At 45.4% G+C, this 282,540-nt stretch overlaps 1 protein-coding gene across 1 annotated transcript; it reads right to left on the bottom strand.

Annotated features, from left to right (window-relative positions):
* Positions 1-57,482: 57,482 nt before the first annotated feature.
* On the bottom strand, positions 57,483-178,358 carry LOC146782715 (vomeronasal type-2 receptor 26-like). The gene is made up of 7 exons (XM_085637203.1): positions 178,243-178,358; positions 168,996-169,287; positions 144,298-145,125; positions 125,333-126,034; positions 70,692-70,913; positions 58,496-58,619; positions 57,483-58,402 (listed from the first exon to the last, which is right to left on the bottom strand). Exons 1-7 carry the CDS (start codon positions 178,356-178,358, stop codon positions 57,483-57,485), a joined length of 3,204 nt encoding a protein of 1,067 aa, XP_085493329.1.
* Positions 178,359-282,540: the final 104,182 nt, after the last annotated feature.

Below are 282,540 nucleotides of genomic sequence, written 5' to 3'. Positions count from 1 at the left end.
GGATGTTTGGGACCATGAGGTTCTTCACAGGCTCATCTGTGACATTACAAAGAGTTTCCGTCCAGTGGGTACTGATGGAAGTGTGTTTGACTTTATATTGCCACCATGGATATGACAGCATTATGCACAAGACTGAAATGCCTGAGGGTGAAACTCTTGGTGGAAATTCACATATGACACAGTAGATTGTTGTACTTATGAAACATCCCCCTTCCATTTTCTTCATAATGTGTACTGACTCGCATGTGTAGGCACTGTTTCCCCTCTCATATTGTACATGCATGTGACAGTTCTGATGGCCCATGTTGAACCGCAGTGTGAGCACCCCTGGCCTGCACAGTTACTGCCCAATTTGTCAGGGACCCATCACTGAATGGACAGAATGAGACATATGGGTTGTCTGCTACCCTATTCCTCAATGAGCTATCTTAGGCCTGTGGATTTTACAAGACAGACCTTGCGATAAGGGTGTGAGATTGTAAGATCATGTCCCTATATGTGACCTCCATGACACAGGTAGATATTCACAGGCCAATGACATTGAGGGGTGTGCAGTGTTGGGTACAGTGAGTGTACCCCAAAACATCATCTGCAATGTAATGTATGTCTTGCTCCCTCACATACTGCATTGCAGATGTGGGCCATCTCACCTTGCTTTCTGTGCTGGCATTCTGCATGTGTATGAGATGGCCAGGTACTGTGTCCATACTCATACATGCATGCATCTAGGTATGATTATCTCATGCTAATGTACTATGTGTCATGCTATATTGTCTCTGCTAAACATTTCTGAATAGCTGTTCTGAGTGTGTGCATGCTCCTGTACTGAGACACAGTGGTACATAAGCCAGTGTAACTGAAATTTCCTCTCCTTGTCTCCCATGCCTACAGCTCAATGTCCATCAGTGTAAGGCTGTATGGCGGGCCATTGCAAGCAAGGTGTGGGCTCTGGGTGTCTCCAACCGACGGCACACACACTGTCACAAGAGGCGGGATGACATCTGCCGGCTGGGCAAAAACGTGGCAGAGATGATGCTGGGGCTGCTCCCTCGGACACCACTAATGGCCCGCATCTTGGCAGTGACACAGCCAGAGCTGGATGGACGTTTGAGGGCCCATTAACAGAAAGTTGGGTGTGCGTATTCTGGGAAGGGTGACTTTGGTCGTGTATTCCAACCCTGAGCCAGTGTGTAGCTCTTTGATGTTTCTAGTGTGATGCAATGGCTTGTAAGTGGCCTCTGTGTTGAGTGCAGCTGTCATGAATTTACGCCACATGTAGTTTATCATGTCTTTAGTATAATGTACTTTGACATTGCATGCTGAGATGTGGCCTTATGGCATCTGCTGCATCAGGAAAGTCATGGACATCACTGGGCAGTAAAGGGCAGTGTGCCTCAGCTGGGTGTGCTTTCGTCGATGTGTGCAGTGCCTGATCTCGAAATTGTGAGAACTACACATCTGATGCCAATGTGCAATTGTAGTTGTGCACCAAAGGACAACATGGTGTATGGCAGGAGCTCACGGCCATTGCTAAATGACATTTTGGATTCTGTATCTGTGTTGTCCCCTTATGGTCACTCCATATGTGACTGTGACAACATGTTGAAATGTATATATTTTTCACCTACAGGTACGTACGTATGCTTACAGGAATCTGTATGTCAGGTTACATGGTGGCACGGGCAAGCTATCTGGCTGTGTGGACATCATATGGGTCATTAAGGCCAACTGTGCATATTACCATGCATGTTTTGAGTTTTGAATTAAGGTGGCACATGCAGGCTGCACAGGCTTGTGTGCAACATGGGGATACCATCATCTTGTTTTGTGCTTAGCTTGCATATGATGTATGTATGTATGGCACTAAACTGAACCTACGTCTCTGTCTCTTGCAGCATCTACCGAGGTCACAGAAGGACATGGAACAAACACCAGTGGTGAAGCTTCGGACATGACTGCTACACATGAGCTCACTGACACTAATGTGACCAGCGCCTCGGAGGGGGACAGGAGTGCCCTTGATGAATTATGTCCAGAAACGTCAACCTCAACGTCATCCGATGCCAGCGGTGCCTACTCGATGCTGGCAGGCACAGGGAGTGGGAAATCCGCCTCCGCTTCCACCACACATTGTCCAGTGCCCTCCCTCCCAGCTACTTCCACTAGTGCTGCATGTGCTCGCACCAGCAAGAAGGGGAGAGTGTCCTTCCCCCAGGCACCGCTGCCCCTGCCCCTGCCCCTATGTCCCCTGCTGCCCTCAGTGTCGAAGCTGTGGACCTTTTGCTCCAGCTGTGTGTGGGTCAGACAACTCTCCTGAATGCCTTCCAAGATCATGACAAGAAGTTGGCACAGGTAGTTGCCTTCATGGAGGGCATTCATTCAGATGTGGGTGGGCTACACAGGACTGTCCAGTCTTTGTCCTCCACCTTGACGGCAGCCATTCAGCTAACAAAGGCTCAGAGTCCCGCTCCAGTCCCTTCGGTAACTCCCCTGCCAGTGGCTACATCTGACGAGAGTGACCTTACACCACAGCCCACAGGCTCCCGGTACACCACACGCAGCTCACAACAGCAGCACCCCAAGCTGGCCAGAGTGCAGACACCATCCCCCAAACAATCTAAAGTCACACAGGAGCGCAAAGGCAAATGCCCTTCAGGTGACACTCAGGGGCATCAAGCCAAGAAGCAGGCCTCAGGACACTCCGGTCCCAAAAGCGTCTCCCAAAGACAGGCAAACAGTTGCCATGCCTGCTGTGAAGCTGGTGCGTGCTAAGAGTCCACAGAAAAAGCTTCTAAGGCAGATTCACCCACAACCTCAACTCCCACCCACACCCCTGTAAAGCTGGGACAGGAGGGTACTGTGGGGGGTTCACCTGGTCAACAGAGGATAGGGGAAAAGGCAAGTCCAGGCCGAGCATACCACCAGGTCCAGCAGATCCCCAGAGGGAGGGCTGCCACCTGCACCTGATACACCTGTGGTAGAGAGTGAGGCTGTTGTACCCGCCCCACTTCCCACTCCTACCAAGACAATCATTACCTATCGAATCCCCAAGAAGTGGAAAGGCAGCCCTCCACATTCTCACCTCCCACACTGTGTCTCACGGCAGCATGTCTCCGCATCCACGTACCACCACACCACTGGGTCCAAGTCTGAGAATAGTCCCCCTCCCAAACCTATCTCTCCCACAGCGGTGCCTGGACTGCACATTGTTATCCCCCTAGCTGTGTTGCTTCCCATGGCAGTGTATGGTATCACCCATTTCCTGAGCAGGTTCTCATGCACACATGTCCCTCCTGTGCACTATGGACTGTCCACTGGCCTTGCTGTTTGTAATTTGGATGCCCATTCCCTGTGCAGGCTCTCATGCATACATGTCTCTCCTTTGCATTATGGACTGGCCACTGGCCTTGCTGTATGTAATTTGGATGCCTATTCCCTGTGCAGGTTCTCATGCACACATGTACCTCCTTTGAACTATTGACTGGCCACTGGCCTTGCTGTTTGTAATTTGGATGTCCATTCCCTGTGCAGGTTCTCATGCATACATGCACCTCCTTTGAACTATGGACTGGCCACTGGCCTTGCTGTTGTCTACTTTTGATGCCTATCTGGGTAATATGTAATAAAGACAGTTACTCCTGTTGTCTGCTTTGTCAGTGTCCTTGCTAAATAAAAATGTTTCTGCATGGGTATGATTTCTTGTGATACATGCTCTATATGCCACTTTAATATTGCCAATTGCTTGTTTCACTTTTTCAGAGTCTGCAAGAGGTGACAGGCACTTTAGATTTTCTTGACACTGGGGCTTGAGGGTGCAATGATGGTTGTTTGTGATGATCTACTGTTATCCTAATCATTCTATGGTCAGGTTTGCTAAATTGTACACATGTCATGTTAGGATGCACTACCAGCACAGAGGGGAATTCTATCCACAGGATTACATGTGGGCTGGCCAGGGTCCATCTTGTCTGTGTGATCTTTCTTGATGTGTGAACAGCAGCGTTGATGTATGGTCATCTCGTGATAGCCTGTCTTCCTAGTCACATGGGTACATTTGAATGTGTGCACTTAAGTGGTCATGAAGTGTGAAGGGGTGACTTGGTCAGTAGTGTTGATGTGTGTGTGCCCCTGAAATGCCAACTGCACACATGTGTGACCCAGGAGTTAAGTGCCTGTTTGTTTGAATTGTCAGCCCTGTGCTTGTGATTGTGGGTACATGTAGGAGTTGTAGGTTGTGCACTGTACAGTGTGTTGGTGTGTCCTTTCACTCCTGGGGGATACTTACTTGTTGTTGCTGCCAGTTGTGAGTAAGCAGAGTGTGTGACTGCCAAGTCTGTGTTGTGTTTTTGTTGATCCACCATGTGTCTTGTTACTGTTTGTGCTCACTGTGCAGACTTGCTCAGCCACACTGACATTGTTGGTGAGTTTTCTCATCCTTTGCTGTAACTTGAGCCATTTTTGGCTCCAGGATGGTATGTGGGATGTGGAGCCATAGCATCCTCTAACTGTGCTTTGGATGCCTACCCATTGTGAGTGACTCCTCTATGTGTTTGTGTACAGTACACTTCTAAACTGTCCACTACAGACGTACACACCACTTCAATCTCATATCACCTACCCCTTGGGTTGCCAGTGTGTGAGCCTCCCCACCACTTCATTTGTTACACTATGCTTTGTGGTGCTGATCTTTGCACAGGACCAATGTGCCACTCAGGACAGTTTCCCATATGGTTATGTGTGATTTGCTTGTACTGATGTGCTGTCAGGGATGCTCATGTGCAGTGCAACTGTTTGTGCTGCACAGTCCTCTGGTCATGTTGTTTGTACCTGGGTGTCCCTGAGTTGTGCATCTGTGGGCGTTGGGTAAGCTGGATGTCTGTTTGCTGAGGTACTGCTACCCTTCCTGAGTGTGATGTTGTCTGTGTGCTGTGCTGATTTGTGTTGTGGGAGTACATGTTGTGGCACTGAGATGTGTGTGCTACTGATTTGGTTGGTGTGCACACACTGCTTGGCCTGCATGCAGTGCTGTCAGTGTATGTTGCCTTGTACTTGCCTGGTGTGCATCCCCCTGATGTCCAGCTGAGTTTGCACTGTGATGGATTGGAATGTGCATCTGTTGTGTTTTTGATGTGGATGTATGCAGTATTTGGGCTGTGTTGGCTCTTTCTGCTGACAAATGCTCTGTGTGTGTGATGTTCTATTTGCATGACATTGTGTGTGAGTAGTTTGTGCATTGTGATACCTTCAGATGTGTGTTGCAGATGTGGTGTGCATTACTTGTGTGTCTGTCACATGCAGCAAGGTGTATTCCTGTTACTGGGCTTGTTTTGAGTGCACACTAGTGCTATGTCCTCCGATATGTGACCTGTCACTTGTCAGGATTGTGCATGTGCATGCTTGTGGTACACTATGACACCATGTTGACTTGATGGGTGGTGTAGTGTTTCTGTCTGTGTTAGCTTATTGTCCCATTGATCCCAGTTTGTGTTCATGATTGATTTGAGATGATGCAATTTTTGTTTGTGTTGGACTATGGTGTCTTTGCATTAGTCCTGAGTGACAATGTTGTGTACTCCTGTTCTGTCTGGGGTCCCATTGCCTTTCCAATGTCTGGGTGGCCATATGTGGGCTTGTTGGACTTCTGTGTATGTTGTTTGTGAGGTTTGTGTTTGGCTATTGTTTTTGGGTCTGCATAGGGTCAGGCATCCTGAGTGTGGATGTGATGTTTGTGGATGCACCCAGGGAGTCTTGTTGGTTGTCAGTGCACCATTTTGTGAGTTTAACACTGGTGTTGAGTGCTGCAGGTGTGAGGTGGGTAGAGGAGGGGTATGTGTGAAGGATCCAACTGGGGTTTGACAGTAAGGGAGTGTGACAATGAGCCATGTGTATTGTGCTGATGACATACAAATGTCAAGTAAAATGACACAGATGTGTGGCTGATCACTATTTGACTTCAGACACATTATATCATCCCTGTGCCTATGCATGGCTTGCCTTGATGTCTCCCTGAGTTGTTGAACAGAGGCCTAAGGGTGGTGTGATTTGTTCTTTCTCTTGCATGTGATGTACACATGCCTTGTGGCTTGCTCCATGCCTTTCCAGCACTGTCCACTTCACTTTTGGCTAGCCCATTTATTTTCCTCAATTGCTGCTGACATCTGGTATGTGTATGTGGCTGTGTGTCAGTGTGGGGTGTGTCTAAGTGACTGGACAGGCAGTGTGGACCGTTCAGCGGATGTTAATATGCAGTGTGAGTCTTCATGTTGTGATTGGACTCAGTTTGCTTGACATGAGTGGAGGGTAGGTGTGAGGAGTAGGAATGCCCTGCCCCGGTGCTTCTGTGCAGTGTGTTCCTCTTCAACCCCACCCTCTAAGACAGGTGCCCTGGTTGTTTGGTGTGTGTGGTGCAGGGTCTGGCTACACCTGGCAGATGAACTGTGCAGGGGGGGTACAGGAGAAGCACACAGCATGTCCCCAAATGGGTGTGGGGGCGTAGTGTGCGAAGGGTGGAGGTGGGGTCCTGTAAGTCTTTGTGGTCTGCCCATGCCTAGGGCTGGCGCTGCCTACTACATTGTGCGTAGGTTTTCCCGCATCTGCACCACGGCAGTGATGTGACCAGGACTTTGCAGTGATTTTTCAGTTGATGGGTGACCAGGATGAGGAGGGGTGATTTTCTTAAAGGTAGGACATGTGTGGGTACACTTGGGGATGTGTTCCTGTCCCCACCAGAGTGTCTAATGTGGACAGGAACTGTATATCAGCCCAGGAGTTGTGTGTTGTGGTTGTGTGCGGAGTTGTGCGATTGCGTACCTGCGGCGTTGTCCATGATGGTCCATTATTTGCTGGTAGTGAATCATGTACAGCACCGGAAAGGATTGTTGAGCTGGATCCATTGCGGTCGGGACCAGGTGAAGGGGACCTGGAGTCTGGTTTCGCGCTCCCCTGTCATGCTTCCGTCATCTCTGGTTGGGTGGTTTCTCCACTGCGGTGTGATGGGCTGTTTGGGGCATCGTGATTTGCATGGCGGACAGGACGTCATTCCGGATGGCGGTGAGTCTCTATTTGCTGCCTGTGCTGCGGTGGCGGGCGCAAATATCTGGCCGTTCACGTCGCACCGCGGCGGATGGGAAATGGGCTATGTTTGCCCATTGTAATATGGCGGGCGCGAGGACCTCTGCTGAAGTGCGGAAAATTAAATTTTCCACCACAGCCAGCACCGCGGAGGTGGTTCCGCCCGCCATCCTATTGAGCTCCTAAGTATGTTTGGGCAAAATGTTAATTACGGTACCAAAATTCACATAATTCACAAATTTTGCTTTGGATAAAAAAAGAATGGAGGAATATCTGTGGAGACTGGATGCCACAGAAAATGTCTCTGCTCACTAATATGCTTTTTCTTTTTAACATTTTAGTCTGCTGAGCTATTGCTAACAAATACATTAATCCGGGACTTCTTACGTTTGATCTACTGTTGAAATTGACTGTCTGTCACTACATTCATTACTATAGAATTTGAGTATTCTTGCAGAAAAGGTAGTAATTGCTGTCAAAGCTTAAGCTCATGTACTTTCTGAACTACTGAACTTAACCGAGAATTCTCTATGCTGTAATTTAGAACTTCAGTGTATTCAAGACAATTCTATCTGAGATTGAATTGACATTGCTTGTGTTGAACCCTATAACTTGTCTTTTAAGGTGTCCAAAAATATCCTCACATTGTATTGCTTAGATGGGCTTTGCCTCCTACCTTCACCTCATCTGTAACCACCAGGTTGTCTGAGTCACTTTGGGACAAATTATTGTTGAAGAGCAGTCTCACAGCGCCATGGTGATTCCAAGTAAATCCTCATAGAGCTATGGATGGTGTGGACCAGAATAAAATATAATAACTCTTTCTATAGGATACTACTTCCTTCATACTTCAATTAGGCCTAACTTTCTCCTTCTACGTTTTAAGCTAGCATACGTGTTCCATGCAGCAAATATGGAACGGCATCTAGTTGATTGTGCACAATACAATTCAAGTCGAAACTCATCATGAATGTGCAACCCCAATCTGATAATTTGAATATTGGTTCCTAAAAAAATCTTGGCTCCTTTACAAGAGGGGCATAAAAGAGCAACTAGCATAGTGTGTCATATCTCTCCAAGTAAGCTCTATATTCCACCCTGAAGCTATTCCTGCCTTTGATTGTTCAGTAGTAGATCACCTCTCTACAGATGCAGCTCCACAATCATAGTATCTACACCTGATACTGATAGAGCCCATGACTCTTCAGATTTTATGTAGTTCTGCTCTACCTTAGTGCGTCAGCTAAAGACATAAAATATCAAGGGAGAATACTTTTGTTTCCTGGTTATCTTTTGTCATTTTGATTTGGAATTTACTGCCTTATCATTCCATGTAAAAGCCTTTAATAATGTATGGGTAAATCACCTGGCATTTTCTGTTGCTTAGCATCAAAGTTAAAGTTTAGTGATGATTAATCTTAATTTTTCCTCCATACTGTCACCTTCAATTCCACCAACCACATGTTTTTCTCCGGCCTTACTGCCAACTCTGGGCAACATCATCTTCCTCTCAATTCACAACCCTTCTCGATTGACCCCACCCACACCCTGTAAGTTCCTCCGAAAAGTGTGCACATTGACCAATAAAAGTAGAGTAGGTGGTTCATCCACATATCTAAATTGTATTTGATATTGTTCTGAGATGTACACTAGACTCAACTAGCTAACCTTCCTTAACAGGACTGCATTGTATTGCAATGTAATCTGCTAAGGCGCTACCACTTTTCAGGACAGATATGCTCATATAGGTATTATTTTTGGACTAAATCAGTTCCCAAGTAGTATTCTGGTTGCACTTTAACTAAACTTGGTGTATGCCAATTAATACTAACAAGTTTAAATCTAAACTATGCTCCTAGCAGTGCCGTCTCCATAAGCCCGATGAAGTCTACAGCTTACTCCCTCTCTAAAATTGACAAGGCAAGAGAGCTACATAAAAACAATGAAATACACATCCACGTCCCACTATATTGCTTCCATCATCCATTGTTTTAATGGAGGGGAACAGGTATGCATGCGATTAACTTAAACCAATACATCTTTTGTCTTTCCTGAATCCGTTTACGATGTTCCTTGCTGCACTCTCTTTCTCGCTCCCTTTTCTTATTTTTAGCTTTGCTTTCTTTTCCTTAAGGCAGTAGACAGTTTGGCAGTGTGGATACATTTCAGCCTCCATGCCACTTTCAGTATAGCCTGTAATTATTACTTAAACATGTTAAATATCTCTACCATTGTTGGGAGGTCGATAATTAGTAGAGGTAAGTATGCACCTACATCTAGCAATAAGACCACCATAATATTCGGCCCAGAAATGGTCTAAATAAATGATTCCCTTGCTCAACCCTTGGTAGTTGGCAACTGGTTAACTTAGGAGACGGGTGTATAAAGCATTTAAAAACAACATATATTAAAAAGTAAGACACAACACACAATAAAAAATACCACACCAATTTATGAAAATAGGAAATATTGTTATCTTTAAAATGACACCAAAAAACAACAAAAATTCAATGTAGGGAACAGGAGATATGAAATTTTTAATCACCAACTTGGGACATCTGGTTGTGCTTGACCGGTACAAAGTCACAGTTTGAGGCTGCCCACAATGGAGTCCTGGCTGGATACACTAAGAGGGAGGCCTTGGTCAAAATTTTACCTTCACACTTAGAAACGTTTCTGGAGTATTTTCTCTTGTCATTGAGCGAGGCACACTTCAGGCTGGGATTCGAGTCAACGACGGTGGCTTGACTCAACATGAGCCCTCAGTGAAATCCTGGAAGTCTTGAAGTCTTGAGCTTTCAGCTGGATGAACCTGAAATCCAGGCCAGGACACAGTTCGACGAAGGTGGCTTAACATCCCCTTCCTGCACAAAAATAATCCTTCATGCAGCACAAACACTCAGAGTTCCTGTGTTGGCACTAGGCAGCAAATTGTGCGCCAGCACAGGGCGAAAGGACATGAATGCACCATGTTTCCTAAATACAATGCATTACTACCCTTTCACATTGGTGTATGGCAGCACAGCAGGAAGACTTGCAGTGCAGCCCTATGCCATCTCATCATAAATAAGGGCCTAAATGTGTGATCCCTGGCAAACAGCTTTGTATCAGTTATCAGGATGACACAGATTGAATTCATTTTGCATTCATTCTTTCCTAAAAACATTTAGAACAATTCATTTGTTAGATAAAAGATTTTGTTGCAAATATGTCTGCCAGTAGAAAAATAAAAAGGCAATTCGAAATATGTTTCTTGAGGTATTTGTTTTGAATAATAAAAGCAGGTTTCTTCATAAACAAACTGTAACCAAGGATGAACATGATGCAGAGAATCACAAAAGAGAACAAAACTGTGGGAATACTGCTTTCCTCAACCCAACACACACAAAGGAAGGAGACCACAAGGCAAGGATAGCATTCTATCACGATGCCTATTGGTAGGTTTAACTCACTCTAGTGATGTTTCCCTGCCCTGCGCTCATTATCTTTGAACCCCCAAACAGGACTTCAGGAAGCACCTCCTGAAGTTTGGAGAAGTTTGGAGCAACTTTTAGACGTTTGCCCTGATAAAAGCTCCGGAGCAGCAGACTTCCAGGATTTCATTGAGGCCTTGCGCAGAGCCAAACCACCATCGAAAACTCAAATCCTGGCCTGAAGAAGAGCCTCGCTCAACAATGAGAGAAAATTCCCCAGAAAAGTTTCTAAGTGCGAAGGTAAAATTTTGACTGAGGCCTCGCGCTTAGTGTATCCAACCAGGGCTCCATCGCAGTTGGCCTCAAACTTTGACTTTGTCCCAGTTATGCATGACCGGATGTCCCAAGTTGGTGCAAAATGATTTTAAGCACTAGAAAATGGTTATTCTTTAAAAATGTAAATCTCCAGTTCCCTACATTGGAACGTTGTCATTTTTGTGGCATTTTAACAGTACAAATATTTCCTATTTTTTATAAATTTAAGTGGGATTTTATTATTGTATGTTGTGTTTTACTTATTCAATTTATTGGTGTTTTTAAATACTTAGTATACCTGTCTCCTGAGTTACACCTGCCTGCTCGTTGCCACGTACCAAGGGTTAAGCAAGGGAACAATTTATTGAGACCTTATCTTGTCCTTATAATGTTTCTGTGCCCTTATTGCCAGTGGTAGGTACATACTTACCTCTACTACTAATACGCCTTACAAACATTTGGTGGCAGTGGTGGGATACATACTTGTATTTAAATTACACCATACACTAATAATAATTTAGATCGGATCACTGACAAAATATCGAGTGACAAAATATCGTGTTCCCAAAATATTGGGACATAAATATTGTTGTTAAAAATATTGAAGTAAAAAATATTGTTTTTTTGAAATGTATAAAAAAATGTAAAATAAATTAAATAATACATATAACTTAAAAAAATATATTAAAAAGTATTAGAAAATGTTAACAATTATAAGCAATAAATGTAATGTAAAAATAAATTAACCATACATATATAAAATTTAATATATATATTTAATATATATTCATACATAAATATTTTAATAAATTCTAAAATGTTAGAAATATATTAAAAAGTATAACTACATATATATATATATACATACACATGTAACATTTTATATATATATATATATATATATATATATATTTATATTAGAAATAACATTATTAAAATATTTATTAATTTTTAAAACTACATTTTGCACTACATTAAGGTGCCAATTCCGATCCGGTAAAAACCGGGTACGAACCGTCGGACGGAGCCCTATCTCCGTCCGACTCGTACCCGGTGCCAAATCCATCCGAAAATGCAAGTACGATTCGCACGGAAACACCATTTCCGTACGAATCGAACAAAACACCGACCGAACAGAAACTAAACACAATTCCGATCCTGAAAGGTGCCGACCTGACGTCGGTACGCATCCAGCCTACGTTTCACGAACCAGGAAGTACGAATCGAACCGACGTCATCCCGCACGGAAAATATTTACCGGCTGCCAAAAACTGCCGGGAAATCAGGACGACACACGCAAGGAGCAGCTGAACGCGACGAACAGACATGGACCCGAACCTACGTGCCATCCCTGCCCTCCTAGCAGTCCACCTGGCGTACAGGAACCGACGCAGACGCCGCAGAAGGTCAGCACAACAACCAGGGGCAAAGGGGGGGGCAGGGGCAGGACACACAACACCAACACATGGTACCAAATCACACATGGCCTGGACATACCTGACCATCAGGGCCTGGTCACTTCCAGGGGGTGGGGGCGAGGCCAGCAACGCAAGCGTCCGCCACAACGGAAGTGGATGGTCACGCGAACGGGTACGTACCCTACCCAGGCCGCAAGAGCGTGGGTACGGAACGTACCACGCGTCCCCCTACGTCACTCCAACAATGGCGGTACGGCCCGTACCCACGTCAGAAAGGCCTTGGTACGGCTCGTACCAGCATTGCTGGGGTCATGTAGGGGTACGCGTGGTACGACCCGTAGCCACGCCCCCAAGGCCTGTGTACGGTGCGGACCCCACGGCACCGCAACAATGGGGGGACGCACCGTACCCACCCACCAAAGGCATGGGTACGGCCCGTACCCAGGCACGCAGAGCGTGGGTAGGGGTATGTACGGACCGTACCCCCACCCGTGGAAGTACGGCCCGTACCCCCACCCATGTATGTACGCCCCGAACCCCCACCCGTGTATGTACGCACCGAACCACCACCCGTGTATGTACGCCCTGAACCCCCACCCCAGCAGTGTATGTACGCCCCGAACCCCCACCCGTGTATGTACGCCCCGAACCCCCACCCCAGCAGTGTATGTACGCCCGAACCCCCACCCGTGTATGTACGCCCCGAACCCCCACCCCAGCAGTGTAAGTACGCCCCGAACCCCCACCCGTGTATGTACGCACCGAACCCCCACCCCAGCAGTGTATGTACGCCCCGAACCCCCACCCGTGTATGTACGCCCCGAACCCCCACCCGTGTATGTACGCACCGAACCCCCACCCCAGCAGTGTATGTACGCCCCGAACCCCCACCCGTGTATGTACGCCCCGAACCCCCACCCCAGCAGTGTATGTACGCCCCGAACCCCCACCCGTGTATGTACGCACCGAACCCCCACCCCAGCAGTGTATGTACGCCCCGAACCCCCACCCCAGCAGTGTATGTACGCCCCGAACCCCCACCCATGTATGTACGCACCGAACCCCCACCCCAGCAGTGTATGTACGCCCCGAACCCCCACCCGTGTATGTACGCCCCGAACCCCCACCCGTGTATGTACGCACCGAACCCCCACCCGTGTATGTACGCCCCGAACCCCCACCCCAGCAGTGTATGTACGCCCCGAAGCCCCACCCGTGTATGTACGCACCGAACCCCCACCCCAGCAGTGTATGTACGCCCCGAACCCCCACCCGTGTATGTACGCCCCGAACCCCCACCCGTGTATGTACGCCCCGAACCCCCACCCGTGTATGTACGCACCGAACCCCCACCCGTGTATGTACGCCCCGAACCCCCACCCCAGCAGTGTATGTACGCCCCGAACCCCCACCCGTGTATGTACGCCCCGAACCCCCACCCGTGTATGTACGCCCCGAACCCCCACCCCAGCAGTGTATGTACGCCCCGAACCCCCACCCCAGCAGTGTATGTACGCCCCGAACCCCCACCCGTGTATGTACGCACCGAACCCCCACCCCAGCAGTGTATGTACGCCCCGAACCCCCACCCGTGTATGTACGCCCCGAACCCCCACCCGTGTATGTACGCACCGAACCCCCACCCGTGTATGTACGCCCCGAACCCCCACCCCAGCAGTGTATGTATGCCCCGAACCCCCACCCGTGTATGTACGCCCCGAACCCCCACCCGTGTATGTACGCCCCGAACCCCCACCCCAGCAGTGTATGTACGCCCCGAACCCCCACCCGTGTATGTACGCCCCGAACCCCCACCCCAGCAGTGTATGTACGCCCCGAACCCCCACCCGTGTATGTACGCCCCGAACCACCACCCGTGTATGTACGCACCGAACCCCCACCCGTGTATGTATGCACCGAACCTGCAATAAGAATGGTGTGTGCCAAACACCCCCAGCAGTGCCCAGACATAGGAGGGGTGGGTGCAGAGTCCTCCCAGCAGTGCCCAGAGACAGGAGGGGTGTGTGCAGAGTCCTCCCAGCAGTGCCCAGACACAGGAGGGGTGGGTGCAGAGTCCTCCCAGCAGTGCCCAGACATAGGACAATATACCCCATCAACAAGTTCAGTGACCAACAAGGGTGATACCCCAGATGCAGGCGGAGCCATCGCTGAGCCAGCATGGCTATATTGAATGGCAACCCTCACACATCCAGGAAATGTAGACACAGCACAGCACAGCATTTGGGAGACACCCTGCAGGGAAAATGGCCTGCTCCACAGAGGATGGAACATACCTTGGGACAATGTCACCATACAGTGAGAGCAAACATGACCAAATACCATTGGCAGAGACCTTTGTGATGGCACGCAGATGGCAGGGTACACCCCATGAGCAGCACACTCCAACATTTCACAGACCCCTAACACATTATCACCACCCCAACTCAGGGAGCACCAGCACCAACAGCAAGTCCAGGAAAGCATCAGTGTGCAAAACCAAAAGAAAATGCTTTATTCAGCAGGAAAATATCTCTGAGAAAATGTCCACTATGTACAAGGGCCATGGGCCAGGCCAGCAGCAAAGTCCGGGGGGGGGGTTACACATCGGGACGTGTGTCCCCTAGCTTGCCTGCACAGTTCACAAGTCCATTTCATCCACAGAAGAGGGGGCATCAGGGGGGAGGGTGGAAACAGGCACCGCAGGGACAGGAGGGGAAAGGGTAGGTGTTGTGGGTGCAGGGAGGGATGATTCTGCCACAGGGGGGGTGCCAGCGCCAAAGGTGGAGGACAGAATGGCGCTGCACACGTCGGCAAGTTCCCCCAGCGACTCCCCCGCACCCAATCGAACCACAGGCCCCAAGGAGGGGGGGGGGGGCAAAGGGATGGGTCGCAGCGCCACTGGGGGAGGGTGTGGACAGGGTGGGGGACTCAACTCCCCTGGCCGGGTCCCGCCTCCACCGTTTGCGGGGTGGTGTCATCCTGGGGCTGGGGGGCACACTCGCAGTGGATGATGCTGTCACCGACTGTTGGCCAGGAGAGCTAAGGGGAGTGGATTTGGAGGGAGTGGGTTGTGTGGACTGCGGACTCCCACTGTGGCTGCGTGTTCTACGTTTCCCCCCCAACCCAGTGGGTGTGCCTTCCTCACCCTGTGTGTGCGTGACAGGAGGTGTGCGCTTCGACTTCCCTGGTGATGTGGTGCCTGTGTCTGTTGGGGTGCGTGCACGCTGACGTCTGGATGTGCGTGGGACAGGCACGGGAGTGGGAATTGTGGATGGTGCAGGGGTAGGGGGGGGTAGGCAGCGCTGCAGGAGATCCAGTGCTGCAGTCAGTGTGGAGTCTATGGACCTCAGCAACTGCCGTTGGTCAGACTGCGCAGCCGACATGCCCTCCATGTATGCCTCCATCTGGGTCAGCACCTGGGTGTGGGCATGGAGGACATTTAGCATCGCAGTCTGACCAACCTGCAACTGCCTCAGGATGTCCACAGACTCCGCACTCACTGCAGCAGTGGTGACAGGGGCAGGGGGTGCGGTGCCTGGCAGGAAGGAGACATGTGGGGACTGAGCACGGAGGGAAGGGCCACGAGCAGGTGGGAGGCCGGTGATGGAAACTGAGGTGGCGGGGGGATGTGGAGGGCTGCCATCAGCTGGGGGGGCAGACTCCGCCACCTCTTGGAGCTCAGCCTCGGACCCGTCTGCGTCATAGTCTGTGTTGGCAGTCGACAGGTCCTCTGCCTCACTCCCTTCGGCCTCCGTGCCACTCCATGTGCCAGACAGGACAGCACTGCTGGCACTGGTGCTCAATCCCTCCTCCCGGTCCGTGCTAGTGTCTCCTTCCGTGTCCCCCGGCGATGCTGTGGGCAAGGTGAAGAGACAGGAGATAATCAGACACCTGTACACATATGTCACATGAGTCAAATATACATAGGTCACATTGCATAGCCTGAAAAGCAACAGGAGTAACACCTACAAAACAATGTACACATGTAGGCCATGGAACACACAGTTTGTCGACCCACCATGCCACTGAGACACAATGGAGAGCATGACACAACAGCAAATCACTGCACCTGAAATTTTACAGAGGAGCCAGCCTCTGGGGACAAATGTGCACAGCACCTGCACCACACTGCGTCGTCAAAAAGGGATGAGCATGAATCATATCCATTTACTCTTGCCACATGCTGCAAAGGCAATACATGAAACCAGGCCAAACATGACTGGGTCACTGCACCTTGAGCGTATGTCCAGTCAAACATCACACACAGGCTAAACCCAGCAAGGAGGATAAAGCTTCTGACATGTAGGCCTTGTACGCACAAACCACCCACACCTGAGACAATCTCATTGAGACGGAGAAAGTATGTACACCTCTTACTCTGGGATGAAAACACATGGCCTCCACTAATTCATGACTGTACACACACAGCCCCTGGTGGGCATGTCCACACATCATTGACAGGCAAACATCATCAGATTGTCTCAACAACACACACAGGTAATGCCCACTGTGAGTATGCACAAGCAAAATGGGTCCCCCTGTACAGTGGACACATGTAGCAACCTGTAGGTCCTAACAGTTGAGCCCAGGGTACAATGCCACCCTACCCAACCCATGGCGAAGACACAGTGAATGGCCATATTGTTGGATGACGCACATGATACCTAGGAAGAGGTGCCCCAGGGCACAGTAGTGCCCACACTCCTCCATGGTCCAGGATGGACATGACTGCAAATTAAGCAACCGTCCCTGCACTTAGCAGGCCTCCCACTCAGGCACATCATGTCAGAGGGCACACGATTGGACATGCATGCTGGAAGGCTGTACATTTTGGAGACACACCCCTATGTCGTGATTCACAATCAGTGCCAAGTGACATGGACACCACAATGACTGAAATTGGCCATGGCACACGCAAGGTCCCCATACCTGTGGCACATCACCCCCACACATGATGCTGATAGCATTGGGCACCTGCATGAACTGCCTGCCTAAATAACCTTGTGCAAGAGTGGCTACAGACAGACCAGGGAACACATGGCAAGGAGGGGAAGGGAGGGAGTGAGAACAGCACTGTGCTACTTTGTGGAGAAGTTGACGCACTGCACAATCAAACCCTGGCAGTGTATCCATGCAACTGCACACTTACATTGGCTGGGGACACACAACTGACACACATGTACCTACCCCCTTCCTGCTGCTGCTTCTCCTGTAGGCGCCTGTCCATATCGGGGAAGACCACCGCCAGCACACGCTTCTGGATGTGGGTCAGACGACGGCGCCCACGGTTCTTACGGCTCACAGGTGAGTCCCCCAGCAGGACCCGTGCAATCCTCCTCGTCCAGCACCGGATGTCCTGCCAGCGTTTCCTCACCTGAGACAGGCTCCGCCTCCGACCCTCTGTACCCCTCACGGCACTGACGGCTTCCCTCCAGATCTCCCCCTTGGCAATGGCGCCTACCTGTGAGGATGCAAAAGTGAGAATACATTAATCCACATGAGCAAAGACACAGAGACACACATATAGAACAATCCTCTTTATGAACAGGCCATGGTATGCATGCAACTAATTGCACCTTTGTCATAGGGACATTATCCACTGTGGAAGGCCAAATGCACTACGTGCCATTGAAAGTACACGGGTGGCATGAGGGGTACCACACACTCACTGACCAGGGATCACACTGTGCCTCACAGGCTACACCAGGATTATATACAGCACCTCACAGCAGTCACCTGCCCCAGCACACTGATGCTACCTCAGCAGAGTACACAGACACACACAGGTACAGGACAATCACATGGCATTGCCAACTGCGGGTACACACCTCACTCTGCCCATGTGCCAGTAGACGGGGGTGTCACAGGTGTGGGGCTGGCTCAGCACGGCATGCACACAGCACTGCTCCCTACTCACATCGGATGGCCAGGCTATATCCATCCCTCATGCTGCTTGTGTGCAACACTCCCCATATGCACTCACCCACATGACAGGGGACTTACACACACACCAATGTGCAGGGGACGAACACGGCCTTTGGACACTCACAGCACAGGTACACTGAACAAACACACATCCATGGGTACTGACACCTGTGACACTGGGGGGAACACAGGATCACATCAGGACTGTGGAAACAACATCCCCAGGAGGAGTATGCAGGCAGAATGTGGCATGCACCTTGCATTCATTGTCACAGTAGGCACTATGCAAGTGAGGAGTGCACACAGGAAACACAGCATGCTCTGCATGGGTGACATGAGGCCTTCCACACCCTGGGACCCACTCCAAACAACAGTGCATGTCTGTCACACATGGATACAATGGCAGAAGTCACTGGCACACAAAAGGGGCACAGTCTAAGCTAGTGGAGTCTGCACTCACCTGAACCCCTGGTCGACCATACAGGCTCTGGAACTGTGGGAGGATCACATCTATCAGGGCAAGGTTCTCCTCCTGGGTGAATGGCTGTGACCTCTCCACAGTCCTGGACATGGTGCCAGAGGAATCACTATCAGCAGCAGTGGTCATGGATGAATGGATGTGCAGGCAAGTGCTCTCTCATGGGACCTGGCTGCCTTATATATGCCTGGCTGGCCTGTTCATGTATAGGAGTACAGATTGATTGGTCAGTCACATTTGCATCCTACGTTTCATCCAATCCCTTCAAACCTACCCCAGTGTGTGGCTTTGCATGGTTTCAGTTTTGATGATGATGTCAAGTCAACATCCACATTGCAACAATGTAGATTCTTTCAAACTGACTTCTGCTGGGCACCTGGTGCTCAAATTCAAAAATCTAACTCAGTCTCCATGGCAACCATCATGCATTTAGGCCCTTATACTTGTCCCTCATGTGTCCCCTATGTGTTTTCATACATATACACACAGGTACGGTGCGTTCCACGCCCTAGGGCACCCCACAAGCAGTGATACGGACTGTACACGCACTTGTACGGTCCGGATCACAATATGGGCGCTGGCGTATGCGTACGCCACAGTAGTACGAACTGTACACGCGCTTGTACGGTCCGGATCACAATATGGGCGCTGGCGTATGCGTACGCCACAGTAGTACGGACTGTACAAGCGCTTGTACGGTCCGTACTACTGTGGCGTACGCATACGCCAGCGCCCATATTGTGATCCGGACCGTACAAGCGCGTGTACAGTCCGTACTACTGTGGCGTACGCATACGCCAGCGCCCATATTGTGATCCGGACCGTACAAGCGCGTGTACAGTCCGTACTACTGTGGCGTACGCATACGCCAGCGCCCATATTGTGATCCGGACCGTACAAGCGCGTGTACAGTTCGTACTACTGTGGCGTACGCATACGCCAGCGCCCATATTGTGATACGGACCGTACAAGCGCGTGTACAGTTCGTACTACTGTGGCGTACGCATATGCCAGCGCCCATATTGTGATCCGGACCGTACAAGCGCGTGTACAGTTCGTACTACTGTGGCGTACGCATACGCCAGCGGCAATATTGGCCCAGGGACCCTATACACGCACTCAGAGCGTATGTACGGTGCGTTTCACACCTGTCAGTGGTGACAGGCGGCACACAGACAGGAATGGAGCGGTCAGATTTTGCCAAGGGTGGACACCAATGCATTGTCTGTGCAATACCACATGTGTGTGACACAGGTGTGTCAGGATGTGATGTGGCACTTTACCCCTGAGGTGTGGGCAAAGCACATGTACGATGAGCTGTGTACACATGTCGTGTGTGATGGTGCGCATTGTACCACACATCCCCTGCACTCCTTTGACATGTGTGCATGTCGTACACACTAGTGGAGCCATGAGTCACTTGCATGTCCCAGTCATGGACACCCGCACCTGTCCCCTGATGCCAGGTACACGGAATATTACACATGACATGTGTATGGCTGCGTTGCACGCTGCAACCATGTCATGTGTGTGGCATGTGTTTCCATGATTTTGCTGTAGGTGTGTGGTCCAATGCATCAGCAGTTGCTGCTGCCAACATGTGTCCGTGTGTAGATGGCCATGGCACACTGTTCCGCACACCAGCCCACATATGTGATTTGCCATGAGGTGTGTATGTATGCAACTACACGGAGTATCAACACAAGTACATATCCACGTGCTCTCTATGTATGTTCTGTCTCGACATGTACTCCTCCAAGGCAATGTGTGTGGCCTGTCCTATTCCTATGACATGTGATCAGTGCATATCGCATCCACCAACCTGTCTGTACCATACGCATACTACTTCTGCACATGTGTGGATGTCTGTGAATCCTGTGATGCGTGTGCATGTTCACTTACACTGGCCCACAGCTAGTCTCATGCCATGTCATCGTGAGCTTGCCCCACTCCGTTAGTGGCTGTCCCTTGGTAGGAGTGTCACCTGACTTGCGTACGTGTCCAGGAAATGTGGCACAGACCTGACTCAGAATGTGGCATATGTGGATTGGCTGTGTAACATGTGCTCAGTGCATTGACAATGTCGTTGTACAGTGCTCACTCTTCGGTGTTCCTTCCATTTCACTGCAGGGCTCCGCCTCTCCCTCGACGTATGCCAGACATGGCTGCCCTGCATGAACGGGACTGTATACGCCGCTACAGATTCAGCCAACGGTTTATTGATGAGTTGACTGGCCGGCTGGAAGCACAACTCCTCCCGCGCCACAGGTATCCCAGTGCACTGACACCCAAGTTGAAGGTGATGGCAGCCCTACATTTCCTTGCCACGGGTACGTTCCAACATACCATTGCTGATGTCGGGGGCATGTCCCAGACGATGTTCAGCCGTGTTCTGCATGATTTCTTAGAGGCCATGTTGGTTCACCTGGATGAGTACATTAAAGTCCCAATTCGTGAGCAGTTGACAGATGTCAAGCGTGAGTTCTATGCCCTGGGAGGGATGCCCCATGTCATTGGGTCCATAGATGGGACACATGTTGCGTTGGTACCACCACAGGCACAGGAGGTGGTGTATAGGAATCGCAAACATTATCACTCCATTAATGCCCTTGTGGTGTGTCTGTCCAACATGGTGATTTCACATGTCTGTGTTCGCTTTCCAGGATCAGCACACGATGCCTTCATCATGAGGCGTAGCAGGCTGCCTGAAATGATGCTGCAGCTGCGGAACGAGCGAGCATGTATTGTTGGTGGGTAGACTCTGGCAGTTCAGTGTTTGGCGTCATCTTCCAATCTCACTGCCTGTGCTGACACACTTCTGTCCATGATGTTTCCTTGTAGGGGACGCTGGCTATCCCAACATGCCATGGCTGATGACGCCTGTCCGCAACCCCAGCACGGCTGCCGAGCACCGCTACAACAACGCCCATGGGCGGACCAGGAGAGTCATTGAGAGGACGTTTGGACTTCTGAAGAGCCGATTCCGGTGCCTCCACAAGACCGGCGGAGCACTCCCATATGCCCCGGTGAAGGTGTGCAAGATCATCATCGTCTGCTGCATGCTGCACAACATGGCAGTGGAGGAAGCTGTTCCACTCATACTGGATCAAGATGACCAGGACCATCCACCCGTGGAGGATGAAGGCCTTGGTGACGGGGCAAGTGATGTGGAGGAGGAGGAGGCTGTGGAGGACATGCGGAGTCGGCTCATACGCAACTTCTTTGCTAAGTGGTGAGTTCCAGTGTCTGAGTGTGCACGCATTGGGCCGTGTGTGGCATGTGTTGCAATGTGTGTGTCCATCTGCATGTCTGCCAAGTGAGTCAGTGGTGTGTATTGAAGTGTCACTCGAGTGATGGCGCAATGGAAGGATGTTGTCCGAGGGTCATCATTGTCACCTGTCATGTTGACAACATGATACGTGTTGAGTACATGCTTGCGGATGTGCTCCTTTGGGCTGACTCCTTGTGTGTCTCTCTTCCACAGGTCCATGGGCATGCTGTCTGCTGGTGGCATTGTTGTGCTCCTGCTACTCCTCATGAACACAGCAACATGTGCTGATTCTGCGTCACATGCACGGGCAAGTTTTGAAATCTCCTTAGGGTAAGGGATGCCTCACGGCGTTTTGGGTGTGTGAATTGTTTGTAGTCTGTGTGCACTTCTCCGGTTCATGTGTGTTCAATTTGCATACATGTGGATCCTACATGGGGAACATGACATGGGGCAGGCTTCACCTGGAGCCATGGTCAGACTTGGTGACTGTCATGTGTCAGGGGATTGGGGATTGTGATGAGGCCATCAATGTGTGTAACACTGACCTCGGAAACATACAGGTTGCACCGGGTTGACATGGTGTGTGATTGCCCCATCAGGGCCTCAATGGTGTATAGCAGCCTCTCCGTGGCAGCAGGGGGTGTTTAGCTGTTATCCGTCACTTGTGTGCGAGTTCAATGGAATACCAGCATCTGTGTTGCAATGGGGGGTGCCAGTGTTGCTCCCACATGTTCATCCACATGACCTGTGTATGTGTTGACAGAGTATCATTGTCATTCCAACACACATGACTAATAAATTTGTCCCTCTGTCTCCAAGGTGCCTCTTCCCTGTCAATGGTGGCCTGTTGCCACTGTGCGTGCGGCATGTCTGGCATAGTTTTCAGAGGTGGTGCATATGTGTCTATGTGTAGAGAGACAAGATGCTAGCGGTTTGTCAGGGAGTGGGAACTGTATTATGCACAAGATGCACAGTTCCATCCACCTCAAGGCAAGAGAGACCATCCCCCAGGGCAACTACAACATCCGTGTAGAATCCTACCCTGCAGTCTACGGACATGTGCCTTACGACTCCCATGATACTTGTCCATATCCGGAGTGCATCTGCACAGCTCTGCTACTGCATCGGGCAACCAGGCCACATCAACGTCCAAACGGGATGGGGGGAATGATTCACAGCCAGCTGCAGGATGACCTTCTCGATCCACGCCCACACTCATGATGCAGCCCACAACCCCAACACAACCATGTGGCACTGTGATCCAAAACTCCATTCTGGCATCTCCATGCATCCAACCTTGGCCTAGCCACCATTCTCGACATCCGCCTGACGCAAGCATGCAGGACATGGTAGGGACACATGTCTAGACATACCTGGGAGCGGCAAGCCAGGTCACTCCACATGATCCCTGACCTCTGCGCATGACTGTTGCTCCCCTGAATGTGTCTGTAGCCACAGTTGTGCGGGAACCACTCAGCTGGTTGGGCCCAGCACAGGTGAGTATGGTACTCCATGTCTGTATCAGATGATACATTGGGACCCATGTGTGTCCGGGGCAAGACTGCGACCCCACGGTTTGGATGGTTGGAGTTAATTCTGAGATCAGGCATGCTTTGACTTTACGACACACACATGTATTGTAATAATGCAGAATCATGGCATCATCTTGTAAGTGTGATTAATTTATTTGTGGTGGGGTACGGGTTTGTGGGGATGACAAGAGGTGCACAGCGGGAGTGTAGAATCCAAAGTTCACTGGGGGAGTTGGTATCCTTGCCGTAGCAAAATGTCAGAGTCCATGCCACAGTCTTCGTCAACATAGGTCAGACAGTGACCAGCAAGTCCATGTGGCAGAGAATGTCATGTGCTGCTATTGGGCCAGAGGGCCAGGTGCCAGGCCAGGTGACCTGGGAGATGGTGATGTTCTGCTGACTCTCACAGTCTTTTTCGTGGACGACCCACCTTCCTGCGGGGACCCTCGGAAGCAGGCCGTGACGATGTCTGTGACGCTCCGTCGGATGAATCCTCCTCCTCCTGATCCCTCCCTGTGTCTGGTAATGGCCTTCGCCTGGTGCCACAGGGAGGGTTGCCCATGTTGTCGGCAATCCGACGGAGTACACCGGTCATTTGGGTTTGCACCGCCACGAGCTCAGCCTGTCTATCCTCCATCCTTCCTTGGTGTTGCAGTTGACAGGCATGTTGCTGGGCCTGCAGGGTCTTCATCTCCTGGAGGGTCCCCTTGATGTCATTGAGGGTGGACGCAATCTGGTCCATGCCCCTGGTGTCACGCCGGTATGTATCCAGGATGTTGCTGACCTGGGACACTACCGGGTCCTGAGCTGCCTGGTCAGGTTCGCGCCTCCGCCGTCCTCCACTCCCGCCACCCCTGCCCATGTGCACCTGGCCTGCCGTTGTGGGCGCATCGGGTCTCCGGGACCCCTGAGGGATGGCATCTGCGTTGCCGCCTGCCTCCTCCTGGGTGCCCGGAGGACCGTGTCCCTCCTGGGCAGACTGGCTGGGTGGTCGTGTGCGGGCAGGGCTCCTGGACGTCTCCTGGGATGTGGCAGGAATGGGGGTGGTGGTTGGCACAGTTGTACCTGACGCAGGTGCTGCAGGTGGTTGGACACCAGAGGGGCCAGGTTGGTCTGGGTCATCCACGGAGTGGTGAGAGTCATCGCTGGCGGTGGGGTCCTCATCCCGCGGAGCCTGGTCCTGTGAGACTTCCCCCCCAGTGTTGGGGGGTGTTCGTCGACGTTGACCTGTGTGTGAGAGAGACAATGTTAACAGTGTCACATGTGGCATCCATGTTTCATGCATTTCTGATTTGGCACTCTTCCTCTGGGTAGTTGGATCTGTCTTGCATTCCTCTCACAGTGCACTTGTGCATGGGTATGTCCCTTGGCCACAGCTGTCAGGGCTTTACGCATGTGTGACACAATCTTAGTTGATGCATCTATTTGGGTACACAGTCAGCAGTGTGGTGTGCGGGCGTAGCGAGCCATGCAGAGGCGCCTTACGTGTTGCACTGTACGTGGCCAAATGGTGTTTTGCCAAGGCAATTTGATGTTGCAGGTAGGTGACTGAAGCATTTGTGACAGGGTTCTTACCGACACAGTGGGTGGGTATACTGGGTGTGTGGTTAGGTCTGTGCCTGCAGTACGGATGGACTCGTGCACAGATTGACACATGGACCGGTCTTCATCTACGGAAGGGGGGGTTTGAGGCACTGCCAGACCTTGTCTGCATGCACACAGTCCACCGGCTGATGAGTGGACATGGCCACACCACCCAAGGGTGATTTAGTCTCCCTGTGTCTCCCTTCCTCCCTCCCTCTGTCACCCTCCTCCCTCTGTCGGTCTCCCTCTGTCACCCTACTCCCTCCCTCTGTCTGTCTCCCTGTGTCCCCCTCTGTCTCCTTCCCTCTCATTCCCCCTCTCCCTCCCTCTCTTTGTCACCCTCTGTCACCTCAGGCCAGCTTCCTGGGCACACACAGTTAGCCGGTCTTTGAATGGCCATTGGCTTGTTCATGTGAGTTAGTCCCTGTTCTCCGGGCACCCATTGGGCAGTGTGTCTGCGTGTAGGCTGCTGCTGTGGCGGTGTGTGCTGAGACTCTATCAGAGCGATGCATCTTCATTGTCTGCTGTAATGTGCAAATTGTGCCTTCAGACCCATGTCATCCTGCATGGCAGCCACCATTTGCAGGCAAGACAGTACTGTGTGGGTACACACAGTTTGTATGGCTGTGCCCTGGGCCATATGGGCTGAGGGCATTGTTGTGTGCTTGTGAGTTGCTCAATGTTAGTTTTGATGCCCCCACTCCCAGCATCGACCACATCCTGTGTTGTGTTGGTGTTTTGTGTGGCCTGTGACTTGGCATGGCCCTGATTGATGCATGGGGCATGGAGGCGCTAGTGGCATGTGTGTGTTTGTGGAGTGTTGTTGTGTCCGGTGGTGGCTTGGGGGGGGTGGCATGCATGATTGATTGTGTATGGCATCCCCCCCATGTGAGGTGAGTTGTTTGTGTACTCACCAGGGTCTGGGAGTCCTGGCAGTCCGTGTAGTCCCTCCACCGCCAGCGTGGACATCACCTTCTCCTCCCAGGGATGGTATTGTACCGGTCTGGGGGGCGGTCCTCCTCCAGTGATGTTCCCCTGGTTGTGATTGTCAGTCATCTTCCTCTTGACCGTCCTCCGCAGATCGTACCACCTGGATTGGCACTCGTGCCTGGTCCTTCTGGTGGTCCCAACAGCATTCACAGAATCGACAATCCTCTGCCACATGGCCGTTTTTTCGGATATGCTGGTCTGTCTGACCAATGTCCCAAAGAGCTGTGGCTCGACTCTGAGGATTTCGTCGACAAGGATCTCCAGCTCCTCCTTTGTGAACTTTGGATTCTTGGTGGTGGACATGGCGTGGGGTGTGGGTGTGGATGGTTGTGGGGGTGTGGGTGTGGATGGCTGTGGGTGTGTGGGTGTGGTAGTGGAGGTGTGTGTGTGAATGTGATGAGGGGGTGTTTGTGTAGGTGGTTGTGTGAAGGTATGCAAGTGTGAGGTTCAAGTATGGTGGTGTGGGTCATCTGTGGGCTCTGGCAGCAGTGGGTCTGTTGCAAAGGCTCATGGTTTGTGTGTGTGGTCCATTTTTATTGGTCCATTTGTGGGTGTGGCTGTGTTTGAAATTTGTGTGGGTGTGTTATGAGGAGTGATTGAGTTTTGGGCCTCTGTTTGGCAGTTTGGCAGTTGCAGGTCAGTGTATGTGATGTTTGTGGGGTTGTTGGGCATGTTTGGTGGTGTGGGGAAACTCTAATTGACTCTCCTTGTGTAAATATGGTTTGTCCTGGTTCAGTACGTGTGTTTTTGGCGTCAGTACGGTCCGTACATGCACTGGTGGGGGTACGGTCCGTACATTCCCTGGTGGGGTGTGGGTACGGCCGTACATACACGGGTGGTGGTTTGGTGCGTACATACACGGCTGGTGGGGGGGTGTTCGGTGCGTACATACACTGCTGGGGTGGGGGTTCGGTGCGTACATACACGGGTGGTGGTTTGGTGCGTACATACAGTGCTGGGGTGGGGGTTTGGTGCGTACATACACGGGTGGGGGTTCGGGGCGTACATACAGTGCTGGGGTGGGGGTTTGGTGCGTACATACACGGCTGGGGGGGTGTTCGGTGCGTACATACACTGCTGGGGTGGGGGTTCGGTGCGTACATACACTGCTGGGGTGGGGGTTCGGTGCGTACATACACGGGTGGTGGTTTGGTGCGTACATACAGTGCTGGGGTGGGGGTTTGGTGCGTACATACACGGGTGGGGGTTCGGTGCGTACATACACGGGTGGGGGTTCGGGGCGTACATACACGGGTGGGGGTTCGGTGCGTACATACACGGCTGGGGGGGTTCGGTGCATACATACACGGCTGGGGGGGTTCGGTGCGTACATACACGGCTGGGGGGGTTCGGTCCGTTCATACACGGGTGGGGGTTCGGTGCGTACATACACGGGTGGGGGTTCGGGGGCGTACATACACGGGTGGGGGTTCGGTGCGTACATACACGGCTGGGGGGGGGTTCGGTGCGTACATACACGGCTGGGGGGGGGGTTCGGTGCGTACATACACTGCTGGGGTGGGGGTTCGGTGCGTACATACACGGGTGGTGGTTTGGTGCGTACATACAGTGCTGGGGTGGGGGTTCGGTGCGTACATACACGGGTGGTGGTTTGGTGCGTACATACAGTGCTGGGGTGGGTGTTCGGTGCGTACATACACGGGTGGTGGTTTGGTGCGTACATACAGTGCTGGGGTGGGGGTTTGGTGCGTACATACACGGGTGGGGGTTCGGTGCGTACATACACGGGTGGGGGTTCGGGGCGTACATACACGGGTGGGGGTTCGGTGCGTACATACACGGCTGGGGGGGTTCGGTGCGTACATACACGGCTGGGGGGGTTCGGTGCGTACATACACGGCTGGGGGGGTTCGGTCCGTTCATACACGGGTGGGGGTTCGGTGCGTACATACACGGGTGGGGGTTCGGGGGCATACATACACGGGTGGGGGTTCGGTGCGTACATACACGGCTGGGGGGGGTTCGGTGCGTACATACACGCCTGGGGGGGGTTCGGTCCGTTCATACACGGGTGGGGGTTCGGTGCGTACATACACGGGTGGGGGTTCAGGGGCGTACATACACGGGTGGGGGTTCGGGCGTGCATGCACTGCTGGGGGGGTTCGGTGCGTACATACACTGCTGGGGTGGGGGTTCGGTGCGTACATACACAGGTGGTGGTTTGGTGCGTACATACAGTGCTGGGGTGGGGGTTCGGTGCGTACATACACGGGTGGTGGTTTGGTGCGTACATACAGTGCTGGGGTGGGGGTTTGGTGCGTACATACACGGGTGGGGGTTCAGGGCGTACATACACGGGTGGGGGTTTGGTGCGTACATACACGGCTGGGGGGGGTGTTCGGTGCGTACATACACTTCTGGGGTGGGGGTTCGGTGCGTACATACACTGCTGGGGTGGGGGTTCGGTGCGTACATACACGGGTGGTGGTTTGGTGCGTACATACAGTGCTGGGGTGGGGGTTTGGTGCGTACATACACGGGTGGGGGTTCAGGGTGTACATACAGTGCTGGGGTGGGGGTTTGGTGCGTACATACACGGGTGGGGGGGGTGTTCGGTGCGTACATACACTGCTGGGGTGGGGGTTCGGTGCATACATACACTGCTGGGGTGGGGGTTCGGTGCGTACATACACGGGTGGTGGTTTGGTGCGTACATACAGTGCTGGGGTGGGGGTTTGGTGCATACATACACGGGTGGGGGTTCGGTGCGTACATACACGGGTGGGGGTTCGGGGCGTACATACACGGGTGGGGGTTTGGTGCGTACATACACGGCTGGGGGGGGGTTCGGTGCGTACATACACAGCTGGGGGGGGTTCGGTCCGTTCATACACGGGTGGGGGTTCGGTGCGTACATACACGGGTGGGGGTTCGGGGGCGTACATACACGGGTGGGGGTTCGGTGCGTACATACACGGCTGGGGGGGGTTCGGTGCGTACATACACGGCTGGGGGGGGGTTCGGTCTGTTCATACACGGGTGGGGGTTCGGTGCGTACATACACGGGTGGGGGTTCGGGGGCGTACATACACGGGTGGGGGTTTGGTGCGTACATACACGGCTGGGGGTTCGGGGCGTACATACGCGGGCGGGGGGGTGGTGGGGTGTTCGGCGCGTATGCGGGCACATGTCTCGGACGGTGTTTTTTGCGTACGGTTGTGAAATGGGGAGGACGGGAGGGATCGTACTTGCGCTGTCGGACTTTATTTTTCCGCACGGTGGGTTTTTCGACCGGGGACGTGTCGGTGACTTTTCCCGACCCGAGGACGTGTGGGGAAATCTTCCCAATGCGATTCGTATGGACTTTTTTCCGTTCGAATCGTACTTGGCAGTTTGTACGCTACTTTGACGATTCGGACGGAAAAAAATCCGGATACGAGTCGGACGGGGAATTTTTTTACCGGATCGGAATTGGCACCTAAGTGCAACAGTAGGGAACGTGTTGGATAGCGGAGGTGAATAAATTACTATTCCCACTCCAGGGAGTGCAACAGTAGGGAAAGTGTTGGATAACGGAGGGAAATAATTTACTATTCCCACTCCAATGAGTGCAATAGTAGGGAAAGTGTTGGATAGCAAAGGGGAACAAATTACTATTCCCACTTCAGCGAGTGCAACAGTAGGGAAAGTGTTGGATAGCGGAGGTGAACAATTTACTATTCCCACTCCAACAATTGCAACAGTAGGGAAAGTGTTGGATAGCGTTTGGGATAAAATTACTATTTCCACTCCAGGGAGTGCAACAGTAGGGAAAGTGTTGGATAGCGGAGGGGTAAATATTACTATTCCCACTCCAGCGAGTGCAACAGTAGGGAAAGTATTGGTTAGCGTAGGGGTAAAAATTACTATTGCCCCTCCAGCGAGTGCAACAGTAGGGAAAGTGTTGGATAGCAGAGGGGAATAATTTACTATTCCCACTTCAATTAATGCAACTGTAGAGAAAGTGTTGGATAGCGGAGGGGAATAATTTACTATTCCCACTCCAATAAGTGCAACAGTATGAAACGTGTTGGATAGTGAAGGGGAAAAATTTACTATTCCCACTCCAGCAAGTACAACAGTAGGGAAAGTGTTGGATGGCGGAGGCATAAAAATTACTATTTCCACTCCAGGGAGTGCAACAGTAGGGAAAGGGTTAGATAGCGGAGGGGAATACATTATTATTCCCACTCCAGCAAGTGCAACAGTAGGGAAAGTGTTGTATAGCAAAGGGAAATAATTTACTATTCCCACTCCAGCAAGTGCAACAGTAGGGAAAGTGTTGGATAACGGAGGGGATAAAATTAATATTCCCACTCCAGGGAGTGCATCAGTATGGAAAATGTTTGATAGCTGAGGGGTAAAAATTACTATTCTCACTCCAGCAAGTGCAATAGTCTGGAAAGTGTTGGTAAGCAGTGGGCAATACTTTACCATTGCCACTCCAGCAAGTGCATCAGTAGGGAAAGTGTTGGATAGCAGAGGGATACAAATGACTATTCCCACTCCAGCGACTGCAACAGTAGGGAAAGTGTTGGATAGCGGAGGGGTATAAATTACTATTCCCAGTACAATAAGTGCAACAGTAGAGAAAGTGTTGGATAGCGGCGGGGATAAAACCAAAGATTACAGCTATTGAACCTAAATCCCCAAACAAAATAAAAACAAAACAATTACCAAAAATATGTATCAATTAATAAATGAATATTAATGATCAACTAATAATTAATTTATTGAAACTAAATTACTTTCCACCCTCTACCCCAATAAACACCAAAACACACACCCACAAATATTTACATAATTTCCATAACTAATTTTACAGTATTAAATTATTAACAATTAACAATATATCATTTATCAATTTAAAAAAAAAAATCTTCCCAACATTTTCAACTATAAACCCCACAACTCACTCATCAAAATTATTCCGCAATTAGCATATTTAATATTTATTTATTATTTAATTAGCAATCATTTACAATTAATTAATTAATTATAAATAATTTACCTCCCACCATATTCCCCTATAAATGACACCACCAAAGTTGTGAAACATTACAAAATTAACATTATTAATTAACAATTAAATAATTAATTGATAACAATTAACAAGCAAAATAAAAACAATTAATAATACATTAATTCACACAAATAACACTATAAAATAACATTAAATAAATATTATGATAAAAAGATTAAAAAATGTATTAAAATTAAATTACTCTCCACTTACTCCCCTATCAACCCACAACCCACCCCTAAAAAAAGACACAATTAACATAATTACCAATTAATTAATAATAATTCAATACCAATTATTATATAATTAATAATAATGTAACTAGCCCAATTAAAAATAAAAACATTAAATACATAAATATTCATTAACAAAACATATTTATTAATTAATTTTAATTACATTACTTCCCACCGTACTCCCCTATCAACCCACAACCCGCTCCGAAAAAAAATGCCACAATTAACATAATTACCAATTAATTAATCATAATTAACAACCAATTAATACATTATTAATAATAATTGATTTACCACAATTAACAATATAAAATATTAAATATATCATAAATATGAATTAATAACAAATATTAATCACTTAATTTCAATTAAATCACTTCCCACCCTATTCCCCTATAAACCCACAACCCGCTTCGGAACTAAAACACAACATTTAATTAAAATATAATTAATAACTTCTAAGAATTATTAATACATTTATTATAATTAAATTATTTCCCACCCTATTCCCCTATGAACCCACAACCCACTACGGAACTAAAACGCAAAATATACTTAAAATGAAATTAATTAATAACACATATAGTAAAAAACAAATGCAATACTTAGACAAAAAAATAGAACACATACAGTTAAAATACATACTAAAATACATAACACTAACTAAAAGAACGATATTTTATCAACTTTGGGGTCGATTCCGATCCTGTATTTTTTATTTCCGTACGACTCGTATCTGTAATTTTTTCCGAACGAATCGTACAAGTCCCGTCCGACCCGTGAAGTACGATTCGTACGGGAAAAATACATACGGATCGGCCCGATCCGTATGAATCAGATCGGGAAAAGTTGTACGAGACAGACCCGGACACTTTTCCGTACGAATCGTAAAAATGCAGTCCGACCGTACTAGTACGATCCGGACCGGCTTTCCGATTTAGGATTCGTACGGAAAACGTCCCGTACACGGGGAATGCTTTTACCCCCTACGAAGCGAACTTTGTACGACTCGTATCCCGGGAAAAGTTGTTCCCGGGGTGCGAGTTGTACAGGGGTACGAGTCGTACAGGCCCCGCCATGCATATGTACGCACCTTACAACAACATCGCGTATGTACGGTGCATACCCCAACATCGCGTATGTACGCACCTTACGACAACATCGCGTATGTACGGTGCGTACCCCAACATCGCGTATGTACGCACCTTACAACAACATCGCGTATGTACAGTGCATACCCCAACAACGCGTATGTACGCACCTTACAACAACATCGCGTATGTACGGACCGTACATATGCAATGTTGGAGTACGCACCATACATACACAATGCATGGGGGTGTATGCCTGTACGACTCGTACCCCTGTAGGACTCGCACCCCTGGGAACGTGTCGGAGTACGACTCGTACTGCGGAGAGCGTAGCGTATGACCGAGTCGGACACACAAAAAAACAGAAGCAAATACAACGAAACGAGTCGTACTGAACCACAGACACTGTAAAACAGCACAAGGAGGGTCTATTTGACTCGCACAACACCACAAAACACATCTACAGTGCACAAAACATCAAAATGACTGACCTGGCCACATCCAAACAGGCAAACTCACAACCACCCCTTATAACACACCCACTAAAAATTCAAACTGAGGTCCACCCACAAATGGACCAATAAAAAGGGCCCACACACACAAACCATGAGCCTTTGCAACAGCCTCACTGCAGCTAGAGAGCACACACCAACAACTGCACCCATCCACCTTAACATATACACCTTCACACAACCTCCTTCACACATCCCCCCTCTTCACATTCAGACCCACACCTTCACATTCAGACCCACACACCCACAACCATCCACACCCTCACCCTAAACCATGCCCACAGACAAGAATCCAAAGTTCACAAGGGAGGAACTGGAGATCCTTGTCAATGAAGTCATCAGAGTCGAGCCACAGCTGTTTGGAACATTAGTCAGACAGACCAGCATAGGCGAAAATTCACGCCTGTGGCAGAGGATCGTCGATAGGGTGAATGCTGTTGCACCCATCAGAAGGACCAGGACTGAATGCCAAGCCAGGTGGTACGATCTGCGGAGGTCAGTCAAGCGAAAAATGAATGACGACTACGCCCAGAGCAACATCACTGGAGGTGGTGGGCCCCGCAGACCAGTACATTTCCATCCCTGGGAGGAGAAGGTGATGGCCCTGCTTCCGCCGGTGGGAGTAGATGGACTTCAAGGACTTCCAGAGCCTGGTGAGTACACAAACAACTTATGTAACATCGGGGTAATGGCATCCACACCCCAACTACACAAAATGCACGCAACTACCCCCAAGCCCTCACCAGCCAGAACCACAGTCAAAAACAACGCTAATGCCACTAACATGTGTATGCCCCATTGAGAAAGCAAGGCCATGCTATGTCCCATGCTAAACGAAGCACTAACCCAAGAATGGATGTCCGGTATGCTGGGAGGGTGGGTGTCACAAAACGCATTGTTGAACTCCAAATCAGACACAATTGCCCTCATCCCATATGGCCCAGGTACATACTCATGCACAATGTGCAATGCACAGGGACTGGGAAAGTACTGACAAGATAGCTGTCACTTGGCCCTGGTGTAGGCAGCACAAGGCCCTCCTGTGACCAGTGCAAACACAAACACCAAGACAACAAGGTCAGATATCTAGGACAGGAACTCACACTCACTGTCATGGCAGCATGCTCCATGGGGGACAGCTACATCACCTGGGAGCCCCAGTGCCAAATCACACTACACCCACCAGCAGGCACTGTCACACACACCCCTTACACAAGCAGACACCCCCGGGACAGGCAATGGATGTGCCCACTGTCACAATGGACATGTAACACAACAAGACCAATACATAGCTGAAGAAGCATCCAAGCCAAAAATCTACATGTCAAAGACTCAGGAGAACATATCAATCTGTCCCCCGCAACATACCCATCCACAAGTGAACATTGAGGAGAATGCTAGGCGGGGAACAGCCATTACAACGCGGTTTTTACCACGCAGTGCAGTTACATCGCATGCGTTACAACGCATGCGATGTTACAACGCTATGCCATTACAACGCAAGTCTGTACATCGACTTGCGCTAGATGGCGTGCTAACGTTACAAATAGTGTAGTTTACTATCCCAACACCTTCCCAACTGTTAAGTGGACTGGAGTTGGAATAGTAAATTACACTTTTTTAATGTTAGCACGCCATCTAGCGCAAGTCGATGTAAAGACTTGCGTTGGAATGGCATAGCATTGTAACATCGCATGCGCTGTAACGCATGCGATGTAACTGCACGCGTGGTAAAAACCCGCGTTGTAATGTCATACATCCATGCTAGGCACATACAACTACCTGGAGGAACAGTGTCAACTTGAATGTGTATGAAACATGGATGTTGCATGAAACAGCATTAACATTGTCTGTCTCTCACACACAGGGCAACGTGATGAATCTCCCCCCTACAATGGGGGTGAAGAATCACAGTCCCAGGCTCGGGAGGAACCTGATCCCACCGGCAGCGACGCCTCTCAACACTCCGCGGATGAGCCCGACCGACCTGGACCCTCTGCTGTCCAAGCCCCTGCAGCACCTGGTTCAGGAACACCTGTGCCAACCACCACCCCCATTCCTGCCACATCCCAGGAGACACTGAGGAGCCGTGCCCGCAGTGAACAACTGAGCCAGTCTGACCAGGAGGGACAAGGTGCGCCGCGCACCCAGGAGGAGGCAGACAACACCGCCACTGCCATCCCTCGGGGGTCCCGTAGACCCGATGTGCCCACAACGGCAGCCCAGGCTCGTGTGGGCAGGGGTGGTGGGAGTGTAGGCAGGCGGAGGCAAGAACCTGACCAGCCAGCTGAAGGGACCGGAATGTCACACATACACAACATCATGGACGCATACCGGCATGACACCAGGGAGTTCAGCCAGGTAGTGGTGACCCTCACAGAGATAAAGGGGACCATCACAGAGATGAAGAACCAGCAGGCTGAGCAACACGCCAGTCAACAAGAGCACCTAGGACGGATGGAGGCAAGACTGGTTGAGCTCCTGGCGGTGCAAAGGGACATAAGCCATTCACTCCCTCGGATCGGCGACAACATGGGCAACCCTCCCTGTGCCACCAGGCGAAGACCACCACCAGCCACAGGGAACGAGGAGGAGGAGGATTCGTCCGACGGAGCGTCCCAAGCATCGTCAAGGCCTGCATCTGAGGGTCCCCCGAGGAAGGTGGGTCATCCATGGAAAAGACCGTGAGAGGCAGCGGCCCATCCACATCTCCCAGGTCACCTGGCCTGGCACTTGGCCTTCATGTGCGACAGCATCACCTCATTGACTGACATTATCTGCCACATGGACTTGCTGGTCACAGTCTGACCAATGATGCCAAACACTGTGGTCTGGACTCTGCTGACTTCAAATGCCAAGGATCCCATCTCCCCCTGTGAACTTTGGATTCTATGGTCCCTGTATTGCAACTTTTTCTTTGCACAAATCACGCACCAGACCTATAATACAAAAAAGAATAATTGAAATTTTATGTTGCAGTCATTTAGCTTGAGTCCACAACATATGTGTGGGGATATGTCAAAGTATGCCTGAGTGCGGAACTAACTCCAGCCATCCTTACACTGGGATCTGAGTCCGGTCGAGGACACACATGGGTCACAATGTATCATCAAATACAGACATGGAGCCCAATACTCACCCGTGATGGCCTCAAGCTGCTGAGGGGGGGGTTTGAAATACTGCTCGGACAGACAAATTTGGAAGAGTATCATGAAGGCGTAGAGGTCATGGGTCATGTGGAGGTGCCCGGGGAGGGTGTCCCAGGTCTGTTTGGCGAGGTGGGAGAACTATTTCCTGCATTCAGTTGTTCTGTGGATGTGATGAATGGTGGCCAGGGCAAGGTTGGCTGCACTGAGATGGGCCAACGGGGTGTTGGATGACAGACGTCCAAGGTCGGTTTTGGGTCTGGGGTTGTGGACTGCCTCCTGAGTGTGGTTGAGGAGTCTGAAGGTGATCCTGCAGCAGACAGTGAGCCATTGTAGCTATCTCAGGTGGACGGTGATGTGGCTGGGGCGGGGGATGTTGAAGATGAGGTGTGCGGATGCACCCTGGATGTGGACAAGTTCTCCTGCAGTTTTGCTGTTGTTCCTCCGTAGAGGGCGGTGCTGTAGTTGACCCGGCTGGTGTCGTGGACCTGGGGGACGGTCTGTCTTGCCTTGGAGTGGATCTATCTGTGGATCATTTGCAGCATGCGGAGGGTATTGCAGCATGAGGTACAGATGGTGTTGAGTTGCATGGTAATTGTGAGCGATGTGTCCATGATGAACACCAGCTTGCGTGCGTGGCCACTGGTGCTGGTGCGGTGCTCAGGCCAGTGGGACACAAGGAGGTGACCCAGCCGTAAGGGGACAATCCTCAGATGATGACCTCAGTCCTGTCCAAGTCCCGCCTCAGGTGGCTGATGTTCAGCCATTCGTCAACGGATCTCATGCCTTCTTGAAGGTTGGATCTGGCAATGGCTGGGTCTTTGTTGAGGGTGAGGAGCAGCTGGGTGTCAATGGCATACGATATGATAATGAGGTTGTGTGCGCATGTGATGGTGGAGAGGGGGGTCATGGAGACATTGAAGATAGTCACGCTGAGAGATGAGCCCTGGGGCATGGGCCAGATGACCCCAGTGTACTACATGCTGAAGGGTGGAGGCCGACTCCCTGGGCCTTCCTGGTGAGCTACTTGTCGATTTAATCCTGGGCCCTCCTCTGGATACCAGTGTTGGGGATGTGTGAGCAGACAGTGTGGTAGCACATGGTGTAGAATGCCGTTGAGAGGTCAAGGGGGGTTATCTCACCATTGTTGAGCAGGGCAAAGTTGTAGTTGGTGGTGGCAATTATGACGGTTGCAGTGGTGTGATTACTGTGGAAGATGGTCTGGTGCCGGTTGCCTGGAGCTGTTTGCGTGGAGGAAGTTTGTCAGTTGCTTGTTGAGTGTCTTCCTGATGATATTTGCTGGGTAGAGAAGCAGAGTGATGTTCCAGGAGATCCTGCGGTACTGCCGTCCATTGTTTAAGAAGGGCCTGGGTCTCTGCATGCCTCCAGCTCCCATGGATTTTGGCAAACTCAAAGGAAACATTCATGACGTGTTGGACGTGGGCTTCAAGGATGGGGAATGATGTGGTTGAGATGTTGTGTGGGAAGGGGCCTGATGGAGAGCCAGAGTGGATGGTGCACATGAGCCAGGTGGTGTATTTGCTGCTGACGGGAGTCCAGAACCTGAGGGGGGTTTGTCCCGCGGATAATAGTGCTGTCTGCCTCTGTGTGCCAAGGCTGTCGTGTATGTCCATGAGCTTGCAGTGGAAGAAAGTTGCAAGGGATTTGATCTGCCTTGCAAGGGTGAAGTGTCTTTTTGATGGAGAGCTGCTGTCAGTTCACTCACAATGCTGATGAGCTCCTTGATGTCGTGTGTTTTGGTGCCTCGGCCGTATCTGAAGGATCTCCACTTGTCCTTGCTGATGATATGGTGATGGCTGTGTGTGGCGTTTTCCAGGGCTGTAAGGTAACTGATGGTTCTTTGTGTTGCAAGGTTTGCACAAGAGTCCGGCTAGATATGTATGAGTCCAGTAGGTCTGCCTTGTCCCAGGTGGCTTAACTGTTGTTGTGCTTCACAGGAAAGTCCGTCAATGTGGCAAGATTGTTGGATCAGTTGCTGATCCAGTGTGTGAGGTTGCAGGGTGTGGCGGGGGTGTTGGTTCGAGTGTCCCACACAGCTTGTCTGTGGTGACTTACATCAAGCATCTTTGGGGGATCGGTAGCGGGGTGTGGGGCAGTGTGTTGCTTGTGGGAGACGTGGATGCAAATGTTGATGGACCAATGATGGATGGTGGTGTGGTTTGCCTCCTGCAAGAAGTTACTGGCCCCCAGCCACATGTAGCATGTGGAGGTGAGGGTGTGCGTGCAGATGTACGTGTTGATGGCTTTGAGGAATTGTGGATGTAGACCTGGAGATCTGTAGATGAGTGTTACTCTGAGGGTTGCCAGGGGGTTGGTGCAAAACCGGATTTGTGACTCTGAGGGTGTACTTGTGAATAAATTGCAATTCATCCTCCGGGATTGTTGGTGCCGTCCCTGCGGGTGATATTGTATCCGTCAGAGATGGCAATGAAGAAGTTGTGTGCTGAGGATGCTTTTATCCAGGTTACTGTCATGAAGGTGATGTGTGGGGCTGTTGTGTTGAGGAGGTAACAGAGTCCAATGGCGTGCTGGTGGACGGAGCGGGTGTGGAGGGGGAGGCACATGACCTGGTTGTTCTGACAGGGTCTGGTAGGCGGGGCAGCGCTGTGTAGGCAGTTGAAGTTTCACACTCAGCATGTGAAGGTGTCGTGTCTGCGCTTAGGGGTTGCCTGATAGCAGGCGGTTGATTGTCTGGTGGACATTACTTGGAGGGTGGCTGCAGCATGAGCCTGTTGTGTGACGTGGGTCATGCAAGGACCAGAGAGTCGTGCACTGTGCACGTTGCAGGCGCAGACTGTCCTGCCTTTGGCACGGCGTTGGCGTAACAGTGGCACAGACAAGCTGCTGGCTGCATTAAGAATGGGTGGAGGGGGGAAAAGGAGGAGCATTTTGGAGGTGTGTGGGTTGCAGGATCAGGGCACTCGGTGGGGCAGTGCCGTAGGTGAGGCAGCAACAGGCGGAAGGGGTGAGAAACCAGGCAAAAAGTAGCACACAAAGACAAGGAGGTCAGAAAGGCACAGTGCAACAGGTGTATGTAAAGTAAGGAGTGTCAGGTTACTCATGGGTCACTCCGAGAAAATGTATGAACAATCACCAAAAATGACGGCCACAGGATCAGGCAACAAAATGCGGAGCTGCGCACATGAGACAACCCGTCAGCAGGCGTTGACGTCCCGTTGTGGGGAGCAACCTGCACAAATACTTACACAACCAGGTAATTCATGCACAATAGAGATTATTAGCCATGAAGAACTGCATGCATGTTTCCGAAGTACACATACACTCATATGCTCAATCTTTGACAATTATGCCATAGATGACGCATGCAAACTGGCAAGAGATCTGCAGTGACAGAGATGAGGCACTTTGGATTGTGCTCAACACCTTTACTACACAAACTCACACAAATGGAAATGCATCCATATGAACAGACTCACAGGTCAGTTGACATAACATGTGGGACATACGCTGGACCCCCCCTTCACAACACGGATGTTGTAAATCCCAATGAACTGGCACACAAGTTAAGGGGATGAGCCAAACACATCCTGCTGCACACGGAGAGGCTGCAATTCACCATAGAGCCTGTTGTTGTGATGTCCCACACTACGTCCACCCGTAGCATCCGCAATGTTTCAGAGGCAAGGTTTACACACATTGATGCCTTCATCAGACTCCACACTCCACTACAGATGACTGTCAAGAAGGGTGCCTATCATGTCATGGGTGTGATGCTACATGTTATATGCTCCATGGTGAGAAGACATGTATGCATGGTACCACAACATGCACAGAAGCAGTCCCCACACATTCCCAACCCGTACCACCACCAAAAAGCCTTGCTGCAATCCTTACCCAAACTGACATGGCCACATGTCCGTGCATGGAACGCTGATTCAGCACACGTTGTAATCCTCATGAGGAATAGCAGGAGGACAAAGATGACACGAGCAGACAACAGGCGCAAAAACCTGGGAATGACAGACACACAAGAAGTCAACCAAAACAATTCTCGCCGCACACATGGTCAGTTACGAAACATGAACAATGTTGGACACATGCAAATTTCAAAGAAAGTCTCTCCGCAAAACTATGTGGCATGACATCATCACCCTTGTGACACATCAGAACACACATCAAAGTCACTTTGCATTCAGTCAGCTGGACACACACATTGCAACACATGCCACTCAATGCTACAAGCTTGCACACTCATACCCAGTGACTCACCATTATGAGAAGAAGTTGCGTATGAGCTGACTCCGGATATCATCCTCCTCCTCCTCATCACTTGCCTCGTGACCAAGCCCTGGATCCTCCATGGGTGGATGTTCCTGCTCATCTGGATCCAGGATGAGTGGCACTGCCTTCTCAACTGCAATGTTGTGCAGCATGCAGCACACAATGAAGATTTTGCAGACCTTCTCCGGTGCATATGGGAGGGACCCGCCTGTCTTGTCAAGGCACCGGAATCGGCTCTTCAGGAGGCCAAAAGTCCTATCAATCACTCGCCTGGTCTTCCCGTGTGCACTGTTGTACCGGTGATCTGCAGCTGTTCTTGGGTTGCGGAGAGGTGTCAGTAGCCATGGCATGTTGGGATATCCAGAGTCCCCTACATGGAAACATCATGTAAATAAGTGGGTCAGGAGATGCCGTAAGAGCCAAAGATACCGCAACACACAGGACAAACAGAGTATACCCACCAACAAGACATGCTCGTTCATTGTGCATCCGCAGCATCATTTGTGGCACCCTGCTACGCCTCATGATGTAGGCATTGTGTGCTGATCCTCGAAAACGTGCACAGACATGGGAAATCAGCATGTTAGCAAGACACACCACAAGGGCATTTATTGAGAGGTAATGTTTTCGGTTGCGATAGGCTTGCTCCTGTGCCTGTGGTGGTACCAAAGCCACATGTGTCCCATCAATGGACATTGGGCATCCCTCCCAGGGCATAGAAGTCATCCTTGACATCTGTCAACTCCTCAGGAGTAGGAAATGTGATGAATTCATCTAGGTGCTCCAACATGGCTGCCAAAACATCACGCAGGACACGGCTGAACATTGTCTGTGACATCCCACCAACATCAGCTATGGTAAATTGAAACGTACCTGTGGCAAAAAAATGTAGGGCTGCCATCACCTTCACCTTGGGGGTCAGCACAGTAGGATACCTGTGTCGCGGTTGGAGGTGTGGTGCCAGCTTGTTAGTCAAGTCCTCAATCAACTGTCGAGTGAATCTGTAACGTCGGATGCAGGCACGTACCCTCATTGCAGCCAAGTCCGGCATTGGTCTTGGGACAGGCGGTGCCCTGCAGGACATTGTTAAGAATAATGAAGATTGAGAGTCTGCTAATATCAATGTCAATGAACATAGCACATGCTAAACTGCTACTAAACATCAGGTAACTATGGAGTCTGGTGTGTGCAATACATCCAGGACACATATGCCAGCTTGCTGGCACTCCTACTAAAAGCCAGATACACCTGTTGATTGTCAAGTCTACATGACATGCCAGGAAATGAGCTGGGGGCAAGTCTGAGTGAACAGCCAGAGATATCACCGGAGTGACACACATCCACATAGCTGCATTGGAAGGATGTCATCTCATCCAGACAGCTGACTGCAAGGCACACGCACACGTCACATGGAATGTCAAATGTACATATCAAACACATTGCGAGGAAGGGGTACACGTGACAACAAAAAAACACAGCCATTGAGACGACGCAGACATGTATGCCTGGGAAAATATGATGTCCGATGCACACAGACCCTACAGCCGTGGGAATTCACATGTGGCATGGTGTGCGTAGATGTGTGCCATGCCCATCTCCACACAGACCCATGTTGGATGCACCAACAGCAGATGCAGTTGACGGAACACTAACAGCAAGCTCATGGGAACACATGACACACACCTGACATAGTCACATAGGGGCACGCTGATCGTGACATGTCAGTTGATAGAGTGTGCCTGTCCCTGGCATCAGGAGACAGGTGCGGGTAGTGATGACTGTGCCATCCCACTGCTGCTGTGCATGACACAGTTGGACTACAGACATACATGTGGCAAGTGGCAAGGTGATGTGTGCCACATAGTGCCCCATCACGCATGACATGTGTACACAGGTCATCACACATCAATTGTGCAACTAGATGAGATGACTGTGCAATATCACTGGCTGACACACCTAGGGCCTGCAAATGAAAGTATGCAATGACAAGTACTTGATGAACATCCTTGTGCGACTCGTAGCCCTCCATTCCTGGCATTTGTATGCCACGTATCACCATTGTAAGCATGTGAAACGCACCGTACCCCCGCATTCATTGCGTGTGTACGCCCCGTATCACTATTGTACTGGTGCCGTAGGGGTACATGTGAAATGCACCGTACCCATGCATTCATTGCGTGTGTACGCCCTGTATCACTATTGTACTGGTGCCGTTGGGGTACGTGTGAAATGCACTGTACCCACGCATTCATTGCGTGTTTACACCCCGTATCACTATTGTAGTGGTGCCGTATGGGTACATGTGAAACGCACCATACCCATGCATTCATTGCGTGTGTACGCCCCGTATCACTATTGTACTGGTGCCATGCGGGTACGTGTGAAATGCACCGTACATGTGTGTGGATTTCAAAATTACATAGGGAACAAATAGGGGACAAGTATTAGGCCCAAAATGCATGCTGGTTGTCATGGATACAGAGTTTTCAGTTGCAATGTGTCCAACAGGTGTCCTGGAACAGTCATTTGGCAAAAAAATACAATGTTGTAAAGTGGTTGTTGACTTGACATGATTCTCAAAATTTGAACGATGCGAATGCATGTCATTGGTGTATGTTTAAAGGGATTGGAGTAAACGTACGATGCGAATGAGTCTGACCAATCACTATGTACTCCTCTAAATGAATGCCCCTCAGCAAGACAGATATTAGTCAGCCAGAACCCATGAGAGGGCACTTGCCTGCACAACTTTCAAGTCGACCACACTGCTGCTGTCTCTGCTTCCTCTGGACCATGTCGCCTACTGTGGAGAGGGCCCAGCCATTCACCCTAGAGGAGAATGAGATGTTGCTGGACTGCCTCCTCCCACAGCACCCCAAGCTGTATGGGAGACCAGGGGAGCAGGTGAGTGCTGACTCCACTACCTTTGCCTATGCACCTGTTGTGTGACTTTCAATATTGTGTCCAGGTGGGACAGACATGCTATGTGAAACAAAGCATACACCTGCATTCATTGCGTGTGTACGCATCGTACCCATGGTGTCTGTTAGAATCGTATCACTGTTGTAATGTTGCCATAAGCGGTGTAAAACACTACCTTTGACTGTGCACCAGTTGTGTGACTGTCACTTCTGACATTGTGTCCAGGTGTGACAGACATGCAATGTTGTCTAGAGTGGGTCCCGGGGGGGGCATGCTTATGTCTCTCATGCAGAGCATGATGTAGTTCCTGTGTGCACTCCTCACTTGCATTGTGCTTACTGTGACATTCACTGCATAGTGCATGACACATTCAGCCTGGCAAATTCTTGGTGGCTTTTTTTCCTATTGTTCTGAGGTGATTCAGTGGTCCCCCCGGTGTGACAGGTGACTGTACCCGCAGATGTGTATGAGTTGAGTGGACCTGTGGTGAGAGTGTCCAAATGATGTGTACGACCTCATGGACATTGATGTGTGTGAATGTTCCTTGTCATGTGGGTGGGTGTCTATGTGAAGTGTTGCACCACAGCTGCATGGAGGAGGCAACAGCTCTACCCATCTGATGTGACAAGTAAGCTGTGCTGTGTGTCTGACTTGCAGAGCTAGCACGACACCTGTGACACCCCACAGGCAAGTGGCACATGTGCAGAGTGAGGGTTGTATCCGCTGTTGTGACTGACAGGCGAGTGATCTGTGCCTGGGTGTGTCTGTCTAGGCTGCTGAGGGTGCGTCAGTGGAGTGGGACAAGTGACTGCTTGGTACGTGCTGTCCATCAGCCTGCTGTTGCATGTGCTGCACAGTGTTTGCCATGCTCAGTGAGTGTGTCGCACCCCTTATGCCACCTGTTGACTTTCAATGCCATGTAGTGCATTGGGGCTTGCATACAGGCCAATTTCTCATTGAGAATGATGCAATTCTGGTCAGCATCCTATGCCCTGTACAACATATTAAAGATGTTCAAATATGTGTCTCTGGGACATGGAGCAGGTGTAGTGATGTTGTCTCACTTTGTCATCCTGACAGGTAACTGCCTACGAGAAGATGTTGATCTGGCGGGACATCGTCAGGGCCGTGAGATCGGCGGGGGATCGTAGTCGGCGCCTACAACAGGTCAGAAAAAGGTGGCAGGATATCCGGTGCTGGACCCAGCGGATCGCCTGGGTCCAGCTGGGGATCGACCCTCCTCGCCCCCACGGCGGGCGCCGACGCCTGACCCCCCACATGACCCGTGTCCTGGCGGTGGTCTTCCCTGACCTCGATAGGCAGTTACAGGAGAGACTGCAGCAAGGAGGGGGTAGGTACATGGCTGTTTGGTGTGTTATGTGTCACCAGCTTTTGGAAGTGCTCTGTAGCCTGGATACACTCCCAGAGTTTATATGTGCAGTGTATTTTCTGTTCCCCAATGTCACCTGGTGCTCTTTTTCATCCCTTCCCCTCCTTGACACGTGTCCCCTGGTCTGTGTGTAATCACATTTGCACATGGTCATCTATGGTGCCAGAAAATCAAAGTGCACATTGCTTTCCGCTTTATGTGGGAGGGTGGTCTGTGACTTGTGTTGGTACCTTGCCTGTGCCATGACCTGTTCACTATGTTGGGGGTCCATATTTGTTGGCACTGATGATGAGTCTCAACATAGGAGTGTGAGGTTTCAACTGAAAACCCTTGCACCATGCATGACCAATGTTGTGGCCTCAGACATGATGTGCATGAGTGGTAGATATGCATAGTGCCATGACGATTGCTCTTGGTACAGTCAGCTCATTCCAGGAACACGGAGCAGTGTGCCCACTACAGTCCCCTGAGACACCCTGGCCTCCTAATCATGTATGTCATCCAACACTGTGCACATTCTCTGTGGGTTCAGCATAGGTCTGCCTCTGTTGCATTGTTCCCTGGCCTAGTTTGTATTTTTCTAAATGTGTGCTACATCTGTCCACTGGACAGGGATACACCATTTGGCTTGTGCATACTCACACTGGGCTGTGCCTGTGTGGCTTTTCACAACAATGTGTTGATGGTTGTTTGTCACAAATATGTTATGCCAGCCCCACGAGGTGATGTTGTGTCAATGTAGCAATTGTTGCTGCACAGTTTTTGTAACCCTGATTAAGAGGTGTCACTTCTTGATCTGTATCAATCACATTGACTCAGGTATGGGGGTTGTGCGGGAGAGGCCTACATGGGCACCTCTGATTTTTCCTTGCCAGGTCTGACCTGTGTGTGAGAATTGGCTGTACAAAGAATCACCGTGCAGTGCCCCTGTGATGGTGGCCAGTGCTTAATGTTCGTGCTTTGCAGCCTGTGTCATTTAAAAAAAAACATGATACCTGCTCATACATTTTTGGCACCTGTGTGTGGTTCAGATGCAACGCTGTTTGATCTTTGTGTGCTGACATCTGTGTGGACATTCTGGCTTGCCATGAGGGTGTCTCCACAGTACAGCTATGCTTTTTTACAACCCAATTGCAGGCCCATTAGCTTATGCATTGTCCTGGGTTTGGACATGTGTGCCACTATACATGACAGGCAGTAGGTCATATGTGTAGCCAACTGTGTCATCAGGTAACGGATGGCCATGTGACAACTGACATAATTCAAGTTGTTAGTCAAAACATATTGTACCTTGCCACTCACAGCACTTGTCAACAGTTCATGTTTTAAATGTGGTAATTTGATGATTTGTGTTAAGAACACTAATGTGCCTGCATGAAAGATGTCTTCCAAGGAAGTGCACAGCAAACGACATTTCCACTTTCATGGAACACGCTGGCACCTTTTCAAAGAAGCCACTGTTAGAATTAAATTATATTGCAGATTCTCCATATACATGTTCCCACAGTGGTCTTGATTTTGTGAAACTCCTTTGTTTATGGTGATACAAACTAGCGAGTGTCAAGACATCAATACCTCCGTGGGCCCATGTATATGTACTTTCTGCAACACCATTTATTTCTAGCAGTGGCTTCTTTGCAAAAGGTGCCAGCTTCTTCAATGACAGTGTAAATGTATTTTTGTGTGCACTTCCTTGGGAGACATCTTTCATGCAGGCACATGAGTGTTCTTTTCACGAAATGGCGAATTACCACATTCAATACATGTCGATTGTGTAAAGTATTGTGTGTCCCAAGGTACCAACATTTTTTCGTTTTGTGTTCCAAAGTACTTACAGGTCTCTGAGTGTGGTGACACCTTGAGTATTGAGGTGTGTTAGTTTACCTTGGGTGCACCACTACTGTTTCTTTCAGGGTAAACAAGAGGTGGCATGACTTCATTGTATTGCTGTGCTCACCTGTTCACACACACTAGCTTCTCAGTGTATTTCTCATTCAAGTTGTGGCCTGGTGTATTCTTTTTTTCCTTGTGTTCAAGTGGCATAGTGGGTAAACCAACTGGGCAGTACAGGGCTTACATATGTGCGGAGTAATCTGGCTGCTACTCATGATGCATTGCCTGATATGCACTGTGACCTATTGTTTCGTGCTCATGTGTTAGATGTATACAGGTGACTGATGCATTTCGGTTTCTTCTCCTTGCCCACAGCATCATCATCCCAAACAGATGGAGACACCTGCACGGACCTGGAGGAGGGACCCAGCGACAGTGCCACCATTGCCGTCGAGTCTGAGGGAGCCAGTGGCACGGAGGGCGAGTGGAGTCAGTCTGAGGACCTGTCTGGGCGCGATACCACCTACGACGCAGATGGGTCCGACGCTGACTTCCTCGAGGAGGCGGAAGCTGCTACAACACCTGGCAGCAGCCCCACATCTGTCCCCGCCTCCTCCGTTACCATCTCTGCCCTCCCAGTTGCTCCCGTGCCTTCTGTCCGTGCAGAGGCCCACCTTGTCTCCTTCGGCCCAGGCACCGCACCCCCTGCCCCTGTCACCCCTGCTGCCCTCAGTGAAGAGTCTGTGGACATACTGCGGCAGTTGCAGGTTGGGCAGGCATCGGTGCTGACTGTCCTCCATGGCCACACTAAACTGCTCACACAGATGTTGTAGTTCATGGAGGGCATGTCAGCAACGATGTTTGACCAACGCAAGATTCTGCGGTCCATGGACTCTTCCCTGATGGCAGCAGTTACTCTCCTGCAGCGCTCTGTCCCCCCCTACCCCAGACCCATCCACACTTCCCTCTCCCATACCTGTCCAACGCACACCCAGACAGTCGCGAGCACGCACCCCACCAGACACAGGCAGTACACCCCCAGGGAAGGCGAAGCACACACCTCCTGGCATGCACACTCAGGGGGATGTAGGCACACCCACAGGGTCTGGGGACAGACGACATACACGTAGCCACAGTCGCAGTCCACAGTCCTCACAACCCTGTCCCTCCAAAACCACTCCCCTTGGCTTCCATGCCAAACGCTCACCCAAGCAGATCTTTCTAGCTGAGCTGGACCTCGCCCCCACTGAGCCACCACCCCACAAGCGGGAGAGTAAGTCCCCGGGCATGGGAGTTGAGTCCCCCACCACGTCAACCCCCTCCCCCAAGAGCGATGCACCCCATCCCTCGCCCACCACACCCTCTCTTGACCCTGGGGAATCCTAAGGTGCAAGGGTTGTGCTGGACGTACTTGCAGCGGTGTGCAATGCCGAGCTCGCCTCCACCTTCGGCGCTGACCCACCCCCTGTGGTGGAGACGTCCACCCCTGCACCCACCACACCTACCCTTCCCCCTCCTGTCCCTGCGTTGCCTGGTACTGCCCCAGATGGTGCCCCACACCGTCCGAAGAACCTGGAGGTTCATTTGTGCTGGCAAGCTAGGGGTAGACGCAGTCCCCTACGTACCCCCTTGGACTTTACATATGGACTGGCCATTGGCCTGTGTAAATAATCTATTTGTTGAATTGTTTTTTTGTGCTGAATAAAGCCTTTTGTTTTACTTTCAACACTATTGCATTTCAGGTACTTGATGTTGGTGATGAGGCTCCTGGAGTTGGTGTTCTGGTAATGTGTTAGGGTTCTGGGAAATGTTTTTGTATGATGGTCATGAGGTGGAGCATGGTGTCTGTGAGCCATCACAATGTCTCTGCCAAGAATCATTGGTAGTGTGTGTTCATTTTGTTTTGAGACATTGTCCCAAGAAGTGTTCCTTCCTCTGTGGCACCTGACATCTTCCCTGCAAACAGTTGCACAATTATTGTGCTGACCTGTGTCAACATTTCCTTTGTTGGTGACGGATCCCTTCATCAATGGCCATGCCTGCTCACCGATGTCTCCTGCTGAATCGTCTGTGCCATCCTTGCTAGTCACTGTAATTGTGTTTTGAGTATGTAGAAATGCCATCAGGGACAAATTCACAATTTTCAGCACTATGCATGTGTGTAATCACGGCCTACCACACAAATGGTACTTGTTATGCAGGGTATTTGGGCACCTGACTCACAATTGTGGGCATTGTATCTAGGGGAATTCCACCCTATTCCTTCCATGAGAGACAACATCTTGGTGGCTGGACCAGCACCTGGACATTCCTATCACTCCTGGGATGTGCATGACAGTGTGTGTTCCCTTTGGCTATCTTAGTTTTGTAGGCAGTTACATGACTATACAGTCCTGTGGCATGATATCAGGGTGTGTATTGTGCTACGTCCGCCATGGGTGGGTATGCATGTGTTATTTGTCCTCACACCCACATGTGGTGTGTCATGCAGTGGGTGAAAGACATCCATCCTCCTGGGAGTGGGACACTGCTGTCAGTTATGTGTTGTTATAGCACTATCATCATAGTCCAAAGTTAGGGATGCGTCCATACCACCATGCAGGTGTGGTCATCTGATAATGATGTACACCCCCCATATCTCTGTCCACTGCTGGGAGTCCTCTGCACCCACCCCCATGTCTCTGTCCACTGCTGGGAGTCCTCTGCACCCCCCCCCATGTCTCTGTCCACTGCTGGGAGTCCTCTGCACCCACCCCCATATCTCTGTCCACTGCTGGGAGTCCTCTGCACCCACCCCCATGTCTCTGTCCACTGCTGGGAGCCCTCTGCACCCACCCCCATATCTCTGTCCACTGCTGGGAGTCCGCTGCACCCACCCCTCATATTGCAGGCCACTGCTGGTAGTCATATGCATCCACCCCCATGTCTCTGTCTACTGCTTGGAGTCCTCTGCACCCACCCCCATATGTCTGGACACTGCTGGGAGTCCTCTGCACCCACCCCATATGTCTGGACACTGCTGGTATTCATCTGCACCCACCCCTATATGTTTGTCCACTGCTACTATTCAACTGCAGCCACCCCCATATGGCTGGACACTGCGGGTATTCATCTACAGCCACCCCTATATGGCTGACCACTGCTGGGAGTCCTCTACAGCCACCCCTACATGTCTGGACACTGCTGGTATTGATCTGCAGCCCCCCTCCATATGGCTGGCCACTGCTGGGAATCCTCTGCACCCACCCACCCCCTTGGAGCAGTACACTGCTGGCCTGGACCTACACACATATCAATATGAAGGTAACATGCAGGGCCAGACCGTAACCCCACATTCATGGTGTGTGTATGCCTCGTATCACTATTGTACTGGTGCCGTACGGGTACGGGTGAAACGCACCATACCCCTGCATTCATTGCGTGTGTACGCCCCGTATCACTATTGTACTGGTGCCGTACCTGTACATGTGAAACGCACCATACCCCCGCATTCATTGCGTGTGTATGCCCCATATCACTATTGTACTGGTGCCGTAGGGGTATGTGTGAAATGCACCATACCCCCGCATTCATTGCGTGTGTAGGCTCCGTATCACTATTGTACTGGTGCCGTACCTGTACGTGTGAAACGCATCGTACCCCCACATTCATTGCTTGTGTATGCCCCATATCACTGTTGTACTGGTGCCGTAGGGGTACGTGTGAAACGCACAGTACCCCCGCATTCTTTGCATGTTAACGCCCCGTATCACTATTGTACTGGTGCCGTACCTGTATGTGTGAAATGCACCGTACCCCCGCATTCATTGCGTTTGTACGCCCCGTATCACTATTGTACTGGTGCCGTACGAGTATGTGTGCAATGCAACGTACACGTCCACTTCTGTTGTTGCGGTATGCAGGGGTTGCTGGACACGCCCCCCCAAGTGACCAGACCCTGGTGGTAATGTATGGGCTCCATATTATAGGTTTGGCTTTGAGTATGGGGCATGTTTCCTGCCCCTCACCCCCACCCTGGCCCCTGGGTGTTTTTCTCACCTTCTGCGGCATGTGCGTCGGTTTCGGTGCACCAGGTCGTAGGCTAAGAGGACCGGGATTACATGTACGATAGGGTTCATGGCGTGTACGTCGCGTACCGGGGTTCCGTTTGTAGGACTCTGCTTTTACGGCTGTTTTTGGCTCCCGTGAGAAAAGAGCCGTACGGAGTGCCGTAGGGACAAATCGTATTTGCTGGGCCGGAAACCGCTGCTTAAATACGTCCGGATGTTGCGTACAGGCTGTTCCGGATCCTATCCGTTGTTTTTCTTTACCCGTACGGTCTTTTGTACGATTCGTACAGAGATAGGCTTTCTGTACGAATCGTACTTCCTAGGTTGTACGGAAAGTTTACCGGGTACGAGTCGTACGGAGAAAAAGCTCTGTACAACAATTCGTACAGCCTTTTTCCAGGATTGGAATCGGCCCCTAAATTTTTGCAAATGATATTAATTACTTTGATATTTTTTAGAACTATATTAAGGACTTCGATAATGTTAAAAACAACATTACTTACCTTAGACTCAATATTCTTTACCACGATATTCTGACAGTCGATATTTTCATATCCCGATATTTTACACTCAATATTAGTGCAAATCGACAATAAAAACTTGATATTCTGACTGTTTACCGTTTAGATCTTTAAAAAGATCCTCTACATTTTGAAATTTGGACTAAACTGTTTTGCATTCAATTTTCAATTTTTCTAAATTGTTCTGTCTGATTGTAAAGTTCTTTTGACCCAAATGGGGTTACCATGAAGTTGGACCTGGCTAATTTAAGTAACCAAACAGTTAAGCTTAGGGAAGAGTGTGGGGCAAGGGGGCAACCTGCTGCTAATAGAATCTGAAAGTCTGAGATGGTTAGGTCACTTAAGGCCCTGGGTAGAGTCCTCTTCAGAGAATGAAGGGGAGGGGCAGAGGACCCCTCCTACAACCTCCAGTAGGAGAGAGATGATAGAGCCCCTTGCTTCTAGTACCATGTTCAGACACTCAGCTAATGGAAGGAGGAGAGGCTCCCCCACTGAAGACCCATAGAGGGCCATCAGGAGTCAAGAGCGTGAGGCTCAACTAGCATACATAGCTGTAGAGAAGGAGAAGCTGGATCTAGCTAAGATGAAGTGTGCAAAGGAGGAATAGAAGAGACTTAGAGGCAGCAAAGTAGGATGAAATGAGGGGATGTCCATGGGTTGTGGATTTGATCCTAGGCTTCCTAAGCAGATAGTTCTCCGGTATGTAGAAGGGGGTGAAATTGACAAATAGCTGACCGCATTTGAAAGGGCCCTTAAGATGAGAAGGGTCCATTCCAATTACTAGGGTTCACTCTGTGGCATTTTATCCCAGTATTTGGGAGGGATAGACTACTGACCCTAGTGGGGGCAGATGTAGAAGCCTACCCACACATGAGGAAATGTCTAGTCAGGAAATTTAGTCTCACTCCAAAGCAGTACAGGGTGAAGATCAGGGGTATCCAGAAGGTAAATACACAATCCAGGGTGGACTTTGTGGACACCTCAGTGAAAGTGCTAGAGGACTGGATTCAAGGTAACTAAGTGGGTACTTATGAGGTCCTGTAACATTTACTTATTAAAGAGCACATTCTATCTCACTGTATACAAGATAAGTTGCGCCAGAACTTAGTGGAGTCTAAGCTGTCTAGTCCCAGGGAACTGGGGAAGACAGTTGATGAGTGGTAGAGAAACCGGGTTTCTAATCAACACCGGTAGGTGTCCAGAAGAAAGGAGGACAGGTCTCCCCAAGGGGAAAGCCCAGGGAAAAAAAAGAAAGAAAACCAAATGAGCCTTTGCAAGACCCAAAAAAGCTTGTGGAAAGAGGGGGTGCTTGAACCAGTCCTACTTCAAGGGGAGGAGGTATCAAGAAAGGTCTTGGGACCTCGCAAAGGCAGGAGAGGCAGGAACGTTCTTTGATCCTTCAAAGGTGAGGAGTTGTTTTGACTGTAATCAGTCAGGACACAAAAGAGGAGATGCTGTCTGCACAAAGAAGTCCCCCACTGGTGGGCAGTCTAAAGGAATTGTCAGTGAAGGTTTGGGGCTGAAAGTTGTTCTAGACATGGGGGAAGGGTTCGTAGAGGCAGCCTTAGTTTCACTGGGTGGGGTGGAAATGTCAGCCCAGGCAGCCTTGCCTTCCAGCATGGAGAGGTGTAGGCAGCCACCTAAAATCAATGTGGAAGAAGTGGAAACTCTGATGATACAAAAGCCAGTGTGTCCATGGTGACAGAGAAACTGGTTTCTCGAGAGCAGACCATACCTCATGTGTTTCAAGTAACCTATGCAGACAACAGAACCAAACTCCATCCCATGGTAATCCTGAGTTTGAAATGGGGAGGTGTGACTGGCCCCAAGAAGTTAGTTGTATCTCCTGCACTGCCAGTAGAGTGTCAAATGGGAAATGATCTTGAAGTGTCTGACTGGTCAGGGGTGGAGAGAATGGTCCATGCAAGAATGCTGGATCTCTCTGAGTGGGTATGTGTTGTGACTAGATTGCAAAGAAGGGAAATGCTGGACACTTGGATCCTGAAACAATGGACCAGGCATCCAGTGACAAGAAAAAGGGCATAAAGTCTGAGTAGCAAGCCCAAAGAAGTCCAGAAGTGAAGGAGGAACCTAACCCTGAGGGGGTGGACCTGACCTCTGAGGTAGGGATTTCACCCCTGCAAGATCTGTCAGACCTGGCAGAACTGCAAGGAGCTCATGGACCCTTAAGAGAGGAGTTGTGTGAGGGACAAAAAGAGTGTCTCACTCTTGAGGGCCTGAGCCAGACTGCTTCCAGACAAGAGAAGGATGGTGTCAGTGGCTTCCACCAAGTCTTCTGGGAGGACACAATTCTCTACACTGAGGCTAGAGACCTCAAACTATGGGCTACCCAGAAGTTGGTGGTCCGCCAGAAGAACAGATAATTCCAGCTGACTTTATGCAATGACATCCTCATTAGGACAGTGGGGCTGCAGGGCTCCCACCCCCTTTGCAAAAAGGGCCTTGTCCCAAGGGATGGGGTCCCCAGGTCCAAAATGTGCCGGGGAAGGGGGCCCTGCAGCCCCCTCTCCGAACAAAAATAAATAATTTTCAAAATGCTAGCCCCTTGGAAGCTGCCGGATACCCCATCCCCTTTCTCAACCACTCTGAAAAGGGGTCTCCTAGCACGCATCTTGATGGGGGATGAAGTCAACTTGGCTGCTAAAGGTCCCCTGGGGGCCAACAACGCCTCCTATTACCTCCAGGAAGTCCCATGCAGTGGGATTGCTCAGAGGTTGTTTGAAGCCCTGCCCCCTTTCACCACACTTTGCAAACCTGCCTTCTGGATCACTACTAGTTAGGGGATGAAGTCCCCTTGACTCTTGAGGGTCCTGAGGGCCAACAACTCCTCTTGACCAACATATCAGAATTGTTGTGAGGTCATCAGAGGGACCACCCCCTTTCTCCACCACTCTGCAAATACGCTCTGGGGCACACTTCTGATTGGGGGAAGAAGTCTACTTGGATGCTGAGAGTCCTTGGGGGCCAACAATCCCTTCTGTTGCCTCCAGTAAGTCCCAAACAGTGGGATTGCTGAGAGATCTTCGGAGGCTACACCCCCTTTCTCCACCCTTTGCAAATGCACCTCCTGGAGCACTACTGGTTGGAGAATAAAGTACCCTTGGATGCTGAGGGTCCTTGGGGGCCAAGAACCCCTCCTATTACCTCCAGTAAGTCCACACAGAGGGATTGTTGAGTGCTGTTCAGAGGCCCCTTCCCCTTTCTCCACCACTCTGCAAATGTGACTAATAATTAAAAAAACTAGAATCTTACTTTAAAAAAAAAAGGTAAGAGAGACACTATAATTAGGAAATAGAACTTAAAAAACCTTACATATTCACTTAAAAAACAGAGGTTACAGGGACGTTATAATTAGGCTCAGATTTCACTCATACAAAACAATAGAAATTCAGCAGTTATAGTTACCAGAGCTATGACAATTTTCAGTGACATCCCTGATGACATCTCAAATGATATCACTGATGACATCATCCACAGAACCATTCACAATCCTACTCATACCCCATACAACCTCTAGTACACTTACTCACACATCCACACAACCACTCACATACCAATTTACAGACCCATACCAGTACTCACACACTGACTCACTCTACCATAGAGCAACTCACACCCCTACTCACTCCTTCATACAGCCACTCACATAACCATTCACTTACCCACATAGTCACTCATACAACCAGCCACTCGCCCTCCCATCCACTCAAACCCCTACTCACACACAGACATATTCACCTATACAGCCACTCACACACCCAATCGCATACCCATACAGTCTTTCAACACAGCCACTCACTCACCAATACAAACACTAACCCACTCACTCACACACCCACATACCCACACACTGACATCACCACTTACATTTCCATTCACCCATCCATACAAGCACTCTTATATCTGCTCACTCAACCATACAGTCAGTCACACAGACACTCTCCAATACAACCATTCACACACCAACTCACTTAACCAAACACTCACTGAAACTTACCATATAGCCAGTTACCCAGTCACTCTCACATACAGTCATTCAGACACCCACTCACTCACCCATACATTCACTCTAACAGCCACTCACCCACCCATGCAGGCACTGATACACCCACTTACTCAGCAACATAGTCACCCATACAACCACTCACTCACCCTCACAGCTACTTATATATCTACTTATAAACCATAAAGCCACTCACATACCCACCCAAACACCCATACAGCCACTCACACACCCACAAAGCCCCTCACATACACATCCATACAACCACTGATATTCACATTCACACATTCATACACCCATACAACCACTAACACAACTACCTACACATCTATAGACCTAGTCAGATAGCTTCTCACTCGCCCATACATTCACTAATGCATGCACTCACATATCCATAGAGCTACACACACATTGATACAGAAAGTCACACACCTACTCAGATCACACATATTACAGAAAGCATCAATCATTAGTAGCACAAATAGTATACTAATCTAAATTTTGTAGTAGCTTAGCATTTATGTTTAGCACCCATAAACTCTTGAAAACACTTGTATTCACTGGGTGATGTCATCAGTGATGTCATTTGAGATGTCATCAGTGATGTCACTGACCATGTCATGAGTGATGTAATATGTGAGGTCATAAGCAGTGCATTGCGGGGAGAAGTTATAATTAGCTCAGGTAACTAGACCTGCTGAATTTCTATGGTTTTGTATGAGTGAAATCTCAGTCTAACTATAATGTCCCAGTAACCTTTGATTTTTTCAGTCAATTTCGATATTTTTTTAATTCTATTTCCTACTTTTAACGTCCCTGTAACCTTTGTTTTTTTCAGTGAATGTATATATTTATTTTATTCTATTTCCTAATTTTAATGTCCCTGTAACCTTTGGTTTTTAAGTGAATTCCTAAGGTTTTGTATTTTCATTTCCTAACTGTAACCTGCAACCTCTGAGAATGAGTGTGTGACTGAATGCATGAGTGTCTTAGTGGGTGTGTGATTGAGTGCGTGAGTGAGTGTCACAATGAGGGTGTGAATGGGTGAGTGAGTGTCTGTATGGGTATAAAATATAGAACTGCAATTTAGATAATCAGTTTTGACATACATGCTTGATAGATGAATTATAAATATTACGTTTGAAGGATTCCTTCTGTACATGGTAGGGAAGCAAATTGTCTATGTCCATGGTCGACTTCCTTTTTATTAAAGGTGTGTACTAGTGATTTTAACTTGACTAAGGCTACTGTGTATATACTCCAAACTCCACCGCTGGTAGTGAAAAGAAAAGGAGATGCACTCACTTTGCAAATGCTCTTCAGTGTTTTATTATTCACAAGCATTAGTAAACCCTATGTGTTTCACTCCTCTTTGGACCTTTTCATGGATGCAAAGTGAGTCCTTCTTTGCTTTTTTTTGACCACTTATATATCTGCATTTATCCATTCAGTTGTTACTCAATCCAATGCATGCTAGTCATGTTTACATCCCTCAAATTGGTAACTCTCTCCAATTTATTTTTGTATGTTATGCAGTTTTTAAAATGGTCACTGTTATTCAATGCCTTTATGAGGCATAGCATAATGTATTAATTTACAGACCTCCCATGGGCCAGCACTCATACCTTGAATGCTTTGTGCCAATAAACAATTCATTATAGCTGCAACTATTCCATACTGAATAGCTTTCAATGCATACAGGACCCACTAACCTTTACATTTAGCCGGAGGTGGCAGCTCTCGCCAAATTTCACATCACAGGATGATGGTCCTTTGTGGGTGTGATAGCACACTTTATCATGGTAGTTCAAACTGCAGTGGCAAGACAACACCACCTTTATGAACACCAAACTCCGCCACTGGCGGAGAATGTTGTGTCCATAGGACTGCAACCCCAGCAGACATGCTGGGGTGGAAAAATATCACAGCTTAAGAAGTTGTAAATTCTACTAAGGTAACCCTTAATGAGCAAGACTGAAACAGTGGATAGGGTCTTTAGTTTTAGGGTAGGCAAGCAAACATTAAAGGATGGCCTGGATGTTTGACAATGGCCTGGTTATAATGAGTGAGGAATTTGGAAGAAGTTAAAAAGATAGAGAAACTTGTGCTTGGCATTCATTTTGTAAACAAGCCAGTGCAATCAGAATAAATATTTGTAGAAAAGAGCTTTAAAGAGCTTCAATGTGAGCAGGTGATTAAGAAGGACACACCTACCGGTTGCTCTTTTGATTAAATATTTAATCTTTGCCAGATAGGGTATACTGCAATGAAAAGTAGCTTCACTAATCTGAAAGACAACTTTGAGAACTAGACAGGTTAGAACAGGTCAGCAACTAAATGACAGTGTTACTTCTGTAGAGGATGAAAGAAGCTAAAAAGAAGCCTTTGAATAAAATAAGCAGTACTGAGTGCAATAGAAGGCAGGAAATTAAGGCAGATTTTCACTGTTAATAAGAAAATGTTAATTGCAATTACTCAATCCACAATTTTGAGACGTTTCCTCTTGTTTGCCAAAATATTCCTAGTATTCTTGTCTGGTCTTAGCAAGATGATGTAACACTTTGGAAAAAATATACAGGCAACCAAAGCAAAACTGGAAGACAAGATGGCGAAAATCTCCATGGCAACCATGTACTTGCCCTTAGTGCTGAGATAAGCTGGAATAAATGAGAGCCAGACGCTGAGAAATGCGAGCATGCTGAACGTTATGAACTTTGCCTCATTGAAGCTATCAGGCAATTTTCTGGCTAGGAAGGCCACTATGAGGCTGATGGTGGCTAGAAGTCCAAGATATCCCAGCATGCACCAGAAAGCAATTGGAGACCCTTCATTGCATTCAACTATTATCTTTCCTGGCTGAGAGTGGGTATTATAGTCAGGGAAAGATGGCAAGTGACTCAACCAAGATACACAGAGAATAACTTGAATGAGTGTACAAATAGTTACAATCATATACACCAACTGGAGCCCAATCCATTTCTTTAAGTTACTTGTGGGATTGATAGCCTTAAAGGCAACAACCACCATAATGGTTTTAGCCAACACACAAGAGACGCAGAGAGCAAAAATAACGCCAAAGGCTGCCTGACGGAGGAGGCATTTCTCTGAACTTGGAAAGCCAATGAAAAACAAGGAACAGAGAAAACAAAGAGCAAGTGCCAGTAGTAGAAGGTAGCTGAGAAATCTGTTATTTGCTTTGACGATTGGGGTGTTCCTGAAATAAAAAAATAGTGTCAGGATACCAGAAGGTATTGCAGAGAGACCAATGCTAATCACTGCCAGGGTGGCTCCTAGAGGTTCTTCATAGGACAGGAACTCTATAGTCTTTGGGATGCATCGGTTTTGTCTCTCATTGGGCCACTGGTCCCAGGGACACTTGGAACACTTCAGAGAATCTGCAAGAGAAAGTGAACAATAATCTAGCCATGCATTACCTTCACCATACAAGAGAGTATTAGCTTGATGCTCAGAGATGCTAATCTACTCACCAGTTTGATTGCTTATTTCTTCCAGTGGACACAGGACACACATGAAACAGCAGTCAGGCTCGCCTTCTTTTGCAGCTTTCCAAAAACCAGGAGGGCAGCTTGGACTGCACACAGAGAGAGGGACCTGTGTGATTAAAAACTTAAGTTAAATCATTCACACAAATGTTGATAAAAGCTCCTCACAATCATTACAAGCAAAGTCTTCATTTTCAATTATTTTGTACACCCAGGATTTTCAAGTAGCTATACTAAAAGAGGCTCTACTATATAATACCATATAATACTGATACTACTAATAATAATAATAATATTAACAATGCTACTACTAGTGCTACTACTACTTACTACTAACAATAATAATAATGATGATAGTAATACTAGTAATACTACTACTAATAAAGATAATAATAATAATACTAATAATAATAGAATTACCAAAAGAAGAAGAAGAAGAAGAAGAAGTACAACAACAACTTGATTTATGTGTAGCATTTCATGAATACTCCAGCATAGATGCTTTAAGTAGACTCCGACATTGCCTTCAAACATTGCATTATTGAAACATTTGTTTGTCAATTTTCTTCTAGTAAAATCATTGCAAACAAACATACCCTAAAACACATGCCAAAACAGGCTGCCCACCCCAAAAGAAAGAGCATGACTCAAAGCATCCTATGAAGACAATTCAAATTCATGCCAGAAAAATCTCTGAAATTTTACACACATTTATAAAGGCACATTAGGCATGATAAGTGACATATGTGAGAAAGTTGACATTCTACAGATAAAAGTTGTGATTAGCGTTTGATATGTTGGCTAGTTCCAGCAATTCTATAAACCAGATCATATTGGTCCTTTTGCATGTACACTGAAGGAGTGTCTCAACATGTGTGATAGTGGTCTCAAATATGTAACTTTTCTGTCTTTTCCATTTCTCAAATATTTTACTATTCTGTCTTTCCATTGTTTGTTTGTCAAAAGTCACAATTCTGTGGGACTTTGAATGCCCGCCTCAGGAACGAGCTCAAGTCAAAAGTCAGTGTGGCCATGACTTATTTGCAAGACTCAATAGACTGCCTGTCCCTGCGAGACCTCTGGGAGAGAGCTGGTAAACAAAATTGTTAAAATTATTTCCATATTAGAGGATAAAGCGGCATTAAGGAAAAGGGCACACAACTGGTTTGTCCTACAGTGCTACTCCAGAGGTTCTCCTCAACACTACTTAGTTGCTGGCTTTATGAGAGCGGCAAAAGTTGGACATCCTTCCATCACTGTTTCAGTTGCCCTCCCTGGAAAAGTGCACAAACAACAACCAACTGCCGATTATGTGGAGAATCAAAAGAGGACATGTTACATCTATTATGCATATGAAGGAGATTAGACAAGGAATGAAGCCACATATTAAAACCAGCCCTGAAAAGAATGGGTATAAGTACATGTAGGCAGGCAGTGAAAGCATGTTTTGAAGGTGGGGATGTTCAGCTAACATGCCAACTGGTCCAATTTATAGGCAAAGTAGGAAAAATGATAAAATCCGAATCCTAGATTACCACATGGGCCACCAGACTATGCACTTAAGATTCAGCTACTGTTACGCTAGCAACCAAGAAAACCTGTACCCACTTGCCTTAGCTACTGGGAGCCATTCTTAAGACCAGTGCGAAGTAAGTCTTTCCTCCGTTATGTTCCTGCCAGTTGATTAGCCAGCAGTGTGGGTAAACATTGGGTTGGGGGTATAAAATCATCCACTGATTCAACTACTACCCCTAAGCGATCCACTATATACACCTTTCCTGCCCGCGCCATGGGAGCTTTATCTAAATAAATAGACCTAGCTTAACGGCTCATGTCCTTGAGTGAAAATAAGCAAAACAGGCTAACTGAGGGTGTAATATTTACTAGGGAGCAGTCTGATCTGAGTAAAGATCAAGCCAGCCAGAATACAGGATGCATTAAGGGGTCAGAGAGTACAGCAGCTTGCCAAATACCCAATGTGATAGAATCAGTATCAATTCCTATATCCCCGTGCCACGCCGCAAAAACCAAAGTCCCAAAAACAGCCCAACCACCTGCAGCTAAACGTAAAAGAAAGACACAGAACAATATTTCTGCCAACTTGAGCTGCCAGGCCATACCTTTTTTTGTAAGGGATAGCTGACAACTGTAACCCTATGGATAAACCGGCTTGGGCCCCATTCTAGGAGAAGCTACTAACTGTTGTTAATGACCTACTAAAGCCACTCAAAGGAAGACTTGGCAGGTTGCAGGATGAATTGAAAAAGGTAACTTCCTCCGGTGCTACTCTACCAAACGAGGGGCCACGAGTACCAGACTTGAGACAGGACAATATAATAGGAGACAAGCCCGCCCCTGCCGAAGCTGTGGCTTAATATTGTGAAGTTCTAATGTGTAATGTGTATGATTATGTGTGAGAGGTTAATAGGGAGTCTGTTATGGAGTCTGTTACAATGATGCATTTTGTGGGCCAATCTTTACAGAGTCAAAATCATAAACACCCTCCCAATATCAACATGCCTTCACAGGTGCTAGTCACCATTAATCTGCCACCTGCCTGTTGCCCATATGTGGCAGTACTGGTTAGTGTCCGCCCGTTAAAGCCAGGGGCTAGGGAGACTACGGAATGTTTGAAGAACAAGGTTTTTCAATGGCGTAGCTCCAAACATTCTTTTCTACCTGCCTGGGCACGCGAATTCCTGTTCACAAGGAGAGTGGGGTGGATCGGACTACTAGAAAAGTTTGGGGGGGTGGTTGCATAGTTATTGATTTTAGGAACCCGAGGGTTGCTAGAGGTATCCACACACAGGTGGTGCCACCCAAAGTGGCGGCCTAAGATATGGGTATACTCCCATTGTTTTTTTTTACCCACACCTACAGATTCTAAGCCAACATTATAATGGTGCATGGAACCCATAGGCACCAAGGATGATGCTGAGATTGCACCTGCCATTTTACCCTGATCTTGAAATGCCTCATAGATACCAAGTACTGAGTACCTTAGATGATACCAAATGACCCAGTCCTGGCCTATTCCATGCTGGGGACCCCTGGATTTATCAGTGAGGGGGTTCTATTACTGTTTGGGCAAGTCATCTGCCCCCCAAAGACCATAAATCAATTCCTGGGACACCTTCAGTCAGTAGGTTGGTTGTAGCCAAGGCCGTAAAGGCAACCTGTAATGAACACCCTAGAACCTGTAACATACCCATTTGTGCTTCAAATATGGATCCTGTATGTCAGCCCTATGAGGGAGGGTTTAAGCTTGCAACATGGAATGTGAATGGGCCTACCGAATAAGATAGGGAATGCATTCTGGATTATCACTATATCAGACCTAGTGCACAATTGCTGAACATATAGAAGGGTATTCCTCATATTTTTTTAGAAGCTCTAGGGTCATAAGTTGGGCAGGCTAAAGGGGGACTACAGACACTTATCTTTAATAGCATTTATGTAAATGTCAAAAAGATTGCATCAGTGGGCCCCCATTCACAATTAATGTGGCTGAATAAAAAAGGATGGAGAGACATTGTAATTGTACATTTTGATAACAATATTTTCAATTCAGCACATAGTAGTGTGACCACAGACCTTGACCATGGTCTCAAAGCCTTTTTAGCTTCCATCCATACAGATGTTGTACTAGTATGGGCAGGTGACTTTAATATTCAGGCATGTGCAGTATCTACCACCTGGGAATGTGGCCATATTTACCAGGATGGGGAGGGTAAATATCATTTTTTTCATAATGAGTATGGGGGAGCACTAAACTCAATCATCTCCAAATATGATATTCATTTACTTAGATGTGGCTGTGGTATTAATGTCTCAGCTATTGATATGTGTGGTAACCTCAGTATCGTACCCTCAATCTTTACTGAACACAGTCTACTTACATTACCGTTCTTTTTTTGGAGACAAGGTAGGTCTCATTTAACTCAGTAAATAGTACTAATCCAACCAGGATAAATGATGTAAGAATCAAGTGAATGGGCGTTGACCCCAGTACAATCTCCAGAAAATAGTTATGTCTAACTTTAGGGAAATAACCTATTGTCTCTAGGACGATATTGTCCCAAATATAATGTTAGAAAACGTTAGTTATATTACTGCTGCTATTAAATCACTTTTATCTCAGTACCCAAATACACAAGGGAACAAGAGAAGGTAGATAGTGTTTGTACAAAAACATTACAGTCACTTAAACATGCCCTGCTAATTCCCCACAAGATACATTGGCTATTAAGTCCATTCGGAGTAAGTACAAACTATATATAGCCGCTAGGAAATATATAATCCAGGCTGAAGCATGAAAACTTGGCCATTGCTACAGGAACCATGAATACAAAACCTTTTGGGTATACAGTGAATACACCCTTTCTAAAGAATGACAATATCCCTGAGTTCTGCCCTTTTGTCCCTTGATAGATGGATAACACATTTTTCAGAACTTTTAAGACAAAGTACTGAGAAGGCCATAGGGCAAGACTGGGAGCCATTGTGTGATGGGGGTGCCTCCCCTTGAATGTTATCAATGAAGAAGTCCACCTGACTATATAGGCCAGTGCTGGGCGTCAGGCTCCAGGCTCTGACGGGGTGCCAGTAGATGTTTTTAAATCTGCCCCTGAATTGTGGGGACGTATCCGAACCAGGGTCTTTAATTCAGCCATTACAGATACAATACCATCTTCTTGAGGTGAATCAACTATTTTACCTATATTTAAAAAAGGGGATAAAAATTACCCAAACAATTACTGCCCTATTTCCATCCTGGACTCCTCCTTGAAAGTAATGAGTGGAATCCTGGTAATAAGAGTAGGGCATCCCAAGGGATTTTTAAATTTTCTTCAAAACTAGGGAATCGGCCTATTAAGGAGATGGAAGCCATTTATAAAGCGAAAGGAGTAGCTACAGCCCTTTATAGGGCAGGCCTCTGGGGTTAAACAAATAGCTCAGCCTTGCAAATAGAGAAAAATAGCTTTTTAAAATGCTACCCTCCTCCGCATCAAATACTATTGTACTTTATGAGGTCGGACTACTGCTTCTAGAGTATCTTTTATTGGTTAAACCATTGCTGTTGTGGGCCTCAATATGGGCCAAGGAAGAAACTGACTTTACCAGATCAATTATTTTGGACTGTTTAACCCTGAATGATGCACTAAGTATTCCTTGGCTACTGTATGTCAATTCCTCCCTCACCGGGCTTTTTAATTTATCTATCTGGTTGGATCCTACAAAGGTATTATCTCTATTCAAGTGAAGGATTAAAGAAACATTTCTCCAGCATAGACTGGATCGTCGATGGATGGATGAGAGGAACAAACCAACGATTTCCTTTTATAAATCTTTGAAATTGGAGGAGGGAGGAAATATTATCTAACATTCGTGGCTAATGCGCAGCATAATTTTGTGCTGATAAGAATGAGATGTGTCATTGTACACCACCTAGTCGCTTTCCCAACTATGAAGTCTCGCCCCACCTGATATGGCTCTTTGTCCTTGTGACAACCGAAGTAAACAAAGCACATTGCACTAGCTATTGTTCTGTAAATTTGATCTGACTTTTAGGGTATTTTATCTTAAACCATTGTTTGTCGCACAGAACATTAGGTCACATAAAGCTGCAATGAGATATTTGGTGACACTAGGGTGCCGATTCCGATCCGTTAAAAAAAATTACCGTTCGACTCGTATCCGTATTTTTTTACGTACGAATCGTACAAGTCCCGTACAACCGGTGAAGTACGATTCGTACTTTAAAAAATACATACGAATCATATTAGTAAAAGGTCTACGAGACGTCCATGGACAGTTTTACTTACGAATCGTAAAACTGAAGTCCGAGCGCACAAGTCCGATCCGTACCGGCGTTCCGAATACACAAGCATATGGAAAACGTCCCGTACGGAGTGAACTTTGTACGACCCCTACCCCGGGTACACTTGTGCCTGGGGTACGAGTCGTATGGCCCCCCCCAGCCTCCCCCCACACGCGTATGTCCGCACCGTATCCCCACCCGCGTATGTCTGCACCATACCCCCCCACCCGCGTATATCCGCACCGTACCCCCACCGTATGTACGGTCCGTACATACGCGAGGATTGGGGTACACCTGGGGTACGGTGCGGACATACGTGGGTGGGGGGTACGGTGCGGACATACGCGGGTGGGGGGGTACGGTGTGGACATACGCAGGTGGGGGGTACGGTGCGGAAATACGCACCGTACATACGCACTGTTGGCTTATGTACGGTGCGTACCCCAACAGCGCGTATGTACGCACCGTACATATGCAATGTTGGGGTACGCACCGTACATGATGACACGTACGATGTGGTTGATGGCGTGTTCGTGGCGTACCGGGCCCCCTTTTCGTCGTGCATCACAGTGTACTTAGCTTTTCCGGCACGTTTTAGGCTCCCGTAAAAAAATAGCCATGCAGAGTGCTGTAGGTACAAATCGTACTTGCTGGTCCGTAAAACGCTGCCTCCAGGATTAGAATAGTAGGTATTTTTTAGCCGTACGGTGTTTTTTACGATTCGTACGGAAATGGTATTTCTGTACGAATCGTACTTGCTGGTTTGTAAGGTGGATTTCCTGGGTACGAGTCGTACGGCGAATACGCTCCGTACGACCATTCGTACCCGGGTCTTACAGGATCGTAATCGGCACCTAGGTGAACCTTCTTTATGTTATAATGCTGCCCTATTAATCAATCAGCGTGATGTAAAGTATCATGCAATAGTGAAACATATGAATTTCTATAATCATTATTGTATGCATTGTATCTAAAAGTTTATAATTGTTTTAAATGTGCTATTTTTTTGTACTTTTATGGCTGTTTTTCGATAGCCAAATAAAGTTTTGCGACGACAACAATGACATAATTCCATGACTGTAAGCGTGTAATAAATGTTTCTGAGGCTTAAAGATATATACTAAGATGTAGTATAAGTTAAATTACTATTCTTTCTGTACTGCTAATTAGCTATACTATTTCTAACATATCTAATCTGAGAGGCTGGGTGACTTATATGTATTAGTGTGTGAGTGGATGTCTGAGTGACTATCTGGGTCTGTGAGTAGATGTGTGTCAGTGGTTAAGTGAGTAGCTGTATGGGTGAGTGAGTGGCTGTATGAGTGGCTGCATAGGTGTCAGAGTAGGTGTGTGAGTGGCTGTGTGGGTGACTGAGTGGTTCTATGGATGAGAGCATAGGTATATATGTGGTTGTATGGGTGAGTGAATAACAGTTTTTATAGCTGTATGTGTGTCTGCATCGTCAGAGTGGTTAATGAGTGGCTGTATTGGAGACTGAATGTCTGTGTGAGTGGTTGTAAGGGTAGGTGAGTGTGTCTGAGTGGTTATATGGATGTGTGAAAGGGCATGTAAGCGGTTCTGTGGGTTTGGTGTTATGGCTGAGTGTAAGACTGTGTCAGTGGCTGTATGGGTGGGCAAGTGGGTGTGTGACTAACTGCATTGGTGAGTAAGTGGCATTGTGAGCAGCAGAATGGGTGAGTGCATGGATGTTTGGGTACCTGTATGGGTGAGTGAGTGGCTGTATAAGATTCTGTATGGGTAATTGGCTGGGTGTGTGAGTGCCTGTAAGGGTGTATGAGTGGGTGTGTAAATGTCTGTATATCTGTATGACTGGATGTGGGAGTAGCGATATTAGATGAGCGAGTGTCAGTGGCTGTATTGGTAAGTGTGTGGGTTTATGAGTACCTGTATGGGTGAATGAGTGACTGTGTGAGTTTCTTTATGGGTGATTGAGTGGCTATGTCATTGGCAGTATGAGTGAGTGGATATGTGAGTAGCACTATGGACGAGTGAGTGGTTGTGTGAGTCCTGGTATGGGTATGTGAATAGGTATGTGAGGGGTTGGGTGAGAGGGGTGTATGAGAGGTTCTATGAGGTATTAGTCAGTGTGTTAGTGGTGGTTCTGTGGATGATGTAATCAGTAATGTAATTTGTGTTGGCATCAGTGATGTCACTCACCATGTCATGAGTGATGTACAATATCAGATCATAAGCAGTGCATTATGGGGGTGTAAGTTGAAGTTTGCTCAGGTAACAATAACTGCTGATTTCCACTGGTTTTGCACAAGAGAAATCTGAGCCTAACTATAAAGTCCCTGTTGCCTTTGCTTTTTTCAGTGAGACTCTACTTTTTTTCTAAATTCTATTTCTGAACTATAAGTTCCCAGTATCCTTTGTTTTTATTAGTGAATTTCTCAGGTTGCATTTAATTCTATTTCCTAGGTATACCATCCCTGTAGCCTTTGAATTTTTAAATCAATTTCTATGGTGTTTTAATTTTATTTTCTAAGTGTAACTTGTAACCTTGAAAGTGTGTGAGTGAATGCATGAGTGTCTCACTGGATGTGTGAGTAGGAACGTATCTTAGGGGGTCTGGGAATGGGGCCATGAGTTTCTGTGTGGTTATCTAAGTGATTGCTTGAGTCTACGAGTGGGTCAGTGAGTTGGTGTGTTAGTCTGTGTGGTTCTGTGAGTGGGTGCGTGAGTGTCTGGGTGGGTCTCTGAGTGGGTGTGTGAATGTCTTAGTGCTCTATGTTATGCCCTCCTCTTCCCCCTTTTTACCTTTTCTGCTTGTTTTTCTGCCTTCTGTTTTGCCTTTCATGCTAATTTTTCTCCCCTCTGTTTTGCCCTGGTTTGCTCCACTTTGCCTTTACTGCACTTCTCTCTACCCTCTGTTTGGCCTTTTCTGCTCTTCTTTCTGCATCAAACCTAAACCCCCCAGGGTCCTGGGTACTAACCCCTCCCCGGGGCTTTATTTGAAGTGGGAGGGGGGGCCATGTGCGCCCCTCTTTCAGCTGATTTTAGCATCGGGGACCCCATCCCCCAGGGCCCAGCCACAAACAATGGAAGGAAAGTTCCGTGCCCAGGCCCAAATAATTCTTTAATTTTCTGGTAAAAGAAGTTACAGCACACATAGGAATTATACAGATCACTCATGAGGAAGGCCTATATGAAAGAGCACCAAAACATCTTAATAGAAAAGAGATACTGTGGGATATTGTGTACCTGCATTTCTATATTTAAATATTAAAAAACACTAAGGGCTAAGTTACGTGAGGCCAGACTGGCTGTACCATGTATCGGATATTTCCCTGGGAGGCTGAAAGGGTGGGGGGCAGGTTTTGTTTGTGTTGGGCGGTTTGGAGCATTGCAGCAGTTTCAAAAGCACTGCAAAGTTCCTTGGATACCCGACAGCTTTCGGACAACTATAAAAGTGTCAAGATAACTCTTGTGATTAATGTGCCTGCTGAAGAGAGATGGGAGTTTTGTCTAGTGGCAGTTTTGACTCATCTAAGTGCAGACGGAAAGGGCCTCGGTTCTACCCCTTTTGAAAAAATCCAACTTAGATGTGCTTGACCCAGGCAACTACAGGCCTATTTAACGCCTCCCACCTCTAGCCAAACTGATTGAAAAGGCTATGAATAACCAGCTCACTTCATATCTATATGAACACAACTTTCTATATGAATCACAATTCGGATTCAGGGCTGAAAACAGCACCGAAACAGCCACAGAGGAAATAAGAGCAGCAATGGATGCGGGGGGTGCTGCGTCTCTTTTCCTGCTCAACCTGTCGCCCGCCTTTGAGACGGTCGACCACAAAACCTTGCTTAATCAGCTGAACTCTCTTGGGATCTCTGGAAAAGCACTGGCATTGGTTTCCTCCTTTCTTACTGATAGGACACAATCAGTCACTTTGGGTAACTTCACCTCCCCGACCTTTACTCTCCCATGCGTTGTCCCACAGGGTTCCTCCTTGAGTCCCACACTTTTTAATGTATATGTCTCTGAGCTGGCACAAGTAATTAGATCCTTTGGGATGGAAATAACATCCTATGCAGATGATACCCAAATTGTTATATCCATCAGTAAAAATACCCAACCTCCAGTACAATGATTTAGGGAGTGTATGACAGCAGTCAGCGCATGGATGAGCTCACATTATCTTGAGCTCAATTCCAGGAAAACTGAGGTGATTTTTTTTGGTAACTTCTCCCCGTCCTGGTCTCAGATCTGGTGGCCAGATGATCTGGGAACAGCACCAATCCCAGTCCCCAAAGCAAACAATGTAGGTGTAATGATCGACCAAACACTGGACCTTGAATCCCAAGTCAAGGCAGTTACAACATCCAGTTCCTTCATCCATAAGCAATCAAGAAACTCCTGCCTATGATTCCTACAGAAATAAAAAAAAACGGTAGCCACATCCTTAATCCTGTCCAGGCTAAATTACTGTAATGGACTATATCTTGGTATTCCCATAAATCATGTAAGAAGGCTCCAGATGATCGAAAATGCGGCTGCAAGAATCCTCCTGGGAATTCCCAAATTTCAGTCCGTGGGAAAACACCTCCAGAGTTTGCACTGGCTACCAAATCAGAGTTGTATCAAATACAAAACCTTGTGCATTACATACAAGGCACTTCATGGGACTGGTCCTCACTTCTTGAGGCGGTCACTACATTGGTACTCGGCAAAACAGATGCCTCAGATCTCAAAGTTCATCTGCACTCAAAGAGTATTTAAATCAAACTTGGGGGGGCAAAAGCTTTGCGGTAGGAGCTACAAAGCTCTGGAACTCCCTCCCTCTTACCATCAGAAACCCGCCCTCCTTAACACTGTTCAGGAAAGCCATTAAGACCTGACTGTTCCTTGAAAAGTGATCTGGCTTGCCCTTCTGGTTCTGCTAGCTCCAAGACACCGTCTGGTATTCGTGCGCCGTATGCATTTTTTAACATGACATAACAATATAATGGTTGATACGCCTGCTGAAAAGCACATGTACCACGCATAGCAAAGACAATTTTAAGTGCATAGCTCAGTGAGTTACTACTTTGTCACAGAGATTCTTTTGTCACTGTGCAGTTCATTAGTTACAATCATAATCTAGCACAGTGAGCTATGAGCTGCCATCAATTCAAGACAATTCAAAAATCTTTATTCGGATACAAGTATATATCCATAAAAGCACAGTCATGATAGTAACAAGTAATAAGTGCTTCAGAAAGGAATACCACAATAAGATTACAAAGCGCGCAACAACTTTTAGGAGAGAGCATTCCAAGTGTATAAATACTGCAAGGATGAAAAGGAATTCTTCAAGATATTTGCTAACGTTTTAAACAATGATAGAAACAAAAATAGAATAAGCATAGATCATGGAGTACACATCGAGTTACGGGTGTGCACTGCAGCTTTCAAGAAAGAAACCAACCTGAAAGGTTAGCTCATCATCCTCTAAGGTAATAGCCTTCCTATAAGCTACTTCATAATCAAACACAGATGCAGTCCTGAAGAATGGTATCAAAAACCATTTGGTATATATGATATAATAATTACCAAAAAATAAAAAATGCAACATAGATTGTTTGTGAGAACCGTTACAGGGGCATGGCAAGCGGTCGAGGTTAGAGTAAAGGTACATGTAGACTGCATGATACAGGTTATAAAGTTATGTTTTTTGCCCAGTTTTCATTATCCTGATTTTGCTAATAAAGGTTTGTTTTGGTTGAAGTACATTCTTATTAATTAACTCTTTGTTATGTTCTGGATCCTGAGTTTGTGCTTCTCAAGACCAAGCACTCTTAAAGAATGCTGACCTGTATGAATGACATGGGAATCCTACAACTTATAGTCCCTTTTGCCTAGGTAACATTTTCTGTTCACTGACTTGCACATGTATGATTCATTGTCTCTGTATGAGTGTGTGATGTAAAGTGCTCCAACACCCACCGCTGGTATGAGAGGTGCTATAAAACAAATTAAATACATGACAGAGGGGCCATGGAGAGATGAGAGGCACTATTGGATGGTAATAGTGAGGGGATCATTGTAGAGCCCCCAACAAATATTGTTGTATCCTGGTGCACAGTAATAAGTCATCATCTACTATGCTTTAAAAGCTAATACATTTCAATATATAATGACAAATGTGTTCTAGAATGTATCATTTTTTTCCAGATTTTCTTTCTGGGGAAAATAACCCCAAGCCCCTTTTTATAGTGGGCAGGGTTGCTCGCTGCACATGCCATGCACCGTACAGGGGCTGGTCTGACAAAATTTACAGGGCTGCTTTTTGTCCCAAGGCGGGCCCTAGCGTTACTTCTGCCATTTTGATAGATTCATGCAGAGGTGGCATACCTGAGTGCTCCCATCTGCCCAGATGATGGAGCTGGTATTGATGATGAGTTTCTGAGTTTCAGTCGAGTCGTACATGCCCACCTTCACATGTCGAGTGGTGCCCTTTGTATCTCGCTGCCAATTCACAATGTCGTAGGATGCCGGGGGATTGCCTTGACGATCAAATGAAAAGTCAGCGCCATCGGCAGACTGAAAATGGACGTTATGAAGGTAGTGGAGAAGCTGCAGGATGAGGGCAAAGAACATGCATCATCATCAGAATAAAAGAAGGCTACAGTACTGAAACATGACCATAAAATATATAAGGGATAAGTCATTTGCTAAATTGTTTTTCAAGTAACTTCTTTTATCCACTGAATCAACTCTGAATTTGGAAAAAAAAATGTTGGCCTTGGTCGCAGGGAGCTGTATTATCTTACACAAGTTTTTAAGCGTGCTCTGGTTTTCAGTGATTTCAGGTAAATCGCATTTGAATGCTATATCAGAAATGTCATATACATTATATGGTCATATGATCGTAGGAAGTGCAAACCCAATTTACAGACTGCTCCATTCATGAATATATCTTCTAAACAATGTTTAATTAAATACCTAATCCAAATATATATAACTTAATTCTACTTTTAATTAAGAAAAATATTTGCATATATTTGCTAGAAACATGCTTTTATCAGGTACACTTCTATACATTGCTGGATTTCCATCAATCAACTTTATACCAGATGCAGATGCTAATCAGTTTAAGACTTGTATAAATGTAGGGTTCCCATGTGCTGTGTGAAGGTAAGCCTTCAGTTTGACCAGGATTTAGATGTAAATCAAGCTTTTGAGGTGGTGAAATCCTTACATTTTCAACTACCATTTGGAAAGAACATAGAGCAAAGAGCGTCCAGCCATTTTAGAACATTTGTTTGATGACTACAGTTTTCTTAAGAGTAAGTCTGCGGTGACTGGGTCAGCAGCGGCCGGTGTGGGTATGAGCAGTGGGCCTAGTGAGAGGGCGGTTTTGACAGATGATGACGAGGGAAAATTAATTAATTATTTAATTTTCCCTCATGGTCTTCTGTCAAGTTGTCCCCCAACCGGGCCCACCACCTCACCACTCTTACCTGCATGGGCAGCTCCTGACTGGGTTTAAACAACACAAAACGCAGCTACATTCCTGTCTGTATTGTCACATGGCCCATGGGGACATTGTCGTTTTCTCTAAGTTAGCATGAGCACGCTGCAGCTTTCCTGCTGCTTTGCGCACATTACTTACACAGCTTTATTTTTGCAATAATTTCTATGGCTGTTTTCACATGAGAACTCATCTCTGTGTTCACTATCTGCAAGTTCCTGGGATTGTGACCGAACATTGTGAGCAAGGTCGAATAACAATGCCCCTTATTATTTTGTTCTGACCAGGCCTTGGCCCTTAGACAAAACATGCCGATGCAGCTGTTATTTGGACAACATACTTTGGATTTATTAGAATACACAAAAAGGTAGCACACACTTGGAGAGGGACCTTTCCAGGGAGAAGAGCGAGACAGCAGCTATGATGTAGATCTACCATCTATCGGCTAAGGTATTGGGTCTGCTGACAAAACACAGAGATCTTCTAACATATAATAGTACTGCTTCTTAGCAGGGGGAGGGAGGTGCGGCTCTATTGTTGTTTCATGATGACAGCTCCCTTCATGATTTATGGACTAGCTGCTATGCTGACTCAATTTGTACTATGCATTTTCCTGCTTGTTGTGGCACGTATACTGCATGTTAGGGCACGTTAGTTAAAATAAATATTTTAAACTGTTTCATGTTCCTGTCAGATCTTACTGTGAACAAGTACAAGAGTGCGAGCGAAAGGGTGTGTCTTGCTATCACGATTCTTGAGAGATCTGGGGGTGTTGTGTTCTTGGGTGTCTAATCATTTGTTTCTCTGTGAGTGAGTAGGAGAGCAAGTGAGACACTATAGCTAGTTGGTCATGGGCTCATGAAAACTAAGGTGGTAGGATGACTCAGTCCCTATACACCAAGGTCCTATAATCCTGTGCATAGTTCTGTGTTTGTGCAGAATCCCTGCAACAGTATGTGGGGCCGATGGGCATGTCAACTCTAGTGACTGCAGATGAGCAACTGTCCTGGCAGGGGTGATGTTGTCAGACGTATTAGACCCAGATGTACCACTTTTTCACATAACGCTTCCCAGCGGACACATTGACTGCACTGTGTTGCACAAGGAAAAAACAAAGGACAGACCCATATTTACTAACATTGGCCTCCTGCTTCTGTGTGTGATGCACAGCCTCACAACATGGCACAGAGATAATTCTGCGCTATCTAACACAGGATTTGTACAGAAAGCACAAGTCCTACACCTACTCATGCTTGGAATGATCCAATGCATTGCATGTATACCGTGAACTGCAACACACAAGCAATGTGATGTTTTTCACTTTGTTTACACTTGTCTCACACACGGGTCAGTTTTTGACTTACAGCCTGATCTGGCTGTTTTAGTAGATTAGATTTTCTTTCACAAACTATGGGTACTTAGTTTATCCACACAGTTAATACCACCTTGCTTTAAAGCATTGAAAAGCACAGCAAACCAGTTTTGAAATACATGATACCTTCTGTAGTCCCGCATCCTGTCTGGGCGGGACTCCCAAGATGTCCTCCATTCAGTGCCTGATGGGAAACACAGCTGTTGCTCCAGTGCCTCGAGATCATGTGACCGGTGCGTCTACAGAAACGCCCCTGAAACGAGCTGTGGTGTGGAAGAAAGATGCAGAACCCGGAGGTAGGCAGGCGGTGACAATGGAAGAAGCAACAGATGTCAAAACCCATTAAGGAAGGAGAGCACCTGACGGGAACTGTCCGGGACAGACGTGACCGGACTCAGGAGGAGCCACATCCAGCAGTGACGCGAGAAGGGAGACACCGCCTAGAGGCATCTCGACTCAGTCCAGCAGTCCAGAGAGGATACTGCGACTCTCTCTGCTATGACCTCGGAGGGCCGTGGCTTCAGGCAAGTTCCTTTTCTTCATTATTTTTCAGTAGGAAGGTGGTGGGGCGTGTAGGGTCACACCTGAACCACTTGGTTTTTATTCCTTTATTTTTTTGGCCAACACAAAACACACAGGCACACTTAGGTGTCTAGGTGGAGGCATAAGCTAGAGGCCCTACAATATTTACATATATCTGTTTGTTGTTCTTTTCGAGGGTAACTCTCCTTTCCCTCATGGCCTCTGACCGGAACCTGAACCAGAGAGAAAGCCTTCTGAAGGAAAGAGACAAGCAGCCGGAAAACACTTCATACAACCCTAAGAGACTTTGGACAAGTCCCGTCTACTTGCACCTGTCTAATTCCCCACCTTCCAAAGAAAAAGAAAAGAAGAAATTTCCACTATTCTTCTATTTTGGACACTAGCCTCCCCAAATTACATTAAAAACAAGCATAAAAGAGACATTTGTCCACTATAATCCCTCTGCATATCTTTTTCTTGCCCACGGTGACCACACCTTCACGGTGCAAAAACCATTTATGCCGTATATGACGTGAGACGTTACGTCAGTTTGTGTCACTTTGTAGCCACTTTGTGTTGTTTGGAACAGGCGCAACGCCTTAGTAAATCCAGGCTTCAGGGTTTTGATGTTATTTAAATTCTTCCGCAATCACAGCAACTGTGATTTGCTAAATGATTAGGAGGTTAATTTCCCCAGGGTTGCCTCTGTTGATTTAACTGTATGTAGTATGTGTGATGTTGTGCAAAATGTTCAAGTGACAATGAAAGATGGGCAGCCTTTGATGTTATCAGTGGAACTTAAAGGTTTGTGCAGATATGAATGTGAATGTAAATGTAAGCCAGTCAAGAAATAAGGGGAGAAAACCTATCAGTGAATAGTTGACCAGGGGAGGGGTGGCAGCTAGGAGCTGCAGCCTGATGCGGGTAAACCTGATAGGTGCCTTCATAGAAATAACCTGAGCCTACTTTCAGCTTTATGCTGGGTGTGGTTCCAGTTTCATGAAGCCAAAATGAGTTTCAATGAAACAAGCTTCCTTCTTCATTAGAATTTCTGCTAAAAGAAAGGCTTGCACTGAAGCATATAGTATCTATTTAAACCATTTTAACATAACAGAGTTTTCTTTCCACTGTGAGCCAGAAGGATGGATGGGACTGAAAGAAGGTGATGCATAATGTGACTATGGACATAAGGTATGAGATTCTCATTTTATAGGTGGTGACAATAACTGAACTTGTTGGAAGGCACAACACGAAAACATAGGTGAGTCTACCTATTAAATACATTCAAGGTAAAAGTCACAACAATAGGATAGTGCTCATATAACGTTGAGTAGTATTTTCTCATCAAAACGTAGTGCTTTGGCTAATTTCATTAAAGGGGAATATATTTATGAATTATTCAGTATGTGCTAGTGTCCTTTGAAATGTTCTCCCAATGACTCCAGATCAACATATGTAAACTATCACACATGCCCTCATCACTTGCAGGCTGGACTACGGACTCTCCCTCTATTCCAGGCTCAACAAGCAACTTATCACAAGGCTACACACCATTCAGAGCTAGGTAAGTAGAATCACTCTCAACCTTGCACAATGTGCACACATCTCACCTGACCTCAGGAAGCTTCACTGGCTACCAACACATAAGCAAGCATTTTTCAAACTCCATTACTAACTGACCTGCAATTGCAAAGCACTTCAAACCCTAGGCCATGTATTCCTCAACAAGTGCATCCACTTTCACACACGCTTCAGACACTACACTCAGCCAGACTCCTATTTACACACATCCATCACTTACAGAAAACAAGACCAAGCAGCAAAGCCTTCTACTTCATTGTGCTTAAAGTTTTGAACAACCTACAGCTATACATCCTATGCTCCTTTTCACTTCTGCAAGAAGTTGAAGACCTGGCTGTTCAATTAACCTAATTAAGCTGTAGGCGTAGCTAGCCCACCTTCTTTGCAAATGGAAACCATTTAGGGTGATAAAGTGCCATACAAATCCCAGAAAATAACATAACATAACAGGTCTCACTATCAACATGAAGAAATTGATGTAGACAAATCTGAGCTTGCCTTTTATAGTCATATTTTCTTAAGCTCAGGATAGTAGGCTGGCCCAAACAAAGTATCTCCTCTGAGTACTGTGGCTATATTGAGAGATATTTGAGGTTTGTATTCATTTCTAGAGATGGCTCGCTATTTTTCAGGATACATTAGAGATATTTTTCTAGTAGGAGTACTCCACTTTTGGAGCTAACCAAGCAAGATATATCTTTTCAGTGGTCAGAGGTGTGCAATGCTGCTTTCAACCACATCATGGGAGCTACATAGTAGGCAAAACATGTGGCATAATTAGATCTCTCTGTATCCACTGAACTGACCATAACACTGGCCCAGTATGATTAGGAGTAGGGGTGGGCGGAATTTACGTAGTCGTGCTACGCAAAACTCCGGGAAACAGTAAAAAATCTCCGCGAGCATGCAGAGTTCCTCGAACACGCGGAATTGCTTGTTCCACCCGTTCGCGATGCTTTTTTCCTGTTCGTGAAAGCTATTTGCATGCTCGGGGTAAATATCTCCCGAACACGCATTTTGAAAGCGCAAACAAGCAAAAAATTCTGCGAAGCCGCGGATTGCAGAATTTTTGGCAATTCCAAGTTCTCAGCGGAATGCGAAATTACCCAAATTCCACAAGCGGAATGGAATTTACCACCCAGGCCTAATTAGGGGTTATTTTGATGCAACACAAATTGTAAAGACTCTACCCAGAACATATTATCGTACACCAGTTGAAGCTTAACTAATTTTAAGAAGACTTACTCACAGACTGAAAAGGGAAGAGCAGCAGTTATATGGGCTAGTGATCAGGTCAATCAGAAGCATTGCTTGAATTGCTTGGACAAGCTTTTCAGTAGAGTACTGTCCACACTATCCACCTAAACAGGTGTTGACACTGCTGAGATTTTTAATTCTGCTCAGAAGCATGCAACAGTAGCAATGTTCACAATGGAGAAATGGAGAAATCTCATACAGTTGCAAACATTTTGGAAGACTTTAACAACAAGGTCTTTGAATGGCTGCTACCAATATGGCTTAAGATTGAATTTGTTGCCAAGAACAATGACAGTAGTATAGTTAAGGCCATTGATGATGGTGATTTTTTCAGGGTCCTGCGTTTGGTGCACTTCGTCAACTTCATTGTACAGGACTTGCTCATAAGAGAAGACATAGTAAGTAACTTACTGTCCACCTGCAGGAGAATCTACACTAATTTCAGCCATTCATTTAAAGCCCAGAAACAGCTGAGGGTCATTCAGCATGATAATAGAATGCCTGTTAAAGCACTTATACAGGAGGTGCCAACGCATTGGAACTTCGTTTATTACATGCTTGAATGCCTTTTTGAGCAGTACAGACTTATCAGTGAATATGTCATGAATGGAGGGGCTGCAACTGTGAAAGGCATGATCATTGAGATGGACCATTGAGGCCTTGGCAAATGCCTGGCAGAGATTCTGTTTCCACTTGAGGTGTTCACAAGGGTAGTCAACAGAGAGGACAGTAGAAAGGGCAAAGCGTAGCAAGGCTATGAACTAGAAAACGAATGGCATGGAATTAGAGGCCCACTGCTCCAGGGCAAAAGTCCTGAGGAGCAGCCTTCATGTTCAGAGTCTGAGGGCAGTGCTGTTGGCTGACCGCAGCCAAAACCAACAACAAGATCACCATCAACAACGAAACTAGGAGCCTCAGCCCCCAAATCTGCAACTGAGTGGTCTCTACTGGCAGGGCTCAAGTCCAATTCAGAGGTAAAGGCAAAAGGGGTCAAGTAAAGAAGAGCACCAGCAATGAACATTGAGCAAATGTTACAGGCCTGGATGACGCAACAGAGGCCTACCTTGATCGAAACCCATTGGCGTATTGGTATGGGAAGAGCAGCCAATGGACAGTGCTCAGCAGTCTGGTAATAAACTATCTGGCTTGTCTTGTAGCCAGTGTCTCCTCTAAGTGTGTTTTCAGTGTTGCTGGTGCAGTTGTGACAGTGAAAAGGACCAGTCGCTCACCCCAAAATGTGGAGAGTTTAACCATGATCAAAATGAATCAACATTTTATACCACTTGATTACTCCGTACAACACGAGGTAGATGATGGAGACTCAGGTCAAGGAAGTAGTGTTTTAGAAGACCTACTTCTGGGTGAACCACCAGAGTTTGAGGACAAGCTCTACTTCCTTGACTACTACGCTTTCTTTGACACCAAAAGGGAACATTATTTACTTTATTATTTGTGTGTGTCTGATTGACCAATTCACCCCCACTGTCTTACTCTTAGACTTATTGTATTGCGGGATTGGAGTTGCAACTGTGTGCAGTGAAGAAGTCCCGACTCAACCTCAGAAGCCATTTCCCTCAAGCCAGACATTGGACGGAGATTACAAACAAATGTGTGCCTGCCGCCAACCCTGGGCCATGACTATCTATCCTTTCTTACCCTTGAGGGAACTCCCCATATGTGACATAATTCTCTCCCTCATGAACAAATAAAGAATCTGCATTCTGCAATGTACCACCAATTGGTCACACCGGAAGAATAGGTAAATGCTGGAATGCATTGTATGCTGAGTGATTGTTGTGATGCAAACTTGTTGTGATATGTCTTTATCATGTGTGTTGAGATTGAGAAGAGATAAATCATGTGGTTGCAGGCCGTGTGAGACTGGGTATTTGTTTGTTACGCTTAATGGGTTAGTGATGATTGAGATTCACAATGTTGGTGGCCTAATGACGGCTAATCAATAATTTTCCAATGAATGTTATTTTTTTCCTTCCCCTTTTAAGAGATAGGATAGTGAGATCTTCACTGGGTCCAATCCATGCAGTCCACACTGCTTTGTTTTATTGTTTTGTGCTTTTTATACTCCTCAAAGACTCTGACCCGACCAGTCCCTTAGATAATGCAAAGATTGCAAACACAAACCTAGTATACACAAAAAGAGACTTAATCTTTCCTTTCTTGTTGATCAATAACAAAATTAAACTACTACAGGCCAATTTATTGCATTTTGAGTCGTGACTCATGACACTGTTGGTACAGAGTTGGACACCATACTCAGAGTCAGACTCACGAGGTTCAGAGATGATGGAAGGACTCAGGGTGTGGGCATGAGTGTGACTACTTTGAGACCGACCACTAGAAGAAGATGGAAGTTTTCAAATTCACTGAAACCAACCGATCTGAATGATGATGATTTGAAGTGGCCTAAAGATAAACAACACCAGAACTACACAAGTCTGTTTAGTGGTGGTGGTGAGTGGTGTGACTGAGAGTGGTACATTGATTTTTTTACTTGATTGGGAAAATTATATGTTGCTGGGCGTGTGTGCTCAGTGCTGTCTGGCTCAAATTCGAAGCTAAGAGGTGGTGGGGTAGGGGGCCTGATGTTGATGGTAACTGCCGGAAAACAGACATTTAGCCATGTTGCCTCTGAGTCTTCGTGTAGTACTCCTTATTCAGTTTAAAATTTCTTATTGATACTTCAATATAATTTTTGGTTTTCAATCTAAAGGCCCTTTGCCCTGCGCTATACTAGAAAACAATATAACATACTCTCACTTGCTTTACCAAACATCTGCCAGGCACCCAAGATTGACAGACAGTACAAAGGGAATGCAGATGCAACTCCCAATTTGGCAATACAGTATCATTTTTTTCTCTTTAATCATTAGAGCTGTGTGTGTTGATAATGTTTGTTTACTTGACTCCTACAGATATTTCAATTTTGCTATATTTCAAAGCACAGTACAACAGAACATAATGTAACTTGGGTCTCTCTGGGGGAAGACTGACAATTTGATTTAGTTTACCTGTACGAGTACTCATCATCATGCATGCATTTCCTTTTCCTCACATTACAGATTTATGACGGTCGGCTGCAAAGATGAATGTTGTCCTTGTGCAGTGTTTTTCCATATCAAATCTTTCCCTCAAATCCCCCTTCCCATCCATTCATTGAACTGCTAATCCTCTTCCCCCGGGCTGTGTTATTTATGGAGGTGTGACTAAACTAAATTATACCATTAATTGATCACACACTTGGTGCCGAGGATGTGGTGAAAGCAACACCAACTCAAGGAAGGGGGTGGATCTGCTTCTGCTCTAAGTATAGCCAAAACTGGCAATATTATATATAATAGATTGCCCACCCATGCGCAGTATTTGATATTTAAATTATTTTCAGAAGAACATACTTCATAATTACCAGCATCACCATCCTTCCAGCACTAAAGGTTACGCTTGTCCACTTCATAGCTCGAGTTGACTTCATTGTGTAACTTTTACTAGGTCACCATTCTGATGATTTTTTTTTCTTTAGCATTGCTTGTCATGTTTTCTCTTTTGGCAGTCTTCTTCTTGTGTTCTACTAGTCGTACTCCAGTCTCCTCTCCGGTGACCGTCCCATTTTTTTGAATGCTTGCATATAAAAAGGCATTAACTCAGTTTTTATTTCAATTTAATTAGTTCCCTGCAATGAATATTCCTCATCCTATAGTTTGAGTTCAGCTCAGAGGGAGCGGAACTTCACTTCTGCATCTGGTGCTTTCACTAGTATTCAACTAGTCCTCTACCATGCTGCACTGTCTACTACCACTACCATGGCACCTTGGGAACCATGCAGCCATGGCTTCGCCTAATCACAGGTAAGAGAAGAACTGTGGGGGATTCATTGTTGAGCTGCAATAATCTATATATAATGGAAATTCACCCCCCCACACCCTGAGTCCTTAGGGGTTGATATAGTTGCAGACTGCATAGACTAAAAGGAAAGAGTTGTAGAACAAGTCAGGGTACCACATAACTATCTGTTTGTGTGTCACACTATCGTCAGATTTTAAAAACTGGATGCGGGCCTGCGGCAAAGGAAACAGTGCAAAGTAAAAGACCAACCCCCCAAAAAAGATTTATATCATATGTACAACACTAAAAAATGTGTTTTCCTAACAAATATAAACTAGAAAACCCTCAACACCTGGCCCACCACTCTCCTTAACCCCAACCAATGGCCAAAGTAAAGAAAGTCCAAATAATAGTCCACAATTCAAATGTGAGTTGTGATGGATTGGCAGGAGTACCTATATCAAGAAAGAAAAAAGACACATTATAACTAATACTTTTAGCAAAACAGTAACACATAAAATTATATAGTGGCACAGATAGTAGCATTAGCAGCACATAACATTTGCAGGAATTCTTGATTCCTCTGCCCATTCTTTTTTGATGTGATTAGAGTTTCAGGCTTTAGGCACTATGGAGTATACAAGTATACTTTTTCTCTCTCTTGTTTAGCTAAATTAATGCAGGCATGCCAGCTAAGCTTGCACCCTAGACAGACATACTTGTGCTGCGTTACTTTGCTACTATCTGCAGGTGGGACAGCTGTACTACACAATTATCTCTTTTCCTCTCATGGTCATGCTCTGTTAAATTCTCAATTTCACTTTTTCCCTGACTACAACAAGGCAGATGCATAGTTACTATTATATGAATGATAAGCGTCATGACGTGAAGTACTACTTTTGGGCTGCCACTAGCATTCAGGAAGGAGGCCCGGGGCAGCGCCGGAAAGAGCGTTGTCTCACGCCCTGAGTTGTTACCAGGAGCGGCAGACGTAGTCCCGATTTAACTATGGGTACTTACCACTGTGACTGACAGGATACTTTAAATTATTGAATTTGATCCTGCGGTACAAGGTTGGTGTATCGGCCTGTCTCTATCTAAACACTAGTACCTATTGTTGCTTCGTGCACTTCGGTGTAGGTGCAGTAGTTTTTGTTATAATGGTCCTGATGAAAGCCTAGATCCAAAATTCTTTGATCGGTATAGGCTGAAACATGTAGACCATCTTCTGGTTTTGTTAGTGCATTTGGTCATTGGGCCAGTCCGCGCTATTACCTTGTTTTAACGTTGGCACAGGGATAATCCTTATTAAAGTTATTTGTGTTCCTGTAGTCAATTTTAACTCACTTGCTTTACACTGCACTGTTTATATTCACCTCACTTAGTACAGCTTCATCGATCTTTAGGAGATCATTTTCCATCAGCGTAGATTAAAACATCCGCGAGCTCCTCCCGTAGTTTTACACTGGGAGTAGTAGCTCCTCAGCCAAACTAAGTTTGGTTGAGAGGAGATCCCATATGATGAAGCATGCCACCACGGTGGGTGATGGGATTATGTCCTCTTTGTAAGGACTTTGTTAGCTGAGCTTGGCTTTAGTTTAGTTACATTCAGGCACTCCGAGCCCATTTGGTTTTGTTTTGTGTTGGTGTATTTTTCTACCTCTGGACTTTCGTGTTGAGAGAGGTACTACTATTGTAACTATGTCGCCGATAGGCCACACATGGCTGGCACCGGTGAAATAAATGCCATGGGTAGGGAGTGGGCCTCAGAGGGAGGCAATTGATGTTGATGAGTGGGTGCATAATATATGTTATGCTTGAAAACTACTGTGAGTCAAGGGAGTAGTCTAAAATACAACCTGACTCAAACCTTTGCATCAAAAAGCTTGATAAAAAAAAATCCTTGTTTACTCTTCTTCCCAGGATTTTTTCCATTTATCATTGCATTGCTCTTCTAGTATTATTTTTATTCTTCATCCTTGACTTTGGTACTCAGTCACCGTTTAAGTTTTACATTCTCTTCATCCAGTCTTCATCTATGAATACCATCCATCCATCCATTCCAAACATGACTATCATTCTCAACAAACTTTTCACCAACATGCATTTGTCATTTAACTCCCTATGCATCCTTGCTTTGACCCATCAAACCCCCTGGAGGATTTCTTTCACCCATACACTTTCACCCACCCAGGCAGGCATCCTTTCTTTCACCTATCCTTCATCCACAAATGCATCCTATTACCCACCTATATGCATCCTTTAGCCCACGCATCCTTTCAGCCGTCCTTCCTCCTTCCATCCTTCTTTCCCTTTTCCATCAAACCATCAAGATCTTACTTTTCTTCATAAAACGTTCTTTGCTGAGTTGAAAATAGAACAGGCCATTAGTTACTCAACTCCCGCTGTATATGCTAATGCTAAATAAAGAGGACTGTCTTCAACTGTTCAGTTAGTCTCAACAGTACAGTGTATACACTTGCAGCGAGTACATAAATTTTCAATTAGCAAGCAGTATGATTTACCACCACCCACCACTGTCGCTGGCTCACCCCCTGCAGCTGCCGCATCTGCTCCTAGATGGCGCCACCATCGCCGCTGGCCTCAGCACTAGTGGTCGGCGTAGCTAGAAAAAAACATTGCACATTGTTTAGATGCCATATACGCCTCCCGCTATTTATTTTTTTCTGTAACAAAATTTAAAATACAAGCACCAGACTTATCATTACAATTCGAGTACAGATAGTAGGTCACATCAAACATAATAAGATATCCAGTCGGGCATTTTGCTGGTAGTTATTTTTAAAAAGCCTCTCAAGAAGACAGGACCGGACTGAGTGGCAGGAGCTATTGTTGAATATGAGTTTTTAAAAAGAAATAAGAGTGGCAGTATGGGCAGATAATCAGACATAAGGCCTTCTTGGTTGGCAAATGTAATGGTGCCATACTCCTCTTCCTCATACTTCCATCCAGCCATGGTGAACGGTAATCAGTTCACCATCGACTGCTGCTAATAATACTAGGCCTAGATATGAGAAGGTATAACTTTGGGATGTCCAACATGGCCACACTTATTTTACTGAGCATGAGAAAGTAAAAGAAAGCCTTCTCATCTCAACAATAATGTGTAGAATACCTTACTTGGGCATGCAATCTACACAGCAGAGTAATAGTGCTAGTACTAGTAGTAGTAAGGACCAATGGGTTCTCAGAGTCTTACAGTACCACCACTAGGCAGTCCACAAAATATAAAAGGGGAGAGGGAAAGCTGACTGAAAAACCAGAAGAAAGGAAGCTACAGACAGAGGCAGTGTGAGGTAAAACACAGACAATAGAAATATAAAATACCTTAGGAAATAGGATAATGCAGGGATATTAAGATTTCTGAAACGGATAGATCGAAGAGCACTTGGGAAAAAATAAAATTAGGAAAGAGGTAGAAAATAGTTCAAATTAGGAAGCAGTAAAAATGAGGCAAATATATACTAATATTAACAACAGGAAGACTCACTGGGACCAGCAGAGCCATCGGCCGAGGAGCGTTCTTCCTGGGAGGCACCTCCAGCTACAGCACCTATCTCGGACGACCTCTTGCTCCTGGATGCTGATGTAAGACATAATTAAAGAGACTAGAAATAATTGGTGGTAAATAAATAATCTCTTCAAAATGATTTTTGGACATGAAACGGCAATTGCAATAACATTCAACTTTCCTATATCAGATTGACTACCAGTAGACTAGTATTGCAGACCATCCTATTGATTAATTCCTCATTTCCTAAACCTACCTAGCCAATCTATTCCAAAGACTTTGGAATAAATTGTAATAAATGATATTTGCTTCTAAAGTTCCCATCTCATTCGCATTCATTCTCAACCCCCATTGACGGGTCAAATCACTAAGTCTGAATTTTATCTTTAAATGCATAGATGGATGCATGCATACACCAAATTAGTTGGTTGCTTGACACTGTACGAGCTACAAAAAAAGTTCTAAGAACTGAAGTGAGAGTTTGCACAATGCTAAATACCTAATACTAACTACCACTATCTTAGTGACAGGACAAGGAAAGGAGTCTCTCTCTAGTCTGCGTTACTTAATATAGGTTCTTGCATAATCAGCCCAAGCGAGATCAAAGTTGCAAACACGTATGATAGCGCCGAGCACCTGTCTACAATAACAATCACATTATATAAGATTTATAAACGTAACGTACCTGCATGTGAGCAGCATGCTTGCTATTAGTGAAAAAGATATTAGCAATAATATAGAACATACGAGTTATAATAAAATAATAATTAGATACTCACTAAGCCCTTCAACCTCAACCTCTAGCAGGTCTAGCAGGTCCTGCTCTTGTTCCAGGATGTCGGCCACTGGTGAGCCAGCCGATTGTGGGTGCGCCGGATCCCAAAGCAGTGATACATTGCCCGGCACACCCTCACCCACCGCTGCTAGCACTCCCAGAGTCCGTAACTGGACCCAGGCCTGCTGCCTGCTGCCTGCTACCTGCTACCAGGGTGGTAGGGAAGTGGCGCTGCACAAAAAAAAACAGCGCTGCCACCTCCACATGTCAAAAAAGTACCTGGGAGTGCATCCCCTTGGCGCCAATTCTGCAAGGAAGGCAGCTCTTCTTTGCTGCCTTCTTAGCGGCATGGGCCTCTGCCATGATGCTGGGAGGGCAGAAAATAAAATGTAGAATGTATAATAAAATAACAGGGAGGAGAAGGAAGGAGGTAAAAAAATGGAAGAAAGTAGAGAGAAAAACAGTACAAAATTGTCTAAAAAACACACAAAACGTAGGAAAAAATGCAAAATACACACTTTAGAAGACCGAGGGAAAGATAATAAATAGAAATGATATGAAAAAAAGTTTTTGGAATAAGGATTGAAAAGATTTAGGGAGGATTCAAAAAGTAGGCCCCAGCACCCTAACAGAGAAGAAAACAAGATAGCCGCATCCATGCGTGACAGTGTGGTGTAGTTCGCACAATATTGCCCCTCGAACACTCAATCTGCGTTGCCGTATGGGATAAAAATCACACAAACAGGTGGGATAAGCAACTTTGCCCGTTTGTTGAACTCTGTGTAGTGCAGCGAGGTTTTTTTATCACTTCGTGGAGTTTTGCCCAGGCTTACTTAATGGCCACATCATTCGGCTCGGCGGGCCATAGCTTTTGCACCAACAGTGATGGAGATATGGTGATATGGTGTTAAAGGCTGCTGACATGTATAGCAAAACCAGGATAGCTGCACCTCCCTGATCCACTTGCCTGCAAATAGAATACACAATGGCAATAAGCGCTGATTTGGTGTTATGATTTTTCCTTAACCCATTCTGCGAAGTATCTTGATCAAGGAGATATTTGGCTAGTTCATGATTTATATACTTTTATAAGACTTTTGTGGGAGCAGGCAACAAAGAGATTGGGTGCAAGTATTTCAGATCGCTGGATTCACCATCAGGCTTCTTCTTCAGGGGGGTAACAACTGCCTGCTTCCAGTTCTGTGGATACATCCAGGTCTCTAGACCCTCCAAGTTGATCTTCTCCATAATCTCAGCCATGTGGTCCGGAATCAACTGTAGGACCCTAGGTGGACCTGGGTCATCCGGCGAAGCCAAAGTGATACCAATTAACAGGGTCTTGATCCTAGATGCAGGTAACAGTGAAAACCTGGCTAAACAACTGGGGGTGAGATGTTCTAAAGCTTCCCCGCTCTTACCACAGAACGACTGAAATCCCAGCATCAATGGAACCATCAGCAGGTGTCAGGAAATCCATGTGGATCTTCCTAATTTTCTATTTAAAGAACTTGACAAAATGTCTATAAGTTCTCAACCCCCTGAAATGTTGGAGGTAACATGAGAGTGTACAATGTGTTGAAGATTTCTTTTGGGACATTAATGGCCAACATTATCCTATGGGAGAAGTATGCTACTTTGGCTTCTTTAATTGACCTTTTGTATTTGAGAGCAGATCCCTAAGTTTGAGTTTCTTTTTCAGCTCAAGGGCCAATTTACATTTCTGCTCCTGCCTCATTTCACTTCCTTTGGAGCTCCTTGTGCTCCTCTGAAAACCTCAGGGAAGATGGTTTCCTCCTACCCTTTGAGCTCACTCTTGTCAAGGGGGACACCTCTTCTACCGCTAGCCTGATCCAATTATTAAAATTCACTTATTTTCCTTAAATTTATTCAGCGCATCAGTGAACTCACCCACTACAATTTTTCCCAAGTTTCTAATGCTCATAGCAGTGCACCGCAATGTGTTCTACCGCATATACCTAATGGCCCTGAAATTAAACCAGTCTATGATCAGTCCTATCAATCTGTGAGCACTCACTTAAATTCACGATATTGTGACTGGAATAAATCCCATCTGGTATGTGTCCAGCTTTATGAGTCTAGAACTTGACCATTTGGGTGAAGCTAAAACTGAGCATGAAATCCAGAAAAGCCCCAGTGTCCAAGTCCTGCTCTCTTTATCTAAGTGAATATTGAAATCCCCCAGTGCAGTAAGGTTGTTACAAGAAATAAAGGGCACAAACACTAGGTGGCAATTAGAAATAAATAGCTTTTTGGACCAGGCGGGCAATTGATCAACAAACCCTCCAACTTAACTGAATTCTTATTTTAAAATGTTAAGTGTCCTACCTCACAGCTTTTAATGGAAGTGTTAATGGGTCTTAGTTATTCTCCAACAATAACGGCTAGGCTTCCCCCCTCCAAGCACTTCCACTGACACTCACCACACCATAACAAGGTGGTGTGGCAAAAGCAAAGTCAGGGCCCAAGTCCTCCTTGGCCCAGGTCCCCATAACAAAAAGAAAGCCCAACTGGGCTATCTCAATCATGTCACTAATATCAAGGCTGTGTTTAATCAAAGACCAGGCATTCACCAAAGCACATCAAAGAGCTTCCCTGGTCCTTAAGACCCCTCCTAATGCTCTTCACAACAGTTCCTGGGGGAGACGTATCTGAAAACTCCATTTTCCCACCCTTAGTGCTTCCAAATGTCCAATTACAACAGGCACAACACCACCGTCTCCCTCACCTCGGCTCTAGCGCTTCCACTTAACTAGGCTCCAGGATCATATTGGCCTGCCTACAGTAGGTAAGCCGAAGGAAGCACCTGAAGAGCTCTCCAGTTCAGCAGCAAGAGGCAACTATTACTCAAGCTAGCCTTTGTGTATGCATGGATCTTAAATGCCTCCACATTCCCGTAGTGTTTATACTACACTGCATCTTGGTACTTCCTGGCTGAACTCTTTTTCACAAAGTTTGCACATGAGAAACTTTCCTGAGAATTAATGCCACCTGGCCTCATATCAAAAAACTGCTAAAGCAAAGAATATTTGGCAGGCTGAGGTTGCTGACATGCTGCAACTGCACCAGGCTGCACGTCAGAATCTGATCAAGACATTTACCCTTTGCCAAAAAGTAAATAATTGCTAAAGGGAAACAGAGAAAGGTCTGCCCACACCAAAATCCAATGCACAAATGATGTAAAAAGGATTGAGTCTTCGGTTTCCAAACAAACACATTCATAGGATTTAATGAGAACCCTTCTTTGGTGGTGTGGTTTCTCTTGCAGCCCTCTTGTGAGGCATCTTTTTTCTTCCTGCTTTTCTCATGGAAATGTGTCAAACAGGAGACTCTTTTACAGGTTCGGCAGTTTATGTTACTGGAACACCTGGTGCCTGCTCACCAGAGTCAGAAGAAGACATTCTAAATTAGTGACGTTGGTTGTTTTGTTTGATTTACAGTTGTTGATACAGGTTGTTAATATAATTGTCGTTTTTTAAATGTAGAATGGTGTTATTGTAATAAAAACTGTTTAAAATTACTAGTTAGGTACGCAAGTTTTGAAGCAAGTTAAGTCCTTTGACTATTTGGGGGTTCACATCAGTGATAGGTTAACCTGGAATGCGCAGCTGGCAAAGAGCACCCTGACCTTCCAGCATGTAGATTGTGCCCTAGTACATAGAGCTAGGGCATCTCCCTAACGGCCCATCTCACCTATCCTAGAAATGCATAGGGCTAAAGGTCTAGGAGCAGCTCTTTATGGGGCTGAGTTATGGGGTTTGGAAAATCTTACAGACCTAACCACCTCCGAAAACAAATGTATTAGAGCCATTATGAACTTACCAGTGAATACACCACTTCTGCCACTAAGACTAGACCTTGGCCTAAAACCTATTGAATATTTTGCCATTCTCTGGGCCCTCTTTTTCTGGATAAGGGTGTGGACAAGTAATACAAAGGTCCCACTGAAGGAAGCAATGGTTGAGCTGATTGCATTGCACAGGCAAACTGGTCGTATCAAGTGGTTCAAAAAGATCAAGGATTGTTTTTTAAAAATTGGTTTGGGGCAGCTTTGGGAGGAACCTGGGTCCATTACTAAATCTTTGATCCCTCTTGTTAAAAAAAGGTTCTGGGCACTGATGATCTTGGAAAGTGTTGAACATTTTGCACATGGCACTTTATCCGTGAGGTTTTTAAATGTTAAAGACAGCTACGGCTTTGAGTCCTTTTTGGACGACATCGAGCCACCACAGGCACGAGCTCTGTATACCCAACTTAGATATGGAGCGATTCCTTTAAACACAAGGAAAAACAGCTGGGGAAATGTGGTGGTTAATGTATTGTGTCCATGTTGCTGTGTTGCATCCGAGACAACTGAGCATTTTCTCTTTTATTGCCCCTCCTCTGCTGACTATGGAAGAACCTGGATAGTCCCTGTTTGTCGTATGCTTTCTATTAGGTCTCATTCGGAAGCTATACGCATTTTTAAATCTGATACCACACTTTGGCTAGTGTTTTCTATCTCAAGATTTCTGCTATTTGCATGGAGGGGGAGGCTAAAATGTGTAATTCACCCTTTGAAAATGGCTGTGCATACATAACCTTAATTTGCCTTAATGGATGATTTGGCCTACTGTGTTTTCTACAGGAATTTTAACCTTGTTTTTAGTGGATATTCTGATAATATATATTTATATATTTTTCTAACGAATATTAACTGTTTTTATTCTGATGTGTTGTATTTTTTATGATGTGAATGATCATTTCTTTGATCAAATAAAACTATATATATACTAGTGATATTTTTGCTTTATAGTTATCATGGATTTCAATATAATTACAGTATTGAAGCTCACACTTCCATTTTCAAGGACGCCAGAAGTACTCCTTCATGTATATGTTTCTATACAGTACTATGCACATCTGTTATGCTACAAAGACTTGTTAATGGAGAAGCCAATTATTAGAATACCCAACTATGGTGACTTCTCACGCAACAGGGAGGTCTCTGAGAGATCAGTCCTTGTCCGCACTGTAATATAGAGACCTCTCATACAAGAGAGAGGTTTTAGCACAGAGGCCAGTATATTTTTATACTCCACTACACACTTCTATCAGCTGGTGGAGATCTGATAGTTGAGAGGGCAGTTCTTTTGCACATATTACTATATATGCTTGTGGCTCTGGAGAGACATCTCAGCTGAGAGGTCTATCTCTGTGTATACCCTACTATACATGCTTGTCCCCATAAGGAGTGGCAAGTGTTTTCTTACATTTGACTGTCCACACCAGCTAACCAAGAGACAGTTTTCAGCAGCGAGTATACTCCATTTCAATACTATACTATACACCTTCATCACCATGAAAAAAAGTACAAGCAGAGAGAACTGTTTCTACTCACAGCCTACTTTGCACATGTGTTACTCTGGGGAGAGATCGGAGGTTACAGGGAAGCCTGTCTCCATGTCTCTATGGTTGTTATCCAAGACAGACTTCTAAGCATAGAGGTAATTTCCTCCCCACATCCTACTTGCATAGCTGTCAAGAAAGGGAGAGCTGTGACCAGAGAGGTAAGCCCCTTTTCCCATCCTAATTTGCACACCCATCAACCAAGACTCAGGTCATAGGAGAGGGGCAAGTGTCTCCCCACATTTTACTATGCACAATTATCTTCCAAGTGAGATGTGTCAGCAAAAGAGAAGTTCCTCCCCACAATTTACTATGCATACCGGTCAACAGCATGGGAAGGTGTAACAGTAGAGGGGTCTCTTTTTTTCAAAGCCTACTACAGATACCTGTCACTCTGGGGAGAGGTATTAGCGGACAGGCCAGTGCTTTCTCATACACTACTGCATATCCCTAGTTGCTCTAGGGAAAGATCTGAGCAGACAGGCCACTCCTTGCCAACACCATCCTGGAGATAGGTCTTAGCAGACAGGACAGTGCTTTCTTACACACTACTGTTTATGTCTGTCATCCTGGGGAGAGATGTCAGTGGACCAGTAAATCCCCTTCCACACCCTAATATACTTGGTTATTGCCCTAGTAAGAGGACTCTGTGGTGAGACTAGTACATATCATACTACAATAAAGAGTTCTCACATGTGGGCTGAGTACCTTCCACAGCCTACTATGCATATTGCTCAGCCCGGGCACAAGGTGTGAGTGGAGAGGCAGTCTCTCTTTATGCCCTATTCTACACACTGATCACCTTGATGCACACTGTCAGTGAAGAGGTCAGTTCCTCTCCACACCCTACTATACACAGCTAGTGCCCTAGGTAGAGGAGTCATTGAAGAACCTAGTCTGTCTTTCTCTACATAAGCTCCTAGTGGGGACTATGAGAGCTGTGATCAGTGAGGGCACTGTCTTTTTATATCTATGTGCATACCTGTTTTCCTGGGGAAAGGTCTCAGTGTAGAGGTCTCTCATTTACCATGCCCTGATATGTATACTTCCAGACACTCTCCTATGTACAATTGTCACTTTGAGGAGAGATCTCAGCGGAGAAAGAAGTCCATCTCCACATGAAAATATGCATACTTGGATCTGTAGCGAGAGGTCTCAGTTAGAGGTCAGTCTCTTAGCATATTCAAGTATCTAAGCATAGAGGTCATTTTATCCCCATGCCCTACTACTATATCTGCCACTCTGGAAAGAGCTATGAGTCCCTCCTGACACCCTAAGTCTCTATCTTGTCACACCTATCATAGGGATCACTGACAAAATATCGATGTAAAAATATTGATGACAAAAATATCGATGAAAAAATAAAGAATGCAAACATATTGACTCCCTATTGCCTAAACAGGTAAGTACACAAATATTGAATCAAAAATATAGACAGTAAAAAATATAGATGTACAAAATATCGATTTAAAAATATGTATAACATAAAATAAAACATATTAAATATTAATATTATGTTTAACAAGATAAAGTACATGTAATATCCATTTTAACTAAATATAACAACCTAATTTAAAAAAACATATCAACACACAAACATACTAATTTATACATATAAATATATTTACTTAAAGCTAATTTCTTAACCATTATGTTTATTTTAATTTAAAATTTTCTTTATATAAAAATAAAATATATACATATATCAATAATTTAAAATTAAAAAATAACCATTTTATAATTAATTCAAACATTTAACTATTAAAAAAAAATGTAAACTTCTCAATACAATAAATACAACAGTAGGGAAAATGTTGGATAGCGGAATAATTGAATTTACTATTCCAACTCCAGTGAGTGTAACGGTAGGGAAATTGTTGGATAGCGAGGGAGTAAAAATTACTATCCCCACTCCATTGAGTCCAACAGTAGACAAAGTATTAGAAAGCGGAGGGGTAAAAACTTACTATTCCCACTCCAGTAGGGAAAGTATTGGATAGCGGTGGGTTAAAAATTACTAATCCACTCCAGGGAGTGCAACACTAGGGAATGTGTTGAATAGCGGAGGGGTAAAAATTACTATTCCCACTCCAGTGAGTGCAACAGTATGGAAAGTGCTGGGTAGCGGAGGGGTAAACATTACTATTTCCACTCCAGTGAGTGCAACAATACGGAAAGTGCTGGATAGTGGAGGAGTAGAAATTACTATTCCCACTCCAATAAGTGCAATATTAGGGAAAGTGTTGGATGGCAGAGGGGTAAAAATTACTATTCCAACTCCAATGAGTGCAACAGTAGGGAAAGTGTTGGATAGCGGATGGGTTAAAATTACTATTCCCACTTCAATGAGTGCAACAGTAAGGAAAGTGCTGGTTGGCGGAGGGGTAAAAATTACTATTCCCACTCCAGTCAGTGCAACATAAGGAAAGTTTTGGATAGCAGAGAAACAAAAACAAAAATTTATAATAACATTTAAACAATTGAAAAATATAAACAATCCTAAAAATAAACAATATATTAAACATTAATATTAAATATATTCATTACATATAACAAAAAGGTACAACTGTTATCTAAAATAAAAAAAATACATTTATAAACAATAGTTATTTAAAAAAACCAAATATTAACAAACAAAAAACATTTTTAAAACATGAATATATTTATTTTATTTCCTACACTATAACACCACACTAAGAAGACAAAACGTCAACATTATATTTAAATGTTTCCCACAATTAACATAATTAATACTGGTTTTTAAAAGTTATTATTAATAAAAAGAATTATTAAACATTCATTGAATACGCATTCTTTAACACTATAATATGCATAACGCACACCTAAAATGAACTACACAATGATCATAATTAATTAATAATTAATTACTTTTAATTAATTAACTAATTATTCATTCATAAATATAAATTAATTACTTCCCACCCTTCCCACCACTTACACCTATAAGCACCACGACACACACATAAAATGATTACACAATTACCTTCATTAATTACTAATTCGTTAATTCAAAATAATTAACAACTAATTATTAATTAATCATTTAAAAATACATTACTTCCCACCATTTACACCTATAAACAACACAAGAAACACATACAATTAATTGCACAGTTCCCATCATGAAATACAAATTAATTAATTCAAAATAATTAACTAATTATTAATTCATCAATTAAAAATAAATGACTTCCCACCCTTCTCACCATTTTCACCTATAAACACCACAACACACACCTAAAAATAATTACACGATTAACATAATCAATTGCCAATTAATTAATAATGAATTAATAAATAATAAAAAAATTACTCATTTAACACTAAAACATGCCAATTCAACTAAGATTAATAAATTCAAATTATTGAATACATTTACTATAATTAAATTACCTCTTATCTTATTCCCTAATAAACCCACAACCTGCTATGGTAATAAAAAAGCAAAATGCAAATAACAAATAATAATAACTTCTAAAAATTATCAATAAACATGCTTTAATTAAATTACTTAACACCCTAGTCCCCTATATACCCACTACCCACTACGGTACTAAAAACTTAAAATAAAAAAAATATATATATATAATAACTACTAAAATTGTAACCCATATAATAAAAATACAAACAATTCTTAGACAAAAAATACATTCATCACACACATATAAAATATATGCTAAAATACATCATTAATAAAAAATTGATATTTTTATCATCTATATTTTTGGCAACGATATTAAACACTTTTTTACATTGATATTCCTTACCCAAAATTGATATTCTTGACCACGATATTTTGTCTGTCGATATTCTTGACCCAAGATATTTTTGTCACGATATTTGTGCAATTCGATATTTTTTACTTGATATTCTATCTCTACACCATGTAATAGATAGGCCTCAACTGTGAGGCCAGTCCCTTCCTACATCCTAATATGTATTCTCCTTTCCCTGGGAAGACTTGTCAGTGGAGTGGTAGTCTCTGTTTACACCACACTATGGCACTGGTCACCTTGATGCAAGGTTTCAGTAGAGAATCCAGTCGCTCCCCTCACTATACTATACACAGTTGTTGGCTTGGAGACAGGTGTCTGTAGAGAAGCCAGCATTTCCTAACACTCTACTATTCTACTATGCACTCTTGTCATACTTTGAAAAGGTCTCAGTGGAGATGTATCATTCTCCCCATAACTTGCTAAGGGGGACTATAAAACATACGTATTGTAATGAAGGAAAATGTTAAATATTCCCAGCAAAAAGTTTATGGTCTCATGAGACTCTCACGGGATCTTGAAAAAGTAGGAAGGATAGATAAAGTCTGTCTCAAAAGAGAGGTTTCAGTGCAGAGGCTTGTGTGTTCACACATTCAAATACACACACCCTACGATGCACAGCTGTTATGCATGAAATAGAGATTAATGTTTGTGCTCACAAGACTCTAGTGAGAGATAGACAAGTATACGAGTAGAAGCAGCCATTTAAGTGCTCCCAAAAGAGTTTAGCTAGTGTCAGTATTTCAGAAAAAAGGGAGTTATAGCATGAAAAAATCACATAATATAGGAATAGGGTGGCTCTGACAAGAGCCTTTATGTTTAAAGTGTATAGTGTTCTGTTACACATAGAACTGGATGCATTTCTTGATGTTATTAAGGAATATACTGTTCCCTTCTGCAATGCAGTGCACTCCATCACACCTGTAGACACCTGGCATATCAAAATTAATATTGTTATGATATATAGAAGCCATGCCACGGTCACGAAAAAATGCATAAACTGTTTTATTGACATGCTTTAGAGATTTCTCAATCTTAGAACAAAACTCTTCCTACCATTGTCATTTTTGCCTTCAACATATATTAGAATATACAAAGGCAATGTGAACAAAAAGAGACCTCAGTTGTGTAAAGGTTTATTTCATTTGGATTTCAAGCACAACCCCTGTGATTGTGCATAGGCCCTTTCCACCACAGTGCACTATCATGAGGTCTGGGTGCCCACAATCCAAAATGCTCTCGACCATTGGCAACGAATATTGCCACTTCATACCTCTATTGCCAATCCAATTAATGTCCAAGTTTGGAAATCCAAGATTTTTGTCAATATCACAATTAGTGCCACATTCTCTAGCCAATGGGATGAAGATGTGGGCCAAAATCCAGAGATGAACAATAATGCAGTATGGAGATCTCAGTCACAAGAGTAGTTCTCAGCAGAAAAAGTTACTTTTAGAAGGAATACAGAGTTAGTTTCTGTTCAGCTGTCAGTTATAGAGACTGCTGTTATAGGATAGTAAGAATAGGATAACTATTTATCAAAATGTACCATGCAGAATGTGTAGCATGCCTAAATATACTAGCACGTGGCCTACCCAGTCTATCAATGCTGCTACAGAGACTATCTATTACTCTCAGAGGAATCATTACAGAGAATGGTCTAACTGTATTGATCTAAACACCCTATTCCCTCAGACAAAACATCTTTAGAGAGGGATGACTTTCTCAGTAAAGTCTTTGACACCCAGCCCTTACCTTGAAAAGATATCTCAACTGAGAAGCTATATTGTCATAAAAAGAAGCATTTGCCCTGTATACAATTACAAGAAAAGAGGATCCACAAACATTATCATACAGAATCTGAACTGTTTTAAAAGGTGAAAATACAATTTCAGTGCTTATCATAAGTTATTCTACAGATTGGTTTGAAGCTGTTTAATGAGGTGAGAGAAAATGGTGCTCTTAGGAAAGTGGGTCATTCAATAATCTGACTTTTTAAAATTAATTTTGTGAGAAGCACAAAGCAAATATTATGGTGCCGATTACGATCCTGGAAAAAAATTCCCCGTACGAATCGTATCCGGTCTTTTTACCGTACGAATCGTACAAGTGCCGTACAAACTGCCAAGTACGATTCACATGGGAAAAAGTCCATACGAATCGCATTGGGAATAATTCCCCACACGTCCTCGGGTCAGAAAATGTGTCTGACACATCCTCGGACGATTTACCGTACAAATGTGAAAAGTAAAGTCCGACCGCGCAATTACGATCCATCCCATGCGTCCGATGTTACAACCGTATGGAAAAAACACCGTCCGCACCGAACTCCCATAGCAACCATGGAGACATGAGCCCGCATACGTGCCCAACACTCCCCCCAGCCCTCCAATGTACGAGTCGAATCCCCACCCGTGTATGTACACCCGTGTATGTACGAGACGTACCCCCACCCGTGAATGTACACCCGTGTATATACACCCGTGTATGTACACCCGTGTATGTACGAGACATACCCCCACCCGTGAATGTATGGAGCGTACCGCCACCCCAACCGTGTATGTACGACACGTACCCTCACCCGCGTATGCATGGAGCGTACCCCCACCCCAACCGTGTATGTACGGACCGTACCCCCACCCCAACCGTGTTTATACTACACGTACCCTCACCCGCGTATGCATGGAGCGTACCCCCACCCCAACCGTGTATGTACGGACCGTACCCCCACCCCAACCGTGTATGTACGACCCGTAACCTCACCCGTGTATGCATGGAGCATACCCCCACCCCAACCGTGTATGTACGGACCGTACCCCCACCCCAACCTTGTATGTACGACACGTACCCTCACCCGCGTACGTATGTAGCGTACCCCCACCCCAACCGTGTATGTACGACCCGTACCCTCACCTGCGTATGCATGGAGCGTACCCCCACCCCAACAGTGTATGTACGACCCATACCCTCACCCGCGTATGTATGGAGCGTACCCCCACCCCAACTGTGTATGTACGACCCGTACCCTCACCCACGTATGCATGGAGCGTACCCCCACCCCAACAGTGTATGCATGGAGCGTACCCCCACCCCAACCGTGTATGTACGGACCGTACCCCCACCCCAACCGTGTATGTATGACCCGTAACCTCACCCGCGTACGTATGGAGCGTACCCCCACCCCAACCGTGTATGTACGACCCGTACCCTCTCCCGCGTATGTATGTAGCGTACCCCCACCCCAACCGTGTATGTACGACTCGTACCCTCACCCGCGTATGTATGGAGCGTACCCCCACCCCAAACGTGTATGTACGACCCATACCCTCACCCGCGTATGCATGGAGCATACCCCCACCCCAACAGTGTATGTACGGACCGTAACCCCACCCCAACCGTGTATGTACGACATGTACCCTCACCCGCGTACGTATGTAGCGTACCCCCACCACAGCATTCTAAGGACGGAGCGCACCCCAGGTCCCAACACCAGCACCTTCACCCAACATCGCGCATGTACGAGTCGTACCAAGCCAGACACAAGGACAGCACTGTACAACAAAATTCTCGAAGTACACACCGTACACACACTAAAAACGCACGTACCCAACCAGGACAAAGCAAAACAACACAAGAATACACCATTCGAATGGCAAAAAGCCACAAAACATGTCCAACAAGCACAAAATCAACACATTCACTGACCTGCAACTGCCAAAATCCCAAACAGAGGCCCAAAACCCAACCACTCCTTATAACACACCCACCCAAAGTTCAAACACAGCCACACCCACCAATGGACCAATAAAAAGGGCCCACAGACACAAACCATGAGCCTTTGCAACAGACTCACTGCTGCCAGACCCCACAGACAACCTACAGCACCATACTTGAACCTTTACTACACCTTACACTTGCACACCTTCACACACCCACCTTCACAAACACCCCCTCATCACATTCACACACACACCCGCACAACCACACCCACACACCCACAACCATCCACACCCACACCCCTCACCATGCCCACTAACAAGAATCCAAAGTTCACTAGCCGAGAGTTGGAGGTCCTTATCGATGAAATCCTCAGAGTCGAGCCACACCTCTTTGGAACATTGGTCAGACAGACCAGCATTTCAGACAAAACAGCCATGTGGCAGACGATTGTCGATGCTGTGAATGCTGTTGCGGCCACCAGTAGGACCAGGCATGAATGCCAAGCCAGGTGGTACGATCTGCGGAGGAGGGTCCGAGCCAAAATGACTGACGACCACAACCAGGCCAACGTCACTGGAGGAGGGCCGCCCCGCAGATGCGTACAATACCATCCCTGGGAGGAGAGGGTGATGGCCATACTGCCGGTGGTGGCAGTGGAGGGAGTAGAAGGACTCCGAGAGCCTGGTGAGTACACAAACAACTCACCTCACATGGGGGGAACGTCATCCACAACCAAACTCACAATCAGGCACGCAACCACCCCAAGCTATCGCAAGACTCAACCACACTCCATGAACACGCACATGCCACTGGCACCACCATGCCCCATGCACCCAGCTGGACAATGCAAAGTCACAGGCCACAGAAAACACCAACACAAGACACGGTAAGCCGGATGGCGGGAGTGTGGGCCCCAAAAATCACATAGTGCAACTCAGAAGCAGACAACAATGCCCTCTGCCCATATGGCCTAGGTCACAGCCAGACAAGCAGTGTGTCCCCACACAGGAAAGACTTGCCAGCAATGGCAGACGCCTTGCATTAAGACATGGGGGTGATGGCACGTATGTGCACATGACAGCAGCTAATGAACAGCCAACACTGTGAACGAGTGGCAGCACACACCACCACAGCAGCAGCGCAGACACAGACACTACACCCAATGGGTGCCTGGAGATCAGAAACAAACTCACATCAACAAGCCAAGGGCCATTCAAAGATATGAAAAAAGTGTGTGCCTAGGAAGCTGGGCTGAGGTGACAGAGGGTGACACACAGAAGGAGGGAGAGGGGGAGAGAGAGGGAGGGAGACACAGGGAGACGGACAGAGGGAGGAGGCTGACACAGGGAGGGAGGGAGAGGGGGACAGAGAGGGAGTGAGAAAGGGACACACAGGGAGACCAATTCAGCCTTGGGGTGTGTGGGAATGTCTGCTCGTCAGCAGGTGGACTGCGTGCATGTAGACAAGGGTGGCCAGTGCCTGAATCCCCCTCTCTTCTCCATGGCAAAACACTGGGCCATGTCTCAACCTGTGCACGAGCACAACAACAGCTACCTGCATCATATAAGTGTGTGGAACAACTCCATGTGCCCACGTACAGTGCAACACAGAATGCGCCAATGCATGGCTCGCCACACCTGCCCACTCCACTGCTGACTGCAGTCACAATTGACACAGCAAGTAAGACTGTGCCACACATAGGTAAAGTCGCAAAAGCTGTGGACAAGGGACATACCCATGCACAAGTGCACTGTGAGTGGAATGCAAGACATATCCAAATACCCAGAGGAAATGTGCCAACTTAGAAACGAATGAAACATGGATGTTGCATGGAACAAAATTAACATTGTCTCTCTCACACACAGGTCAACGTTGTGGATCACCCCCCCAACACTGGGGGGGAAGACTCACAGGACCCGGCTCTGCAGGATGACGGAGCCACCGGCAGCGACGACTGTCACCACTCTGTGGACGACCCCGACCAACCTGGCCCCTCTGGTGTCCAACCACCTGCAGCACCTGCGTCAGGTACAACTGGGCCAACCACCACCCCCACTCCTGCCACATCCCAGGAGACACCCAGGATCCCTGCTCCACCACCACAATGCAGCCAGGCTGGCCAGGAGGGACACGGTGTACCGGGCACCCAGGAGGAGGCAGGCGACAACGCCAATGCCACCCCTCAGGGGTCCCGGAGACCCGATGTGCCCACAAGGGCAGGCCAGGTGCAAGTGGGCAGGGGTGGTGGGAGTGGAGGACGGCGGAGGCGCGAGCCTGACCAGTTGGCTGCGGAACCGGTATATTCCCATGTCAGAAACATCCTGGACACATACCGGCAGGACACCACGGGCATGGCCCAGGTTGTGTCCATCCTCGAGGAGATCAAGACCCAGCAGGCCCTGCAACATGCGGAGCAACATGCCTGTCTACTGCGACACCAAGGGCGGATGGAGGACAGACAGGCTGAGCTCGTGACGGTGTTCACGGGAATTCACAGTACACTCCGTCGGATAGCCGACAACATGGGCAACCCTCCCTGTGCCACCAGGCGTAGAACATCACCACCCACAGGGAGGGATCAGGAGCAGGAGAAGCCATCCGACGGAGCATCCCAAACATCTTCACGGCCTGCTTCTGAGGGTCCCCGCAGGAGGGCGGGTCGTCCACGGAAAAGACCGTGAGGGTCAGCGCAACAGCACCATCTCCCAGGACACCTGGCCTGGCACCTGGCCCACTGGACCAACAGCAGCAAATGACATTCTCTGCCACATGGACTTGCTGGTCACTGTCTGACCAATGTTGACAAAGACTGTGGCATGGACTCTGAGGACTTCCAATGGCAAGGACACCAACTCCCCTAGTGAACTTTGGATTTCACACACCCGGAAAGTCCCTCATGTCATACCCCCCCCCCACGTACCCCAACAAAAATAAAAAGTTACGCGATTAAGAGATGATGCCTACATTTTGCATTATTACCTTACATGTGTCTTGTAAAGTCTAACCATGCCTGAGTTCTCATTTGACTTCAACCATCCACACCCTGGGGCCTGAGTCTGGCACAGGACACACATGGGTCACAATGTATTAGGCAACACAGACATGGAGCACCATACACACCCGTGATGGGCCCAACCAGCTGAGGGGGTGGCCGGACAACCGTGCCAACAGACATATTGAGTACAGAAACAGTCATGCGCAGAGGTCAGGGATCATGTGGAGTGTCCTGGGGAGAACCCAGGTATGTGTGGACAGGTGGCAGAACCATGTCCTGCAAGCTTGAGTCAGGTGGATGCAGAGAATGGTGGCCTGCCCAATGTTGGATGCATGGGGATGGCACATGTCACAATACCCACACAGTCATGGACATCATGCACAATACACAGTCTAATCCCACACAAACAGCTTGCATCTTGATACTCGACACATAGACACATAGCCACTATCAGGGAAAACCATGCCAGACATGCCATATGCACCGTGGCAACACAACAACATTGACTGAGAAGAGGCACCTTGGAGGCATAGGGACACCTTTATTAGTCATGTATTCGGGAATGCAGAGGCAACTCGGAGTACACATAAACAGGTCATGTGGAGTAACATGTGGGTCCAACACTGGAAACCCCCTTCTACATCACAAATGCGTGATAGCCATGGAACTGGCACACAAGTGTCGGACAACAGCTAAACACCCCCTGCTGCTCACGGAGAGGCTGCCATACACCATTGATCCTCTGATGTGGAAGTCCCACACCATGTCAAGCAAATGCAAACTGTATGTGTCCGAGGGCAGTGTTACACACATTGATGCCATCATCACAATCCACTATCCCATCACAGATGACTGGCAACAAGTCTGACCATCTATTCAGGTGTACCCAGCCACATGGCATGTGTCCCATGGTGATGCGACCTGTCTGCAGAGGAACCAAACATTGACAGGGGCAGTGTGCACACATCGTAACCAACTGCCACACCCAATACACCCCTGATGCATCCCTTACCCTAAGGAGACTTCCAAACTTGTCCGTGCGTGTAACGCTGAGTCAGCACACGATGACGTGTCCATGAGGAATAGCAGTGCCACAACAATGCAACCAGCAGACGGCATGCGCAAGTACCTGGGGATGAGAGACACACAAGGAGTCAGCCACAAAAAGCACAGCCACTTGCATGTGCATGTACTCGACACATGTAAGGATGACAACATGCTAGGTCACAATTATGACTGGGGTAATACACTCATTCCTGGCACCATCACTCCAGTGACACATCCACACACACCTCTGACTCACGTGGCATACATGCAGATGGACACACACATCGCAACACATGCCACACGGGGACCAATGCGTGCACACACAGACACTGGTACTCACCACTAAGCAAAGAAGTCGCGTATGAGCCGACTCCGGATGTCCTCTTGCGGAACCACATTCTCCACATCACTAGCCCCATTGCCAAGCCCTTCGTCCTCCACGGGTGGATGGTCCTGATCATCTTGATCCAGGATGAGTGGCACAGCTTTCTCAACTGCCATGTTGTGCAGCATGCAGCAGACCATGAAGATTTTGCAGACCTTCGCCGGGGCATATGGGAGGGCGCCGCCGGTCTTGTGGAGGCATCTGAATCGGCTCTTCAGGAGTCCAAATGTCCTCTCTATCACTCGCCTTGTCCGGCCATGGGCGGTGTTGTAGCGGAGCTGGGCCGGCGTGATGGGGTTGCAGAGAGGTGTGACCAGCCATGGCATGTTGGGATAGCCAGCGTCCCCTACATGGAAACCACATGGACATAAGTAGGACAGGAGAAGCGGTCGTGCTGGAAGTCTACGCAAAATACAGGACAGACAGAGTGTACCCACCAACAACACATGCTCGTTCGTTGCGCAGCTGCGTCATCATTTCAGGCACCCTGCTACGCCTCATGATGTAGGCATCGTGTGCTGATCCGGGAAAACGAGGACAGACATGTGAAATCACCATGTTGGACAGACACACCACAAGGGCATTGATGGAGTGGTAGTGCTTGCGATTCCTGTACGCTACCTCCTGTGCCTGTGGTGGTACCAAAGCCACATGTGTCCCATCTATGGACCCAATGACATGGGGCATCCCTCCCAGGGCATAGAATCCACGCTTGACCCCAGTCAACAGTTCAGGAGTAGGGAAATGGATGAACTCATCCAGGTGAAGCAACATGGCCTCTAAGAAATCATGCAGCACATGGCTGAACATGCTCTGGGACATGCCACCAACATGAGCTATGGTATTTTGAAAGGTACCCGTGGCAAGAAAATGTAGGGCTGCCATTACCTTCAGCTTGGGTGTCAGTGCCGTAGGATATCTGTGCAGCAGTTGCAGGTGTGGTGCCAGCCTTGCAGTCAACTCCTCAATCAACGGTTGGGGGAAGCGGTAGCAGCGGATACAGTCACTCTCCCGCATGTCAGCCAAGTCCGGAATTGGTCGGGGAAGAGGCGGCGCCCTGCAGTAATTTGGAAGTGACAAGGAAGAGTGAGTGCACTACAACAACAATTTATTTGTACTGAGCACATGTTAATCTGTCAATACACATTTGCTACATATGGAGTCAGGTATGTGCCAAATGCCCTGGACACGTATGGCTGCCAGGTGACACTCCTACCAAGACCCAGCTACACACGGAGATTGTGAACCTCCACATGCCATGGCATGGGATTAGCTGTGTCCCAGTGTAAGTGAACAGCCAGACGCAACACAGGAGTGACATACATCAACACATCAGCAGAAGTAGGATGTCGATTTCAGAGACATGTAGCGGAACACTAGTGCCACAGGTCACATGACATTACACTAGGACAGCCCACACACCTTGCCAATGAGGTGTACATGTAATGACTCACCACACATTCATTGAGAGGATGCAGACATGTCCTTGTTACGCTACTCCATGTCCCATGCATACATACGCACCTCACATCCGATACCACATGTGGCCTGGTGTGCGTAACAGTGTGCCATGTCCATCTTCCCACAGACACATGTTGGTTGCTGCAACAGCTGATGCTCTTGAGGGAACACCAACATCAAGCTAATGGGAACACACCACACATACATGACATAGACACATCTTGCACCGTGGGTAGTCACATGTCTGGTGTGGTGACCCCTGTAGCGGGCATCAGGGGACACTTGCGTGTGTTGTTGACTGTGTCATGCCAGTGACGCTCATCCCAAGTGTGCAGTACGACATGCACACATGTCAAAGGAGTCAAGGACATGCCTGGCACACATTGCACCGTCAGACATAACATCTGTACACATCTCATCATACATCTGGTGCCTTCTCGACTCAGGAGTAATGTGCCACATCACAGCCTTTCACACCTGTGCCCCACACATGTAGTACTGCCCAGACAATGCCTTGATGTCCATCCATGGACAAGTATGTCAGCTCTATTCCTTCCTGTGTGCTGCCTGTCACCACTGTGATGTGTGAAAAGCACCGTACATTCGCTCAGAGGGCCTGTGTACGTTCCCTATCACCATGGGAGTGCTGCCGTATGCGTACCCATAGTGATAGTGAGCGTACAGGTGTGAGTACAGTCCGTACCACTATGAGTACGCATATGCGAGAACACCCATAGTGGTACGGACCGTACACACGCCTGTACGCTCACTATCACTATGGGTGTGCTCGCGTATGCGGACCCATAGTGGTACGGATCGTACACACGCCTGTACGCTCACTATCACTATGGGTGTGCTCGCGTATGCGGACCCATAGTGGTACGGACCGTACACACGCCTGTACGCTCACTATCACTATGGGTGTTCTCGCGTATGTGTACCCATAGTGGTACGGACCGTACTCACGCCTGTACGCTCACTATCACTATGGGTACGCATACGCGAGCACACCCATAGTGATAGGGAGCGTACAGGCGTGAGTACGGTCCATATCACTATGGGTACGCATACGCGAGAACACCCATAGTGGTACGGACGTACACACGGCTGTACGGCCCGTTGCTATGCATTTGGGGTGCCCTAGGGCCCCGGTACGCACCGTACCTGTGTGTGAAACTCCAAATTACATAGGGGACACATGAGGGACAAGTATAAAGGCCTACATGTATGCTGGTTGTCATGGAGACAAAGTTTAAAGTTTGAATTTTTTACAGCAGGTGCACAGCAGTAGGCAGTTTGAATGAATCTACTTTGTTGCAATGTGGTTCTGGAGTTGACATCATGCTCAAGAAAAAAACACAATGAGAACCCACTGACTGTGCTAGGTTTGAAGGGATTGGAGGAAACATAGGATGCAAATGTGAGTGACCAATCACTCTGTACTCCTGTGCATGAAACACGCCAGCAAGGCAGATATAAGGCAGCCAGGTCCCATGAGGGAGCACTTGCCTGCACATCTTTTGATTCTACGACCCAGCTGCTGCTACTGATTCCCTGGAACCATGTTAAGGTCTGTGGAGAGGGCACAGCCTTTCACCCTGGAGGAGAACCTGGCATTGCTGGATGTGATCCTCCCACAGTACCCCCTGCTGTATGGGCGACCAGGGTATCAGGTGAGTGCAGAGTCTACTAGCACAGACTGTGTCCCTTGTTTGTGGCTGTGACTTTTGGCATTGTGTCCAGGTGTGACACACATGCTATGTACTGTAGGGGGGGTCCCAGGGGGGGGAATGCCTGTTGTCTCCCAGCCAGAGCATGCTGTGGTGCATGTCTGCCGTCCTCACTTGCATTGTGTTTACTGTGACAATCACTGCATGGTGCATGCCACATTCTGCCTGTCTTGTCCTCCTGGGATTGTAGCCTCTACAGTCCTCATTTGATTATGTGGTCAGCCCAGTGTGACAGGTGACTGTACCCACAGATGTGTGTTAGTTCTGTGTACCTGTGCTGAGAGTGTCCACATGATGTGTTCGTACCCTGGACATCTGTGTGTGCGTAAGTCCCCTGTCATGTGGGTGGGTGCATATGTGGAGTGTGGCACCCGGGCTGCATGAGGGATGGATATACCCTGCCCATGTGATGTGAGCAGGGAGCAGTGCTGTGTGTCTGACGTGCAGAGCCAGCCCCACACCTGTGAGCCCCCCCCCCGTCTTGTGGCACATGTGCAGAGTGAGGTTTGTCGCTGCATTTGGCAATGGCAGATGAATGTCCTGTGCCTGTGTGTGTCTGTGTACTCTGCTGAGGTAGCGTCAGGGGCCTGTGGCATGTGACTGCTTAGAGGTGATGCACATTATCCTGGCGTAGCTTGTGATGCACAGTGTGAGCCTGGATCATTGATTGTGTTGTTGCCCTCTTTCCACCAGTGTACTTTCAATGGCAGGTACTGCTTTTGCCCTTCCCCAGAGGATCATGTCCCTATGACAAAGGTGCAATGCGTTGGATGCATACTATGCCTTGTTGTAAACAGCAAATTTGTTCTAATATGTGTCTCTGTGACATGTGCCAGGTGTATTGATGTAGTGTCACTTGTTCATCCTCACAGGTAGGCGCCTCTGCCAAGAAGCAGATCTGGAAGAACGCCGTCAGTGCCGTGAGGAGGACGGACGGTCGCAAGCGGCGCCTGGCCCAGGTGAGGAAACGCTGGCAGGATATCCGGTGCTGGACGCGGAGGATCGCACGGGTCCTGCTGGGGGACTCACCTGAGACCCATAAGAACCGGGGGCGCCGCCGTCTGACCCACATCCACAAGCGTGTGCTGGCGGTGGTATTTCCAGACTTGGACAGGCGCTTACGGGAGAAGCAGCAGCAGGAAGGGGGTAGGTACATGTGTGTTTGTTGTGTGTCACCAGCCTATGTAAGTGCACAGTTGCATGGATACACTGCCAGGGTTTAAAGGTGCTGTGCAGATTCTGTTACCCACAGTATAGCGGTGCTCTCCTGCCTCCCTTCCCCTCCTTGCAATGTGTTCCCTGGTCTGTGTGTAGTCACTCCTTCACAAGGTTATGTGGGCTGGCACTTTCTCCACCTGAACTATGCCTGTAGCATCATGTGTGGGGGTGGTGTGTAACAGGCTTTGGGACCTTGCCTGTGCCCTTTCCAGTTCAGTACTTGTGGGTTCCATGTCAGTTGGCACTGATGCTGAGTCCAGACATGGGAGTTAGTCTCTCAAGTGTCATGCCTTACGGCACGCATGTCCTATGTTGTGGCCTGTGACATGATGTGCATGAGTGTGCGATACGCATAGTGCAGGGATGGTGGCGTGTGTTGCAGTCATTCCCATTCAGGACCATGGAGTTGTGTGGCCACTACTGTCCCCTGGGGCATATTTTCCTAGGTGTCATGTGTGTCATCACAAAATGTGGACACTCTCAGTGTCTACAGCATAGGTTGTGCTCTGTGCCATTGTCCCCTGGCACCAAGTATATTGCCGTAAAATGTAGTACAAGTGTCCACTGTACAGCCTGACCTGATTTTCCTTGTTCATACTCACGGTGGCCAGTGCCTGTGTGTCTTGTTACAATCATCTGATGATGACCATTAGTACATGAGTATTTGGACAGGCGCACCTTGGGTATTTGGTGTCCAATCTTGCATTCATCCAGCCCATGTGTATTTCACCCAGACTAAGAGATGTAAGTGCTTCCTGTGTCTCAACAATTTGTCTCATGTAGGGGGTGGTTGGTGCGGGCAATGCCTACATGTCAATACCTGATATCTCCTTGCTAGGTCTGGCCAGTGTGTAATGTTTGTCTGCACATACACTCAAGGTGCAGTGAGCCAGTCATGGTGGGCATGTTTTCAGTATTACCTATGCAGCATGTGCCTCAAGTTCATGGATATGGTCCCTGCTCATCCCTATTTTCGGCAACGCTGTGTGGTGCAGATGCAGTGCTGGATTGTCCCCAGGGCCTGGCTCCTCTGTCAAACTCCATTTCATGTCATTTGCTATTGTGTCATGCTCTCCATAGTTTTTCAGTGGCATGGTGGGTCAACCAACTGTGTGTTGCGTGCCCTACATCTGTACCTTGTTTTGTAGATGTTACTGATCTTTCTTTTCAGGCTATGCACTGTAACCTGTGTAGATTGGACTCATGTGACATATGTATACAGGTGTATGATTAATTGCTGTCTCTTCACCTTGCCCACAGCATCGTTGGGGACACGGAGGGAGACATGAGCACAGACGGAGCGGAGGGACCGAGCACCAGTGCCAGCGGTGACATCGTGCCTGGCACATCGATTGGAACTGAGGCAGAGGAGAGTGAGGCCGAGGACCTGTCCACTGGCACGACAGAATATGAAGCTGACGGGTCCGAGGATGATCTCACCGAGTGGGCGGAGGCTGCACCAGCAGCTGATAGCGGCTCAACATCTCACCCCGCCCCCTCCATTGCCATCAACCGCCTCCCACTTGCTCGTGTCCCTTCCCAGCGTGCCCAGTCACCACATGTCTCCTTCCTGCCAGGCACCGCACCCCCTGCCCCTGTCTCCACTGCTGTCGCCAATGCCGAGTCTGTGGACATCCAGCGGCAGTTGCAGGTTGGTCAGGCTGCGATGCTTAATGTCCTCCATGGCCACAGCCAAGTGCTGCACAACATGGAGGCATACTTGGAGGGCATTTTCTCATCGCAGGCTGACCAACGCAACTTGCTGAGGTCCATTGACTCGACACTGACTGCAGCAGTGGGTCTCCTGCAGCGCTACGTCCAACCCCCTACCCCTGACCCATCCACACTTCCCATCCCATGCCTGTCCCACGTACACCCCGACGTCAGCATGCACCCACCACAACAGACACAGGCACCACACCAGCAGGGAAGGTCAAACGCACACCTCCTGGCACGCACACACAGGGTGAAGTAGGCACACCCACTGGGTCGGGGGGCAAACGTAAGCCACGCAGCCAGAGTGGGAGTCCGCATTCCACCAAATCCACTCCCTCCAAATCCCCTCCCCTCAGCTCTCCTGGCCACATATCCGGCAACGACTCCTTCATGGCCGCTCTGTCCCTGAGCCCCACAGTGACACCACGCCACAAGCGGTCAAGGAAGTCCACGGTCAGGGTGGTTGAGTGCCCCCCCCTGTCCACATCCTCCCCCAGTGGCGCTGCGACCCATCCCTGCGCCCCCCCCCTCCTTGGGGCCTGTGGTTCCTTCGGGTGCAGGGGAGTCGCTGGAGGACCTTGCTAAGGTGTGCAGCGCCATCCTGGCCTCTGCCTTTGGCCCTGCCCCACCCCCTGTGGTGGAGTCCTCCATCCCTGCACCCACGACGCCTACCCTTCGCCCTCATGTCCCTGCGGTGCCTGGTCCTTCCCCCCCACATGATGCCCTCCCCGCTCTGGAAGACGAAGGAGTCTGACTGTGCAGGCAAGCTAGGGGACACGCATCCCACTGTGTCCCCCACCTGGATTAGTACTTTGGATTGCCCTATGGGCATTGTACATTTTGAACTTTCAAGGGACAAATGGATTTTTGGATGCTGAATAAAGCAATTTATTTTTCCTTAGTACACTAATGTCTGTCTGGTATTGCTGTTGGTCAACCTGCCCCATTATTTTGGGTGGTGATTATGTGTTAGGTGTGTGGAAATTGTAGTCTTGTGCTGGTCATAGGGTGGACCCTGGTATCTGTGTGCCATCACGAGCTGTTGGCTACATAACTTTGTTCATGTAAGCAGTCACTGCATGGTGTCATCGTCCCAAGGTGTGTTCCTTCCTCTGTGTTACCTGGCATCTTCCCTGCAGGGTCTTTCCAATATGTGGTGCTGAGCTGTGTCTACATTGGCTGGGTGTGTGATGGACTCGTTAGACTTGGGCCATGCATGCTGAGCGATGTCCCCACCTGCATCATTTGTGGCGTCCTTGGTGGTCACTGTACTTGTGTATGGAGACTGTTGCCATGACTTCATGTGTACATGTTTTCTTTTTGGCGCTATGCATGTGTATACTCCCAGCCTCGCACACATGTGGTACATGTACTGCAGGATCTTTGTGCACCTGACTGACATTTGTGGGCATTGGATCTGTGGGTACTCCACCCTTTTCTTTGCAGGGGCACTGCTGTGAGTGTTAGGCACCCACCCCTCCTGTGTCTGGGCACTGCTGGGAGGACTCTGCACACACCCCTCATGTGTCTGGGCACTGCTGGGAGGACTCTGCACACACCCCTCCTGTGTCTGGGCACTGCTGGGAGGACTCTGCACCCACCCCTCCTGTGACTGGGCACTGCTGGGAGGACTCTGCACCCACCCCTCCTGTGTCTGGGCACTGCTGGGGGACTCTGCACACACCCCTCCTGTGTCTGGGCACTGCTGGGAGGCCTCTGCACCCACCCCTCCTGTGACTGGGCACTGCTGGGAGGACTCTGCGCCCACCCCTCCTGTGTCTGGGCACTGCTGGGGGGACTCTGCACCCAACCCTCCTATTTCAGGATATGTACGCTTAGAACATACATGGGTGTGGGTTCGCTCCATGCATACGAGGTGGGGGTAAGGGTCGTACATACAGGGTTGGGGTGGGGGTACGGTCCGTACATACATGGTTGGGGTGGGGGGTACGCTCCATACGTACGCGGGTGAGGGTACGGGTCGTACTTACACTGTTGGGGTGGGGGGTACGCTCCATGCATACGCGGGTGAGGGTACGGGTCGTACTTACACTGTTGGGGTGGGGGGTACGCTCCATGCATACGCGGGTGAGGGTACGTGTCGTACATACACGGTTGGGGTGGGGGTACGGTCCGTACATACACGGTTGGGGTGGGGGTACGCTCCATGCATACGCGGGTGAGGATACGGGTCGTACTTACACTGTTGGGGTGGGGGGTACGCTCCATGCATACGCAGGTGAGGGTACGGGTCGTACATACACGGTTGGGGTGGGGGTACGGTCCGTGCATACACGGTTGGGGTGGGGGTACGCTCCATGCATACGCGGGTGAGGGTACGGGTCGTACTTACACTGTTGGGGTGGGGGGTATGCTCCATGCATACGCAGGTGAGGGTACGGGTCATACTTACAGTGTTGGGGTGGGGGGTACGCTCCATGCATACGCAGGTGAGGGTACGGGTCGTACTTACACTGTTGTGGTGGGGGGTACGCTCCATACGTACGCGGGTGAGGGTACGGGTCGTACTTACTCTGTTGGGGTGGCGGGTACGCTCCATGCATATGGGGGTGGGGGTACGGTCCGTACATATCCGTACCCACGCTATGGAATGCTTGTGCGGGCCGTACCCCGGCCTTTGCCATGTGGGTGCAGCTGTCCCACCATTGTTGGGGAGACGTAGGTGTGGGCGTGGTACGACTCGTACCCAAGCTCTTAAGGCGTGGGTACGGGACGTACCTGTATTGTTGTGTTGCCGGTTTGCGTCGTCAAGCACTTCCGTTGTGGCGGACGCTGGCTTTGCTGGACACGCCCCCACCCCTCGTAGTGACCAGGGCCTGGGGGTCAGGTATGTCCAGGGCATGTGTGCTGTGTGACTTTGGTGGGGGTTTTGTGGCCTGCCCCTGCTCCTGCCCCCCCCTTTCCCCCCTCCTTTTGTTGTTCTGACCTTCTGCGGCGTCTGCGTCGTAACCTGTAGAGGAGGTCGACTGCTATGAGGGCCGGGATGACACGTAGGTTCGGGTCCATGTCTGTCCGTCGCGAACAGGTACTCCTAGTTCGCGTCGTCCTGATTTCCCGGCAGTTTTTGGCTGCCGGAAAATATTGTCCGTGCGGGATGACGTCAGTGCGAATCGTACTTCCTGGTTCGTGAATGGCAGGCTGCGTGCGTCCCGACGTCACGTCGGCGCTTTCCCGGATCACATTTGTATGTTTATTTTCGTCGGTCGGGGTTTTGTACGAATCGTACGGAAATGGTATTTCGGTGCGAATCGTACTTCCATGTTTGTATATTGTTATGACCGGGTACGCGTCGGACGGAGAATATGCTCCGTCCGACGGTTCGTACCCGGTTTTTACAGGATCGTAATCGGCACCTATGTCTTTTTTTCCCTGCAGGGTTTGCAGTTGATTCAAGATGCCTACGAAAGAGCAGAGAAAGAAGAAGAAAACACAAAGCTTCTACAAAAACGTCTTTGTACACAGACACAGGAAAGAAAATGTGATTAAATAAACTTTGAAATCAAGAAGGAGCACTCAGTCTTTTATAAAAAAAAAATAACAACATCATGTAAACTTTCTTCTGCAGGAATAAGTTGTAATGGAGATTTGTCAATATGCAAGAAAAAATCCTGTTGCTCTCCTAAAAAACAATAATGCGAAAAAAGACAGAGGAAAGTAGAAAGATTTAAAAAGAATAGATGTAAAGAACTTCATCAGACGTTCTTCCATAGAAAGGTAGTCTCTAAAATGAGAAGCATGAAAACAGTGAAAAGAAGAAAAGCATTGCAAAAGCAGAAATAAATTGTTGAGTGTCTCATAGACAAGATCATTGTTTTAATAGGAAAACTATTTATTCTCATTTACAAGAGAATTAGACGCTTAGATAAGCTGTTAATTCACTTAAAACAAATGTTGCCAAATGTCATTGTGCGTCTCCAAAGTTCAGGAGAATGAGGGAGTGCTTTTGAGCTGTCCTAAAGTTCAACAGGATGTCCCTTCAGGAGACAGGAGGGGCCAAAGACCCCATCTCTAAGCCTCATCAATCATACTGAGGATAGTGGGAGTGCTGCCGTACCTCTCCATGTGGTAAGCTCTAGCTAGGGGTAAGCTGGAGTGGGCAAATGGGGGCTTCCAGCTACTGCATCACCCAGCAATTATGCTGCCGGCGTGTGGAGCCACCAAGGCTGGTGCCGTGGGCTCCCCAAGGACAGCACATGGGGTGAACAGGTGGGACCGGGCACGCCTCTTTTACCCTGAACGGAAGTTCGAGGCCACAACAAAAAAGAGCCATGAACGGAGGAAACATGAAATAAGGCTCTCTCTAGCACATCGGGAGATACACTTTAGGAAGTTCACTGTTTTGATACAGGAATTCGTCCATAATGCCTTGTGAGTCCTTTTGGTTTTAACTGTTTTTTGGACCCATATCTCTGCTTGCAGTGTTTTCAGGATGATTAGACCACCACCAATCACCTCAGCACAACATTCCCGCTTTAGGTCAAACACACCATACATTTTCCAACTTTTGATTGAAAGTGATCTGTCAGTGCAGTCCTATGCTGTGAGCCATGTTATAACAACAGGAACACAGTTTAATGACAGCGCTGCAAGAGGTTTTTGTTTTAAAAGGTGCATGGTAAAGATGATTTACTAGACTGTAATTTGATGAATATTATAGCTTTTCAACGTGGTACCAATAAATATTGGTTTTGTCGCCATGGTGAGATAAAGTGAATGTTGCGCAATCTAGATGCCCATAGCTGGTTTGCTACTTTGAGCTGTGCAGAGTATACTTGGGATAATCTTCATGACTTTCACAGGCATGCTAATGCAAACAATGCAATGACTGATTTCAAGTCTCCAGGCGAATTGTGTCCTATTGATGCTTCAAATGCTTGTAAATAGTGTAATCACAGATTTGAAGCCTTGCTACATTTTATCTTTAACAAAAAATTCCACCACTAGGTGAGTTTGTGGATTTCTTCTGGAGAAAAGAATACTAAGCTAGAGAAGCACCAAATATACATATGTCATTGTGGGTGAAAGATGCACCAGATACTGATGATTCTGGTCCTGATTTAGATTTTGGCAGTCTTCCCACTGAACTGCCGCCATGGTGGTCCAAGGAAGACTGCCAATGCGTCGGCAGTCGGCCCACTGGATTGCAACATTAATCGAGGGCTAGTGATGTAGTGGTGTCACAGCAGCAGAATTGTTTGGCTCATAGGAGAGCCTAAAGAGTATCCCGCCACTGTGACATGCATGGTGTGGCATGCACCCCCATGGGCAGATATGACCAGCGGCCCTATTGGTGGCCCCTTTACATGCTTTTTCAACAAGCATTTAATTGCAGGGTACTTGTAGGAAAGGCAGGTCAGAATCTGCTCAGCGGTTCTGTCATCATCACCACCGCGATTCCCGCCTACTTTACCTCTGCTGGGGGATCCTGGATCCTGGCTACGGTGGCAGTCTAGTGGCAGTTCCACCACAACCATCATGATTGGGTGTGAGGCCCAACACTATGGTGGCAGTGGGACTGCCATCCACCAGAGCGGGAGTCCCAGGACCTCCAACTACTAAATAAGGCCCTTTCTTTGGTCATTCATTGAATAATATGTAACTTGTGACATTCCACAACATAAAAGGAGTCAGATTGCACAGACTGCATATGTTGCCTGTGGAACATGACAGCAAGCTAGAGTACCTGAAGTTATCTTGTGATGCTTGTCATGAAGTGTCCTGAGTTCTCAAGAAATGTAAAGTTCATCATTATTGGTGAGGTTACCATGGAATCAAATATAATGCTAGATTTCATGTACTTGAGGATGCAAACGGTCCTCTGAACTGCCTAAGATGTTCTATTTGATGGTAAACATGTCATAGTTTTTGGAGACTTTCTACAGTTTACTCCTGTCAAAGTTCAAGCAGTTTTTAGGAAACCTTTTCATGTAGAAACTAAAAAGTAATTAGGGAGTTTTGCAAATGTTAACATATAGTTACATTTCAGTATGCTGAGTTGTCACGAAATATGAGACAGGAAGCAGTTGTGGAGTATGGCAATATTTTAAAAGACACAAGTATAGAAATCATTACCTAACAAGCTGAGAAAGCTGTTGATTTTTGCATGGCTAGATATCTATTCCCACACAATAAGTCACCAGTTTCTATAGTGCAAGATTTTTTGAAAACCCAGAAACAGATTGTGTGCCTCATGCCAATAATGGATGAGTGCACACAATTTAACTTAAAAATGCATCATTTGGAAAAACAGGAGATTGTGAGTCTTACTAGCATAGATAAAATGTAACATCAAGGTTTTAACTTACCACTATGTCAATCAGTGATAAAGAAACTGGAATCCCTAAAGAAAACAGTTTCACATGTTACTGGTTTAGAAAAGACTCTAAACCTTTGCAAAAATTGTAGAATAATTTTGCGAGGAAATCTAACCATCGATGAGGGATTATTAAATGGAGCAATGGGGAATGTTCTAGACTTTATTATATATCCCAACCGAACAGAAGATGAAAATATTTTGATTACATTTGACCGTTTTGAAGAGGGTAAATAAAAGGTAGGTGCAATGCTAGATTTCTGTTGGTAAAAAAACCTGTACATGAAAAGATAATAGGTTCCTCTCTGCGTGGCCTATGCTATTACCACACAAATCTCAAGTATTAAGTTTGGATGCAGAAATGATAAATATAGGTCACACAGTGTTTAAAAATGGTATGTATTTTGTTGCGTTATCATGGGTTAGGTCATTGTCAGGGTCTTACAGTCTTGCTTTTGAGGCGAGCAAAGTCAATGCGCACTCATCATGCGTGATAGAATACAATTGTTTGTGAGGGCTGTATGCTCCTCATCTCAGCTTATATGCTGTTGTTGACAAGCAACAAAACGTTCTGAGATTGTAGATGTTCCCAAAGTTCAAAAACTAAGTCAAGAATGGGCAAACAAATTGAATAATGTAATAGGTTTCAATTTTATAACACTTCTGGAGTTTCATGTTTCTGTAATGTAGTACTTAGTGTTCTATTCCATCTACAACCGTTGGTTGAAAAAAATTCTAAAAACAAAGAGAAACCTTTATGTCAAGCTTTCACAATTCAGTTCAGTATTGTACACACTAAAAAAACACACGTGTAATTCAACCTTATTTATATGTAATATAGTTGAGCACTGTAATGGTGCTACACAGTTCACTTTGAATGTACAACAAGATGCACAGGAGTTCTTAATGTTATTGCTAAATGTGTTAGAAAAAGAGGATATTGCAATTAATTACCTTGTTAAAAGAAACTATTGAAGGAACCATAAGTATGTCAATTGTCCCTAGTCAGGCAGAACAGCCATTGAATCAAAATGTTTTGTGTACCTTCCAGTACCTGATTGCACGTGAGTTTCTTTCAAACATCCTTTTGTGAGAGCTGTACAGAATAACTCCTGTTCAGACTTCATATCAGAACTACTGTCTATATTAGTTGTAAGATATATCTAATTCTCATACTACAAAGATGTAGAGCTTATGGTAGCAAAATCAATACTGATACCACCAACTTTAAAGCTGGTCAAATATCAATTTAAAAGATAATGCACACTGCAGCTGTCATTATTTGTCATCATGGGCAGACAATAAACTCTGGCCACTACACAGTGTACCTTAAAAGTGAATCTGGATGGACTGAACTTGATGATGCATGTCTCACAGTAAAGCCTAGGTTACCCTGGAAGCTTACAAATTCCTATATTGTATTTTTAGAGCCAAAGTTCTAGAGGATACAATGTATAGCGACATCTATGTAGATATAAAAAGACAAAAAGCATGCAAGTTCATTTTCATTGTCGTTACGTGGCCTACCAAGGATACGGACTATATAATGAATGCATTTTTTTTCAATAAAAAAAAATGGACTTAAAATAGATAAATAGGTATCAATGTGTACAATGCACCAAACTTACTTTCATAAACATAAAACCTGTGGGTATTTTACATAAAACTAATTGATTTATTTTTTCCCACAGTTCCATCATGGATTGTGTTTAATTAAACTATAAACAATGTTAGTATTTTGGTGTATATGAATTGTATATATTATATCAGAATATTTTCAGTGTAAGTGAAATTTCTAAAACCAGCAAAAAAAGAATTTTTTCATCAAAGTTGAAATAAATCTCTTGAGTGTCCCATGAATAGCTTGCAAGAATAATGAAACATCCTCAAAATAGATTTAAATGGTCAAAGTAATAGTACACATTATTATAAAAAGTAATCACTCTTTTTCAAAATTATGATTACCTCTTTAATGTAAAAACACAGAAAGCCCATGAAATGTCTGCCATTAGATTATTAATGAACTTGCTGAGAAGATCACTCAATGTGACAGTTACAAGAAGTGAGCAGGTGAGCAATCTCAACTAAAATATTGTCTTATACCATATTATACTCAGACATAATTTATTAGAAACATTTTGCAAACTGTGCACCCTTTTCTGTTATGTTAAAAAAGCCATCCCCTTTCAAGATGATGTGAGCTCACTGGATATATTATTTAGTCATTCTACCATAAATACAATAACAAATTATTCATTTACATAAAAATAAATATTGGAAATTCACTGAGAAAACCAAAGGTTTTGGTCGGACCCAGGCTGGACGAAAATAGGTGTGAAAGTAATTACAGTAGTCACTCTCCACTATCTACACAATAAAACAAACTAACACGCTCATTGGATGATGTCATCAGTAATGTCATCACTAATATCATCAATAATGTCATTTGAGGTGTCATCAGTGATGTCATAAATGATGTCATAGAACATTTCACGAGTGATGTAATATGTGAAGTCTTATGCAGTGCATTGAGGGAGAGCAAGTTATAGGTACCACTGCAAACTATAACTGGTGAATTTCTGTTTTTTAATTACTTCTAAACATTAATGTTGTCAGTGAAATATTCACCTAAGTATAACGTTACTTTGATGCTTCAGTGAATATCTATCTATCTATCTATCTATCTATCTATCTATCTATCTATCTATCTATCTATCTATCTATCTATCTATCTATCTATCTATCTATCTATCTATCTATCTATCTATCTATCTATCTATCTATCTATCTATCTATCTATCTATCTATCTATCTATCTATCTATCTATCCATTTGCTAATATATATGTTACATCACTAATGACTTGAAAATATTGATGACATCACTTTACTGATAACTTCTCAAATGGCATTAGTGATGACATTATCCCAGAATCTGCCCCTCAAATTGCTCTATAAACTGTTATATAACTGGTGGTCACCAGTAGGTAGTTATAGTTAGGACCTCGTTTCTATTCAAAAAGCGTTTTTTTCTTTTGCCAATATCTTTGGCGCCACTTGACGAATCATCGCGAAATTTTCAAATCAAATTTTTCACTCAGGTCAGCTCCTTTCTTGAAAGATTTGGGGTGATTTGTCAAGCAGGGTCCGAGACAAAGGGGGTCCCAAAACATGTTTTCCTCATGTTAATTTCCATAGGAAATTTAAAACAGGTTACAGCCCGAACTGCTGAACGGAATTACACCAAATTTGACAAAAAGGTAGTCCTTGGTTCAGAAAGAGACCATTTTTTAATATGGTGTAAATCCGTTTAGTAGTTCTTGAGAAATTTAAAAAAGTAAAATATTGATATCTGATCACCGAGGAGGAGTCGCGACTCCTCCCATGCACAAGCTGACTTCTGATTGGCTGCCAACACTCCAAACCAGGAAGTGTTGGCAGCCATCTTCAGTAGAAAAAAAGGTGATTAACAAAAAAAGGGGGCAGATTAGAAACACCCTGACCCCCAGGCCCCCCCAAAACATTTTTTTGTTTTAAATTGCCAGAATTCACGCTGGGTGCGTGAATCCTGCCCAAAAAAGTTTTTAAAAAATGAAGGGCGGGCTCCTCGCTTCGTTATCTGTAAAGCACCAGAGTGGGCAGGTCCCGGGGGCGATGCAGAAATATATAGTGAGGACCGCAGGAGCCCCCGCTGACCCGGGGACCACCACCTCCCCGGGGCTTAAATACATTTTTTATACAAATGTGCGTGGGGGCCTGAAGGACCCCACAAGCCCCGGGGACCACCACCTCCCCAGGGCTTTCTTCAATTATTTGTGGGGGGCCTCACGGGCCCCCCAGAGCCCAGGGGACCACCGCCTCCCCAGGGCTATGTTAAATGCTGGGAGGGGGGCCACGCGACCCCCCTCATGGAGCCCTCCTAGGCCCTGGGGGCTGGCACCCCCCAGGGTCGGCTCCTGCATTGTCCCAGCGTGCCCACCCCGGGACATTGCTGTCTGCTATGGCATAGCAAACTCTGCTTGGCTTCAATGAAGCGAGAGCAGGAAAACCTACTCTTGCTTCAATGAAGCAAAGCAGAATTGCATTTGAGCAAGGGGAACTGCATGTCTGCCGCTCTCCGTGCTAAAAAGCAATGCTGGCTCCCGCAGGAGGCGGAGAGCCGACAGGGACCGTGGGGGCATTTAGCTCCCCCTTGTGGTCCCCAACTTGAGGGCCAGCCCCGGGGGTTGGGGTCCTCTGGGCCATAATCTGCAGGGGAGGGGGCCCACTCAGCCCCCTCCAATTTAATACTTAAAAAGAAATGGCAGGCCAACCCTGGGAGATGGGGTCCCCGGGCCAATAGTGGACTAGGGAAGGGAGGCCACACTGCCCCCCTTCCCAATAAATAAATTAAAAAAAGGAGGCCATGCCCCGGGGGATGGAGTCCCCAGGGCCAAAATTGGCCCCTTCCCGGTTTTTGTTTTTTTAATAAATAGAAGGTGTCAGACCCGGGGGATGGGTTCCCAGTGCCCCAAATATAGTAAAAGAAGTGGGGCCACACAGCCCTACTTCTAGAAAACAAAATAAATAAAAAAGCTGGCATCTCACCGGAGGCCCTGCCCCCTCAATGCACAACTCTGCAAACGCACCCCATGGCAGTTTGTAAGTTGGAAAATTAAGTCCCCATAAATACTGAGGGTCCCTGGGGTCATCTAGCCCACCAGGTACCTCCAGTAAGCGACCAATAGCTGGTTTGCAGATGGGTGGTCCAAGGTCATGCCCCTTTTTAGACCACTCTGCAAACACACCTCTTGGCTCACTGCTGGTGGGGCGATGAGGTCCTCCTGTGTCAGGTGGACTTCATCCTCCAAGCAGCAGTGCACCAGGAGCTGTATTTGCAGAGTGGTGTAAAAAGGGGGCGTGGCCTCAGACCACTCTCAGCAATCCAGGTGTGTGGCACATACTGGAGGTACCTGGTAGGCTAGTTGGTCCCCAGGGACCCTCAGGAATGAAGGGGAATTAATACCCCAAATTAGAATGCGCATGAAGGCGCGTTTGCAGAGAGGTGGGACCTCCTGAGCAGGCCTAGGGGGTCAGTATGTTTCTAACCTTCCCCATTTTCTTGTGTTTTATCTTTTCTTTACTGTTTTCTTGTGACTCGGTTTTACCGAGCCACAAGATGGCTGCCAACACTTCTTGGTTTGGAGTGTTGGCAGCCAATCCGAATGAAGCCCATGATCACCAGACGCCAATATTTCTTATTTTAAAATCTCTCAGGAGCTACTTACCAGATTTACACCATTCAAAGCAAAGAGTGCACTCTGGAACAAGAGCTACCTCACTGCCAAATTTGGTATAATTGACATCATCCAGTGACTCTGTGTTTCTGTAAAGTTTAAATATGTTTTATAAATATGTTGACCAAGGTATATTGAAGAATGAGTGGGTATATACGTGTGTGGATGGAGGATTTAGTAGGTGCGTGACTGACTGTATAAGTGAGTGAAGAAATGTGTCTTACTGAATTCATGGGTTGGTGACTAAACTGGGTGAATGTCTGTATCAGTCTTTCTATTGCTGTGTAAGATGCTGCATTGGTTGATGAGTAGCTACATGAGTGTCTATATGGGTTATTGATTGGTTGCATGAGTATTTGCGTATTTGTATGGGTGCCTGAGTGTGTGTGTGGGTGGGTGGGAGGTGTGTGACTTTGTGCATAGATGTGTAAGTTCTTTATTCACTGGGTGTATGGATTCAAGACTGCATCTGGAAACAGCTGTATGGGTGGGTGAGTGTGTGTAAGGGTGTGTTCGTGAGTGAATGGATAGATGTCATCAGTGATGTCACTGACCATGTCATGAATGATGTAATATGTGACGTCATCAGCAGTGCATTGCGGGGCGTGAGTTATAGTTAGCTCAACTAACTATAACGGCCGAATTTCTATGGTTTTGTACAAGTGAAATATGCAACTAACTATAATGTCCCTGAAACCTATGTTTTTTTCAGTGAATTTCTAACGTTTTTTAAATGCTAATTTGTAACTATAACGTCCCTGAAACCTATGTTTTTTGCAGTGAATTTCAACGTTTTTTTTAAATGATAATTTTTAACTATAACATCCCTGAAACCTGTTTTTTTAGTGAATTTCAAAGGTTTTTTAAATGCTAATTTCTAATTAGAATGTTCATTAAACCTAAAGTTTTTTCAGTGAGTTTAAATTATCATTCCATTCTCAACCTGGTAAAAACAGTTTATATCGCCAGTTTTCCAGCAATAGCTTCTGCAAAAAAAATTGCAATAAATGAGAGCAACAACTAACGCTAAGAATAATAATGATAAAACAGGCGATAAGCTGCATTAGCAGTAGGAATGTATCATCTGCCTTTTACTGGTGTAAAGTAGGACGACTACCTACAGTGTGAAAGGGAGCCCAGCCCAGAATCACATCTGAAGACCAACTCATGTCATAGAGCTACCGATCATGCACCTCGCACACCCAAGAAGGCCACAAAACACACTGCCACCACCCTCAGGACCTCACCCCTGGATCACCCCCCTACTACCACCGAGGCAGCACACATCAGGACAGCGAACCTTCCAAAAACAGCATGGCCCCTCAGCCACACAATAGCTGAATGTTGCGAAATGTGGCCACCAAACATGTGTGAAGGACGCAAGTCACCCACCAATAATAATGCAAGTTACCAAGTGTAGCGGTGATGTGCTGGACAGACCTCACTAAGCAGAGCACAAACTTCTCCATGTGTACATATACTGCTGGTGCTTGTAGTGTTGTGGACAGTCGACACAATGTTACCTCAGACAGTGGGGAAGATCTTGCTCATGTACCTGTTTCATCCTCCCCTGTAAGCAGAAGCGCAGTGGGCTGGTCCAACGTACACCACTCCAGCATAGAAGTGTGAATAAATAGGCCGGGCCTCTGGGCGGGGTTCACTTGTGTGAAGACCAATGTGTCTGCCAGAGTGGTGCCCCTCACCCTGCCACGTGGCTGCCGCCATGACTGTGGGCCTCCTTGACCCATGCCCCCTGCGAACACAGCGGCACAGCACCGCAGAGTTACATCTGTGCACACTACTTCCTTTGATCTACCCGGCAGACAGCAGGACTCACAATTCAGATGGAGTCGCGAATGCAGATGACGCAGTCCAGTAGGCAAGACACATTGCTCCCAATGCGGCCCACCGGACCACGCATCATCGCAGGCTGCATACACGCTGAGCGCCAGAGGTACCACTAACTCAGTGCACTGCAAGTCATCGCCATGTGGCCTTACTGAGGCAGAATTCAGTAGACAAAAGACATTGCTACCAGTGCGGACCGCCCGGACCACGCATCATCGCAGGGTGCACAAACGCTGAGTGCTTCATTTGCCACTAACTGAGTGCACCACAAGTCATCACCACATGGCCTTACTGAGGCAGAATTCGTTAGACAAAATATATTGCTACCAGTGCGGCCCGGCCGAACCACGCATCATCGCAGGGTGTGCACACGCTGGTTGCTTCAGGTGCCACTAACTCACTGCACCACAAGTCATCGCCACGTAGCCTTGTTAACGCAGATTTTATTAGACAAAATACATTGCTACCAATGCGGCCCGCCTGGACCACACATCATCGCAGGCTCAGCACATGCTGGTTGCTTCAGGTGCCACTAAGTCAGTGCACCACTGAACCACTTATCATCGCTGGCTGCACACACGCTGAATTGCCAATAACTGTGCAGCTCAACTGACCGTCCCGTGGCTGTGGGACCTTGCTGACCACTGCCTCTGGCCTACACTGTGGTCAGCAGGGCTCACTATTAAAATTGAGTCTTTATTCATTAATTACAGAGTCCAGTAGGCAACTACAACATCTTCGAAACCTAAATAATATCCTTTTAGTATCCTTGCTTCAAGAACTTTTTTGATATCAATTATAGCTTTAGTACAATCACCAAATTTATCTTGCAAGTCCAAAGGAACACTGAATGGCAGTCTACACTACGGCCAGCAGAGCTCACAGTTCAAATTCAGTCTTGATTTAGTAATTTCAGAGTCCAGTAGGCAACTAACTATAACGTCCCTGAAACCTACACAATTTCAACAATGTATTCCACACAGATTTCATCTTTTGTTACCTACACTGCGGTCAGCAGAGCTCACAATTTAAATTGAGACATGATTTAATAATTACAGACAGAATTGTACTCTATTTCCACGGATTTTGTCAAGAGGAAGTGACAAAAAGCATTCCTCGATGTCTTTTTTAAAAAAAAAAAATTTATTTTGAAGATTTTATGCAAGAAACAATCACATTTCAAAATCCACAACATTGTATAGGTGGCGACCAGAACCAGCACATAAATCAGATAAGGTGAATTGACAGGGCAGCGTTCTACAAAAACAAAAAAACAAAAAAGGGAGAACAGGAGCCGCAGGCCCTAGGAACCCAAATAGAGATAACAATAGAGCAGACCCCAGTAATGAGTATTAATCAAAGAGGATTATGACACACAATATACCCTATCTTACAGACTCTTCAATCCATTCTGCAATTGGCGCCCAAATTTGTATCCCCTTTGCTCTCTTTCTAAATCCCTTTGTCTTATAGATTGCAGATTCCATATTAAAGGTCGCCAGAAGTCTGGCCCTCCAAACAAAAAATGACGGAGGGTCAGAGGAGATCCAGTCTTTCGTAATACAAGCGTGCAGGATCGCCATACAGATAAACAGAAAGTAAGCTATAGACTTCGATCTTATTTCCACTTCAGCTTCTGTTTTAATTCCTATCAATACCATCTCCCCATTAATGCAAACTGGTGATCCCACTACTACTGCCAAAAAGGATTGAATTGAAGATAGGAGATCCACCAATTCTGAGCACGAGTAGAACATATGGACAGCATCTGCAGCTGGAGTACCACACCAATTGCATTTAGTTCCTGCTCCTGTACCCCATTTAGCGATCTTACCCGGTGTATAATATAAATATAAATAGCCATATAATGTTGTGCACGCATCCTACCAGTGATTAATATTTCATTTGCCAAGGCAATAGAAGTATTTAGCACAATTCTCTCTCTATTTAACTTCCTTTCCCACCTTTCCTGACAATACTGTAAGTCGTCTGGCAATAACTTTATCAAACTAGAATAGAAGAAGCCAATAGGCATACTTTTCCCCAACTGTTCTATTAAGGTAATTTTTCTAAATTGGTGCATACCACCTGGAGCTAATGTATTACAAAAGCTACGAATTTGCAAGTATTTAAAGAAATCATATTTTGATAAGCCATATTGTAGTTTTAGCTCTGTAAAAGATAAAAATTGGCCATCTGGACAGAGATCTCCTAAGCGAGAGATCCCCTTCTGCGTCCACCTAGTAATAGTATAGTCTAAAAAGATTGGAGGAAGTACCTACAGCCTCAAAAGGGAGCGGTACAAAAGTGGCTGGTGATGGACGGAGCATGAGAACCAATCAAACACTCACACCCAGTCAACAGATCTGGGTTTGATCCATCACCGTTCTTTAGCCCACTCTGCCACCCCAGTTCAGACATGGCCATATGCAAATCAGTCTGACCCTGTGCCTCATGGGAACAGTCCAGCCCGAACTGCCAAGCCATGCCTTCCCTGGACCGGAAACAAGCTTCCTAGGACCGGTTTCTGGCATTTCAGCCGTCTTCAGCCAGGCTTGCTTGAATCCAGTGGCAAAGTGAGCAAGGGACTCACGTCTGAGCATAGCCTGCCAACTTATGGCGAACAAAGCGGTACTTTTAAAGTATATAGCTGGAAATTCAAGTGGAATGGTTCTAAACAAGTATAAAAGCTTGGGCAGCACCAGCATCTTTAAAACGTTTGACCTCCCATGCAGTGACAGATGAAGATTGTTTATTCTCTCTAACGTAGCCTTAACTCTATCTAATACTGGGTTCAAGTTTATTTCAGGAATTTTATTGACGGGTGAACACAACTTGATTCCCAAGTAGTTAGCTTCAGAGAGGGTGGAAATGCCATCCGGAGGGTTACCCCACACATAAAATCTGAGTTTTAGTTAGGTTTAGTTTATAGCCAGACATTAACCCATACTGCAAGGCAAGGTGTTCAGTTGTTGATTGAGCAGAAGGAATATCAGTAGTGAGAATAACAATATCGTCTGCATATGCCAATGCTCTATACTTAATGTCACCCACTTCCACAGGTTTAATGTCATTGGACTGATTTAATTTAGACAAAAAGAAATCAATATAGAACGCAAATAATAAAGGTGAGTTGGGACAGCCTTGCCGCGTTCCGCGGATAATTATGAAAGATTCTGACTCTCTACCTGACAAGCATATACACGCCGTGGGTAATTTATACAGTGACTTGATAGCTTGAAGTATACCCGGACCAAATCCCTTCAAACGCAGTACCTCCCAAAGAAAATGCCACAATACCCTGTCGAATGCCTTCTCGGCATCCAACAGGCTGATTCCGATAGGGGTCTTTGTGACTTCTGCCCAGTCCATCAATGCTATCACACGACGAACGTGATCGGTTGTGTCGCGGCCAGGGATGAACCCATGCTGAAGTGGTGAAACGAGGGTGGAAATAATACTCGACAGATGAACAGCTAGAACTTTGGAGTAAATTTTGCCGTCAGCATTGATTAATGAAATAGGTCTGTACGAGGAAGGTAACACAGGAGGTTTGTCTTTTTTAAGAAATACTGTGATTATTGATTTCTGCCAAGACGGAGGGAGTAATCCCTTTTGAGTACTTAAAAACGTTGCCAGCAATTTGTCTTTTGGAGCCGAGAAGAAGGTTCTAAAGAATTCCACATCCCTTCTGGGCCCACCGCCTTACCTACCGCAAGGGATAACATTGCTGCCTCCATTTCCTCAATAGAAATATCGGCCTCTAGCTCTTCTTTTTGTTCTGGAGTTAGTTTTAGGATCTCATAATCTCCCCAGAACCCTACAAATGTACCTTCTATATCAGTAACATCTTCATTTAGGTACAACTGAGTATAAAAATTATTAATGATCTCCAAGACTTTAGCGGGTTCTGAATGGATTTGCCCAAGTTCATGCTGGATTGAATCCACCCTCCTAGCAACTTCCTTCTGCCTTAGTCTTTTAGCAAGTAGGCGACCCGAATTTTCTCCCACCTCATATAAGTCTGAGCGATGAACCGCAACTTGGGCCGCTAACTTGGTAGCGAAGTTTTGATAGACCCTGATTTTTTGAACAGCCAGATCTTTTGCTTTCTGATCATAATCCTGAGTAGTAGTAAGAGCCCGCATAAACTTAACTTCTAAAGCTCTTAGTTTATTCAGCTCCTCCTCCTGTTCTGCCTTTATTCTGCGTTGTTTATTAATCGAATAACTAAGGGACTCCCCCCGCACCCCGGCCTTGAAAGCGTCCCATATCATACCACTTGGAGCAGATCCACGATTAAATTCGAAAAACTCCACTATCCATTTAGAGATTCGTTCCTGATAAGCAGGGTCAACCAATAACTGACGCTCAAATGTCCAGGTTTTTTTAGAGGGTCTATACAGTGTTTCTACCTTTAATTCCAGAATAATAGGATTGTGGTCAGATATTATTTTTGGTTGAATGTCAATCCTAGCGTTAGTCAATAATTCTAAGGCAGTAAAAAAATAATTCAATCAAACATGTTTCTGATGAGGGGCGGAGAAAAATATATGGCCGGGGTCGTTAGATCTTTTCACCCACCAGACATCTACTAGACCAAAATCATTAAGGAGACCCTTGGTAGCCTTGAAAACCCTAGTCAAGTCAAGTCAAAGATATGTTTATTTAGATCATAATCTTTAAACAATACAAAACAATTAGTGTAATTTAAAATTAATTCACATCAATCGCACCGGCAATTTTACCGATTAAATATTCAGACCAAATTAAAAACCCTAGTCTTTTTCCCCTTATACTCCATGTTACTACTAATGTTTTCGTCTCCTCGCAGATGTAAGTTAAAATCCCCACATAGGATTAAAGGAGAAGGCCATGAGGCCAATTCAATACTGATGTCATTCAGCATATCGGGGTCGTCGGAATTCGGCCCATACAATGAGCAAATAATACAAACAAGGCCATCTGTCCTCATCTCGATAATAGCCCACCAGCCAAATTGATCAGTCTTAACACGTTTACATTCCCCACCCGTATTTTTTAAAAATAGCAACACCTTTTGTATTCGACCCTTGCCGTGTGCAACACAATAGCTCAAAACCGAGATCTTTAAGGCAGACCCTGTTGTTCCATGCAATATGTGTTTCTTGAATACATAACAATTCTACCCTCATTGTTTTAAGAATCTGATCCATCATCCCTCTCTTTTTTTTGTTATTCAACCCACAAACATTCCACGAGCAAATGGCAAATTTACCCATCTTTAATCAAATCTTGTTTTATCAGAGCTGTCAAACCAGGGAAACACCGCCCCCAAATATTGGTGTATTTAAAGCTTACTTCCACCAGAAACTCTGCAAGGATAACTATAGCTAAGAAAAGTTTACTGAACCATACCTTGCCTTGCGCAATTACGCTTCACTCCACCATACTGCTGTATTCCCTATGTTCCTTGCCCCACAGCCCCCCCTCCCCCCTCCCCCCTCCCCCCTCCCAGCTACTACCCCTACACCCCCACCTTCCCCATAACCCACCCAGAAGAGGCTAAGGGACTGTATAGTCCCTCTTAGAGATGGATAGAGAGGAATAAGCGCTCCCCCACTCCCATATCTCCCTGTGGATATACCGAACTACGTTTATCGAAGAGGAAGCTTTCGCTGATCTCACTAGTCTCGCTGCAGCAAGTTAACCTTTACAGTGCCCCCAAAAATTCCTTCACAGCTATCTCGGAAGTAAAAAATGAGGTTTTATCTTTAGCTATGACCTTGAGCTTAGCGGGATTTAGTAGATAAGCTTGCGCCCCTTTCGCTTGCAGTGGCAGGATTAATTGGCGAAGATGCCATCTAAGTTGTACTGTGGCCTGACAGTAGTCAGGGGACATAAAAAACTCACAACCTTTAGCTCTCAGCTTACGGTTAGGCCGTGCTAGGTCACATAAGTGCTCGCGAAGTAGAAAATTGTTCAAACAAATAAGAATTGCCCTAGGTTTGGCCGCTGCCCCACTAGAGCCAGCTCGCAACTGAAAGGGGAATCTATGGACCCTTTGTAGCTCAAGCTCCCATTTCCAATTAGTTAGCTCAGGGAACACATCAGTACATAATTCGATCAAGAACTGCCGAATGTCATTCCCTTCCATCCCCTCGGGGACACCAAGTATACGCAGGTTATATCTTCTTGACCTGTTTTCAATGTCAGTTAACTTCCAGTTTATGTCATTGTGTGTCGATTGAAGGACAGACACATCCCCTGGACCCGCAAGCTCTCCGCCTTTGTCTCCTCTCGGTGTGACATGATGGCATGATATATTGTCGTCAATGTAACAGCATTATCAACCTCTTCAGAGCTAAGACGTGGGTCTGTGGTAGTGCTGTTTGGCAGAGTGGCTTGTACTGCTGTGTAGGAGTCTATATAAGATTCTAAGATTGGTGATCCATCATTAATTATAGCCTGCCCTAGCAAGAGTTTATTAGGACGAGACAAGTCTTGCCCCTTTTACACCGTGTTTCCCCACTCTTGTAGTGAAATATTAGTCTCCTCCTCGAAAGGTGCAGAACTCGCGCCGCTTCTGTCATCCGCCCAATCAAGAGCCAGACTTTCCCCCTCTGAGACGACTGAGACATCTGACATAGAGTAAAATTTCGCTCCAGAGCCACAAGAGTCCGCCTCTATGACAGTTTCTGCTAAAGGGGGCTGATTATCAATCACTGAGTCACCAACTTCTGAAGCAGCTAAGCCGTAGAGTAGATCGTGGGGATTGTTGAGCTGTAGCTCTGTATTATTTTTGATCACAGGGTTCAGAGGATCGTTAGAAGATAAGGCAGTGGGAAGATTCTCTAAGCAGTTTGCTGCCGTTTTCAGTGTACTTACTATACCGACAGGTGTTTCCTTGCTCTTGCTAATCGGGATAGGCAGGGTCTGAGCTTGATTCGAATTTGTACTGGAGCCATGCTTCTTCTTTTTAAAAATCCGTGCAATTGCCATTCTTGAACCAGAGCAGCGACATCCCTCACAACCGCATCCTGACTGACTAAGGAATCGGGTAGCTCTTTGGAACCGGACTCGCTAGCGGATCGGGTGCCCTTCTGTGCATTACCGTCAGATGGCAGTGCGCCAGTCGGGTCCTGATTCAAAGTTAGTTGTGCTGCACTCGATGTTGCAGGGGCCGCTGCATGCTTCTTTGGACCTTTGGGAGGCGCGCTGGAGTTAACGTTTTTGGGCCCCATTCTCGAGGAGTCACTGTTCCGGTCCTGGGCTTTACGATCACTCTGAGCCCGGAGACCATTCACCGTGAGCCTGCTCTCTTCCCCCAGCCACCGGTTACGAAACCACCACCACCACCACCAGCGCAGAGACAGTAACCGCCGAACCCAGCAGTAAGTAGACCAACTCGGCATTTGTAGGGGGTAGTAGCAAGTAGCTGTAGCAGCCACAGCATAGCAGACTCCTTACTGCAGGACAAGGAGATTAGTAACAGTAGCGGTAACAGCACGCTTGCAGCTCCCCTCGTCTATCTTCACTCCGGATCGATTCAATTCAGCTCAGGATTTCCAGTAATCCGTTTTCAGCCAGCGGCTTTAGCCGTCTTCACCGCCTTCACCGCCTTCACCGCGCTAGCTTCTTCACGACCCACATTAGCTTCCTGTTAGAAACCGGGCAACCGGGTTAGCAGTCACCAGGTTTCCAAGCACAACGGTAGCTTGGCTCGAGCGGTTGGGGGTCAGGCAACGTGTTAAGCGTACGTCACACCCTCACAATAACCATGCGTTCATCCGTTCCAAAAACGACACTACACCGTAAAAATTATGAAAGAAAGTAGTTTGTCTTTATCTTATTTTCTCTTAGTTGCAGGGTTCATAAAATAAATACAGTACCATAAGATTCTCCTTCAAAAGGGCAGGTCAAATAAATAATACCACAGTGGGGTTTCAATAAATAGGATCAGGTCATAAATAAGCAAGGAATAAATAGGGGTGCAATAAATACCAATGGCTAATAAATACTGTCAGACAATAAATACAATGCAGGAATAAATACAGTCAGACAATAAATACAGTCAATAAATAAAGCACCTTCAATAACTTAAATTACACAATTAATGACAATTACAGTTCACATCACTTTCCTGAGGTAGTTTGGTTTTACTATGCCCAAGTACAGCTTGTGGTCATTTGGATGACATGGGGGGTGTCCCACCTAGATTGGTCAAGGCTGGGCCTGAACTGAGGTAGAATAAGGGTAACCTAAGGATCTGGCTCTCCCAAAATATACAACCCCTCACAGAGGTCACTGCACCAGTCTCAGTTCACCCCTGGCACTCCCAGGCTGGTTCTAACACCCCTCTAGCCCCTAGAATGGTCTTTTAGGGCTCCACAGGGCCTCAGATGCCCTTTCTACCACTTACTGCCCTTTTCACGATGATCGGCTCCGCTCGGCGCCGTGTCGATGTCGTGAGGCGGCTCCGGCTCGATGTCGCTTGGCGGCTCCGGTTCGGTGTCGCTGGGCGGCTTCGGATCGGTGTCGCTGGTGGTTCCGGATCGATGTCGCTGGGAGGCCTCGGCTCGGTGTCGCTGGGCGGCTTCGGCTCGGTGTCGCTGGGCTGCTCCGGCTCGATGTCGCTGGGCTGCTCCGGCTCGATGTCGCCTTCCGGCGTCACAGGGTCACGGTCTCCCCGCTTCCGGGTGTCTCCGGAGTGCGACCTCCACTCCCGACCTCCGGCGCACTTCACCTCGGATTCCGGCGTCTCCGGAGTGCGATCTCCACTCCCGACCTCCGGCGCGCTTCACCTCGACCTCAGGTGACTCCTTACTCGACCTCCGGTGCCTCTCCACGACCTCCGTTGGCGCCCTCTCTCGACCTCTGATGGCTCCGGGTACGACGTCTGCTTTCTGTCAGCGTCGCTTCTCCACCTCAGGCCTCAGGTCTCCAGGCTTCTCGACGTCAGGACTCCAGGAGGACACCGCTAAACAGGTCAGGAGCTTGCTGGTCTTCTTCTTTAAGGCCAATTCACAATATTTAGGTCCTTAAGATGGTTTTTCTGGTCTTGGTCCCACACAGGGCTCTAGGCTGGGCTTGGTCAGTAGGGACTAGCATCAAGGGTGGGTTTCTGGACCCCACTCCAAGCACTGGTTTCCACCCCTGCTGCCTTACTCCGACCACCTTCTGAACTGGTTCTCTCTCCTCTCTAGTCAGATGCCAACTGCCACTCTGAGATGGCCTCCCAACATTCTAAACTGCCTCTAACTGTCACAGGGTTCCAGAATGTTGCAGAAGGTTCCAGAAATCTCCAGTGGGTTCTGATGATGTCACAGGTGACAATGTGTGGCCACCATTTTGTGTCTCAGGCCCTCAGACAGAAGTTCCAGGGGTAGGGAAAATGGCTCCCTGACCCTGCATCAACACTAAACAGTCTGGTGGTTCCCAAAAAGGAAAAATTATAACAGGGTTTGAGGCAAAAGTGGGACAAAATAAATAATGATGAGGAGGGACCACCCAAAGGGCTGACAGGTCTAACACGCATCCCCCCCAGCTGCAAGTGGGGAGAGCTACCCAACCCCTTGGGAGTTCTCATCACTAAGGCGGAAATACCTTGAGAGACCGTCTGCATTGGCGTGGTCCACTCCAGGCCGATGTTCCACCTGAAAGTCCATTCCCTGTAGGGAGATAGCTTGGGATTCTCCCCCTTCATCTGCATCAGCCAACGAAGGGGTCTGTGGTCGGTCTGAACTAGGAAGTGCGAGCCAAACAGGTATGGCCGCAACTTCTTCAGAGCCCATACCACCGCAAAGGCTTCACGCTCTATTGCATTCCACTTCTGTTCCCTGGGAAGTAGTCTCCGGGATAGGAAGACCACGGGTTGATCCAGACCCTCTTCATTGAGTTGCGATAACACTGCCCAAATGCCATGTTCCGATGCATCTGTCTGGACAATGAACTCCTTGGAAAAGTCTGGGGCCCTTAAGACCGGGGCCTCGCACATGGCTTGCTTCAGTTTCACAAAGGCCTGCTGACAAGCCTCCGTCCAGACAAACCGTCGAGGTTGCTTCTTGGACGTAAGCTCCGTGAGGGGGGCCACAATGGTGCCATACCCCTTCACGAAGCGGCGGTAATATCCTGTGAGGCCCAGAAAAGCTCAGACCTCAGTTTGACTCTTGGGGGGTTCCCAGGCCATGATAGCCTCGATTTTCGCCTGGAGGGGCTGCACCGCTCCCCTACCCACCAAGTGTCCAAGGTACACTACCGACCCCTGCCCGATCTGGCATTTACTGGCCTTGATCGTTAAACCAGCGTGTTTCAGGGCCTGGAGAACAGCTTGCAGGTGACGCAAGTGATCCTCCCAGCTGTTACTGAAGACGGCAATGTCGTCCAGATAAGCAGCAGAGAAACTCTCCATTCCGGTGAGGATCTTGTTCACCAGACGCTGAAACGTGGCAGGTGCGTTCTTGAGCCCAAAGGGCATCACGCAGAACTGGTAGTGGCCCTTGGGTGTGGAGAAGGCTGACCTTTCCTTAGCTCCATCAGTCAGAGAGATCTGCCAGTACCCGGAAGTAAGGTCAAAGGTACTCAAATATTGGGCAGCTCCCAGCCGGTCAATCAATTCATCCGCCCTTGGGATCGGATGAGCATCAGTCTTGGTTACTGAATTCAGTCCCCGGTAGTCCACACAGAACCTCAGTTCCGGTTGGGCCCCCGGTGGTGCAGCTTTTGGTACTAGTACCACCGGACTGGACCAGGGGCTGCTGGAAGGTTCAATCACTCCTAGCTCCAGCATCTTAGTGACTTCACTGTGAATGCTGGCCTTCACCTTGTCTGTCATCCAGAAGATCTTTGACTTCACAGGTGGGCTGTCTCCTGTGTCCACGTCATGGACGCACAGGTGAGTCCTACCCGGAACAAGGGAGAACAACGAAGAGTACTGCCCCAGGACCTGGCGGCAGTCCTCCTGCTGTTCAGGAGTTAGGGACGGGGAGAGAATCACTCCCTCCACCAACCCATCCTTTTCTTGAGACGCAAATAAGTCGGGGAGAGGCTCGCTTTCCACGTCCTCTGCTCCGCCAGTCACCATTAACAATATGACTTCGGGCCTCTCATGGTGAGGCTTGAGGCGGTTGGCATGCAGCACCCGTAGGGGCTGACGAGGGGTCTTCAGGTCCACCAAGTAGGTAGCCTTACCCTTCTTCTCCAACACCTCAAAGGGTCCTGACCAGCGATCCTGGAGGGCGCTAAGCTCTCCTGGTTCGATCACCCACACCTTCTGGCCAGGCTCCAACTCCACCGGGTGAGCATTGTGGTCATACCACGCCTTCATCACTGCTTGGCTGGCTTCCAAGTTGTCAGAAGCTTGCTTCCACAACTTAGCCATTTGGCTCCGGAAGGCCAGCATATAGCTCACCACGTCCTGGGGAAGCTTTCTGGGAGTTCTTTCCCATCCGTCTCTCACCAGGCTGAGAGGTCCACGCACAGGGTGCCCATACAAAAGCTCGAAGGGGCTGAAGCCCACTCCCTTCTGTGGCACTTCCCTGTAGGAAAACAATAGACAGGGTAGGAGGACGTCCCATTTCCTCCGCAGGCTTTCAGGCAGACTTCTGATCATGCCTTTCAAGGTCTTATTGAACCTCTCCACCAGACCATTGGTCTGGGGGTGGTAAGGAGTGGTGAACCGGTAGGTCACTCCACACTCCTTCCACATCGCCCGCATATATGCTGACATGAAGTTGGTCCCCCTGTCAGACACAACTTCCTTGGGAAAACCCACTCGGGTAAAGATTCCCATCAGGGCCCTAGCCACAACAGGTGCAGTAATGGTCCTCAGAGGTATGGCCTCTGGGTACCGTGTGGCATGATCCACCAGAGCCAGGATAAACCTGTGACCAGCTGTAGTAGGCGGATCTAACGGTCCCACAATGTCGATGCCCACCCTTTCAAAGGGGGTGCTAACGACAGGAAGTGGTTCCAGGGGAGCTTTCAGCTTCACCCCTGTTTTCCCACTGGCTTGACAAGACACACACGTCCGGCAGTAGGTGTCGGACGACACTTTCATCTGAGGCCAATAAAAGTGTGGGACAAGCCGGGCAAAGGTTTTGTCTTGCCCCAGGTGTCCTGCCAAGGGGATTTCATGAGCCAACTCCAGAAGGAAGGCTCGGTAACGTTGAGGGACAACCAAGGCCCGTGACGATCCGTGCATGGGTGCCTTGGGTTCACTGTAGAGGAGGCCATCCTCCCAGTAAATATTATAGTTCCCCTCAACGTTCCCTGCTGCCTGGGCTTCGGCCTGTCGCCTCAGTCCCTCAAGGGTAGGACACTCCTTCTGGCCCTTGCAGAATTCCTCCCTGGTCGGCCCTCCCTCCACGTGCCACTCGGCCGGGATGGGTAGGTCCTCCAGTTCAGTAACATCCCCCTCCGCGGACTCCTGGTCCACCACCTCCGGTGGCCTATCCGTCACACGGGGCGCGGATGCCGAGGCAGGCTCCTCCTGTCCTCGGTTCTTCCCTTGATTGGCAGCCGGCGGTGCCTTTGTTCCAGGCTCCCGCCTAAACGAACTCCCCCTCCGGGTAGTCGCAGACCTTGTGCTGACACAGGCCCAGTCAGGTGTACCCAGCATCTCAGCATGAGTCCGGTATTCCACCTCCTTCCAAGCATTATGCTCCATGTCATTCCCCAGCAGACAATCGACTGGCACGGCAGGGCTTACGGCAACTCGAAGTGACCCTGCAACCCCTTCCCATTCAAATGGAACCTCGGCCACCGGATAGTGGCCCATTCTGCCGTCAGCCATCGCGGCAGGGTGGAGTACATGGGGAATTACCTGCTCTGGAGACACCAGTTGGCTACGTAACATAGTCATACTGGCTCCTGTGTCTCTCAGAGCCTCCCCTCTTTGGCCGTTGATGGTGACCCACTGCCCATACTTTGTGGTATTTGCGGGCACCTGGATCTTAGGAACCATCTCCCGTTCTCCCAGGGACACTAAAGTGACACCCGCCCACCCCCTTCCCTTATCTAAGGGCATCTCCTCCCCGAGCACTACACTAGCTACTCCGGGGGCCTTTCCTCCGATGGGAGGGGGTGGTCTTTTCGGGCACTTCACATCTCCCTTATAATGTCCGACACCACCGCACTCGTAGCAATGGACAACCCTTGGCTGCTGACTCTGGCCAGGATTAGGGTTTCTGGGTGGGTTAGCCCTAGGGGTGAATCCTGTTCCCTTCCCTTGGAGACTATTTTGGGGGCCTTTAGAGAACTCCGTTTTCTTTTCCCCTCCCTCTTTCTTCTGGGGGGCGCCCTGTCCGGTCCTTTGAGAGTCCCCTCCAGTCCCCCTTGTGGACACCCGGGTACTAGCCCAAATATCCGCCTCCTCAGCAAGCTTCCGGGGATTGGTCAGCTTGCTATCCACCAGGTGTTGACGCAGGTCAGGGAAACATTTCTCGAGCAGGTGTTCCTTCAACATCAAATTAAACAATCCCTCGTAGTCCCTCACCTAGCTGCCTTGTATCCAACCCTCTAATGCCTTCTTTGCATAGTCCAGGAAATCCACCCAATTCTGTGTGCCCAGTTTGTGGCTACCCCGGAACTTCTGTCGGTACTTCTCGGGTGTTGGTCCAAACTTCCTCATGAGTGCCACTTTCATGGTGGGGTAGTGGGTCTGCTCATCCTGCTCCAGGGCCAATAATGTATCCCTACCAGCTGGAGGCATGTATTTATACAATCCCCCCTCCCAATATTTCTCTGGAACCCCATGGGCCCTTAACGAGACCTCATAGGCCGCTAGCCACTTGGCGATATCATCACCCACACTATAGCTAGCTACTATGTCTTTTGGCAAATAGGGTTTAGATTCCCTGGTGATTTCTCTTTCTTCGCTGCCACCATTAGGAACAGTGTGTGACCCGTAGGATCTGGAGATCTATCTCCTTGAGCCTCAACTCGTGAGCCATCCTCTGTTCCTCTTTTTCTTTCTCCAGCTTCGCCAAATCCCATGTGAGCTGTCTCTTCTCCCTCCGGTCAATTAATACTGCTTCTGATAAGCCGCCACTAGAGACACTGCTGCCCTTCCTTGAAAGTGTTCTGGGCCCCTCTACTAGGTTCCCCACCTCAGGTTGGTAAAAACCAGCCCCCTCGCTGTCAGGCTCTCCATCCCTATCCTCGTTCTCCTCCTTACTTTCTCGTCGTGCCTCCCCCCAAGCCCTTAAGCTGGTCTGGAGCTCACCCTTCTTCGCACCTTGGGGACAAAACACCCCCTCTCTCTGACAAAACTCCCTGAGTTGGGCCACAGTATAAGTTTCCACATCCTCCAACACAAACTCCATTTTGCCCACTCAGGATAGAAGACAGTTGCTTACAGAAGCTATGCAGGGGGGTACCTTTTGTAATACCTCCTCCCACCACCAGAAGTAAATTTGGAAAAAACAAAACTCAAAATTAGGAAGTCCGCTTGGAGAAAACTCCCGGTGTAGGCCTATGGACTACCCACAGTTATTGTCGAGTGGACGCAAGCACAGCTCTATCCCACCGCTGAACACCAATAAACACAGTAAACATCAGGGAAAACAGCAAGGCACCCAGAGCCAGCCGAGTGAACAGGGAAGGGAGTCATGGGGAGCACTGCAGTCCATCTCACTCGGACACACGCGCGTCCGCCATTTTCCCTCTGTACCAGCATTCCTCGATGTCTGTGCTGACTACTGCCTTCCAGCTACATTGCAGACTGCAGGGCTCACAATTCAGATTGAGTCGCAATTGCAGATGACGCAGTCCAGTAGGCAAGAGACATTGCTCCCAATGCGGCCTGCCCGGAACACGCATCATCGCTGAATGCTTCTAATGCCCCTATCTCAATGCAGCACAACTCATGGACCCTTTATGATTATCCCTGGGTAAAGCACTACAATATGCTTGCGTAGTTTGCGAAGTTTGCGCTACTTCGCACTACGCAAATTGCATGTAGCACGGTGGAAACACGCGTAGCGTAGCGTTGTGCAGCGGTCATTCTTTGCTTGCTCGCGGTCCTCAACGTCAAGTTGGTGACCACGAGCAAGCAAAATGACATCCCGGCGAGACTTTTTCCTCGTTCGCGATCAGCAACATCAAGTTGCCGATCGCGAGTGTGGAAAATAAACCTCCCAGCGAGATTCTCAACGCGGAGAGGTCAGGTTTCTCATTGCGAGTGGTCACGTATGCTCGTGAGCGCTCGCGATGAGAAACTACCAGTCTGCATTGAGAAAGCTGCCGCTCGAGTGAAAATCTACTTGAGCGGCAGAAAACTACAGCTTGCACTGTGCAAAATGCCATTTTCAATGATTGCACAGTGCCGGATGCTTGTCCGCACTGTGCAATCATGTAAAATGGCATCTTGCACAGTGCGAACAGGGTACTACGCAGTTCGCGAAGTGCTACGCGTAGCTCGGGTAGTGCGAAGTGCACTTTGCGTAGCTACGCGTAGCGCTTCTTCGTGAACTACGACCAGGGTTATTTATGATACAATATTTTGTGTATAATTTCACATCTGGTGCCCCTACTTCAGTGTACCATAAGTCATGGACCCTTTACAATAGAATCTTTTGTGTATTATTTCACATCTTGTGCCCCTACCTTAGTGCAGCACAAATCATTGACCCTTTATGGTTGAATCACTGTGTCTGATCCAACGATTACTGTTGTACTTGTTGCCAGCACCAACCATTCCCAGAGGGCTGGCTTACACTCACCCCACACGCATCCAGCACAGACGTCACTGGACATGTGACCCTGGTAATAAAAAGGAGTCGAGCGCACGTGCCCGTACCCAGTTCCCCTATCTATCTGTGTACATGTGTTCATTATGTATGCAACATGCTGCCCCTGGGCCCTACCACATTACATTGTGCTCTGGACAGCGTATGCAACCAACTTACCTTTGACAGTGGGAGAAAACTTTGTTTTTGTAACTTTGTCTCGGTCATTGTACAAGTATGTACATAGAGACTGGATGATTATAGTACTGTAAGGAGAGTGTATAGTGAATTTATAAGTGCGTGGGGATTGGCAGAGTGATTGTATAAGTGCATATGTTAGTGCAGCCTAACACTCACAACGAGCTTGTCTTTAATTGAAATTTGGACTTTGCATGGCCCTGTATTGCTACAGCTGCAATACTCCAATGAATGTGCAATAAACATTCAGATCCACACAGATGTGTCATGTACACCATCTTTCTTGTGTGGAACTATGGATCAATGTAGGGTCAGTGATTCCCCGTACCTTCCATGTTGGCCATGTTGTGGGACTTGGCTCACAGAGTAACACATTGACGCTTGCGACCCGGGTGACGGCAGCACTACAACAAGAACACCCGCATGGCATCAGATGATCCTTCATACAGCTCACGATGGAGCCACGCCCATAGCTCCAGAGTCATTCTTCACAGCCTCACACAGGACTAGCATACGCCAGCCCACTCTGCTTACGCTTACAGGAAAGGACAACAACGCTACATGGCCCAGATTTTCATTGTAGTGATCTACTGGTCACAGGTCTAGTTGTCATTATGTCACAGCCACTCCCTCATGGCTGGTATACACCCACACCACACCCATCCAGCACAGGCATCACAGGACACGTGACCCTGCCAATAAATAAGACCAGGCACACGTGCTCCACGCCATTTTAGAGTTGCTCCCACCACATGCACTGTGATGGCCCATCCTGGTGGTCCGGACACCTCATATAGGCCTGAACCATCGAACAGGGGGGACTACGCCCACGTGTGTGGCCTCACTGGTCACTGAGTTAGTGGCACCGCACGGACAGAGCGGCTGTGCAACCTGCGATGATGATAGGTGCACTAGTATGTCCTCTGCCATGGAAAAATCAAGATGCAGCACCAAATGTAAGACTTGTAGGCTTGCGGAGCGCGGCTGCATGATGTGGAGGGGGCCCTGTCAGTGAAAAGGTGAGCAGTGAGCCCTGGGTGCGCAGCGGTGGGCAAATACGTCTCTGCGGCGGGAGTGGATGGGGTGCAGCAGCCTGGGTGTGCAGCGGCGGCACAGCAATTTAGGCGTACGCAGTCATATATACTCTGCCATTACTAATTCTGTACTATGTTTCAGATGTGGGAGCTTGAGGGCTCCACTAGGTCCCGGCACGTGGTTGGAGACACAGCGGTGTCATAAAGGTGAGATGTGAGGGTTTTATCCACAGTATGGGCACTTACTGTCCCTCTTCATCTCTTCATTCTCTCCTTCACACTCTTTTTCTCTCTCTTCCTCTCACACTGTTTCTCTCTTTCTCTCTCTCTTCCACTTTCTCACACTCTTTCTCTCTCTCTCTCTTCCTCTCTCTCACTGTTTCTCTCTCTCTTCATCTCTCTCACTCTTTCTCTCTTTCTCTCGGTCTTCCTCTCACTCTTTCTTTCTTTTTCTCTCCCTCTTCCTCTCATTCTCACTGCTTCTCTCTTTCTCTCTGTATTCCTCTCACTCTTTCTTTTTCTCTCAGTCTTCCTCTCAGTCTTTCTTTCTCTCTCTATCTCTCTTTTTCTCTCTTTTGATGGATGCATGATGCACAATCTTATCTTGCTATTTGTCTATCAGGCCTGCAATGATGCATGGCCATCCTGCAATCAACACTCAACCTGAATTGTGAGCTCCGCTGCGTGTACACAATGAGTGAGGAAGTTTCTTCGGCATGTGGTGGACCCTCTTCGACACACGCCAGTGGTGTAAGGTGAGCAGAGAGGCTTGTTTGCGCAGCGGCGGGCAGTCACCTCTGGACAGTGGGAGTGGATGGGGTGCAGCAGCCTGGGTACGCAGCGGCAGGCAGTCACCTCCGGGCAGTGGGAGTGCATGGGGTGCAGCAGCCTGGGTACGCAGTGGCTGTCATACACCTCTGGGCAGTGGGAGTGGATGGGGTGCAGCAGCCTGGGTGTACAACAGTGGGTAGACACCTCCGGGCAGTGAAAGTGGATGGGGTACACTAGCCTGGATACACAAAGGCGGGACAGCGATTTAGGTGTGCGCAGTTGAAATGTACTCATCCATTACTGATTCCATACTATGTTTCAGATGACTAAGCTTGAGGGCTGCCCTATATCCTGGCACGTGGTTGTAGACACACCGGTGGCAGAAAGGTGAGCTGTGAGGATTTTCTACACAGTGTCAACACTCAATCTCCCTCTCCATCTCTTCCTTTCTCTCTCTCTCTCTCTCACACTCTTTCTCTCTCTCTTCCTCTCTCTCTCATTCTTTCTTTCTCTCTCTTCCTCTCTCTCACTCTTTCTCTCTCTCTCTCTTCCTCTCTCCCACACTGTATCTCTCTCTCTTCCTCTATTACACTGTTTCTATCTTTCTCTTGTCCTGTTATCTCACTATTTCTCTCTCTCTCTTCCTCACTCTCACTCTTTCTCTCTCTCTTTATTTCTCTTGCTCTTTCTCTCTCTCTCTTCCTCTCTCTCACTCTTTCTCTCTCTCTCTTCCTCTCTCTCACACTTTCTCTCTCTTCTTCTCTCTCACTGTTTCTCTCTCTCTTCGCCTCTCTCACTCTTTCTCTCTGTCTTCCTCTCACTCTTTCTTTTTATCTCTCTCTTCCTCTCACTCCCACTGTTTCTCTCTTTCTCTCTGTCTTCATCTCACTCTTTATTTCTTTTTCTCTCTGTATTCCTCTCACTATTTCTTTCTCTCTCTCTCTCTTTCTCTCTCCTTTGATGGACGCATGACACACAATCATATCTTGCTTTTTATCTAACAGGCTGTGAGTCACAAATCGATGTCCCCCAACACCACCACAGCTGAATGCGTGAAGAACTTGCGATGATGCGTGGCTATCCTGACAACACCTCAGAAAGTTGCTTTGACACGTGGTGCACCCTCTTACAAACACAGCAGTGGCAGAAGGTGAGCAGAGAGGCTTCTTTACGCAGCAGTGGGCAGTCACCTCTGGGCGGTGGGAGTGGATAGTGTGCAGCAGCCTGGGCGCACAAGAGTGCACAGACACATCTGAGCAGTGGGAGTGGATGGGCTGCAGCTGCCTGAGTGCTCATTGCCGAAATAGAGAATTAGGCGTATGCAGTTGTATGTACTCTGCAATTACTAATTCTATACTATCTTTCAGATGACTAAACTTGAGGGTTCACTATGTCCCGGCATGTGGTTGAAGACTAACCCTGGGCGTAGTTCGCGAAGTAGCACTTCGCGAAGCTACGCAAATTGAAGTTCGCACTATGCGAGCTACGCGTAGCACTTCGCGAACTGCGTAGTACCTTGTTCGCACTGTGCCAGATGTCGTTTTCAATGATTGCACAGTGCGGACAAGCAACCGGCACTGTGCAATCATTGAAAATGGCATCTTGCACAGTGCGAGCTGTAGTTTTCTGCTGCTCGAGTAGATTTTTACTCGAGCTTCAGCTTTCTCAATGCGAACAGGTAGTTTCTCATCGCGAGTGGTCGCGAGCATACGCGACCATCGCAATGAGAAACCTGACCTCCTCGCGTTGGGAATCTCGCCGGGAGGTTTATTTTCCATGCTCGCGATCGCCAACTTGAAGTTGCTGATCGCGAACAAGGAAAAAGTCTCGCCGGGATGTCATTTTGCTTGCTCGCGGTCGCCAACTTGACGTTGAGGACCGCGAGCAAGCAAAAAATGACCGCAGCACTACGCAACACTACGCTACGCGTGTTCGCACTGTGCTACGTGCAGTTCGCGTAGTGCGAAGTAGCGCGAACTTCGCAAACTACGCGAGCGTAGCGTAGTGCTTCGCCCAGGCTTATTGAAGACACATTGGTGGCAGAAAGGTGAGCTGCGAAGATTTTTTGGAGTGTCAACACTTCCTCTCCCTCTCCATCTCTTCCTTTCTCTCTCACACACTTTCTCTCTTTATCTGTCTCTTCCTCTCTCTCATTCTTTCTTTCTCTCTCTTCCTCTCTCTTACTCTTTCTCTCTCTCTCTTCTTCTTTCTCACACTGTTTTTCTCTCTCTCTTTTCCTTGTATCCTACACTTTCTTTCTCTCACTCTTTCTCTGTCTTCCTCTTTCTCACTCTTTCTCTCCTCTCTCACTCTTTCTCTCTCTCTCTTCCTCTCTCTCACACTGTTTCTCTCTTTCTCTCTCTCACTCTGTCTCTCTTTCTTTGTCTTTGTTTTCCTCTCTCACTCTTTCGTTATTTCTCTCTCTCTCCCTTACTCTTTCTCTTTCTCCTTTGCGTGACGCATGACGTACATAGTTTTATTTGTTGTTTTATTTAAAAAAAATGTTTTATATTTAAAACCATACATGACTAAGATTCTTATTTGTCCAACCTAACGTGACTGTCACATTTGTTTGTGGGGGTGGGGGTGAGGGGGGATGGCAGACAAGGAGCTCCTGCTGGGGGATGTCGGAGCAGTGTTGGGTGTCCGACCTGCATGATTGTTGCCTACATTTCATCTGTTCTCAGAGACTTATGAGCCGGTGGGCTGGCTCATAGATGAAGAGCTGCGAGCCGACTGGCAGGCTCATAGAGGGAGAATAGCGACCCATCAGTTTGCAGAGGGAGAGCTGCGGGCCAGCTCATAGAGGAACACCTGAGGGTCGACTGGTATAGGGAAAGGTGCGGGCCTTCGGCTTCCAAAAGGATAGCTGAGGAAAAGTGATGTGGGGAGAGGGAGCGTGAACAGGGTATCTCGCAGAGCGAGACCTGCGGTATATTTCCAGTCTTGGCTTCACAGATGCAACTGAGGGTCCGAGAGCTCGCACCCAAAGAGCTGTGAGCCGACAAGTGGTTCGCAGAGGGAGACTTGCGGGCCCAAGAATGTTGTTGGAGGTATGCTGTTGATGGAGGAAAATGGTGCATTACCTGCTGATGTAGGGAGACGCAGCGTAAAAGAGGTATCTCGCACAGACAGAGCTCCGGTATATTAAATTTCCCCAGGACCTTTCTTTTATATTTTCACTCGATGCGAGGCACAAGATGGCTGCTATCCCTTCCTGGTTTGAAGTGTTAGCAACAAATCAGAGGCAAGCTCATGCTCGGGAGTTAGGCACCGTCCAGATATATATCTATCTTTTTTTCCTTTAATATCTCAAAAACTACGTAACGGATTTACACCATTTTAACAAAAGTGCGCTTTCTGGACCAAGACCTTTCTCCCTGCCAAATTTGGCGTATTTCCGTTCAGCAGTTTGACCTGTAGCCTTGTCTAAAGTTTCCTGTGGAAAACGCATTGAGAAAACACTGTTTTGGACCCCCCCTTTTTTCTCAGCCCCCCTTGACTAATCACCTTTTAATATGTCTTCGCAGCTGGATGGCTCCAGTTGTGCGTGCAAATATCTCACAATAAACTTGCTTTCAATCAACAACCAACCTTGTATGTCCTCAGAACCATCCCCTAAACTTTCAAGATATGAGCTGATCAAAAAAGAGAAACTTTCTGGAAAATTTAGTAAAGATTCGTCAAACGACGCCAAAGTTATAAGCACATGGAGGGCCCCAGGAGGGGGGCCGTGCAACCCCCCCTCCCAACATGAGTGAAGCCCCGGGTCTGTGGGGACCCCTGCGGGCCCTCGCAGCCCCAGCGAGCCCCCGTTATAATTTTTTAAGAAATGCCTCCGGGACCTAGCCCACCCCGGGTTCAACGTGGGATCACGCGAGACCAGTGCGAATTCCGCAGATTTTTTTTTTTTAATGCTTTCTTTGGCCCTGAGGGTCCTTCTGGGACCCCCTGAGCAGGCCTAGGGGTCAGGGTGTTTCTACCCTGCCCCCCTCTCTTGTTTTATACCTTTGTTTCTCTGTTTTCTGATGACTCGCTTCTACCGAGTCACAAGATGGCTGCCAACACTTCCTGGTTTGGAGTGTTGAAAGCCAATCACAGTGAAGTTTGTGCATGGGACTTAGGCTCCACCCAGATATTGAAACTTTTATTTTTCTAATTTCTCAGCAACTACTGAACGGATTTACACCATTTAAAAAAAGGTTGCTTTCTGATCCAGGCAATACCCTTTTGCCACATTTGAGGTAATTCCGGTCAGTAGTTTTGTCTCTAGCCTTGCACAAAGTTTTCTATGGGAAATTCATTTTTTGACTCTTATTCTTTGAGTTTCTCAAAAACTACTGAACGGATTTACACCATTTAAAAAAAAGTTCGCTTTCTGAAACAAGCTTTACCTTTCTGCCAACTTGACATTTGGGCACCTTCAGAAGTGTGAAACAAGTAGACTAGCACATGTAGACTGTTTTTAATCTTAGCATGAATCCCCACGAAATACATTGAAAGCATGGGGGATTTCTAATTCAATTTTAATTTTCACAACTATTTCACTCATTGTTCACAAGCACCTATCACATAACTTATGCATGGATCATGGCAATGGTAAGTGAAAAGAACGTACATTAAAAGTGCCCTCACCTCTCTGGGGTCGGTGGGGCCCGCTAAGCATTGCAACACCTGCCTAGTGTGAAATGTGAACCCAAAAATGAAGCATGCCAACTAGGTAAGTGAGGATTCTCAAATACTAATTTTGGGCTGCCCTTGATGAACATTTGTGGAAACAGTAGGAGATGGGATATAGGATATCTCTTATTAATAGCTTGTCTGTTAGGTTGGAGCTAATACTGTGAAACACCACTTCTTTTTGATTGTTTGGTAGCTACTGAATTCCATATTTGCATTAATTATTCAATAACTTTCTTGAAAGAGGCATCATGCAACAATTTCTTAGCTTCTAGCAGATGTTCCTACTTGCCAAGGCGAGAAATTCTTGACATCTCCACATGTATCATGGTTGAATGGTCCTCTTCCACTCTTGCAGGACATCAGATCCTTCAAAGCTGAAGCAATAGCATACATTGAAGTGTAAGCATTGTATTCTGCTCTAAAACTGGAGGCATCGTAGTTAGTGTGAAGACTCTCCAAACTCTCAACTCCCGTGCACAGTTTTATTGTGCTGTTCCAAGAATGCAAAATATTTGTGTTGTTTAACCACTTACAGCCAAAAGCTTCCTCCCAAAATAGTAACATAAAAGTGTCCTCTGTATACCTTGAAGGGTGAATGCTGTTTAGATGCTCCTTAAATCCAGGCATTGCTCCACTGCGGATTGCAAACCCAATTGTCCCAGCCAGGATTTGTTGGTATTTTGCTGTAGATAAGAGCGCATATGTTGACCAAGACTCACTGGCAATCCAGATCTTCCCAGTGACATTCTGTCTCAACATTTCATCAACAATAGGGAGAAGGTGAATTTCACTAGAAAATATAACAATTGCCCTAGCAGATGAGTGTTTGATCACCTGCACAATGTGATAGGCATTCTTGTGAGCTACAGATGTGAGAATTGTCTCAGAAAAGACAATGCACACCCCAGCATTAGCCAGTTCTTGCTGCAGGGTATGACTAGCTTGTTGACCATATTCAGTGTCAAGGGCAAGGAGACCCACCCAAGTCCAGCCAAAGTTTATCACAAGCTGTGCCAGCCCAATTGACTGGGATTTATCACTGGGGATGGTCCGGAAAAAGGAAGGGAACTGATTCCGATCACTGAGGAGACCACTGGTTGAGATATAGCTGACCTGCATTTTTAATAAAATCAAACAACAACTTATTTAACAAACATAAATTCTAGTGATTTCTAAAGTAATAATAGATGAGAAATATATCCAAGTGTAATAAATGATTAACAGTTTGTGCATAAAACACACAACAATACAGATGTCATCTGTGTGATTGCAAATGTCGTCATTTATTGCTTCCATATCTAATTTTTTAAAATATATTCTCTCTCGCCTAAAAAGCAACAGCGTTTTCAATAACCAACACTGTTTGTTAGATGATACATCTTAATTGCAGTCTCCCAAAACCTGCCTTTTATACGAAAAAGGCTCAAATAACTCACCATGTACAACCACATATAAACCTGCTTTTAAGAGGAAAGTAATATAAATTGTCTCATAAAGCTGGCCTATCCAACCTTGTGCCTCTAGCTAGATCAATGATTTCCAATACATGAGTACAAAATGGCATTGTTTTCAAACAAACCCTCAATGTGTGTAAAAGTGTCTGCATCTAATTTAGAGGTGCAGTGCTCTTCTCAAGAATATAATCCCATGTGTGCCAGTTTAATCTGTGGCCAAAATATTTGAGAAATAATACTTTATTATTTGTATGTTACTTCCGAGTTTGGATCCAATCATCCCTTTTTTATACGCTTTTAACCTTCTAACTACTAATTTGCATCCTTATTTTCTCAATTTACAAGATTCTTTTTTGGCAAACTCATTTATGTTGGGTACGTTCCCTTAAAGATGTGTGGGAAAAATAAAGGCTGTGATTAAATTCCAGCTACTTATGTGTAACAGAAAAGGCACTTCGGGAATTCTCCTACTAAACATTGATGATAATCTAATAAATCTGCCAGTAGATTGGACCTATAGTTAATAGTTTTGTTGTCTGTGCTTAAATTTAGGAAGTCAAAATCCAATGTGAATTCACACAACACCTGCCAAGTTAAAAAATCCTGATTCCTCACATTTTCCAATATAATATTTTATGACTACACTATTGTGGTCTGTGCTGTATTTCCTTGTGTATGATGCATGCAAGAGGTCTGTTACCTATTCTGGTTATAATATTCTTATTCAATTAGTTTTAAATAAACACTGGTTTGACAAAAGCATCATCTTTTTTAATAATATGTTAACTTGCAACATGCACACAGTATTTTATATTTAGATTTAGTGCAATCAAAAAGCTGTATTTGGGAGTGTATCCTAACATTGACATGACCAGGCCCAGGTGCCCGACTCCACTTTAAAAACAACGTTGTAGTTTTTGCTTGGTGTACATAACTGTTGTATTGTAACATGTGTAATTTGTTAATGCTGCAGCCTACCTGCACTCTGATGTATTAGTATTCTAGAATGTTCACATGGTTACCAGGGAATGTGTGATGACATTCAGACTGGAGCTGTTGGCAGTGTGGGTCCTGTCTCTCTGCTCTGTATGTAGCTAATAAACTACCAACTCAACACTACTTGGATTGGCTTCATTACTACAAAATATTGGCGACGATCTTAGCTACATACAAGAACCCATGCAGCCATTGGAGAACCTTTTATTCAGAAATTTCCTTCAATCAAGAATCCGTTTCAATTGAAGAAGAACTCTTTCTGTCTTCTGGTAAAGGTACTTTTTCTCTTAAGCTGCGCTGCCTTGTTATTTTCGTGGAGAGACAGTTCCCTTAAGGAATACATAAGACATTTTAAAGGAACACAGAGCGAGTTTCCTCTTTTTCAATATTGACTGTTACGGGGAGCTTGGATTACAGTTTGCAGTTATTGACGCTGGGTGCTGCGCTTTGATGGGAGTCTGCGGCTTTATTGTGCCTACTTTCTATACTGCCTGCAAGTTTCAGCGTTTATTTCCTTAAAAAAGAAGTTTACGCAATATCAGCTGTTGTTAATACTTGCTCGCGCTCACCTTTGGCTTCTTTCAAAAAACGCCATTCTGTGCCCTCGCGCTTTGCAGCATCGCGCTCACCGTGTTCCAGTTTCGAAGACCCATGCCAGCATCAGCATTCTTCCTTCTCAACGTGCTGTACGTCTAACGTCATCTTTGACGAACTCGGTGATTGGAGGAAAGCTTTGTTTGTCATCTCCTTGACAACGCGTGTCTTGGCTTTGCGGTGACACGCACACCTTCTTTTCATCTCCTTGACAACGCGTGTCTTGGCTTTGCGGTGATACGCACACCTTCCTGGTTCACAACATCGGATGACACGATGTACGATGACACGCACACCGAGTGATTTTTTTTTTTTTTTTGTCGCGTTCACTAAAATTCGGTGATTCGCACACCATTTCAGAACGTTGCACAGGAGAACGATAAGGGAGAAACATTTGCGTGTTACTGACATTCGGTGACACGCACATCATACTTTTTACCACTACATGTGTGTTGTTTTATTGGTGACAATATTTAGTAAAATTGTTCTATTCTTCTGGGTTACTTATGTATGAATGCAACTTCTGATACCCCTTTTGAGTTTTTTTTTACTATTGAGTTGCTATAATCAGACACCATTTCTTTCCCAACTGTTCCATCTTTAGTCGAATTGTGCACCATGCAATCTGTTAACCCTCCACCGTCATTCCTTGAATCACCAGGCGATCCTCCTGTTAGATGGGAAATCTGGCATGATGCTTTCCAAACTTATCTAGGAGCCATTGGTGCGTTACGTTTTAGTGCAGAGAGGAGAAAATGTCTTCTCCTACACTCCTTAGGATTTGAAGGAAGGTCAATTCATAAACACTTACCATCTCTCTCTGAAGATGAATTAAATGGTATTGACGAGTATCAAGAGGCGGTTATCAAATTAAAAACAAGATTTGATAAGCAGCCTAGCCTTATGGTATTGCGGCATAAGTTTTTCAAAAGAAAACAAATGGAAGGGGAGGATGTTGATGGTTACATATCAGTTTTACGCAGATTGGCAGCTGAGTGCAAATTTGAAAATTTCACTGATCAATTAATTAGGGATCAGTTTGTGTGCCAATGCAAAGATAAAAATATTCGTCAAAAACTGTTAACCTTGGGGGATCCATCTCTAGATGAAATCATAAAAATTGCCAAAAACATAGAGATCTCTATGGTTTCTATTAAAGAGCTTGATGACAAACCACAAGATAACATTAATGCTGTTAGCACTAATAGTAATTCAAAACTTCGTGGTAAACCTGCACAGCTAGTTCAGCAATCTCCAAAGTCTAACACAGATTTTAATAATCCTACCAAAACTTCTTTTAAAAATATGTGTATCAGATGTGGGAACCCTCCTCATAGTAAAGGCTCGCGGTGTCCTGCAAACAATGTTATGTGTAATTACTGCAAAAAGATGGGGCATTTTGCGAAAGTTTGTTTAAAAAAGAAAAATACAAGTAAACCTGCTGTTTGTAGTGTGGAGTCTGACGCAGAGTCAGATTTGGAAGTTGTCTCTGTTGTGTGGAATGAGAATGAGTCAGACTCAATCAATTCCAAATGCTCCCCAAATGTTGTCACTGGCGATCCTTCTTCTTGCATTGACCCCATTGTTGATATCACGATTGGAGAACGCACTGTAAAGTTGTTGGTTGATTCTGGGGCAAAGATCACTATGATTACTCAAAAATTGTTTGAAGAAACATGGCAGGGTTCTCAACCCTTATGTCCTCCTGATCGTTCTCCTGTCTCCTACGAAGGACGTAAAATAGATCTTTTGGGATATTTTGAAGACGAATTGCAGTTCAGAGGGAGGAGGATTCAAGGGAAAGTTTATGTTGCCGTAAAAGGTCTCAATATTCTAGGGTGGTTTCACCAAGGCCTTTTTCGAATAATATTGAGACCAGGTGAAAAAGAACAAGTGTTAGTTGTGGATTGTGAAGACTCTAGTTCTCAATGGAAAGAAAAGTATCCTGAGGTTTTCAGTAGTAAACTGGGGAAGATTAAAGGTTTTAGACACAAGATTATTGTAAAAGAAGGTGCTCTCCCCATCAAACACAAACTAAGAGGTGTTCCTTTTAGTGTTAGGGACGATTTGGAAAAGGAATTAAAAGACTTGTGTGCCAAAGGAATTATCGAGCCTACAGACTCTTCGTTATGGCTTTCTCCATTAGTTGTCGCGAGGAAAAGGGGAGGGGATCTTCGTGTCTGTGTCGACTTGAGGTCCCTAAATAAAGAGATTTGGGTAGATTCCCACCCCTTACCCAAAATCAGTGATTTGTTTGCTTCAACAAAAGGTGCACGGTATTTTTCTAAATTAGATTTAGCCAGTGCATACCATCAGGTAGAACTGGATCCTGAATCACGACATCTAACTGCGTTTGTTTCGCCTTTAGGTACGTTTCGTTACTGTCGCATGCCTTTTGGACTAGCGTCTGCAGCCTCCGTCTTTCAGAGGATAATGGGGAACATGCTTAGAGATCTTGATGGTGTCCTTGTATTTCAGGATGATGTTCTGATTTTTGGTAAAGATATTTCATCTCACGATCTTGCTTTAGATAAAGTGTTGACCCTCTTCAAAAAACGCGGTGTGATTGTTAAAGAATCCAAGTGTAAATTCTTGTGTTCTAAAGTAGAATATTTGGGACATGTTATTTCCCATGAAGGAGTCAGTCCACGGCCGGGTCTACTCCAAGCTATTGTGGAGGCGCCGGATCCAATAGATAAAGCAGGGGTTAAGTCACTATTGGGTCTATGTGAGTATTACTCTCAATTTATTCCAAATTTTGCCACTATTGTCCGGCCTATAAGCAATCTCTTAAAAAAAGGGGTCAAATTTGATTGGTGTCATGATTGTTCTGTGGCTATTAAGTTTGTGAAAACTACTTTGAGTGAAGGTCCTGTACTCAAACCGTTTGACCCGAGTTTGCCATGCTGTGTCACTGTTGATGCAAGTCAGGTGGGTTTGGGTGCGACATTGACTCAAATGGTAAATAATCTTGAACACACTATTTGTTTTGCGTCAAGGGTTCTGAGGACTCCTGAACTTCAGTATTCGGTTATTGAAAAGGAGTTACTTGCCTGTACATGGGCCATTGAAAAGTTTAGGCCGTATATTTGGGGGAAAAGGTTTACGCTCTTGACAGATCACAAGCCATTGGTAAATATCTTGGGTGGAAGTTTGAGCAAGTGCTGTTCTCCCAGAATTATGCGCATGGTCACTAAACTTCTTCAGTATCAGTTTTCCGTACAACATATTCCTGGTGGGAAAAATGGGAGGGCGGATTTTCTATCCCGTTTTCCCATCAAGCACAGTGAGATGGACGATGTGAGTCTGGAGGAATTTGTTAATGAGGATTGTGATGATTGTTTGGTTGCTGTACTGGATTTACCTGTTTTAAATCTTGGTTCAGAGGATTCTTGGAAACAAGCAATGGGGTCAGATAATGTATTATGTGAAGTAACTCATTTTGTCAAGAATGGGTGGCCAAGAGAAAAAGCACTTTCTCCTGCCCTGCAACCTTTCTGGAAGGTTGAGGATGAACTTTCCATTGAAGATGGTTTATTACTTAGGAATGACAAATTTGTTCCTCCTACTTGTTTTCGCAAAACTGTTATTGAAAGAGCTCATGAGGGCCATCTGGGTTCAACGCTTACTAAGCGGCGCATCCGGGATGTGTATTGGTGGCCAGGGATGGATTCCGAAATTGATGTTATGGTGGCCAACTGTTGTGTTTGTAGCTCTGCTGACAAGAGTTTGAAAGTGGCTGTTCCTCCGTTAAAGCCCATTGAATGCCCAAAAAGCCCGTGGTCCAAATTGGGAATTGATGTGATGGGTCCTTACGAGGTCCTCCCGGGAGGTTCTCGTTTTATACTTGTCCTTATGGATTACACTTCTAAATGGCCAGAGATTAAATTGGTGAAAGAGGCCAACTCATTGGCGATCATAGATTTTCTCAAGGATGTGTGGTTGAGAGAGGGGTTTCCAGAAATATTAATTTCAGACAACGGGAAGCAATTTATCAGTACTGAATTTGAGTCTTTTCTAAAAGACTGTGGGATAAAACATCATAAGAGCTCACTTTATCACCCACAGAGCAATGGTTTGGTGGAGAGGATGAATCGAGTAGTAGGAGAATGTGTTAAATGGGCTAGAGCTGGTGGACATGATGTTTGCAAAGCACTTAATGCCATGGTTTGGTTTTACAGAACCACGCCCCATTCTGCTACAAAAATATCACCCTTTGAGGTGTTAAGAGGACGTAAACCCAACTCCAGTTTCAGACCTGCTTGGATGAATAAATGGGTTAGGTCTGAATCAGATATCGCTCATTTACTATCTATGGTGAGTGAGAATCTGTCTGCTTCACAATCCAAACAGAAAGTTTGGTTTGATTCCCGCAAGGGTGTTAAAGTGACTTCTTTAGAAGTAGGTGATTCTGTTAAAATCAAAAGCGGTATTCATGCTAAGAAGGGTGACAGCAAATTTAGTCGTCCTATTAAAGTCATCAAAATTCTTGGTAATGCCGTGATGGTTGATGGGGGACATTGGTGGAATCTCAATAGAGTGGTTAAAGTTCGGGATTCTGATGTGGTTCCTTGTCCGTCAAGTAGCTCTGTTCCTGTGTGTGATCAAATTCAATTGAGGAAGAGCTCAAGGAAAGTTCTTAAGCCCGCTAGATTTAGGTCATGAACTTTGTATGAATTTGTGTTTATTTTAACAAGGAAAGTTCTTAAGCCCGCTAGATTTAGGTCATGAACTTTGTATGAATTTGTGTTTGTTTTATTTTATTTTATTTTTTTTTGGTTTTTTAGAGGAAGAGAAGATATGTTGTATTGTAACATGTGTAATTTGTTAATGCTGCAGCCTACCTGCACTCTGATGTATTAGTATTCTAGAATGTTCACATGGTTACCAGGGAATCATTACTACAATAACCATCCTTCTGTTTTAGGCACCAGAGTCACTTGTCAAAGAATTTTTAATTTGTTGTCTGAAGGTAATTTGTTTTGCAATTTATTGGCTGGATGATGATTCTCTGCACCTGCACGGGATGGCAGGCAGAGGCGGTGGATCCTGCTTTGTGAGACATTGTGAAGGCCGCAGTGAGGGAAGAATCTGGCATTGTATTATCAGTAAGAAGGAGGTTGACACCATACACATAGAGCACACAGATTTATGATTAGTTCTTACTCTATGATAATCCGTGGAATGTATTTCTCAGATAGAATGTCATGTTTTGATTGTGCGAAATGATTTTAGTTGTCAGACCTGCCCCTGTCTCCCTATGCAGGTGGATATCCCGTCTCTATCCAGTGTGAGATCCAAAGAACTTTCTATTCCTGATCATAGATGTACTTTCTAGAGCAAGTGCATTTCTCCTTTCTCGATCAGAACCTTCATTTGATTCTACTTGCATTGCTACATCTGCTTACATCTGCTGCTTCAAAGAATTTCCACATTTTCCCTCAACCTGAGCTTAACATTGGGGAGTTCCCTTTGAAGAGAACAGAATATTATCTCACTTTGCATTTGCTGTCCTTATTAACATGTACCTGGATTTGCTGAATTGAATTTCCTGTATTCAAATGTCTATTTATTCATGTTTAAACTATTTGGTTTGAGATTATAACTTTACTAGTTTGTTAATAAACATTCATGGTTTGAAAAATGTTCTCTTCTCTGATTTTGGCCTCAGTTTGAGACAAATGCCATCAAAATTGACATAGTGGAAATTCAAGTTTGCGCGGTGCAAACACCATCCTTCTCTTTTGCATTATCAATACACACAAGCAGGTATTATTGTGGGAGGGTATATTATTAAGACTTCACAGCATGCTCATTCTCACTTTTGTTTTACACGGTCTGGAAGTGAAATGTTTTGACTAATAAGTTGCAGCAACTCCTATATAACTGTATTCATAAATTCTGTTAATAGAAATATTTTCTACACAACACGGTGAGCTCCAGGAGAATGTTATGAAGCTTTGTTGTACATCTATGTGGGTCTGCAAAGGACGTGCATAACAAGCATGATTTTATGTAGCCATATTAAAGGGAATACAATTTTATATCATATATTTTTAGTTTGGAAGCCGAAAGTGAGATCATAAATGTGAGAAAGGAATTCACCAAATACATAGAATACACCTTGAGCCTTTTGATTTTAAAACCAACCTTCCATTATTAGCCCCACTACCAATTTCAGAACATAACGTTTACATGTAAAGACCTGGATAATTTACAGGTTTCTTGGTGAATAATAGATGCTTAATAATAGGTGTGTAAAGTTACTGACCTTAGTGAAACACTACATTTAAAAATGGGATGTGTATCACCTCATGTCAATATTTTCTCTTAATATACTTAGAGATCATTGTATGAATACAAACCAGGCAACAGTATACATTTGGTGCATGGTCTAAGTTTACGCAATCAATAGTGCAGCCTTATGTAGTTCTGGCCAGCGGGGGGTGTGGCCAACCAGGCTACGGTGGCACACATGATCTGCTGAGGCTCTGCACATGGGCAGGAACCTCGCCTGTCACATTGCGCCGCAACCTGCTGAAAATCGGCACCCCAGTGCATGAACATAGAGAGAGCCTGGTGTCGGCGATTGAGCCCTGTTTTGTACGGGCTGTCTAGGAAAAGTAGTTTCAACTAATATCGGCTCCAGAAACAAGATGGCGCCTGTCCCCCTCCGGCGCCTGCCTTCAATCGGCGGAGCCCGCGACTGATCGTGTGGCTCATGTAGCACAACCTACGGGGCGCAGGTCTCACGTTGGAGGGGTAGTGTAGCGGCTGGCGGGAAACTAGAGCCAAATTTCAGGGGGGGGCTGAAGAAGATTTCGGGGGGGGCTAAGTCTTTCAACCATAGGCAGAGTGGCTGTAAGAAGGGGTGAAAACACAACAAAAGCCTCATTAACGAGTAAATGGTCTTTTAAAGACCTGTGAAGTACTCGGGTGCGGCTGCAATTAAACGGACGCCAGCCCGCGAGGCTGTCTCAGCCGGGCTGACACACATGACGGGGGGGGGGGCTGAAGCCCGGTGAGCCCAATGGGTGTTGCGCGCCTGTGTAGCGGCATACCTATTGTCAGCACCAGCTGGGATCGCCGTGGGACCCATGGAATGTGTAGGTCCGGGAAAGCGACCGGGAACTGCCTCCTTCTCCAACCAACGCATTGATAAGGCTGCCGAGGGACCAGACACAAATTGACTGAAAACGCAGCAGTGGGGAGCTACACGCCGCCCCCTACCGATGGTCAGCGAGTGGGTGCCGTCTCGCTACGGCCCCAACATTGATTTTGGTGACATTAGACCTTCGGGGCTGCCTGGTTGTAACATGGCACCTGATGGACTCCTGATGGACTCCATGGCTGACTGGGACTGTGAGGAGGTAGACCGCTGCCTGTAGGGGGGAGCCATCGCATCCTTACCTCTGCCCAGCTGCTGCAGTATAAAAGGAGCGTGCCTGGCCTTAACATGGTGGCTGTGGCAGCCTGCGTGCCCGGGTTTGCTCTGCATATTTAAAAAACCTCCCTCGCCCAGTAGCAACTGACGAGGATACTCTCCAGCACAACTGGGATTGGAAAGGGAAGGGCACTGTGCTGAGGAAGGAGATGCATCATGTCTGCACGGCCGCCCCTCTGCTCCTCTCTGCAGACTCTGCCTGTGTGGTGTGGCCCAGCACAGCCTGTTTAAGCAGTATTGGGCGGGAGCCTATAACGGTCCGGGCCACTGAGGACTACACATGGTGGGGAGTGGTGGGTGTGAGCGTGAGGAGCACGGTCACCCTTAGTGCTGACCACCGAGAGTGTGCCCAATGACTCCGCGGAAGCAGCCCAATTAGATTGGGTGCAGTTTGCTGGTCACTTGTGTGCCCAGCTCCTGGCCGCTTGCGCTTGTTCCCCTTCTCCGCGCCTCTTCACTGTAGGTGGCGGCAATCTCCGGAGGACCACTCGGTCCACCAACTGCGTGCCACGCCGACCGGTGGGTTCGCTGCAATCAGCTTGGATACGCACAACACCCGATGTGCGGAGAATCCTCGCACACAGCACAATGGGAAAGCCGAAGGCCACACCGAATTTGACGGTGCCGGAGACCGCACCAGAAAATTTCCGAATACCCGCTCCTTGTCCAAGGCAGTTGCAGCAGCACCGGACCAATCCCTATCACATAAACTGGATCAATTACTGGCAGGCATTGAACATTCCCGGGTGTCCATGGAAGAAAGTTTAGGCACCCTGACGACTGAAATCAGCCTACTCCGGGTTGATGATCACAAACTGCCTGACAAAGTCGTGGACGGGGAGAAGGTCATGGCCACTGTAAAGCCCTCAGTCAACACACATCAATAGACCCTCCAATCCCTTCTGGAATACATGATCACCATGGAAGAGCGCGCTGATGATTTGGAAGGACGCTCGAGGTGCTGCAACATCCGCTTGCTGGGGCTCCCGGAAGGTATTGAGGGCACTGACCCAGTGGACTATATGGACATGTGGACAAAATCCTTCACTCTGAGTGCGGATCGCACTGCATTTTTCTCCATTGAAAGAGCACATCGGGTCCCAGCACTCAAGCCCCCGCCTGGTGCCCTGCCCCAGCCAATGCTTGCAAAATTCCTACACTTCCGGGATTGCGATGCAGTACTCAGGGCAGCCAGCCAGTCTTGCCCCATCCGTTTAGAGAACAAGCAGATTATGTTATTCCTAGATGACTCCTGGGCTGTGCAACGGCAATGATCATCTTTCCTGGAGGTAAAGCACCGCCTGCGGGCAGGAAACAAACAATACTCCCTGATATTTCCGCGCGGCTCAAAATTATCCATGATGGCTCCACCATTTTCTTCACAAATGCTGAGAAGGCTCATGATTGGGCAGATCAGCACTGCACGCAGCATTCTAGTGGGAAGGCCAGGCACATTCGGATATTGAGGGTGCCATGTTCCAAGAGATGCCGTTTACGGCTGCGACGCAGTGGGAAGGGCTCTGCAGCATTACCCCACTCACTGGAATCACCTGACCTGGAACAAATCATCCAAGTACGGTGAAAGGCCCTACAGGCCGTAGTGGAGCTTCAGCCTTCTTCCCCCGCAATGGAAATGGACAGAGCTCCACAACTATTTTCATCGGAAAGAGAAGTTGACAGCGAGGAGACGCAATCCAGGGTGGACTCGATTACTGCGCCCCTGGTCACCCCTCAGACCGCAAACCATGATCTGACCTGGACATTAGCAGACTGTAGGAGCGAGGCCTCCTAGGAAGCAAAAGTATGGTACCTCACACGGTAGGAGTTTACATGCACTGCCAACACTGCGCCTACACAGATCTCTCATGGGTCAGCTGGTGTGCAATGATTATACATATGCCCATATGGAGAACCACCTCATAGACATGTAACACCACCCCCATCTAATTTCTTATCAAGCTCTCTTCTTATACGAGAGTCAGATTGGATGTATTGCGTTCAGTGGTAGCCCCCAGTATTGGGGCTGTTTCTTCACCCCAGTTATTTCCTCCCGTGTTAATACATTACCTTACACTGTGTCACTAACTCTACATTCTCAGAAGGCCATGTCAATAATCAGTTGGCGATGGCGCTTGGAGGGGATGGGGTGGGTTCAGGCCGGGTGCTGGAAGCCGTGGTCCCTCTCCTTCCCCCAGCCCAATTTCTTCCTCAATGGCACATCAAGTCACCATTACTATCCTCACGCTTAACTTGGGAGGCATGCACACTGCACGCAAGCAATACTCAATATATGCCTACATAGAGCGCCAGAAGGTGCAGATCGTGCTATTAGAGGAGATCCACTTGACCTCGGGGGAACTGGCGAAGATACACAATCGCTGGCACGGTGTCCTCTGCGCTACTACCTATTCAGCTAATGCGCAGGGGACTCTTATGTGGGTCCGTCCAGGAATCCCATTCTAGGAGCAGTCTAGAACGATCGACCCTGAAGGGCTCTACGCCCTTCTACAGGGGCTCATAGATGGTCAGCCGGTAGTCTTGGGGAGCATTTATGCGCCTAACGTGGACCAGAGTAAATTCTAGGACACACTTTCATTGCCGCTCTGCTCATACACCTTAGTGCCTTGGATCCTGGGAGGGATTACCATGGTGTGCAGAACACGTCCTTGGACAGATCTTACCAACTAACTTCCCCAATAGCAATTAGGCCTGGGCTAAAATTTTGTTCCGTTCGCGGAAATTGCGATAATTTGACATTTTCGCGTTCCGCGGAAAGTGCGAAAATGTCAACATTTCCGCATTCCGCAGCTTGGCGATAATTTGTTTCTTGCTCGCGCTGTAAAATAATACATTCTCTCGCGCGATCACCTTACCTGAATCCCTGCGTTCGCCGACAAGTTTTCTTGATCCGGTCGCGTTCTCCATGAGATGTTGTATTGTTTTTAGCCATCTGCGCTGTCTCGCGTCAGTTCGCGCCCGCAGCAACGTCATGCGTCGCGCGATCACGTTTTTCTTCTCGCGATCATGCACCGCGAGACAACTGAAAACAAGATGGCCGCGCCCGCGAGCAACCACATGGGTAAGTTGGCGAGCTGCAACCATGCAGAAAATCTCGCAAACCTGCGGGAAAAAAACTTCCGCATCTTCGCGATATTTCCGCGTGTTTGCGATAATTTTTAACATTTTCGCGATAATTTGCGAAAGTGGATTTCGCAAATTTCACCCACCCCTAATAGCAATACAAGCCGAACGGTTTGCAGCGTGGGCAGCCCACTGGTCACTAAAGGATGCCTGGCACTCTAAGTATCCTACTGCGTGGGTTTATTTGTTTCACTCCCTACCACATGATCTTAAAGTACGGCTCAACAGCTTTTGTGCACCCCCCCAGCCTCCCTACCATTCTAGAGGCCAATTATCTGTGTATGGTTCTGTCTGATCATGACGCCCACACTATCACTCTTGCGTGGCACCCGCCCTGACCACCGGTACCCACTTGGCGATTGCCCAGAGACTGCCAGGAGGACCCGATCTTCCGACAGACGCAAGCGAACATATACAACACTATTTTCAGGAGAACACGCGCACAGCCACCACTCGAGTCGCGGAATGGAACACGTTTAAAGAAGTCATGTATTCAGCACATCACAGTTGTGCACCACGTTCTGGAGTGTCTTATTCGGGATACGGAGCATGCGCTTGCCACACTCACGCATGCGACGGACAACAATACAGCCACACCCGCCCAAGTGCAGAAGCCAAAACCACACATGCAGAGGCGCTAGCGGATCTCCGTTGTTATAACTGTAGGGCGCACGCGGTGCAGGCCCACAGGGAAGGTGCTAGAGCAGGTGCTTTGCTGGCATGGTTAGTAAAACAGGACACGACCCTTTCACCAATCACAGCGATATGTGCCAAAGGGGACATCCTCATACACTCACAGTCCTCCATCCTAGACGCTTTCAGACAGCACTACACAAAATTATATGCGGCCCGGCCCCAGTGGATGAGGAGCCACTCCCTCGATTCCTGACCAAATATCCTTTGACCCGCATAGCGTGTAGTGACAGAGCCGAATTGGATGAGCCCATAGCAGCGGTCGAGGTTAAACAGGAGCTCAAAGCTTTGGCTACCTGTAAAGCCCCTGGGCTAGATGGCCTTCCACTGGAATTTTATCACACATTTGCAAAGCAAATGGTCCCACAATTGGTAACGCAGTTTCAAGCAGCACTAGACGAAGGCCAGCTGCCACAATCCATGTGTGAATCGGTTACAGTCTCCCTCCTTAAGCCGGACAAAGACCCGCAGCAAATGGGCTCATATTGGCCCATCGCCCTCTTGCCGGCTGATTATAAAATTTATGGGAAGATACTACCAGACAGATACGCCATGACCCTCCCGACACTGATTAATCCAGATCAGTGTGGGTTCGTCCTGGGCCGGAATACCTCCTACAACATCCGGCACTTGTTTCACATTCAGGACAAGAATCGGGACCGCCGTCACCATGCGGCGTGCCTGGTCCTGGACCTGGAAAAGGCCTTTGATACTCTGTTATCAGAGTATCAACCTCTTTCAGGTTTTGTGTAGGATGGGAGTGGGACCTCACCTACTTGCCTACACAAAGCTCATCTACTCCACACCGACCTCTAGGGTGCGACTCGGGCCCCTTATATCATCGTCGTTCCCAATACTCAGGGGTACACGCCAGGGCTGCCCGCTCTCTCCATTGCTTTTTGCCATGGCGATGGAGCCACTCGCAGTCCGTCTTTGCAAGGAGAGCAGGAGCTGGGGTATCCCCATTGCGGACATCACCCATGCAGTATCGCTATACGCGGATGACATGCTCATCTATCTTCGTGATGTTACATCTAATCTCGCCCCCATTCTTCACGTCTTACATGGGAGTTCCAGAGAGGCCAGGCACACTACAGTGCACGGATGCTTCATGACTGGATGGCGCACGAGGTCACGGAGGTAGGCACTCTATATGTGAATGAACAATAGCAGAAATTTGCGGAGTTGGCAGCGGATATAGCGATTCCTAGGGGGCAATTTCTTTTACATCAACAACTGCAAGAGGACTGCCGTAGAATGTGGCACACAATAGATCCCGAGCCCCACACACACCCAGTGATACACACAATACAGATGGGCCCGGGGCGTCATCCAGTCACTTGGATATACAAAGTGGTGTGGGCTCTAAAACCAGTCACCCTAGCGCCACTTTGGGAGAAATAGGAAGCTGAGTTTTAAAGACCACTGCATGACAGGGAATGGGTCGTGCATTAGAGTTCCCCCAAAAAGTGTCCTGCAACTATCGATTTAAAAGCATACAACTACACATACTATATCGCGCCTATTTGACACCCGAGAAGCTCCAACAGTATTACCCAAATATGCCATTTACATGCCCCAGATGCCTAATGACCGCTGCATCTTTTATCCACATGTTCTGTGATTTTCCAGCGCTTCGCACCGATTGGGCCGGAGTCCACGCCGCCCTCCTTGCAGTCACGGGACTTACTGACATGCACACTTGGGAGGCCTGCGCGCTGGGCATACACAAGCGCCACAAGTCTTTGAAAGTAGAGACACGTCTTTGGCGCTGCTCCTGGCCAAACGGTCCTGGGAGACCTCTGCTAGCAGCCTGGCGAGGCACGGTCAACAAATGGGATGCCGCAAAAGAGGAGGTGCACCCCAAATCCATGTCCTGGGCTATCCCATTACACTCCTTCAAACAAGATGTAGCGGAAAAGCCTTTGTCGCAGAGCGCCCACTCCACCGCAGCACAAGCGCACACCGCTGTTATCCACTTCCTCCACAGAATAGACACCCAATGGGCCGGGGGTAGTGGACCCGGAAGTACAGTCCCTGCACTGCCTCCGTTCGGGCACCTATGCCCCCCTTCGCGACGACACGCAATCAGAAGCTCAGTCAAGGTGTATTACCTCGCTGGCCTCTATTATGCGATGTCAGTATTGACACAGTGTACCCCAGTTCTCCCCCCAGTTTGCAGAGTTTAGCTTGTTTTCTCAGCATACCAACATGTCACCTATATGGCTAACGTTGTGAGCTCATGCCCAGTCTTCAGTACAGGCCACAGACATCCTCTCATGGACGCATGCTATGTACATGGATGCCTCATCGCATCAGCGATATTACCCCCTGTATATTGGGTGGCTTATACACAGTGAAATTGCTACGAATAACACCATGTTGTAAAATTAGAATGATGTCCTCATTTTGAGATGACTGATGTGTATGTAATGTATTTTACTATGAAATGCTAATAAAAACGAATTTCCCCAAAATAAATCTAGGTCTGGCCAGCGCAGAACATGACAGTCTGTTGGATTACACTTAAAATACACTGTCTTGAGCATAGGTGTGACTCTGATAGAAAGTGTCGTCACTGAGGAGAGCTCATATTTGAAAACAAGGTCCATAGATTGAGTCCACAGCTAAATATTTCACTCAAGGCAGATTGGTCACAGCTTCAAGTGAAGTCATGAAGCTCCCTGCAGCGGGTGCAGGCAGATTCCCTGGATGTCCCAGGAACGCCAGGACTCCTCCCAAGATGAGCACACGAGGGACACACTGAAAGTGTGCCACCAGGTGTGTTGTGCACCATCAGTTTGGCTCCTGACATCATCTTTAGCAATCCTCCATGTCTGTAATACAGTGAGGGCATAATGGCTGAGGGTTACCTCAGTTGCACATCTTGCAATGCCATGATCCATATTACAGAAGGAGCCACGCAAGTGCCTGCACCCCATTCTGTAACAGCGAAGGGTCCTAGAGTCATGAGCAGTTGGCACACAGGCCATTGCATCCCAACTCACTTTGTATGATATGGCCTCTGATGTGTATGTTCTTATGATAGGTAGGTTTTGATGTTTTGATGAGAAAACGTGGCTTCTCATTTGTAATAAATTATTAGAAGTGAAGATGGATATCTACAAACCTATTGTTTTTAAATGGCTTATAGAAGACACTGCACCTTTCAGCAAAAACACTGAGAGAAGATGTTTTGTGACCAACTGAACAGAAACTCTATGCATCAGTAGCACAGAGAATTTAGTTTTTAGGTCTCGCAAAGGGCAGCGCATGCGCTGCCTCTACGAGGCATTAAGTAATTTGATGTGGTAGGTGAAACTCCGCCTATTGGCAGTAGTTTCTGCTGCTGCTTTCTATTTGTTAACTCTGGTATTTTTTTTGTTAGAAGGATTTTCATTGGCTTGAGTTCCGTTGTATCACTTCCGGTTTGCTTCCCTTTTGCAGGAAGCAGCACCGACTAACTACAGTTTCGGTCCGCTGCTCGGTGTTATGTAGTCATGTAGGGACTACTTCCTTGTTTTTTCCACCAGCGCCGCACTCAAATAGTTAATTTTGTTTTGCCTCCAACGTGCTCACTCTGCACGCACACTACCTGTGGTTGCCTCGGTGCTTTGTGCGTGTTTGTGCGACTGCAGCTGCTCACAGCCAGCCCTGGCAGCAGTTCCCCAGCACCGACATGCTTCATGCCTTCCTCCTCCTGCCAGTGTGCGGAGGTCCCTCGCGACCTCTTCACCTTGCCTACAGAATTCACAGACGTTGCAGCGCCACGTCTCGGCCGCCACACTCTACAAGCAATACCACCACTGCACCGATGCAGCTCGCCACAAGCTCCACCACGGAATAGGGTACCGCCTTGTTTTTATATGTTGGCAACTATAATTGTGCATTTATACCCTCCACTATGGTTCATTTTCATTCCCTCACGCTTGTTTTCCCTGCGAGTTAATGTCCTTGCAGAGGCAGGACGACTTGCGTAGCCAGGACAGGGGCTTTGGCAATGGCGGCGCATGTTTATTTTTTGCATTGCGCCGTGCGGCCATTGACAGACCCCCTGTCCTGGCTGCGCACGTTATCCTGCTTCTACAAAGAAAAGGCGTTTTTGAAATCTCTCCCTGTGTGAAACGCTGCTTTTGTTAAGCCCACCTCCTTTATAACTGCAGCGTGTCCCCGCTAGCACACCCAGCTGCAGCCAAACCGCAGATCGCGTTTCCACTCAGGTCATAAAATCAATACAAGAAATACCTCCTCCGGGTCCGTCCCGCCGCGCGGAACCTCGATTGTTCCCGAGATATGCCTCTGTTGTCTAAGCACTTGAGCTGAAGTGGTATGCAAGGTAGAAATCCGACCTCAGGCGAGTATCTGAACGCAGGAGCAAGAGCGAGTCTGTTAATTAGTGCTAAGGTGAGATTCGTTAATTAGAGATCACACAGGTTGCGCCCGAGTCGGAGTTGTGGACATCAAAACAGGCAGCACGATATTCCCCATTCCAGTGCTCATTAGCTGCGCACGTGCGGCACACACATAATTCCATTTTTGGCTCAAACACTAAGGTGTGTGAGGAATCTAAATCCAGGGTTAGAGGGTCACAGTACCTGTCCGTGTATGACACTATGGAATCTGAACCAAACAATGGGGCGCACAATACCTGCAGTTGTAATGTCAGGAATCTGAATCCAGGGTTAGAGGGACACAATACCGGATGTGACACTGAATCTGAATCCAGCGACTGATAGGGCGTACAATACCTGCAATGGTAGTGTGGTATACCCTGCCTGTGAGGGAGGGCTGTCCGACGAGATATGCGCTGTGCATGCTTCAGCAGGAGACGTGCCCGCCTGCCTGCCTGCCTCTCAAACTCTTGTCTGGGTGAGAAGGGCAAAGCGGAGAAAAAAAGCTTCCAGGTTACGAGTCTTTGAGGCTCCGTCCAAGCCAGGGAGAAGGAAATGAAGAGAGGCAGGAAGCGGCAGCTCAGCGGGAGAGAGACAGGTTGTGAAAGCGAGAGACAACAGGAGTGGCACAAGGAGAGAATGCAGACAATGAAATAATGACGTCTTGACTATTTACACTGTAGTTAGCACTGCCTGACTGGGATCTTGAAGATCCGGTCCTGTTGTCCGATTCCGTGCTACTTCTTGTCTACCTCAGACAGATGAACAGCTGAACCAGCCCTGCAGGGCCTTCAAAAGTGTAATCTGCTAATCTAATCGCACTTTAATCTCCGTACCAGGACACTTTGCCTACTGAGCCACAGTTGGGGGAGGAGTATAAAATATATTTTTTTTAAAGCCAAGTGAGGCACGGAGGTGTGTGGGAACCAACTCAAGCAGCGTGTTGTGACGTAGAGAGCGCAAGGGGTGGGGTTGGGATGGGGAAGCAGCATACAGAAGACCAAACAAGAAGATACACACACACCTATGGAGTGATAAAAAAAAGAAAAATGTTGTTCTCTGAATATAAGCAGTGGCAGCCTACAACTCATCCAATTAGAATCATTGTAAAGCAGCCGTTCTCCAGGGCAGGAACAGCGCAAGAAGAGGAAGGGACACCTGCTAGACTGGGAACACCTGCAAAGGTATACAAGAAGAGTCTTGTGGTGTAGCAATAGCATAATTGGAAGGAGGTGGACACAGAACAGATAAATCAAAGACTTGATAGTATACAGTCAAAATCCTGGTACAGCAATCAGACCATAATTCCATGTATAGTACAAGTAACATCGGGATAAAAGGCTTCAGCACCACCCCTCCCGTCGTGACACAGCTTCCCGGGCACATACACAGCCGCACCCGAGCACTTCACAGGTCTTTAAAAGACCATTTACTTGTGAAAGAGGCTTTCTTGTGTTTTTACCCCTTCTTAGAGCCCCTGCATCTCCACTCTTCATATTGCTGGAAGAATCAGCCCCCCATCCAGATTTTTTTTTTAGTAGGACTCCTCCCACCCCCCTAGAAATTTGGCTCTACTTGCGCCTCTGGTCACAGTGGAGTTTGGTGGGGGGAAACACTGAACAATAGCCTTTTTGTAAAAAAGTAAGAATACTTAAAACCTATACATGTAATTTTACGAAGGTTAAAAACTGAAAAACAGTTCAGTATGCAGACAAGCAGATTAAACAAGCATTTGCAATAAAATAGGTCTCGCATTTACGCGAGTTTAGGCTATTGGGCATTATAAATGAGAATGCCTTTTATTTGTTTTAAAAACGAGAAAAAAAATTAAAAGGCATTGTCATTTACAATGTCAATAGCTCAAAGTTGCGTAACTGCGAGACCTATTGCATTGCAAATGCTTGTTTCTTTTTCAAGAGCACAGAAATGTATTTTGGAGGCTTGACTACCATCTTCAAAAACTCTGAGGAAGCTGTGATCTGCCAGTTGCCTCAAGTCCTTTAACCTTCTTTATCATGTTGATAAATTCGATTTTTTTCAGGGAGAGCTCTGTTTGCCAGGCTCTCTTCGGAAGGGAGTGTTTCTGCCATGCCTCGAACTGTACATAGCAAAGTAGCTGCAACTTGAACTGAATAGACTGCACCAGCAAAACACAGTGTGCTGGAATAACAACAAAGGAGAGAGCATGAGAAGGAGAAGAAAAAAGATTGAAGGTAGAGAGGTGGGGGTAACACTTAAAAGGTATTGACAAAATGTTGAGAAGATTGGAGAAGAGGGAGGGGAGTAGCAAAATGAGTGGAAATGGAAAGAAAAAAATAGAGGAAGAGAAGATAGTAGGGCAGCCATAATTACAAACCAATCTATGTTCTTTTTTTTATGAACACTGCAAATGTTTTGGGACTTGATATTGAATTTAAACTGATGTCACATAAAGGGCGACAGTCAGGCACTGGGGTCGTTTAAATGGTCAATTTAAGCTGGCTTTACTGGCCAATTGGAGAAACTCCGAGCCTCATTTCCTCGAGTTTCCAGGTCTCTTGCACTTGAGTCATATAGCATCAGAGCTTCTGTATTCAATATACCCATTTGCAGCACAATGCCTCTGGCAAGAACTCAAAGACAAACTGTCACAGATCCAGCACACTCCAATTGAGGCAACTAGTATAACCTACCAGAAAACATAGATACATGAATAGAAATAACTGAACTGGTGGCAGGTTACCATTCAACATACCCAATCATCCCTACAGCACTTGCAGCTTTACCTCCAGTGCCACTCGAATATAGAGGTTCTTATCTGGCCCTACTATGAGTATGGGTAAGCCACCAAGATCATAAGCACACTGCCAATTACCACAGTGTCTTACACACCATGGCCCAAATGGTGAACAGGCATGTAGCCTTGGGCAGCATGCAGGGTGGAAGAAGATTGGGATTGCCTCAGGGAATACTTATGACATAGTCTAAGATCATCAGGAAATAGTTTAGTGTTGGGTGGCAGACATGACAGAAAGGGAAATAGCAGGGGCATAGCATGTCATAGAAACAGGCGTTTTGCCCCCATTTGGACTAGCTGCTGAGTATGCACTGAGGACTTCTAACCAGACCTCAGTGCCAGTGTTATGACCCATTCTAAAAGGTATGTTGAATTTGATGTACACAATTGTCAGGTGCTAACTTTCTTATAGGTCCCTAGTATATGGTACCAAGGGCATGTAAGACAGAGAGGCATATTTATGAAACTATTGCAGAGGGCTGCGAAGTATGTCATCTTTCTGCAGAGCACCATAGGAAAAGGGCTGGAATGTGCTATATTTAAGGGAATATGGCACATTTCTGCCTCTTCCCCTGTGCTGGAGCACTTTAGGCAACTTGGTGCCAATGCAGGCACCCTTGCACTAATGTGCAAGGGTGTCTGTGTTGTAGGCAGGATATCTTCCTGCACAACAACTTTCCCGGGAGGCCTATTCCTCTATCTGTGTGTGCTGCAGGATGCATCACACATAGAAAGAGGAAGTAAGGAAGAAAAATAAAGGAATTTCTCCTTTTCACACTTCTACTAGTAAGTCGTACAAGTTTGGCACATTCCCTGGTTTACAAGTTCTTGTAAATATGGGAATGCATCAAAATCCATGGGAGGTGCATGGGAACAGCAACCCACCTAGGGCTGCAGCACTGTTTGTGTCACTTTGAGTGAGACAAAGGACTAAATGTGTGCCAGCATGAAACTGAAGACTGGAAGAGCAATGTTACACTGCTAATTCATCTTGCAATTAAAACCAAAGACTACGCCACCACATCCCTTAACCCTATATGTAAGTCTCCCCTAAGGAAGGCCTTTGGAACCCTGTGGCAGGGAGCTATATTTTGTTAAGTAAAACATATATTGTATATATGCCTTCGCAGAAAAACCCTTAAAGTTGTTGTTTTTGTTGAGGAAAGTTAGTAGGTATTCCAAAGTCTTCAATACTGAAGCACAGTCTTGAAACCATGGCATTGAATAGCAGTCTGAAAAGACAGGACTATGGGAGCACACCTTGAAGAGACTACCCTACACTACCACAGATTGTTGAGAATATATGTTGAGGATGCTTGCAGAGATGACAGGTCTGCAGTGTCCAGGGCTGTTTGAAATTGCCTTTTTTTGCAGGGTTAGCCCCAAACATTTTGCTGCTTCCTCCTATTTTTTCCTGACCGGTGGTTGTTGGCTTTAGGACTCTGGGAACTTTACCACTGGTGATCAGTGCTAAAGTGCATATGATCTCTGTGTAAATTTTCATTGTAATTGGCTATCCATAATTTGTATATTTGTTTACCAGTAGGTCCCTAGTGAAGTGCACTGAGTGTGCCAGGGCTTGTAACTCAAATGCTACTAGTGGGCTTGCAACACTGATTAAGCCACCCACATGAGTAGCCCTGAAACTTTATCTCAGGCCTGCCACCGCCTGCTAATTGCCATTTTGACCTGGCCAGTGTACCCACTTGCCAGGCCTTACGCTTCCCTTTTCTTACACATATGGCACCCCTATGGTAGGCCCAATGTACCTCCCTGGGCAGGGTGCAGTGTGTGTAAAAGGTAGGACATGTACTGTTGTGTGTACCATGTCCTGATAGTGAAATTCTGCCAATTTCATTTTTCACTATTGAAAGGCTATCTTGCCCATAGGACAGAATGGGGAATGCTGTGTAGCCTTTTTACCTGCATATCTTCCCATAGGAGTCTGGTATCCCAGCAATCAGAATTTAATAACACTTCTTTAGTAAAGATGTTTTTTAAATTCTGTGTTTGAAAATAGCACTTTTAGAAAGTGTTTTTGTTCTTGTTCAACCTTTCTGTGTGCCTCTGCCTGGTTGTGGATTGACTGTCTGGCTTTGGATAGACAGGGGCTGGGGTGGATCCAGGAGTCTGGGTGAGTCAGCCTGAACTGAATAGGCCAATCTACATTTGGAGTGGTGGGAGGAGTAGTATCTGTCCCTGACTAGGGCTGGGCCTGCCTTCCACAAAAGACTGGCTCCACCTCCTGCTGTGCATCTGAAGACCCTGGCCCACCTTTACGAATGAAGAAGTTGTGCACTGTCAGAGTGCACCCAGAACTGGTTTGGACTGGGTCCAGGACCCCTTACACATAGAGAACAAATAGTTTTGGGATATAAATTTAAGAGCTGGAACCGCTGTAATTCAGACTACTTTGTGATCAAGAGGAACCTGTTGCCAAAGAGGACAGCTGAAGAAACTGAGGAGAAGGACTGCCCTTGTTGTGTGTCTGGGGTAGACCTGCAGTTTGCTCTTCTGCTAAGGAGAGGACAAGGGACTTTGCTGTGTGCTGTGTCCTCCCTGCTTGAGAAAAAAAAGGACTTTGCTGTGTGCTGTATCCGGAAAAGAAAGTCTCCAAGGGCCTGAGAAGAGCTGGCCTTCTGTTAAGGAAACACAGGGATACAAAAGCTTCCAAAGATCCTGTAAATGATGTGTGTGTGTGTCTGCCTGAGCACAGCTGGTGCCTTCGTGCACCCTGCATTGCTGGAAAGGAGTGTTGCCCCAAAGATCGTCTCCTCGGCGCTGGGTGTGTGTGTCATCGCACAGCCAGAGACCTACATGAAGCCTGCTTTACCCCTGAGTGCTGCATGTTTTCACCTCCGCCGGCCTGAGTCCATTACAAAAGCCGTGACCTAAGAAGTCCTGTGTGCCTTTCTTCAACGCCAGACCCAAGCCGTGACCTAAGAAGTGCTGTGTGCCTTTCATCACCGCCGGGCCCGAGCCACGACCTGAGAAGTGCTGTGTTTCACAGCTGCTGTTTCATCCATCTGCTACAGAGAAGCTATAATTGATGCACGGGAGGTCTGGTCCCTTTAGTGTGTTGTCCTATAGCCGTATTTTCCCTACATAGTCCGCATGCGAGGTGTGGAGGAATATGACAGGAAAAATCTGCAATTGTCCCATTATAAGGAGGAAATCTGGGCTTTCATATGTCTTTTCTGAGAAGCAAATCCCCTGATCTTGTGTTTCAATTTCCAGAAAAAAAAATAAGTAACGCTGAGTGGGTGGCCACGACATTGCAATCTGTTCGCCATTCATTTTTGACATAAATGATTTCCTTATGTTGGTTGAAGCATTTCTGTAAGAAATGAAACTATGGTACTAAACTTGAATTACGGTGAGCTGCTTGCAGCAAGATGAGTGGAGGTGGAGCTCTCTCTGCTATGATGACCTCAGCATTTTATTATCTATTTAAATCTAATGCCTGTAAATCACATTTATGTCCTGATCCTTACCTGAGGATACTTGTAAAGGCCAAGCAATCTGGCCATCAAAATGGTGTTAGTTGAACTGTAGTCTCCCACGATGCCTGCCACTTGAGCCTTCATCTGGCACATGTAGTTCGGAATAGACTTTTGTTTTTGAGTCAGGATCCAGATGGTGCCCTCCAGAGCCTTTGAAACAACAGAGCAGGTGTCAAACAACCACAATCCCAGGGTGACGTTTGGCAAGAGGTTGACATTCCTATTGATCTCCTCAATAGCAAACACCAATGCCTGGAACCACTGGTAGTTCTGGGAGACCAACCTGTGGAGCATATTGGGTATTTAGATTAGACATTTACAGTAATGGTAGGCAATGGCTGCAAGTCTTTCTAGTCCTTCACTGCCCAGTCTACATCTGTGTCTTTGCCATCCACCAATATATGGTTTTAAAAATCCTGTTTGTGATTTTACCCAACCCCTACTGGAAGAAATCTGTCAAAAACATTAAAGAAACCTTATCCATATAACAGTTAATGTGATACTGGACAGACCCCACTAACACTCCCTGTGTCATGTACCTTTGCTCTATTTGGTGTGTAGGGGTAGATAAGTTGTCTTAGCATTGAAGGGCCTTTTATTCATGGTGCCCTATGAGCAATCTATAGGGCTTTAAATTTGCCCCTCTGTTCGACAGGTAGCCAGTGGAGGGTGGTGTGGGCCTGCTGTACAGAGTTGCGTCTGGAGACATTAAGAAGAGCTCGGGCTGATGCGTTCTGAACCACTTGCAGTTATTTTCTAACAGTTTTTGAAATTCCTAGGTATAGCCAATTTTCATAGTCCAAGCAGTGAGAATTAATGCATGGACCAAGAGTGGAAAAGAAGGGGAGCAGGTTTAATATTTTACAGAGCCTTCTAAGAATACCATGGCAGCATGCAGACAGTTTTGTTGCCTGGGCTTCCATACCTGATGATTTGTCCAACCATACACCCAGGCTCCTAAAACCTGCCTTGGAGGTGGGGGACATGCCTAAACAATCTGGCCAGCCTAGGTCCAACTGGCAATTCCTATTGTTGCCTATTACTGTGAGCTCTGTTCTTGCCACATTTAGTTTGAGGCAGGATTCTGCCATCCAGCTTGCTACTCTCTCCAGATTAGGTCCCAAAGAGGGGGATTAATGGTCCCATCATTGTATTACAGAGAACACAAATTGTGTGTCATCTGCATACAATATCATGGCTATACCATATGACAGTACAATATCTGCTAATGGACGCATGTATATATTAAAGAGCATCTGACTCAGGAACAAGCTCTGCGGTGCTCCACACTTCAATGCAAAGATGTCCGATGAGTAGTATCTATCATAGACTTGAAAAGACCAGTCCTTCAGGAAGAAGATGAGCCATGTTAGTGGCGGTCCTATAACACGTGCCCTGTTGTTTCTTTTAATGAGGATGTCATGGTTCACCATGTCGAACGCTGCACTGACGTTGAGGAGTATGATGGATGCAATACATTCTCGATCAAGCAGCAATTTTGACTCATCTATAACAGACAAGAGGGTGGTTTCTTTGCTGTGTTCAGGACAAAATTCCATCTGGGTGGAATGCAGGACATTGTTTGCTTGTAGCAAGTCTGAGAGATGCTTTTTAGCAAGTTTCTCTAATACTTTGCTCAGACCAGGGAGTAACGGGATTGGTCTGTAGATTCCTGAGCAGAGGGGGTTCAGTTTGGGTTATTTTAAGAAGCTTCAACCATGGCAAGTATTCATGTGGAGGGCACTATTCCTTTTGCAAAGAATAGGTTGGCTATTTCTAGTATAACCAGAAAAGGGAGTTCAGCCCCTTTCGAAAAAATGTGTGATTGGGCCAGATCAATCAAGGAACCTACATTTGCTGAATAAAAGTGTAAAATTATGTATTGGATTTAGGCTTACGTCCTTGTTAGATTTGTGGAATCGAAGATAAATATCTGTGATTTTATTAGGAAGTATTTTGCCAGGGGAGAGGTGTGGCGCAGTGGCCAGGGCAGCTGACTCCGGAGTGCAGGGCTCATGGTTTTATCTCTGGCAGCAGCTCAGCTCAGCACCATGTGACTCTGGGCAATAGCTCACTTAATCTCTCCGACGGCCCCCCAGCACCTTGAGATCCTAAGGGTGTAGTAGTGTGCGCTTTATAAATACCGGATTTAGATTTGAATTTTTAGTTAATTACATCGTGTTGCTTTAGGCTTGGGAGTGCCGTTGTAAGATATGGGATCAATCATTATTTTCACAATCTTACACATTTCTCATGGGGCATTGATATTGTGATTAATTATTGTTTTGTAGTAAGCTGCTTGTGCTTTTCAATTTTGGATACTCTAGTTTACTTGGTTCTCTATAATCTCTCCTCCTTTTTCTTTTAGCTTTTTTACATTCCTTTTTTAACATCAGGAGGTGGGGGTATAGCAAGGCAAGGGGTAGGTTTATCCTTGGTGTGTTGTGTGAGAGATTTTATAGGGATGACTTGGTCCAGTGAGTGACTTATCCATTGGATAAACTTGTAATTTAGGATCTTTGGGTCTGTTCCTGAGATAGGTCTGGATCCCCTAGGTGCATGTTAACACTTTTTGCTGTTACGTTTTGACCAACTGCTGTCTCGCCAAGTAATTGGACTGTGGAGTGGGCTACCACTCGGAGTGTTCATGACCACACTGCAGGGCGAGGGGTCAGCATGTTAAAGAGGTCATTGGAAAAGACAGGGTTCAGCAGGTGGCCTTTCTCATGTGTGGGACCAGGAACATTTTTGGACACTTGTAAGACAAATAGGTCATTCAGAATCACAGAGGCTTGCAGTACTACTGGTTCTTTTAGATGTATATTAAGTTTGCCCAGTAAGGTGAAGTTTGGTTTATTGATAACCCAACTGGCAATTCTATCCAGAAGAGCCTGGGCTAAGTGGCTCAATGGGCAAAATGGCCTGTAGAGGAGCACACCTGAGAAGGTATAGGTAGGGGTAAAGGATATGACAAATGCCATGCTTTTGCAGTCTCAGAAGGGTGTAGGTTCATGTAGGTATTTAAAGATATATTTGAAAGTAATGGCAATCCCTGCTTCCTATCGGATCTAACTCTTTGCAATATGTGGTAGCCCGAAGGCAGGGCTTGAATGATATCTGTTCCTCCTCCTGCATGGAGCAAGTTTTCTATCAGGAAAACTGGGTCAGGTTTTTTCCTCCAGTAAGGAGAAGAGATTGAGTTTGAGACCGGGCAGGGATCTACATTTGATCATCTACATGTGTCAATTGGTCATGTCTCTACTGGCAGTCTTAGCATGAGTGATGAGAAGGGGGAGATTGAGCAACTTTTACTGTGCAGTTTCTTGTAGTGGATATCAATTGAATGAATATGTTCTGCTTCAGTTGTTCCTCTAAGAGCCCGCAGTTATAGGGATGTGTAAGTCAGCTTACTTGAGGTTGGGGAAACTCATTTCCTTGCTCCTGGTCCAATTCTGGTGTGGACGGGCACATACAGGTTTGCTTTTGACAAGCCAGCAGCGTGACTGTGCCCCGCCTTCTTTATATATCGTGATTGATTAGGAAACTCCGACCAACTGGAGCGCCGACCAAGATGGCATCTTCTAATATGTTAATTCCTGACGAGCAAGCACTTTTCTCGAAGTAGTGCACATGAGGTAACTGTGTGCAAAATCAGAACGTTTAAACAAAGCGCAAGTATTTTAAAACCATAGTTAAAATCAGATTCAAATTTTAGCAGGAATCAGTACTCTTTTTACGTGAATTACTGTTTTGGGGACCTATGATGAATTTACTGAATTCGTTTAATTCAGTTTGAGTCACTCTTTAATTTTATAGTGATGGGTTTATTTTCCTCTCCTTAAATCCAAGTGTTTTTAATTACATTGTTTTTATTGAAGGCAGATAATTTGATTTGATTTTTCTGAAGTGCTTTTGATATTTCATAACTATGCTTGCAATTTAATTAGTAAAGAAATGCATTGATTGCACATTTACTTTTAAGAGCTTGATTTTGTTTCAAAACACCCATCTTCAAATTGAGGTGAAGTTCTTCTCAACTCCAAGATCAATGTCTTCACTTTGGTCAGGTAAAACCTATGTGAATACCTCTAATGAGTTTGAACGTCTCAATTATCATGTTAGGAACTCCCATAGTTTCCAGAACACAGTTCCTCACTCTAGCAATATGGCCCCTCTTTCCCCTGTTCAACTCTTTTCTATTCCCTTCAACTTACTTCTGTAACCCTCCTGCCTACATCTGCTGCCAACCTAAAAAAAAGACTCTTACGTTGGAGGCAAAATCCAAAAGGACTTTACTTTCCAACATTTGCATCTGAAATGAAAGGGGGCAGTCAGTGGTGTGGGTAAGGTGAAAGGCCATACCTACGCTTTCTGCCAGATTTCAAAAGTGCAATGTGAGTTTTGTTAGGCTAAAAGCCCTCAATCTAATCATCCCTACCTGAAGATCCTCAGTCAACCATTTAAATGAATTGGTATGAAATCCCCTAGATTGACTTCTGTCTTCCTCAGTAAAACTGGCTTCCTGTTATTTACAAGGCCCAGATTCCTTAGAAACTTGCCATTCCATTGTGTGATCCCTCACACTAGTTTACTTTTGGATCTCAACAAGACAAGCACATTTAAAAAAAAAACGCCCACAGCCATGCCCCCCTCCCTATGAGTGTACAATGTAATATTAAATCACAGTTGTGATGTAAGAGAAGCCAGCAGACGGGATTAGTCTTCATCTGGAAGAAAAGTGTGTAGAAGATAATTAATATTTTTACATTGACAACTAAATTTCTAGCTTAGTAATGACATCATGTGCTGAGAACTAAGCCTGGGCAAAGCACTACGCTACGCTCGCGTACTTTGCGAAGCTCGCGCTACTTCGCGAATTGCACGTAGCACAGTGCGAACACGCGTAGTGTAGTGTTGCGTAGTGCTGCGGTCATTTTTTGCTTGCTCGCGGTCCTCAACGTCAAGTTGGCGACCGCGAGCAAGCAAAATGACATCCCGGCGAGACTTTTTCCTTGTTCGCGATCAGCAACATCAAGTTGGCGATAGCGAGCATGGAAAATAAACCTCCCGGCGAGATTCCCAACGCGAGGAGGTCAGGTTTCTCATTGCGAGTGGTCGCGTATGCTCGCGACCGCTCGCGATGAGAAACTACCAGTTCGCGTTGAGAAAGCTGCAGCTCGAGTAAGAATCTACTCGAGCAGCAGAAAACTACAGCTCGCACTGTGCAAGATGCCATTTTCAATGATTGCACAGTGCCGGTTGCTTGTCCGCGCTGTGCAATCATTGAAAATGACATCTGGCACAGTGCGAACAAGGTACTACGCAGTTCGCGAAGTGCTACGCGTAGCTCACGTAGTGCGAACTGCACTTTGCGTAGCATCGCGAAGTGCTACTTCGCGAACTACACCCAGGGTTACTGAGAACAACTAGAAGGCTGGGTTAAGGTCACACACAGTGCCTATATAAACTAAAAAATATACACACAGCAACCACCTATTGAAAATCAACCATTTAAAAAAGAAAATTAACTCAAATATAGCTTGGGAATGTTTTGCATTTGATTTTTGAGTTTAACTGTATTATTGTTTTGGTTCTGCTTAAATACTGAACACACATTTCTCTGATGGAAAGCATTCTCCGTTGTATCATCATAGCTGTCAATGTCTAAGCCCGAGTTTTTACACTAAAACTGTATTTTGGCATAGCAAGACACTAATTTAGAGTAATACACCAGATGATGACATTGGTCACAGCACTGAAATTTATAGGGCTTGTGTGTTTTTGATTTTTAATTATAAATCCCTAAGGGAAGAGTAAGGGAGGTGTCACCTCAAGTATATCCTTCAAAAACGAACAACTTAGTAAGGCATGCTTCATCATTTGATGACGTCTCACACCAGGGTATGAGCAATGCCATCCTGGCAGACCAAACCAAAGGGAGCTAATCTATCCCTGGAAGTTCTTATAAATAGATGCTCAGGACAATACACTGGGTCCTGAATGTGTTTATGGCAAGAGTAAATATAAAATATACCTAGAGTTCTACTCAAAATATTCTTTATTTGGAGAGTATCTCTGGTATGATCAAAAACACTAAAAACAAGATTTATGTGTTACCAACATGTTTCAACCTCCATATGAGCCAAAAAGGTCTGTGGTTTTCTTCAGGGTAAACAACCATAAAGCAATGGTGTGCATTTAGACCAATCAAGTAGGTGATAACTGCAACTCTACTGGTCCCTCTGTTAATTCAGTGAATACCACAGTCATATTAAACTGCGGCCTCCATAGCCAAGTGTGTGGGGAGCCTCCTCCATAGTCATACAGAAGGTCAGAGTGGCAGAATCACCTATTGGGTCCCCATCCACTGCTGTAATGTGGAATTTTAAATTGCCATTTCTCCATTTTTTTGTTAGATAATTTTTTTTAATATTATTTCACCTTGCAATTGCTGAGGGCCTGGAGGTGGATCTTACTACCTTCTCAAACCTTGCCATGCCTGGCAGTAAGGAAGATTAAAGGGATTTGATGGGAAAAGGACTGAGGATGAGTAAAATTTCAAGCTTGGAGAGAGGCATCTGGGCCTGGGAAGGGCCTGGAAAACACAGACTATTTCAGAAGAAAGAGAAGAACCAGGCCAAGATGTGCAGGGGCAGAGGATGACACATTCAGGAGGAGATCTTTCCCCTACACCTTACGAAGCTGGGATAGGCATGTCAGCTGATAGCTTGTTGCCATGTGAGCTGGAAATGTACACATTGTAGTGTGAGGACACACACACTGAGAGGTGGATGAAGTTGATACAGGCTGCCTTAGCCTTGAAGGAAAGAATATTGGTCAGTGAGGAGAAAAAGGCGACTGCAGTCCTTGCCCTTGAAAATAAAGAGCTTTCTTTGGAGGTGAAAAGGGCCATAGAGACTCATGTGGATAGCCAGGGGACTGTAGACCTCGAGGCCAGTGTCACACGCCCTAGTATTGGTGGTGTTAGAAAAAAAGTGAAGTGAAGAATCAGTATTGCTACCTAGTTTTGTGTGGTTGGTAAGTTTTTAATTTGTACTAGTTATGCATGAGGTAGAGAAGAAACACTGGGGAGGAAGCCTTTTAAGCTGAATAGACACATGAATTTCACGTGATAGGAATTCTGTTTAGCAGTGTATTAAATATTAATTATTTATCACAATAGTTTGGAAAAATCATGAGAAATGACAAGGACAGTGTTGGAAAGCGGGTTATTGGCATGGGTAAGTGTGCATCTACCAAGGCCACCAACACGGTATAGGGTTCAGAAAAGGTCTCAGTACATTAGCCCCTTTTTCAACTCTTGGTAGCTGACAAAGAGCAGTCAGGCCTAACTTAGGAGACAGGAGTGTAAAGCTTACACTAAAACAAAAACAATCCAATGTAGGGAACCGGAGGTGTGAATTTTTTAAAGGAAAACATATAGCACCACTATGGAACATCTGGTCCCGCTTGACTAGGACAAAGTCAAAGTTTTAGGCCAACCACGAAGAAGCTCTGGTGAGATACACTAAGCGAGAGGCTCCAGTCAAAATTTTATCTTCACACTTTCTGGAGCTTTTTCTTCTGAAATTACCCGACATCCACAGCAGGCCAGATTCAGTGAGGGTTCCCAATCTTGACTTCCTGCGAGGTCCCAGTCAAATCCTGGAACTAAGAAGCTCCAGAGCTTTCAGTTGGATAAAATCTGAAATCCTGGCTAGGAGGCGGCTGAAGTTAGCCAGCTTAACTCTCGATGTCGGTCAGTCACCTAATGGAGCTTTTCCACAAAAGTTATCCAAACTTCAGGAGCTGCTGACTGAAGGTATCCTTGTAGGTTCCAAGTGTACAAAACACCAATCCAGAGGTCTAAAATCTCCTAGATGGTCTCTGGGATATCTGGACTACAATCTCCGCAATGCACCAGGCCCATTCCTTAAAAATCCACAGGGTGCACTCCAGGATGAGGACTCTTTAATCCTTCTTGAAGCAAGGTACAGTCCCCAGGAATGTAGTACCAGATTGTGCATAAGACACAGTCATTCAGAGTGCAGACCTTCGGGTGCAGAACGAGATTCCAGCATGGCAGACCTTCCTCCAAAGTGTGGCATCTTTTTGTCCCACAAGGCACTGCACTTCCAAAATCCACCATGGATAATTTCAGGGGAAAGGGACGCCTTGCCAATCACAAGAGAAGCCGTTAGGTCTTGCAAGCCGGAATGAGCAGAATCGCTTTCCCCTGATCTGCCAGTTACCGCCGCGGACGCCCCACTGTTCTTAACTATTCCACTGGCGCCGTACTCCACCCTCGATTGGGCATTGCCCTTATCAGAAATGGGTTCTATCCGTCTCAAATACAGTGAGGCAGTGTAACTTTAGGCTTGTTATAACTCTCGTCCTGATGATGATCTATGTATCTTGTTATAGATCGAAACGTCGTCGACTCTTTAAACAGCATGCACGTTAAACTCATGTGTTATAGCAAGTGCATTACTGTTTACTTCTTAAAAATCTTGCCCCCACTATTTGCATTGGCAATAAGCTCTTTTGTTTTGCCTGAAAAAATGTCTACATATTTGTGATTGTCTTTATGTTTTGTTTTTCGAAGGATACATGACTGTGTCCCACTCTATTGCAATCTGTCTGTGGCACAGCATGTGGGGGTAGGTATGTCTAGCATTCTTTACTGATCTGATCTCTGGACTGTCAGAGAGCTGAATTACCCCCAACTCCAGAAACTTAGCCACCTTAGCCTTGATTTTGGTTCTGACCTGGTCAACCTGTTCAGTGAATTTTTAACAGGTGAGCTGTCAGCAGTGTTATTGTAGTGCACACACCAATCAGTGATTCCTGTGGTCAATGAGCATCTGCCTGCAGTCTCTGTGCTGCTGATCTGTCAATTTTGGGGGAGAGTACAACTACCTGCACTGACCCATCTTTGTTGTACATTGTTGGAGAGGAGATCAGGCACTGGTTCAGTTTCTTCCTCTTCTCCCTCATCTGTGACCTATAACATGGTAATGTCTGCCCTGTCATGGTAGGTTTTCAATCTATTGACATGCAGGGCCCTATGAAGATTCCTAGGGTGTTAAGGTTGACCAGGTAGGTAACCTTACCCTTCTTCTCAATGATTGGATAGGGCCCAGTCCAATTGTCAGGGAGGGCCCTATGAACTACAGGCTACAACACCCACATCAACTGTCCTGGAATATACTCAGCGATTGCAGCCTTTTGATCATACCAGTGCTTCATGAGCTCCTGGCTGGCATCCAGCTTCTTGCCTGCCTTGTACATGTACTCTGCCAAGTGACATCTCAGGCGTAGCACATACTCAAACACATTGTCCTTCTCTTCCATGAGAGACTTATCCAAAGTTTCTCTCAGCAGGCACAATGACCCCCTCAGAGGGTGCCCAAACAACAGCTCAAAGGGACTGAAACCAGCTACTTTTTGTGGGACCTCCCTGATGGCAAACATTAGGCCTGTGAGGAAAACATCCCATCTCCTCCTGAGTTTGTCAGACAAACCATTGATCATGCCCTTCGGGATCTTATTGAACCTTTCCGTCCAACCATTAGTCTGGGGGTGATATGGAGTGGTGAACTTCTAGGTAACACCACATTCATTCCACGTCCCTTACAGATAGCTGGACATGAAGTTTGTGTCCCTATATAAAACAAACTCCTTTGGGAAATCCACTCTGATGAACACACCAAGTAGGGCACTTAGGGGCAGTGACTGTTCTGAGGGGTATTGCCTCTGGGTACTGCCACCAAGATATACTTATTTCCTGATGTAGTTAGTGCCTCTAGAGGATCAACAATGTCCACCCCACCCTCTCAAAAGGAGTCACAACCACTGGTAGTAATATCAAGGGAGCCTTCGACTTGCCCCCTGTTGTGCCACTGGCTTGGCAGGAGACACAGGAGTTACAGAACTCATTTACCTTCTCAAATATATGGGGCCAGTAGAAATGGTTCACTAATTGGTTCCAAGTTTTGTTCTTCCCCAAATAACCTGTCAAGGTGATATCATGACTCAAAGTCAGAATGAACTCTCTGTACTTCTGGGGCACCACCATCCTCCTGGTGCCCCCTTCCTTGAGGTTTCTTTCCTCAGTGTACAGCACTCCATCTTCCCAGTACATTCTGTGGAATCCACTGTCATCCCCCTCCTCTTGCTTGAAGGCAATCCATCTCAAGCCCTCAAGGCTCTCTGCCCCTGACAAACTTTATCTCTAGAAGGACCACTGGCTCTTGTCAATTCTGCCAAGTCTGATCGTTCTGCAAGGAATGGCGTCCCTTCCTTATTGGCCAGATCCTCCCCCTAAGGGTAGCATTCCTGTTCAATCTCTGGAATTCCCTGGGCTGGCACACCAGACCTATTGCCCTTGTCCATGGATTCCTAGCTCATTGTTCAAGGGTATAAGTGTCCTTCATTTCCCTTCCGGCTAGTCTGTAACCTGGTCACAGCACCTACCCACTTAGGGAGCTCCAATATTCTCATTTGGAGCTCTCTACCCACCTCTGACTATTCATATGCTTCGAGATTATTTCCCAGTAAACACTGTACTGGGAGTGCAGGAGACTCAACTACCTTCCTAGGGTCTCTCACACCTCCCCATTCCAAATCCACTATAGCCTTGTTATGGAGCTTGGTACTACTGTCAGCATAGCTCACCTGGTGAAACTCGCCAAGTAGGATCTGATCTTGAGACATAAGTGTGTCCATGACAATAGTCACACTGGCTCCTGTGTCTCTCAGAATCACAACCTCACCCAGGGACACTAAGGTTGCCTCTGTCAAATCCCTACCCATCTCTGGGGCACTCTCCACCCCCACATTTATGATAGTAATCCCTGGGGACTGCCCACCAGTGGGGTGCTTCTTTGTGCAGACAGCATCTCCTTTCTTGTGCCCTGTCTGATTCTAGTCTAAGAACTTTCCTACCTTTGAGAGATCAAAGAACCTACCATTCTTCCCCTGACACTCCCTTCCCTTGAAGTTGGATTGGCTCTGGCCCCCGCTTTGTTAAGGTTTTCGTTGGTATTTAAAGTCTCCTTCTTTTTTTGACCTTCTTTCCCCAGGGCTTTGCAATGGGGGGGGCAGGGATTGTGCTCCTTTCTTCTGATCACCCCCATTGTGCTGATTGGAAAACTGGGTTCTTACCCACTCATCTGCTGCCCTGGCTAGTTCCCCAGGACTAGACAGCTTTGAGCCCACTCAGTATTGGCATAACTTCTCTTGCACACGAGTCAAAATGTGTTCACTTTCTAGGTGTCTCTGAATTTCACTCTCTACTGTCTTGTGGGTGTAGGATTTAGCCTCATCCCCCTCTAGAAGCAGCCACCTATCCCTCCCAGCTAGAGGGATTAGTTCCCACAAGAGTGAACCACAATGCTGGGAGTGGACATACCTCTTCTCAAGGGCCCTCTCAAATGCTATCAGCCATTTGTCAATGTCACCCCCCTCATTGTACTTGGGCACTGTCCCTTTGGGGAGCTTGGAACAAACGTCCACCCCAGAACACCTCAATTTCTTCTACTATTTCGCTGCTACCATCTCTTCGCTCCTCCTTCATTCCCCACTTGTTCTCAGCTAAGGCTAGCTCACTTTCCCTTAGGCTAGATCCCTTTCCATTAGGGGCATCCCTGTATGGGATAAACTCCCCTCCAACCCCTCGCTGGAATGACAACCCTAGTACTGGAAGCAATGGAGGAGGTATCATCATCACCCACCTTCTGGCTGACATTGGAGGGGTCAGCCTCCCCTCCCCTTTATTTTCTGGGGATGACCTGGACCAGGCCTTCAGGGACCTAACAAACTCTGCCTTTCTAATCTTCTTATTAGCAGGTAGCCCCCTAGCCTTACACAGAACCCTAAGGCCACGTTAAAGTTAGTCAGTTTAGCCAGATCCAGCTCCATGGTATACCAGTTTTGGATCTCAACAGTTATCAATCATACTTAAAACAAATTTAGAAAAATCTAAATAATGGATTGAAAATCAGTTCAGTCCAAATTTTAAAAACTCAAAAATCTAAATTTTTGTTCTAAGACAATTTAGAGGATTTTTCAATATCTTACCTTACTACTGTATGGTGCACTTTAAACACAAGTCTGTGTCCACACCACTGAATGCCACATGTTGGAAAGTGGGTTACTGGTAGTGGTAACAAACATTTACAAAGTCTTGCATTAAATTTAGAGGCAAAGCATGCCTCATACCGAAAAGTCACACAAGATTTAATAATGAGACTGGGTGAAGGAGAAAATATTCCCTACAACACATTTTCTGCTTAAATAAGAGAACAATTATTCAAAATTGTGCACCTGATCATTCTTATGAAATGTTGTGAAATTGACAAATATTTGACCATGGTCTAAATAAGTTGGTTTAGTTTGATCCCTTAGAAGTATCTTGAGAAGTGTACGGACTTGACCATAGTGTCTCCGAGAGTATTTTAGCCTCCCTGAAGACAATGTAAATACATATAATGCTACTCATAGTTTGATGATGGATCACATCATGAGAAATTGTTTTGTGAAGCTGCACCAGCATCTAATGAATGCCATCCCCATTGAGCTTGAGAGGGAAGCTGACACGGGGGTCAGGAATAAGGTGCCTCGGAAGATACAAGGAAAGATCACATGAAGAGGGAGTCAGGCCAAAGAGAAAAGGTAAACAATTGTCTCATAGGGCACCAATCTTCAGCTAAGGGAGGGACATTCCACACCACCTCAGATACAAAAGAGATTGGGCATTATAAGGTAGAAGGCCTCATGAGAAGGGCCGGTGCTTTGACTATTTTCAGTTTGCTCCTAATACATAAAAGCTTAGGTTAAGCATACTACCCTTGTTATTTGTTATATTAATTTATAACATGCAAAAATCAATGTGGGAGGGGTATCTCTGTGCAACAACAGATCACAGGCAAGAGAAACAGCTGAATTCAAACAATACTCTCTTGAGTGATTTCCTGAATTGAAAGTGATATGTTCAAGTTTGAATGTGAAGTAGCAAGTCATTCCAGTAAAAGGGTTAAGGTAAGAAATTGACCTCCCCCAGATCAGAATTTACTGGACTATGGAACAGTGAGCATGGCTTTATCACTGGATCTGGGAGGCCGATAATGAGTAAACTTACAGCTTGGAAGCTGGGACCTCTCCCTTTTAGAGCATTGTTTGTTACACAGCAGACTTTAAAAATAATTATTTTATGGACCAGTAGCCAATGTAATGAATGCAGCAAGTGAGAAGATGAAGCCACTGATGGAAGGTTGCAAATGAGACAAGCTGCAGTGTTCTGAACAACTTGTAGTTTTGAAAAAAACTTCTTATTTGCTGAGGCCAATAGGACACAGCAAACACAAGGAGATGATGGACGGATGCACTGAAACTTTTGTTGAAACCATCATCATTCTTTAGCTCACTTCGCCACCTCAGTTCAGACCCAGCTATATGAAAGGACATTGCCATAATCTAAACGGCTAATAACAAGAGCCTGAACCAAAGTTTTCCTTGCTGTGAGTGGCAGGAATAAGTAGGCTTTTCTGACCAGGTGCATTGTATGAAAGCAGCAACCTATGATGGATAAAACCTGCTCTTTCATAGTGAGGTGTTGGTGCAGGCAGACTCCCAATTTCTTGACTACCTGTTTGGGTGCTGTAGCTATACGACGTCCTGCTCTTGAGTAGTTTAATGGCAATATAGAGGGTGATTGCCCATACTGTGCTTGTGATGCAAAACGCAGGCAGGGTGAAGCGTATTCTTAAAGTATTTCTTCACTTTTTTCCGATATTTGACCTAGCTGCTTGAGGCCATCCTTCAGAGACTGTGAGGTTTGAACTCTCAGATGTTGAAGGAATCCTCTGACAATAAAATTCAATCTTTTATCACAAAATCCCACAAAAGAACATGTGCACTGATTGTTACTGACTGATATTTTGTGGAGATTTAAGAGTGGGGGGGTGTGAGAACTGCAGCAATTATTACAAATCGCGTATTGATCATGGTCGTACTGTTGTTATACCAATGGCCAATTGGTAACACAATTTTGATTTGTTTTTTTCAGTTTTGATGAATTTTATTACTTATAATATTATATTATTTTTGTTTTGTGATGCACCTGTATTTGTTTATGTCACGTTTTTATAGGGGTATCCTAATAAATCTTAATTGAATTGAATTGTGTTGCCATGGTAGACTTTCAATCGGTGTTATTAGGGAATATATTTCCGCAAAGTCTTTTTAGTGGGAAAAGCAAAAGTATCATTCTTTAGGCAAAAAAATAGGGTATGGTGCTTGTGAATAAAGAAAACCCCTACCTACTTTCTGTGTTCTCTGGTACACCATTTATGCTGTAAAAAACATTCCTGCATTCTTAGTTTCAGAATTTAGATTGCAGATCAAATGTCCAAAAGGATAGGGGTGTAGCTTACACACCATGCAAGATGACGGCAATTTTGTGAGCTACATCAAAGAGCATGTTCCTGCTTTGAGTCATCACTAGGAAGCAGAACACTCCTATTTATCCACTGTAGATGTTCACCAAAGTTTCCAGAATACAGAGGTCTTCCTCCGTCCTGTTTTCTCAGCAGTTTTCAGAGACAAGAAGCTGCAGCGGTGATATCAGGGAAAAGCACTGGTGGGCACGACTTTTGTGCAATTCTCTGCCCGCTCTCCTCAGTGACATTTCACCACATACTTTCAGCCATTTCTTTTCTTTTTTTTTCTTGAAAAGTAAACAGAAATATGACTTTTCTCCTGCATGAATTACTCTTTTGGCTCTCTTCTGTAATTGTAGTTGTAATTGCATTCCTATAACGCTTACTACCCCTCACAAGGTGCCAAAGCACTTTTCGGAGAGTAGCACACTAATACGGAACCCAAAAAGGATTAGTGGTGAGTTCGTATAGGGAAATATGAAATGTATTTGAGTGTTGGACATGCGAGTCTGCTATTTGGGTTGAAAAGGATAGTGGAGGGATAGAAGAGGGATTTGCATTTACATAGCGCTTGGTACCCCTGATGAGGCATTAAAATGCTTTTATTGAGGAGTAGCACACAACTAACCCTGGGCGGACAACTACGCTGTGCTCGTAAAGTTTGCATAGTTTGTGCTACTTCGCGCTACGCGAATTGCACGTAGCAAAGTGCAGAATCGCGTAGCGTAGTTGGTAATTTTTTCTCTCTCGCGGTCCTCAACGTCAAGTTGGCGACCGCGAGCGAGGAAAATGACATCCCGGCGAGACTTTTTCCTCGTTCGCGATCAGCAACATCAAGTTGCCGATCGCGAGCGTGGAAAATAAACCTCCCGGCGAGATTCTCAGGTTTCTCATTGCGAGTGTTCGCGTATGCTCGCGACCGCTCGCGATGAGAAACTACCGGTCTGCGTTGAGAAAGCTGCCGCTCGAGTAAAAATCTACTCGAGCAGCAGAAAACGAGAGCTCGCACTGTGCAAGATGCCGTTTTCGCTACGCATAGCGCTACTACGCGAACTACTCCCAGTGTTACACACAACTCGGGAACCAAAACAGGATTCGTGGGGAATTAGTATAGGGAAAAATGAAATTAATTTGAGCAGTAGACATGTGAGACTGTTAGTTGGATTGAAAAAGATTTTGGAGGGTTAAAAGAGAGATGGGTATATAAAGTGTTTATTTGCAGATCAAAGCAGTAGGGAAAGGTATGGGATGAGTGGAAAGGGGGAGTCAGAGGGATAGGTTTAGAACGTCCTGTTTGGGAGATCTGATTAGTAAAAGAGGTTTGAGATGATGTAGGGGAGGGTAAGAAGAGGGAAGTGTGTAGATAGGGATATTCTGGGGCTCATAGTAAGGGTAGAGTAGTGGAGAGTCTAGAAAAGGTAATTTTGGGGGATTATAGTGATCAGAGAGTGAAGGTAGAGGACATATTGAGAGAGGTATAGGTTGTGAAATAGGGTAGAGCTTTGGAGAGAGTAATAGATTGAGGTTTGGGATGAGTCAGAGAGTTGAGGTTAAGGATATATTGAGAACGGTATAGGGTGAGATATAGGGTAGTGCATTGGAGATGCTGAATTAGGAGTAAAGTAATAAATATAAAGATACATAAGTGCATGGAAGGTATGTACATATAAGTACTAAATAAACTCATACTTTCCAAGTGTTGCTAATTTGTTTTTTATGCACACACACAAACACATACACACACACACACATATATATATATGTATGTATGTGTGTGGCTCTCCCCTTCGACCGCACGTGTTGGGTTAGCCCCCAAATGGAGAGCCAGGAGGAGGAATAAGGATGGCAGCAGGGGGAGACCTGAGTCACGCAGCGGGGAGGTTTCCGCTACTGCCAGCGCGTAGGTCTATGTCTCACCAGCAAGAAATGCCTTGCCCAGAAATCTGGCGACATTTGGTGACTAGGCACTGCATATGCCTATGCTGACGCGGTGAGGTGTGTTCGGTTTACACTTTGTTATACACCGGTCCCCTTCAACCCGGAGTTTTGTACCTGTGTCAAACTTATTTTCTATGCTGCGAGTCAATTCTGACTTTGTGATTTCTCACCTCTGGCCCTGGTTTATTTGACCTACGGTATTGACTTTGGCATTTTGTAACTTGGCAGTGAACTTCAGCAAACTAACTTCGACCATCTTGTGGCATTATGGGAATGGTAGTCCCATCAGGCTTCAAGCATGTGCTTGGAGATTGACATTAAAGTCAGCAGGACTCACTCAGAGCAAAAGGTGACCCCGTGTTGTGACTATCATTAACCCTTTCCATTTGCCCCTCGGTGATTGTTGCGTTAATGTGGCGCTTGCAACGTGTTTGAAGTGAACACTGTTTTCGTGCAGATGGTTAAGGTCGCAAGCTGGAGGATTTGTTATCAGCCTCAGCAGACATTCCGGGTCAGAGGTGTTTTTTTTTTTAAACAATAATCCAGTGACTCGCAGCAGCGTGTTTTCACAATTTCATAAATTTTATTTTATTAATTCCGGTGACTTGGGATGAAAGGGTTGGCGTTGCACGAGTATTTTTTACCTCGATCACAGTTGTTACATAATGTATAATAGCAAGTCATTCTTTACCTATGCTTGTTACGGCATTAGACAGTATGCTAATTTACATTTGCACTGTGTATTTTACAATCAAAATTAGATTTACCTGTAATTTGGCCAACTTGTAGATGCACTGAGCATTTATATGCCGCATGGGTTACATAAGGTGCTTACAAACTTGACAGTATGTCTTTTCTGTCCATGCATACCCTGTAAAGGGGGAAGAACTATATATTATGTGAGGCATTTTGGCGCCAACCAGATTGATAAAGGCTTCTTGCAAGCTGAAACGCGTCTCTCTTGTCTCATGGGTTGAGGGTGACCTGTGAGAATAAACTATTGCCGTATCCTGACAGCCTGATGTCCGTGCCTTCTTTCATGGATGCTTCTGTGAGAGCTGGATTTTTGGTTTTCATTCAAATGCAGCGTGGGCGGTCACCAAGCTTTTCACGGAGTGCAAATCCATAAATAAAAATGCCAGTCGCGTTTCGGGAGAGAAAAATCCCTTCTTCAGCGGCGTTGGTTTTCAAAAGCAATGAAGCGCATTTGATTGCGCACAGTGATATAGATAGTACCACTCCGGATTGAGAGCCTGCTGGCAAGCTGTCAATACCTTAAGTTAAAGCCAAAATTATTTGTGTGGCCTTTTCTCGAAGGGGTTCCTGTATTCGTCTTAATGTTTAAACGGCCGGCCCGGTCGTGAGAAGAGGCCCACCGCTGCAGCGGGTCCATGCTGATACCAGGAGGTTTCAGCAACTGGACGAATGATCTGGCGCTCCACAGGGGGGTTCCAGTGAAGCTTTCATTGACAACTGAAAAGCGGGACAGGCACCCGTCTTGGCTGCACTTCAATCCTCTTGGATGTTAATATTGGTGTCACTTTTAAGCAAAGACAGCGCACCCACTGGGGATGACGAGGTGTGCACTACAGTTTCCAGAAGGCCATTGTGATGGCCACGCCCATCTGGGCAGGAACTATTTATATCACTGTGCCCAATAAAATGCGCTTAGTTGCTTTTGAAAACCAACGCCGATGAAGAAGGGATTTTATCTCTCAAAACGAGTCTGGCGTTTTTATTTATGGATTTGCACTCCGGACTGAGAGCCTGCTGGCAAGCTGACAATAAATTAAGTTAAAGCCAAAATTATTTGTGTGGCCTTTTCTCGAAGGGGTTCCTGTATTCGACTTAATATATATATATATATATATATATATATATATATATATATATATATATATATATATATATATATATATATATATATAACGCCAGCCAATTTCAGATTCGAAATCAAAGCACGGACACCAAGGAGAATTGCAATGTAGTCGGTTTAATCGCTGCAACCAAAACAACGCGTTTCAGCTTTCGCCTTGTTCACGTCAAGCGTTTAGTGATTCGAATAAAGTTTAAGTATCTTTCAAAATAATTGACACAGAGGAAGGGCTCCTCACAACACAAAGGTCAGGGTTAGAAACAGTGGCAGCCATCTTAACACTGTAAAGTTTGAATAAACATAAATAAACAATGCTGCTTCACAAACCATGTCAGAAGATTCGGACAAAAATTAAAGTCAAAATCCAAGCCAGACAAACGTACAAATCAGCGCCCAAGTGGGCGTAATGTTTCAATCAGTAATGGATTAAATATATCACATAATATCCTAAATCCGTAATGTCCGCTAACAAATCAAGTTGCAAATATAGCCCAAGTGGGCCAGAGCAGCACCTAATTGTCCATGGAAATAAAGTATATACACAACAACATAATTACTTGAACTCCACAATGACCTGTTCTGTGCTTCGTGGCCACTTCCTAAAAAAATACAATAAAATGTGTCAAAATCTAAAATTACAATTAACAGCAATCACAAACAATTACTAAATGCACAAGACAAAGTCATTCTATTTAGTCTGCAGGTGTACAGATAATTCCTCACTGGAATTAAGCCCTCTCGGAGACATAGTATCAAAGTTCACTATGTATCTAGATTCAAGTTGTCTGAGCTGGAGTAGTTTATTACCACCCCGTATATTGTCAAAAACTGCATCAATTACTACCATCCTAAGTAATCCCTCATCCTGTTGATGTTGCTCAAAAAAGTGTCGGGCCACAGGGTACTGCCTGTTATTGTGGCGAATGGCCCTGACATGCTCAAGTACTCTCTTCTTAGCACGGTGGATAGTACTACCTATATATGCTTTTTTGCATGGGCATGTCAGGGCATACACACAGTACATAGTATTGCATGTGATACCGTGAACCCAGTGACGAGTATCACTGAGGAAATTAAGATCCAGCAATTATACACACAATTGGAGAAATTACATAAGAAGGAACTGGCTAAGTGGTGGGAGGCGGAGTCCTTGCAGAGATATATCGATGTAGCCCGGGTACCACGTGGATTGCGCATCTTTACCATACCAACGTATGAGGATCCCGACCCAGACATGTTGGAAGAGTGGTCCAACAACTCGGCGGCGTGTTCAATTACCATGATGCGCATCCTAGTTAAATTTGCTCTAAAGGATCGGAGTAAATTACTGGCCGAAATTGATGTGGTATATGGTGAGTTGGAAAAACTGGTGGCAAAAGACATATTGGATACCTTTGTGAAGGCTCTGCTACTTCGTATGGATAAGTTGGAGGAAGAAATTACGGCTAAGAAACAACGGAAGTTTTTAAGGGACTACAAAGATTATCAATCTGGCCGTACTTTAACCTTTCATAAAAAGTACGATCATCTCTTCAACAAAGACGGGGGTATTTCCCTCCCATTGGCGACACCTGCTGTGGAAATGAGCGAGAGTGATGTCTCTGATGGTAACCTGTCGGATGTATCCAGTTCAGGAGCCATGAGTAATGCTGGTCCAACTGTGCATAAAAAATCAAGTAATTTTTTAGCCCAATTCCAGATGCTGAATCAAGGGCGGACAGAACAATACCAGGAACAAACTGGGCAGAGAGGCAGAGGACGAGGCGGGAGAGGAAAAACAAGAGGAACAAACAGGCCAAACAGAGGAGCAAGAAAAGAAATGGGAAGCCCAATGGGAATGCTGACAAGGGGCAAAACAACGCAACCATGACTGTGGTTAACCTTTCCAAACGTGTACTATCGGAGGATGAGAGAGATCTTCTTGGCCTAGGTTTGTCCTTTTGTCCTACTTCCAACTTCAACTTTGTGCAAACTAGGATTGATTTATTCTACTTCTCTCGCAAACTCAAACTCAAGAAATGGTTTGACACCAAACACAACAAACAGGAATTGAGGCATGTTGGGGTACCTGTGAGTAATCTTAACATTGATGATATTGAGGTTTTGCATGCATTGTCCTCTATGTCTGAATCTGATGTGGATTTTCCTGATGTTAATGTGGAAGACTACGATATTGATCCTAATGTCAATCCTGGTAGTTGTTTCAAGCCCAAATCAGTTTTTTTGCCTAACATTGAATGTGATGCCATTGAGGTTTTTGAGAGGGGTGTTCTTAAGGAACTAAAGAAATTGAGGTATAGCAAGATTCCTACCAGTAGTAAAAACCTCAGTGGAGATCAGATCAAAGCCTTAAAAAATCTTGCGGCTGATAACACTATCGTTATCCGGCAATCGGATAAGGGTGGTAATGTGGTTGTCTTGGATAAGGCTGCATATCTGTGTGAGGGCTATAAACAATTGGCGGACCGGGCTTGTTACTCAGTCTCAAATAGAGTGGCAGTCTCACAATCTAATCGGAGCTATGGCGAACTGTTGGTGGAATGGAGAGAGAAAGGGCTATTAGAATGGGAAGAATTTAACTATCTTAAATGTCCCTACCCCAGGACCCCAGTTTTATACCTACTTCCCAAGTTACATAAAGATCCTGCTAATCCTCCAGGGAGACCGATTGTTTCATCTATTGGCTCCCTGTTAGAAAACACATCCCATTTCATCGACCATTACTTACGACCCTTTGTAGTTAGCCTGCCGGCGTATCTACGAGACACAACACACTTTCTTACTACAATTGATGGTATACACTGGGAGGCTGATTATACCCTGGTGACATTGGATGTGGGCAGTCTCTATACCAGCATTAAACACCAGCTTGGTCTAGAGGCAGTGAAACATTTTCTTAAAACTCGATCCATTTCCCTGCTTAATCACTCCCAGATGATTTTGGCGATGATTGAGTTCTGCCTAATGAATAATTTTTTCTTATTTGATGACGTCATTTATCGGCAGTCACAGGGCACGGCCATGGGCACCTGCTTCGCCCCCAGCTATGCTAATTTAGTCATGGGCTGGTGGGAGGAGCAGGTGGTCTCGCAAATGGCGGAATTTACCAACTGTGTCCTGTGGCTCCGATATATTGACGATATTTTCCTTATTTGGAAAGGGGACGCTGATTCTGCTACTACATTTGTCAAGAAGCTTAACAACAATTCTTACAATCTGGTGTTTACTGCGAACATCAGCAAGACCTCTGTGGAATTTCTTGACATTGTGGTAGAAATCAAAGATCAATATATGCATACTCATCTGTATCGTAAAAAAACTGCAGGGAACAGTATATTGAATGCATCCAGTGCACACCCTCCTAAGCTAGTGTACAGTATTCCCTATGGGGAACTCTTGCGTGCAAAACGCAACTGTAGCTCCGAAGTCAGTTTCCTCAAGGAAAAAGATATAATGATTCAACGTTTCAAGGACAGAGGGTATCAAAATAGAACCATCAATGAGGCCTGTAAGAGAGTGGATAAGATGGCACGTAGGGACCTATTACATCCTGGTCAACATTCAGTGGAACCTGATAATTTGCGTTTTATTACGAAATATTCAGGACAAGCACAAGAGGTACGCCATATTCTTAATAAATACTGGCATGTACTGCTCACTGATAGTAACTTGCAGAAACATCTTAATAGCCATCCTCAAGTCACTTTTCAGAAAAGTAAATCGCTCAGAGATGAGCTTAGCCCTAACATCATTACTGACTCTCCTAAACCCAATACGGGCGGCCGCCCGGGTTTCCGATGTTGCAAGAATTGCAAAGCATGTAAAAACAGCTTGGACTGCATTGGAGTACAATTTGCCAGCATGAGTGAGGAATTTAAGATCAGGAAAGCCCTCACATGCAATACTATGTACTGTGTGTATGCCCTGACATGCCCATGCAAAAAAGCATATATAGGTAGTACTATCCACCGTGCTAAGAAGAGAGTACTTGAGCATGTCAGGGCCATTCGCCACAATAACAGGCAGTACCCTGTGGCCCGACACTTTTTTGAGCAACATCAACAGGATGAGGGATTACTTAGGATGGTAGTAATTGATGCAGTTTTTGACAATATACGGGGTGGTAATAAACTACTCCAGCTCAGACAACTTGAATCTAGATACATAGTGAACTTTGATACTATGTCTCCGAGAGGGCTTAATTCCAGTGAGGAATTATCTGTACACCTGCAGACTAAATAGAATGACTTTGTCTTGTGCATTTAGTAATTGTTTGTGATTGCTGTTAATTGTAATTTTAGATTTTGACACATTTTATTGTATTTTTTTAGGAAGTGGCCACGAAGCACAGAACAGGTCATTGTGGAGTTCAAGTAATTATGTTGTTGTGTATATACTTTATTTCCATGGACAATTAGGTGCTGCTCTGGCCCACTTGGGCCATATTTGCAACTTGATTTGTTAGCGGACATTACGGATTTAGGATATTATGTGATATATTTAATCCATTACTGATTGAAACATTACGCCCACTTGGGCGCTGATTTGTACGTTTGTCTGGCTTGGATTTTGACTTTAATTTTTGTCCGAATCTTCTGACATGGTTTGTGAAGCAGCATTGTTTATTTATGTTTATTCAAACTTTACAGTGTTAAGATGGCTGCCACTGTTTCTAACCCTGACCTTTGTGTTGTGAGGAGCCCTTCCTCTGTGTCAATTATTTTGAAAGATACTTAAACTTTATTCGAATCACTAAACGCTTGACGTGAACAAGGCGAAAGCTGAAACGCGTTGTTTTGGTTGCAGCGATTAAACCGACTACATTGCAATTCTCCTTGGTGTCCGTGCTTTGATTTCGAATCTGAAATTGGCTGGCGTTACATATTTGGGGCTGCCGATTGCCCCAGCACGGACCGCCTGGATAGGCAGCCTCTGTCACTATCGGGATTGTGTTACAATATATATATATATATATATATATATATATGAACACCACTCCTCTCAAAACAAAAGGACACGACGCAATGTCTGTGACAAATCCAGCCAGGGTTTAATTTGTGGCTATGTCGGACGCATTTCGCCTGAACCAGCAGGCTTGTTCACCAACAAAGTTTTGTCAAACAATTCCACCATTTATGCTGTGCACGTGATATGGTCATGTGAGGACTACAAAACAAATGTGAATGAAAAAAGACTCGTAGTTTGCTGCCTGTTGCGGACAGATAGAACGTAATCAGGCTCAATATCACACAAAATATACACAGTACATTAAAGTGTAGACTACATTGGCAAATCTACAATTACAATTAATATTGTGGAATGACTTTGTCAAACACGGTCCTTTTTTCGGGAAAAGCAACATACAACAAGTAACACTTCTAGTAGTCAAAACGCTCATGTAGGCATACAATACCGATTGACCAGTTACTCTAATTCAGCCCCAGTGGGCAAACTGATTATGTTTAGCTCGTCCTATACCTAAACACCTCACATATTAATAAAAATAGTGATTTGAATCAGCTTATCAATTCCTTATTGACAAAACAAAAAAATCATAAAATAAATGATAAACTATGATGTTTTAAATTGTTTAAAAACGGAAACTCCAGGAAGGGTAATTTAAGCTCAATAAAAGGCCTATAAATGTGTGTACAGGTCTTCTTCAATGTTAAGGCCAATTGGTGCTTTACTATTTAAAACCTGCGAGATAAACTTGTCCACACATGACCGTTTGGCACTAAACCACGTGTAGGTGGTATGCTGTGGGATTTACCGGCAGTACAAGGCCACTACCCTTGCGGATCTTGTGCCATCTGTCCACAAACAAGACGGTCGAAATCCATAAATATTGGAACCACAAGACCATGGATTCAAAAAAACTTCACTAATTGTAACAGTGATAACTTAATATACCTAATCACATGCCCATGCAACTCACAATATGTGGGCATGATGACCAGAAAGGTTAAACTACGAATGTTGGAACATAAGAGCACATTTAGGTGCAAAAAAACGATGACTAAGCTGACAAGAAATTTCGTAGATCTAGCTCACAATGTAGAGGACTTTGTATGGACGGTATTGGAGATACCTTATATTCCTCAACACATTAGCGATATATCTAACTTCCTCTTTATATGAGAACTGAAATGGATATATAAATTATCAAGTGACACGCAAGGACCGAATGATGCCATACCTTGGGTCTCTCTTCACAGAAAATAATGACAATAGTAATTGTAACATGCAAGAGACCGGGCTACTAGGTGTCTATAGATCCAACATGATATAACAGAGAAAAATTATACATCTGTAAGCTAGCCAGGATTGGCCTCAATGTGCATTGTTTTGTAAACTGAGTATACATCAAGCTAGATACATGAATTTTAGATCATGACTCTGTCTTTTTTCAAATAAAATATGGATAGGAAAAGCACAACTGTAACAACAGGCCTTCATTTCATGACTTTTATAAGCACACGAGTAACATTTCCATGACAGACAAAATACTCGTTTAGCAACGAGGAGACCTTTGGTCAGCTAAACTCAACAAACGACTTGAGAGTAAAACAGTTTTTGTGTAATGCTAACTTCTAAACACGACAATGAATAATAACAGAACAAGCGAGTATCATTTCTTGTGATTAGCCTTACAACATCTTGGTTACACGACCCACAGCTTGTGTTGTGGTTCCCTCGATTGAACTACTATTCCCGAGCAGAATGACATCATTTGGTAATTTCAACTATCCAATGAGAAGTCACTTTCCAGTGTTAAACAGCAATATGAAAATGTGTGATTAAAACACTAGCTATTGATATAACAAACATGCTCCAATATTCTGACTGATATATGAATTAAACAATGGAAGAACACGAGTAAAAAATATGGTTATTATGCATACATTGGTATCCATAGTTCGGCAAGATCCGTAACATCTAGATGGTGAGAGATTTCACGTTTTGTCTATTTTAACTTAATATAAATGTTCACAACATCAAATATTAAACTAATTAGGAACATTAGCGATATAAAACTACAATTCCCGTCATGAGTGACGTAATTTTGTAGTCCATCATGACGCGAATGATCCGCGACTGGTGGAAGATGATTCATTTCACCTGTAGGCGTCTAAACACATAAAAGGAAAGGTTTTTCCCCCTGTCCGATACCTCCATCCCAGCGACGTCTAAGCTTGAGGTAAGGACGGAGGTAAGGGAAATTCAGATACAGCGCACATTATTTTTCTAGTCTTTGTAATATAAAGAGAAAGGTATAATCACCCTCCATACGGAGCTTTCGATCTACCTTATCAGATTAGAACTATTGTTTGTAGCTTCTAACTCGCAATGATACGGGCATAAGTGCTAAAGATACACTTGTTAACTTATGAGAGAGGTTTGACGTAGAAGTTAGCTGTTTTAATAACGGCGTTTGTAATTTGTAATACAGAAGAGTCTTTCAATAAAAGTTCCATTTACAGATATTAGCAACATGTAAATATAAATCATGAGAGAGGTTTAATAACCAAATCCGAAGAACTTAGCTATTATATCAACTGCACTTTCAATGCAGAAGAGTTTATCAAATTCCAAGTAGTATCAACATTAACTAAAGCACGAAGACAGATGAGCAGTTATCAATTTGTGTGCTCTTAGATGAGAAAGACAAGCAAAAGAATAAATGAAAAAATAATATGTCAGTTTAAAAAATATTATCTCTTGTGTTTTTGGGCTATAATGAATTACAGAAATAGCGAAAGCACGCGAGTGCCCCTCTATGGCAACACGCATTTATTAAATACGACATAGAAGGTATAAGAAGTATAAGGAATATATCTTCAAAGTAGTTACGTAAATTATGTACATTACAAGATAGGAGCAATGAATGTGACCAAACAATAATCGCTAACTCAATTGTGACACAAGTAGAATAAAGATGACTGTAGTTCATCAAGTTGCCGTACCCAAACTAGCCATGAAAGGGTGAATGTTTTATTATTTTTTGTGATGTATATTCGTAAATGATATGCTGTATTTGCATTTAATGACTAAAGCTGATGCGCTGCAGGTGGCAGAGAATAACTTTTTAAAGCGCTTACTGAGAATGCCAACCTGTTTATCTAACCTAATAGCTCATGAAGAACTGGGGACCCCATTTTTAGGTGATACTATTGCCCTGCATCCCCTAGTGTTCTGGCTTAAGTGCTGGCCAAACAAGGAGCTAAAGCTCACCCAGCAGATCCTAACGGACTGTATGACCCTGGAACATATGTCCAGAATTCCATGGTTGCAGTATGTTAGAGGTCCCTTTACGGAATTGGGGCGCCCGGAACTTTTCTTAAAACCGTCAATTATAACAAAAAAGGATGTGGAACTGGTTCAAAAAGCATTTATTTGCACCAGGAAGCTAAAAAGAGATGAACAGGAATTATGCAAACCAAGTGTCCGTAAATTTCTGACCCTAAAAACCCATCCATTGGCTGAGCCATACCTTTTGGTAACATTGACCACGTATAAGCGGTTTTTACTGTCCAGGTTTCGTCTCGATTTTTTCCATCTTTTAATTGCCGTTCCGAAAGGGTGTAGCAGAGGACAGGTGTTAGCACCTTGTGGTTGCGACAACCTGTCTCCACAGGACCTGCTACACTTTATGTTCCTCTGTAAATTCTATGAAGTACCTCGGAGACATTTTTTACTCCCCCTCTTAAAGAGGCTTAATTTTAACCAGGTTCGCCCAGCACTTTTGTATTTACAGCTGTTGAAACCAGACTGTATAATCTTTATTGTAGGTTATCTGAAATCTTTGGTGAGAACCACGGCCTGCCTGGAATATTAGTTATTTCAGGGGTTCATAGTTCTAAGGTATGTCTCTTATGTGTTCTCTATTTTTAGCACAGAAATGTACTTATTGTACCTGCCATATTTTATTAGTGATCTTTTATGGCTATGGACTGTAGATTATTTGAATGTACTTCTTTTATGGGATGTGTATATACATTGTGACTTTTATGGTTTTCACACTGTAAAACCGAATAAAGTTTTATGAAATGAAATGACTAAAGGTGATCTAGATGATTAAGACACTAAAATAACATGCCTTAAATACAATTTTTTGTATCCATTTTATTTTTGGGCACTTGATGGATGCAATATAGAGCGGGCCTCATTGACAGGAGCTGGAGCCGGGTGAGGTGAGGTCTAGTCCTCATGTTTAACGGGTGAGCACTTGAATTTTCTATACTATTGTGAAGATTTTTCTATAAAAATAAAGCTGCACTTTATGATAAAGAGTTACGGATGCATTTTTACTGAGTTTGAAATCTTATTGTTTTTCAGATGTCCTATACAGCTTCTAAATACTGAGGATCAGAACAAGGGTAAAATATATCCCATCAGTATGTATATTTATTTCTGATACTCAAGAAAAAGTATTGCAGTAGCGAAGAATTTGTTGTAGCGAGGTCCTGAAGAAAGCCGGGTTGAGTTATTCCATTGACTGAAACATGTCGACCATATATGAGCAGTGAATTACTTAAACTGCTTTTTAATCCTGCACTGCTTTTACGTAGGTATACAATTGAGATCATTGAAAAGAATAGATTTCCTTTTTTCTCTTGCTAATCCTATTTTAATCACACATTTCTCTACTTCTTGCACTGCACTTTTCCCATTTGGAATTAGTTTGAAAGGTTTAAATACAAGCTTTACATCGCATTTTATGATCTCTCCTTTCCTCTGATAAGAACCTAATGAGAGGATACAACTCATTTAATATTCTTCCGAATTTAACGGGGAAAAAGAAGAGCTGTTTGGAACCCCAAGTGATGACACTGGTCAGTTTGGTGAAATGATGGGAGACCAATAATCATTAAATGGGTTCTTCCTTTTCACTTATCTTATTAACTTCTTTTCTGGATCTTGTTCCTCTTTGGTTGCACTCAGATTATTAGCATTATCTGCGTTTTTATTCTAGAATTGCATCTAGAGTAACAGCTGTTGCTGTAGACCACAAATGACTTCTATTGTTTTGTGTCCATTAGACTTGCCATGCGGCTGTGCATTTCTATTGTTGCCATCCTGGGTAGGCTGGTTGCTGATCGACTGTCGGAGGGTGAAGGAATCGTGCACAGTGGCTGTGTATTTGGAGCAACATCGTTGGAGGTTCCACTGTGTTATGTTGTTACCTGCACATTGATGTGAGACGTGTGCTTCCTGTGGCGGTGATTGTATGCTGTGTCACCAGGGGGCACAGGTGGGACATGTGTGCTGTGGATTGCCCCCAACACATGCTTGCATCCTGCTATGGCGTATGGTCCTTGCTTCGTCTCCAGCGGATCCAGCGCATTGTGTTGGACATATGGGGACTGTGGTACCAGGGTGATTGTGATGTCCAGGTGTGGTGGACTTGGATGTGGCTGACTGTGAAACTCCTGTGACTCTGGCAGGGGTTGTTTGGGGGTGCCAGGGGCCAACAGGTACAGCCAATCCAGCAGCTTGGTGTGGGGTGGGATGTTGGTTGTCCGCTATGTTGGTGCCGTAGGCCTGTTAGGCGATGATGGTCAGGATGCGTAGAATGGTTGTCCCTTTCAGCCTGTAGTGGACGGTGACATTATCAGATGTTAGGTCTGTGAGGCTGGTGCATTTCTTGGGGGTTGGCTGTCATTGTCTGCGCTGCCTCTGTGTTAGTCCGGGAGGGATGTTCTGGGTGTAGGGTGGTGACCTGGGGTGGTGTCGGTGGTTATTGTGGCCCTCCGGGGCTTCCAGGCCGCATGATGAGTGGCTCCTTGACATCTGTTACACTTCCGATGTGGCCCTGGGCTGTGCTCCCTTTTGTGGTGCTGGCTGCCATTCGACTTAACACCAGGTCAGAGCAGGTGTAGAAGATCCTGGTGCTAACGCACCTTATCGCCTGTTTTGTGTTTTTATCGCTGATCTGTCTGGTTGTTGAGAATGGTAAGGAGTGGTGTGGTCGCGGCTTTTGGCACGGGAACGCCCACTCTGCATCTCATTAGCGATAGTTGCGGGGGGCCATTGTGGCAATGTTTTTTGCAGCTGCTATCGTGGGTAAACTGGTGCTGTGGGCTGTTAGCACCAGCTTGTGGATGGGGAGGTACATTTATCACGACTGTAACTACGATACAGTGCAGTTAATTCGGCGATAACTCCTTGTGAATATGGCCCTCAATTGCTTTAGAAATATCGACCTATAATGATATTCGGCCACAATATTGCCCAACACAGTGCTGCCGGTGTTCGTAGATGTGGAGTTAAAAATAGTATGACAAAACTCATCTATAATCTATACACTTATCTTCATGACATGGTGTTAGTCAATATTGTTGATGTGAAATTTATTAGGACAATATTTCGACATTCAAATCAACTGACAGAAGAGAGTTTAAAACTTTGTAGCACAATAAAATAACAAAAGAATACAACATAACTTACCACTGGCAGGTGACTCTGGAAGGTGCTGCAGTGAAGGGCTGTACGGGGAATACCCGCTGAGTGAGGATCGGAATGACTGCTCCGATGACGACATCTCCAGGAAGGATAACACCACTGGCATCTGGCCTGATAATCTGACAAGACGTCTCTGCCCCCTGATTGGCCGAAACCAGGATCAGGCATGTCAGCAGAATGCACTGAACTTGCATCTGGGCTGAGAGCACTGCTGGCATCCCACTTCACTAGGACGGGCTCAGCAATCAAAAAGAAGTTTTGTGCAGCTCTTGGGGAAATACTGTTGGGTGTGTAAAACTGCTCTCTAGTACTGACTACTGCCAGAAATCAAGGTGACATAATTTGTGATGTTCAGTGCCTAGAATATACTTTTTATATATCCAGCTTTATTTCTTCATATTCACCTCTCTAATGCTAATTATCTGTCGTGCTCCGACAATGCCTTCCTTAAAGAGCACCCCTCATATGACCCAGGAACTCAGTCTTGGCTCCTGTACTCCAGCTGTGCAAGGAAGACTCCTTGCTTTTATCTACATCTGTCCCTGGGAGACACCTTGACTTTTCCCTCAGTGAGATTAATTACCAAACCATTACTGCTTCGGAGAGACTGACTCCCAGATGCTACAAGGGAAGGAAACAATTAACTGCAGCCGGCTATCCAGGGAGAACCCAGGCCTTGCTCACATCTGGACATGGTTCTGTTGTCTTTCAACTTCTTTCACCTTTGTGAGGTACTTTTCCATTTCATGTAAATAACAATCAGGTGTGTCCAACCAAGGGATTTTCATCGAAGTATGTACAACAATGGTTCCAATAAATTATATATTTAACTGGGAGGCTAATAATAAAGTCCTCATACTGTGGTAAATCACTCAGCACGCTTTCGCTCCCCGGCCGGGTGAATCCTATATTATACATAACTTATGGTGCTCCATCAGTGGTGAACCAGAAGCTATGTTCCCGCAGTGTGAAATCAATGCAAAAAGGCATATAGTAGATTACAACGACATTAAATGAAATAAATACAATCGGAGTCTACCTCCATTACCGGGAAATTATAAATGTGGGAAAAGCAATTCTCCCTTTGTATTAAAAGCAAAGATTTAGAACATGAAAACAAAAAATATATGCTCAAGGAATTTATTAACTGTAATAGTACTGATGTTGTTTATGTCATAAACTGTCCTTGTGATCTTTTATACGTTGGTGAGACGCGTCAAGAGTTCTAACATTGTAGCCATACCAGGGGCTTGATAAAATTATAAAAGTGCCCCGGGGGCACTTTGGCATCACAGAAGGGGCCGCAGATGCTTGTGCGTCCCCTACTGTGATACTGAAAGCGCTGGCGCACATACAGCACCAGCACTTCCTCAAGAGGGCATTCTCTCATTTGCATGTGAATGTGGCCCCATGCAAATGAGGGAATCCCTTCGCCTCTGTGCCCATGCCGTATTACAGATGTAGGCACAGAGACTGTGTGCCATCTAAAATATGGCACACTGTCAGTGCGCCCCTTGATTGTAGCCCTCTGGAGGGGGGAAAGAGGGTCCCATAGATCCTGCCCAGACATCCCCTTGCTGGCGGGTGCAGTTAATCACTGCACCCGCCTGCAAGGGGGTCTCTAATCCCCTTTAAAAGTGAAGGCGGCTGCCCCCTGCACTGTGAAACCACAGAGTGGCTTCAAAGCAGCCGCTCTTTTTTTCACATGAATGTGCTGCCCCCCTGGCAGCGTCAGTTCCTGGCTACCCTGGGGGCAGTGCATTCAACCTAATACGGCACATTGTCCTTGATTGCGCCGGGCGCACGTGTTAAAAGATGCACCTGGCGCAATCAAGGAAAATGCGCCATATGTGTCATATGGCCCTAGGTGCTTTTCACTATGAGCTCTGATGCTGGAACTCTTCAGAGCATCAAACCACACTGCAGATTATGCGAAATGGCAGGTTCTGGAGAAAAACCCACGAGGAGGGGAAATCGCATCCATCTTCCATCTGAGAGAATGTAAATTGGTACATCTATTGAGGCTTATTAATAAGGGACTTAATGAGTATGAAGAACTGGACAAACAGATGGCACATATTACCAGTGGTTAATGTGGTATTACTCTACTTGAAGACACTGCTTTTACACATACCATCAGGTTGTCCCATCTCTGCATCGCTATAAGTTGTTTACTTCAACCACACACAATTTCTTCTATGTCTATCACACCACACATTAATTATTTATTTTGCTAAAAGTTATTTTATTTTATTATTTTGCCACATATGCCGGGTAAATGAGTTTTATTGATGTATTGGTGATAATCCTTGGAGAAGCCCTGGAGTGCAGTCTATCTCCATACTTTTAATCATTTCTGACACTTGCATGCTTTATGTAGCCAGGAGTGTGCAAGTGCAGGGTAGGCCTGACTGTTCACTTTGGCCTCATTTACAGGGATTTAGAGTAGGGCAGCGCAGCAAGTCGCCAAAGCGAAAAGGCAGGAATGCAACATATTTATGTAAACAGTGCATTCCTGTCCTTTCTTCCTATGCTGTTGCCATTTTGAATGCCTAGAACCAATGTAGACACCCTTGCACCATATTGCAAGAGTGCCTCTGTTGCATGCAGGATGGTTTTTGTGCAGAAAGGGGCATCTTCTTGCTCAAAAATAATGCTCAGAGGTGTTTTCCTCTTTCTAGGTGTGATGCAGAATGTCTTACTCATGTTTTATGAGGCCACTCAAAGCCATGCAGGGTGGTTTTGCGTGGCCTCATAAATCAGAATGAGATCCCTGCGCCACGCATGTACACTTTTATGTGGTGCAAAAGTGACACAGTGATCGCATAAATAGACACCTTTGTCTTCTGATCAAAGTTAAACACTTTCTGTTCTTTTAACAAGCAAATATATACTGACTGATATGAAACTGGGCTCGGCCACTCCCTTCGGTCTTTGGCCCTAGCAATTTCATGCCAGCTGTTAGGAGCTGTTCCTGGACCACGAAGGAAGGAAACTCAGACTTCTTGAACTTGGACTTCTGGAATTCCCCTTGGAGGCAGGTATGGACTCTACGTCCTTTCTTCACTATCTCAGGCCAATCGGGACAACACTTCATTTTACTAGCATAAGCACTTTCTCCATCGTCTATTAGGAGCCTTTTAATCAATAGACTTCCTTCACTTGTCCTGCTGTATATGACATGGCACCATTTTGCAGCTTTTAATCCAATCCTCTAAACCAAGTTGTAATCTAGCCTAACTAGCCTTATACGGTTTGTAGTAGTAGCAGTATACAGCCTGAGTCCATCTTGGCCGGTTGGGCACTCCTTTATGGGGAAGCAATAGCCAGCAGGAGGATCTTCTAAAACACCGACAGATACAGTGTCAACTATGGATGCTTTTTACAAAGAGCTGTAAGCGTTTTGAACAAGGAGATAGAGTTAGCTGCCATACTTTTCTCCCGTTCCCCAGCAAACCAGGCACTCAATGGCCCCCTGAGTGCCCCTCCTCTCACAACTTCAGTACATCCTGACCCCATTACAGCCCATGACCCGCTGTTCATTGACTTGATTAATGACAAAGGGGCTGGTTTACATTCGGATCAAGGAATGTCTTAGTCTAAAAAGAAATGCCCCCCCATAGGGAGTAACGCCAAAAGACACAAAAGTAACAGGGTGAATCCCTATTCCTCAGGGACCCCGGTTATATCTAAACCTGATTTGATTGCCATGTTGGAACGCTTAATGGCCTTTATTACTGCTGTACTGGACCTTAGATTAGATACTATTGTCAAACACCCATCAGCACTAGAAAGGTGTCTTACCACCATGAATTTGTCCCTTTAAGCAGACTCTGGGGCGGCAGGCGCAAGGACCCTGGCTCCAACCGCTTCATACATTCTAGCCTGTTGCAGTGGGCAGGTGCACAATATTAAGAGCCCACTGCTGCAGCCCCACCCCTCACGAGAGTTAGCATCAGATGGCCCCTCCAACTGCACGCGTTCATCTTTACTGCCTACCCACCCACTGATGCCAAAAGAGGGGGTCTCTTTTCATCCGAGGCGTAATCCTGGAGATGTTGGGAGTGGTGTAGTCATGATGTCGGGAGGAGAGGCAAATAACCTCTGTCATGAGGCATCTAACAACCCCACTAGCTACTTGAGTTCTCAACATCTACCACCGGAATCTACTCGATTCGTAGTAGTTCTAGCAAATGTCCCAGTTCTCACAGCGGGAAAAAATGAAGAATCTGGTAAACTTAAGAAAAAAGTGGTGCATGGGCTGAATTCCAACGCCGTGCCAAGATTGAGGGTGGAAAGTCAAATCATCATGTTGAGGAGAATAAGCTGGGTGGGAAGGGCAAGGAAGCCTTGGAATGGTGACTGTATTGTTATTAATTTTAATAATCACCAGGTTGTGGACAGAATACTTGCTTCAACCCTGAAGCCCACCAGCATCGGACCCACTTTGTTCATTATGGCCCTCCCCTTGGGTTACTTTTACAGGCCCCATATCTACCCGCTTCCTCCTGGAGCCAGGAACTTGCATGGACCCAATGACTCAGGCCGGGAACATGGTAGGTAGTGGCCCCTGGCACTGATACATAGAACCGGTATGCACCATTGGGTTCACTTAATTGTGACTGGCTGCCTGCTAGAGCTTCATCAGAACGCAAGACCCTTTTAATCCAGAAGCAGAACGGGCCGCAAGGCACGCCATCCCTACTTTTTCTGTATGTAAATTTATCTCCTGGAACATTGCAGGGCTGGCGAGCAAGTTTCACGATCCAAGCTGGACACTTTATATGAAACAGTACAATATAGTATGCCTGCAGAAAACCTGGGCCACTGCTAACAGCTTCTTCTTGGAAGGTTTCAAGATGTTTTTTATACCAGCTACTCCCCCTAGTGTGGGTAGAGCCAAGGGGGGGTCAGGTCAGTTTCGCCTCCTTGGCTGTTTATATTAGTCTTGCAGCAGTTTTTTGCACATATTTTAGACTTCTCCATCCAGGAGAGTGTGCATAGTGATCACAACCCAGTGCACGTCTATTTGTTGGCCTCGGGCAACCCAAAGCAACAGGGTGGACCCCGGAGGGTCGCTGAAAACGACGGATGGTGGGAGGTGATTGAAGTGGGCCCAGATTTCCCCAGATCAATTTTTACGAGCTCTTTGCTCTCTCAGTGTCATAAAGAGTTTGTAACCTGCACAGATAGGTTAGCTAAGGCATTCGATATCTTAGAGGCTTATAACACCATTTCAGGCATAATTGCTAGATTCCTCCACTGTTAAGGTTTGTTGCAGACTTTACAAAGCTGCCCTGGCTAGTTGTAAGTCTGCCTTGAAGGTCAAGGCTTTGGCAAATCTTATAGAAGCCAGCACTTTGGCAAATAGTTCAAAGTTCTGGAGCATAATTAACAATCATTTCCTGGCAGGTGACAGCACAAATCTACTGGACTCGCATATAACTGAAGACACATGTGTAAGGCATTTTGAGGACATGTTTCTGTTATGTTTTGTCGCAAAAGTAGACCTGTGCCTAGACGAGGGCACACCCCATGTGGTTTTCACTTTGGAGGAAGTAAGAGAGGGTATAGCACAGCTAACTAAAAAGAAGGCTCCAGGCCCCAAAGGGATACAACCGGACCTTTACATCTCAAATATGAAAAACCTGGGTACCATCCCTTACTGCAGTAATTAACGCTACAGCCATGTCCAGATGTCCGGCCTCTTTGACACTATCCACAATCGTACCGGTCTTCAAAAAGGGAGACGGGGATATCACCTTTTGCTATAGGCCAATTTCTTTAGTTGATTCAGTTATAAAGATGGTAGGCCACATTGTTCTCAACAGTCTCTCTAGCTGGGCAGATGCCAACAATATTCTGTCTGATGCCCAATATAGGTTCCGCCCGGGTCCATCTACAGTGGACAGAATTTAAACCTCTACATGATACTTGATATGTACACTGTTGCACACCCTAGCACTCTCTATTTAGCCTTCATGGATCTGTCCTCAGAATGCAATATTGTTAATAGATTGAAGCTTCTGCAGATCATTTTGTCTCTAGGAATTAGCCCCAGACCATGTATGTTTTCTGAGGGACCTACACAGAGACACCAAGGTGGTTGTACGATATTCTAAAGGGTCACCCGCCAGTTCCAAATCGAGAGAGGGGTACAACAGGGGTGTATCCTGGCCCCCTTCCTTTTCAATCTGTACTTCAACAACTTGGATCAGACCCTTTTGAAGATGAAAACTGTCCACAGGTGGGCTGACGGAGCCTGCCAGTACTATGTACGCAGAAGACGCCATCCTCATGGCTAGGACAGCCAGGGGTCTGCAAATTTTACTGAAATAATTTGTCCACTTTATAGAGGACTTGGATTTGCTGGTGAACAATAACAAATCATTCGTAATGCAAGTAGGTTCACGCCCTAGCAAATCTTACATATTTGCGATGGGATCGATGCTGGTTCCTAAGACTGATGTCTTCTCATATTTGGGAGTAGTGCTTGACGCCACCATGAACTGGCGTCCCCTTATCAGCAGGAAAAAAAGGGATTTTGTTAGGACCAACACCGCCATCTTCAATTTTGCATCCAGGTTGGGCAATAGACCCATTGGGGCCCTTTTGCAGATCTACAAGGCCAAGTGTATCACTAAGGTGGCCTACGGTAGGGAGATCTGGTGTTATATGGATCACGAGGAACTTCAAATTGTTGAAAGCATTTTATTTAAATGTCTTCTATGCTTACCGCAGTGCATCCCCTCTATCATAATCTGTGAAGAACTGGGGATTTGTTTTCCTGACCTGTTGTCTTATCGACCCCTATCGCTATGGATGAACCTATGGCTCAGGGAGGGAATCGCCCTGAGTAAGGATATCATAACTGAATGACTTTTCCTGGATTTTTACCACTGTATTCCCTGGCTCGAGTACATCCGAGATTGTCTTACGGATCTGGGAAGCGTTGACCTATTCAGCAACACAGAGAACATGTGTAGAAGAGATCAATGTTGGGTGAAGGAGAACTTCTTTAAAAAACGGCAGCTGGATAGGGAAGAAGGAGAGCTGAAGAAGTCTAGCATGCGTGGGTACTTTTTATTGAAAAATGTGCCACCAACTGAGCCTATCTTTTATGGCTTAAAAGTACCCAAGATAGATTCTTACTGACAAGGTTCCATCTGGACCTTTTTCATTGTTTGCTGGCCCACCTGGGTCAGGCTCATAGGGACGAGAGTCTCCCTCCCTGTAGCTGCGATGGAAAGTCTCTACAGGACATGATGCATTTTTTAATGTTTTGCAGTTTTTGCGAGGTCCCAAGAAAGTCCTACCTCATTCCCATTTTAAAGAAGGGAAATTTTAGACAGGTTAGACCAGCTTTTTTTACAAATGCTTACTAGTAATTCTGTACTATACATATTTAGCTTCTTGAGGTCTGCAGTCAGGCTTAGATCTAGCTGTGACTAACCTATTTAGCTGTGGCCACGAAGACAAAGTTGTGACTGCTTTATAAGATCACATTGGTCTGTATCATAGCCCGTTTTTCTTTCTTTGGCACTTTAGTCTGTGAACTGAACCGCTAAAGGTATATTATGTGGTTTTTAATTAAACAGATTTCTTTCTTTTCTCTCATTGTAAACACTGCGTAGAGCTTTAAATGAACATTGGTGATCTTAAAGAGAAATGTGGGTAGGCTGGAATGCATAGTGGACCCCTAATTGAGGTTTTTGCCTTTCTTCTCTCCCTTTTGATAATAGTTTTAAATGTAAAAATTAATAATGATTTTTAAAATGTACTGGAAACTACATCACTGTCTTTTATTGTATTGTAATTTCTTTTTTCCTCTCTTTGAACTTTTATGGTCTATCTTGATAGATCGAATAAAGTTTATTATGATGATGAATAGAAATAGTAATAATTGCACATGATATTCCCATTCATTGATGTTTTCAGAGGTGACTATTCACACTCTTCCATGTCGTTGACTATATTTCCATTCAACATGTATTGCAGGTGAGTGACACTCTCACACACTTCTCCTGTGGTTTATATAAGGATTTCCTTTATTATACAGGATGCATTCATGTGTTGTCCTAATGAAGAACCGACCAGATGAAATTATAAATTACACATTTACTGGCCGAAAAATTTGTTTTTTACATTACTGTGTCTGTACTGCAATATTATGATTGGGTAACAAAAAGTACTTGTGCCCTTTTAGAAAGAATGCATCAATATAACCAGGCTAGGCCATATTGTATGTGTATATATTTTTGACACTTCTGCACTGATTTTACATTGGAGTGTCTGTTTCACCTCTTATGGAGCTCCATGAGATATGTTTATAAAGTGAAGGCTTAACTACTTTAGATAATATATGAATCGCCTAGCGGAGAGAATCACCATTACCAGTGCGTGTGATAATATGTTGAGTGATATATCATAGTGTAAGGACTTTCTTTTGTGCCTCCCAGTTCAATACATAATTGTCTTCCCAAGCAAATTTGATAGAACTACTGTGAATACCGTAAACTGGCCCACGTTCTGAGGAATACAGGATTACAGCTTCAATTTTTACGAGATTTTCATCATAGACACTACATAAATTACTTCCATTTAGATACACTGTGCATATCCTGAAAATCCGGCATGTGCCAACCCCTCCAAATCTTTTTTTTATACCTATTTTATAAACATTGTAGAGTGGGTTGTACAGTAATCTTAACTTTAATAGACATTCATTCTTTACTGTAGGTGACACACTGAAACACCCATGATGAGAACGTGTATTTAATACAGGGGGGCACAGCATAGGCCCAGGAATGCCATGTCCATGCCAGACTTCCAGGACTACCACTGACTATATTACCGAGCTTCATTAAGTTTTAATACATGCAAATCTATGTTGCCTGGAAATCTGTCATTATCTTCTTGGACCTTCCTTAGACATTGTATCTAGAAGCCAATAGAACTAAATGTCAGTGACTGGATAAAATACATATATATTAGGTTTCAGAGCCTTTTCCTGTAACAAAAATACGACAAAGAACAGGACAATGTAAAACTCTAATCAACCATTCATCAATTCAATACAGCAATGTGTTTGACTGCCCATTGCACGGAACGTAAATAACTGACTTGTGGTTCTATCACTGGCAATGTCAAAGACTCTGTTGTTTCTAAGTTTCTACATGCAAAGGTCTGCTTTAGGGCAATAACCCCAAGAGGTGAGGAACTGGTACATATCACATATAAAGTCAATACAATGTCTCTAAGTGAAGAAGTGATGTTATGATTCACATTTTTACTACAGGAAAAGTCTAGTGGAAACGGAGAGTCAGTATATGAAGATACCCTAGTTTACTAGAGAATGCATTCCTGGAGATGTGCCATTAATGACATCTTTGAAAAGTTTGTGTCATGGGACAATACCACAACGTATATGATCCTTATCACCTTTTCCACTGCATGCTCAATATTTCAGTTCAAAGCTTTTTGTAAAGCAGATGCTAAGCCAACAAAGTGCAAAATACCAGCCAGCCAACTACTCATCCTCATCCCAGGGTCAAAGGATCTCAGGGGGTTTAACAACTATGTCCCAGATGTCAGGCTGTCTCTCGATTTAGCTTTCTCATCCTATTTTTTCCTATATGGGCATATATATAAACCTGCAATTTATTCTGCTGAACCACTGTCTGCTATATCACTAAGACCAAGAAGATCATTTAGATCCCAGCAAGTCTTCTGCTTGCGCTGAAGGTGCAGTGGAGGTCCTGCCTTTGTCCTACCCTGGTGAGACACCTGTCTAGGGTTGTCTGCCAAACTGGTGGACCTTTTCCAATGAAAGGTCTTCTATCAACAGAGTGAGAGCATATTCTTAATAAATTGTGATGCCTGGCAAGCCTCAATGTTTCGTAGTTGGGTCTGGGTTCATTTTAGATTTCAGAAACAAAATGCAAAATAAATTTCTCAGGTGCTTGATGTGTTTTATCCCTGCATGCCAGTGAAATGTATGCCTTTTCCTGCCCAAGACTACAAGGTAAAACTGCAATTGGAAGCCCCCCCCCCCCTTTAGCTGTTCGTCTCACTTTCAGTGACTGGTAGGGTTGTGGCAGATGGGTGACCAGAACTAGATGAAACTCCACCATCACACACCTAGTGGTTTCCTCACACGCCTGGTTGAGAGGGAGACATATCAAATTAGATCAGGGTACCAACCTTTGAGATTTTTTCACTATCTCAAATATTCTGCAATATGTTGCCTTCTTTTTGTGCCCCAATGAGAGATAATCAACTTCCTCAAATTGTTTAATTTCTGTATGTTCCTCACATTTGAACTCTTCTGCCTTCCTATGTTCTACTAGTTCCCCTGACCAATTTTTTATATTCATTGTCTGTCAGTGCAAAAAGAGGAGGTGCTGTCAACCAGAAATAGACAAGCTACAGGCAGTGGTATGCTCTTTTGCCATTAAGCAAAATGGAACAGGGTGTCACAGCTACAAATGAGGGGATGCAAGCATACTTTCCCTCTGCCGCCTAAAAAGTTTCATAAACCTGCATGGACAGTGAAAATCAGTAAAACACATCATGCTTAGGGCAAACAGGAAAAAGTGCAGGAAGAGGATAGAACACTAGAATAGTCTCTGACTGTAGACATATATTAACATTCACTTAAAAAATCAATGGTTGCAGGGTCATTATAGTTAGGGAATAGAATTTTAAATAACCTTAGGAATTCACTTAAAAAACAAATGTTACAGGGACGTTATAGTTAGGCTCATATTTTACTCATACAAAACCAGTGAAATTCAGCAGATAAAGCTACCTGAGCTATAATTATAACTTATGCACCCGCAATGCACTGCTTATCACTTCACTTATTACATCACTCATGGCATGGTCAGTCACATCACTGATTACACCTATAATGACATCACTGATGACATCATCAAGTGAATGCAAGTGTTTGTAGGGGGTTATGGGTGTTAAACATATATATTTACCCACTACAAAAGTTATATTAGTATATTAGATGCACTGCTATTGAGTGATACTACTTCTAACATTTATTAAGTGAGAAGCAGCGTGACTGTATCCTTGTGTGTATGGGTGTGTATCTGGCTGGATGGTTATATAAGACGGTATGTGATTAGCTTTGTGGGTGAGTAAAATGCTGCAGGAGAGTCAGTATTGGTGAGGGAGTGGGTGTGTCAGTGGCTGTATGGGTGAGTGAGTGGCAATGGGAGTGATTCAATTGGTGGGTTAGTGGGTGTATAGTGACTGTATGGATAAGTGAATGGGTATCTGAATGGCTGTGTGAGTGAGTGACTCCATGTGTAAGTGGATGTATGGATTAGTGAGTAGCTGTTTGAGTGAGTGTTTGTTTAAGCGAGTGGGTGTGGGTGTGGCTGTATTGGAGAGTAAGGGTCTGTGTGAATGGTTGCATGTGTGAGTGAGGAGATGTGTGAGTGGTTGTATGGACGGGTATGTAAGTGGTGGTATGGGTGTGTAGGTGAGTGTGTGAGTGCTTGTAAGGGTGAGTGAGTGGCTGTGTTGAGAGGCTGTGTGGGTGATTGAGTGCTGTGTGAGTGACCGTGTAGGTAAATATGTGGGTGTGTGAGTAGCTGCATGGGTGAGTATGTGGCTCTGTGGGTGTCTGTATGGATGGGTGACTGGTTGTATGAGTGGTTGTATGAGTGAGTGAATGGTTGTGTGAGTGGCTGTATAACTGTATAAGTGAGTGAGTGAGTGGGTGTGTGAGTACCTCTATGGAGGAGTGAGTGGGTATGTGAGTACTGGTGTGGGTCTGTAAATGGGTATGTGAGTGATTATTTGGAAGTGGTAGTAGCTGTATGACAGGTTGAATGGGGGTCTGATTGGTTCTGCGGATGATGTAATCAGTGTTGTCACTGACCATGTCATAAGTGATGTAATAAGTGAGGTCATAAGGAGTGCACTGCGGGTACTTAACTTATGGTTAGCTCAGGTAACTATAACTGCTTAATTTCACTGATTATGTATGAGTGAAATTTGAGCCTAACCATAACGTCCCTGTAACCTTTGCCTTTTTTCAGTGAATTTCTATGGGTTTTTGAATTCTATTTCCTAACTATTACGCCCCTGTAACCTTTGGTAATTTAAGTACCAGCTCTCAGGAATCCTGCTGTATTGGACATACTGGATGTAACATTAGGGCGTTTGGGCCCCCAAGAACCCTCAGCAACCAAGAGGACTTCATCCCCCAACCAGCAGTGCACCAGAAAGCACATTTGTAGAGTGTCGGAGAAAGGGTGTGTGGCTTCTGAAGTCCCCTCAGCAACTGTGCTCTGTGGGACTTACTGGAGGGAACAGGAGGGCTTGCTGCCCTCCAGGGCCCCTCAGCAGTCAAGGCGACCTCCTCCTCCAGACAGAAGTGTGCCATGAGGTGAGTATGCAGAGTGGTGGAGAAAAGGGGTGTGTCCTCCAAAGACCTCTCAGCAATCCCACTGTGTGGTGGTTACTGGAAGTAACTGGAGGGCTTGTTGGTCCCCAAGGAACCCTTGGGGCCAAAGGAACTTTGTCCTGCCATCCAGTACTGTTCCAGGAGGTACGTTTGCGGAGTGGTAGAAAGAGGAGGTGTGGCATCAGAAGTCCTCTCATTCATTTAAATCTTTATTTCGACGCATTTGCATCATAAAAGAACAAACAAAAAAAAACATTTCTTACATTTTGACAATTGCCAACTCAAGACAAAAGGGGAAAAGGGATCAAGTAAACCAACCTATTCATAATATCCGTTGCTACCGAGAGTCAATTTCATAATTCCATAATTCATTATCAATCACATTTCGCCTGGGTGGAAATTTTAAAAGTTAAAAATACAATTAATAGTAAATATAGTTTTAAAAAGCTCTTAAAATAGTATTAAATCACTAACCGCTAGTACATTTTTTTTTAAATTCATAAAAAGAAGCATCAACAACATCCTCCAGGTTGGATAATAAAACAACAATTAAATGCTCTAATATCATAATCTTATTTTAAAACTATCTAGTGATATGTTGTCTCATTTTTCCTCGCCCTTTTTTTATTTCCCTTTTTTCCTTTTTTTTTTCTTAAAAATGTAGACCCAACTTTATTCTGATAAAATTAGCAGCGAAAAGAAATCTACTAACTCCAAAAACTATCACCTGGCTGGTGTCGGTTTTTAAAATTCTGCCAGCCTCCTTATAGGATCTAGAACCTATTCTATGGCAGAGTGGTACTATCCACTTTTTCCTTGGAATTACATAGCTTGAGCAAAATAGAAGTATATGTAGATCATCTTCCTTTGTGCCATGAGTGCAAGAAATACAAAGATCACTTCCTGATTTCGCCCAGCTTTTTTCAAGGGCCTTCGTTCTAAGAATGCCATATCTAAATTTGAGATACAAAGTTTTTGATAAAGGCGTGTGGATCTCGTCTAGAAAGGGTTCAAAAGATGCTACATCCTTAAACAATAGAAAGCTTTCTGTTAGCGGTCCATGGATTCTTGTGTATACTGACTCATGACTCACATGTGACCAATAAGATAGTTTGACAATTTTCTTAGAGCACGGGTTCATAGCCTCAGGGTCATTCCAAAAATGGGCTAGTCCAATCATGCCTAACCATTTTTTACATGCTTGAACCAATAAACTTTATTACAACTATCAAGATCCATAACTTCTTTCAGGCCTTCCTTGTAATTTACTAATTCTGGGGTCGTCCACAATCTAACCCACAGCAATAATGGTCTTAATATTGCATGTTGATCTGTTCGTTTCAGGTTTAAATCCAATAAAAGTGGTGTTAGTGGGGTATTTGTAGATATTTTTATCAACCCCCTAAGAAACTTGTTCTCAAGGCATTCAAATGTATTTCTACATGCAGGACCCCATAATTCCGCCCCATATAGTACCGCTGATTGTACTTTATACCTAAATATCTCTAGGGCAGGGATCACAGCCTTATTCGAGCATTCTTTGTGTCTTTTGAGAATTGGTAGACAGTTTTGTTTAAAAATAATCTTCTTCTTTTCTAACTGCGGCCTCCATGCTAAAGACGAGTCTATAGAGACACCCAAATATATAAAATTCTGCACATAATCAAGCTTCTGTCCATTTAACATTAGATTTTCTTAAAATTCCTATGAGGACTCAGTGCCATGTATTTCGTTTTTTTATTATTGATTTCTAGGCCCTTCAAGGAACAATACGACTGAAATCTATTTAATAAATTTTGAAGGCCCCGTGGTGTTTGGGAAATGAGGATGGTGTCATCTGCGAACAAAAGTGAAGAGACCCGTTCGCCCCCTAATCTTGGTGCGTCGTTATCACTACACTCCATGTATGATGGTATATCGTTGACAAACAGGGAGAATAGGGTTGGCGCCAGTAAACACCCCTGGCGTACTCCTCTTTTTATAGGGATAGCTTTTGTAAGTTCCCCAGTAGGACCCCACCTGACCTTTGCATAATTGTCCTTGTGTAATCCAATAACCAATTTTAGTAGGCCTAGCGGGAGCCCCTGAGATTTCAGTGATTCCCACAAGAGTTCTCTCGGTATAAGGTCAAATGCGGCCCGTAAATCTACGAATGCCACATATAAATGACCTTTACGAAGAGTAACATATTTCCAATACAAGCAACAGAGCCTTAGGACTTGGTCAGTGGTTCCCGTTTTTACTCTGAAACCTGCTTGATATTTTGTTAAAATTTGCTCTTCTTCCAACCAGGAATTTATACGGTTTAAAATATGCCTAGCATAGATTTTTTGAGTAATATCTAAAAGACTTATGGGGCGATAGTTAGCAGGATTGCTTCTATCGCCCTTTTTAAAAATGGTAATAATTTCCGCCCCGTTCCATGTGTCCGGAATTGCCTCCCCAGCAGCAACAGTATTGCACAAATGATTAAGATAAGGAACCCAGACGTCAAGTTCATGCTTGAACAGGTCACCTGGTACTTTGTCCAGCCCTGGGGCTTTCCCAGATTTGACAGAATTAATAGCTAATTCTGTTTCCTCTAGATCAAAAACTATATGTAACGATTCAGCCTCAGCAAATAACAGAGGATGATCTTCCTGTACTACACTAACAGCCCCTAGGTCGGCGTACAGATTCGTAAAATGATCTATCCAGGTTGCTTCGTCAAGGAAAACCTCTCTTGAGCCCTTCTCCCTTTGATTACCCTTAGCCACTGTTTCCCAAAATAGCTTTTGGTCCTTCATTTTAGCTGCCATCAGCATACATGACCACAGTTCCTCGTCCCATGTACACTTTGCATTGGCCAGCACCTTATTATATAGTTTCCTATTTTCTTTAATTGCCAAGGAATTTTTAGTTTTTACCGACTCTATCAAGTCTGATTTTGCTGTTCGGCATTCCTTATTGAACCAAGGTTTACCTAAAGGCTGCAATTTCGCAGCACCCGATCCTTTTTTTGGTCTTCTGGTCATAAATTCTAATAGTTCTTTAAAGAACTCCTTATGTAATTTAAGAAATTGACCAGATTCACTATCGGAGGGATTGTAGGTATCAAAAACTTTAGTGAGACAGTTATAAATGTTTGCCACTAAGTCTTCTTGTCCCAGGATATAAGCCCATTTAACGGACCTACGATTGTTGTTTAATATAACGTTATCTGGGACTGGTTGATGTCCTACCTCTTCGGCTTCTGGTTCCACTTTTAAGCTCTTTATAAAACTAACTTCCAAGGAATGATGATCACTATCAAATCTATCTTTGACCATCAAGTCTTTTATATGTGGCCATAAGTCCATGGAAACGATAACATAATCAATTATACTTTGGCAATGACGTCTCGTAAATGTCGGTACCTTGGGGCTGTCAGAGGGGAAACGCCCATTACATGCCCTCAGTCCATAGCTTACCAGTACCCTTGTAATTTGGAAAGCTAGAGTAGTTCCTATAACTGACCCATTACTAGTTAAGGATGGTATACCATTAGCATTGTCTTCATCCTCATATAAATTATTCATTCCAACAATGGGTTCAAAGTTACAGTTCATATCCCCGCATATGATCATGCTTGCTTCTGTGTCCAATGTATCCAATACTGATTCTAATTTGCCGATACATGGTGACTCCTTGTGTGATGGACATGGTCTATTATATACATTAAAGAGATATATCGTCCGGTTATCATTGTTAACCATTTTCAAACCAAGTATGTCTAGAGAATCAATTCTTAATTGCTGTATGGCTATATTAATGGACACACTAACCCATATTATTAGCCCTCCTGATGGACGGCCTCTTACTGATGGGACTGCTTCCAGCTGGTAAGTTCTATATCCAACCCTGTACATGGATGTCGTAGCCCAAGTTTCTTGTAGGACACAAATTTCAAAGGAGTTCATATAAAGGTTCCACTCAGGGTCACTTGTTTTTGAACCCACTCCTGCAACATTCCATGACACAATCTTGGCCATAGAAGGACCTTGGTTTAAGCTACAGCTAATAACCGATGAGGAATTACTTGGTATCATCGGTTTTCCTGAGTTATTACTATTATAATCATTTGCCTCATGATGTTTTATTTGTTCCACTTTGGGTGTTGGTTCTAGAATTACCATGAGTTTTTTTTGGGTGTGGTATTTCCCCCCTTTGTACCAGTTGATAATAATTGAGGTAAGCGATTTGGGGAATCAGATGTCCTAAAGGAGCTTGTTGGAGACGCGGGTAATGTAGCGGGAGGGACTAATTGACAGGGTTGAGATTTATATCCTTCCCCATATACTGGGAGTCAATCAACAGTCTCCAATCCGCTAAACCTGTTAAAACAGGGGATTAAGGGTTGTGCGAACTGTGGACCCGTCCATTCTCCATGATACTGCGAATTGACGTGTTGGGGCCTCCCGGCCCAACGTTGTATTATGGTCCAGCCATCCTCCCCCTCCCTTTCTCTCCTCTTGGGATTTAGATTTCCAAATAACTCACACCCATTTCCACCTCTATTTTGTTTTGTATCCCTTAACCAACTTCATGCGTTATCTTCGTATTTCATTGGCGGATACAAATAAGCCAGGGGTCTTGCTACGATCAATGAACCATTGTTCTTTGGGATTCCCAAGCAAATGTGTCCTACTGATCGAGGGTCTTCAAATGATACAATCACACAGTCCCCTTGTATTTTTTTCCTAATGTTTCCTACCCAAGGGACCCTCTCTACCATTAGGATATTGCTTCTTACTGTTGGTGGTAATGGATGATTAATATTCAACCAGTGTGAGACTTTGTTTTTAAGCGCCTCGTATGGTTCTAGGACTAACGGGTCTAGTTCCGGAACCCCAGTTAAAATGACTACATAATCGCATGCTTCAGGAGGTAGATTAACATTCCTGCGCTTTTCTATATGCGTGTTGTCATCAGTGTGTCTAGGCGTGCTGCAAGGAGCCGTTTTTCCAACTGTTGTTCCACGCGACATAATGGACTTTGCATTTATTCCACCCACATCAGTAACAATAGGATTGATATTAGGGCCCTTGGGGACTGGATTCCTTTCTTTTGCTACATCATTGACAAGTTTTTTTGATATCTGTACATTGCTAATAGGGGCTGGTATCTGAGTTATCTTGTTTTTCTTACTGGTATGGTCATCTTTTTTCTCTTTCCTCAGTTCAATGAGTTGTTTTTCTATCCCATCTAATTTTTCTTCTATAGGAATAAGCAGTTCCTTAAATATTTTTGACAAGGTCAATATAAGGGAATCTTCATTCCCTGTATTTATGCCTGTACTATCAGCTGATAAATCAACAGAAAGAATATCAGCTAGGGATTTATCTAAAAAACTGTCGTCTACAATATTCATAGGTAGTGTCTTAAGGACAACCCCTCCTTTCCCTGTTTCTTGGCCCTGTGTTTCCCTTGTCACGCTTGTATTGGATCTATTATTTCTTTTGCTCTTTGTAACCTTGGTAGTTCTAGTAGCGGGATATTTTTTGTGGGATCGCTTAGTTGTACTTTTTTTAGGGATTGCTCCCTCCTTTATCCCTTTTCTTGGGATATTATTGTCAGCTATCTGGCCATCTGGCTGGGGAGCTACCGAGGTGTTTTCTATGATTGCCAACCCCTGTGAATCAGTAATACTACAGTCTTCAATATCAGAATTTGCACTGGTAGTACCGTGAACTTCTGCATTAACATGTAGTATATTAGGATTGGTTGGGGTGTTCTCGGGGGTTCGTATTGGAGTTCGAACTGTGGCAATGTGACCCATGGAGGACCTTTTAGCTAATGCAAGATCTTGGGAAACCCTCCTTTCCATAAGGACAATGCCCTGATCTATTAATGTATTTGTGCGAACTATGAAATCATCTAAAGTTCCAGTGAGTTTGGAACTACCTGACACAGTTTTACTGCTTCTAGTTCCACGTGACATCTTGTCAATATGATCGGGATAACTAAACGGGAATGGATAATAACAGACTTTCAGGTAAATCTAACTAATTGCTATAATAATACTTATGTTAGGCAATGGAGTTCCTTTTATATCGATGAATGGGGAACACCAATATCTATTATATCTATCAAGCCTGCCCACATCGACACATCGCATTGAAAACTAGCTGTCCATATAATAATAAATAGTAACGCTGATGTGCTTACGATGTCCGATGCATGCACAACGAAACGGGCAGCGTCTCAGGCCCAGTCCAGTCTCCTCAGGCCTCTGAGGGCCTAAGAGGGCCCGCCCTTTGCCCGGGCTTAGCCCGGCTGAGACCGCGCGCGAGACCGCGACGCGGGGAGTGAGTTCGGTTTTTAAAGCGCCTCCTGACGCTACTTCCGGGATGTTGGGGCCGGGGAGGCTGGGAGCTGTAGTTCAATCCCCCTCCTGCTCCACACAGCGGCCACGCGATGTGAGGCGCGGCAGCGGGAGGGAGGGAACGCCAAGGACAGCAGACTCTGGACCACGCTGTCGGGCTGCGGAAAATATTCAAAATGCACACTGCGCTGGTAGGACACCCGCTCCACCGTGAGTGAGTTCGGTTTTTAAAGCGCCTCCTGACGCTACTTCCGGGATGTTGGGGCCGGGGAGGCTGGGAGCTGTAGTTCAATCCCCCTCCTGCTCCACACAGCGGCCACGCGATGTGAGGCGCGGCAGCGGGAGGGAGGGAACGCCAAGGACAGCAGACTCTGGACCACGCTGTCGGGCTGCAGAAAATATTCAAAATGCACACTGCGCTGGTAGGACACCCGCTCCACCGTGAGTGAGTTCGGTTTTTAAAGCGCCTCCTGACGCTACTTCCGGGATGTTGGGGCCGGGGAGGCTGGGAGCTGTAGTTCAATCCCCCTCCTGCTCCACACAGCGGCCACGCGATGTGAGGCGCGGCAGCGGGAGGGAGGGAACGCCAAGGACAGCAGACTCTGGACCACGCTGTCGGGCTGCGGAAAATATTCAAAATGCACACTGCGCTGGTAGGACACCCCCTCAGCAATTGCACTTTATGGGACTTACTGGAGGTAACAAGAGGGCTTGTTGGCCCCCAAAAACACTCAGCAGCCAAGGGGACTTCATCCCCACACCAGAAGCATGCCAGGAGTAGGCACGTTTGTGGAGTGCTGGAGGGGGAATGGCCTCCGAAGACCAATCAGCAATCCCGCTGTATGGGACTTACTGGAGATAACAGGAGGGCTTGTTGGCCCCCACGGACCCTCTGGAGCCAAGGGGACTTCATTCCCCAAGCAGTTGTGCACCAGGAGGTGCATTTGCAGAGTGGTTCTGAAAGGGGTCGGAGCCTCTGGCTCCTTGCCAGTCCGCTTTTTATTTATTATGGGAGGAGGCCATGCAGCCCCCCTCCTGGGCTGATTTTTGCCCCAGGGACCCATCCCCTGGGGCCCAGATTCTTTTTAAAACATTTTTTTTTTAAAACAAATAAGGGGAGGGGGGCCACACTTACCCCCTCCTGGGCTGACTTTGGCCCCATGGACCCACCCAGGGCACTCACTCACCACTGAGAGGAACCACGGTGGGAGCCTGAATGCCTCCGAGGTCCCCATCAGCTGGGAGCCGTCATTGATTTTACAGAGAGGGATCTGCTATCATGCAGCTCTCTGTGAAAGCAATTGTGCACCACTTTCAGCAAGCAAGAGCATTCTTAATGCTCCTGCTTGCTAAAAGCGAAGCACAGTTGCGAACTAGGAGTGACAGTGAAAAACCTGCCCTCAATCACAGTTACCCGCAAAGAATTGAACCATTGACTGCCTTTGAAGCTTCTCTGCCATTCTGAACCGCCGGAAGAGGAAGTAAATGCTTCCTCAGGGCCATATTCTAATGGTTTGTCTTTATCCCAAGACTGGCAGTGTTGGCCAGTTTGTTCTTGGAAACATGCTGCTTTCTCCACCAATCATGTTGCCCCTAGCGTCTCATCTGCTATGAATCACATGGACAATAATGCCTCCGGCTTGCACTCTATCCCCATACTACTGCCCATCTAGTCCACCAGCCTGCATCTTCACATGCCTTAGTATTTCTCCTCTGAATGCGGTTTCTATTCTGAATAATATTTCAGTTAAGTCTTGACACAATGGTGGACGAGAACTCTGCTTTGTAGCCGGTTGGGGATTGTGGCCACATTTAAAGGTTGACATTTGCATTCAATTGATGTCTCACATCCTGTCAGAACACCTCAAGCCCAATCACCAGGCATTTCTGTGGTGGAAATTATGCATCACTCAAGATTAGAACAGCATATAGATGATCTCATCATGATCTATGAAAAACGGGGATACTGGCTGGTCTTCCCTAGAAATAAGGGCATGTGCGGGTGTTCAACAGCATCCCTTCCATACTTTTAGAGGCTGCAATGTTTTTGTAAGCCCTTTTTGTGACCATTGCATGCAAAACGATGGGCAGGTTGGAAATGGTCCATCCCGCCATTTTATCTGCCTTCCCTTGGAGAGATGACCTTATTCAATCCAATTGGTGTACAGAAGGATAAAAATACAGTTCGCCTAGGAGTACAGTGTTTTTTCGTTTTCATTTGTATTGATTCATGAGATGAGGTAATAAAAATATATGGTCCATTCAATTTAATCAATTCAAATAAGATCAATTCAATTTTTTTACACAGAGAAGCAAAGACAAATGGAAATAAATTAAAGACAAGGGTTATGCTATCTTAAACAAGTGAAACATAGGGGCTTATTTTCAAGCCCCTTGCACCACCGGCGCATCACTTTTAATATGGAAAAAGGTGACACACCAGCGGCTCAAGGTAGCCCTGACAAGTACCACGCATCAGGCGTTAGACTGCTGCCCAGCCCTTGCACAGCCAATACCACCTGCCAACCAGGAAGTGGCAGTGGGACGATAGGGATTTATCGGACTGAAGCAAAGGAGCTGAGGGTGAGGCCTGATAAGTCTCATTGCTCCCACGGCTTCCAATCAATCAATCAATCAATCAATCAATCAATCAATCAGGGGATTGTAAGCGCACTACTCACCCGTGAGGGTCTCAAGGCGCTGGGGGGTCTGCTTAGCCAAAGAGGCAGGTCTTGAGGGTCTTCCTGAAGGTGCTCAGGGAGGGGGCGCGTCTGATGTCCGCTGGGAGCTTGTTCCAGGTCTTGGCCGCAATGTGAGAGAAGGATCTTTCGCCTTCCCTGGCTCAGAGAAGGCGCTTAAAGCCTGCCACTCCACTGTACTTCTGTGGTGTGTGTGCCTGTCAGTCTCAGTGCTGTGCGGCCCCCCACCCTCTTTTGGCTGGGCATTCTTGAGTGCCTTGCCTTCAGTGCCTTGTCTCACCATTGTGCATAGAGAAAAGACTGAGAGACAAGTGACACCGAGATCAGGAACAAGAAGGGGTGCCTGGGCCCCAATGTAAATAGTAAAACAACACCCACACCTGGCACGCCGTGAGCCTTTTACAGCTCTGTGTGCCACTGCACCTGCTGAACCTCTAGTAACACCAGCCCTGACATAAATATGGTAAATATTCCTATTTCTGGGACAACTGTGCGCCACCTGCACTTCGATGAGCTGTCCTTCTCGAAAAGATAACACAGGCCTTTCTCTGATACCTGCCTGTCCAGAGCCCGGCCAGGAGCAGAGCTGACAGGGACACAGAGTTGTTCTATGGGGAAGGAGGGGGCTGCACAGGACAAGCAGGGCACACACTGCACAGAAATTCTCAATTACCCGGGCGGGATCTGTTTGGATCCGCTCGCCCCACTCCAGCAGCAGTTGATACCACCTTTATCATAGCAACTCATCTGTAGTTTTCAGGCAGGCTCCCTTTGCCTTCCATTTGGAATGACTTTTAAAGTCTAAAACATCAAGATGATTTTGCGGTTTTCGATGTGAGAAAGATTGTATTGTATTGCATTGTAATTGCATTTATATAGATCTTACTATACCTGATTGCCTAAAGCCAAAGTGCTTTTTTTGGCAAGTAGCATGCTACTCCGGAACCCATAAAGGATTAGTGTTGAATTAGTATAGTAAAATATGAAAGTAATTTGAGTGGTGGATAGGTTAGTCAGTTATTTGGATTCAGAAGGATAGCGGAGGGATAGAAGAGGGAAAAAGGTTTGCAATTTATATAGCGCTTGTTACCCTTGATGGGGGGGTTGAAGCGATTTTTTGGGCGAGTAGCACGCTACTCCGGAACCCATAAAGGATTAGTGGTGAATTAGTATAGTGAAATATGAAAGTAATTTGAGCGGTGGCTATTAGTCACTTATTTGGATTGAGAAGGATAGCTGAGGGATAGAAGAGGGAAAATGGTTTGCATTTACATAGCGCTTGTTACCCCTGATGGGGTGTTAAAGCACTTTTTGGCAAGTAACATGCTACTCCGGAACCCATAGGTGATGGCAAATACTTGTCTTTGACAAGTGCTCCTTTAGACAGTGCTTTTGCCAGTGGCTGGTCTGGCTGATGTTTTCATCCTATGTGTGTCCTGGAGGTGGGCGTTTTGGATTCGGGTGAACCCTGCAGCTGGTCTTCAGGGGGCACTCACAGCACTTCTGAACCTTTCTACTAGAGGCAGAAATGCAAATAAATTGTTTAATAAATTAGAATAGAATGCTTGCGTAAACCTGATGTCTTATGTACTGTCAGTATGAATTCTGTATTAAAGTATGACTAAACAAGGTACTCACCTCTTCTGCTTCCTAGTTCCATCCCTGACTAACTCATACACTTCAGGGTTTTCTTTGCATCCTGGAACTTGTAGTCCTAACATTATAAACAACCTCAAAAGACATAGAACATGTGTGGCTTGGATTAGCTACTCCAGCATAAAACAAGGAGACATGTAGCTCCAAACAGTCTGTATATTAAAAGTGCATGATTAAAAAAGGACTAGCCTTAATTTAAACAAATAAATCGGTGATTTATTATAGTGGGAATGGGTCAGTAAAAAAGTGCTCACTTGGTGAAACACAGGTCAGTAGCATCCATTATCTAAAGAGTGTATGAATCCCACAAATGCCAAATCAGCCTTCTGGGCTTTCTGTGAATATAAGGTAATTGATTTAAGAAAGAGCAATAGCAACTCTCAGAAATGTCAAAAATGTGCTATGTGAAGAGGTAAGTAAACACACAGTATTACTTCAAACAACATGAATTGGGCTGTCAGCTATTTGTGCTGCACACATTTCCTTTTATAATTACGCATAATAAAGCGGCACCCAAAGTGTCACACATGAGGATGCAGATGTCACTCGTAGGCACGCCCGGAAATAGAAATGTCACACATATGCATACTGAAAACTTGGTACCTATGGCAAGGGGCTTGTAAAAAAGCCCGATTATTTGTTAACAAAGTCAGTATTATCAAACGGAAGGGATCACTTTTCCATTTAGGCATTAACCAGTTTGAATATACACTTTGCTATAAGGCCTTTCCATATTTTAGGTATCTCCACAAGTTACCTCTAGGACAGGACCCAAGACAAACTATCATAGATCTGCTATTCGCAAAGTAATGGAGGTCTCTTTTTGTTTCCTTTTCCTTACGTCATAAGGCTCCAGGTCACGGTAAATACATAGAAATAGAGAACATCGTAACCAGATTTAATCGAAAGCTTCTTTCAGTCATCAAATTCGAAACCTTAGGAAATCTTGTGCCAGTGAGGCTTCACCATCGAACAAGTCACAAACGTGTACTTTCAAACCATTCAAAGGTTGTGCCTCCACCTTGGACACGCATCCGGGCAGATGAATTCTATTTTGCCATCGTTGAGTTATATAAATAAAATTAAAGATGGCGCAGTATTAGAAAGCCATTAAGAGAACCGATGACAAGTCTTAGTGTACATTTTGAAGGGCTTATTATATATACAGTGGGTCACTGGGTGTTCCCAGCCAGTTTTCCCACCTACCTCCACTTCAGCAGGTCATCAGATGTGCCTTCTATAAACGCAGTGTACACATTAGAAATAGCTGGAATTTCAATTTAAAAAGATGTGGTCTTAAAGTGAGACTCCCACATTTACTATAATGTGACTTGCTGTAGCATGATCTGGTGGTGGGTGTGCTGCTCCGTTGTCTTCTATTGGTTGTTGATAAGTGTTTTTATTTGAAGTGGCGCATGAATGATGTAGTGTAAGATGTGGTGGGTGCTCACATAAACACTCTCTCTGGCTGAGTCCAAGGAGTCATCCGAAGACACCAACCCACACTCGGACCCTGAGAACAGCCTTCTATCACCCCAAAGTTGGTAAATGATTATCTGGGATAAATCACGTGATTTGAGGTCAAACACTAAACTTGATGCCCTCTTGGCCTTGCAATTTAATCACAACAGTACAACAGGTCTGTTCCCAGTCAGCTCTACCACAGCTCTGAGAACTCCAGCCATAGAAACACCATGAACTGGCGTCCCCTTATCAGCAGGAAAAATGGGGATTTTGTTAGGACCAACACCGCCATCTTCAATTTTGCATCCAGGTTGGGCAATAGACCCATTGGGGCCCTTTTGCAGATCTACAAGGCCAAGTGTATCACTAAGGTGGCCTACGGTAGGGAGATCTGGTGTTATATGGATCACGAGGAACTTCAAATTGTTGAAAACATTTTATTTAAATGTCTTCTATGCTTACCGCAGTGCATCCCCTCTATCATAATCTGTGAACAACTGGGGATTTGTTTTCCTGACCTGTTGTCTTATCGACCCCTATCGCTATGGATGAACCTATGGCTCAGGGAGGGAATCGCCCTGAGTAAGGATATCATAACTGAATGACTTTTCCTGGATTTTTACCACTGTATTCCCTGGCTCGAGTACATCCGAGATTGTCTTACGGATCTGGGAAGCGTTGACCTATTCAGCAACACAGAGAACATGTGTAGAAGAGATCAATGTTGGGTGAAGGAGAACTTCTTTAAAAAACGGCAGCTGGATAGGGAAGAAGGAGAGCTGAAGAAGTCTAGCATGCGTGGGTACTTTTTATTGAAAAATGTGCCACCAACTGAGCCTATCTTTTATGGCTTAAAAGTACCCAAGATAGATTCTTACTGACAAGGTTCCATCTGGACCTTTTTCATTGTTTGCTGGCCCACCTGGGTCAGGCTCATAGGGACGAGAGTCTCCCTCCCTGTAGCTGCGATGGAAAGTCTCTACAGGACATGATGCATTTTTTAATGTTTTGCAGTTTTTGCGAGGTCCCAAGAAAGTCCTACCTCATTCCCATTTTAAAGAAGGGAAATTTTAGACAGGTTAGACCAGCTTTTTTTACAAATGCTTACTAGTAATTCTGTACTATACATATTTAGCTTCTTGAGGTCTGCAGTCAGGCTTAGATCTAGCTGTGACTAACCTATTTAGCTGTGGCCACGAAGGCAAAGTTGTGACCGCTTTATAAGATCACATTGGTCTGTATCATAGCCCGTTTTTCTTTCTTTGGCACTTTAGTCTGTGAACTGAACCGCTAAAGGTATATTATGTGGTTTTTAATTAAACAGATTTCTTTCTTTTCTCTCATTGTAAACACTGCGTAGAGCTTTAAATGAACATTGGTGATCTTAAAGAGAAATGTGGGTAGGCTGGAATGCATAGTGGACCCCTAATTGAGGTTTTTGCCTTTCTTCTCTCCCTTTTGATAATAGTTTTAAATGTAAAAATTAATAATGATTTTTAAAATGTACTGGAAACTACATCACTGTCTTGTATTGTATTGTAATTTCTTTTTTCCTCTCTTTGAACTTTTATGGTCTATCTTGATAGATCGAATAAAGTTTATTATGATGATGAATAGAAATAGTAATAATTGCACATGATATTCCCATTCATTGATGTTTTCAGAGGTGACTATTCACACTCTTCCATGTCGTTGACTATATTTCCATTCAACATGTATTGCAGGTGAGTGACACTCTCACACACTTCTCCTGTGGTTTATATAAGGATTTCCTTTATTATACAGGATGCATTCATGTGTTGTCCTAATGAAGAACCGACCAGATGAAATTATAAATTACACATTTACTGGCCGAAAAATTTGTTTTTTACATTACTGTGTCTGTACTGCAATATTATGATTGGGTAACAAAAAGTACTTGTGCCCTTTTAGAAAGAATGCATCAATATAACCAGGCTAGGCCATATTGTATGTGTATATATTTTTGACACTTCTGCACTGATTTTACATTGGAGTGTCTGTTTCACCTCTTATGGAGCTCCATGAGATATGTTTATAAAGTGAAGGCTTAACTACTTTAGATAATATATGAATCGCCTAGCGGAGAGAATCACCATTACCAGTGCGTGTGATAATATGTTGAGTGATATATCATAGTGTAAGGACTTTCTTTTGTGCCTCCCAGTTCAATACATAATTGTCTTCCCAAGCAAATTTGATAGAACTACTGTGAATACCGTAAACTGGCCCACGTTCTGAGGAATACAGGATTACAGCTTCAATTTTTACGAGATTTTCATCATAGACACTACATAAATTACTTCCATTTAGATACACTGTGCATATCCTGAAAATCCGGCATGTGCCAACCCCTCCAAATCTTTTTTTTATACCTATTTTATAAACATTGTAGAGTGGGTTGTACAGTAATCTTAACTTTAATAGACATTCATTCTTTACTGTAGGTGACACACTGAAACACCCATGATGAGAACGTGTATTTAATACAGGGGGGCACAGCATAGGCCCAGGAATGCCATGTCCATGCCAGACTTCCAGGACTACCACTGACTATATTACCGAGCTTCATTAAGTTTTAATACATGCAAATCTATGTTGCCTGGAAATCTGTCATTATCTTCTTGGACCTTCCTTAGACATTGTATCTAGAAGCCAATAGAACTAAATGTCAGTGACTGGATAAAATACATATATATTAGGTTTCAGAGCCTTTTCCTGTAACAAAAATACGACAAAGAACAGGACAATGTAAAACTCTAATCAACCATTCATCAATTCAATACAGCAATGTGTTTGACTGCCCATTGCACGGAACGTAAATAACTGACTTGTGGTTCTATCACTGGCAATGTCAAAGACTCTGTTGTTTCTAAGTTTCTACATGCAAAGGTCTGCTTTAGGGCAATAACCCCAAGAGGTGAGGAACTGGTACATATCACATATAAAGTCAATACAATGTCTCTAAGTGAAGAAGTGATGTTATGATTCACATTTTTACTACAGGAAAAGTCTAGTGGAAACGGAGAGTCAGTATATGAAGATACCCTAGTTTACTAGAGAATGCATTCCTGGAGATGTGCCATTAATGACATCTTTGAAAAGTTTGTGTCATGGGACAATACCACAACGTATATGATCCTTATCACCTTTTCCACTGCATGCTCAATATTTCAGTTCAAAGCTTTTTGTAAAGCAGATGCTAAGCCAACAAAGTGCAAAATACCAGCCAGCCAACTACTCATCCTCATCCCAGGGTCAAAGGATCTCAGGGGGTTTAACAACTATGTCCCAGATGTCAGGCTGTCTCTCGATTTAGCTTTCTCATCCTATTTTTTCCTATATGGGCATATATATAAACCTGCAATTTATTCTGCTGAACCACTGTCTGCTATATCACTAAGACCAAGAAGATCATTTAGATCCCAGCAAGTCTTCTGCTTGCGCTGAAGGTGCAGTGGAGGTCCTGCCTTTGTCCTACCCTGGTGAGACACCTGTCTAGGGTTGTCTGCCAAACTGGTGGACCTTTTCCAATGAAAGGTCTTCTATCAACAGAGTGAGAGCATATTCTTAATAAATTGTGATGCCTGGCAAGCCTCAATGTTTCGTAGTTGGGTCTGGGTTCATTTTAGATTTCAGAAACAAAATGCAAAATAAATTTCTCAGGTGCTTGATGTGTTTTATCCCTGCATGCCAGTGAAATGTATGCCTTTTCCTGCCCAAGACTACAAGGTAAAACTGCAATTGGAAGCCCCCCCCCCCCTTTAGCTGTTCGTCTCACTTTCAGTGACTGGTAGGGTTGTGGCAGATGGGTGACCAGAACTAGATGAAACTCCACCATCACACACCTAGTGGTTTCCTCACACGCCTGGTTGAGAGGGAGACATATCAAATTAGATCAGGGTACCAACCTTTGAGATTTTTTCACTATCTCAAATATTCTGCAATATGTTGCCTTCTTTTTGTGCCCCAATGAGAGATAATCAACTTCCTCAAATTGTTTAATTTCTGTATGTTCCTCACATTTGAACTCTTCTGCCTTCCTATGTTCTACTAGTTCCCCTGACCAATTTTTTATATTCATTGTCTGTCAGTGCAAAAAGAGGAGGTGCTGTCAACCAGAAATAGACAAGCTACAGGCAGTGGTATGCTCTTTTGCCATTAAGCAAAATGGAACAGGGTGTCACAGCTACAAATGAGGGGATGCAAGCATACTTTCCCTCTGCCGCCTAAAAAGTTTCATAAACCTGCATGGACAGTGAAAATCAGTAAAACACATCATGCTTAGGGCAAACAGGAAAAAGTGCAGGAAGAGGATAGAACACTAGAATAGTCTCTGACTGTAGGCATATATTAACATTCACTTAAAAAATCAATGGTTGCAGGGTCATTATAGTTAGGGAATAGAATTTTAAATAACCTTAGGAATTCACTTAAAAAACAAATGTTACAGGGACGTTATAGTTAGGCTCATATTTTACTCGTACAAAACCAGTGAAATTCAGCAGATAAAGCTACCTGAGCTATAATTATAACTTATGCACCCGCAATGCACTGCTTATCACTTCACTTATTACATCACTCATGGCATGGTCAGTCACATCACTGATTACACCTATAATGACATCACTGATGACATCATCAAGTGAATGCAAGTGTTTGTAGGGGGTTATGGGTGTTAAACATATATATTTACCCACTACAAAAGTTATATTAGTATATTAGATGCACTGCTATTGAGTGATACTACTTCTAACATTTATTAAGTGAGAAGCAGCGTGACTGTATCCTTGTGTGTATGGGTGTGTATCTGGCTGGATGGTTATATAAGTCGGTATGTGATTAGCTTTGTGGGTGAGTAAAATGCTGCAGGAGAGTCAGTATTGGTGAGGGAGTGGGTGTGTCAGTGGCTGTATGGGTGAGTGAGTGGCAATGGGAGTGATTCAATTGGTGGGTTAGTGGGTGTATAGTGACTGTATGGATAAGTGAATGGGTATCTGAATGGCTGTGTGAGTGAGTGACTCCATGTGTAAGTGGATGTATGGATTAGTGAGTAGCTGTTTGAGTGAATGTTTGGTTAAGCGAGTGGGTGTGGGTGTGGCTGTATTGGAGAGTAAGGGTCTGTGTGAATGGTTGCATGTGTGAGTGAGGAGATGTGTGAGTGGTTGTATGGACGGGTATGTAAGTGGTGGTATGGGTGTGTAGGTGAGTGTGTGAGTGCTTGTAAGGGTGAGTGAGTGGCTGTGTTGAGAGGCTGTGTGGGTGATTGAGTGCTGTGTGAGTGACCGTGTAGGTAAATATGTGGGTGTGTGAGTAGCTGCATGGGTGAGTATGTGGCTCTGTGGGTGTCTGTATGGATGGGTGACTGGTTGTATGAGTGGTTGTATGAGTGAGTGAATGGTTGTGTGAGTGGCTGTATAACTGTATACGTGAGTGAGTGAGTGGGTGTGTGAGTACCTCTATGGAGGAGTGAGTGGGTATGTGAGTACTGGTGTGGGTCTGTAAATGGGTATGTGAGTGATTATTTGGAAGTGGTAGTAGCTGTATGACAGGTTGAATGGGGGTCTGATTGGTTCTGCGGATGATGTAATCAGTGTTGTCACTGACCATGTCATAAGTGATGTAATAAGTGAGGTCATAAGCAGTGCACTGCGGGTACTTAACTTATGGTTAGCTCAGGTAACTATAACTGCTTAATTTCACTGATTATGTATGAGTGAAATTTGAGCCTAACCATAACGTCCCTGTAACCTTTGCCTTTTTTCAGTGAATTTCTATGGGTTTTTGAATTCTATTTCCTAACTATTACGCCCCTGTAACCTTTGGTAATTTAAGTACCAGCTCTCAGGAATCCTGCTGTATTGGACATACTGGATGTAACATTAGGGCGTTTGGGCCCCCAAGAACCCTCAGCAACCAAGAGGACTTCATCCCCCAACCAGCAGTGCACCAGAAAGCACATTTGTAGAGTGTCGGAGAAAGGGTGTGTGGCTTCTGAAGTCCCCTCAGCAACTGTGCTCTGTGGGACTTACTGGAGGGAACAGGAGGGCTTGCTGCCCTCCAGGGCCCCTCAGCAGTCAAGGCGACCTCCTCCTCCAGACAGAAGTGTGCCATGAGGTGAGTATGCAGAGTGGTGGAGAAAAGGGGTGTGTCCTCCAAAGACCTCTCAGCAATCCCACTGTGTGGTGGTTACTGGAAGTAACTGGAGGGCTTGTTGGTCCCCAAGGACCCCTTGGGGCCAAAGGAACTTTGTCCTGCCATCCAGTACTGTTCCAGGAGGTACGTTTGCGGAGTGGTAGAAAGAGGAGGTGTGGCATCAGAAGTCCTCTCAGCAATTGCACTTTATGGGACTTACTGGAGGTAACAAGAGGGCTTGTTGGCCCCCAAAAACACTCAGCAGCCAAGGGGACTTCATCCCCACACCAGAAGCATGCCAGGAGTAGGCACGTTTGTGGAGTGCTGGAGGGGGAATGGCCTCCGAAGACCAATCAGCAATCCCGCTGTATGGGACTTACTGGAGATAACAGGAGGGCTTGTTGGCCCCCACGGACCCTCTGGAGCCAAGGGGACTTCATTCCCCAAGCAGTTGTGCACCAGGAGGTGCATTTGCAGAGTGGTTCTGAAAGGGGTCGGAGCCTCTGGCTCCTTGCCAGTCCGCTTTTTATTTATTATGGGAGGAGGCCATGCAGCCCCCCTCCTGGGCTGATTTTTGCCCCAGGGACCCATCCCCTGGGGCCCAGATTCTTTTTAAAACATTTTTTTTTTAAAACAAATAAGGGGAGGGGGGCCACACTTACCCCCTCCTGGGCTGACTTTGGCCCCATGGACCCTCTATAGTTGATGCCCTGGTCCCACCCAGGGCACTCACTCACCACTGAGAGGAACCACGGTGGGAGCCTGAATGCCTCCGAGGTCCCCATCAGCTGGGAGCCGTCATTGATTTTACAGAGAGGGATCTGCTATCATGCAGCTCTCTGTGAAAGCAATTGTGCACCACTTTCAGCAAGCAAGAGCATTCTTAATGCTCCTGCTTGCTAAAAGCGAAGCACAGTTTGCTAGGGCTTGGGGCAGCGGTAAAGCTCCTGATAAGCCATAACAAACAGCTATGCTTCGGTGTGTGCATCTTGGGACATAGCAGGAGCTGTACCTAAGGTGTGGTGGTCGCCAGGGCCATCTTTAGCTCCAGGTGGGGGGCCACACGGCCCTCCTCCTCCTTTCTTACAAGTTCCCCCCGGGAAGTGCCCCAAAAGTCTGTACAGCCCCCGCATTAATTAAAAGTAAAGCCCTGGGGAGGTGGCAGTGCCTTTGTCTGTGGGAGGTCTGCGTGGCCCCCTGCATTCAAATTGACAAAAGCCCCTGGGAGGTGGCCGTCCCGGGGCTGCAGGGAGTCCAGGCAGCCCAATGCATTAATTAAAAATAAAGCCTCGGGGAGGTCCCTGGGTCTGCATGGCCCCCACATTCTTTAAACAAAAGCCCCAAGGATATGGCAGTCATGAGGGCTGGGGGGTCCAAGAGGGTCCTCCATTAATAAAGTAATAAGCCCCAGGGTTGAGGGGGTGATCCACGCGGTAATAGAGGCCAAACATCCCTGCCCTGAATGTTTTATTATTCAAGCCAGGGTGGTCCTCGGGGCATCAATCAGCCCCAGGAGGTGGGGGCTTGTGCCCCCTCCTTTATTAAAATGCCCTTGGGACCTGGCCCAGCCAGGGGCTGACTGGGGGTGTCTCTGTAGAACACCAACAAGAGGCCTACGGAGTCAGGGTATTTTTTTTGTGACACGGATCAAGCTGAGTCACAAGATGGCTTCCAGCACCTCCTGGTTTGAAGTGTTAGCAGCTGATCTGATCTCAGCACGAGATCGGAATGGGTCACAGATTCTCCACATCTCTATATATACAACTGGAGATTTCTTTAAATTACTCCACAACTACTGAGCAGATGTGCCCATTTCACAAAAAGGTCCCTTTCTGGACTAACTGCTACCTTTCTGCCAAATTTGGTGTAATTCCGTTCAGCTATTTGGGCTGTAGCTGTGTCTAAAGTTTCTATTGAAATTAAGATGGGGAAAATGTGTTTTGGGACCCCCACCTGTTTCTCATCCCCCGGCTGATGGATCACTCTGAAATTATAAGCCAGCATCTGAAGTAAGCGAGGATTCATCAAACAACACCAAAGTTATTGGCAAATGAAAAGACGCTCTTCCTATGGAAACTACATCATAATTAAATATTGATTATTAAACATATGACAGCACAGTAGGCAATTATATTTGACCTTGTACCCCACATCATCATGGAAACAAAGCACAGCGGCGCCAGGAGGTGGTTTGCAAGAGGTTGCGGACTACAGGTAGAGAGTAGATTTGATTTCAACACAAACTCGACCATCCATCGAAGGTACGTTCATTCAGTAGAAGAACTTAAATAGGAAGGGGACCCGATGGGTAACTAAAACAACAAAAGTGCTATTAATCCAGTTGCGAACTAGGAGTGACAGTGAAAAACCTGCCCTCAATCACAGTTACCCGCAAAGACTTGAACCATTGACTGCCTTTGAAGCTTCTCTGCCATTCTGAACCGCCGGAAGAGGAAGTAAATGCTTCCTCAGGGCCATATTCTAATGGTTTGTCTTTATCCCAAGACTGGCAGTGTTGGCCAGTTTGTTCTTGGAAACATGCTGCTTTCTCCACCAATCATGTTGCCCCTAGCGTCTCATCTGCTACGAATCACATGGACAATAATGCCTCCGGCTTGCACTCTATCCCCATACTACTGCCCATCTAGTCCACCAGCCTGCATCTTCACATGCCTTAGTATTTCTCCTCTGAATGCGGTTTCTATTCTGAATAATATTTCAGTTAAGTCTTGACACAATGGTGGACGAGAACTCTGCTTTGTAGCCGGTTGGGGATTGTGGCCACATTTAAAGGTTGACATTTGCATTCAATTGATGTCTCACATCCTGTCAGAACACCTCAAGCCCAATCACCAGGCATTTCTGTGGTGGAAATTATGCATCACTCAAGATTAGAACAGCATATAGATGATCTCATCATGATCTATGAAAAACGGGGATACTGGCTGGTCTTCCCTAGAAATAAGGGCATGTGCGGGTGTTCAACAGCATCCCTTCCATACTTTTAGAGGCTGCAATGTTTTTGTAAGCCCTTTTTGTGACCATTGCATGCAAAACGATGGGCAGGTTGGAAATGGTCCATCCCGCCATTTTATCTGCCTTCCCTTGGAGAGATGACCTTATTCAATCCAATTGGTGTACAGAAGGATAAAAATACAGTTCGCCTAGGAGTACAGTGTTTTTTCGTTTTCATTTGTATTGATTCATGAGATGAGGTAATAAAAATATATGGTCAATTCAATTTAATCAATTCAAATAAGATCAATTCAATTTTTTTACACAGAGAAGCAAAGACAAATGGAAATAAATTAAAGACAAGGGTTATGCTATCTTAAACAAGTGAAACATAGGGGCTTATTTTCAAGCCCCTTGCACCACCGGTGCATCACTTTTAATATGGAAAAAGGTGACACACCAGCGGCTCAAGGTAGCCCTGACAAGTACCACGCATCAGGCGTTAGACTGCTGCCCAGCTCTTGCACAGCCAATACCACCTGCCAACCAGGAAGTGGCAGTGGGACGATAGGGATTTATCGGACTGAAGCAAAGGAGCTGAGGGTGAGGCCTGATAAGTCTCATTGCTCCCACGGCTTCCAATCAATCAATCAATCAATCAATCAATCAATCAGGGGATTGTAAGCGCACTACTCACCCGTGAGGGTCTCAAGGCGCTGGGGGGTCTGCTTAGCCAAAGAGGCAGGTCTTGAGGGTCTTCCTGAAGGTGCTCAGGGAGGGGGCGCGTCTGATGTCCGCTGGGAGCTTGTTCCAGGTCTTGGCCGCAATGTGAGAGAAGGATCTTTCGCCTTCCCTGGCTCAGAGAAGGCGCTTAAAGCCTGTCACTCCACTGTACTTCTGTGGTGTGTGTGCCTGTCAGTCTCAGTGCTGTGCGGCCCCCCACCCTCTTTTGGCTGGGCATTCTTGAGTGCCTTGCCTTCAGTGCCTTGTCTCACCAGTGTGCATAGAGAAAAGACTGAGAGACAAGTGACACCGAGATCAGGAACAAGAAGGGGTGCCTGGGCCCCAATGTAAATAGTAAAACAACACCCACACCTGGCACGCCGTGAGCCTTTTACAGCTCTGTGTGCCACTGCACCTGCTGAACCTCTAGTAACACCAGCCCTGACATAAATATGGTAAATATTCCTATTTCTGGGACAACTGTGCGCCACCTGCACTTCGATGAGCTGTCCTTCTCGAACAGATAACACAGGCCTTTCTCTGATACCTGCCTGTCCAGAGCCCGGCCAGGAGCAGAGCTGACAGGGACACAGAGTTGTTCTATGGGGAAGGAGGGGGCTGCACAGGACAAGCAGGGCACACACTGCACAGAAATTCTCAATTACCCGGGCGGGATCTGTTTGGATCCGCTCGCCCCACTCCAGCAGCAGTTGATACCACCTTTATCATAGCAACTCATCTGTAGTTTTCAGGCAGGCTCCCTTTGCCTTCCATTTGGAATGACTTTTAAAGTCTAAAACATCAAGATGATTTTGCGGTTTTCGATGTGAGAAAGATTGTATTGTATTGCATTGTAATTGCATTTATATAGATCTTACTATATCTGATTGCCTAAAGCCAAAGTGCTTTTTTTGGCAAGTAGCATGCTACTCCGGAACCCATAAAGGATTAGTGTTGAATTAGTATAGTAAAATATGAAAGTAATTTGAGTGGTGGATAGGTTAGTCAGTTATTTGGATTCAGAAGGATAGCGGAGGGATAGAAGAGGGAAAAAGGTTTGCAATTTATATAGCGCTTGTTACCCTTGATGGGGGGGTTGAAGCGATTTTTTGGGCGAGTAGCACGCTACTCCGGAACCCATAAAGGATTAGTGGTGAATTAGTATAGTGAAATATGAAAGTAATTTGAGCGGTGGCTATTAGTCACTTATTTGGATTGAGAAGGATAGCTGAGGGATAGAAGAGGGAAAATGGTTTGCATTTACATAGCGCTTGTTACCCCTGATGGGGTGTTAAAGCACTTTTTGGCAAGTAACATGCTACTCCGGAACCCATAGGTGATGGCAAATACTTGTCTTTGACAAGTGCTCCTTTAGACAGTGCTTTTGCCAGTGGCTGGTCTGGCTGATGTTTTCATCCTATGTGTGTCCTGGAGGTGGGCGTTTTGGATTCGGGTGAACCCTGCAGCTGGTCTTCAGGGGGCACTCACAGCACTTCTGAACCTTTCTACTAGAGGCAGAAATGCAAATAAATTGTTTAATAAATTAGAATAGAATGCTTGCGTAAACCTGATGTCTTATGTACTGTCAGTATGAATTCTGTATTAAAGTATGACTAAACAAGGTACTCACCTCTTCTGCTTCCTAGTTCCATCCCTGACTAACTCATACACTTCAGGGTTTTCTTTGCATCCTGGAACTTGTAGTCCTAACATTATAAACAACCTCAAAAGACATAGAACATGTGTGGCTTGGATTAGCTACTCCAGCATAAAACAAGGAGACATGTAGCTCCAAACAGTGTGTATATTAAAAGTGCATGATTAAAAAAGGACTAGCCTTAATTTAAACAAATAAATCGGTGATTTATTATAGTGGGAATGGGTCAGTAAAAAAGTGCTCACTTGGTGAAACACAGGTCAGTAGCATCCATTATCTAAAGAGTGTATGAATCCCACAAATGCCAAATCAGCCTTCTGGGCTTTCTGTGAATATAAGGTAATTGATTTAAGAAAGAGCAATAGCAACTCTCAGAAATGTCAAAAATGTGCTATGTGAAGAGGTAAGTAAACACACAGTATTACTTCAAACAACATGAATTGGGCTGTCAGCTATTTGTGCTGCACACATTTCCTTTTATAATTACGCATAATAAAGCGGCACCCAAAGTGTCACACATGAGGATGCAGATGTCACTCGTAGGCACGCCCGGAAATAGAAATGTCACACATATGCATACTGAAAACTTGGTACCTATGGCAAGGGGCTTGTAAAAAAGCCCGATTATTTGTTAACAAAGTCAGTATTATCAAACGGAAGGGATCACTTTTCCATTTAGGCATTAACCAGTTTGAATATACACTTTGCTATAAGGCCTTTCCATATTTTAGGAATCTCCACAAGTTACCTCTAGGACAGGACCCAAGACAAACTATCATAGATCTGCTATTCGCAAAGTAATGGAGGTCTCTTTTTGTTTCCTTTTCCTTACGTCATAAGGCTCCTGGTCACGGTAAATACATAGAAATAGAGAACATCGTAACCAGATTTAATTGAAAGCTTCTTTCAGTCATCAAATTCGAAACCTTAGGAAATCTTGTGCCAGTGAGGCTTCACCATCGAACAAGTCACAAACGTGTACTTTCAAACCATTCAAAGGTTGTGCCTCCACCTTGGACACGCATCCGGGCAGATGAATTCTATTTTGCCATCGTTGAGTTATATAAATAAAATTAAAGATGGCGCAGTATTAGAAAGCCATTAAGAGAACCGATGACAAGTCTTAGTGTACATTTTGAAGGGCTTATTATATATACAGTGGGTCACTGGGTGTTCCCAGCCAGTTTTCCCACCTACCTCCACTTCAGCAGGTCATCAGATGTGCCTTCTATAAACGCAGTGTACACATTAGAAATAGCTGGAATTTCAATTTAAAAAGATGTGGTCTTAAAGTGAGACTCCCACATTTACTATAATGTGACTTGCTGTAGCATGATCTGGTGGTGGGTGTGCTGCTCCGTTGTCTTCTATTGGTTGTTGATAAGTGTTTTTATTTGAAGTGGCGCATGAATGATGTAGTGTAAGATGTGGTGGGTGCTCACATAAACACTCTCTCTGGCTGAGTCCAAGTAATCATCCGAAGACACCAACCCACACTCGGACCCTGAGAACAGCCTTCTATCACCCCAAAGTTGGTAAATGATTATCTGGGATAAATCACGTGATTTGAGGTCAAACACTAAACTTGATGCCCTCTTGGCCTTGCAATTTAATCACAACAGCACAACAGGTCTGTTCCCGGTCAGCTCTACCACAGCTCTGAGAACTCCAGCCATAGAAACACTGCAGACCAGGGTGCCCACCTCCCCATTGTGACTGAATCAAAGTTCAAGTTGTACTCTAATCAACCTTGTTTAGTAGTTTGGTCCACCGTACTTTCTCGGAGAGACCTTGTATTGGGTAATGTTAAGAGTAAATATTTAGTTGACTCACTCCTAGGTAAGTCCTCCATTTATTCCAGATGCCAGGTATGGACAGGTCGAAAGATGAAACATATACAAATATATGGCTATGTCAGGTAAGTATACAATAACAACCTGGAATACTAGAGGAACGGGATCTGTGCATAATCAACATAGAATATATGCTCAACTGAATAGAAGGAAATCACATATTGTTTTAATGCAGGAGGCACATCTCACTAACTCAGAGGCTGCTAAGCTGTGCAGAAAATGGAGGGGACAGATATTCAACACAACATACTCCGCATTTGCGAGGGGGGCCACCATATGGATTAGAAATAGTACTCCCTTAATTGCCTTAGACCAAAGAATAGGCGCGAGCGGCAGATACGTTTTGATCCATGGCACACTAGACGGCACACACATAGTGATTGGCAGCATACACGCCACAAATTCAGAGCAGGATAAAATCTTAGATGCCCTTAACACGGTGCTAGCTGACTGGGTGGAATACCCCTGGTTTCTGGGAGGAGATTCCAATACAGTACTGGATATAGACCTCCATCGCTCTCATCCACCATTACAGGGAGCTGGTGCCAAGAAACAAGCGGCCTCACTACATGGCTGGGCGATGGGCTGGGCACCAACTGATGCTTGGCACATAAAAAACCTGAACTGCCGTGAATACTCGTTCTATTCTCCCCCACATAATCTACATACACAAATAGATAGGCTATTTTACTCCTTACCTCCGGTTGCACAAATTGTCCAAACCACATATCTCAGAAAAACACTATCAGACCACAATCCCCTGGAGGTAATGTTCTCCTGGGGGAAAATTTCTACTCCAGTTCCAACATGGAGACTGCAGCCTCAAGCACTAGAAGACTCTGTGTTCCGCAACACCCCTGCCACAGCTATCTCTAATTATTTCTCTGAAAATGCAGATACCACAGCCTCACGCCAAACAGAATGGGAGGCATTTAAACAGTCATTAGAGGGGTAGCACAATAGTGGGTCCCCGACAAATGATTAATAAAGAATTACGAGAAACAGAAGACAAACTGGGCAGATTAGAGCAGGCAGCAATCTCTGACACCTCAAAGGAGGCGTCCCTACAAGAGGCTCGTATCACGCATGCCGAACTCCTAGAATGGATGCAGGTCATAGATTAACGTACATACACACAAAAACAACATGAAGAGGCCAATGAGTCTGGCACCCTCCTGGCCAGGATTTCGAAGAATGCTCCATCCTTCACACCTATTCAGTAGATTACTACGATTGAGGGAACCACAGCAAATACGCAATAGGACATAAACACTGCATTTATGAAGTACTATGAAACATATGCATCATCTAGGGATTCAGAGGAGGATACATTAGAGGAATTCCCGAGTGTTCTTGAAGTCCCCCAATTATTGACAAGCACTGGTCACATCCCTCCCAAAACCAGGCAGGAACCTTTAGGATATGTCCTGGCACCGGCCTCTCTCTTTGCTAAACACTGAATATAAAATATTGAGCAAAATATTATCCCATAGACTACTGCAACATCTGCCAAAAATGATACATATAGACAAATGCGGTTTTGTGCCTGGCCGTAGCACCTCCCTCAATATTAGGTGATTATACCATGTATTAACTTCCACAACTTCAGATCACCCTGGAGCTGGTTGCATCTCCCTAGACCTGAGGTAAGCTTTTGACACACTAAGCTGGAAATACATGCTAACTGCCTTTTGAAGTTCGCTATCCTGCGGGAATTTGTACGATGAGTTAGCTTACTATACACAGCACCTACTGCAAGGGGCCCACATTTCGCAGTCCTACCCGGTAGCCTGCGGCACACGCCACGGCTGCCCGCTTCTTCCACTTTTGTTTGTATTAGCACTCAAACCATTAGCCATTAAACTCCGTACCGCTGCATTTGGAAATGGTATTAAGATCAGAAATGCCACTCATATCCTCTCATCATACACAGTTGATATGGTTCTTTACTTAAACAACCTCCAGGGGGATTTTGAACCCATTCCAAGTATATTTATAGATATATTACTCGATTCCAAAGTCTCTCAGGCCTCTCCATTAACAAGTCCAAATCTTACGCCTTCTATTTCAACAGCACAGCACAGGTAGAACCGGTCCACTTTGATCCCTGGGTATTCCCGACTGCGCCCACCACTTTCAAATACCTTGGGTATACAAATATATAGGGGAGCACAGGAACTGCTGGACGGTAATCTTTTACGTGCAGTCAAGGCACTTAAATATCAAATTGCATTCTGGACCTCACTAACACTCTCTGTTGCTTATGCTCCAAAGACTGTTATATTATTTCACAAATTTGCCAGTAGTGGTCCCGACACACATCTTCAAGACTTTGAACACACTCCTATCAGAATCAATATGGGGTAAGGGCCGCAGGAGAGTGGGGCTCTCAAAACTCTAGTTGGGTACTGACTGGGGGGGGTTGGGTGTCCATGACTTCAGGGCATACTGCTATGCGAGTCAACTGCAGTGGCTCTAATACTGGACTGCAGGTCATAGCCTCTATGAGATAGGGATGAAACAGCAAACATTGGATCGGGGGATCCTCCGTACCCTGGGAGAGGACCCCAGTAACAGCTCCCACCTTGCTGAAAACAAACCTTATGTACTGGAAAAAAGCAACACAATACAGTAACAGGTTGCTCCCCTTCACCTCTAATGTTCCATTGATAAGAATCCCCAAACCAACAGGATTTATCCCAGCTAGAAGCATTTCCAGATGGTCATGAGAGGGAGTGAATACTGTTGGGATGCTGTTCACTGACAGTGTGCTACTAGATCACGAGAAATTTGCCAGAGAACAAGGGGTCCCACGTTCCCTTGATATTCTACATGCGAGCATCAGCAGGTACATTAAGCAGACTTGGGCACCAGATAGTAGAGAGTCCCTCACGCACAACTTAGTACATACATTATATCTCATGGGCAATGGAAGACATCTAACCCAATGGCTGTACAGGGGTGTTCATTCTCACGCGGCAATTTCACTGGAGGCGGTTAGAGAAAAAGGGAACACCGATATATGAAGAGAAATAACAGACAAGGAATGGGAGTCCATAATGGAACACCCCAAAAAGGTATCACGCAACGCCACATTTAAACGTATTCAATACAGGGTATTACATAGGGCATATCTTACACCGCGCCGTTTCAATAAGATGTAACCGGAGGTTGAAGCTCAATGCCCCCGATTTTTTGCTCAGGCTGCCAATCTGCTACACATGTTATTGGCCTGTCAGTGACTGGTTTCCTTTTGTGCAAATGTGTTAAAGGTCCCAGGGGTAGTTACAAATATAATAGGGGGAAACAGGGCAGAATACTGCACAGTAGGGCTGTGCCGTAAACTCAAGAAGCAAATAGTACAATCCCGATTTGCTAATTTAGCTCTGATACAGGAAAAACATTCAATCACGATGGGGTGGAAATCCGCGCTGCCCCCTGCAATGCTCACCTGGCATAAAAGAAGTGGTCATATGGAGAAGGGCAGAAAGTATGGCAATAAGGAGGGAAGAAACTAGGGGCTTACGGAAGATCCCAATATCATTGCTAGAACTTTTTACACCCTCTGAACCTTCATCACATTGAGACGCTGCAGTACAGATACTCACCTATCAATCCAAAATTTAGAAATCAAAACAGATCCTCCCAGGTACTAACAAATCAGATACACGTACAGCTGCAGGCCATGTATTTGGAAATATATATGCGAACAGAAACCAAACCACACAATTTATTGGCCTATGAGAGGACTGGGGTGAGTCAGGGAAGGGGTAGGAATGTTTAAAATGATAGTTCCAAGGTGGTGGGGGGGAAATGTTATTCTGGCATACAGCTTATAAATATACCTTCACTACAAATACTGTCACTTAGATTTAAAATCCTGCTACCACAGCTCCTACTGTAAATACACCTTCTGTAGTCTGAATAAGTTGTCATGATCAACCTGTGATTACAGTATGGTACACCTATATGAACCCTGTAATGTATGATTCACTGTCACACCAGATTGTTAAGCATGAAAATCAATGAAGTATGTTATTAAAAAAATGTGGTCAACCAGTGTATTGTAAGATGTGGCCATGTGCAACATGATGTAAGGTACTATAAGGACAAGAGGAAGATATGAATGGGATATTGTTATGGATGCTGTAATTTAGAATGATTTTAAATAGGGAAGTTTACTCTTATCAAATATAATGTGATGCAAGGCTATCTTTGGTGGGGAGTGATGTGGGAAAAGTGCTGAGTGATATTTTTTAACCTAAACTGTGTGGACGTGGTGTGTGGAGAGGAGTGGTGGAGTAAGTTGCGTAATGCATTATACATTATGATAGTAGTGATTGAATAGCTTGATCTGATGTGCCTTGAAGGTATTTTATTTATTTATTCAGGGAGTTTGGTATCACACTGGACACATCCCTTTACAACTAATTTAGAGCACTTGGTAGATTACGGTGAGAACCGTTAGTATCCTCTCACTTTTCTGATCACGTAGGAGGAAGATGAATGGATCAAAGATTGGTTGTCAGTCCTCCAACCGGCAGATAACATGAACCAGGCATGGAACAGTTCCAAAGTCTTCAAGTCAAAAGTATACCAGAGATGCTGAGGTCCTTGATAGTTAAGCCCAGTCACTGGGATGCAGAAAAGTAGATATTTTTCCGCAGTAGTGCAACAAATGCATCCTTGAAAATAGTGTTTTCAGACATTTGATGAACTTGAGGTACTTTGTATGACATCTTCCATCATTAACTTTATTTGGCTCAAATGAACCATAAAAGTACATAAATGCAACCTTTATATAACTCTAAGCTCAGCTTTTGATTCTGTAAACAGAACCGAGCTGCAGAGCATTATGTTAGATCTTTGGGTGGAGCAGGACATTGTCACATTTTTGAGAGAACTGCATATTGATGTGACAGCCTGTGTTAGATAAGGCCGGGAAGAGGGTAAGCAACTAACCCTTTTAAAGTCGCCAGAGGTGTCCGCCAGGGATGCGTCCTGGCCCCCTTCCTCTTTTCTTTATATGTGAATGGTTTAGAGGAACAACTGGTTGACCTCAATGTTGACTGCCCGTGCATAAAGCAATTGTAGTGTCCCTCCTAACTTATGCTGATGACACAGTTCTAATAGCAAGGATGGCAATTGGCCTACAGTGATTGCTGGACTTTCTTTGCAATTTCATGGTCAGTCTGGATCTGTTGAATGGCATGATCACCACTGGGCCCAACAAAGACCCCTCCTAACCAATTGTTGAAACTCTGCTCTTGGAACTGTAATGGCCTCAAAAACAAGGTGGGGGAGCCAGACTTGACATCGTTTTTACAAGAGATTGACATCCTCCTCCTCCAAGAAACTTGGGCCGAGGAACCTACACCAATCATAGGCTTCAAACAGTACCAACAACTAGCAACAAAAGAATCTAAAGAGAGAAGAGCAGCAGGAGGCCTCTCAATATACATAGCGACCGACCTGAAGCTGTGTCAGGCTAGCATAGACCTTGGGCTGGCATGGGCACAATGCATCAGACTCTCAGCTTATCAAGACCTAGGATCACAAACCAACACTGCAGATTCTAACCTACTACTTTGCAATGTTTATATCCATCCAAAAGAGCGAACCGGACCAGATGCCCTCACTAGTATCAATCCTAAAATCTTTCCAGAAGACATTTCCTCAATAACAAGTTATATTTTCTGGAGATTTTAACATGTACATACTATAAACAGTCTCCCAAAATTCAAACCAACTGTTCCTCAGGACAACCACAGAACAATTACCTTCGGTAATAACAAAACTTTACAAAAACTATAATCTCGGGAAATCTTGCATCACAGCCTTCGAAGTAATCGGCCTCTGTGCTTTTAATCGGCTGCCTTCCACAAGACCAACCAGCTGAGTTCACAAGGAGCTCCAATAAAACCCCCTCCACTTTATATTTCACGTTTGTGGACTTAGAGTCTTACGACAAAATCTGGTCTTTCTCCATAAAACCAAGAATAGATAGCGACCACTTTTCCCAGCAGGTCGAACTTCATATATATCCAACAAGCATCCCAGAAAGCAACGACCAAATGGCCCAACCTTGTGCCAACAATCAAAAACGCCTGGCCTGGAATGGAAGGATGGCAGCCATTATTATGAACTTTATTATCACATTCACTTCTCAAACAAATACCGCACAACAGGTGATGGAAACCAGCTGGAAACTTCTCACAGCGGGACTGGTAACCAACTGGCCAGCAAATACTCCACATACCCTTAAATCAACTACCAAAGGGCCCCCCTTTTTTACTGCAGCTCTTCGGAGAAAAAAAAGAACCATCAACAGGGAAATCAGAAAGCTGTGCAAAAACAACTCAATGCCTAACCATTCCATCACAGAGCAAACCGCAGCCCTAAGGCAAGCCTATAAGAAGACACTCTGGGCGGCAAAAAGATCCTATCAGGAAAACAAATGGATAAAGCTGTTACACACAAATAAAACAAAAAACAGTAAAAAGCTCTGGGCAGAAATCAACACACTTGCAAATGGCAGTTATTGTCACCATAAGGCTGGCATTTCAGAATCGATCTGGATAGAGTACATTGAGGCAGCCCGCCTAGAGACATCCATCCATAGTGCCACATCAAAAGGTGTAACCACCAAGGGTGCATTGCCCAATGTAAGTTAGCCGAAGGCGAATTGGCTGGAAGAAGTGCAATTTGGGCAATCATTGAAGAAACTGAGACCAGGCGGTCTCCCCAACGCTGTATTCAAATATGACCAGTCCTTTTGGGCATCGTATTTACCCCCCTATTCAACTTGGCATTTACCACCAGCACAATTCCACCATCATGGTGAGGCAGTGTTCTTCACCCCATCTTTAAATCAGGCTCACGGAAAAATCCAGCAAACTATAGGTTAATCGCCATGATTGATGTTGAAGCAAAACTCTATGCCATCAATCTTTTGACAGACCTGGAAGCATGGGCATCAGATGAAAAAAATAATTATTCCGGCTACCCAAACGAGGTTCAGGGCAGGCATGAGTACAATCACTAACCTTCTGGCTCTCACTCTCATGATTAAAAAGGCCACCCATAAGGCCTCCAATTTATATACCTGCTTAATTGATTTGAAATCAGCATTCAACATGGCCCCGAGAGGACTCTTATGGGAAAAAATGGCCAGATTGGGTGTGCCCCCAAACCTTCTCAAAGCCATCCTCAATCTATACTTGACACCTGGGTACAAATTAAAAACACCTGGGTACAAACTAAAATAGGCAAGGGCGATAGACTGACCAGAAAGATCCCAACATCCATTGGCCTCAAACAGGGATGGGTCCTCACCCCTTGCCTTTTTAACATTTACACAGCAGACCTGGATACCCTGCTATCTGAAGTCTTCAACAATCCACCAAACTCACACAAAGACCAGTGTTCAGCTTACAACATGCAGATGACAATGTTTTTTGCTACTCCCATCGGCCTGCAGTGCCAAATAACCACCCTATACAGTATAACTGAATCTTTAGGCCTGAAGCTAAACTACAACAAAACCAAATCCTCTGCTTCTTGCCAGCAAAACTTGAAATTCAAATGGAAAGTTGCCGCTAATAAGATCGACCAGGTAAGCCCATATAAATACCTAGGGGTGGAACTGGACTCTAGATTAAACATCAAAAAGTATCTCGCCCAACAAAGGCCCTTAGCAAAAAAAACTGTTCTTCGCCCTCAACTTTTTTTCTATGTTTGAAAAGCTTTATTAATAAATAATGATATGGGAAACATAACAGCAATATAATCAAAAAAACAAACATAGAAATCTGCGTTCCATGACGTGCACACTAGAATTCACTACTGGCTAGCATCACAGTCGCTGCTAACGATGGTTAAGGGGTGCGTGGTCTTACCGCGTACGTTGTCGGACCACTCCCCTCTTCTCCTAACATTGGACACTCCGGCCAAACGAATCCCGCCGTTCACATGGCGGCTGCCACCCTACTCACTGTTGGATGAGGTATTCAGGGGCGAATTGGCGGAGGATATAGATACCTTCTTCGAAAAAAATGTGGGTTCTGTGCAGAGTTTCCAAACGCTGTGGGACTCGTTCAAAGCATATATTCGTGGCATGGCTATGGCCAAGCACTCCAGTGTTCTCAAGTCCATACGGCAGAGGCTGAAGGCTATGGAGACGCAACTGGCGCAGTTAGAAGAGCAACATCGGATAGCCGCGGACTCCGACGTCTAAGCTCGGATTCGAGCGTTGGTCTCTGAATACAATAGGGAGGCGGATAGGGAAGTGCAGCATATGGGCAAGTATGCTACGGCCCGAACATATGGAGAGGGTGAACGCCCGGGTTCCTTACTGGCGAGGATACTACGTAATACCAGGAGGCCACTGGTCATTGACGAGCTTGTCACCTCTACAGGCACAGTGGTTACTGGAGAGGAAGAGATTATAGACGAATTCAGAGAATACTATGCTGGGCTTTATACATCTAAGTCCTCTCAGATGGAAGAGGAAATAGAGGACTACCTCAGCTATATCAAAATGCCGTTTTTGTCCAACTCGCAGAGGGAATTTCTGATGTTGCCAGTGCAAGGGGATGACATACTGGAGGCCCTGGAGGGAATGAGATCGGGTAGTGCCCCAGGGGCTGATGGACTGACGGTGGCCTTTTACAAGGCCTTTAAGGGTAAGCTCCTCCCGCATCTGATTACGCTATTTGACGATATATGACAGGAAGGGTGCATGCCAGCTGCTATGAGAGAGGCCCTGCTCGTCACTATATTGAAACCTGGGAAACCCCCTAATCTATGCGGATCCTATAGACCGCTCTCCCTGATTAACGTCGACGCCAAGCTGTACGCCAAGGTTTTAGCTACGCGCTTGGCGCTGCTGGTGCCGGAGCTTCTAGCTCCTAAACAGGCGGGATTTATCCTGGCCAGAAACCTAACCTATAATATCCGTACAGTCTTGGGAACCATGCAGCATGTGCGCCCAGAGCGCAAAGCCTTAGCCCTTTTTCTGGACATGGAAAAGGCATTTGACTCTGTGGAGTGGCCCTTTATGGTGCGGTTACTGAGGAATTCGTACTGGGTGAACCCTTCTTACAGATGCTCGGGGCATTGTATTACCGACCCACTGCCAGGCTGAGAATAGGAGACCGGGTTACGGAGGCCTTCGACGTTGGCAGGGGTACCAGGCAGGGCTGTCCCCTTTCCCCCCTCCTATATGCGTTGGTGGCGGAACCCTTGGTGTGCGCGATACGGGAATACCACAGTTTCGATGGTATTAACTTTCCCACCTATAAGATCGGTATCTCAACATATGTAGATGACACGCTGCTGTACGTCCGGGACCCGGAGGTGAACCTCTCGTCCGTGCTGAGGGAGGTGGTCAGATATGGGGCCCTGTCCGGCCTTAAGGTGAACTGGAGTAAGTCGTTAGCGTTCCCGCTGACACCGGTTACTTTGCCATTCCAGATGGAATATCCCCTACAGTGGACGACGGATTCGGTTCGGTACTTGGGGATACGGCTTCACAAGGATCCGGAGGTTCTCCTTAGGGAAAATTACGGAGTAACATATGCCAATCTAGTGGAGGACGTCGAGGTGTGGAACCGGCTTCCCCTGTCATTGCTGGGCAGAATAGCCATCATGAAAATGGTGGTCTTGCCGAGATTCCTGTTCCTCTTCAATAACCTCCCTATAGTGTTGTCCAAGATCTTTTTCAAGCAGTTAACCCAAACCCTAGTCAAGCTGGCCTGGGGTGGTAAACAGCCTAGAATTCGGTGGAAGGTGTTGACGCTGCCATACGAGATGGGAGGGCTGGGAGCTCCGGACCTGGAACGATATTACAGGGTAGCGCAGGCGGCTCACCAGCACTCGTGGATCCACGCCAACCCTGATGTCCCACATGTCCTTCTGGAGCAACTATTTGCAGACCCGCTCCCCTTGCCGGCGACGGTCTTCCAGCCGGTTGATTGCCGCGTTGGCAGATTGGACTCTCTCAAAGCCATGAATCATGCTTGGCAGGCATTAATGAAAGCACAAGACTGTGCATTACTGTATTCCCCGCTGATGCTGCTGGAGTGGGCGGTTTGGCTCCCCCCACTGCGAGAGAAAGGGGTGCTGCAGGCGTTAGGACGTTTAGGCATCGTCAGGATGGAGGATTTGTTTCTGGATGGGGTGGCCAAGACATGGGAGCAGATCGGCTCGGCACAACCTACTCCCATGCTCCTACAGCGTTTTCAATTCCATAGGGTCCGTAGCGCTCTGTCGGTCCTGTTGGGGCCGGGCATGGCAGAACCCCCGGATGTCCCGGAGCTTACCTATGTCATTAAAACGGTGACGCCGTCCAAATTGGTTTCGACCCTTACCAAAATGGGGGACCAGCGCACGTAGAGCCAGTGCACCAAAGCGAGGCGAGACTGGCAGATCGACCTACAAATGGATATTTCTGACGAGATGTGGAAATACTGCTGCGCCAGCACCAAGAAGGTGTCGCTAAATGGCCGGCACAGACTAGTGCACTTCAAGTAATTGCAACGGGTCTATTACACCCCGGAGAGATTGCATAGGTACGGGCTCCGCCAAACAGCGCAGTGTGAACGTTGTCACTTCCTCGTGGCGGACTTCATGCATATGGCCTGGTACTGCCCGGGAATTGCTAAGTTCTGGACGGAGGTATTCCAGGAACTGAGCCAGATTTTGGGAACAGAGCTGCTACCCGACCCATCGTTGGCATTGCTGGGGTACTCCAGGCCGCTCCCACTGGCACTGCGGCGCCTGACGGATATAGCGCTATTATTAGCTAGACGAGTTGTGGCGATATGTTGGATGAGAGGGCCACTTCCCAATAGGAAGCGATGGGCCAGCGATATGCTGTACTGCAGCACACAGGCGGAGCCGTACAGTGAATTGCTACCGCCGAAAAGTCGCCCCAAGAACTTCTGGGGGTTGTACAGTACGTATTTGACTTCTAGGGTCACTAAGACGGCTGGCCAGGGGGAGGCACACAGCGAGGAACCCAATGCGCGCACTTTGGACGAGGGTGGCACGGGACACGATCAGGACTCTGGGGGCATGTGATTGCGAGGGACTCTGGAGTGATTGTTGGGACAGATGCTCGCACATAGAGAGTGTGGACGGGCGTTTATCAGACCGGAACAGGACGCCAATGACTAACGCAAGGTTGCATGCAGACTGCTTGCGGGAGTGTGCTGCGGATGGTTGCGCATAGACTATCGGGCTGCGGCCCAGTGTGCATGGGGATGGGAGACGGGTGGAGACAGCCAGCGTACGGTGGGTGGGGTGGGTGGTTGGGGTTAGTGATCAGATTAGAACTTACAGATCTAAGCCAGGAGTGCAGGCACCGGAGGATACTTTTAAGTTTCGAATTCATAACCGTAGACGGAGTCATAGACTGGGGACTAGTGCAATCTTCAATCGAAGCTTTGATCATGATTGGGCTTTTGTATATGCTGTATTATTGAGACCCCGCCGGTCCTTCGGGATGTCGGCTAAATGGCTGTGTATGTGATAACCTGATTGCCCAACTGTCAGGCGGAGTCCTCTCACTGCTACGTTGATGGTAGACAGTTTGCCCTGTACAATTCTTACAAGTCAATAAAGGTTTTTGAAAATTAAAAAACAAACATAGAAATGAAACATCAGTATTAGCTGATACCTAAAAGAGAAAAGTAAAGTCATTTTAAGACTTTATAGAAAAAGGTAAGGAGCGAAGAGGATATAACAACATCATGGTATGGAGAAATAAAACAAAGAAAACATATAGGTTACATCATTGAAGAAAAGTAAATGGGAGTTATCGAGTGGATACATATGTACATTAAGTGAACAAAGTAAAAAGAACAGAGATAATGTAATTGAAGGAGGTTTAAAATTCTCAGCAGTTCGATATGAGATATTATTTAAAACAATACGATCTAAATAGGTGGTAAGGGGTAACCAGAAGAGATCTCTATTAACAATGGTTTACAAGAGGAGGTGAATGCAACATCAAGTCTATGAAATTGACAGAGAGTTTTCCAATTGAAGGATATTTGTTGAAAGGCTAGAGCAAGCATAAGATCGAAAAGACCAGACTCGTGAGATGGAAGTTCTAAAGAGTCAGAGAGACTACCAGCAAACAGAAGAGGAATAGAATAATGAAATTGAGAAAACTCGAGAAATGTATGACCAGACCTTATCCCAAAAGACTGAAACAGAAGGACAGAGAAAAAGAAGATGTAAAAGGTCAGCATTAGAGGAGTCACAAGTCCAGCAGTTAGAGTCAGCAGAGGAGGAAAAACGAGCTAAAGGTGAAGGGGAGAAATAAAGCCTGTGATAGAGTAAAAACATAGATTGAGTAAGAGAAGCAGAATGGGAAATTTTTACAGAACAAGACCAAAGTTTATTCCAAAACATGGTGGACCATTCACAATTGAGATCCGACTCCCACGAAAGTTCCAATTTGGATTTAGGACGATCAACGGCAGGGGCTGAAAAATATTTATATAAAAGAGAAGCTTTGGGTAGAGTAAGGAGTATAGTGAAAAGGGAATCTTGGTTTTCAGATGAAGATTAAGAGGGGAGGGAAAAATAAATGTCAGGAATAATTGACATGAGAGTAGTAAACCTGTGCAAAAAGGAGCAAGGACATTGAAATATAGATTGAAATTGAGGAAAGGAGCAGGGTGAAATCCCATTAAAAAGATTTTTAACCCATATAATACCCTTTAATCTCCATGAGTTCCAAAAAATGGGCCTATTCTTGAAGAGGATAAGCGAATTATGCCAAATAGGAGATTCTAAAAAAGATTCTCGAGAGGTAACAGGAGGTTCGACCAGAGGTTTCAAGAGGGAACAGGTGTGTCAAAACAGTGGAAGAGAAGTATTAGAGGATTTGGAAGAGAAACACATAACTTCCTTGAAAGAGAAGGGTAGTAACAAGAAGGGTAGTAACAAGATTTGTTCGATGGAAAGCCAAATAGGAGTAAATGGGGAGAGTTGTGACAGGAGCCATTTGGAAGCCCGACGAAGAAAGAAGGACTTATGATAGAGGCAAAAGTCCGGGAAGTTTACCCCCCATTAGATTTTGGCTTATGAAGAGAAGATAAGGCAATTCTGGCTTTTTTGTTCTTCCAAAGAAATTTAGAGAGACATGAGTCAATACGTTTGAAGTAAACAGCAGGGATATGAACGGGAAGCATAGAGAGTGTGTAAATTAGAATTGGAGCAATCATCATTTTAACCAAATCCAATCGACCCCACCAAGAAAGGAAAAGAGGGTTCCAAGAAGAGAGTAACTTTTCCCTACAAGATAAGACAGCAGACATGTTCAATTTGATTTAGGAGGCAATAGAGTTGGAAAACCATGGGCCCGATTCACAGAACTAACTTAAGACAAAATCCTAAACTTACTATCATTTTCGTATTCACAGAAGGCACTTACTCATTTTGGTATTCACAGAAGACACTTACTCACTTCGGTATTCGCAGAAGTTAGGAGTCCTAATTTTAGGACTCCTAAATGCCTTCTGTGAATACCGAAAGTCTTAAAATTAGGATTTTTCTCAGTTTAGGAGTCCTAAAGTTAGGACTCCCAACTTTACTACTACTAAACTGAGAAAAATCCTACTTTTAAGGCTTTCGGTATTCACAGAAGGCATTTAGGAGTCCTAAAGTTAGGAGTCCTAACTTTACTACTACTAAATTGAAAAAAAGCCTAATTTTAAGAATTTCGGTATTCACAGAAGGCATTTAGGAGTCATAAAGTTAGGAGTCCTAACTATACTACTACTAAACAGAGAAAAATCCTAATTTTAAGGCTTTCGGTATTCCCAGAAGGCATTTTGGAGTCCTAAAGTTAGGACTCCTAACTTCTGTGAATATCGAAATGAGTAAGTGCCTTCTGTGAATACCAAAATGAGTAAGTGCCTTCTGTGAATACCAAAATGGTAACAAGTTTAGGATGTTGTCTTAAGTTAGTTCTGTGAATCGGGCCCTGTATGTCTAAAGATTTGATTTTTGAACTATTCCAAGCAAAACCAGTATTTTGTAAGGGGGAGAATTTCAGTCTTATCTGAGGTAATTTTGTAACCAGAGACTTGTGAAAAGGATGCGAATTCAAGTAGTAAAGGAGGAATAGAAGTATCAGGATCAGAGATAAAAAGAAGAATATCGTCTGCATATGCGGAAAGTTTTGACTGACAATCCCAATAAGGGAAACCAGAAATAGAATCTTTATTACGGATAGAGGACAAAAAGGGTTCAAGAGCTAGAACAAAAAGAAGAGGGGATAAAGGACAACCTTGACGAACACCACGCTGGAGAGGAAAGTAAGGTGAGACACTACCATTTACTAAGACCGAGGCTTTAGGTGCAGGATATAATAAAGAAATAAGAGATATAAATTTAGAGCCAAAACCATGCCATTGGAGCGATGCAAACAAAAAGGACCAATCTACTCTATCAAAAGCTTTTTCTGCATCAACAGAGATAGCAGCCAAAGATAAAGAAAGGGAGGGGACTTTATTTAAAGCATTGAGAAAAAGACGAGAGTTGTCGGAGGTTAGTCTTCCTTTCACAAAGCCACATTGTTCTTTACCAATAAGGTGAGGCATGAGAGGATCTAAGCGTAAAGCTAGCAATTTGGCGAACAATTTATAGTCAACATTGACAAGAGATATGTGGAAATATGGATTTTTCTGATCAGTTATGTCCCCTATCTTGGACCCCAACGGTTCCATGTATGAATCACAAGTACATGTATGTTCCCTCCAGTTCCAGTTATGAAGACGCAAATACATGTGCGTCCACCGTCAACATGTCCTCTGTCAGATCCGCCATGAATAGGCCGGATATTCCATTCCTAAGTATGAAAGGCCACCGGCTTTATATGGTTCACTTATGCCATTTTACAGTCCAGGCAAGTAGGCCCTGATTCTGTCATCGAACTCTTCTTGCCTTCTGCCTCTGAAAGCTCCAGTCTGAGCCTGCATCTGTGACCATGAACTTTGTCTCATTCTCTGCGCGGCTCACGAAGCCTGACATCAGCCTGCTGCTTGCCAAAAACTGTATTTCACCTTCGAGTTATCTGCTCCGTTCCCTGCCCGATGCATTCCTGTCTAGTAGTTTAGGTAAACATTTTCTTCCAGCTACCGAGCAAAGGCTCGGCTTCTCTGTCCTCATGCAAGTAATTCATAGCCCTGTTACCATGGAAGATTTCCGCCCTCGCATCTAGTGTAGACACTTAGACGCTTGTGCACGCACACACAGTCAGTATAGAATAGATTTTGTCCAAGAGTCCTTCCTTTGTGGATAACATAGTTCTTTAAACATAGGATGTTAGATATGATTTGGGATTAGGTTGACTTGACCCTCCAGACTTCTGTCGCCACATGTAGAGCTAAATGTCAAGTCCCCTTCACCCCCTAGTTGCACGTCAATCACACGTCATGCTGCTGCGCGCGCATCTATGCCAAGTATAATCTTATAGATCCACGTATATATGACGTCATAACCAATTATGTTCCTTTTTACTACTCATTACGCCCATTTTCGGTTACGCATGTGAATTATCATTTTCCTTATCAATTGTTACGCCTCCCGCATTTGTTTCATTGTAATGTATGTTCTATAAAAGTCATTTCTTGTCAATAATGTATGTACTTCACTTCCTGAACCTTCGTGGTGACGGAACTTGGAGCAACCGATTATAATCGACCATTGGAATAAAGCCCATTCCGAACCTCTAATACCACGGATTCTGCCTCTTATTTACTGAGCTGTTTTATTATGTTTCTGTATCAAATTAAGTCCCGGTAATTAAATTATTTACCACATGAATGGCGCCCGAACAGGGACACTTTCTCATCTCACGCGCCGGCGGTGAGTTGCAGGCCCGGTCTCCTGCCACAGCTGGACGGACAATAACGCGTACCAGCAGGATTTCCTGTATCTCCCTCCGGTCAAGCGGGGGCGACTGAGGCTGCGATCAACACCCAGACGAGGCGGTGAGAAGTGCGAAGTATCCCGACCAGAGCCTAGCTGAGAGAGCAAGATCCGAGGTATACAGAGGCCCACCAGTTTCCGAAGTCCCAAGTCAAGTCCAGTCTCCGCAGTGTTCGAGTCGAGTCCAGTCCGGTTCAAGTTCAGTTCAGTTTCCGAGGCCTTCCGTTTCCGAGCTACCCGGTGAGTACCATTACTGGGGAGGCTTTCTGACGTGCACATAGTTTGTGCCGGTCAAGACGGGTTTGGGTACACAAATCCGGTCTGCACTGTTTCAGCAGTGTATCTGTACTGTTTAGCAGTATATCAAGTATATAGTTCAGAATGATTCAGTTAATGTCGAGTATTATGTTTAGTGATTAAGTTTTCCTTAGATCGTCATCATTATTGATTGTTCAGGTAAATGTTAAATGTTAAATGTTTTAAGTACGTTCTGCATATTGTGGTGTGAATGACTGTTCATTATCGTGTTTACTGTATTAAGTTTGTTTAACACCAAGTATCAGATCAGTTCTCAATATGCCGCTCTTTTCGAAACTAAGACAGATCACAACAAGAAAAGGGGTACTCGAAGAAGCCGTTCCTATTCCTCCTAGGGACACTCCAGGGTACTTCATGTATCATAAACATGGCTTAGACGCTATATTATTTCTTGATTTATGGGTAGACTACACCAAGGAATTACCAGAAAATCAGAGGTGGCCCACAGCGGGGACCTGGGATGCAGAGTGCATCATGAAAGTCGAGGAAGAGTTATGGAAAAGGAAAGTCAGACAGTCACAGAAAGACGCCGTTGAGTTATGGCGTAAAGAATCTCATAGACGTACAGAAAAAGCACTCCGACAAGAAGAGAGAAATAGAGAGAATTCAAATAAAGTTCGAGAAAATCTATTAATTGAAGAAGGTATCCGAGTGAAATCAGAACAAGTAGACAGACAAAGAAATGCCCTTATGAATGGTATGTATCCCCTTCTGGCCGAAGGATTACCTAAGGCTACTCCAGAGATACCAAAAGACTTGCCACCCCCATTGTTTCCAATAAAGGTACATCCTAAGGGGCATCCTAGAACCGCAGAAGATGTTTTTCTTTCCTCATATTTAGATGACGCAGCACCCGAGTATGTTAATTCCGCCCCACATATACCGCCTGCTAGGGAGGTTCAACGCCAAGACCCAGTACCGGTATCTCTACAGCAACAAATTCCGGCAAGCACATCTGTTTCTGCATCTGTTCCTACAGCTACTTCTATAGCTGTGTCCACACCTATAGTTGCTGTATCACGTTCAACGAACCCTTTCACACCCGATGCCCCAGATGGGGCTACGGGAGGTGCTGCCAACATTTTTTCTACGCCACCCAGAATAAATAAACTTACCTTTCAAGAGTCAGCACATTCACGTACCCCCAAACTCATAAACGCCCGTACGCTTAAGGAACTTCTTGTAGATTGTAGATATGACCCTGTGCCCGGCAAAGAGGACGAAATGATCATGGCATCATTGCGTATCAGACGAGCCGCAGTGTATTTAGGGAAGTTACCAGGAATGACTGCGCATCTAGATAATATATATCATTTTGTTCAAACAGGGCGAGATTCTGAAAGTATTAACAGAGCTATGGAATACCAGAAAGTGGAAATACAGGGGGAACTGTTACGTTTCCTCATAAATTGTGTGTTCAGAAATGAAGACCGACCGGGGGTAGACCCGGAAGCAATGCAAATTCTTACCAGATGGAGCCAGAATATATCAGAAGGGAGACATGATAAGCAACATTGTATAATAGCCATGTGCCGAAAGATCCGTAAAGAAATAGAACGCCTACACGAAGAAAGATTAGCGATAGACCAGTTCGAACAAAGCGAGGAAGAAGGATCAGGACTGTCCGCAGGACAGTCAGACACCATAGCCTATGTAGGTAGAGGAAGATCTTGTAATAATAATAGATGTCTTATTGACCCGATACGTCCGATATGTCCAGATAATAACAGGAATTTCCAAACACCTATAATTAATATAAGGTCTAACGAGCATTCGTTCCAAGCCGCTGACAAATTACTCCGAGAACGAAGGGGTTATCATTTTCTCGATTCTATGGATGAACAAGATTTAGCCAGGTCAGCTGTCCATTGGGTTGACAGTCCCGGAAAATATAGTGATGATACAGTAGCACGCACATTTTTGAATCTCACCCCAGATGAACAGCGTTTAGCTGGGATTTATTTGATTCAACAACTCCTTATACTATATCAGAGTCAGCATTCGGACCCTGGTCCCTTACCTGACATATTGACTGAATTACTCATGAATAGATGGAGAGGTTCAGGTACTAAATTAATTAAAGAAATACTAGAATCAAGAAAACAGTACATTCTTTTTGTATGCTCAGAACATGTCTCATTACCCATCAAGGAAAGAACCACGTATTACATGGACAGACAGAATCCCTTACGAGAAGTGCACCCAATAAAAGGCGAGGACAATGAGTTTAAACGCGTATTTGTATATACGCCCATATCGAAAATAGAATTGTTAGAAATGAAGAAAGTGGTACCCAGTCATGACAAAGATCCAGCGGGTTTCCACCGAGAAATTAAAGACATGTTACTCATGGGAGAGTATACCTATCCCGACATTATGACAATATTAAAGGTATTAATGCCTGCTGGCATTTATGAGAAACTCAGGGAAAAAGAGTGGGAGGTAGGAGACCAAAAGATAGAATGGTCAGTATTAGAAGCAGAAGAAAAGGCCCGAACTGCAGGAGCAGGACTTGGGGATAAAACTAAAGCGCTACCAGGTTTATTAGTACAGGTACTGCCACGTTTATTAACTACAAAAAAGGAAGATTGGGGTACAATTTCAGCCTGTAAACAGAAGCAAGATGAAGATACTAGTGATTACTATGCCCGATTTGAAAAATGTTTTGGTATAAATAGTGGCATAAAAGCAAGTAGCGAATCATACCCACATCTGTTTGTGACAAAATTAGTAGAAAATGCCCTGCCCCAAGTAAAGAATAGAGTATTAAAATTCGAGAGTACCTGGCAAGGTAACACTCCATCACAAATGTTACAAATGTTACAGTACCATCACAATAGAATTAGAGAGGAACAAGAACATGAACACAGACGCATGAAAGACACGAAAATGAAAATGCTAGTCTCCCAGACAGTTCCAGCTGAGGGACATAAAAAGGGTACGACACATTCCAGTGATTCAACAGGACCTGTAAAAGGGACATGCAACTATTGTAAAAAGCCAGGCCATTACGTACACGATTGTCCAGTTTTGAAACATAATATCGCCATAGGTAATACTAAAGAAAGACCGCGGCCACCTAGACAGTATCAGAATGAACAAGGAGCCCCGCAGCATGCACAGTCCATGCCAGCTCCACCACAGTCTATACAGTTTGTGCCAGCTGCACCAGCGCTGCCTGTTGCTGCCACACAAACCACGACACGACAACTGTACCAGACCGCACAGTACGACTATCCTGATTACCAACGATACGCATGAACCAGCCTAGAGAGGGAAGTTGACTTACCCCTTATCGAGATCCCTGTAGATCAAGAAGGACCTTACGTACATAGTGAATTATTAGGCCAAGACAGAAAATTTTTACTCGATACAGGGGCAAGTCGAACAACCATAAAACGTAGTGAAGTTCCAGGGGCACCCCTCTCAGGCTCACAGAATATTTCCCTTGGTTTTTCAGGAAAACCTATTGTCAATGAAGTGTCACAGCCTCTTCCACTTACGATAGGACCTTTGACCAGAACTACAGATTTATTGCTTACTAAATCATGTCCAGAAAACTTGTTAGGAATAAAAACACTGAAAGCTCTAGGAGCTATAATATGTTGTTCTCCGGAAGGAGTAAGATTGTTTTTACGTGATTTTAAAGGTCACTATGTGTCTAGAGACATGGATCCCCGACTGCAGACTTTACCTACACATCTATGGGCATAAGGCCCTACTGATGTTGGTTGCATGAATATTACACCATATCGAGTCACACTAAAGGCAGGAGTGGTACTACCACGAATGCGACAATACAAGTTACCACCAGATGCTGTAGTGGCTTTACTACAAATCATTGACGAGCTCATTGCCCAAGGAGTGGTTGTGGAAACAGACTCCAATGTATGTAATTCACCGATAATTCCGATTCTTAAACGAACAGATCCAAAGGCACCGCCAGTATATCGATTGGTTATTGATCTGCGCGAATTAAACAAATGCATTGTGCCACAATTCCCTGTGGTCCCAGATATCTCGTCATTACTGACAGCTATTGATTCCGAAGCAACATTCTTTACTGTAATTGATCTCAAGAATGCCTTTTTCAGCGTCCCAATAGATCCGGAAAGCCAATATTTGTTCGGATTTAGTTTAAATGGACGTAGCTTTAAATTCTCACGCGCACCTCAAGGATTTACAGAAAGCCCCAGCATCTATAGCCAAGCACTGAAACGAGAACTTGACAGTATCCACATGCCAGTTAACACTGCTTTGCTTCAATATGTCGATGATCTGCTGATCACCGCGAGAAGCGAACCCGAATGTGAGAAAGCATCACTGACAGTTTTACAATTTCTAGCCGAAAAGGGGCACAAGGTGTCCCCTTCTAAGCTGCAATTCTGTGTCCAGCGAGTTGTGTATCTTGGACACTCGCTGTCCAAGGAGGGAAGGCAGCTTACACCCGACCGCATTCAGTTAATAGCTAACATGCCAATACCCAGGACACAAAAGGAGGTACGAGCTTTCATAGGCCTCACTTCATATTGTAGGCAGTGGATCCCTCAGTATGCATTTCTAGCAAAACCACTAATTCAGTTGACAACACAGGAGGCAGCCACATCGACTGTTCTCCCTTGGACTCAGGAACATACACAAGCTTTTGAAAGCCTAAAGAAAGCTTTATGTCAAGCACCTGTTTTAGCAACACCATGTTACAGTAAACAGTTTACACTTTTCGTTACAGAACGCGAAGGTACTGCCTTGTCAGTACTCACACAGGAACAAGCAGGAGCACACAAACCATGTGCTTATTTTTCTAGTACATTAGATCCCGTAGCTCAGGCTTTGCCTGCGTGCCTGAAATCAGTGGCAGCGACAGCTTTAGCAATAAGACAGAGCGACGCCATAGTGTTAGGACATCCATTGACAGTTCAAGTACCACATGCAGTAGAGGTTCTTGTAAATAGAACGCAAACACAACACTTGACTATTGCGCGACTTACAGGGTACGAACTTACATTGTTCCAGCCACATATACAAATCAGACGCTGTAACACATTGAATCCTGCCACACTTTTGCCAGTAATCGGAACAGACCCACTAGCCCATGACTGTATTGAAGTTATTACAATAACGACGAAACCCAGACAAGACTTAACCGATGTCCCATTGTCAGACCCAGACCTGACGTTGTATGTAGATGGTTCATGTATGAGAACAAATACAGGAGAGTTAGTGGCTGCTTACGCAGTCACAACAGATACTGAAGTCATTGAAACAAATCGTATAAATACTTTGTCAGCTCAAGCCGCAGAGCTCATTGCTCTGACACAAGCCTGTATTCAAGCCACAAATAAAAAAGTCAACATATACACTGATTCATGTTATGCATTCGGAGTTGTACATGACTTCGGCGTGCTGTGGCGAGAGAGAGGTTATTTAACTTCCCACAGTGCCCACATTCAGCACGGACCCCTTATTCATGCCTTATTAGATGCGATACATCTACCCACTGCAATATCAATTATGAAATGTAAAGCTCATACGAAAGTCACTGATATCATTTCTCAAGGCAATGATCTAGCCGACAGAACAGCTAAACAGACTGCTCAAACTCAAACATCCGACATGACAAAGACAATAGTCCCGACGCCGACACATTGTATGACGGTTAAAGATCCTACTCTTGACGTAATTGACATACAGACACATGCTACACCAGACGAAATAAAGAAATGGACTGAATTAGGAGGGATCCAAACGGACCAAGGATGGATGATGAAGGAAAAATCTGTGTGGTTCCTTCCTGATTCAATGGTCCAAGTTATAATTAACACTATACATAGTCCAGCACATCTAGGAGAAAAAGCTATGCTAGACAGCATTCAACACATTTGGTTCAATAAACATTTGCGAGCAGCAGCCAAACAAAAAGTTCGTACCTGTATGATCTGTTGCCAGTTCAACCCAGGAAAAAGCGTTCCCGTAGAACAGGGTGGATTTCATCCTCCTGATCACCCTTTTGAAGTCCTACAGATGGATTATATCCAGATGGAACGATGTCGAGGATTCAAATATGTTCTCGTAGTTGTTTGTGCTCTTTCCCGTTGGACGGAGGCATACCCGGTTTCAGATTACACTGCCCCGACTACTGCCAAACAGTTGGTTCGAGAATTCTTCCCACGATACGGTTTACCACGTGTTGTTCACTCAGATAACGGCCAGCCGTTCTCATCCGAATTAATGAAACATGTTTCACTTCTGTTAGGATATCAGTGGAAATTCCACTGTGTCCGACACCCCGAGGCAGCAGGTCTTGTAGAAAGACATAATCAGATACTGAAAATCAGATTGTCCAAAATATGCAGAGAGAAAGGTGTCGACTGGGTAGTAGCGTTACCCGTTGCACTCTTTTACATGAGAATGGTAGCACATTCCCGAACAGGGCTATCCCCGTATGAAGTGATCTTCGTCAGACCACCAAATATGTGGGGGACGCCTATACCACGCAAAATAACTGATATTGACTGTAATATGCTGACAGATTACTTGGCTTCCTTGATGTCTGCACTACAATCTTGTCGTTCACAGGTAGCTGCAGCTTTTCCTGACAACACTGAGGTAAAACCCCATGACGTAGTTCCGGGAGACTTGGTCCTCGTGAGGAACTTTGATCGAAAGACTCAGCTGGAACCTAGGTGGAGGTCACCTCAGCTGGTGTTGCTCACCACAAGAACAGCCGTGAAGATCGAAGGCAGAAAAGGATGGATTCATTCAAGTCATATCAAGAAATTTCATGGACTACCAGCAGATGTGAATACCCCACCTCGTGTGACTTCACCCATTGACTCAAAACTTCCTTTTGTTGAACAAAGTAATTCCGAACACTATAAACTAAAGCTTAGGCCCAATCAGTCGAGCAATTTGATTGTTTAAGTCCTCTCCAAGGTGAAGCGGTTGAATTGTCTCTGACATGTATCCCTTGGACCTGAGTAGAGAAAACACCCGGAAAATGTTGAAACGACAGGCGTACTGTAAATCACTGCGTAGTCATTGCATAGTGACGTTATTAATCTTGTTTTTCTTAAGTCTTTTAATAATTACTGCAAGTATATTGTTGCACATATATTACCCTATTTCTAGACATGTTTACAATGTTACTGCTGAACATTCTTTTAGTGAATTACCTCCGCTTGAGTTGTCTTATAGATTTGCGCTGCGCAATAACACGTTTATCAGTATGTTACATCATTCCCATCAGGTTAGCAATGCTACAAATTGTTGGATATGTGGCCGACTCCCTCCCTATCAGAATTATAAAGGAATTCTACCTCTCTTTCCATACCCGTTCACACACAACGGCTCCTGTGGAGCATGGTTTAGTTTAATTAATTCTCTAGATTCGAATTCTGCAGTTTATCAAGATAACTGGGTATGGGGAAATTTGAACCTAGTTTTGCTTAAGGCTTGCTACCCTAACAAGGAGGGACTTCCCCAGAGAACGGGAACTGATCTAGAAAATGAAGTGTATGGATTAGGTAATTTCACGCTTAATCTTATGATCCTAAATGTCGAATCCGAAGCTACTCCAATTTTGCCCGCTATGTCAATATTTCCAGTAAAGGGTGAACTATGTGTAAGGAAAAATGGTTCCATACATATGGGCCATAGTAAATGCACCACTGTAGTAGAATTTAGTGATCAAGGCAAGTCTACATTTAGAGCTTTCCGCCATTCTTATTTCATATGTGGTCAGACGGCATATGTACGTTTGCCTCTAGATTGGGATGGTACTTGCTACATTGGATTCCTTTTGCCACCTGTTTTTCTAGCTCCTCCTGATTATCACAGAAACACACATCTAGTAAATAATAGAGTAAGGAGAGATCTCCCGATAGTCGATTACACTGAAACAGCATGGGAAAAATACACAGATTTCAATAAAGGTCTCTTTCCCTATATAGGTACTGTTACTAATAGTAAGCTGATACGTAGATTAACTAGAACCCTTGAAGCAGTAATGAACGAAACTATTTCCGCTTTAGGCAATTTAACAGAAGAGCAGTCTGCTATGCGGATTGTTGTGCTTCAAAATCGTCTTGTCCTTGACGTCATCTTGGCCGATAGGGGCGGAGCTTGTAGGGTCATCGGATCAAGCTGTTGCATTTTCATACCAGAAAATTCGCCATCTGTATATAAAGCCATAACTCGCCTTCATAAGATTGTAAGCCAGATACACCAGAACCCAGGCACCTGGACTTGGTCCGGTTGGTTTTGGAGTGTGTTATCTACCTTTGGATGGAAGGTCCTATCTTTCCTAGGTATTGGCCTTCTCATACTATTCAGTTGCTGTCTATGTCTACAATGTGGACCAGCGATCTGTGGTCTGTGTGCCACATCGTGTATTCCACCACCAAGATTTCATTCGTCACGGAAGAAGAAAGAAGAACAAATGATGTTATATGAACAGATCAATGGATTGATGAAGATTGATATCTCTTAACGGGCAAGTAGGGGACAAGGAGGGAATGTGGAAATATGGATTTTTCTGATCAGTTATGTCCCCTATCTTGGACCCCAACGGTTCCATGTATGAATCACAAGTACATGTATGTTCCCTCCAGTTCCAGTTATGAAGACGCAAATACATGTGCGTCCACCGTCAACATGTCCTCTGTCAGATCCGCCATGAATAGGCCGGATATTCCATTCCTAAGTATGAAAGGCCACCGGCTTTATATGGTTCACTTATGCCATTTTACAGTCCAGGCAAGTAGGCCCTGATTCTGTCATCGAACTCTTCTTGCCTTCTGCCTCTGAAAGCTCCAGTCTGAGCCTGCATCTGTGACCATGAACTTTGTCTCATTCTCTGCGCGGCTCACGAAGCCTGACATCAGCCTGCTGCTTGCCAAAAACTGTATTTCACCTTCGAGTTATCTGCTCCGTTCCCTGCCCGATGCATTCCTGTCTAGTAGTTTAGGTAAACATTTTCTTCCAGCTACCGAGCAAAGGCTCGGCTTCTCTGTCCTCATGCAAGTAATTCATAGCCCTGTTACCATGGAAGATTTCCGCCCTCGCATCTAGTGTAGACACTTAGACGCTTGTGCACGCACACACAGTCAGTATAGAATAGATTTTGTCCAAGAGTCCTTCCTTTGTGGATAACATAGTTCTTTAAACATAGGATGTTAGATATGATTTGGGATTAGGTTGACTTGACCCTCCAGACTTCTGTCGCCACATGTAGAGCTAAATGTCAAGTCCCCTTCACCCCCTAGTTGCACGTCAATCACACGTCATGCTGCTGCGCGCGCATCTATGCCAAGTATATTCTTATAGATCCACCTATATATGACGTCATAACCAATTATGTTCCTTTTTACTCCTCATTACGCCCATTTTCGGTTACGCATGTGAATTATCATTTTCCTTATCAATTGTTACGCCTCCCGCATTTGTTTCATTGTAATGTATGTTCTATAAAAGTCATTTCTTGTCAATAATGTATGTACTTCACTTCCTGAACCTTCGTGGTGACGGAACTTGGAGCAACCGATTATAATCGACCATTGGAATAAAGCCCATTCCGAACCTCTAATACCACGGATTCTGCCTCTTATTTACTGAGCTGTTTTATTATGTTTCTGTATCAAATTAAGTCCCGGTAATTAAATTATTTACCACAGATATCGGCCGATAGTTTTTACAAAATTGCGGATCACGACCTTCTTTAGGAATGAGGCAAATAGTGGCCTCCTGGAATGTGCCTTCTGTTTTACCCGCTAAGTAAAAAGAGTGAAAAAGCGTTAGAAGTTTCGGGAGTAGTAAGTCAGAAAAATTCAGATAATATTCAACGGAAAATCCATCTGGACCAAGAGTTTTCCCTTTAGTAAGAGTTTTCAAAGCGGTGGAAAGTTCATTAAGAGAGAGGTCTTTATCAAGATCAAGAAGGTTGAGATGAGAAGAAGAGGGAGAGGGAATTTTATCAAGATAAGATTGGATGAGAGAAGGGGAGGGAGAGGATTCCGGCGCATAAAGATTTTGATAAAAAAGTTTAAGCTCGTTAAGTATCTCCTTATCTATATGCAGAAGAGAGTTATTAGAGGAGTAAATAGAATCTATAAGAGTGCGCTCCTTACGTGTTTTGAGATAGTTTGCTAAAAGTTTCCCTGCCGTATTACGACCACCATAATAATGAGCGCTACTCCGGAGGAGTATTGAAGAGGCATTGTCAGTAGTGGTTTTGTTAAAAGTAATTTTCGCTCAAATCAGATCTGGTAAAATGGAATTTTTAGAAGAAGTATAGAATTCATGTTCTAATAGCTTGATATGAGCTATGGTATGAAAGCGTTTCTTTTTCTTTGAAACAAAGTCAATTATGAAACCTCTAGCTGTGGCTTTAAAGGAGTCCCATACTACCTGGGGGGATGAGTTGGAGTTGCAGTTAATTTCAAAGAATTCATTAGCGAAAGAGCGAAAGGAAGAGGTGAAGAAAGTATCAGTAAGAAGAGAGTTATTAAAACGCCAACAAGAGGATTTCAGATGTGGAGGGAGCAGGTCAAGGTCTGTAACAATAGGGGCATGATCAGAGATAACTATGGGTTCAATAGAGGAAGAAAGAAGATTTGGAGACAAGGACTGAGAAAGAAAGATATAGTCTAGACGAGAGAGTGTTGTATGAGGAGAAGAGAAAAAAGAATAATCAAGAGTGTCAGGGTGCGAAAGTCTCCAGGAGTCAATAAGATGAGACTGAGAGACAGTATCAAGAAATTGTTTGTGAGATTTGTGTGGAATAAAATGGACTGTGGGCTTGCGGTCGAGAAATAGGTCTACAATTTGGTTACAATCACCACCTAAGATAAATAGATCATCACAAAACTGAATACATTTTTGGGTAATCAATGGCCGAAAAGAAGAATCAGGCAAAGTAGGACCATAAACATTAAGAACAGTCAATTGAACAGGATTAATTGACAGTTTGGCAAGTATCCATCTACCTTCCGCATCGTTTTCTTGTAGTATAACTTTCAATTTCAGTTTCTTATGACAGAGGATAACAACCCCATTTTTTTTTATTAGTAGATGGAGAGAATAAAACCGTACCCACCCAACCTCTTTTCAATTTAAGTGATTCAGTATCTGTGAGATGTGTTTCTTGTAAAAAGACTATGTCTGGGTTATAGGAGGCAAGGTGGGAAAGGATTCTCTGTCTTTTAATAAAATCATCAAAAATTTAACAGAAATACAATCCACAACGATAAAGAAGAGAGAAAAAGTATCAATGAATAAAGTGAAAAGAGGATAAAGACAGAATAAAAGCTCATACCATACCAGATAGAGTTTAGGGGAGGAAGAGCAAATGCAGAATCCAGAAGAATAGTGAGGAGGGGGAGAGGAAAGAATGAAAGGGAAAGAGAGCTACAATGAGAGACAGTACAAATCCAAAGGACGACTGAGAAAACATACCTGAGGAAAATAAGGACAACATAAGAGGATGGGGCAATGGCGAAGAACGGAAGACAAAACGCCCGAACCAGGAAATCCGGTCACACCAGAGCCACATAGAAGGGAATACAAACAGACCAGATAACTGTAAAGCTAACACGCTGAACCTGTGAAAATATAATAGGGGAACAAGAAAATGTCCAAACAAAAATTAGTAAGGAGTGAAGAGAAGAAACAAATCGGACACAAATATAGAATTGAGCATAAGAGATGAAGATGTTGATTAAGAGGGTAGTGAGGAGAAGGAGAGATCAGCAAAGAGAGGAAAAGTAAAGAAAGGAGGAAGAGCGCATGAAGTAAAATGGAAGAAAAACATAAGAAATGAAGTTACAGAACAGTAAAATGGATAGAGAGGAGATGAAAAAAAACAATTAATTTGATAACAAAATATAATATAAGCATGTAGGAGAAGACCAACTTTTCTAAAACATTTCTAAAACATACAAAGTGCATGGATTAATAACAAGGCAACAATGAATGAATAAGAGAAATGGAATTCAACAAATCAGCATTTAACAAGTCAACACGTAGAAGGAGCAGCGGTGTCCATAGTAGTTGAAGGATGAGCGTGGATAATCTTTTTCAGTTCTGCAGGATCTTCAAATGCCTGAGTATGATTTTGGAAAGTAACCTTGAAGATGCAGGGGTGAAAGAGGCCATATCGAGCTCCCATTGAACGGAGAGATGGATGAAGATTAAGAAATTCTTTCCGTCTACTGGCATTAACATTAGAATCATCTTGAGAGAGATATACTCTTTGACCTAGCCAAGAAATTTGACGCTTGGCTCTGGCAGCGGACAGAACAGAGAGCAGGTCAGTATATTTAAGGAAAAGGATGATAACTCCTCGAGGTCTGACCGGGGATGAAGAGATTGAAGGATGTGGACCAAGTCTGTGGGTTCTTTGAATGTTGAGTGATGTTGAAGGAGGCATGTCTAGCAGTTTCGGTAAGAAAAACGAGAAAAAGGTAACGGAGTCCTCTCCTTCCAAAGATTCCGGCAAACCATCGATGCTTAGGTTGTTCCGTCTGTTATGATTTTACAAATCCTCTGTGTGTTGCTGAAGCTTTCGAACCTCCTTCTCTAGCAAGAAGAGTCTATATGAATCATTTTGAACCATTGAAAGTTGCTGTTCCCCTGTAGAAACTCTATTCTCCATGGATTACCATTTGTCCTCTAGAAATTTCATTTTGTTATTTGTTTCTTCCACAAATGGACGCAAGGCGCGAATCTCTTCCAACAACAGTTCCATGGAAATAGTAGGAGATGACTGAACAGAAGATGAGAGGTATTGCTTAAGATGTTTTGAAGTGGACATTGGTGGAGAAGTTTTATTTGGCGTAGAATGCGCCAATTGAGTACGAGCAGAAGGAATATTAGCCATGTCTACAGAGGACGAGGGAGTAGTTACTGTAGATGACAAAGAAGGTGCAGGTAGCGTCAACAAAGAGGCCTTGGGGACAAAGATACATTTTGGTTTGCGTAGCCTACCTATAAACCAGTGATAGCAGAAGATGCCACAGAAGAAGCCACAGAAGAAGCGACAAAACCAGTGGACACTAGGATATTGTTACACTTCTAAAATGAAACAGTATACCAGAGTAACACAGACGTATTAAAGATGCAAACGTAGTGAGTTGACGGTAAAACAGGAGTGCATATTTGGAGCTTGCGACATTCAATGAGAAGGGCTATAATGAAGAACATTCCAGAAGGAGACTTGCGAAGATGAGAATCAGGAAGATACCATAACTAAAGCCCATATATAGAGATATAGTTTGTTTTTAGGAGAGAGTGCTTCGGTACATAATCATAGGAGAGCCAATGAAGAACACTAGCTGATGTTTGGGCGTACACTTGGAACATATATGCTGAGGAAGCTAACTGTGAGGAAACAGCATTTGAATGTGGAGAAAAGTCAATTGAAATCCAGAAGCTCCCAGCAGAGATATATGCCAGCGATAAGAAGAAGACCCATTACCTGAAAAAACAAAAGGAAAGTCTGTCCTTCTTTGCAGAACTCCATGGGGAAGTTCAAATGCGGCGCAACAGGCCACAAAATGGCGGCTGCATCACTGAGGAGGAGTTACTGATGGCGGAAACGGCATTTAGCGTGACCCAAATTTGAGCGCAAAAGCCTTTCCCGCGTTCACTGCATCTTCCGATTGCGGCAATTATAAAAACCGCATGCAGATGGTGCGAAATAGCGCGAGTATAGTCCGAAAAATGCTCCGGTGCTGCGGAGACCGGGAGTCAGGTGGCCATCTTGAACCGGCACCGAGACCACGCCCCGCCTCTTTGCCCTCAACTTAATAAACAAAAAAATAGGGAGTTTGTCTCAGTCATATTTACAGCAAATCATCATTGCCAAATTGTTACCATCATTGAACTATGGTTCAGAATTCCTTAAGGGCAAAGACGTAACGACTCTCAGCACTCCACAGTCCTTCCTGTTCGAAAGCATCTACCGCATACCACAACACATCTGCCAAGCTCAAGTGCGCCCGGAATTTGGGCTCCAACACCAGCTCCCATTGAGAATGGTTGCCCTACTAAAACTGCTGGAAGTTGAGAGCTGCCCAACCTGAGTCCTTGGCCTCTTTGTGTTAGTCTGAAATGGAAAGCTAGAACATGATCAAAACAGCTGGCCAAGTGTGCTCTGCCAAGCTTTGTCATCCCTCAACTTACATGAGGCCTGGCAGCTAAATCTTAGCCACACACCATTCAAAACAATTGTCAACAAAGCTGTCAAACTAAAATCCTAGTTGAAAGATAAAGCGGAATTGGCAGGCAAAACATATAGCTGATCAGTTTTATAATCTCATAGCAGCTGGGGGGCCCCAACCATACCTTACGTGTCACATCTCTCAAGCCAACCTGCATTTTTATCTAAAAATATGAATGGGAGCCTTTCCTTCAAAAGATCAGGTGCCGCCCTGTGAACAAAGATGGTCGAACTCTCTTTGCCGACTTTGGGGTCAATTTGATGAAAGTTTACTACACTTTTTCTGCATCTGCCTGGCTGTGAACCTTTCAAGGCAGAAATTACTTTGTCCCGCCTTTCGGGCACTCAATCTAAGATCATGCCGTACTGCAGTGCTGACATTACTGAACAGCAAACCAGTTCAGCTCTCTTGCAGGGCCGTTAAGCTCCTTCTACAAGTGAATAACCTATTCACATCAACTCGGTCACTCCAGATAAACAATGGCATCGCAGGGCAGGGAACCTTGAAGCAAAGATTTTGCCAATTGCCAGTTGAACTGTGCGCTTCTTCTTCATTATTGCTAAAATCCTCGGCGTCAAATTCCACGGGTGTACCCACGCACAGAGCACGTGATGGCCCATTGTTTTTAGACTATCGCGCTTTTTGCAATGTAATGAAATTTTAACTAGGAATTCCTTTAAGCCCATAATACTTTCTTAACAAGGTATTTGTATTCTACATTTTTTGTATGGCTCAAAACGTTGCAATGATTTCACCTAATCTGTAAGTAAAAAAATATTTACTTACTGGTTGTTTAATCAGGCAAAACCCCATGTAATGGTCTATGGATCCAGCAAGAAGGAAAGCACCGCTTTTAGAGTAAATGGCAAGAAAGTCACTACCCTCCCTGCTTTTTACCGTATCTTGGGATATTATTCAATAAAACATCTTGCCTGGGGTCTGCTGAAGGTTGGGAGGACTGTGGCTCTTGCAAAGGCTACAGAGGCATTCTTCAGCTTTGGAACTGAAATAAGAAGCAAGCCTGTTAGAGAGCTTGTCACCATATACAAAGCAAAATGTTGCACAAAGGCCAGCTGTGGGGCTGGTTTACGGGAATATAGTGATCAAATGCGGCCTGAGGGGCTGGAGAATGGTTTTATTAATAGGCTTTTAGCTGTCCCAAAATGAACTAGTTCCTTTTCTCCCACTCCGAAATGGGCTATGATTTATTACTGACATTATGAAGCTGCAGACAATCCTCTGATGGGTCAAAATCTGGGCAAAGACCCAAACTTCCTTCTGCGGAGCAGTGGTCTGTGGCCATCGCCTGAAAGTCCCTTGAATTAGGTATATTTATATCTCCTGCACTAGCATGGATCTGGTAGATCTTTTCAATACACTAGAAACTTTACAGGCCAGCTCCTTGCATACCTTGAAAACTTTGTTTTTAGTGAAGTTCTGTGATCACAGATTGTGGTTAGAAACTATAAAACCAACTGTGCAGGCCTATGTTGAAATGTGTGCATGTCATTTCGTCGAGACATATCTAATCTGGGTCACAATACCTCACCCTAGGTAGGTTTCTCTTGATGAGACTGAGATTAAACACTGTCCAATATTTAGTAGCCTATCCTACTCAGAGCTCCTACAACCCAAAGTAACCTCACTGCCCGTGCGATAGTCGTTTTGTACAATGCACAATGCACTTTATTCTGTTTTGCAAATATTATTTGTCACTGAGAAAGTTGTATATTTTGCCTATTTTAGAGCAAGCTCATTTTAGATATTGCAGGCCCACTTTAGTTTTCTTACAGACCTTACCATGACCAAGAATTGGTCTCTCAATTGCTACATTCATTCAAAGGGCTATGCGGCAGAGGGCGACTGTCTCAGAGGAATTGTGTCTGTCTTATAGTTTTTAAATCCTTGGATGCATTTTATATTTATTTTCTCAAACACTGTAGTGATATAGATAGTGTGCTGAAAAGAGAGCAATTAAGAAATTCAAATTTCAATGAATGATGTGATGTTTGTTATTCATGGCTCATACCACCTCTGTTATCATATCTACAGTCATTCGTAGGTGTTTGTTGATAGCTCTAAATATTGAATGAGTCCCTTTGCTGATATTTTGTTCCTGTTGCTTGATCTCTGGAGTAATTACTGTTTTCGACATCCTTTTATATTGTGTGATTTATATTTATACTTGATAAACCTGATCATTGTGCTTTTTGATATTGATAATTTATATTCATGTTTCTTTTCTGTACTTTTATGGTTCATTTGAGCTGAATAGTTATCCATGGTATGACATCTTAAAGATTGACCATTGATTCCAAAGGCAGGGACTCTGATTTTCCTCTGAAATCAATTTGCAAAGGACGTTTTGGCATAATTGTGCAACCTTCTTAAACTTAAGTTCCAGCCTGGCTACATATGGGGATTGGATTTTGCAGAAAGTTTTTCTTTTTTTTCTAGAAGGCCGTTAGTTTGGCACATGGCACACTTCGAAGTGGGTACTTTTCAGTACTGGCAGTCAGTGCTGTGGTTGGTTTCATATCACAGATACCATATTTATGTTTTTTGAGATGTTAACTCAACTTGGCAACCTGATTCTATATTTTTTGCAATTTTGGATTGCTGATTTAGGTAAGTACGTTTTGATGATGTTGCACTAATCGAACCTTGGTAATACCAGTGGTCTTGTCAACTTGTTTCGTTGGCTGATGTTAAGCAGCATGCAATTATAGATATCAATTCACTCAAATGTCAAGGGTAGCTGAAGTGACATCACATGCCTTTTGACCTTTTCTATGACTCACACACACATGCTTACACATAATACCATATTCACACACTCTAACACACATAAACACACACTCACCTGCATGCATGCAACAGACATTTAGCAGCATTTTTTGCTTACCTTAGCTTCTAGATAGGTTCATATTCCAGCTAATGTACTCTTTTTTTACTACACTAATAGTGAATAATATTATTCACTCTTTGTATAATAAAAAACATTGACAATAACCAGGCAAGTGGAGCTCCAACCAGCATTCTGTAGGACGAGCTGCCCTTGTGTCCCAGGCACTGATTTTGCCACCACTTAGGCCAGGGGTCGCAAAAGCAGTGACAGGGGTAGCAGGAGGAAGCCAATCCCTAAATGATGTCCATGCAGACAATTGCTGCTATGTAGTGTTGAAAATGCGATGTGGTTAGTTTTCTGTTGTGTTGTGTATTAAGGATGTGAAGTGTTGACTCTCTGAAAGAGGATAGAGTGATGAAGTATTGTCTGATGAGAGCTAGTGAGGTTTGAGTTTGCATAGTGTGGTATACTGTGGGGATGATGCTGTGATGTATTTCATTTGTTGTGAATAGCAAAGTGAAGGGTTGATGGATTTCAGTGTTTCATGTGATGTAAGATGCTGCAGGTGGCATCAGCCGATGCAGATAAGAGATGCAGAAGTTCAATCTATAGGGGTGATGTTGGTCCAATGTTGCCAAAAATCGTTGGACTGATATAGCTTTAAGTCATGAAAATATGTGTTACATTGAGAGTTTTTTTTAGTTTTGTATGGCGTGCAGTGAATGTTTTTTATATCCTGTGGTGGTCAAGGCGTTTGCCGCCCCGCAATGGCCGCAGGTAAGAGCAGGGGGCCACTGCTTCCAAAACACGTGCCACCCGGGGCAAACTACCCCAACCCTCCCTTGCTACGTCACTGGGTGCATTCTGCTGTAGTAAGATGTGCTCTGAGGTGTGATATATGAATGTATGATGTTACAACACAAACAATTACAACGCATGCTTTTGCAATGCAGTTTTTACATCGCAACTACCATTACATCGCATGATTTTACAACGTATGCCATTACAATGCATTTTTAAAAATTACCATTACAACGCATTCCATTACAACGCATACCTTTACAACGCATACCATTACAACACATAATACTTTTAGGGCAACAGTAGGGTAAGTGTTGGATAGTGTAGGGGTAACATTTCTGTTCCGACTCCAGTCAGTGCAACAGTAGGGTAAATGTTGGATAGTGTAGAGTTAAAAAATACTATTACCACTCCAGTGAGTGCAACAGTAGGGAAAGTGTTGGATAGTGTAGGGGTAAAAATTACTATTGCCATCTACCCCAAAACCCATACCCACCCTAAAACTAAAAAATCTCCATTACTTACCTTATAATGTATTGTAATGGCATGCTTTGTTATGGTAAGCGTTGTAATGGCATGCATTGTAGTGACGTGTTGTAATGGCATGCATTGTAGTGACATGTGTTGTAATGGCATGCATTGTAATGGCACGTGATGAAAAGGCTGTTGCGTTGAAACAGTTGCGTTGTTAAAAGCAGTGCGATGTAATGGTGTGGCAATGACATTGCTTTGCATGGATTATATTGCAATGTTAATACGGAATGCTGTGGTACAGTGGAGTGCATTGTCTTCTAATGTTTGGTGTCATGAGAACAGTTGTGTCTGTTTGGTGCATTTTATTGACGTCTTTCGAAATGTGTGTTGCAATATAGTCTGTTGTACTGAAGAGTTGGATTGTGCATTTGTCTGAGATGTTGCAACAGTGACATGAGTGTGAAAGTGAGAGGGTTTGTATGGAGCTTGATGAGCTGGAGCTTCAGGTCTTAGGTACAATAAAATGTTTGGCCTTCTAATGCCTGTGATAGGCAATTTGGTCCCCACTGCGAGGGGGAAAAACAAACATGCATTGCCACAGGTTAACATTGAGAAATGTCTTTGTGAATAGAGATGAACTGGGGCAGAAAAAGGCGGTTTCACGTTTCCTTGTGATTATCATGGAAATTAATCAATGGTTTATAAATGCTCTGAGCTTTCCAATGCAATGAAAGGTTACAGACTTCTTTGGACATATCGAATCAGAAAGTGGAAGCTGTCCATAATGGTTGCCTTGAACTATTTATTCAGCTGACAATATGTGCATTAGAGGGGTTTGTAGTGGTTCAGCGACATTGAAAAATAGATGTCATTAAGGAGTGGGGCGTGCAATAATTTAAATTTGTGAGTATAGACGGGATTCTGCCTCAATCTCCATGTGCAGCAGGTCTCAAGGAGTCATGCCGCATGGATACTGATGACGTCTATAGCTCCCACAATATATCTAGTACTGCAATCGGGGTCGTTGTCATTTCAACCTTACCATCTTACATCTTTAGATTGGGTGTGGCATGGTGCTTGTGGGTCAGTGAGTGTGTTGGTGTCAGAAGGGCAAGGACCAGAGAGAAACAGGACTTGTTGAAGGCTGTCATCTTTAGCTTGTTTGTTTTTTTACTTTGGCACTTATGTTTTGACCCCCTGAGAAGGGCACAAAAAATGAAAAAGCCTTGCAGGGTCAGGTAACCTTCTGCCAATAAATCCTGCCAGGCATCAACCCTACAGGCTTCTGGGAGATGAACAGGGAGTAATCAGAATGAGATTGCTGAGTGCATAGTTAGTTCAAAGAAGTTATCTTAAAGAATGATTTATTTTATTCTGTAGAGGCATAATTTAGTCACCACCCCTTTTATATGTGCCTTTTACACTCAACATCTGTTTAATCATATTAATCTGTGTGCTTTTAACAGTAGTTAGTGACTATATATTCACTTTAATGAGAGCCACTCGTACGTATAGCTGAGATATTACAACCTATTCACCATGAAAGAAAACATATGCTCCTTTCAAACCTGATTTGATATAATTATTTATTCTAACTGTATTGATTTAAACCAGTTGTGCACCTATTGTTGGCCTAACACATAACCAGGCCTTAGATGGCATGTTATGCTTCATAACATGTTCTGCCAGTGTCATGTTTTCCTCTTTTCTGCAGGTACCTTACCAATATACTCCTTACATTAGAATAGGCTTATTGATCTGTTTGCTGGACTAGGGAGGACTGGTCTCTTAATTTGGCATTGGATATGGAGACTTAGTCTATGTGGGAACCCACAATGTATCCGGCAGATCGGATTGATGTTACATTCAAGGCCTTCCAGATGATTGCTCCATTATTAAAACCTGGGGAAGTTACAGAGCCTACCTGTTCTTGAGAAAACTGTCTTATAATGTGTTCTTTGGGCGGAAAGAGATAAAGAGAATCCTTCTAGAATCGTCTTTCATGCTTTTGTTGATGCCAGGTTCCAAGTTCTAGACTTACTCTGGAACCCCTGGCCGATGGCTCTTTTGTTACCTGCTTGTAAGTGTGGAGGGGAGAAAAATTCCAATAAACAACTATACATTTCCATCTTCCATGATGCTGAAAGAACACGGACCCCTAATTCAGTTTAGTTTATTTATTACAGTGCCAAGAAAAGTTGTACATACAAACACCTCATAACGAGATTGTATATATATATATGGGTACTAATACCAAACCAAATGTTCCCACTAAATTTAGACGATGCAACAGGCACAAAATCACCAATTCCAGCTTCAATACACAATTGATTATAGAGACTACATCAAGAGATTTCTTCATTGACGGTTCATAAGTAAAAAGCATTTAATCTGTCACAACACTACCCCTGACGTGACATCCCTATTTAGCTTTCCACAGGCAAGTTCCATTAAAGGTGTCAGCGCGTGAAGACTTTCTAAGAAGTGCATTCACGTCAATTGGGTCAAGTAGCTTAAAGCTACAGAGCTCGTTCTAAGGTGCTCTCCTCTCTTCAGATGGGGCAGAAGTGTGATGGGTCTCTGTCCCTAACGCCAACAGAAAAGGCGAAAATCACACCCCGAACACATCACGAGACCCCTTCATTCAATGAGATCTTTCTTATTATGTAACCTTCTATGAGGTAATTGACGTTCATCTCTTGCTCGATGACCTTGGTTCTCAGATGCTTTCAGACACAAAGGCCCCCAGGTCCTTTGAGACACAAAGGCCATCTTCCTCTTTATCAGAAATGCATCCTCTCCTCCCTAAGTGTTGTCCGACTACTAAAACAAAGATGTTATTCAAACTAACGAGGACAAATTCCTTCACCTGCATTGGAGACATGAATAGAAGGAAATTCCACGAGCACATAAATCTAATTAACAACCTTCAACCCAAGCGCAAAAAGAGAGAAACAAAAGTTAGGCCTACCAAGTTTTCAGCTAACATAAGTACAGTACACATGTTTAAAATCCACGCATATATAGATTATGATTACACACATAATACAGGAACCTTTATATAGGATATGCCCAACAGTCAAAAATACACTTCATACATATATAATTACTTAAATTTGTATATTGTCTACAATAATTTTTCAGATACATGAAGAAAATCTCTAACATTTTGCTTACATTTTATGACATTCATTTATTTATTTATAGAGTGCAACATTCATCCGAAAAGGATATCATGGCACTAGAGGAGCGAGATTCAATGGTAGGGGCGAGGTGGGATGAAGGGTGCTGCCAATATATCCATCATTAGGCCTTAGGGAACAGATGGGTTTCCAGCTTCTTTCTAAATGCCATGTAGTTATCAGTGAAACGTAGATCTAGAGGTAGTTCATTCCATTGAGTTGCAGCCAGGTGAGAAAAGGTGCAGCCTTCTGCCCTTGCTTTCTTGATACGTTTTGTCTTGGCCTGCGCCTGATAACATGACATCAGACACCTTGTAAGGGCATAGAATTGGACTTTGCTTTGAAAAATTCTGGGACCACATTGGTGTAGGGCCTTGTGTGCATGGCTCAGAAGCTTGAATCTTGCTCTTTGACGTACGGGTAGCCAATGGAGTTGACGCTGAGCTATATCTACTTTTATTGCACACCAGTTTGGCAGCTGCAATCTGTATCATCTGCAGGCGTATGGAGAGATAGTCAGCCATGCCCACGAACAGTGCGTTCCCGTAATCCAGCTTGCTAATTAGTATGGCTTGTGTGATTGTTCTTCTACATTTCATAGGAATCCAAGGAAAAAGCCTTTTTAGCAGCTTCAAAGTGGCAAAGTTTCTTCCGCACAAGGCCCGGACATCGTCCTGCTTGGTTAATGTGTTATCAATGAGGACGCCCAGGTGTTTTGCAACCTGCTTGGGTGCTGGGGCGTCTCCCAGCGACTGGGGCCACCAAGATGCATCCCAGATTAAGTGGGCTCCTCTAAAGAGCAGGATCTCTGATTTTTTGGTGTTCAATTTCAAACAGTGCTCTGACATCCAGGTCACCACCTCTGAGAGGCAGATGTTGAGTTTGATCCTGGTGTCCTCATGCCTTTCTTCGAGGGCTATCTTCAGTTGTGTGTCATCGGCATAGGAGCAGATACTGAAACCCCATTTATCACTAATTTTAGCCGAAGATGATACATAGTTGTTATAAAGCATGAGGCTCAGGAAGGCTCCCTGTGGGACACCATAGCAGATGGATTTTGGGCTTGAGGAGAACGTACCCATTTGTACAGTTTGTGTTCTGATGCTCAAAAAGGAGATCATCCACTGAAGAGCTTTGGCGTGTATACCTTTTTCGTGTAGGGTTTTCAGCAGCAGTCCGTCATTTTAGAATAGCACAATCTCAAAACGACAACAGATTATGTGTAGATGCGGACTAACCGTGAGCATAATGCACCCCTACAAATAAAACAAAATTACGCTCTATCACTTTAATTGGATACTCTTTAGAATAGCACACCAGACCCTAGCCTCATTTTCACTACCCGGCGACCTGTTTTCGGCTTTGCTGATTTCCCTTGCCCAGAGGGTTAAGCTTCATTCTTGAATACTCATTTTCTTTCCATTGAATCTTAAATCCCATTCATCTGATGGAGACACCTTCCTCATAGGATATCCCCTTACCACATTGTCTACTTAATTTAGAATAGAAATTTTCTTTTATGGAACCTGATTGGGTGATATTTTGTTTGCTGTGCATATTACTATTTTGCATTTTCTTCCTTATCATATAAAAGTTTAGTTGGCATGATCATTTAAATATGTATCGTCTTTTGATATGCTTTCTTCAGTTTTTCTGATGATTGATTTAATTTGTGATCTGAATTTAATTTAAATTACTTTGCTGTTTCTGTGAAGCCACATTGGTTTCACTGTAATTGAGATGCATTGCTGATGTTAGCTCCTTTCTCACACTTCAAGGTGACAATGAAAGATCCCTACAGCCAGTGGGGGATTCTGTTTGATGACATCACTAAGAGATTGAAGGGCATATTTACCAGCAAAGTGGCGGAGCGTGGCGTTGGCTTCTTGGCTTAACGCCACGCTCCACCACTTCTTAAACACAGGGCTCCATCATATTTACAACACTATGGTGCAGCCCTGCATTTCCTTCTGCGCTCACGCTAAATTTAGCAGCCTTGCGCTAATGCAAGAATCCTTGCATCATACTGCAAAGGTGTCTGTGTTGAGGGTAAGATTGTTTATGTGCAGGAAGGTGTCCCTTCCTGAACATAAACAATCCTTAAATAGCGTTTTGTCACTTCTATGTGTGCTGCTTGTTGCAGCACACATAGAAGTTACAAAATGTAATATTTTAATTGTTTATGTGCAGGAAGGCTCACCTTCCTGCACATAAAAAATCAATGGCCTTTTGCTGTTTTTGTGTCTGCTGCACATTGCAGCACACATGAAAACAACAAAAACGAGGAGAAGTAAAGCATTTCTCCTCGTTTTGCCTGTTTAAGACCAGGTTTTCCCTGGCCTTAATTTTGGTGCTGCCTCCTGTTTGCGCTGCCCTTGCAAATGGGGGGGGCGTCAAAATCAATGGGTGTTGTGGTGGAATGGCCACCCCAACACCCTTTGCCCTCCCCTTTCACGCTAAGTACAGGGTGAAAGGGTGCCTTATTTACAAGTAGCATTAAGCTACTTTAAGTGGCTTAATGCTGCCTCGTAAATAAGGCAAAGCACATATCGCCACATGAGCATGACTACAAGTGATGTTCCTTTGGCGATAGGGGCTTGTAAATAATATGCACCTGAGAACCCTGCTCTATCAATTCTTCATAAAGATTTCAAAGAAACTTACATTTAAGTTATGGGTGCATAGATGGAGAGACTTGGCACAGGACAATCGTAATATATTCCAATTGCTATGGGCTTTTGGCAAAAGAGCACCCAATTGTACTTCCTGTGCTATCTGGGAAGCGTTGAAATTCTCCTAAAGCATCAACAGCAATTGTTCTTGCTACCTTCTGTGAAGTTTATTTTAGAAAGAAACATAGTAGCTAATTTTGAGGTGTCATCAGACTTTTATTATACAATTCATTGTATGATTCCGCAAAACAAAATCCAGGCCTTCTTTTTTAATCCATTATATAAACAAAACAATGTCCTAAATCTTCTCCCAGTGCATTTTGCACTACTGAGCTTTTTCAAGGGAATATCTGTAATAGTTGGAAATCATAGCATATCACTAATTTCCTTTATTGTTGGTAAGATTGCTAACATTTAATTTAAAAAATGAATAGGCCTTGTGAGTTAGATGGTATCCAGTTCACATTCAGTGATTTTTGGTGTTTTTCAACACCATAGATACCCAAAGAGACTACTGGAGAGGGCCACTGTAAGGTCTAAAAAATATGAGATATCGTCAATTGCAAAAGTGTAAATATTCTTCAAAACGAGGGAAGACAGAGCAAGAAATTTAAGCAGAGTAACAAGCACTCACCCCGTTATAACAAAAGACTTGCTCTTGAAGACTGCAGAGGCACCACCTCTGTGAAACCTTGTCATCAATGTGACATGATAAGCATAAAGTAAGAGTCTCAAGCCTGATGAAATGAAATGAAATGAAATGAAAATTTGACTTATAAAGCGCTACAGTTGCCCTGAGGCGTCCAGGCACTGGAACAGATGGGGCCCTCTTGAGGTTACTAGCTAGGCATTAAACAGCAGGGTTTTTAGCTGTTTACGAAAAGTGGTCAGGTTGGGGTTGTTTCTTAGCTGCAAAGGGAGTGAGTTCCAGAGTTTGGAGACGTTATACGAGAAGGAGCGTCCTCCTGCTCTAACTCTGCGAGTTCTGGGGATCTCGGCCAGGAATGCTGTAGAAGAGCGGAGGGATTTATTTGGCCTATAGGGAGAAATCAGGGGTCGATTGATGTCTGGGCCCGTTTCCCAGAAAGTCTGGTGGGCAATGCAGAGCGATTTGAATCTTACTCTGTCCCTGATAGGTAGCCAGTGCAAGGTCCTCAAGCTGGTTCTCACTGAGGTCCTCCGGGGGATGCCCAACAGTGCCCTGGCAGCACAGTTTTGGGTGCGTTGGAGCTTCTGTAGGGTGTAATCCGGGGCTCCCAGGTATAGGGCGTTATTGAAATCCAAGCGGGATTGAATAAGGCCCTGTATAATTATCTGTTTGGCCTCGAAGCAGAGGAGGGGAAGGACTTTCTTGATCACTCTGAGGAGGCCAAAACAGGTGGCTGAGATCTTAGTGGCCTGTGTGTTAAAGCTCAGAGACTTGTCGAGCCAGACCCCTAAGCTTTTGATGTTATCTCTGGAGGGTGGAGCCACTCCCATGCTTGATGGCCAGCTCGGCTCTATGGAGACGGGGGAGGCTGTGCCCAGGATCATCAGCTCAGTTTTGTCGTCATTCAGCTTTAGGCAGGAGCTCATCATCCACTTCTTTACGTCCTCCAGACAAGCCGCTAGGTCTGGTGGTGCCTGCAGGCCGCTCTTCTCTGCCAGGGAGACCACCAGCTGGGTGTCGTCCGCATAGGAGATGATCTTTACACCGTGCGGACGGACAACCTCAGCCAGTGGCCTCATGTAAGCGTTGAAGAGCGTAGGGCTTAAGGAGGAGCCCTGGGGGACTCCACATCCCAAGGGACGAATGGATGAGCGTGATGTGCCATCGAAGACCTGAAAGGTTCTGTTGGACAAAAAAGAATTGAACCATGTCAGGGCATCTCCGGTCACTCCTAAGTTGGCAAGACGGGTTAGCAAGATCTTGTGATGCACCGTGTCAAATGCGGCACTTAGATCGAGGAGGATCACTGCCACTGATCCTCCTCGATCCAAGAGCCGTCTTACCTCCTCAGTCACAGCCAGTAACGCCGTCTCAGTCCCATGTTTTGTACGGAAACCTGTTTGGGAAACATTGTCAGAGTGGTTTTGACATGTTTCTCCAGAATTTTCGATGCCCAGGGGAGTAACGAGATCGGACGATAATTGCTAGGATTAGCTGGGTCTAAAGAAGGCTTTTTCAGCAGGGCCCGCACCATAGCATGTTTCCATGTTGGAGGGACTATCCCACTGATTATGGAGGAGTTCGTGAGCTCCAGGAGCGTGGGGAGAATAGCCGTGCTGGCAAGATTCAGTGAGCCTGGGGGGGCAGGGTCGCATGGGGAGCCGGATTTTATTTTTTGTGCCAGTGTCTGTGCGGTTTCCAAAGTTATCAAGGGAAAAGACTCTAGGCACTTGGAAGAATTAGAAGTCAGGTGCAGGTTCTGGCCAGGGGAGTCAGAGGGGGGATTGGGGAAGGAAAGATAGATTTTATTAATTTTTTGGAAGAAGAATTCCGCCAGATCATTGCATTTGGTTGGTGAGTTGTTGTTATCTGTGACTGGGGGCGGGGGTTTGATCAGGGAGTTAACTATGCAGTAGATTTCTTTGGATTTAGATTTTGCCGTGGTTATTTTAAGGTTGTAAAAGGCAGCTTGTGAAGATTTAATAGCCAGTTTATAGTTCTTGATCATTTCCCTGTATGTGGCCTTTACTTCAGGGTTGTATGAGATGCGCCACTTTCTCTCCTGTTTTTTGCAGAGACGTTTGTGGTTCCTGAGTTCTTCCGTGTACCAGGGAGCTGTTTTACTATGTCTCTTAGATTTGGGTACGTACTCTGGGAGGACCTGGTCCAGCGAGGTGGTTATCCATTCTTCATATTTTTTGTTATTAACAGTTGGGTCTTGGGAAAGGGAGGGTTTCATGGTGCCTAGAGCTTGTACCCAGTTGTCAATGGGGAGTTTGGACCAGTTACGGGTTTTCCTAATAGTAAATGAAGAGGAGGGTGGTTTGCTTGTGGTCCAGTTAAAGGCTATTAAGAAGTGGTCTGACCAGGGGAGTCTGGTTATATTTCCCACTTCAAACTGGTCACAGTTGCTGAAAATAGGATCCAGCAGATGTCCTTTTTCATGTGTGGCAGATGGAACTCGTTGCTCGAGTTGATATGCAGCCAGGCTTGACTTGGTCTCTTGTGCCGACAGGTCTAGTGAGTTGTCAAAGTGAATATTAAAATCTCCAAGTAGGGAGAAGTTGGACGGGGAGACAACCGACTGAGAGGTCACAGAGAGCAAGGAAGTATTAAATTGTCCTATAGGACCGGGAGGGCGGTAAATGAGAATGCCGGTGAAGCAGGCATTGGGAGAGAATTCGATGGCAAAAGAGAGGTTTTCGCAGTCCTCAATATCTTCCGATAAGTGACGACAGATGAAGCTTTCTTTGTATATAATTGCAAGGCCGCCACCTCTGCCCTTAGGTCGGTCTGCGCGTGCTATCTGGTACCCTGGGATGATAGCTTGTGCCAGGTCTGGCTGAGAGTCTTGGTTCAGCCAAGTCTCAGTCAGGAACATAGCATCTGGGGAGTATTCCTCTAGTAATAGGGAGATCTCTAAACAATGTTTTACGAGGGACCTACAGTTTAAAAGAAGCATGGAGTAGGTCTTTAGCTCGTCTAATGGTTTGTTGGTTGGAGTGCATAGGTGTAAATTACAGTACTTACAGCGTCGAGGAATCTCCAAAGGGTGTAATGGGATAGCGCATTTAGGAGAGATAGGTGGCCGCAGCTGGCATAAAAGGTCTCGGCTGTATACCAGTCTGTCGCCTCTGGGGAAACCAGAGGACGTGGCCCCTGGGCCCGGCCGGGCGCGGACGAGCGCAGACGAGCTTGCCTTAAGCGCGCCTTCGGCGCGCCATCGGCGCGCCCGCTGCGCTCGTCCGCTGCGCTTCCGGTATATACACATGTTTATAGGAGCAGAGGGAGTGTAGGATGGGTGTGGCCTCAAGTGGGCGTGTCACGAGGCTGGGCGTGTGTGCTGGCGGCTGAAATTGGTCAGGGATTCTCCCTCTGCAGCGCGATTTCAGCTGTGTGGGGATGCCTGTACCAAAGACGTCGAGTGCCTGCGAGCTGGTGAGTGATTTTAAAACCAATTCTAGCAAGTTTAAAAGGTGAAGAGAACACGCGCTATCAGGACTACTCCCGGCTGTGCCTCAGGAGGTTCCAAAGTTATGTGCGTCGCTAGGGATCAGCTCGCTATTTGTAGATCTCGGAATGGGCGTGGCCTCAAGTGGGCGTGTCACGAGGCTGGGCGTGTGTGCTGGCGGCTGAAATTGGTCAGGGATTCTCCCTCTGCAGCGCGATTTCAGCTGTGTGGGGATGCCTGTACCAAAGACGTCGAGTGCCTGCGAGCTGGTGAGTGATTTTAAAACCAATTCTAGCAAGTTTAAAAGGTGAAGACTAGAACACGCGCTATCAGGACTACTCCCGGCTGTGCCTCAGGAGGTTCCAAAGTTATGTGCGTCGCTAGGGATCAGCGCGCTATTTGTAGATCTCGGAATGGGCGTGGCCTCAAGTGGGCGTGTCACGAGGCTGGGCGTGTGTGCTGGCGGCTGAAATTGGTCAGGGATTCTCCCTCTGCAGCGCAATTTCAGCTGTGTGGGGATGCCTGTACCAAAGACGTCGAGTGCCTGCGAGCTGGTGAGTGATTTTAAAACCAATTCTAGCAAGTTTAAAAGGTGAAGAGAACACGCGCTATCAGGACTACTCCCGGCTGTGCCTCAGGAGGTTCCAAAGTTATGTGCGTCGCTAGGGATCAGCGCGCTATTTGTAGATCTCGGAATGGGCGTGGCCTCAAGTGGGCGTGTCACGAGGCTGGGCGTGTGTGCTGGCGGCTGAAATTGGTCAGGGATTCTCCCTCTGCTGCGCGATTTCAGCTGTGTGGGGATGCCTGTACCAAAGACGTCGAGTGCCTGCGAGCTGGTGAGTGATTTTAAAACCAATTCTAGCAAGTTTAAAAGGTGAAGAGAACACGCGCTATCAGGACTACTCCCGGCTGTGCCTCAGGAGGTTCCAAAGTTATGATATGTGCATCAAAAAGAATGAAAATCCCTGGGCAGCAATAACAGCAGGAATGTGCATATTTCCGCAATTAGTGAAAGTTATGTGGCAGACTACAACATTCTCCCCCTTACTGTTATCTTTCCTTGATCCAGCTGGACCCTATTCTTTAAATATGGACTGCTGTTAGACCTGACAACCTTAGGGTGGGCTTCCCCCAATGTTTTGTCTGTCTCCCTCCATTTTCTGACCTCATTTATGCTGGTTCAAGGTCTTTGTGCACTTTCCCACTGTTGACCAGTGCTTAAGTACTTGTGCACTGTCCCCTAAAGATGGTAATATTGCCTTAACCCCAATTGGCATATTTAATTTACTTATTAGCCCCTAGTAAAGCACATCACATGTGCCCAGC

This window comes from Triturus cristatus, chromosome 12, assembly GCF_964204655.1.
Source record: "Triturus cristatus chromosome 12, aTriCri1.1, whole genome shotgun sequence".
NCBI classification, from domain to species: Eukaryota; Metazoa; Chordata; class Amphibia; order Caudata; family Salamandridae; genus Triturus; species Triturus cristatus.
Note: the sequence above shows the minus strand (reverse complement) of the source record. Positions and strands in the feature narration are given on the sequence as shown.

Excerpts from the sequence above, each read along its gene's own strand:
- LOC146782715 (XM_085637203.1), bottom strand. The coding sequence starts at position 178,358 with ATGGAAGAGAAGGACAATGTGTTTGAGTATGTGCTACGCCTGAGATGT. Across the intron at positions 145,126-168,995 it reads GCCTTTACAAGTATCCTCAG|GTCAGCTATATCTCAACCAG; the intron begins GTAAGGATCAGG and ends TTAAAAATGCAG. Across the intron at positions 70,914-125,332 it reads CAGCAATGTTATCCCTTGCG|CTTCTCCACTACCTTCATAA; the intron begins GTAGGTAAGGCG and ends CTCATCCTGCAG.